At 45.4% G+C, this 231,654-nt stretch overlaps 5 protein-coding genes, 1 long non-coding RNA gene, 1 other non-coding gene and 1 pseudogene across 20 annotated transcripts; 4 read left to right on the plus strand and 4 right to left on the minus strand.

Moving 5' to 3' along the window:
* Positions 1-10,314: 10,314 nt before the first annotated feature.
* Positions 10,315-111,015, minus strand: AP2B1 (adaptor related protein complex 2 subunit beta 1). 14 transcript variants are annotated; one of them, XM_038375993.2, is made up of 24 exons: positions 110,220-110,368; positions 108,019-108,157; positions 106,129-106,186; positions 102,099-102,204; positions 100,264-100,399; positions 98,000-98,245; positions 81,116-81,306; positions 79,462-79,683; positions 78,520-78,640; positions 76,721-76,816; positions 70,482-70,597; positions 69,248-69,413; positions 67,978-68,076; positions 65,413-65,672; positions 60,941-61,133; positions 54,028-54,048; positions 49,681-49,722; positions 48,995-49,141; positions 47,090-47,235; positions 42,750-42,879; positions 27,782-27,866; positions 26,908-26,994; positions 14,805-14,959; positions 10,315-13,377 (listed from the first exon to the last, which is right to left on the minus strand). In XM_038375993.2, the coding sequence occupies exons 3-24, from the start codon at positions 106,163-106,165 to the stop codon at positions 13,303-13,305; spliced, it is 2,877 nt and encodes a 958-aa protein (XP_038231921.1). In that variant the 5' UTR covers positions 106,166-106,186; positions 108,019-108,157; positions 110,220-110,368; the 3' UTR covers positions 10,315-13,302. The 14 variants fall into 14 exon arrangements, with proteins under 14 accessions (XP_038231921.1, XP_043355635.1, XP_038231923.1 ...); XM_043499700.1 differs by having other exon boundaries at positions 108,019-108,099; positions 110,220-110,325; XM_038375995.2 differs by lacking the exons at positions 108,019-108,157; positions 110,220-110,368 and adding an exon at positions 110,879-111,015.
* On the plus strand, positions 110,898-118,054 carry PEX12 (peroxisomal biogenesis factor 12). The gene is made up of 3 exons (XM_038376004.2): positions 110,898-111,028; positions 113,119-113,672; positions 114,714-118,054. Exons 1-3 carry the CDS (start codon positions 110,903-110,905, stop codon positions 115,111-115,113), a joined length of 1,080 nt encoding a protein of 359 aa, XP_038231932.1. The 5' UTR covers positions 110,898-110,902; the 3' UTR covers positions 115,114-118,054.
* Positions 116,946-121,728, minus strand: LOC122457015. The gene is made up of 2 exons (XR_006276270.1): positions 121,627-121,728; positions 116,946-118,231 (listed from the first exon to the last, which is right to left on the minus strand). It is a non-coding gene; the product is annotated as an uncharacterized LOC122457015 (long non-coding RNA).
* LOC119844882 lies at positions 118,654-118,749 on the minus strand. The gene has a single exon (XR_005289428.1). It is a non-coding gene; the product is annotated as a Z30 small nucleolar RNA (small nucleolar RNA).
* A 123-nt stretch (positions 121,729-121,851) lies between the features above and the next one.
* LOC119844841 (schlafen family member 9-like) lies at positions 121,852-142,534 on the plus strand. The gene is given in 7 exon segments (XM_038376222.2): positions 121,852-123,046; positions 125,938-126,245; positions 126,248-127,033; positions 129,942-130,070; positions 132,178-132,198; positions 132,201-132,900; positions 138,408-142,534. Coding segments are annotated over 7 exon segments (2,760 nt in total). The 5' UTR covers positions 121,852-123,041; the 3' UTR covers positions 139,219-142,534.
* Positions 142,535-149,714: 7,180 nt separating this feature from the next.
* On the plus strand, positions 149,715-158,750 carry LOC119844810 (annotated as a pseudogene).
* A 5,869-nt stretch (positions 158,751-164,619) lies between these two features.
* Positions 164,620-175,459, plus strand: LOC119844599 (schlafen family member 13-like). The gene is made up of 5 exons (XM_038375670.2): positions 164,620-164,714; positions 166,348-167,432; positions 168,307-168,435; positions 170,876-171,596; positions 173,154-175,459. The coding sequence occupies exons 2-5, from the start codon at positions 166,352-166,354 to the stop codon at positions 173,956-173,958; spliced, it is 2,736 nt and encodes a 911-aa protein (XP_038231598.1). The 5' UTR covers positions 164,620-164,714; positions 166,348-166,351; the 3' UTR covers positions 173,959-175,459.
* Positions 175,460-187,107: 11,648 nt separating this feature from the next.
* Positions 187,108-223,096, minus strand: UNC45B (unc-45 myosin chaperone B). Its single transcript, XM_038375780.2, is given in 21 exon segments — positions 187,108-187,900; positions 189,616-189,771; positions 190,701-190,818; positions 194,922-195,038; positions 195,144-195,210; positions 195,213-195,255; positions 197,962-198,028; positions 198,694-198,821; positions 199,673-199,813; positions 200,272-200,413; positions 201,021-201,115; positions 201,723-202,023; positions 203,660-203,831; positions 204,496-204,666; positions 205,056-205,224; positions 208,428-208,595; positions 211,146-211,235; positions 211,868-212,043; positions 215,647-215,683; positions 216,932-217,093; positions 222,992-223,096. Coding segments are annotated over 20 exon segments (2,787 nt in total). The 5' UTR covers positions 222,992-223,096; the 3' UTR covers positions 187,108-187,633.
* Positions 223,097-231,654: the final 8,558 nt, after the last annotated feature.

Here is a 231,654-nt window from a genome sequence, read left to right on the forward strand (position 1 = left end):
CCCGCTGGGCTCTGGGGACAGAAGGGCCACGAGGAGCCCCCCCAAAGCAGCCCCTTCCCCCAGCAAAGGGGGATGCCCCAGCTGCATGGCCCACCCTGAGCACGAGCAACAGCCTCCGAGGGGTGGAGCTGCCCGGAGCCCGGCCCCTCATGCCTGGGGGCCAGGCTAGCCCTAGAGAGCGCTGAGCGCCATTCCTAGCCTCTGCCACTGCCCCCCCCGTGTGTCCTCGGAAAAATCACTTCATCTCTCAGGCCCAGATCCTCCAAGGGATTTAGCGTCCTCACATCCATTGATTCCTATACCTTTGGAGGAGTTGTACCTCAGTTCTCCACCCGTCCAACGGGTCACAGTTTCTCCCTGGCGTCCTGATGCTGAATTGGGCATGGTTCTGGGGGAAGATGTAGTTGGGGTTGGTCCTGCTTTGAGCAGGGGGTTGGACTAGATGACTCCTGAGGTCTCTTCCAACCCTAATCTTCCATGGTTCTATTTCTTAATGGCATGAGATGGTTTGGGCCTGATTTTCGGGGAGGGACTCACGCTGGGCTCTGCTGGTGCGTCCTGTGCCGTGCATGCCCTTTGGCACATGCAATGCTGCAGGAGTTTGCATCTGTGCACAAATGCATTTGGCACTGACCAGCAGTAGGCAAGGGGGTTAATGCCCCAAAGGCGTGTCCGCTGAAGGGCGCCGGGGCAAAGCTATGAGTGCACATATGGGGTTGGGGGGAACTTGAAATCAGGCCCTTAAAGCCACATTTTCAGAGGACGGAGCCAAAGCACCAGGTGAAATACACACAGCCTTGTTGTTTTCACAACCCCTTACATTTGTACATACAAACCTCTGGTAACTGCTAGCCCAGCCTGTCTTCTGCATAGGGGTGTAGCTAGGAAAACGGGGTGCAGGGTTGGGACCTCCCTGTGCCCAGCTACCCCACAGCCGTTGTGGAACATAGAGCAGATTCATGTTGCTTTATGTCACAGCTGGGATCAGGCAGCTGTGGTACTGGGATCGGGGCCGTGAACAGTGCTATAAAGGCACCTTTGTCCCACATCCCATCTAGACTGTCATTTGTCCCACATCCCATCTAGACTAACATTTGGCTAATTCCCAAAGCTGTTGTGAAACTTAATTGATCAGGGCGAGCTCCTCAGATGACAGCTCTATAGAGGTCTGATCCAACGTCTGCTGACATCTGTAGGGGCTGGACTGGCCCCAGCAGCGTATCGTAGCTGTTCTCCTGCATCTTATATATTCTGTTATCCTTGTATATTCCCCAAGCACGGCGCCCACAGCTTTTCAATGTATCAAACTCCATCCCCCATGTCAGTACCCTGCAGTATGAGTGGGTCGGGGCTGGTCAATGGTCATCTTTGCATGCTAGCTCATATAAACTTTTCTGATGCTTACCAGGAAAATTCAGGTTCCATTCCTGTCTGCACTGGGGATCCAAGTCTATTTTTGGAGGCTTTAAAAATACTCACAGAGAGGTTGTCCACTTGCAGCATTTTTCTTTATAAAATAAATTTTAACACGGGGAGGGGGAAGGAAAGACGTGGATTCCCCTTATTTCCAGTTGCCTGGGAATTCTCTTCCTAACCCCACTGAAACAGGACACTGAAACAAAGTCAGCTGCAAGGAACTCCTGGCACCAGGTCTTCTCCAGAAAGAAAAGGGAAGGTCCTGGCCTTGGACTCAGCTTTTGGCTTTGCCCCAGACTCCTTGAGCAAGTCATTTAATCTCTCTCTGCATCAGACCCGTGCATTTCAGCAAGAGGCTGGCACTCTTTACAGATTCCTGTGTCCATCAGGGCACAGGGCAAAATTTCCAGGGAGGTTTTCCACCTTCTCTTCCAAAAGAAGGAGGGAGCAAGAGGGAGAGATGGGGCAAGAGCTAGAAGTTGTTGCCTGAGCTCAAGGAATTGAAAGGAAGGGAGAGTGCTGCAGCTGTTAAAGTCAAGGGCATCCTACGCCCACCACCAGGTGCCAGACAGACTCCTCTAAGCTCATTTCGTGCCTACGTGAAATAGCTCCACAGAAGTGTAGTAGGAAGGCAGTTGCATTAAGGGCCCTATCAGGGGCCTTGTGCTTTCATTTCAGTGTGTTGCTGTAGCTCCTAGAGGCTCCGAAGTAGATCGGGGCTCGCTGTGCTAGGTGATGTACACACACGTAGTAACAGACAGGTCTGCTCTGAAGAACTCACCCGCCTAACAAAGGGTGGGAGGGGGAACAGAGGTACAGGGAAGGGATGTGTCTTGTCCCAGGTCACCAGCAGAGCAGCGTAGACCCCCAGGTCTCCTGACCCCCAGCCCCATGCCCAGGGCCATGCTGCCTGCACCTGCCACGAGTGTGTCAACCCTCCCCCGCCATGGCCAGCAGAGCCCTTCACCAACTGTGTCATGCTTGCCATGTGGGTGACGGCTCTTCATGGCCCCCTGAGGACTGAGGCACTGGGCCTTAGTATTGTCACGGCCCCTCAGGCCCCAGGGGGGCACCAGGACCCTGCTGTGCTAGGCACTGTACAAACAGAACTAACAGCTGGGCCTTGCTCCAAAGAGCTTGCACATGCCCACCTCTTGGAGCACGCTCTGCCAGGGCTGCCAGCTGGAAAGGGGGATGCCTGGTGATAGGCCATCCAGCTGCAATGGACCTGCATGGCCTCACCTTGCCCCCATTCCTCGCCCCAAGGGTCCTCCTCCTTCCAGACACAGAGAGGAGCGTGGGTGCTCAGCACCTCTGGAAACCAGGCCCTGTTTCCTCAGCAATAGGGCGATCTGCCCCAGCCCCATGGCAAGGCGACCCTTGTCTTGCCCAGCATGGGGCCGGTTTACCTCTGAACTTGCTAGCCAGTCATCGTGCTGTCCCTGCCCCGAGCCACGTAACTTTGGGGCAGAGGAAGACGGAGGCAGGATGAACTGGCCTCCCAGGTGGATGAGCCAGTGCGTTAGTCAAATGGGAACATGCCGGTCCCACGCAGAAGGTCTCTTCCTCCCCACAGGGGCAAGCTTGTGATAGACCTATGGAGAGTCGGAGCGGCCTTTGGTTCCGCCCGCTGCAAACCAAGTCAGAGCGGCCCTGCTAGCAGTGATAGAAAAGCCTGCTTCAGGCCTCACCCAGAGGGAGGGGTGGCACATCACACTTGCCTTATGGCTCAGCCTCTCCCCCTGAGAGCGCCTTGATTAGCACCTGGAGCTTTGGCTCATCAGCATCCGTTGCCCTGACCCCCCTCCCCGCAGTGCTTCACCACAGCGAGTCCCGGCACACACAACCACGTTCGCTTTGTTGTGGCGTGTGAGCGAAAGCGGGGATGCAAGCTCCAGCCACCAGGCTTCTGATTTTCCATCATGCTTCCCCAAGGGCTTCTGCACAAGGAACCAGTTTGTCTTTCTCCCGTGATCATCCTGTGTAATCAGCCTCTGCCTTCCTACCATGCGCTGGTTGCGGCCACCAGAAGGCTAAACAGCAGGGGCAGCATGGGGACTCCCCGGGTGCTGCCATCCCATTGCCTGCTCCCTTCCCTGAGCCTGTCTGGAAACCCAGCCCGTGAGAAGGAAACAGAGTGGTTTGCAACAATCAGTGCTCCACCTATACTGGAGGCTGCTCTAAATTCTCTTCTAAGGGCGGTTCAGTCCCAGTGGCGTCTGAAAACTCAGCCCCCCAGGATCCTGAGCGTCCTCTAGGCCTGCCGGTGTCTTTTCTCAAGTGCGCTGTGTATTTTCCATCATTTAAGAGGACCCCAAAAACCATTAGCCTTTGTACAGAGCACGAGTGGCCCTTGGCGCCGCAAGTAAAGCTACAGTCCCTGCCCCCAGGAGCTTACAATCTGCTCTGACACACTGGGGAGGTCAGGCCAGGCAGCTAGAGGAAGGAAGTCACAGAATCAAGTCACAAGGCTGCTTGCATAGCAAGAGACAGCAGAGACCCAGCTAACTCACTGTTTGGATCAAGCTAGGGTCTGAGGCATCAGAGAGGGAATGGCACACAAGGCACTACCAGGCCAGCTCAGAGGCCCATCTAGTCCACCATCCCCTCTCAGACACTAGCCAGTGCCAATAGCTTCAGGGAACCCTTTGGACAGTTATGGGATCACCTGACCAGTCTCTCCCTAACCACTAGCAGTTAGAGGTTGAAGTGTGAGGATTTACCTCTCCAATACATCTTTTCGTTTGTCTCATGTCACCGGGGCCTTCGTGTCCTCCACAGAAATGTCCAAGCCTTTTTTTTTTTTTTAAATCCTGCTACGCTCTTTGCTTCCAGGACATCTTGGAGCAGTGAGTTCCACCGGTTAAACACGTGCTGTGCATAAAAGAGTTTTTCCTTTTATCCATCTAGGCATGTATGTATCACACACCCAGCATCCCTGTGAGGGAGGGTATAGATAAGGAGCTGAGGCATAGAGATTAAGTGATGTGCCCACCTGCTAAAACCTTATGGGGCTTCATCTCCACCGGTGTATAGCAGCCGCAGCACCCAATTGACTTCAGTAGCAGCAACCACTGCTCGGCACCTCTAAGAACCGGGCTGTTTGGCTTTGTACAGCTACAATGCACCGTTTGCCTCAGCCTAGCGGGCCCCCCCACTTCCTGCGTCTGTGTCTGAAAAACCCAGAGGCACCAGCTCACAGCAGAGCTAAAAATAGAAGCGCTCAGCTCCCAGCTGTGCGGGGCAATCACACACACCTGCTCCTACCCCCCCTCCGCTCGCAGCAAAAGCCAGCCTTCGGTGCCAGGCTGTGGGGAAGGATCCAACAGATGGGCTGGCTTGGATTTCTGCTTCTCCTTTGTTTTCCCTTCAGCCTGTACATCTGGGTGCAGCTGGCAGCCAGCGCATAAGGGTGGAATTATAGAATCATAGGACTGGAGGGGAACTTGAGACATCATCTAGACCAGCCCCCTGCACTGAGTCAGGACAAAGCATTATCTAGACCGTCCTTGACAGGTGTTTGTCTAACCTGCTCTTAAAAAATCTCCAGTGATGGAGAATCCACAGCCTCTCTTGGTAACTTGTTCCAGGGCTTAACTACCCTAATGTCTAACTTGAATCTCCCTTGTTGCAATTTAAGCCCATTGCTTCTTGCCCTGTAATCAGGGGAGAACACTTTATCACCCTCCTCTTTATAATAACCTTTTACGTACCTGAAGACTTGTTATGTCCCCTCTCAGTCTTCTCTTATCCAGATTAAACAAACCCAGTTTTTCCAATCTTTCCTCATGTTTTCTAGACCTTTAATCATTTTTGTTGCTCTCCTCTGGACTGGCTCCAATTTCTTCACATCTTTCCTGAAATGTGCCGCCCAGAACTGGACACAATACTCCAGTTGAGGTCTTATCGGTGCTGAGCGGAAGAATTACTTCCTGTGTCTTGCTTACAAGGTTTTTTTTCAAGCATTACACTGTTGACTCATATTTAGCTTGTGATCCACTATGACCCCCGATCCCTTTCTGCAGTATTCCTTCCTAGGCAGTCATTTCCCATTTTGTATGTGTGCAAGAGATTGTTCCTTCCTAAATGGAGTACTTTGCATTTGTCCTTATTGAATTTCATCCTATTTACTTCAGATCATTTCTCCAGTTTGTCCAGATCATTTTGAATTTTAATCCTATCCTCCAAACCACTTGCAACCCTTCCCAGCTTGGTATCATCCGCAAACTTTATAAGTGTACTCTCTATGCCATTATCTAAATCACTGATGAAGATATTGAACAGAACTGGACCCAGAACTGATCCCTGTGGAACCCTACTTCTTATGCCCTTCCAGCTGGACTGTGAACCACTGATAACTACTCTCTGGGAACAGTTTTCCAATCAGTTATATACCCACCTTCTAGTAGCTCCATCTAGGTTGTATTTCCCTAGTTTTTTATGAGAAGATCATGTAAGACCATATCAAAAGGAAGTGAGCTGTAGCTCACGAAAGCTTATGCTCAAATAAATTTGTTAGCTCTAAGGTGCCACAAATACTCCTTTTCTTTTTACTAAAGTCAAGATATACCATGTCTACTGCTTCCTCCTTCTCCACTAGGTTTGTTACCCTGTCAAAGAAAGCTATTAGGCTGGTTTGACAGGATTTGACCTTGAAGAGGACAGCGGTTTGATCAGTCAACAGTGAGGAAATGAACATTTGCTGCAAGTCTTGCAGCAGCTGGCCAGCCTCCGCACTGTCCCAGATCCATGCACCTGCATCAGAACCTGCTGCCTCTTCCCCGTGCCGTCAAGAGGGAAAGTGTGGAAGTGGCATGCTTTCCCTCGCAGGGATTTGGAGCAGAGGGGCGCTGCTGGATCAATAGACGAGGGAACTCTTGGATCACATTGTGCTGATTCCTTTCACAGCCCCTTTGCTGCTGGGCTGCCCCAATGCGATGTGCTAAATATGCCTCGCTGATAACATCCGCATGGCTGGGTTAAGGGTGCAAGGAATGCACAGGGCAGCTCTGCTTGAGAGCAGGGGCCACATTGACTAACTGCTAGGCTGGCTCCTGTCCCCTATCGGCCAAGCTTTAGAATGCTGGAATATGGATGTGGAAGTGGGATGAGTCCAGCAGAGCCGTGGAAGGGAAAGGATGTGGGTTTGTGAGCTGTGCTGCAAAGCAGTTCACCCTGCTCTCTTCCATTGTCATGGGTGTGAAATAGAAGTAGTCGCCCTCCTTGCCTGATGCCTCTGTCCCGGAGGCAGAGCTCCAAGAGAACGTCTGTCAAGAGAGTGCAGGGGGCTTCCAGCTCATCACCCTGGCCAACAAAGAGCAGGTGAGACCAGAAGGGCAGGGAGATCGCACCTGCTGACACAGCAGGGCAGCGGCAAGGCTGCAGGGACTGTTCACTCTAGGCACTGCTCCCATGATCTCCCTGGTACGTGGAGCAATCGGACGAGGGCTGATCCCATAATGTTGAGTTCTTTCAGCCAAAGACCTCCCAGTACTCCCAACTAACTCTTGCTACCACCAAACCTTGTCTTATATCCATTAGGGAGCCCAGCCAAATGGCTAGAGTAGGGGGTGGAGCCAGAAGCCCTGTGCCCCTGAACCTATGACCTCAGCCAAGTCACTTAATCCATCTAACTCCATTTCCGTCTCTGTAAAATGGGACTGGCACCACGATCACGGAGGCTACTGAAGTCATGTGTCGATTGTATCCTAGACAAATACATAGACAGGATCCCATTTAATTTTATAATTGCGAGAAACATCTAATAATGAGAACGGGTCAAATGTTTCCATTTCCATTCCATTTCTGTTTCTTTTGACACAAAAATGCCTTTGTAAAAAACACTTGCATGGAAAATTTGTTATTTTTCCAAAGTTCCCCCCACCCCCCTTTTTTTTTTTTTTTTTTTTTGACAATAACTGATTTTTCCCCAGTCCTTCCCCAGAGATGCTAGTTTGCGGGGCATGAAGCTGGGAATGAGCAGCAGGGGATGGTTCACTTGATGATGATCTGTTCTGTTCATTCCCTTTGTGCACCTGGCACTGGCCACTGTCGGAAGACAGGATACTGGGCTAGATGGAGCTTTGGTCTGACCCAGTAGGGCCAGTCTTACGGTCTTATGAAAGAAAGGCAAAGCATTAGTATTTAGAGATGGAGCATGCTGAGGGGCAGATGCTAAGTGAGGTTAGGCCGGATGTCAAGTCAGTGGCCGAGCCAGGAACGACTCTGACCACTAGACAACGTGCCCAGCCCTCAATGGGAGTTAGAGGCCTAAATACCTTTGAGGATCTGGGCTCCTATGCTTATGAAAGAGAGAGCTGGAAAGTGCCACTTGAAAGCGCCGCTCGAAAGCAGGCTTTTCCAATATCATTTGTGACCCCTAACTATCTCTGCTATCCATTGGCCTCTCTGCGTTCAGCAGCAGCTAAGCAAGGGGAAGAGCTGTTCAAAGGTAGGGATCAAGGTGAAACCACTCAAAATTAGCCATTGGGTCTGAATAAATAGTGCATACGTGGGCTAATGGCTCCTGCCCACTGTGCCACTTCTTCCCCTCTCCCCAGTGCATGGTAAATGGAGGTAACCATCAGGATTAGCTAGAGCGGAGAGTGTCTATCTACCCTGCCTTCCCTCTGTGACCCCAGAAGGGTTGGCTCAGTTAAGAATTATTTGGCGTAAGTTACACACAAATAAAGCTGACCCCAGGCATGACCAATCAGTGCCCAATCACACCACGACGTGCACCTAGTAATAAAACACTGACTGAGCAGCCCGGAGCATCAGGAAGAGACTCCCTTGAGGGACACTTTCCTGATGACGGAAGAGTCATTCCCAGCCTTCATGTATTTCATCAGCCGTGCGACATGGAGAAATGGAGCCATTAAGCGTCATTTGGACACTTAGGGTTACTGCGAGAAACTGCCAAATGTCTGCACGATTTATTTTGATAAACTGCTTGGTGCCGCGGAGCGAGGAAGAGCTGGTGACAGGGAACTCATGAGCCTGTGCATCAGCTGTGTCTAATGAGGAACATGGTAGGGAGACAGCAGAGGTTGGTATGCTTCCCAGCTCTGCTACAGACTCCCTTGTGTGACCCTGGACAAATCACTTAATCTCTTTGGGGCTCGATTCTCTCTTACTATGGCTACGGAGCGAGGTGCTCCCACTCGGAAAGCATCGGTAACAACAGCTCACTGGTGGAAGGTGACAAAGCGTTTGAATATGCTTTGACCTGGTGGAAAGCAAGGCTGAAGGCAGATTTCAATGGAGCAGCTGCTACAGAAAGGAGCGAATGGAAGGGATTTTCGTTAGGCATGTCTCTGGGTAACAACCTGGCGCAAGAAAGGGTATGTCTACATTGCAAAACAAACCCTGTGATCGTAAACCTCAGAGCCTGGGTCAGCTGACTCAGGTCCATGCTACAGGGTTAAAAATAGCCGTGTCAATGCGGGCTGGAGCCCAGGCTCTGAAATCCAGGATGGGGGAGGGTTTCAGAGCCTGGGCTCCAGCCTGAGCTCCAACATCTACATGGGTATTTTTAGCCCTGTAGCGCAAACCTGAATCAGCTGCCTGGGCTCTGATATTTACTACCATGGGGTTTGTTTTGCAGCGTAGATGTACCCTTACTCAGCAGGGTTTCATATTACAGGGCTCAGGCTGCTGCAGCTAATCAAAGGGTGTGAATGGGCTCCACTCCCCCACCCCCCCATTGTTAGAATGGCTATTTTCAGCTTGCCCTATCTTAGCCTCCTCTCTGGGACTATTTAAATGTGCTTCAGACCAGCATGGAGGAGACAATCCAGGCACCCCCCTATTTACGAACACACAGTGCCCACAGGACCAAACCCTTCTCGGGTTCCTAGATCTCCCCCCCTCCCACAGCACTGGTCTGGTATTGGGCCCAAGTCTTCCTTTTACAGCCACCTTCCACACACCCACAACACACTGGCTGCTTTTCTATGGAGCTCTGTCTTCCTCTCCCAGGCTGCAGCTGACTTAGCATCAGGGCATGATAGAGGGGCCGCTCATTGACCAAACCAAGGTTCAAAGATTGAGTCATGCCTGCAAAAAGCCATGAATAAAAATCCGAACTTTTAAAAATAGTTGGGGGGCTTTTCTCTTCAGTTTCCTAGTTTTGGCTCCTTTAGGAGACATCCTGTTCAAGAGGCTTTTCCCATGTGGGCGAGGAACTTGGTCTTACTTTAAATGAAAGCTGTAATTCTCACATGACTCCAGAAACTGGGGCTTTTAAGAAAAACACCAACCGTCACCAGATCTGGCAATGCTGTGAGCTCAGCACAGTAACTTCCCAACTATAGGATCGGATCCATTCACGGTCAGTGCCTCCATCTGAACTGAGACTCTGATCTGCCGAGACTCCGATCTGCCGAGACTCCCAAAGGAAGAAGGGAAAGCCCACCAACCTCCACTTTCTTGAACCAGCTACGCACCTGAGGTTCCTTATTTTAACCTCTCCACCCTGCCCAGGTTCTGAGCCAGTGATTTAAGTGCAGAGCACCTGGAGCTGAAAGTGGCTGGGAGCCTCAAAGCCGCACACAAAATCAATAGTGTGTTGTAATTTACGTTCGCTGGCATGGGTGTTACGGAACATTAGCAGCCAGGGAACAGAGTAGGGTTTTATTTTGGGCGGCGGGGGAAATTATCACAAATAAATCTCTAGTCACATGGCACCTGGTCTGCTTCTGACCAGCTTGGGGCAGTCTGAGCACATTCAAGGTCAAAGAAGGACAGAAACGGGGGCCTCTGGTCCATGGGTCACTTGGCAAGGACACCAGTGCTTCTCAGTAGAGTTATCAGCTGCTCCAGCTGCATCCTACAGCCCCAAACCAGCTGTGCCCTGCCAGCCCCCCTTCCCGAACAGAAGCACACCACAGCTGGGCGTTAGTGTAAATGACAAGTTTATTGACAAGGAAAGAAGGTAATGCTTTACCAAAAAGTGAACACATCAGAGTGGATATGCAGTACAATGGAATGGCATCGACATTGAGCAATGCTCCTTGCCTGCCCTCCAGCTCCCCTTCTCACAGACCACGCTTCACGGCATGCACACACACACACACACACACACACACACACACAGAGCACAGGCCCAGAAGAGACGCACAGACACCGGGGAGGGGGAAGGAGTTCCGGGTAGGCGAGGTATTTGCTCAAGGTTTTGTTTAATTCTTTCCTGTGTTCAGGCTTTACAGAGGGTTTAACTGAGCAAGACTCGTGCCATTATTCCCAGGGACCCTCCACCGCCTCTCCCAGGTCAGTGCCCTAATCCGGTGCAGGCTCACTGAGCAGCAATCTCCATTAGCCAGCATCACAGCCAGGAGAATCTGGGGACTGCAGAATGTGCCGGCCCTTGGCAGAGAGAGAACAGGGATTTCCCCTGCTGCCCCTCCCACCCTGGCAGGACTCAGGCTTGCTCTGCCCCCTCCCAGGCACAAAGCTGAACTTCACGGTGGAAACTTATGAGAGGCCGGATGCTGCTTCACAGCTTGGCTCCGAGGGGAGAGAGGCGTGTGCCTCAGCGCACCCGGCACTTTATGAATTACTGTAATAATTATTTCCGCAGTGCTCGCAGCCCAGCTATCCTCAGGGCTTTAGACAACCAACCAAACAGCCAAGCTGGTGCATGCTCAAGTGCCTGGTTTCTACAACTCTGTCCCGCCTTCTGCTCAGCCAGGATTCATGCTGCCAAATGATCTCTGCACTGAGGACGCCGGCCAGCACATACACAAAGGATGCAGTTGCTCCCAATCTTCACTCGCTTCCCTGGCTGAGAACTGGCTTCGAGCTGAGTCTCCTCACCATGGAACCATGTTTCATCCTGCCCATGACCTGGCCTAACCTCACTGGCCTCATCCCTTTCCCCCTTATTCTCTTGGTCCACTGTTACAGTCCCGTTCTGTATCCCCAGATTCACATGCACCGAACAGGTGATCCCCGCCCAGTCTTGGGGTTCAAGAGCACAGGCTCAGTGTTGTATGTGGTCACATTAAGGGCATCACTTCACTCCTGGGGGAATTGCTGTGCCAAGCGTCAGCTGAGAGCAGCGGGGACTGCAGAAGCCGTTCTGGGGCTGGGTTGACACATTCAGCTATGTAGATGGATAGAGCCAAGCGAGCTACTATCCCCGCTTTTGTTTCACCTTTCATGGTGTCTATTCCAGCCCCGTGCCTGTGACAGGGAAACTCCCTGGCTGGCAGGAAGCAGCCACCCTCCACCCTGGGAGCCTGCTGTGTGAGCAGGAGCTGCGGCAGAGAGGAGTAAGGGAGCCTGTGTTCCCATGCCAGTGAGTTTCAGACACTAAGAACCCAAATGACTCTCAGTCTGTCGTCTTTGGCACAGAAAGCCCAGCTCTGGCGAATGGGAATGGAGGGAACGAGCCTGTGAGATCACCTCACGTACAGCACCCACTGGCCCCTGCAGCAGTAGGGTCATCTGGAGCCGAGGGTTTACAGGGCAGGAGATTGCACTCAAGACTCTCCCCCATCACGAAATATTTTGGGTGTCACAAGTGGGGGGGAGGTGAGCTGCGACTCCCAATCAGCTTCTCGGCGACTCTCCTTTGCACCCCTGGATAACGGGCGCTTGCTCCTCAGCAATTTTTGACGGCAAGCCTTCCAGGACTCTAGGAGAAAAGGCTCCCAAAGCCAGGGGCAACTTGCCCGGCAATGCCAGTGACCAGGGGCTCAGGGGGACGAGGAGTGGCTTGGACTCCTCCAGAGAATTTAACCCAAAGCGCACGGCCAGATGCTGCCGTGTCCTCCAGCTTTTGCACTCACATCTCAGCAGGAAAGTGCTCGAGGATGCTCCCATAGGCAAAGTGGCTGTGACCACCCTCTGCCGGGATTCAGATTTATCGCACAGGTCCTTCAGCCTGGACAGCATTCGGAGCTAGGCAGAACCCAACTCAGCTAGCTGAAGCTGACCCAGGGGGAAGAAGGCAGACAGACTGTCACAGGAAGACACAGGGAATGAGCGGGAAAGCGGGGGAAAAAAAGGCAATGACTGCACCCCATGCTCTGCCAAGAGCCTTGCATTCTGGGAGTCAGACCTGCTGTTTCCGTCCTCATTTTGCCATCTGCTGCCCCATTATCAAACCAGACCCTGCCAGCTCCTGCTTCCCCATGCAATGAAGACCCAATTCCAAACCCCAGGACTGCAACCAGGCAAAATAGCTGGGACACAGATTTTTTGGATGAGCATCGAGCCCCCCCCAGCACAAGTACGACCCAAAGCCCCATCCAACCCAAATAGATGCACCTTGGGTCCAAACTGGTGCTCTTCACACATCACTGGCTCTTCAAGGCTACTCTAGTCCTACCTCACCTGTGTTTCCTTGGATGTTTTCACTACTCCAAATCTTTTTTTTTTTTTTTTTCCTTTTTTCATCTGGTTACAATACAAAAAAACCCAAACGTATAAAAAATATAAAATAATAAAGTGCAGTTTGTGTTTCTATGATGCCTTTGCCTTGTTTTAATGAACAAGAGACGTATCTTTTTCAGGTTTTAAACGAGCCATATATTACAAAATATCAACTAAGCCTAACGCAGTTTAGAAAATGCTAAACATTGGCACAAGATGGAAAAGCCCACAAGAAAGAACGACAGAACAGTGGCGCTGGGGGGACATAGGAGTCGTTGAAGCAGTGGTTACAAAGTTTCCATAGACGCTAAAAATATCAAACAGTTGTTCCCTATATTATTATTAGCATGTGGATACTAATCGCTACCTTGGTTTCTCGGTGCGTTTGTCTGAAATCCTACACATGAATACAACTGCTTCCAGTTAGAGTTCTTTGCCTGCACCGATAACGGGAGTATCCAGAGTCTCCCCTCCTCCCTCTGCAGGGTGAGACATGGACCCATGATGTTAGTTTTTCAAAATGCCGTCATAGACCTGGTAGATGTACTGGGACACTTCAGGAGCCCGGCACTTCAGGGACAGCTAGGAGAGATGCAAAGCCAAAGTTAGCGCAAGAAGTCAGCAGATAACACACAGCCCATCTCTACTAGCCAGTCTGTTAATTCCTCAGGACCCATTTCACTGCATTGGATCCATACTCCACACAGCCTAATACACAGCGAGGCTGCCATGGTGCTTCACCCGCCCCACAAGGTGCCATGCACACCAAGGTGGTGCACACAGATGTCTAATAGAGAGCCAGTCTGGCCTAACGATTGTGCACCTTAAGCTGGAGACTGAACCCTGTGGATCTCAAAGCATGAGCCTCTACTAGTCGGGCTAAAAGACCATGTCCCTTAACTCTGCTGCAGCAGCAGACTCAAACCTCAAGCGGGTGACAAAGAGCCATACCATGTTAGCACAGGTTACCATTGTGTTTTCCAGGATACCATTTTTTTTCCCCTCCCTAATTTACATACAACTTCAAATATTTAGACCCAGTTACTCTCCCCAAAAGCTACTTACCACCAAAGCACTGAGTTCTGCAAAAGCGCACTCCCGCTCACGTATGGAAAGCTAGCCAATTTTGTGACCGAATTGGGGAAAGGACCTGTACACTTCTAGTAGTCCTATCCCCCAGAATTGGAATTCACACCACACTAAACCAAGATAATGGCAGTGGTATTCAGCTGGCATAGGTCAATAACCTTGAGAGGTGCTTTCCCTTAAGGGCAATGCTAACCACCAAGCTGCCAATTCCCCCAATCGCAGACCAGCTCGCAAATCAGAGCCCTGCTCGCACTACTGTATAACTAGGGAGCTTAATGCAAAGCCAAGCTCCCTTTTCAGTAGTATATTTTCAAGGATTTTAATTTTCTTTCCACACAAAGGGCCCCCCGGAGTGTGCCTTGAGATTCTCAAACCAGGAGAGAGACTCCAGCAGCAGTGAGGAGAATCTACAAGGATAAGCAGTAGGGAGGCAGGACAGCTAAAGGAAGTAGCTGCATGTGGCATGTGGGACAAGCAGTGCTCTTGCCTTTGAGTGGCTGCCACAGAGGCAAGGCCAAAGAAATCTCCAAAGTCTGGACAGCTGGTCTCTGCTTCAACAGTCAGCATGGCAGAAATCTAGTCTTGTCTACTAGAGGAGGAGGTGGAAAGGGGGGGGGTTGTGGAGAATTCTGGCAATGCTTTTGTGTTGATTTCTCTTGGCTAATTCTAGTGGTAACAATCTTGGCCAATAAAGGCCTGCTGCTGAGTCAGCATTAACCCAGCTCAGCGGGTCACTAACATAGCTATCATCAGTGGTTTCCCAACTCCTCCCAGCTCAGCAGGGATTTCCTTTGGCATTGAAATTAACAGGCCCTGCCCCAAACGAGCATGCTGGGAAGAAGCAGACTCAGATTTGAGATAGCTTGGGAAAGGATGTGTGGTGTCTCCTCTCCCTCCCCCCAAGAGCCGAAGGGTCTTACTGTGTAATTCGGGTTCCCAGGCTGAATACGTAGCTCAGCTAAGATCCAGATACCGTTGGTGAGCTTCAGAGACTGGTAGAGCATGTCCTGGCCTTCCACATTCCTCTTGGCAATGGTGTAAACATTATTGTTCTGCAGCTTACTGGAAACAGTGTCTTCAAATAGAAAAACACCTCTATTAAATCAAGGGTGCACACCAGACATACAGAGAAGAAAATACAGAACTATACCCCCGAATGTCATCTGTGTTATCCTAGAACCTAGAAGCTCTAGTCACGGACCATGGGCCCACTGTGCTAGGCAGTGTACAAACAGAACAAATGAGTGCACAGATGAGGAAAAACTGGCAACTGCATTAGACAGTGAGTCTATGGGGGAAGGTGCACACTGGAAAATGAGGTAAGAGCAGATTTGGTAATAAGTGCTCCATTTCCCCTGAGACCTCCCTTCGGATATGGGTCTCCCTGCTAATTTAGCATTTGCTTCTCCCGCAAGGGTCACACTCCCACCTCCATGATCACAGTACTCTAGGCAAGATGAGAGTTCAGCAAGGCCTGGGTCCCTTCCGTAAGTTGCAGATTCCTAGTTCCCCAAAAAAGCCCAGAACTTGGGCAAGCTGATTTTGGACATTGTGCCGTGCACTTCCGAGCCAGAGGATGCTGCTAAGTAAGAACAAATGAGATCACTGCTTAAATCTCAACTTTGGCTTCTCAGTCATTAACAATTCTCTGCACCCTGAATTCAAACGCTTTTCAGTGACTTAGCGGATGAGAGAAAACGCTTTTCCCTTCTGCCTCTCGGCAGTGGGGCTGTGATGAGGTTTTTAAACACTTTGCGACTGTAGCACTAGGAAGAGACACATAATTTTACCTGCACATAAATATACGGCTGTAACCATGACACCCATTTCTCAGGCATCTTACAGAGAAACAAGAGCAGCAGCAGGGATCCAGAACACACAGCATCCAAATCAATGGCCCACACTGATGGCCTGTGGAAGCCAAAACCCAACTTAAGGAGGGGATGGCTGTAGTCTTTCTGAGGCCAGAAGGAAAAAGACTCTGGGCCACATAGAGGCCAGGATATGAGCAGTACCCCTGTAAGTCTCATTCCTAAAGCCACACAACCTGCTGGTCTAGGAAAGCAAGTTCAGTACACAAGAACATAAGAATGGCCATACTGGGTCAAGACCATCGTCCATTCCTGCCCAGCATCTTCTCTCCAACAAGGGCCAATACTGGAGCTTCAGGGGCAGTGTCCAGAACAGGGAAAATCTGGAGTGATCCACCCTCCTCTTCCACTCCCAGCTTTTGATAGTCAGGGGATTCTTGAGATAACCACAAACATCCCTTGAGGTCCCAGCCACTCCTGGCTGTGGGCTACCGGAGTAATTTCCTGGCTTTCCAGGACGTTACTTATGGCGGTAAGTTCAGATGATGTTCTATCTACACGTTCACCAGGTGGTTTTTGTGTTCTAGCCAACTTCCAGTTGGCCTGAAGATGTTGGCACAAAGTGGGACTGAAACTCAAGCTACCCCAGGCTGACAGTCCTTTTGCTCCAATCACTAGACCACATGGTCACCCTTTTGTGTACTGGCTGAGGGCGCAATTATTCATAAGCTCAGGAAATTCAGAAAAGGGAGGAACAAGGATGTAGCCTGTATTCCCAGAATCGCCTTCCTGAGCAAAAGGGAGATAGAAGCTCCTCAAGCAATACATACTGGGGGAACCTTCTGATGTCCGTTTTGAAAACTCAGTTCCCTCCTTTGCTCCAAAATTGTTACAAGTGTTACCGCACAGGTGAGCTGAAGGCACTTGGCTGATTAGAGCACAGCATTTTCAACTCACCCACTAGAGAGAGCAGAAGGGAAGTTCAATACTGTCTATTTCCAACCTCACAAATTCAACAGCTCCCTTGTGCCAGTTCATCCTACAGCGGTGAGATGCGTGCGTGTGGAAACAAATGGGCTGGGCTGTGTCAAACCCTGGTCAGTAGCTTGTACTTTCCACAGCAACCAGGAAGATGGAGAGGAAAATGTAAACTTGGCTGCATGCAGCTGGACAGACCCAGTGTGCCCTTTGGAAACAGTGGCAAGTAAACCTCAAGGAAGGCTGCAGGCACTGGCCCAGAAAACCCACTACATGAAAAGGGATGGTGTGGTGGCAGGACAGTACAGCATCCACATAGGGAGTACTTGTGGCACCTTAGAGACTAACAAATTTATTTGAGCATAAGCTTTCGTGAGCTACAGCTCACTTCATCGGATGCATTATGATGCATTAATGCATCCGATGAAGTGAGCTGTAGCTCACGAAAGCTTATGCTCAAATAAATTTGTTAGTCTCTAAGGTGCCACAAGTACTCCTTTTCTTTTTGCGAATACAGACTAACACGGCTGCTACTCTGAAACACATAGGGAGTGTGTACCTGACCAGCCAGACTCCAGGCAGCACCTTCAATCGCCCATGTTCACGAATACTAAAATCCAGAGCACCACACAAAGGTTTTGTTTAAAGAATGGAAGTGATTAAGTCAGCACTGGAGCAGGGGGTCAAAGAAAGAGCATCTGAGTCTCAATCCATACAGCAGAGAGCAGGGAAGGGGTCTGACTTCTCACGTTCATGCTGCAATCTTGCCCTGGAGCAGCTGCCTTTCCTTCCTCCACTTACCCAGCAGATCAGGGCTGCAGCTGAGTTGCTGTAGAATCGATTATCCCTGAAGAGCAGAGAAGCTCTCGCCACAGCATGGGAACTTTGAGTTCAGGCTTTACTCAGTGAAGACCAGCAGCTGGACTAACCCTGCTGCCCCTGAAGGCTTTGGGACAGCGATTTGCAGAGGAGGGGCAGGGTTTATGCAGCTAACTACCCAGACAGAGTCAGGTTTGGGTTTTCCTCTCTTTCTTGGTTACTATGGAAACTAGGAGAGGCAAGTAACTAATGAATTCCTGAGCTAAAACCCCTCACTCCCCATTTCTCCTCCTCCCGCATACGAAGGGCCCACCTGGGTTAGGAAACGATGCAGGGCAGAACAGTCTGCTCCTAAGCTCAAATGGAGCCGGAACAGGCACAGAGTGGCTCCATTACAAGCCGTATCAGCTGACAATTGTGCTGGGCACAGACAAGCCCCAGATGGGGATCAGGATACAACCAACACATTTGTTTCTTGTGCAACCTAAGCAGATTGCCACACAGAAAAATCTGCAGAGGACCCGAAAGGCAAAGATCTACTAATGGTGGGGATGCTACATTGGGCAGTTGCTCCTGTCTGAAAGGAACATCAACCACAATAATAAGTTGCAACTTAAGGGTAGATTCGCTTCCCATGTGGAATGGAATGGGTCACGTTTAAACCCTTACATTGAGCAGCTGCTGCTCCCTGGCAGCATGCAGGTTCAAAGCGCACACAAAGGCAGAGTAACAGGTTTCAGAGTAGCAGCCGTGTTAGTCTGTATTCGCAAAAAGAAAAGGAGGACTTGTGGCACCTTAGAGACTAACAAATTTATTTGAGCATAAGCTTTCGTGAGCTACAGCTCACGGCTCTACAGCTTCCGATACTTTCACTCCAGTCACCTTAATGATGGTTGCTACCAATACATTACAGAGGGTGAGGCGCATCCTTGCACAGGATTGGCATCCTGACAGCCTGGATTCTGTTAGTGCAAACTAAAGGCTCAGACCCCTAGCAGGGGCACTGAATCAAATCACAATTGGAGCCTTTAAGTGTAAACTGGGGACCTGCTGAGAAGCATTTATTGGCCTCTTACTAGCAGCAAGCCTTGAAGATGTTAGAGAATTGCTAATTTGGCCAAGCATGTCATTTTCAACTGTTGTTCCCCAGACAGGGAAACTGGAGCTGAGCGGTCCAAGGTGATGCCTGTCCAAGATCACACAGGAAGACAGAGCTGGGGTTAGAACTCCCAGGCTCCTACTTTTGCTGTCTTGGAAGCTCATCATAAGATGACTGGACACAGAAGCCATCAGGTGACTCAACCACTTATAACAATCCAAAGACAAGTGTGCTGCGGCTTGGATTGTCATTTGAATCTTTCTGCCTCCGTCTCTATTAATACAGACTTCAGGATAAACACACACTGGAGAGCAAGTGTCATTTCCAGTTCCCTTCCATCCCCAGGTAGCAGCTCCAGTCACTTCTCTGTAAGCAAGTCTAAACCAATGTCAGTTTCTTCAAGATCGGGCAGTGTCGCTAGGCAACAGTGCCAGGCAGTGCCTTGCTCAAGCAGGACAGTTAATGCCATGCAACAGCGCTGCCTTTATAAACAGACATTTGCTGGGAGCTGTGAGATCAGCCTTGCTTTGAATTGTGCTGCATGTCTATCAGTGAGAGGAACTGCAACACACGGCAAAGCCTTGGTTAATGACCACACAGTATAAGCAGGTTTCAGAGTAGCAACCGTGTTAGTCTGTATCCGCAAAAAGAATAGGAGTACTTGTGGCACCTTAGAGACTAACAAATTTATTTGAGCATCAGCTTTCGTGGGCTACAAATGTGAGCTGTAGCTCACAAAAGCTTATGCTCAAATAAATCTTAGTCTCTAAAGTGCCACAAGTCCTCCTGTTCTTTTTGCAGGACAAGCAGAAGCTTGTAAACAGGCTATGCTGACTGCGCACAGATGCCCTTCTCTGCGCCTATGGGACCCGATGACAGTGCAAACCAATGCAAAGGATTCACGGTTCCTTTAGCAGCGCAGGATAAGCTGCATCCGTCCTCAATATGCAACTTCAAATAGGATTTTGTGAGGGGTTTTTTTTAAAAACATGTTTGTCTTCTATACAGAAAGGGTTATTTTTAATTGAATTTTTAAATTAAAAAGGTATGACAGAAGGAGTTTTCCTTCTGGGGAAACCTCTAGAATACATAACAGCCACAGCCACCACCCCTTCTCCCCATACTTTTTAATGACAAATTTAATGATTTTTGGGGGGGGGGGAGAGGAGGAGGGATGAGATGCTGGTTGCTAATTAAGGCCTCCATCCTGCAAAGACTTGCTTTACATTGAAAGCAGCTGCAATGGCTTCAATGGACCACTTGCTTGTGTAAAGCTAAGCACATGCGTAAGTCTTTGCAGAATCAAGGCTTAATTTTATAAAGGGAAAATAAGATTAATATACTATGCTCAAAAACATCAGAACTGTGCATTTTGTAACACAGGGAATTCACACACACACACTGAACCAGATGGCTACTCTCACCTAACTAGGTCCCAGATACAGGATCACATATATGAAGCTTTGCCACCTACTTATTGAGATAGGCCTTTTTCTGAGTTCAAAGCCCTCAATACTATTCAGCAGTGAACAGTTGAAATCAGCAAACAAAACCTAGTTATTTTTTCTGCAGTCAAGCAACCCTCAAATGCCTCCCTGTGCTTCTAGCGACATCTGACAGTCTGCGGATCCAGTAAAGAGATGGGTTCAAGCAGAAGGTGCATCTGCAAACCTTGCCTGATCCCATCGTGAAGAATCACAGTCATTTCCAAGTGATGTCAGAAGCACAGGGCTTTGACTTCTACTGCATGATCAAGGGGAAGCTGGGGTTTAATTCCGACATGGAGGAGCCCACCTTTAAGGTTGGGAGGGGGGAGAGGGTTTCCATACCCATTCAGGAACTGGCCTCTCTGCTCCAAGTGCCAGCAAAAGCACCAGTTGGACATTTGGTGGAGGTGGGGAGTTGGGTCTATAATGGGGACATCTGTCTGCCGGGAAATGGACTGTGACCCACCAATCCATTAGAGAGACCACTGAGCAGGCAGATGGTAACTACTGTCCATACCAATCTGGGCTGCCACTGAAATCAGAGCGCAAGGCGAAAAGTGCCCTGGGCCAGATTGTCAAGGGTCTTTAGGTAGCTAGAGATCAGATGGGAGCCTAGTAAGGTGTACAAAATGCCTGTGTGAGTTAGGCACCTAACCTGCTTCTCTAAATTCTAGTAGGTGCCCATCTACATTCTTAGGTGCCTAATCACCGTGGAAAATCTGGCCCCATGTCCCATGCACTGTCCAATCCCCCACTTGTCCCTCATTTGTATGGTGGGAGGTCAGGAGTCTGTGGAAGGAGAACAAAATGTCTGAGGCACTGACCTGCCATTTTCTGTACTCTGTTCTTATTGGATAAGAACTTGCTCTGAGACAGCTCAGCGTCTCCTCTTTGCCATTCATAATCCTGGGGAGGACCCCACTCTGTTGGCAAGGAACCGTGTGACTCCACAAATTTAGACAGCATAGGACCAAGGAATCAGGGTTGTGGAAGAGCAAGTCCTCAGTCAACTTGTACAAGCATCACCCACAACCGGCAAAAGGAGCTAAGACCAGTTATGGAACGTAGACCTATTTGTGCTGTAAAAATCCTGCTCGCGAGCCTCCTTTAGGAGGGAGACTGTATTTCACCCCACATATGGAGAACTAGGCCATATGTTCAGAATAGCCCAGTGCCCAGCTCCTCCCCTTGGAGAGCAATGGAAATCTGGTTGTTTTATTTAGGTGTGCCAATGGAAGCACTGGGGTGCTGAAATCTTTTGAAAATCTGTCCCGTCTTGTTCTTTGAACAGATTTATCACATCGACTCTGGTGTCAGAATTAGCTCCACTGTATTCAAACCTTTCTCAGAAGCAAAGGGGCTGGAGAGGACTCGGAAAGCCACTTTAGACAAAGGAACACAGTCTTCCCAGGACATTACATACAAAGCACAGAACTATGGTGACTAAGAGATCAAAAGCATTCTTTAGATTAAGCCCAAGTATTGAAGTGCAAACCAGTGAACGGTATCATTTGTATGTCAAGGGTCGGGCGAAGAGCAGCAAACAAAAGGCATGGATTGTATGGGAAAAGAATAGAAATGTACTAAGATCTTAATAAAAACTCATGCGACTGAAAATAACGGGACTGTCATTCCACCCCAGGGTTCTGGTGACACTGATAAAGAAGCAGGGCAAATAAGGTTATCAGAACTGCTCAACAGAATGACAACAAGATTACATACAGCCAGACTGGCATTATTCTTTAATTGTATGTGTGCATGTACACACACGGAGGTGGAATTCCCATTGTGGAAGGGTTTTAAAAACAGGTTGGCCAAACACCTGCCAGAGATGGTCTAGGTTTCCTTGGTCCTGCCTCAGCGTTGGGGGATGGACTAAATAACCTCTTGAGGTCCCTTTCACCCCTACATTTCTATGATTCTATGACACACCCACAGACAATACGGCTCCTGTTTTATTTGAATGGCTTGTCTGGACTAGGGTATAAGGTGCATTTTTAAAACATATTAGCTAAAATATGCAGGCAGTCAGACTAGATGATAATATATAGCCACTTTCAGCCTTAAAAATCTATTAACATCTTTTAAACTAAGATGTTTTAAGAAATTCTAGTGTGAAAAAGGAAAATTGTATTTTAACATGCATTAGTTAGTGGAGGACAATGTGTGTTTTGCAAAAAATTACCCAAGTTAAATACATTTATGAATTTGGTATCGCACATGCATGGCAGGAATGCTGACTGATGCTGGGAGCTATGAACCTGTTTAATAGCATATCCAAATGGCAGCTCCGCCATCTGACAAGTAAGAATTTCAGTGCAGAACAGGACCCTGTATTGAAATCTTTCTATGCCTGGGGAGTTCCTAAAACTTTGCCTCTCACTGCTTGGGAGGTCTCAGCTTTTTAAGCTCTTCTCACCCTTTAACTGGATTTTCCCTGCCTTCTCATGTGAGCAGAATCATCGAGGTACCAAAGTCTTAAATTAGCATAAAAGAGAGGACATGAGAAAATTGAAGTTGTACCTTTAATCTTAACTCTGACCCCTTGTGTGTATCCATGACAACAATCTTTAATTACATGATCACATGGTTTCTCCGCTAAAATATCATACAACTGTTTCCCTATGGCCTCAGATACATGTGCAGAGCCTGAATGTATTTAAAATATAAAATGCACCCATATGTATACCTTAAATAGGAGATGAGTCTATGTATTCACACTCTGGCCCAATCTGCACACGACTGTTAAGCAAGACCCACTGATTGCAATGGGACTCATGAGGGCACTGTAGTCACTTATGGGATTGGGGGCATAGGCCCAGATTTTTAAAGGTATTTAGACGTTGCTGCACTATGCATTGCAACACTTAACTGATTTAGGAGCCTAAATAACTTTTTGAAAATGAGGCATAGGCTCCTCAACCCACGAGGCGTTGCAGCGCTGAGTGCAGAATCACCTAAATACCTTTAAAAATTTGAGCCTGAATGTATAAAGTCATGCAAATTCAAGATTCAAGGGACAAAGTCACATCTAGCCCATCCTGGGGAGACAAGCGTAGGATTGCTCCTTCCAGTACATTTTGCCCACACAGATTCAGTAACATTTGAAATGTCTTCATTGATAGAAATGTTTGTGTTTCAATCTGCCTTTTATTTAAGGAAAGGATAAATAACCAGAGTTATTAGGCTAGAAGTGCTTTGAAATCTGCCTGCTGCCCAGTGACAGACACACAATCCTGGATGTACAGTAGCGCACAGCGCCATACAAGAAATTAGCAAGCTGCATCCCTGACTCTGTACAAAAATTGATCTCTGTTGTAAAGAGATTTATTTCTAATTTAAATGTCCCTTTACAGAAATCAGCATTCCTCACTCAGCTGGATGGCAGGCTTCTGGTATCATCTGTCTGGATTTTGTAAGATTTAAGCATTCACGAACATGGAAGTGAAGGGTCTTCACGGCAAGGAGAAAGGATGCCAGGCAGAGTGCATTGATGGAGGGAAGACTGTTTTGATTAGCCCCCACTTCAGCTCCTCAGGAGCTTATGCACAATTGTCGGTGTGTTCGCTCCATCTGTCAAAGGTCTGCTATAGTTCTGCTACTATATTTAAATAACCGGTTCTGCTGTGAATATGGCAGATCAGCTGGGAAATGGGGGTATTTCTAGCTCACAGCTCAATTTGTGTTGTTGAACCGGAAATCAGATAGACTGGAGAATGAATCTTGTCGTTAACAGAGTTCCTAAACCTAGAAGAGATCATACCACCATGTGGGCATGTGCTATTCAGGAATTATTTAAGTGGGTCTCATGGGATTCATATCGATTTACATTGACAAAGATGGCTTGGACATCTGTCGAAAACTAGCAGCTGTTGGAAGCAGTGATCTGTGCTGAAGAGCAGCATTGCAGCAAATTTTGAATCAGTCAACAGCCACTGAAATTCACAAGCGTTGTTCATGGCCACCGCTGCCCTGGCACAGCTGAAAGCTATGACTAGGTCCCTTGAGTATGTCTGTCCCCATCTATGCCAAGGGTATAAAAGTTACACAGCTGCACCATTCAGATTCCTCATAACAAACACGGGAGAGCTGAAATTTACAGTGAAAGCTTTAAACTGCTGCTGGTGTCTCTAGAGAGAAAAAGGCCATGATAACAGAGGTAGATTGTTTAATCCACACACCCAGGACAAGTACACACAGACTTCAGCATTTCAAGCCACTACCTCAGAGGGAAGATTGGATGATGGCCAGAGGTAGCCTACAGTAAGGCCTTGTCTACACTAGGTTTTTAGCTATGACCACCAGTGCAAACCCTTAGCGTAGACAAGATTTACACCAGTGCCGGGTGGTTTGCACTGGTGCAGCTTCCTCCAGTTTGAAACTGCAAGGGTACAAACTGTGCTTCACGTACATCAAGTCTGCACCAGTGTAGACACAGCCTAACACCTGTTATTTCCATGCCAGGCTCTCAGCCTTCCGCACCCACTAGCTCTCAGCCTGCTTGGCTCAACGATCCAGGTGATCAGTGCAGAAAATGGCTCCTGTAATTGCAGTAGGGACGAGGCATCAGCTCCGAAGACAAGAACAGAGGCGTCAGCTGATAAAAGCATTTGAAGTCCGTTTATCAGACACGACCCATTTTTCTCCCTAAACAAGCAGAGGAGGCCGATAGATTCTGCACACGCTGTCGCTTCCCTAGCGATGGATCACGCTCAAACGGGCACCGTGTCCAAAGTTCTCGCTAAAAGACTGACAGGAGCTTCCTCTCTCTGAGGCCTGGTGATGGCTGCAGATAACGCTGCAACAGAGCAATGTTATTACTCACATGGAGAGTGCAACCGTGCAGAAATCTAACGGGACAGGAGTGCTCCTGCGTGCCCCTCCGCTGAGAGCTGGGCTTCATTACAATTCCAAGCAAGCCCAGGCACAAGGTCTGGCACATGGCCGGTAAAGCAGCCAAACAGTGAAGGCTGCCAATTACTCTGCATCCTTTAATGACTCCCAGTAAAGGGGAGAAGGTGGGTAAAGTGGAGAAAGCACTGCAGTGTATAGGCTAATCACAACCAAGGGTCAGGCAGAAACCTTGACAGTAGAGTATCCTACAATTAGAGGCATTACAGCTTCCTTAGCATTGGCCAGTGTGATGGCTGCAAAATGGACCAGATGGCCCGTTGATGTATGTCAAGTAACCAGGAATTAAAACTACTTATTCCTCACAGCAGACAGATCCACTGCAGCTATGGTTTATGGAGGGTAGAAGAATTAGTTTCTGGAAGTCTTGTCAGAAATAAAGCCACCTGCTGAGACTGAACATTTAGAATCTAGGCCCAAGGGGATGGGGGAAGGACTTTAAAAACTGACAGATTGTCCATTACAAGAACGAAACCTTCCTTCTGTGCCACAGCGCCCAACAGACAGAGTGGCTAATGGATGATGGTGGAAGGAGAAGGGTATGATGGATTACAGGGCAGAACTTCCAATCAGGTGGAAATGTCTGCATGCCATTTGAGAGGCTGGAATAAAGGGAGCGCCGGAGAGGCTGCCCTCATCAGAACCCCAGGAACAGAATCAAGTCATAAGATCCAACGGCTGCTATTTGCGTCACATCTTTTGTGGTCCAAAACAGAAAAAAAATCATGGTTACAAAGGCAGACGGTTGTTTCTGCCTGTGACTGAAGTGAGAGGAGTGTTCTCCCTGCGTGACGGCAGACAGGAGAGAAAGAACCATGGGTTTGTAATCAAGAGGGACACACCTCTCTGTAAAACATACTAGCTTTAGTTACAAGCACTTGGATCCCATCCAGGCCTCTCAAATGGGAACAGTGCAGCTCTACTGGCCAAGTACTCCCTCATCCTTCAGTGGCAAAATGGTCTTCTGTACATGTGAGATGTTCATTGTCTAGTAGAGGCAAACAGCTGACTAAGCACTTGGCTCAAGTAGACCGGGTACAGTTGAAAGCCAGCAACATAACAATAAACAATAGCAATATATGACTGTGGCCTTACACCAGGCTTTTCATCTGCAGATAACACCTCCTAGCTCTCCTGTAGGGCTTTTCATCAGGAGAGCTCAAAGCACTTTACAAAGGAGCTCAGTATCATTATTCTCATTGTGCAGATGGGGAAACTGAAGTAATCTGTCCAAAGTCATGCAGGGAACAGAACTCAGGTCTCCCGAGTTCCAGTCCAGTGCTCTAATCACTAGGCCAGGTTATACCCACTTACTTGCGGATGGGGAAAGACACAGGAGGGACAAGTGGCTCATCCAAGGTGGCACAGCAAGTTAGTGGCAGATCTACATCCCACATTCCCTCACTCCTAGACTTGTTCTCAAGCCACTCAACCACAGCTGCCCCTACAGCTAACAAGCCTTAGGGATCCCAGCCTGACAGTGAAAAAAGACAACTTGGAACCAATATGAAATTTTTGTGATGTGGGTTAGGGTACAAACCACAGTAACTATCAGGAAGGATTTGAAATCAAGCCCAAAGCTCCCTGCTCAGAGACATCATGACAAGGAAGGCAAATAAACTGGAAAGGGAGAATGTAAGAACTATAACGGAAGGAAAAAGGGAACAAGTGAAATCCTAGGGAGGGAACCGTTTTCAGAGACATTCACTAGGGAAACCTCCTTTTATGGAATTCAGCTGAAAGTTTAGGTCAAACAAATCCTTGGGGCTAGAATTTGGAACTGCTCAGCCTGTACCTGCAATCCTGCTTTGTCAGTGTTGTCGATACACAATGCTAATGACCGGAAAAACTTGACTATCGTATCGTCACTCCTGTGCATTACAAAGGCTCGCTGCGGTCCAGAACAAAGTTAACTTACCAGCATTCAGGTGACACTCTTTAATCTGGAACTGGAGCTCGTTTTCATTTGGAATATCCTTCCACGTGGCAAGGAAGACCTGGCGTTCTACATACAGGAAAGACAACGGTCAGTGTCCCACCCTCCTGGTTCTCTGAACTACCCACAGTGCCATTCCCAAGAGTCACTGCAGAAGGACATGCTGCAGAGATAGAAGAGGCCTGCCGGGTCGCATCTAGTCCATCCCTCGGGGTCTAGTTCAAGAGTGTTCCCTACAACACGTTGGCTAGCAATTTGTCTAGCCTAGTTTTACTGAAAGCAGCAAAGTTTTGAAGACCATTTGGATCTGTTCCCAATGTCTTTGCTGCAGCAGACTTTCACGAGTCAGGAGCAGGTGGGGTTTGTTGGGAAGAGCCCACAGCTCAGAATACGAGAACCACGTCATGCAGGATCTCCCTTTCCCAGCAGCAAAAAGGCCAAACGTAGAACCCAGCTACGATTCCGTTTTCCAGGCACCTTCTCCACCTCTGATGTAAAAGCAGACTATTGAACAGGAGAGAACATGAAGAAGGGGTTACAGTGTAAGATTTATGGGCTAAACCCTGGTCCCACTGAAGTCAATGAACAACTTCCATGAGAGCAGGATTTGGCACAGCGTACCTATGCTTGGCAGGTATAGTCAGACCAGAGGAGGGATGTTCTGGAAATGCAACTGCTTTGAATAGCAACGGCAGGAGAGCAGGGACTGGCTAACTACGCTGCCCTGGCATTCCAGTACAGATGGGTCTCTGCTACAGACGGACTGGCATCAAGCTGTGCCTTGTCAGGACGCTGTACTCCGCCTGCCCGCGTGACTCTCCAAAGAGCAGAGGGATGCTGACCAAACAGTACTTACCCATTTTGCCGTCCTCCACGAAAAGCACGTTGAGAGGAATAAGGCAGCTGAAGTAGAAGACGTCGATGCTATTTTTCACAGCCACCTGGCAGGAAAAGAAACAGGAGAATTAGGGCATTTTCTGTAGCGTGCTGGGGATGGACAGGGACATTGTCCTCGGGAGTTCGTGCGTTTCTAGGGGTGGTGATCTTTAACGGCCCTGCCTGGAGGTGAAGGCCAGCTGTGCACACTGGGTACGTGGAGACGCTGCTAAGCCTGGAAGAATGTCTCTCAGCAGGTGCAAAGAGTGCACCCAGCCTACTCCTTCATCAGTTCTCACTCCCCTCCAGTGAGCACTTCACTGTGCCAGCCGCTGTGGGCTCACAGCTAGTGGCCTCATGCTCATTTCTTATTCCGCCCTCATTTCCCATTACTCCTACCCCCCCACGCTAATCTATTCTGGCTGCATGCAGGCACTCTGTCATTTCACGCCCCAGTCCGCAGATGGGCTTTTTAACCTTTTATTCATGTCCCCTCCCTCCTATTTGCAACCTGGCCCTTTCTGCACCCAACCTGTGTGTTCTACAATCTCAACTGGCTAGGCTCACACTCCCCTTTCCATCTCCCTGTCCTCCTCCTCCCCGCCACTCCCCTCCACACAGATTTCTTGGTTTCTCTTTTCTCAGTCTAGCCTCGCTCTGAATACTCCATAGCCTGAAGCCGGTCTCCTGTCTCCAACATCCCCTCTCCCTTTCTCCTGCATTGAATGTAATTTCTTTGTTGCAGCATGTAGGTGGAGTTTGGGCACAGACTCCATTTGCTGGTTCATAGTCGGACGGCCACTAACTCCGGACGCTCCCTTTTGCGCTGCATTTGGACGTGTCTCGGCAACACCTTGCTAACGCTGCTTAGCATGTATATTGCCACGTTTGTCAGATTACCTCGGTGTGCCTCACAAGGCTGCATTTTTCAAATCGGGACACTGAAGCCCAACGGCTAAGTGACTTGCCTGAGGTCACACAGCATGTAAGTGCCGGAATCAGGAATACAACCCAGATCCCCTACTCTCACCTCACTACCCCCATCTACCACACTTCCAGCTTCCTCTCCTTTTAACCCTTGACACCTCCTGTGCGTCACACGCACACAGAGAAGACCAATAGTGCAGTTTACTCCAGGGTAAGGGGGACATTTAACACACTTTTGCAGCAGTGCCTGAATTCCTTGGTGTTTAGCGGCTTTACCCTGGGGAAAGCTGTAAATGTCACTATGGTGGTAGCTGACTGAGTCAACAGCTCTGCACTGGGCTCAAAGGAACAGGATCTGCTTTATAGCAACTGGGGGAGGGCAATCAATGGGTGAAAAGTTTAATTGCCAACACCCCCTTAAATTCGCACAGCTGAAGAGAGGTACATGATTGCCTCTTAGCACTACCAAGAAGTCAGTCTGCATAGGACTGACTGCTTTTTGCTCACCAGGAGAGTGACCTCACTTGAGTTTTGCCTTGATGAGGCTTAAGGCAATAGTAGAGGCAAACCAAAGGTCCAGGAAAACGTATTGTCATAACTGAGGTCAGGAGTGTTGCCTTTTATTTCTCCCTCTCCCACTCTCTGCCCACACCACACAATGTCACTGGAACAGAGTTTAGCAGATATCTGCAATTCCTTGGAATATGTGAATCCTAATCCAGGCATTGGATAGACGGTATTGAATGGAAAATGCATACCATCTCGTTATGGGCTGTGGCTGGGATATGTAAAGACGCTTGAATGTCAACAGGAATTGAAAAGGAGGACTTGTGGCACCTTCGAGACTAACAAATTTATTTGAGCATAAGCTTTCGTGAACTACAGCTCACTTCATCACCTCACTCCCTGAAGATCCTGGGGAAACCAGATTAATCTGTGGATTAATCTGGTTCACCCACTGTGTTTGTATTTCAGTTAGGTGACCAGTTAGAGGATTCATAGCCAGTGGTGAACCAGATTAATCCACAGATTCAAAATTAAAGACCTCTGTGTTTTGTCTGCAGAATAAAATTCCCATGTATTCTGTAGGGCCTATTTAGAAATAAAACTAATCCCAGTAGAAATAGCTGTTGATAAAGGAGAGGAGGGGGTGATGGGAAATCTGAACACACCAATCAGTTGGTTTGGAATACATGCAAGGAAATAAGGTCAGCGTTCTGAACAACTGAAAATTATTTTGGAGCACTTGGGAGTGTCCCTGGAAAGCAGAGAAAACCAGGAGATTTGCATGTGACAGAACTTGTTTTTTCCACATCTTTTGTTGTTGTTGTTGTTGATGATGAAAAAGGGTGTATATTTAATTCACACAGTGAGAAAAGATCTTTTAAAAGCAGGGCTTAGTTAAAACCATTACACCTTGTCATACACCGATTGCTGACATCACATGCTGGCAGGTTCGAAGGTTGAGAGGCAGATGGAAGATTATATTCAGTTCTTGCCATCACTTTAGAGAGATCTAAACAAACTAGGTGGCTTTCAGAGAGGTGCAAATTAACTGGGACTGGAAGGAACGACTTATCCAAGCTAAACATGTGAGGTTTGGCTAAACGATCTGGGGGGTGGGAGGGGAGAGAGGTGTCTATAAATACAGGAAGAGTGTAGCCAGCCAGGAGGGAAATGGGGGTAACACTGGGTATAAACTAGGGAGTAATGGGATTGAACCGAAGCTGGAAAAAGTTTGGCTAAATGTCTGGGAAAACGACAGTGAAATCTATTAAGCGGCATGTTAATCTCCTGAGGAATAGGGCCGCTCCAATGCTCGAGGCATTTTAAATTGGTCTTGACTCTGCACTAGTAAGACGTACTATAGTGAGCAATGCTGCATGGCAGGGGGACTCTATCTTCCCTAGCTCTGATTTCTATGATTAACAGCAGTGTTTATTCTACAGTAACAGAGATTCATTAGTTTTTGTAGCTAACTGTTGCTGTTATACAACAGCAGCAGCTTACAACAGGGGCCGGGGAAAGAGCTTCCTTTCCCTCCAGGCACAGATCTAGAGGAACACACCAAATTAACATGCTGATCTTGGCTTCTGCAGTTACACAAGTGCTATAAAAAGGTATCTGTTGACCTCCCTCTCAACTCTGCGACGACGTGTACTGAGCCAGCCGTGCTTGCTGCACTCTGTTGAGCCCGATGATTCTGATGCAGCACAGTGCATTGGAGCACCATTTCCTCCTGACACCACACACAAGCAGCCCAGCGTGCTCTCTAGCCCAGCGTGCATCACAGGGTTCACTGATGACATCACTTGCAAAACCATTCAGCATCTCTAATGAAAACCTCTGCAATCAGCCTTCACAAGCAGCCTTTGCAAACCCGGAGCAGCGCTGACATGAGAGGGGTAATCCTGCTAGTGCTCAAGCTCCCAGTTGTGACACAATAAGTCCTGGTTTATTTTACAAGGTTTATGCTACATATCACCAGGCACTTCCTTCTGTAGGGCAAGGCTTCAAGAGAAAAATCTGTCAGAGCCTGGACCCATGATAGCCAATAAAAATCTCTCTCCCTTACCCTCCCACCCCCTTTTCCCTCGGAGGCTGTGGGTGGCTCAAGAGACTGGAGCAGTGATGTGGAGTTTCATGAGTGCTAGGTCATTTTGTCTGAGCTTCAGCCAGCTGGTTTGGAGCCTTCTGATGGCAGTTTGCGAGAGATGAGGCTGACAGTCTCAGTACAGGGCCTAGCGGGCAAGTGTCCACAGGCCAGAAACCAGAGGGAGGCCCAAGAACAGATTGCTCTCCTCTCTGATCCCAGAGAGAGAGGCTAGCCCTAAGAGGAACACATTGGGAGTGGGGAAGGGTTTGTGCTGTACCCATTCCATGGAGCAAGAACTTTACATTTCTGGAGATGTTACCCCAGCACCTTTCCCAAGTAGGACATTTAGACACAAACGGAACAGCTTCCCCATGCGGCTGTGCACCAGTCTTCAAGAATACTGCAAACCTTTGGTCTGGGAGCAGGTCTCAAGAGTGCCTGGGGATTTCTGATCTCTGGTCCCTGCTCTAGATGGCATCTGATGCACTTCTGTGTCAGTTGCGCAAACCACGCAAAGTTACAGGGGTTAGCTGCAGCTTGCTGCAGACAGCAGGGCTATCTACAAAGGAGGAAGGTTATTAAAAACAAGGCTCTGCGGGCCAGAGACCACAGCCCACATACCTGCCATTGCTCCCGTATTGCTGTATATGCTCAGCAGGGCAGTGTCTGACACATACCATCACACACACTATTACAAGCTCTTCCAAGAAAACTTGAATTCTCCTGGCCAGAATAGCCTCCTTTCTTCTGTTCTGAAAGGTTCTCTTAACTCCTCTTTTATCTAAGTTTTCCCCTGACAGGTATGGTGCTTTTACAAGCAAGGACGACTATGGGCTAGTCACCCGACAGGAAGTTCCCCAAACGACCTCAAAAAATTCTTCACAACCTGCTTCATTCAGCTGCCTCCCTGTAGCCTTGTATAACAGCACTTTGCTTGACACACTCAGAAGGAATTTCCATTCATCTTCAATAATCCCACTCATCCAGACAAACGTTCCACAGGAGCTTGTGGATCCAAATAGGGCTCACCCTTCAGAGAAATTTGCCTGCCTGTAGTGTGTAATTAAGAATGTACTAGCGCTTTCAGCCTCAACCTCTTCTGAGAGAGACCGCCTGGTACACCTTGGTTGAAGCTGGCTTTCCATTTGCAACCTGGTTTGAAAGGGGGGGGGGGGGGAGAAACACCCTCTCTTCTCTTTATAGTCTCTTGTTTGGCAGAATTCAAAGTCTTTTGCAAAAACAAAGGGGACAGGTTTCATTTGTTCAGACACAAATGGACAGTTTGTAATGGACACAAATCAGACATCAAGAATTATAACATTCAAAAACCAGTCAGAGAACACTTCAATCTCTCCGGTCACTCGATTACAGACCTGAGAGTGGCTATCCTTCAACAAAAAAACTTCAGAAACAGACTTCAGCGAGAGACTGCTGAATTGGAATTAATTTGCAAACTGGATACAATTAACTTAGGCTTGAATAGAGACTGGGAGTGGATGAGTCATTACACAAAGTAAGGTTTCAGAGTAGCAGCCGTGTTCGTTTCTTTTTGCGAATACAGACTGAGTACTTGTGGCACCTTAGAGACTAACAAATTTATTTGAGCATAAGCTTTCGTGAGCATCCGATGAAGTGAGCTGTAGCTCACGAAAGCTTATGCTCAAATAAATTTGTTAGTCTCTAAGGTGCCACAAGTACTCCGTTTCTTTTTGTTCAGACAGACGTTCCTGTGATGCTCTAACACTGAAAAGGTCTCACCTGGGCAAAACCTGTGCCAGGCACCCAACTGCTCAGAGCTTGCTGAGTTGTGCCCCTTTGGCACTTTGAGCTGTCGCCTGAAAGAGCATCCGCTGTAGAAACAAACCGTTGGGATTCGTGTTTGCTTGCTTTACTGTGTCTGAACTCTTTCACAGCAGGAGGACATCAGAACGCTGACAGCTGGCAGCTGCTGTTCTAGGGCGTGTAATGCTAATTTCTTAGACACCGTGGGTGTGCAATGCTTAAAAAACGAAATCAAACCCAAACTACATTAGGACTAAAACGAAGCTCTAAAGATGGGTGTGGAAGCACTCACCATGCCCTGTAATGCTGTGTACTCAGTAAAGAACGCACCCTGGGAATACCAAGGCTGAATTAAGGACTGTACACCTATGTCCAGTGATGAGCTGCCAAAAATCTTAATGGGTTCCCTCCTCACCCCATGAGGGGGTTGTTGCCCACCCCTGCCCCCCGGGACTCCTGCCCCATCCAACCCCCCCGCATTCTTTGACGCCCGCCCCCCCAGGACCCCGACCCATCCACCCCCCACCGGGTCCCCTGACTGCCCCTAGAACTGGGCAGGAGGGTCTTGTGGGCCACCGTAGTGAGTGCCCACCCCACCCCTAAGAGCCAGAGGCACCTGCCAGGGGGCAAGGTGGGGAGTCCCGGTGGTGCTTACCTGGGGCAGCTCCCAGGAAGCATCTGGCAGGTCCCTCTGGCTCCTAGGGGTGGGGAAGCGTAGCTGGGGGGGGGAGCAGGGGGAGTGGCCGCTCCCCCCACTGATCACATCAAAAGTGGCACCTTCGGCGCCAACTCCCTGGGTGCTCCAGGGCTGGAACCCCCATGGGGAAAATTGGTGGGTGCAGAGCCCCCACCGGCAGCTCCCCGCCCCATCCCTGGCCCCAGCTCACCTCCGTACCACCTCCGCCCCCGAATGCGCCGCCCCGCTCTGCTTTTCCGACCCCCTCCTTCCCGCCAATCAGTTGTTCGGCGGGAAGCCGGGGCGGGCTGAGAAGCAGGCAGCGGTTTCCTGCTCAGGCCCAGGGAGGCGGAGGTGAGCTGGGACGGGGAGCGGTTCCCCTGTGCCCCCCCCCCCGGGTTACCTGCTGAGGCACGGGCGACCCTCCCCCCCCAGCTCACCTCCGCCTCCCTGGGCCGGAGCGCGAAGCCGCCACCTGCTTCTCAGCCCGCCCCCGCTTCCCGCGCCAACAGCTGATTGGTGGGGAGCCTGGGGTGAGGGGCGGAGAAGCAGAGTGGGGCGGCACGTTCAGGGGAGGAGGCGGAGGGGAGGTGAGGTGAGCTGGGGACGGGGGTGGGGCAGGGAGCTGCCGGTGGGTGCTCTGCACCCACCAAATTTTCCCCTTGGGTGCTCCAGGGCTGGAGCGCCCGTGGAGTCGGTGCCTAAGGCGCCACTTTTGGCCGGTTAAATTTAGAAGCCCTTTCAGAACCGGTTCTCCCTCGCGGAACAACCGGTTCTAAAAGGGCTTCTAAATTTAATAGCCGGTTCTAGCGACCCAGTGCGAACCGGCTCCAGCTCACCGCTGCCTACGTCCTAGGATACATCTTCGCTGCAGCTGGCTCTGCGCTTCCCAGCCTAAGCAGACAGATACGTGTTTGCATGGGTCTGCCTACCCACGGCGGAAAGCACGCTCCCCCTTGCAGCGTAGATATACCCAGAGTTTGCATCAGAGCGCCTTACAGTCACGATGTCATCAAGGCGAGAACTTTCTTTTCCAGGACCTACATCACCTCTGCCAGCACAAGGCCACGGTTTATTTCCATGACCACGTCTGCAGCCAGAAACTTCACATGAATGCTCTCTACTTCCCCTCGTGTTATTTGATGGGTTCGGTTCACAGGATCCTACAGCATTTGACAGCCGCTGATTGCCGCCTGCTCTACCTAGAAGCAGGAATCCTGAGCTCAGGCAGCAGACTGGAGTGCCCGGAGCGCCCAGGCTGGATGCCATGCCCTTGGCTGCAGCTGTCATGTCCTGAAATACTGTTTGCGTCAATGTCAGGGAACAGTAAATCAGTGGAAGGAAGGTTAGGCTCTCATGTGCGTCTGGCTCTATTGTAACTTCCAAAGCACATTTTATTGTATCAAATGTGCTGCATCTCATATCAATGAGGACAGGTCTGGGAAACTGAGGGAACCTGCTGCAGACTCGAGTCTGTGCTCTGGGTGTTAACTACCCACAACGGACGCTTTCAGGGGTGATTTCTTCCCCTCCTCATTGGGCTATGGCTCTCACCGTAGGGAGCTAGAAAGGCCAAGGCAATGAAACTGATTAAGCACCTATCTCTTCAAGGCATGAAATAAAGCTGATGCTCAGCAGCAGGGTTTGGTTTTGACCTGGGTCTGAAGGTAAAAAAGGGTAATGAAGTGCAAGAGGGAGCACTTTTTACTTGCTTGACTCAACATAGCTGGAGATCATACCTGATTGTGGTTAAAACAATACATGGATCTGTGGTAGGTACTGGGAGAATTTGGGTTCTATTCCCAACTACCACTGACTCCCCACTGTGACCATGAGCAAATCCCCACCTCTGTGCCTCAGTTTCCCTTCTATAAAACAGTGGGGAACGGTACCCACCTAAACAAAGGACTTCAAAAAAGGATCCAGCTAACTAGCATTAGCAGCACATCTTTACTGATGGGCCCTGCCAATTTTCTCCCACAAAGGTCCTTCCTTTTCAGATATATAGACACAAAGGGACAGTTTAACCTACCACCAAAATATAGCCAGTTCTGGGGTGGAACATGACAGCTGTTTAACAGCACACAACATCAGACAACAGTTTAGGGCAGGAAGAGCAGAATACAGTACCCAGATGAAACCACTGGGGTCAACTGCAATTTGGCCAAGACAGGAGCTAACACATCTCTTGCAAAAAGTGCCACAAGCAGTCAATATTTTGGATACAAGACTAAGGCTGATCCAGAGAACACTCCCCTCCAGCAGCACAATGCCTCCTAACGTACTGAGGAACTGGGTCAGCCCCTAGTGGATCGTCATTACCCCTTTCTGTAGTGTTTGGGTTTCCCTAGATTTCTCTGCCAAGCTCCAACCAGGTTCAGCCCTGCTTGGCTTGTGAGATGTGACAAGATCACAGAGCCCTGCCTGGAACCTCCACCATGTGCTTGTCAGGACCTCTACCTTCATGTATGTCTTTCCAGGAGGGAGTCTTAGCGTCTCCTCCAACCCTCCGAGAAGGGTTAACAATTCCCCAAACCTGCCCCCTCCCCCCCGGCACCATGGAACTAACCTAACACACGCTCAACACTCAGTCAATTAGTCACTTAGAAGAGATATTTGTTTTTTCTGTCTCTCCTCTCAGAACTGAATCGGTTTGCTGAGGCTAAAGCAGTTTCCTTGCTTATGAAAGCACTCAATGCCTTCCCACATAACCTCCTCTCTTCATGTACTTGTACGGTCCCCTTTATCACAGCACCGGATCCCCTCACATGTTAATAAAATTATCTTCAACATCCCCATGAGGCAGGGAAGTATCCCCAAAGTGATTAGCCCATGGTTGTACAGGGAGTGCTGGGAACTAAACCCAGGTCTCCTGATCGCCAGTGGCTTACCTAGAAGGTTAGCCTTCTTCCAAGGAGAGTATTGCACCTTCGCTTGACCCTTGAACGGGAGGTTTCACTACACTCTTCAAATGCAAACGCAGTTTGGAGGAAACAACTGAAAATTGTTCTACATTTCACAGTGCTTTGCAGTATCACTATCCATGAAGAAATGCAGCAATTGGCAACACAATCACTACAAATGTGTGCCAGCCGAGTCAGAAGAATTTTAAAATATTGAAGTCGTGCGCTCGGCTGGTAGCTCACCAGCTGCGCTGAACAAGCCCCGGTGATTGATAGAAGGTAACGCCAAGGAATGGAACACATCCATGGTCGATGTAGAATCTTAAAATCCCAAGAGAACCCCAATGCTCCAGGCACAAGTAGGTACATTAAGGCTCTTTGATTTGTTCTAGCTTGTTTCTTATTAAATCATCCAGTGCAGGCAGTTACTGTTGGGATAGAGAGCTGCAAATCTCCAGGGTGGCAGCCGGGAGCCCGTAGCCTTTAGCACACAGCTGAGCTGGGGTGGACTAGATGACCTCCTGAGGTTTCTTCCAACTCTAACCTTCTATGATTCTAGGTCTATGTAGTAGCAAGTCAGACCTGGCAGTTTTCTGAAACTCTCCCCTACTATAGCATTTTGGGGTTACCAGGCTAGACTAGCCACCATCATTACTACCTCTGCATTGTCTAGACCAGTGGTTCTCAACCTATTTCTCAAAGTGCTAGCTGGGCCGCAGGTTGAGAACCACAGTGTCCTCCCCTCCACCCCCCAAACTCCTGTGCTCAGCATCCTCTGCCCAGAGACCCCTCCGGCGTGGGGGGCAGCCAGGACCCTACTCCCCAGACTCCGCCAGGACCTTGCTGTGTGGCAGCCAGCTGCCCGGACCCCGAGCCCCACCACAGGGAGCAGCCAGGACCCAGACCCCAAGCCCTGCCATATGGGGCTGGGTGGCAGCTGGGAGCCTGTAGCCTTTAGCACACAGCTGAGCAGGCTGCGGGTTGAGAAGGAAAATTTTGGGAAAATTACTAGTACAGACGCAGCCTTAAAGCCCTGTCTATATTGGAGCCAATTGTGCCAGCCACAACCATGATTGCAAGTTTTAAAAGGAAGCAAGTTTTACGGTGCTGGCAGAACTATGTGGAACAACCGGCAAACGTGGTTGTATTCAGCATGGAAATTCAGAATGGACAGCAATGTATGAGCTAAAGCTGTACTTCAGGTTACCCCTCCAGCAGAGATTAAGTGCTCCTTTGGAACGATAAATCCAGGCCAAATATGGATGCAAAGCTCAGTAAAATGAGATCTGGGTGCAACTCTAATGGGAAACTATTTTAAATATTCACAAGTACTACTACACAGTCAATGGTAAATATGTTCTTCGCTGTTAAACACCCTCAGTGGACTAAACAGTGTTATAACATGGCTTATTCTTGCCCTTGTGGACAGAAACGCAGTCTAAATTTCGACCAGAGTTAAGACTTGGTTCCTGAACATGGTTAGAACATTTTATTCTGCCCACACAAGTAAAAAGACAACCCAGGTTTTAACACAGCTGGGCCACAAGACAGTGGATTTCGTAGCGCACACAGGCTCTGGACTATACCTGGTTTTAGCTAGCCCAGAATTCTGGGTCAGATGGTAAGTGAGACACAGCCCACACACAGCTCATCATTTTCAAGTGACAGAAGGCACTGAATTTTAGAAGCATTTACTCATTTCATGGTTCAGCAGCTGCAGTTGTCTTGAACATAAAAAAAACCTCATGAAGTATCCCGTATATCGGGACAGGACACTGCAACACTTGCAATTCCTCCCACAGCTGCTCGGCATAATGCAGAAGTTACAACATCGAGGGGATTTCTGAACTACCCTTGAATGGGGGTGTATTAGGACTGGGGCTTCACTTTGGTACAGGACAGTTCCCGGCAGGTATTCCAGCATGGCTTTTTTTATTCCAAATCTGGCTCTGGTCTGGAGAGGATTAATGGATTTATTTTTTTTTTAACCACCACAGGCTCTCATTGCAGAACTACTACCGTATCCCATGTGCACTGAGACTCGAAAAAGCAACTGCCCCAGCGATCTCCAGGGGAGATGCAACTGCCACTTGGGTTCCACACCTTGCTCCAAGGTGGGGAAAGAAAAATAGAAGCCGATCAAGTCTGCATTTTATTGGCCTGCTGTCAACCCAGGGCCTCTGAAGGCCAACTCATCACTGGCACCTTTGGGCACTGTTAGAAGAGCCTAGCAGATACCACTGGATTTAGCCAGCGCTGTGCGGTGGTGAGATCAAGCCAAATGCCAGGTGGCCTATGAAAGGCCGAGTAAGTAATTTGAAAATGTTTCTAAGCAACCAGCACGGATGGATATTAACAAAACGAGAACTAAGTCATGAAGATCTCATTTAGCAACAGATACTCTTAAAAAGGATCATTTCAAGAGCAGCTCTCTTTTGGGGGAATGTAACAGGGATATAAATACAATGTACCATAGTGGGGTCTGGAGTCCGTTTAAGTCTATAGGGCCGAGATGCTTCTGTATTTACATCTGGCTTCATCCTTTAAGGGTCAATCAAACTTTGCCACAATGGCTGATGAACTTGGCTGCCTGTTCCCATCAGCAGAATGCAATCATTTTCAATATAAGGTTGAAAGTGAGGAGGGAAGGAGGGTGCTATCCTTTATCATACACGGCAGGACTATTGGTAAACACAGTCTGGAAGGCTGTTAATGCCATGTGTGGACCCTGACTGCATCCTGCATAACTAGATCTCTTAACATTTAGTTCTCCCTTCTCTAATATGTTGGTTTTTGTTAATGTGTTAAGTGTTTTGATCACTTTCGCTGATTAGGAAAGAGGTAAAAATTAAACTGCATGTAGTGAAGAAGACGACATTCTAATAAAATTACAACATGAACAGGACAAACTCATTACTTCTGAAATTGTTGCCTGCAGAATGAACCACTAGTGTTTGAAGTTTTTAGTTCACATGCCATGGGAATTTAGAGATGAGTTTGGTTGCCTGAGGACTTATTTTTCTGTTACTGCAACAAAAACGGAGAATAAAAAAATGAAATTAAGGGCCTTAAAGTTCAAACAAATCCTGTACATGGCACTCCTAACAATTCCATGCACAGAAAATCACATGCAATAGCGCACTCAACTTACTGAGAGTTTTCTTTATTCAATGAAAATAGGTGTAGAGAAATACAAAAGTGTCTATATTTTGCTATAAATTGCTCTCTCAGTAAGGCTACTATCCAAGTGATTTCTGTAGGATGTTTTAAAAGTCGTTATTTCTGGGGGAAAACACAAAGAATGCCATTCCAGAGTTTGGTGCTGTCAGCGCAATGACAGATCTCCATCAATTCAACTGCTGTATGGAGAGTAACAATAGTACTTTTTAACTTGGCTTCTGTTACCAACGTGAGTCAACTCTCAGCTGAGAGAGATACTATTACTCCATATGGCAGCTTCCCTGATTGTAAAAGGGCAGCCAACTTGTGTGGCAATGAGGTAGCTAGTCAACGAGCAAGCAGATCTGGCACTTATGAATGCTCTGCTTATTTCCAAATAAGGCAGATGGAGGTTTCCACATACGTTTCCTCTCTGCTTTATTCTTGTAGCATTTTCTGCTAGAAACAAACTGCATTCTGATCTCTTTGGAGGTTTCATGGTAACCCAACTATTTCATCTCCTTTCTGATCAATGGAAGCAGTGGCTTCCGTGTGCGTTTGTGGTTTATGGGACACCCCTTCATGTCCAAAGCCATGTCTGGAAGGTCTAGGACTCGCTCATTCTGTCCCCATGAGTTAGTGTTCATAACAGCTGAACCAAACAGATGTAATTACCACCTTGACATGCCTAGCTATTCCTGGTCCTGGGGAATCTGTGATCCTGTATGGGTCTCCGACACCATGGTGCAAAATGCTGCACCTACTCCCTCTGTGGAATGGATTCCAAGGGCATTAGCAACTCCCCTGCCCCGCCCTCCTTCTCTCTAAGCAGGAAAGGCCCCCACATGAGAGCTATCCCGTGCGGCTCATCCACATACTCCTGTGACTTTGCCAAGGGGCTGTGGGGTAAGGGGCCTGTTCATCTCTGCTCCACTCATCCAGAAGCAGCTATTGCATCACTCTTGATGTGATGCCAATTCGGAGCCTCAGGAACCAAGCTGTGGAGCTATTTCTAGCTGTTTGCCCGAAGACTTATTAATAAGTCATAAGCTACAGAGCGGAACAGTCAAGAGAAGGAAACTGTTGTTCAGGCAGATGAAAGTTACAATTTAATCATTGCGTTTTTTTTTTAAACCCTGGAGGGAGTAAGTATTCTCTCTACATGGGAAGTGCTCCACTCTGTCTGGGCCCCTAATGCAAATGGAGACCAAACCAATGGGATATATATATATATTCAGACCCACTTCATCCCAATCTCCCCAGCCCCAGATCAAGTCACTGAGATGTGTGCGCTGTGAAACTGATTATTTGCATCTACTGGGATACGAGAAGTCTCTACCCAGGAGACGCACTGGGGAACCACTAACCAGTCAGCTTCCAGGAAACAGGGAGCTACTGCAGACTCTGGCAATGGGGCAAAACTCCATTCTGTTTGACAGCTGCATCTGCCTGACAGGTGAGGTGAATGCAACATAGATAAACCTAGCAGTGCCAAGACCCCAGAATCTCCACTGAAATATCTGACCCCAAGCTGCACTAAGGGATGCTGTGAGGCCCCCTGGAGGGAGAATTGCTTTACCAACCCCTGTATTACACTGAGAAGTAAGGGCCGAAGAAAGGAAATATACAAAACAGCTTCATTAATTTAACTTTAACAACCCCATACCCTCTGTTTTCTGGACCATAGCTCTTTGGGGCAGAGAAAGTACCAATGAGGAAGCACCACTTAAAACTAGCAGTGCTAGATAAATATTTAATCACTTCAGCAGCAGCCATCTTTCCTGTGGGTTCCTTTATTCTTTCACGTTAAGACATCATCTCCAGATGTTCGTGGCTCTGCCTCTCCTTTACAGCCTGGCTCTTGGCAAGCCTAGCAAATCCCCACCCTGCCCTCTCAACTAGCTCCATATGCATGTTGTCTGGAGCGCATCTGAATCTGCTGTATTCACGCAGCTCCAAGAGGGCCGGCTTATTTACTGCCAATACGAACAGATACAACACAAGGGAGTCACTCCTTGGGGGAGATTAAACAAGATGGGTATTCCCCTTTCGGAGGAGGAAAGATAGCAAACCCAGCCTCCCTCATTCATCGGATAATCTGCATAGCCTTGCACAACTGTCTAGTGCACATGACTTTTCAGTACTGTACAGTAACTCCGCATGGCATCTGGGCTCTGCAGAACTTCCATGCTTCACTGGCCAACTTCCCCAGTTTTGTTCAGGAGCTCCTGTGTTCATCATTCACCACAAGCCGCCACTTTACAGAGGCCACAACCCCACACCAGACGTGACAGAGGGCAGATGTTCTCACGCAGTGTGGCTTGGATCCGAGGTTAAAAGGGTTATGTTTTCCTGCTATAAAGGTGCTGGGAGGAAGGGGTATTAAAATATCACAGAGGAACATGTTTTAACTCCATATAATCAGAAGAGCACACAGCCTTTGGAGAAGGTGTTAAATACAAGCCTTGAGAGTGACTAGCCCAGTTCCCAGGGCAAAGCCTGGCTCTGGTAACTACATTCTGCCTCCCCCGTACAGTTCCAATTAACCAAGGAATCATCTTCGCCTCTGTCCTACACCGTGCAGCCTAGCTGTACGCTCTTGGCCATGTTCCACCCAAGAGGTGGCTGCACTGCATGTCAGATTAGGTTTGCAAAGTACTTCAGGATCTTTCCGATGAGAGGGGACCTAGATCACCCCTAGAGTGCTACAAACCCCCCCTCCCCACCATTTCCAACAGATTTCTGGCCAGAAGGCCACACTGCCCGCCCCTGAGAAGCCATTGCTCAGCATTTCAGTGAACTTCCGGATTCCTAGGTCGAGGAGCCCCAAAAGAGGGCCTCCAGTAGAAGCGGGAGGAAGACAACTGAGGTGTGAGCCCCCAATGCAGCATCAGATGCTCCTTACCTGGAGGTTGTTGAGAGGCTCCATTTTCATGACAGGTCCCAAGGTGTTGAGGGGAAGGGAGACGTCAATGCTTTGGTTTGGCATCAGCGGAGTATGAATGGCCAGAGGAGTGCTGGGGATAACTCCAAAGCTGGGCAAGAGAAAGCCAGAGGGTGTTCACACAGCGCTGAATTTCTGAGAGCCCTATATGCGACGTAGTCACTTATTTTAAAGAGAAGGGGGTCAGGGACTGATGTCCCAAAGGTTCTCTCTGCTCTCCATTTTAGCGTGGGCTGGCCTAGCTTACTGCCTTTCCTGAGATGTGCCCCACTGTGATTTAGGGGAGAGGGAAATGGGTAACAATTGGCATCAAGGTGGTTTCTTGAAATAGGACAATGCACATGGACTTGAGTCTCGTTGTCTCCCTGAAAACAGGCCCACCCTAGCCAAGAGAGATTATCTGCTGGCAACATTTCCATTCTCTCTCCCATGGGGCCAGTCTAATTGCTGAGTAGCGGCCTGCCCTGCAAGGAACAGCTCACTAGCACGTGAATTCAGAAGGGCTGGAAGGAAGGCTCACGCCCTGGGACAAACACACTTCACTTTCACCAGAGAAGTAGGCAGACAGGCAGCTGTGGACCTTGTGTCAAAGCTAGGAGCAAAGGACAGAGATGCAAGAACTAGTACAGCGCAGGGAGAGGACATCCATGAAACTTCTAACCAAAGAGGAATCAGCAGTTTGCACCAGTACTGCTACAAAGCAAGGCAGTTCTCAGCACTGCCAGGTGGCTGGTTTTGGATGGGTGCTGGTTCTCTGATTTACTTTATACCCTAACTGGGGAAGCACACGGCCAAAGCAGATGGGATTTACACTCACTCATCCCACTCCGGCTCAGACACATTTTAACCCCACGTGTCCTACTTAGTGGCAGGGTTTATATGGTACACGTTTCACCTCCATACTCTGCAATGGCTTGTTCGCAAGTGCAATTCAAGATGTTAGATTGGATTGAGACTGGTTATGTTAGTGACCAGGTCTCTCCTTATGTACTCGTCTCAGCAGTTCAGATCAGCTGGGGCATCTAAGCAAATGCTCCTTGAATTTGAACTCCAGGGAGCTGGAGGTAGGATATTCTCAGCAAGGGACCTTCTATCCTAACTTTGCTTTCCCAGTTTATCTGACCTTCAGGGTATGTAACAGGGTATGTAAGCCTTGGTGATCTACTCTTGGGCCTTCCTTTGAGGGAAAGGTGGGCTGCATTTCCCTGCCAAGTGGGGAAGAGACCATGGTGATGGGTGCACTAGAAAAGCTCGGAGTTCTCTTTGCATTGGCTGACACACGCTTGTTGAAGGGATAACAAGCACCCAGAGCTCCGATGGATGCATTGTAAATTAAAAAATAAATGCTGTGGTACTGTGTGTGGGGAAGAGAATCTTCCTGCTCACAGGACTTGTATCACTGCTATGGCTCAACGGCAGGGGAACAGGCCACACGATGTATATTGAAACAGAAAGGGCAATCAAGATAGCTGGGAACAAGGAGGAAATGGGAAGAAAGAAAAAACAGCAGCAAGAGCAGGGAGGGGAGAAAGCTCATTCCCCTCACTGGCACCCACCACAGTCTTCCTGACCAGACGCTTCTTGCATGGAACCTTTTAACCTGGCTGCCCCCTCTGTGGCCATGCTGTCCTGAAGAACTGTTCTTGAATCTCTACCCACACAGTTGATCCCACTAGTCTGGCTGCCTCTCTGCTGACCATCTTCATCCCAAGCTTCAAATTACACAGTGCTCCAGAGTCCAGACAGACATACCCGCATCACCCAAAATCTGAAAGTCAGTGACTGGCGGAGGAGGGGAACTTTAGGAGGGTTGGGGTGGGCCAAGTGTGGCATTTCCAAAGGCACAGGGAGTCAGCTGAGATAGGAGGGGAGACCGCTTGGGATTCTGATGGGAAGGAGAGGGTGAGACCACCAAAACCAATTTCCAGCTGCACTGGACCAATAAGGAAGCGGAATTGTTTGGATTGGCCAGAGAATCCACACCTAATTTAAGGAATACAAGTCGATCTGCTGCAAAAGCAGTACATGCTGGTCCACTGTGCCTCACGAAATACACACTACCTATGTCCGAACATCTTCCAGGGGAGTGTAATACCAAAGTGCGTTTAAACAGGGCTTTATACAGTGGGAGGCTCTGGCAGCAGGTAAAGTCTCCGGCAGGTGGAGGCAGCAGGGAATATCTCCGTCGGGAGGGAATGGCTCTGGCAGCTCCCCACAGCTGGAGCCTGAAAGGTAGTTACACATCGCAGTGGGGATGCAGCCTGCTTTTCACTGCAGTGTGTAGCTACATGTACCCTACATGCCACCACCAGTGTAGACAAGGCCATGATTGCCGCAAGGGAGAGAGGATTCCAGTGCATCTTGGCAGCGATTTTTCCCTTCCTCTAGAAGGCCGCTCTTAAGAAATGAGGAATCTGCATGCTGGAATGAGAGCACTTTAATCAGAATGGGCCTTTACAATCTTGACAGTGACTCAGTGTTCCCATGACACATCACTCAGCGTAAGCGATGGCAGACCACTCCACGTACCCTCTCTCTGACTAAGGCAGGTACAAATGTGAAAGAGACAAGAGCGGGGATTCCACTAACAGGGCACTTTGCTGTTCACAAACCTGCCCTCACAAAGAGATCTGTACGCTCTAGACATTCTACTACACAAGTGGCAGCTCCTTCCAGCAAAGTGATTTCGCTACCCACTGTGCTTACCATAAGCTATTTCACCCGGTGATTTGTTCACTGACAATATTTGTTCACTTAAATAACTATTTAAAAAGACCTGCGTTTCCAGACAGTTTAGGTCTTGTGTGGATGCTGCGTTCCCTCCCAACTCAATTTGGAAATGCAGTCATTCGTCGACTCACTGGGGACGGTTACATCTGCTGACTCAGCAGCCTGTCAGCTTAGCCGCACTTGGCTAAGGCTTTACCAGCTATAAAAACACGCTTCAGCCTTACTAATCCAGGGGCTGTTTCAAAACATCACTGAAATGTAAAAAGGGAAAACTGCAGCTTCAGCACTAGAAGAAAGAGGGGACCATATGCTCGCTTGCTCACCAGGGCAGGGCAGCCTGTAGAGAGCAGATTGTATTAAAAACACCAAGGATGCATCAATCAATCTATGATATTTTCAGTTGTATTTCATACAACCCATAGCCAGAACTTGTCAGCACATCATATTAAACATTCACTCTCAGGACTGAAATATACATGTACATCGGGGCCTGTTTGGGTCTTTAAAATTGTTCCTTACAGATCTACCCCTGAGCAGGTGCCAGCAGCATAAATGATTTCAGGTGGCCACAGTCAGACTGCACTCTACTAACTAAGGGGTAGCATTTCCCCCACTCTATACACTCACCTAAGCCAGTTAGATTCTCAGTTGGGTTATTACGGGCTGTACTGCGGCTTTGCCCTGAGATGAACTCATTTTCGGGTGGATGAATGTCTCAGATGCACATGCTACGGTTACTAGACATACAGGGTGCAGTTTTCAAAGCCACCCGATACTGGCCTAACTCTACTTCTTCTGAAACCAATGGAAGTTTTACTATTGACTTCGTGGGGAGAACTTTTGGGCCAACACAGAGCACTCTTGAAAGTCCCACACACAGCAGGTATGAGCCTTCTCAAAAAAGTTCACCATCTCCAGCATTTAACCTAACGAAGCAATCTAGGCCTCTAGGTAGAACATGTACACAGTTCTTGCTCTGACTGCATGCAGACAAGGTGAAGAAGAGAAATCTCAACAAGATGTGGGGTATGCTTTGACTCTCACTGTGCTGGTGACCTGCACCCATGGATAATAAGTACAGGTAACTAACGATACCATAAACTGAAGAGGTTTTAATGACAAATCATTGCCATTAAATTTTTTCATTGTATTAGTGTCGATCTAGGAACATTTTCTGTGGAAGTTTTAGAACAGTTGTTTGCCCCTCTTTATCTTCTAACCCTTCACATGCTGTTCAGCCAGTAAATGGAAGATGATTTAGTTAGCAAGGGGCCAATGGTAGCCCGCAGATGACTAACCGGATAGATCAAGAAGGCTAGTTTAATCCTTTTTAGTGGTATGGGACTTACAACATGCAGCCAATGAAACAGCCCATGAGAGTGTCTGGATTTGATTTAAATCACACAATACCAATGAAAATTGTGCCCTAGAGGATCATGAACAGCAGACTGGGAACCACAAGTCACTCACGCCCATGTCTAGAACTGGGAAACTGAGCCAGGAGCCTGGCTGAGCCAGGAGCCTTTCTAGGACATTGCCACTTTCCTGCCAAGGGCATGTGGATTTCTTACCTGTTCTTATTAAACTGAATCGCAAAGTCAGTCATGTGCTGCAAAGCCTTGTTGGTGAAGTTCATCTCCATATAGATGTGTCCCTGCCTGTGAGTGAATGTCCCAGAGATCTCCAGTCCTTTAGCCTTCACTGCTGGCAGCCAAACCTGAAATACAACAAGAAATCCTGCTCAGCACCAGTACAGCCCAGCTTGGAGACACCCAGTGAACCCTATGGAGTTTTTAAACATTTCAAAGAAAGGTCATGAGTTGTGCAATCCATTCATTCAGCAACTGTTACAGCGTCCATAAGCACAGAAATGCTGACAGAGTATGCTGCACGTGGAGCAAAGCAATCAGGCTCACCAATTAGCAATACTAAACCGGCTGCTCCTATTCCATTGATAAAACTGTATTAATTTACAAAGCTCCTGTTGGAGCTCTGAAACATTCGATAACACCAACTTGCACAGAAATGGAAGGGGGCTGGTGTCCAGGACCGACTCATCTCTTGAAAAGGCAGATTCCTCCAGGGCAGGTGTTGGGATAATCCTGAAGACTGAACCAAATACAATCATGGTGCTGGTGCTCTTATCTGTTCCTATAGAACATTTGTGGGGGAATCATGACCATCAGCAAACACAGACTAATGAGGCTGTTGCACCAGCCAGAGTGACCATGATTGATGGCGTCACACTAGGCTTCATGTAGTGAAATTCCCAGATCTGGCTCAATCTGTAAATCTATGAATATCTAGAGTGGCCTAGCAGGCAGTGACAGGTAGCGTGAGGGCATGCAACGCTTCGCACGCTGATGGAGACTTTGAGAGCATGGCATGCTGGGGGGCTTTTGTTCATCCTGGTGACATGGCTGAAGAGCAGACAATGCTGTTTTGAATACAACAAGCTTTTGAAGGAAGGCCAGATCGCTTCATTATGCTCAGGATTTGGTCTGACAGCACATCTAGGCAGATGTGCTTTGGGGAGAATGCTGACTGTAAATGTGATTGGTTGAGCAGCAGATAGTGCTTTTAACTTGACACTTGGTGGGATGTCTGTACACAATCTTTTATTTGGCACAGTACCAGCAAGAAGCCAAATGCTGAGAGCGTGGCATAAGGTGCAGAGCAGTTGATGCACATGGGTTTTATATTATTGTAAACAATAATTATTGGTTGATTATTCACTGAGATTAACAAAGGCTTTAATAAGTGGTGGCTCCAAACAGGAAGAAGGTGAACACATTGGTGCCACAAGGAAGAACTCCATCCCCCAGTGACAGCCAGGGCATGGAAAAACTAAACGCCACATTTCAACATCTGCTCTGAAATGGCATGCTTTCCCCACAGATCTAGCTTCACATTGGCTATTCTAGCTTGGCCAAAGCCTTGTTAGCAGGACCAAGTTCTGCTGATATTGAAGAATCATCAAGAATTGGATGAATAATAAAAACAACAGTTCAGTCAGTGCTTTCACCATCTCTCTCTTTTACAATCAGGTGCAAATCCAGGGCACTCATTAACATTGTGCTCACGCCAACCACAGATTTATTTTAAACCCTCATAAATAGGACTCCCCTCCTACAAATGGATGTTCCGTTTATTGATCAGCACTAATGGGGTAAAATCTTGATGGGGTGAAGTCCAAATTATTGCAGCTCCCACAAATCCTTCCTTACAGTAACATTACCTTACTGGCAATAGTAGTGAAATGCTGAAAACTGAAGTCTAGAGCCGGTTAGATTTGTCCTTCAACAATTGCTGTCACTCTGGGGGAAACATAAGATACAACTAATGGAACGTAACTCATGTATTCCATCCCATATCTCCAAAGAGCATGAAGGGGACAACTGAGCAGCCTCATCTCCATGCTGCCTAAGCTGTATCACTGGTGAACAATGTACTGTACCAATGTTTCTCTTACGTACAGATTTCGGAGCCACATATCCCCCAGGGGCCAAGCCGATACCAGTAGAGAGTTCGAACAGGTCGTTGAGTCCACTGCTAACCACAGCTGGGGTGGGTGAAGGGGCAAAAGTCGCAGGCACAGATGATGGAATGAAGGTCTGTCCCACCTGCCAGAGTTAGGAAGAAAGGGTAGTGATTAACAATGTACACGTAGAATGCTGCTTGTTAAATAAGGCATGAAAGTGGGCAATATCCTGAATATTTTTAAGCACTTTACAGCTTCCCTGATGAATTATCAAGAGTGCTAAATAATGCATTTGAATTCCAATACTCTTGGAGACTAATCCCCGCAATCTTTGCTGTTACCTTAACCACATGGTATCCTTGAAACCACCACTAGTAGTCCCCTCCTGTCTAGGTAGAAAAAAAAGGCCATTCAATGAAGACAATAGCTCTGCCTCCTTTTGCTCATTAGAGTCAGGAGAGTGGGACTCTTTCTCTCCAGAGATGGCAGCTCCAGTCCTGAAGAACTCACCTGGGGACCCAAACACTTTTGAAGGACCCGCTGCCATTCACTGTGGTGATGGCTGTCTGTTTTCACAAACACGGTGGTTTGGTAAAGCAGCAGTGTGTGGGGGAAAGATTATATTAGAATTATTATATTAGGGGGAGCTTTTTTTACTGGAAAAAAATTGATGGCACTTACTGCCGGGCTTCCTCCAATGCCCCCGCCAAGGTCACTGCCAAGCTGAAAGAGAGAAAGGAGAGAGAGAAGAGAAAGGCAGAGTTCATTTAAGCTAGATATTGGATGCCAAGAATAGAGTTTGCAGTTCACTCGACTGCATCGCTGCAAACACGTCTCATGCACTCACCATGCACAGGCCAGATGAACACACTGTGTTGTGAAAGAACATACTGTGGGGGTTTCTTATGCTAAAAGCTGCTTAGAGAAGAACCTGGTGAATAAACTAACGCCTTGTAATGTTTCAAATAAACATGTTTCAATCCATCTTCCCACTGGGACTGAATCCACATCTTAAAAAAAAAAAAAAAAAAAAGAACTTTGAAGGTTGATCAATTAAAAAGCCAATCCAATCTACGACCTATCATTTGTTTTGCAAAGTCTGTGCAATTCTTTGTGTGTTTCATGCACCAGTGCTTTTCCATGAAACCTGTAAGGTCAGCTACAGTCCTGAGCAGCTCTACAAAAATCCAGTAGGGGTAATCATGATGGAAGATAAAACTGACAAGCTTCAGGGTTCTAGGGAGTAGTTTCTAGAGTGCAGAAAAAGCGAAGACTTCACAATTATTTAAACACATCTTGGCTGTATCCTTTTAATGTGCGACTAATTTTAGTATTCAGAAAGGGGGAAGGGAGAGGGATGTGGACTTCCAGTGTGACCACTGCTAGTACAAGCTCAGCAGTACATACTTCCCCTCTAAGGGTTCAGTTATCCCATATGGAAAACAGAAGAGCTTGTATGCTCTTGTATGCTGGGTCCTGTTCTACAGCGATAAGAGACCTTACTTTAGAGAACAAAGTAATCCAGTATTTTAATAATGATCTCTTTGAAGCTACCAAGCTGCCATTTGAGGCAGCTAAAATTGTCCAACATGCTCCTGTTAGAACCACCTTCTTCCAAATTCTTTTGTTTCTGCTGTCCTTCCTCTCCGGATCACCATGCCTTTGCAGTTTACCTTTAAGCCTTCCTTTGCTCTTTAAGCTTACCATGAAGTTCCCTTGAAAATGTTAAGATTGTTTGTCTGAAAGGTGTAAAGCCCATGATACAATTTACTTGTGCATTTGCACCTTTCTGGATTTTCAAGAGAATATTCAGTGCTGGGGTCACCAGATGTGACCAAAACCTATGATCCCATGAGGATATCTACATGAATACAGGTACAAGTAATACTATTGGTATCACAGTGCTCCTGCATAGAGCATTTCTCAATTCCATCAATATTTATAAATAATAAGGCAATGTTGATCCATACTGAATATTTACCAGAGATCCTCATTCTGCAGGCTTATCTGAGCTCACAAGCTTTTGCTAACAGGGTAGTGCTATGTATCTCACCACACAGTTTTCCAGTCACACATAGGACACAAGACACACACTCTGACAACAAAGACAGACCACCACCGAAAAGAACAAGAGCGTACATGGAAAAATGCAGTGACAATCACAGGGGGAAGGGTTGGCTTGCTGGGAAAACACAGAATGTCATATGGAAGGCTCTGCTGCTAAGTTTGGCCCAGAGGTATATGGAGCTATTTGACAAATAGGATCATCAAAGATCCACGTGTGCTTGGTCCAGTGCTCATGGAGGGGGAGAACGAAACGTGACAGAATGGCCCAGAGCAGGCTCTGGAGCTGCGCAAACTCAGAATTGGCAGGGCTCACATACATCCCGTCCCCGCCATATGGCACTTGTTCTTGGCCACTACCGCCCCACTTTCTGGCAGCTCTTGTGGTAAGTGTGTGTTTGTATTTTAAATTGGCCAACAGATGGCATATTAACCAATTGCTTTCTTCCACAGTGGATACAAATACGTTGGCTTGGGAACAAGCTTGGAGGCCTTTTTCAAGGCAAAGACAGGGCCCTATTGGATGACAGCACGGCCACCTGAAATCCTCTGGCTTTTACCAACCTCTTTGTTGCTCTGGGTTTCCCTCTTTCCACAGGGGCTGGAACTAGGGGTGCTGCCCCACTCACTGGCTTGAAGTGGATTGCATCACATACATGGTTTAGTTTGGTTCAATGGCTCTCAGCACCCCCACTATACAAACTGTTCCAGCCCCCCGCCTCTCTCAGGTATATCCTTCCATCCCTTACAGTAGCCGCCTAGCTGTAAAGAGACAATGCTGCCTACCGCTAAAAGGGCATTAAAGAACACTGCAAATTGCACTAGCCTCCCTCCTGGCAAGAAAATCTAAGCGCGCCCTTTGTCTCATGAAGCTCGCCCATAAATCACTCCAAAGCCCCGGTCTGCAACACGGTAGCACAATCCTCCAGGCCCTCCTTCCTCTGAGCTCTAATTCCCCCACACCGCAGCAGCTGCTTCTTCATGCATGGACCTCGATGCTTAGTGTGAGGAGAGAGAGCTGCTGGCATTCAAAGCAGCATGGAGCTCCATTCTTTGTCAGCCTACAAGTGTGCAGGGTTCAAGTGATCATTTCTCCCGGTTTACGTCAGAGACATCAGACGAGGTGAATGATTCTAGTGTGAAATAAGAGCAGCAGTGAAAGGCCCAAAGCACCAGTACTGTGGCGTAACTGTGTGTGCCGATTAATACTGATTTCTTGCAAAATGGGGTTTATTAATCTTCTGGCTGCTGAGTTTCTAACCATTTGAATGCGTCTGTCTGACACAGCAGGGGACTGCTATTCAAACAGCTCTCTCAGTCTGAGCCACACCATAGAAGAAAAGACCTGAACACTTCTGTATTAGGACTGGCTTGCCACAATCGCATGCAACTATTACTCCTTCTCTCACTTTATATTCTTGCTTGTAGGTGTCAGCCAGCTCTGCACTCTACATCAAAAAGCAGCTAAGTCCAGGGGAAAAAAAACAACAGAGAACAAATGGAAGGAAAAGCTGCAAGACCTGGTCATAACAGACTCATTTCTAAATGTTATCGCAGAGGATGGGGGTTCCTGGGACCCTTGTCTGATGAAAGAGAAAAAAGAAGAAAAACACTCCCATCATGCCGCAAAGATCTTATATAAAGTACGATGGAAATGATTGGGAATAATTCTGCATAACTGAGACAGATGTTTATCAGCTTTTTATCAGTTTCTTACTCAGCTCATCTTGGAAAGCCACAGGCTCGAAATTCAAGGTTGAAAGACAACAACCCATTCTTTGTAACGCTGGCAATTGTGCTGTGCGCCACCGGTCTGTGAGTGCAGTGGAAAATCTCAGAGAGATTGGGCAAGGCACGGCTTGTAAATATCAGGAGCCCCCAACTGCAGTCTCCTCTTTGAAGGAACTCCAGATTTATGGTTCTCCATCAGAGCGGGCACAGAAGCCTTCCTAACACATCAAGGTGCAGTCCCTGACCCCGAGAACTATGTGGTGGGAACATAATTCCTGGTAGGGGTCACCCAGATTAAAGGCAGTCCTCCTGCCAGTGGTGGTTCTGCATGGACTACAGAGGCCTGAGAGGAGAGAGAGAGGAGCCAGAGCACCTATTTCTCATTGCTGAGGGCCAAGGAAATGCGAGGCAGGGTTTCTGACCTAGAGAATTTCCCTTACCCCTCCTTAAACATTTTATTTGCTTTCATCCCCCTTGAGTTGCTGCCTCCTGGAGAAGTCTTTCGAAACAGAAGCAGCTTTGACCTAGGTCCCTCTGAACCACCTAAAGGTTCTCTGCACAGCAACGCAAGGGCCTCTGCCTCCTTTAGTTCACATGCACGGGACAAAACTCAGCTGACGCATAATATGCCAACTGCTGTGCTACCGCAGAGACCAGGAGGCCCTGGGACAGGCAAAGGCTATTCCCCACTATGACCTAGAGCTGTAATGCCCCTGCTCATGTACACATACTTGCGCCTGAAACCTGGAATCGGCATGCATGGCATGGCTGAGAGATGCCTCTGGGGCTGCTACCACGGCTACGCTGCAATGTGTACAAGCAGAGGGATCACACCACTACCTCGTCGCGTAGACATAGCCCGACTCCTCTTTGGCAGAAGCATCCCTGTCTATACAGTAGGTTGGAGACGGAAACTGACACACCTGGTTTAAATTGTGATTGATTCAGAAAAAAATGCAACAAGCTCCCAATTGAGCCCAGTACACCCTATGCACAAGAAGATCAGTCTCAACTGGACCACCCGTCGGCTTGATATTGCTTTCTCTGCCCCATCTTTCCAGGATATCTATAAACATCTCCTTTTAGAGACCACAGTTCCAGCCTGCCTGCTCCCTCTGCGGGGGGGAGGGGGGTTATTTTAATATGAACTAAAAAAATGGAGAAGGTGATAACAGTGATGTGTATGAGTAACGAAGAGAAAGGAGGCAGACCGTGAGATCAGGAACCAATTACCCATTGAGTGTCCTCTCCCATCTGCAGTGACAGGCAGAATGAAGAAGGAAAGAAGCAGATATTAGTCAAGTGTAAAGCAATGCAGAACAAATTCCCTGGCGAACTGGCAGCATCTGTTAACCATTTCCATTCATTTTAACAGCAGGTGTCCAAATGGCCAGCCACCCTTAGCAGGAAGCACAATGCACCCCATGCTAGATGCGAGCAGACAATTAAAGGCAACTCTGCTAGCAGAATGCTCGGATTAGAGCTGGATTAACACCATCCCCTGCCCCGTCCAGCCTGACTAAGTCTTACTGTTCTGGTAGGACTGGTAAACAATCACTGCCCTTAGCATCATGGGTGACAGTCTCTGGGGACCTGAGGCTTGACCACAAACAACTGCAAATAGCTTGGACAGCTTTCAGGGTTAGCAGCCTAGCATTGTCCTGAAGGTCACACTGCCAGAAACAGGAGCTCCTTTCCCATGACTGAAGTACTTCCCCCAGAGCAGCCATTTCAGAGAAGGAGAGCGGCAAGCAGGCAGTCACAGAGTTACTGGACGTAGCAAGGACTGCCTTCCATTATATCTGCCTAGCCACACATATGGTCCCACCACTGTAATATCCTAGAAGAAGATGCCAGACCTCCGGACAGCAGCAATAGTAGCCCTGAACCTCAAACAACTGCAGCATCTCTGCTTTATGTTAATTGGCTTGGATGACGCTGCAGATGCTCTGCAGTTAAAGAGCAACTTGTCCTGCAATTTTATTCCACTGAAAGCAGTTATACTGACTTGCGCGGCAATTCTGGCACTGCCACATGACACTCCAGCGCCTCGTTGCATGTTAATGGTGCTCTGTAAGGACAGAGCTCTAAGATGTCTGTGCAAAATACGTGGATTACAGGCTTCCACAGTCACATCTGCAATGTTACGTGAGGTATGCAAAGAATCTAGTCCAGGTGCAGAGTGAGAAGGGATGGAGTTACTGATAAGAGCTGCAACAACCGTGGTCCAAAAACTGAATCGTCCTTGGCCATACGATTGCTAGATATGTTGATGCAGCTATGTGATACATGGAGCCTTACTTAATTCGCGGGCTAACAGGAGACACATCATGGCATGATTTTATTCATCTAACTATGTTGTCATGGTTCAGGGAGTTAGATGAAAACGCTATGTTACTAAGAACTTGCACAATGTGAATCTACTGTGAATTGAGTAATGGTCTCAAGTTGCAGTGGAGGAGGTTTAGGTTGGATATTAGGGAAAACTTTTTCCATTAGAAGGGTGGTGAAGCACTGGAATGGGTTCCCTAGGGAGGTGGTGGAATCTCCTTCCTTAGAGGTTTTTAAGGTCAGGCTTGACAAAGCCCTGGCTGGGATGATTTAGTTGGGGATTGGTCCTGCTTTGAGTAGGGAGTTGGACTAGATGACCCCCTAAGGTCCCTTCCAACCCTGATATTCTACGATTCTACCTAACAGCAAGGAAAACAAAGCATTTTCTGAATAGCATCAATTGATTTGGTTGGCTAAACAGCTGAAGCAAGCTGTTGCTAGTATGAGGATTGATTTGGGTTAATTTTATTTAAGGCATGGTTCTAGCTGCAAAGGGATTTGTGTGTGTGCCGCATAAATAGACCTCCTTGAAGCTGTTAGACACACTTCAATTTTCAACCTCTTTTCTTTGGTTTACATGTGGGCATTTTCAATATGCCAGCTAATGGACTCTTGTTCCGTGTGCGCTATTCTGAACAACAAGATCTGGGGACCTGCAGAAAGAGCTCTCATCCTGTGTGAACAGTTATGTCAGTGTCAATCAGGACAGTACACTGTTAATGAGCTGTCACACGAACAATGCAAAGTACCATTGATTTCAGTAGCACTTACTGTCATAATACTTGGTCCTTTAGGAGCGCCTCCATCAGAGGATCTCAAAACTATTTATTAGCTATTTATTTTATTTTAAATAGTAAAAGGAGGTGCCCATAAAAAGCTCAAGGTACCACAATACTCAATTTAACATAACCCCAGCAGCATTAAACCATTAGGCAGGAATTCAGCCAGCCACCAGAGCTCCTTTCCACCACATCACTGATCCAAGAACATGCTCTTAACTCTCCTAAAACCCTATCAAATACGTGTCTTTTGCAGTTCATCTTGGGCCATTTCTTTAACCTCTGAGGATAGGACAAGAAGCAGTGGGTTTAAATTGCTGCAGGAGAGGTTTAGGTTGGACATTAGGAAAAACTTCCTAACTATCAGGGTGGCTAAGCACTGGAATAAATTGCCCCGGGAGGTTGTGGAATCTCCATCACCGGAGGTTTTTAAGGGTGGGTTGGACAAATACCTGTCAGGGATGGTCTAGATAATACTTAGTCCTGCCTTGAGTGGAGAGGACTGGATTAGATGACCTCTCGAGGTCCCTTTCAGTCCTACAATTCTATGAACTAAGTCTTACAACAGCCTTGGGAAATTGGCAATTAGCACCCCCATTTTGTAGAACTGAGGCACAGGTAAGTTTAAATAACTTGCTCAAGGTCACCGAGCAAGTAAACTGCAGAGCCAGGAACAGAACCGAGCACCCAAAGACTGACTCCTAGTCCAGGGTTTTAACCATTAGATGGAGGTTCCTGCTCTAACAGAGCCAAAATACAGACAAAGCTAGAACCATTAAGGAAAGTAATTAGAGCACGTGTGTAAAATAATAACATGGTTTAACTCCTTAAAACAAAATTACTGACAAGGGGCTCGTTCCCACTGGGGACTAATGGGCAGGCCTCTATCATTTAAAAAAGAACAACAAAGCTGGCTTTTTTGAAAGAACAGAGTCATCTGAAACTAGCCAGCTGGGTATGCAGATAATGCCAGGCACCCCAAATTTCCCAGATAATGCCAGGCGCCCCTCTATATATGGGCAATACTAGATCTATATCTACATATTTATCTGTTATACTGTAACTCACTCTTTAGATAAAATAGAAGTTATTTGCTAAAGAAATTAACCTATCAAATGGCTGGAAGTCTCACATGCCACAAGAGACAAGGCCTAGCAAAGCTGAGGGAGGAATTCAATGAAATGCATGGTATTAATTTGCTGTGTATCAAGTTTTAAACAATCTTGTCACCATTCTGGAAGAGAAATCAATCTGTTTAAAAAAATTAAAATATAAATGATAATTTGCAGTGGAAGTCGCTCATCAGACTGTTTCTTCTCTGCATCAATCTAGCTGGGTCTTTCATGTCTTGTTTCTCTGCACACTGAGCATAACCCTCTAAAGTGAAATACCCTCTCTATAGAAAGCCTGCATTTGGTGAAGGCGCTATTTCTGTAATGGGCGATGCTTGAGTGCAGCATTTTTACCTATCAGATTAATGCCCGGAACCTTGACTGAGGAAAAGACTTCTTTAGCTGAAGGATTCTGCCAGCAGTCTAAAATAAAAGAGGTCCCATTCTAGTCATTCAATTACAGTGCATTCTTATTAATCACAGCCACGGAGATGGGTTTCATCATATACGAGTTAGGACATTTGCTGGGCCATTTCTCTACAAAATGATCAAGAAGGGTTTGTAAATATGTACAGAGCAGTTAACTTACAGACACAGAGCTGCTTGGGGCATTTAACCTCTGTCAGGCCACTATCTACCCACTCCGCACTTCGGGCTGCAGGGTCATGCTAAAAACATGTGGCATAGACTGGATATTTGTTGCATTCAAATAACCACCACTCCCATACCTTCCTCTGCACCAAGGAGTTTACTGGTGGTGAGGGGCAGGGCAATTTCTAGAGAGAGGAAGGAAAAACAGAGGGGAGGAGGAAGCAGATGAAAACAGGAGGGGAGGGGGACTGAGGAGACTAAGGATAGATTAGGGAGAGGAATCTCACAAAAGGAGAGGTGCCCGTGTGTCACAGCTCAGGACCAAACACAGTGGCTTTTTCTCTAAGCAGCAAGGACTAAGTGGCACTGATGCAGCATGAGTTGAGGAAAGAAACGCTGTTCATATCACTCCTTAGTATCCCTTCCCACAGCCCAGACTGACCCCACAAAGCCATATTCAGATGTCCTTGGCAACTGGGAGAATACAATGAAGGTCCCTGGAAGAACCCTAAAATGATGAAGAGGGAGACTCAAAGCAGGGAGAAAGACAGACTGCAATGTGAGGGTGAGGAAGAGAAACAAAATTCCAGGGGGACATATGGATGACAGAGGGAAGAAAAGTAACAACTCAGGAAGATGAGACAGGAGATTCATTTTGGATCCCAAACTCATTATTAAACAGTATTAGCGATCAAAAGAACCTCCACTTTGCCCACTGCCCCCTTGCCACGTGATGATCCCTTGTTATGAGGCGGGGGATGGAAGTGTCTCCCTCCCAGAGACTCAATTCAACTGCAGTTTGGGTCGTTAAACTCGGACGTCCCATACACACGTACCTGTACCTACGCACACACACAGCACGTGCTCGGTCTCTCACATCCAAAACAACACACAGACAGAAGCAGGTTAGTTTAGGGAAAGAAGGGCAGAGAGGGAAGCCTGGGATATACAAGGATGAGAGTCACTTGTACATATCACAGAGAGGGAGAAAACACAACAGGGACATTAGCTGCATTGACACATCACTAATAAGTGATTGGGGGAAGCTCCATCCGGAAGGTCGCTCTAGCACTGTGTCTGTAACTCATGCAGGCAACCATTTTATTTCCCTTGAAGTCTGAAGCAGGGGTGACCACTCTGCCAAGATACAGCATTTTGTTAGAGGACACTGCATAGCCCATGGATTTACTTTAGCAGAAGCAGAACATTAAACAAGTGACAAGACTCTAGGCTTCCTGCTCCAACATTTGTATTTCCAAATGGGTCCCTATATTAACATCTCCAACACCAACACGTATAGGAATCTTTTCCCAAAGTCTATTCTAATTAGGTTGTTATACTGCACCCATCACGATGGTATCTGAGCTCAAACAATAACAAAGAAACTGGGTGCATTGCATGCACAGTACCAGAACTCTAGCTCTTATACAGTGCTTTCCATCAGTAGATCATTATCCCCATTTTACAGACAGGGAAACTAAGGCAAAGACAGAGGGAAAGTGACTTGCCCAAAGTCAACCAGCAGGCCAGTGGCAGGAATAGAACCCAGATCTCTTGAGTCCCATTCCAGTACTCTGCCCAAGAGGTCACACTGCAATACAGAGGTACTCACAGAGAGATTTGTGTTGCTCTTTGGAGCTGCCATGGATGGCACTGTTTCGTGGAAGGTTTAGATGCAATTCAAGAAATTGTGATTCTTAGTTCCTGGTCATTCTTGCAATGTGTGAGGAGATGGTATGATGGGATAATGTGATTTTGTAGGTAATTGATCTTTAAATATTCAGGGTAAATAGGACTAATCCCCTGACATGGGATATTAGATGGATGGGATCTGAGTTACCCAGGAAAGAATTTTCTGTAGTATCTGGCTGGTGAATCTTGCCCATATGCTCAGGGTTTAGCTGATTGCCATATTTGGGGTCGGGAAGGAATTTTCCTCCAGGGCAGATTGGAGAGGCACTGGAGGTTTTTCGCCTTCCTCTGTAGCATGGGGCACGGGTCACTTGAGGGAGGCTTCTCTGCTCCTTGAAGTCTTTAAACCACGATTTGAGGACTTCAATAGCTCAGACATAGGTGAGGTTTTTCGTAGGAGTAGGTGGGTGAGATTCTGTGGCCTGCGCTGTGCAGGAGGTCGGACTAGATGATCAGAATGGTCCCTTCTGACCTTAGTATCTATGAATCTAGTTTGTGTGGCAGTGGCTGTCGTTTCGCTCAGTGCACTGTGCTCCACTGCCTTGTTCGTACAGCACGGGCTCCCCAGAATTCCATCCAGGGACTAGCCTGCTTTCTCCACTGGTGTGAAGTGCAGACACACAAACCTCTGCTGGAGACAAAGAGTTCAGGTGGACACATCTGACCTCTGCCAGCTATTAAAGGTCACCGGGTTTCCAGTTCATTAGCCAGCGAAATGCTAGGACTGGATGTGTGTGTTTAATGACCGTTTTACTAAGATTACTAGAGCGAATGGAGTATTTGGCAAATAAAGATTTGTTGCATCAGGGTCCATTCAAGTGCATGACAAGCTTCCTACTTCTAACCCGTCTCATGTTAGAAAGCTGATTACACAGCGCTAAAGGCTAAGTGGGTTGCTGTTTGTTACTGCATGGCTGTCATAGGTCCACCCCACCCAGCTCTCTCTCCATAATCAATCTCCCCCTTTTCATGACATTTTCATTACAGCTTCTGCCCAGCTTCCCTCTGTGGAGTGGAGGCATTGTGTATTTATTCTTGCTCTGGAGCTTGATCCTTTTAGTATTTGAATACCGCCTTTTGAGCTGCTCTGGCGAAGGGGAGGACTAGGCAGAGCAGTGGAGTGCTTCTCCTGGCCTAGCCACAATTCACATGTCACCAATACTAAACCAAGACATGCTCTGGAGAATACACAGACAGGATGATGTAAGGCTGGTATAGCTGCACACAGCAGGCCATAAAGATGGACCTTTTAACAGGATTCACTGAAATTGGAGGGCAACACAAAGATCATTTTGAAGAGGAGCCAAGGTATTTTACAAAGCACTGGTCCTTGTAAAATAAAAGCAACTCCTTAGTCCCTCTTCCTAGTCAGAGAGGGCATGAAATAGACCTACCAACATACACCAGGATTCTACAGCATGTGACAACATCCCTTTTACTAAGGGAAGAATCTGGCAGCAAACTGGCCTGGAAGTAAAAATGGCCAATGTTCCAGGCCTTTCTGATTTGCCGTTGGGCTCAGGGCTGCAAGCACCAAAGAGAGTGAATAACCAAGGTCTTGGCAACAGCACAGACCATGAATGGTTCCTCCAGTGGTTCCTTATTTCTTACCAGCTGAAAGTGAGTAGACACAGTGCTTACCAAGCTGTCCAGCCCGCCTCCCAGGAGATCCACAGCACCCATCTGCATGGAGGATACTTGGGGTACATTCACTGGAGGGCCCAGGTCAAGGTTCAGAAGGTCACCCAGAAGGTCACCCTGCGATGGAATAACCTGAGGCTGCTCCAAGTTTGTAGTGGTAGTGGTTCCCACTGGACTGTCTCCTGCATCAGTGCTGCAGGGGGGAGAGAAGCGAAATGAATAAAGAAGAATGGTTAGTCACCTTTGTTACCGGCTTTGGAGCACCAGGGAGAAACCAAGGCAGAAACAGATGACCCATGAACAGCAGCCAAACAGTTCTAAGTGAGGTGTTCCATATGGACAGCTGACAAACCTATTCTGTTACAACCTCCAATTGGAGGTAACAAAACTGGAGTTTTGGTACATGCTCTGAGAACCTTCCACTGGTCAGACAAGTCCCACAACTCAAGAGGAGGGGAATTTCAGAGGTAAACATCAAACAGGAACCTCAGCTTCAGCCCAGCTGTGTTATTGGGAGAAGCAGCCACAAACTCCTCCAAAATAGGAGCCATGAATAAAACACAAACTAAAACATAAGATTTCGCTTCCGAGAGGGTTTTTTTGGGAGATTAATATGATCCTGCCTGTACTGGGCCTATGAAGGAATGTACAACCTTGGGGAAAATGCACAGGTTTGGCTAAGGAGGAAGCTTATTATTCTAGTGGGGACTACCAAGCAAGTTTCCTTAAAGGTCTTTCACTCTAGCTGCCCCAGGACCCAATGAGAAATTTACAAGAAAGATAATGCAGATCGCTTCACCTGATGTTAAAATACAATAAAATATCTTGCTCAGAACATCTCCCCAAGCTAGACTTTCTCCTTAAAAGCTTTTTGTCCATAACTTGGGATTTTCCTACGAGACCCAAAGGAGTAAAGAATGACATGGTTATTAAGGACACGGGGCATGCTATAATGCTCCTGTTCTTTTATTGCCCTGGGACTACAGCAAGAGGGTTACATTTTCCAAAACTGCCACCTGAATTAATATATTTGGGCTTTCCCAGGACACCAGCATAGCTCCAGGGTCCTGTGTCCTAGCCTAACCAGTCCCTTCTCTAGCCTCCTCCGCTTTTGCCACTCCCAGAGCAGAACAGCAGCAAGCACCTGTTGGAGCACATTGGACTGTCTATCTTTGCAGACACTAACCTCCCACCCAAGTCTCCCACCGGCAGCAGCGTAGAGAGGAGGTGGGAACAACAGTGTGGACAAATCCCTGGAAGCTAGAGAGAGCGTGATGCTCCACCTGAGTTGTGCACAACTCCCTCTTCTGAGCTGCTCCTCTGGCCCACAGTATTCCCTCCACGAGGCCCTACAGGTAACCGCTTTGGTACGTATGCAGATTGTTGGAGCCTGACCCGAAACAGCTGACCAGCCGCGAGCTGCTCACAATGTGGCTGGGTGCTGCTCATCCGCTGAGAGCTGGGACACAGATAAAAGCCAGCACAGTGCTTTGTTTAAGTGAAAATAGACTCCCTAATATATGCAATACCCTTCACCCTGCTGACCACTACTATTACTAATTTCTCATAGGATTATGCCCACAAGTCTCATAAGACTTAGCCAGCTATTTCTGCCCACCAACCAAGACAATCAGGGCACGATCACCCTCATAACATGACATTCAGCACAGATCTCTGCACAGCTCATTCCATTCTTCCTCAATTTCACTATGCAGGTTGAGAGGGGAAAAAACCTCATTAACTTAAGCTGGTGGCAAACAGCATTGCTAAGGGGTTCTGCTTCCAAAAGGCATCATTCATAGCATAAATGAAACCAAGATCCCACCCAAGCTACTGGGTGAAAAGCTAAGCCACTGTCTTCCACTAGGCAACCTTAGCTTGCCGTATGCAAATGAACAGACTTCCCAGTATTTTTTTTTTTTTTTTTTTTTTTATAGTTGGTAACAATTTTATTTGACAAAGGAAATGGCCTGCTGTTTGTCCACTTTTGAGGGTTTAACTGCTGCTCTGTTTGGCTGCCAGACCCTTGTCTCTCTCTTCAGCAATGGTCAGACGGATTCCCTTTCCATGGGGCAGTGAGATCCATGGCTTGTTACCTTTGCCAATAACAAAAATGTTAGAGAGCCTGGTGGCAAAGCTGTTGCCATTGGCATCCTTCACGTGCACCACATCGAACGAGCCTGGGTGTCCCTCCTGGTTAGTGATCACATCAATACGGCCCAAGTTAGCACCACCAGTCACCATACTTAGATTACCTCTGTCAAACTTGATGAAGTTTGTGATCTTGCCAGTCTCAAGGTCAATTTGGATAGTGTCATTCACCTTGATGAGGGGATCTGGGTTGCAGAGGGTACGGGCATCATGGATCACCAGGTGAGGGATTCCTTTAGTGCCCACAAATATCTTCCTCACCTTGCACAGCTTGTACTTGGCTTCAGCATTAGGAAAACGCAAGTCAATTTTCTAGCATGCGGTAAGAGGACACCCTGTGTGCATGAATTCACTCTTTCCACGGCAGTGCCCCCGACAGGCTGCTTATTATGAAGACATGATTGAAGGTGGCAATTTGGCTCACAGCAGCAATGCTGCACAGGAGGCCTTTGCATGAGCGTGATCAATCTGTCCTTCGTCTGGGAGAAAGGGAGATCGTTACAGTAATGGACTCTCTGTTAGGCTGACCTCAAGCAGAGGAAACACGGTCTGTCACAGAACCCCAGCACTCACTTTTAATTTATGAAGGACGCCAGAGCCTGGTATCAGAATTTAAGGGGCTTCTTAAAATTTTCATTCCCCACCCTTTTTCCCTACTGCTGCTGCTGAAGCCAGAGCTGTTTTCAGCCCAGGCAACAGGTAATTAAGTAGCAAACAAGACCAGAGCAATGCAGAGATATAAAACATAGCTACACTGAAAGAGCACAGTGGGTGGGCTGGCTGCATAGCAGCTGCCAGTGTCAAGTCAGATAAGCAGCATGCACTGGGAGCTGATAAAGCTAGAGCTCTTGGTGAGAAGTGAATTCCTTGAATTGGTTAGACAAGTAAGAGATGTTGGCGTATGCAATGATTTGAAGAGCACTGCACAAGAGAGCTGGTCACACTGTGGATCTGAGCTGCTCATGGGACCAACACCTCTACTATTCTGGAGAGCCTGTGGGTGGGAAGAGTGCCTGAGCAGTGCAGCCATAACTTTCCCTGCCTCCGTGCACACGAGTACTACACTGTACATCAAAACACAGGTCTCCTAAATGGGCTTGTTACCGCAGGCCCTGGGGCAGTACTGCCAGGCCATGTTTCATAACCAGGGAAAAGGCAATTCAACATCCCAAAGTCAGTCAAGTTACAGAAGCTCCTTTAGCTGTTAAGAGTAGCAATATGTATGGAAGGATGGTGCTAGAAAACAGCAAAGGAACAATTGCCTATATGGACTTGTCAGTAAGATGGCAAAAAAGTACAGTGCTCCAGATGTCACTTTCCAGGTTTTCTGGTACACTGCCTCGAAAGGTGAGCTTCGATCTCATACCGCCTGCTGCAAGCAGATCTGCAACTGTAATTAATACATTTAGCAAGCCGGAGTGCTCACCTGAGAAAGCAGCCATGGTAACAAAGTGAGCAGCAATACAGCAAGAATCCCTGCGGATTGGTAACACTCACTACTGGATTCCAGAGCACCAGCCAATTTCTCAGGCTGTGATCCCAGGGGGGGCTTTTTTTGGTTTGTTCTTTAACTGCAGAGAAATGGTGTGATATCCAGGGAACAACTCAACCCATTTTGATTGTTAAAGCATAGTTCAGACTTTCCACCATAGTTCAGACATCAACCTGACCTCATGTTAGCCCAGGCCAAAAACTTTAGTGATTGTGGCCAACAGGTTTCTCCATGCTCCCTGCTTTCAAAGATTCCAAGCATCAGAGAGAGATCTTGGCTTTTTCTTCCCCACTTTGCATTCCCCACAGCAGGAGAGGCCAATAGTGTAATTGGCAGTGCAAGAAGGGAGACACTTTCCACATAACGAAGGCCTCCAAGTCCTGCTTTCCCGCCCAAACCTTTTGTACCATCACAGAAACGTATACCTCCCACTGGCTGTGTGCACAACTACTGGGTTTGGCTGGTGTGTTTCTCATCCTGCCAGACCTGCACCACTCTATTTTCCCAGCTCCTATATCAGACCCTCCTCCCAGTTTGCTCTCAAAGAACAGTGTGAACTTCTCTTTCCCCTTGTCCAATACCAAACAGATTCATCTCTTGGATGCTTCCCATCTGCTTTGGTCTAGAAGCTCAGAGGCTACAACCAGGGGGAGATCCTATCATGTGACAGGCTCTGAGAAGGCTCGATGAATGATGTGTGGACATCTCTGCAACTGGAAAAAAAAAAAATCTAGCTTTTGTAGCAGGCCTTGCATCTTTTAAAGTGGGCTTATTAGGAGGAAAGAAAACAGCAGCCCTCTGACACCCTCCATGCTTGATCCCAGCTTACCTTCCATGGTGAATTGGCAAGTGCTTGCGGTGGATCCCATGACTGCCCTCAACAAAAGCATTGGGTGGTTTGTGGTACACGGAAGCCAGTGACCCAATGTGGCAGATCAGCTCATCCAGCAGAGTTGGCTCGATCAGGTCAGTCTCCTCAGAAATCAGAGGTTTTTCCGATAAGACCACTTCTTTGGCAGTCACAGGATCCGTGGAGAGAAGGCGCCAATAGATATATCCGCGATCCCGCAGGTCTGGATTATCCGAATCCTGAGACAAAGCACTGCATTACTCAAGGGGTTGAACAGGCTTGACCACTGCAACTATATCCTACTTCTGCAGTAACCCTGCTTTCTTGCATTGAAACTACCCACTGGAAAAGCAGCCTATAGATGCTATCAACAGATTGCTGTTCTGTGGCAATCACATCATCCTTAGTAATAAAAATTGCAGGGTCTGACCCCTTGCGCTCATTTCCAAACACAGTTAACCTACATGGTCAAAGAGGAAAACTGGAGAACTTACATCTAGTGGAATTTAAAAGGGATCAAGTCCTCAAGGTTACTAAGCACAGAAGTTGACGCCATGCTTTAGAACTGACCTCCTGTAAAGTATCACAATTTCATTTCAAATGTGATCTTCAAAACGTCCTGAAGGACACATAGTGAAGACAGAAGGACAGGGGAAGGGGATCAAATTGACTCCTTTAGCCACATACTGACAGAATATGCATGATATGCATATCATGAAAGACAATGATCAAGGATTCCTGGAAATATGTCTTACCCAAGGACACTGGTGGGACAAGACACAACACTGCAGTATGGGGCTGATTTGTCTTTAATCATTTACTTTTATCTAGAGAGTGTTTTTATGCCAGAAAGGTCTCATTTATTCCTCCATTTAGTTAATACAATATATATAAGAAGATACAAACTGAACTGATCATTAGGGTTTTCTTCCATTTTCCAGGCCCCCAGCTGTCAATGTTTTTGTTTTATTGGAGAGAATTCTTCCCTAGCATTAAATCTACATTCCTTTTTCTTTCTTTCTTTTTTTTTTAATTTAAATAAAAGCTCTGCTTAAAAAAACAAAGCAAACAAATGCTGTCCACTGATCACCCAGGCTGGAGTTTAGCAGCATAATGTGGATCAGTGCCTGTGAGTTTTCACCATAGAGCTTTCGCAATATGTCTAACTTTCTATGTGTCCTTATTCACCCACCCAATCAGACTCCTTCCTTTTCCAGTTCTGTGATCCCTCTGACTTGCAATAATCTCCCTCCATCCCTCACCCCAACTCAGAACTTTCTCCAGCATGCAATGGACAAGTGTCCATTTGTAATGAGATTGAGCTGGCTAAACTCATTTCACTTGCAATGATCTAGAAGTGATCTCAGGTCTTTAGAGGTCAATTATTAATGCCTCTCTCACTTTGGCACCTCGCCTAGTGAGCTGCTCATCTCGATGGTGGACTTTTCTTTTTTAAACCCTCTTGATCCCAACAAGGGATATTGATTCATCCTATATGTAGTCACCTGCTCAAGGTCAGACAGGGCCTTTATGAGGGCAGATGAAGGAGGGAGTTTGAGGGGAAGATCACTTGCTCCATTCTGCCTTTAAATACATTCAGACTCAAGTCAGAATGCTTCTTCTGTAGCAGCTTTCCCACAGCCAACAGAACCATGGGACTTGAACCAGAATTGCGGGGGGACTCAGATTTTCCTCTCCTCTTTCTTACCCTGCCCATGAGAGACATGCAAAAAACCAACAATATCTTCTAACCCGAGAAGAGAAACGTGCCCATTCTTTCACGCTAAAGTGAAAAACAGGGATCTCGACCTATGAATCAGAGCTCAGAACAACAACACACTAAAGGGCCTATTGCTAGCAATGCCTTGTTATTCATATGAAATACAATAAACCAGACTGAATCAAGGTTTGTGAAAAATAAAGTAGCCTATTATGATCCTAGGGTGCCTTTAAGTGTTTTGTGACTCAGCAGAGTAGGTTTTGGGATCTGGGATATTAGCCCATCATTAAAACCTCTACCACAACTAGCACATTTGTGGGCAGGCTGGGACTAAAAGAAATCCTATTTCTTGTGGGTTCAGAACTTTGCTTAGTTTCTGCTGCAGCATCCATTAGTTAGGAAGGGTTTGCCACCAGTCCTATCTCTCCCTGCTCTTCCACCCAGTGCATGATTTTAGTCACAAACCATTTTCCTGGAGGAGGAAATGTTTTGGATTCTTACAGAACTCTCCCATCCTGTGCCTTACTTGCTAGTGAAGAGAAAACACCAAGGCAGAAATGAGGGCTGAGAAAGAATTAGGTAGCAGCTGAATGAGCGAAAAGAACTGACGCAGAATGCTTTGCAAACTGGGATATTATAGATCAAAGCCCTCTTCCCTGAAAGGGGAGAAATTAGGTGTGCATGAAGACATCCTTGAACCTTGCCTCTTGGTGCCTAAGACTGCCCTGGCATTGCCATACTGCACAACATCAAACTGCCTGCAACCGCAGTGCAAGGACAGCATGGCTTACCAGTACCTTGTCTCACTGAATAGTTTGGCTTACCTGCGTGGCCAGGCTCAGGACCTGCTGAACCAGCTCCTGCGTTTCTGAGGGCTTCTTTAAGAACAACTTCACTATAGCAGTCAGCAGGGTGAGCTGCACCTAAAATAAAGCAGGGACAAAGCAAAGAGATTAAATGAGCTACACCAACATCAGTGCTGCTTCAGGTACACAATGTTCGCTTCAGCACGGGGGCTAGCGCATAGCTATTGGAGTCCCTTGTTGCATATCAAGATTGTGGATGCTCGTTATAGTGTTTTAATGCCATGGCCGGCAACAAGCAGCTGCTAATTGTAAAACAAAAGCCATGCTTCCCATGAAGCATGTTAGTGTCTTACCCAATGGGTTAGCAGCTCAAATTGGTTTTAGCAGCTTGTCCTTTGTAAGTCCATGTTACAAACAACGTATTCATTTCACCAGCCACGCAAAACATGCTGTCAGGGTAGCAGTGATCCCAGTGCAGACTACCCTATAGTTTATACCAGCACAATCTCTCAGCATCATGGCCAACGGGGCAGTTATTTTAAAGACCTATTGGGCTAATTAATATACATCAGGTTTCTTCTTTGCCCAGAGCAAAAACCACCTATCTGTTGCACTGATCAGTATTCTAGGAAGAAGCAAAACAAACCTTTTAAATCATCCTCCAGACAGCCACGAAGGTCATTATTCCAGCCTCAGACTTAAGGTACCCCAGGCTGTTTAAACGTAACATATAGGGCTGGTTGAAAATTTTCCAAAAAAATTGAAGGACAGAAAATTGGGTTTTTGGCTAACAGTGTCCCTTCAAAAAGTGTCTGCTTTCCACATAAAGGTTTGATTTTTGTCACAAAACCAACATAAAAAAAGTGAAATAGGTTGATTTGGAGATGCTGCTGTAGTGCCTCATGGGAGTTGTAATTCGGTTGCCTAGTGTCCCCATTCTCCTCTATGGGTTGTACTCAGTGGCCAGACTATATCTCCAATTGTGCATCCTCACACATCCTCACCCTCCTAAAGAGGAGGGGACATGGGTGCATTATGGTAGATGCAGTCAGACAAGAGAGACTAGCCTATGGATGAGAATGGGAGCATGGGATACCCAAACGGCACTTCCCATGAGGCACAGCATCAGCGTTCCCAGATCAAGTGTTTTGGTTTTTGAATTTTAGCCAAAAAAAATCAGTTTTCTGTGGGGAAAAACATTTTCCAACCAGCTCGACCAATCCAACAGTCTGCCACTTGTATACACTGCATGAGAACCTGAGAGATGGGCTGGCGAGCACAGTTTTACCTGGGTGCTTTCATCATGGAAGCCCTCCAAAAAGCTCTCCAGCAGCTCATCTGCATTGTCGATTCTTTCTGCGTATTCACCCACTATCCAGATCATGGCAGCTCTGGCATCTGGCTCATCCAGGGAGTCGAGGTTCTCGCATAATGTGGCAATGATGCTCTCATACCTGATTTACCAGAGCACAGCCATTAGCAAGGTCAAATCAAAGCGTTGTGTAACTGTATCCAACTCACACCAGGTTGTTAGCGCAAAAACACCCCGAGACCCAAGCCAAAACGACTTACACTTTTATGAGCCACAAGAGACACAAAATAAGGAGATTAATTACCTCAAGAAAATATTCCTACACACTCCTCTTCCAAAGGAGTGTGTGTCAAAGGAGGTAGATTTCAAGGGCTCCTCAAGAGCTTTGTAATTTTTCCCCCTCTTTGTAGCAAGACTGTGCAAGAGAGAAACTCCAGGCACAGAGCTGCTGTCATTTCTTTCTCTCTCTCTCTCTCAAAAAAAAGGATTCTTTGATTCAACAGCTCAGATCAGCTGAATCACTTCCCTCGAGTCTGTATCAGATCCTGCATTTTCACTGGCAGCCCTTCTTGGCTGGAAATTCTAATCTGTGTATTATGCACCCCCAGCTCCTAATGGGTTAGTTGGGACATGGCCATTGGCATGTGATCCTAGGTTTAATATTCGGTAAGTGCTTTCTCACGCTCTAATGATTATCCTGATGGTGCGGAGGGCATCTACTCTAGTACTAACAACTAGATCTGGCATAGAAACCTGAGGAGGTTAATCATTAGTACCAACTGATCCTGGAGACTCAGCTGAAAGATACTGATGCATCATGCCCTAGCTGAATGGACAAGAGCCCCTTGCACAGAAGAGCTAAAAGGGGGTACTGGTCCACCCTGTGAGAATGCTAAGCGGTAGGAAAGCCCATAAGCATTTCATTCAATATCTCTGCCTGGAATCTCTTAAAGTGAAATGTGTTTATGAGCCTCCTACCAGAGCCAGTCATCTTGCCCATACATCAATAGCGAAATCAGACAGCAATCTGTTTACAATCCAACAGAGTCCCTTTGTACCAGAGTCCGAATGGGTGCCGCTGTTCAGAGGGATGGCCATCACACGCACTAAAATTAGTTATACCAACAATATGAGCGGCTAGCTAGGCTGCGCCAAGCAAAACGTAGGTAGTTTTCCTTTATGACATTACACCTGCAGTACTTGCACATACTTGTTGGGATACTTGCGGAAGATGTCCCTGATGACAACAATGGCCTCTTGGACAACGTAGTTGACCTTGGTTTGGATGAGGTCCAGTAGCGTGCTCACGCAGCGCTCTGCGGATTGCTGGGGAGAGGAGAGACACAGTACAGTCAGACTACAGCTGCAGTTCCAGACAAGCCGAAGAAACTGTACAGGCTGTGGCACATTTCCACCCAGCACACTGGACGTAACTGGAGTCCAAAGTACTAGAAGCAGCGTGAAGAAAATGGGGCTGTACTTTAGCTAGTCCCACAAGATAAAGGAGGGCAACCAGTTCAGAGCATGTCTATGGACTTCCAGAACATGCTCCATATGGTGATCCGTGCCTGTGTATTACAGGGAATTCAGCGCTTTACTCAATAGAAATATCGATTCTTTGACCCAAGCTCTTGCCAAAGGAAAAAGTTATGGCTGAAATGATTCTGTACCAGCAGGTGGTCAGGTCTGCATACAGGCAGAAGTTATTATTAATAGATAGTATCTGCAGAGATACTTATGCCATCCCCTTGCTGGCTAATATACAGAACAGGCTACTAAGTATGCACTGCAGGAGTTGCTTATCACTGTTCAGACAAGAATGGGGTACTTGGACAGGGGCTGGCAGAAGGTGTGGGCGTGCATGTGTTGGCAGGGAGGGGAGAGAAGCAGTAAAAAGCCATCGCTATGGCTGGGTTAGTAGCACAAAGCAAGCAGTGCAAGGATAGTGACAGACCCCGGACTGGAATCTCATGAAGATTAGCTATTGCCAGTGCATCTTACTCAATAATTAGCTTCAAACCACAGGCTCGGACTCCATAAAAGTGGCAACAACTGGCCCCTAGAATGCTCTCCGTGCCATATGGAAACCCTAGAAACTAGAGCTGTATTCATTAGGAGAGAGGAGATAAAGGGATACACGAAGCAGGATGCCACAAAAGAGCTAAGTGGCTCAGACACCAGAGGGCTCAAAATGAAGACAGCCAACTAGGCGGTAGGGGAGTGTTTGTGATGCCTCATTACACAGCAGGTGATTAATGTGAGGAACAGATTGCTCAAGGCACTGCATAAGCAACCCCCATAAATATACTCATAAAGCATTCAGTATAGGGTACAAACAGAACTTACTCAAGTGGATTTGCAATTTGAGTGAGCTACACTGTGTCAGAGCATTGGGGGAGGGTGGAAGAGGAACAAAGGGAGATTAAATCAGGAAACCTGTAAACTCAGTTTAATAACTGGCATAAATCTCTAAGACAAACCTCAGCCTGACCTAAAGCCCTGACTTGGGCAAAGCGGAGAACGTGGCTCACCCATGTCATTTGCCTCATTCCATCTCTGCATTCCTTGAGGAATTCCACCAGGATTTCAACAATTTCCATCCCACCATCAACCTCAGCCTGGACCAGTCCACACAAGAGATCCACTTCCTGGACACTATGGTGCTAATAAGCGTGGTCACATAAACACCACCCTATATCGGAAGCCTACTGACCGCTATTCCTACCTACATGCCTCTAGCTTTCATCCAGATCACACCACACAATCCATTGTCTACAGCCAAGCTCTACGATATAACTGCATTTGCTCCAACCCCTCAGACAGAGAAACACCTACAAGATCTCTATCATGCATTCTTACAACTACAATACCCACCTGCTGAAGTGAAGAAACAGATTGACAGAGCCAGAAGAGTACCCAGAAGTCACCTACTACAGGACAGGCCCAACAACAGAACACCACTAGCTATCACCTTCAGCCCCCAACTAAAACCTCTCCAATGCATCAAGGATCTACAACCCATCCTGAAGGACGACCCACCACTCTCACAGATCTTGGGAGACAGGCCAGTCCTTGCTTACAGACAGCCCCTCATCCTGAAGCAAATACTCACCAGCAACCACACACCACACAACAGAACCACTAACCCAGGAACCTCTCCTTGCAACAAAGCCCATTGCCAACTCTGTCCACATATCTATTCAGGGGACACCATCATAGGGCCTAATCACATCAGCCACACTATCAGAGGCTCGTTCACCTGCGCATCTACCAATGTGATATATGCCATCGTGTGCCAGCAATGCCCCTCTGCCATCTACATTGGTCAAACTGGACAGTCTCTATGTAAAAGAATAAATGGACACAAGTCAGACATCAAGAATTATAACATTCAAAAACCAGTCGGACAACACTTCAATCTCTCCAGTCACTCGATTACAGACCTGAGAGTGGCTATCCTTCAACAAAAAAACTTCAAAAACAGACTCCAGTGAGAGACTGCTGAATTGGAATTAATTTGCAAACTGGATACAATTAATTTAGGCTTGAGGAGAGACTGGGAATGGATGAGTCATTACACAAAGTAATAACTATTTCCCCATGTTATTTCTCCCCCCCACCCAACCCCCCACTGTTCCTCAGATGTTCTTGTTAACTGCTGGAAAGGCCCAACCTTGCTTGTCACCATGAAAGGTTTTCCTCCTTCCCCCGCCCCTGCTGGTGATGGCTCATCTTAAGTGATCACTCTCCTTACAGTGTGTATGATAAAACCCATTGTTTCATGTTCTCTGTGTGTGTATATAAATCTCCCCACTGTATTTTCCAGCGAATGCATCCAATGAAGTGAACTGTAGCTCATGAAAGCTTATGCTCAAATAAATTTGTTTGTCTCTAAGGTGCCACAAGTACTCCTTTTCTTTTTGTGAATACAGACTAACACGGCTGCTACTCTGAAACCTGTCATCTCTGCATGCTTGCACTGAAAGCAGAAGACCTAGAAATTCTCAGTGACAGATAGATGCTGAATACAAACCTCCTCTATTCACCACATTAGGTCTCCATTATTATTGCTCGATATGTACCACACTATTAAGATGGCAGGGAAAAAGCAATCTGTAATTTAAAGGTGTCTGCCTTGATTACAGGCTGCTCCGATCTCTTCTCTCACTTGACAAAACATCATTTGAGGCCTGTCAACCAGAAGAGCCTCAGTGCAACCAACTTACAAATCTCATGCAGGCAGACCTGTGGGCCGTTTCTTCAGCACAAGGTAGTGCTTGGGGATCTCAGCGAGGCCCCAGGCCAAATACCATCTCTGCCAGCCAAGTAGCTGTGCAGGATTGGGCTATTCCCCCTCCCCTGGCATTGCCTCCTGGTGGATGTGGGGCAGTTCCAAAGCTTCACTCTCTGGGAACAAAGACTTCTCCTTTTATTTTTTACTATATGATCTTAAAGAGACATGGGTCAGATTTGGGAAGTTCTTCATTGCCCAAGAGCTTAGAAATGCAAACAGTTAACAGGAAAAGCAAGTTAATGTTTGCAATTCTTTTCTGTTGAACACTGAAGTGTGATCTGTTACACAGGGGACAACATTAATTGTTTAAATATGTGTAACTGATTTTTAGCATGAGCCTCCCTTGAAAGGGAGCGGCCAGCGGGTATTTGTTCAGTGAAGCAGTCCTCAAATCCCCATGGCAAGATGCACTGCCTCTCCTGTGGATGGTTAGCTATTTTTAAAATAGGCATTTCAGAGGTTCCTGCAGATGTACACTTTACCAAAAAATGTACATCCTTTATTAAACTGGCCAGTTATAGGAGCCAGCACTAAAGCAGGAAGGGTTTTCAAATGGGGGGGGATACGAGTAAAAAAAAAAAATCGTGCTATATAGAAACCAAATGAAACCCAGTACAATTCTGCAGAGTCCAACGAACTGCACAATAAAGGTACAAATACTGCAAGGTTTGTTAAAATGCTGCTGGTTCCTTAGATTGGACCAAAGTCCACTAGCAACAGGACTCCCTTCTCCCTGCCTCCCTCCGGTCCATAGTGCTTGTTACGTTAGCCGCAGCTCTGCTACTTTCACGCAGTCTCTTCTCAGCCCCCCTCAGGTTTACCCCAGCAAAGCCTTTGGAGCCAGGTTGAGGTTTCATTTGTACTCCTCCGATCACAGCTGTGGACAGCGTGCTTCTCTTTCGCCCTGCAGCTGAGACGCAAACCTTCATGCCTGCGCCAGATACCGCGACTGCGCTGTCTCGAGTCACAGCAGATACAAATTTATTCACAAGCCAACTCTTCTAGAAGAGACAATTAGATGAAAGGCAGGATTCTTGAAGGCGGAGATGTGGTTCCCTGTGAACGCTCATTCATCATGAGCTCCCACTGGCTGCGCCCTCTGTCAAAGGCAGATTTCTAAGTCATCAGAAACTCGAGCACTTGGATGGCTGAGAGAGTGCAGTGAGCCCTCCATTAGTCCCCATGTGCAGTGAAAACAGCCTGGAGTAAACTCTGGGGCACTGAGAACAGGTACTGATTAACCAAGAGATGAAAGCGTCATTTTACCCTGTAGTAGGCTGCATGGTACTTGCCACCTTTTAAATTTGGTTCTTGTCAGACTTACAGAATAGTTCTGTTTACAAGCAACGACATCAAAGGGAGGTTGCTAAAAGCAAGGTTTAACTCAGCCGATTAGGATATACAATGGTAGGGTTACATGGTAACGGACTGCCATTGCAAATTAGCTGGGACATCGTTAGCCTTTGTTCATGCTGGGCATGGCCCTCACACAATGATTTATTTGGTGATGGTCCTGCTTTGAGCAGAGGGTTGGACTAGATGACCTCCTGAGGTCCCTTCCAACCCTGATATTCTATGATTCTATGAATACCTGATGGGAGAGAGAGACTCCGACGGCATCCGGATACCTTGGGAATGTGCCGATGTCCATTCTGTATCAAGGAGGGACACTTGGCCCAACTTCTAACCTGAAGGGATTCTAAAGGACCTGGAGTGGCCTCGTCAGGGACTGGCTGAGAAGCCTAGCCCCTAAAAAGTACCATCTCTAATTTGTCCAAACTGCTTAATAGCCTCCGCTCTTTCAATCTCAGATCCTCTTCTTCTCTCACAGTTGCTACTCTTCAAATAACCTGTTCCCACCTACTTGGCCACAGAGGACGCACGCCGGCATCCGGCGACATTGCAGTCCGGAAATCCAGACAGACCAGTGCTGATCACTGCCTCTGGGCAGCTTTGAGAGATGGAGGAGGAAACTCCATCACAGGGACAAATTTTTCTATTTCTATCAATATTTCTATTGATCTGAGCCAGAAGAACCAGGAAACAGCAAGGTGGTGGGGATAAGAGGGCTAATCAAAGGCCATATATATCCTGCAGATGGATGAAGCAGTCTGAGGCCTTGTCTACATACAAACTTGCACCGATTAGCCCAAATGGTGCAAACCTGTGCGAATACTCTTGTTTCCATTTAAATCAGCCTTGTTTGGGAAATAAGACAGTCCACACAGCTTTTTTCACTGGCTTATCTAAATCACTAACTACAAGCCTAACCTTACACTACAGTGATAACTGTCTAGCACCTTTCAGAACAACTATATTTGCTTTAAAAGTTAAATCAATACACTACCTTAATGCTGTCATTTGTAGGTGGCTGTTGAACTGACAAGGGATCTTTTACACTGTTGTTCTAGATAACTGCAAATATTCATGGAAAGCCATTCACATGAGTCAGACTCAACAGACAGAGTCTGTCAACTTAACAGACACCTGAATAAAGTTTCAGGTTTTACAGATCTTTAAAACTAGACAACCCGATAGAGCCTTTTTGAGTGTGTGTGTTCCATTTTGCAATTGACTTCAACTCCAAATGCTGAAAAAAATTTAAAAAAAAAAAAACAATTCTTGTTGTAGGTCCTATTCAAATGGAACAGGGGACACAAGCCACTCCTTCATTGCACTGAGTCCTCTGCATTCCTTATGAAACAAATAGGACCTCTCCTTTAAAGATCCAGCTCACAGCGACTAGGGCATTCTTAGCTGGTATAAATGGTCATCACTCCACTGAAGCCAATAGAGCTATGACAATTTACATCAGACGAGGATCTGCCCACTATCCTTCCAGCAGGCTGGGATCCAAGAGAAAGAGGACAATCTTGTGATTAAGGCACTGAGCTGGGACTCAGGAGATCAGAGTTCCATCCCAGACTCTCTCTCTCTCTCTCTCTCTCTCTCTCTCTCACACACACACACACACACACACACACACACACACACACACACACACACAGAGAGTATGACTTGGGGCAAGTGACTCAATCTCTAAAATAAGGATAAGAAACCACACAAGGCCGAAGGGGAGAAATCCATTCAAATTTCTGAAGTGCTCAGACATTGTGGCAATGAGTAAAGCCTATAAACCAATGTTGGTTACTTGCCTCGACCTTGATAGCACATCGTCCAATAGCTCGCACAGCCTTGCGGACAAAGTCAACATCCACCTCAGTAGCGTACTCCTTGAGTTCCGCCAGGACCTGTTGGGAAAAGCATCACCCAAAATACGAGTCATTTGAGCCATGAAGTCTGGATAACATTTCCATTGGCCCCTCCTCCATTTCTACCTAGCCCTGCTACTTAGGTATTTGAAAATTAAATGAAGCTACTGATCCCCAGAGCACAAAGAGCTTTAAACATTCTGGGCTCAAAGTATTTAGTTGGGTTAATTTAAAGTGTGCCCATCCATAGTTCTAGGCACATGTACAATGTTTACAGACGTACAGCTCTACGCAACGTTAAGTGCTGTACCAACATCAGCTACATCTCAAAACACCTCAGAGGCAAGTATCCCCATTTCACAAATGGGGAAACTGAGGAACAGATGAAGTGTGCTGTCCCAGGTGGAAACACAGAGTGGATCAGATGGGGAGCAAAGGGTTTATTCTCAGTAGGTTCCACTTGAGGCCATTACTGAGTTCTGTGATTGAGCTTTGCCTGTTTTATAAATGTGGCTTTAGAACTGGGAAGGGGACGTGAGAGTCCAAGTTCTCAGCTTCGATCTTAGTCCTCCAGATTACTCTGCAGCTCTTGAAAATCAGCTGCATTATCTAGCAGAAGGCACTTCAAAATTTAGTGAGGAATCTGCAGACCAAAATCCAAGAGGAGTGCTACACATATATATTCCCGGCAATTGGTTTTCCACAGATTTTCCATGTGCCCCGCAGATCAGTGACATGGGGCTGCCTTGCTCCATCACTTCCCATAAATTGTGACACAAACAGCTATTTTAAATATGCCACATTAAACAAGAATATTTAGTTATAAAATGGAACAGGGTGGCACATCAGCCGCAGATGGAATCGCTCTGTGTTAACAAAGAAAGGTTAGTGCTTGAAACACACCTGAGGAGAGAAGGGATAGACCATGGTGGAATTTCAGGTACTAGGATGACAGGACAGAAGCAGCACAGAATGGGAATATGAACACTGAGTGAGCAGGAATTCACAAGTTCTAATCTCGACCCTGCCACCAACTCATATGCAAGTGACTTCAGCTCTGTTTGTTTCCGCAACTCCAGTCTGTAAAATGTACCCCCTATCTAAAGACTGGGAGTGGATGTGTCATTACACAAAGTAAAACTATTTCCCCATGTTTATTCCCCCCACCGTTCCTCACATGTTCTTGTCAACTGCTGGAAATGACCCACCTTGATCATCACTACAAAAGGTTCTCTCTCTCTCCTTCTGGTAATAGCTCACCTTACCTGATCACTCTCGTTACAGTGTGTATGGTAAAACCCATTGTTTCATGTTCTCTGTGTATATAAAATCTCCCCACTGTATTTTCCACTGCATGCATCTGATGAAGTGAGCTGTAGCTCACAAAAGCTTATGCTCAAATAAAATTTGTTAGTCTCTAAAGTGCCCCAAGTACTCCTTCTCTTTTTGCAGATTCAGACCAACACGGCTGCTACTCTGAAACCTACCTAACAAGCGTGTTGCAAGGTTTGTACAATGCTATTAACATCTAAAGCACTAAGAAATTTCCAACCCCTCCGTTAAGTAACTGCAGACCATACACTGTGCCAGAGATAACACTGATTTACTGCTGTTTATTGTACCACAGTTCAGAGAACACTTTTAAAGGTATTAATTTGTGCATAAATCTTCCCTCACGGCATGCATTTTGGAGCTGGTATACACCGTCCATCAGGGATATGATCGCAGTTGGAGTAACTGACCTGGGCAATGTTTGCCTGGGATGCCAGGCGGATCATGATGTCCAGCTTCTCCAGTTTGACATAGATGGGGTCGTTGTACTTCACAAAGAATACCTTGATTTCTTGCTTCAGGATTTCAGGCCTGGAGAACATACACATACACACAACAGAATTGCACACGCTTTTAACTCAATGACTTTCCATTTCAACGATGACCTGATTTTTAGAACAACCTTAGCTTTTGCTAAGAACACAATGGTATCAGCGCCTATCAATGATTTGCACACAAATATATTAGAACTGCATTTCAAATTAAAACCCATCTTTTATCTCAAAGCCTTCTGATTTTTTACGCTGCTGGGTTCAAGCCATTTTAACTCTGCCTACATCCCCACCTGCCCTCCACCCGTGCATAACACCCTCCCAACACATAATGCCACCTACACAACCAGAGTCTCTCTCCTTCAGTGGCTAGACACCTATATCGACATATAGCCATTTTCCCCAAGTGTACCAACTCCTGTGCTACACCCATCCCACCTTCTCAATATTATCAAGAGATCACAGTATTTGAACCTGCTGAGAAAAATAAATGTCGATCTCCTTCTCGCGGTTTAGATTCTTTGATTGAGAGCCGAGGGAAGGATCTTTTGTGTTTCTATGGCAGGGAAAGGGGAGAAAAGGAATGCATGTCCCAAATCGCCTTCCCCAAGAAATCTTGGCTGGCTAAAGAAACACAACAATGATGCTGGTAGAATCAATCAGCTGTAAAAACAGTCAATGACTCTAGCTGACAACTGTGTGATCCAGAGTACAGGAAACAGGACTAGTCAACCAACTCCTCAGAGCCAGGGGTTGGGTCCTCACAATTAGCACACCTGGACACATAAAAACTTCTGAATGGATTAACTCAGTCAGATCCCCTTTCACCACACCCAGTGAGAGCAGCACTCTGGCCTGTACCTTTTCTGCACAATTAAGTTGATGTTTCTCAGGGCAACATACTGAACTTCAGGCTCTCCAGACAGCAGCGTGACAAGCGGAGGGGCTAGTTTCTTCAGCAGCATGTTGTAATAGTCAGACTCTTTGGGTAAGAGCTCCAAGAACTTCATCAAGACTTTCACAGCAGAAAGCACCACGGCCGAGTTGGCATGAGACAGCCGAGGAGTCACCCGCTCACAGATGCTAGAGACAGAAAAGACTATGTGGATTTTCAGATTATTTCTGAATTTCTCCCATAAGACCTCAGCTGAATGGGGGGTCTCTCAGAAACACAACAGGACCCAGGAACCCATGGTTGGCAAGTAACCCCTTGCAATCAGACATCAGCAACGCCAACCACCATATAAGGCAGTCACTGCATTTGTATTCCATTCAGTTCCACACCCTGACTTTTAGAGAATTTAAATATGAAGAGTGAGCGGGACATGTTCAGAGCTGTTCAACAGGCAGCCCCATTCGGGGGAAGCTAGGAAACACAGGCCTGGGCTTGGAGATCTCTGTAGGTTCCTAGAGCTGATCAAGAGCCTGTTTTCTGAAACAAGACAAGGGAATCTAAAAACATCAAGGACGAGGAGAAAATTCAGTAAAACAGCCTGCAAATTTTTTTTTAAAAAGGGGATTATCTGTTCTGCCTCAAAAATGCAGGCACTGGAAAAAACCCAGCAAATTAAAGGAGGCTTGCATAAATACATTAGGCTTGTGCCCTTTCAGCTTCTTTATGAAGGATACCGAAAGCAGAAGGCGATATTTTTTTAAAGCAGTGCTTTTTTTCCTGCTTGTTTTTCCCCTACTATGCAGGATGTAGAGATTGATCTTTCCTGGCTTTGGTGGAGGACCAGGGAAGGTCTAACACATGTTTGCTAGGACTTCTTAACATCTTAATTGAAGAGCGGGGGTTGGGGGAATGAAATCTAACACAAGCTCTTCTCAATGTCAGTCATTGACGTTAAAGAGGTATTCCCCAAAACAATGAGTTTTAAACAGTGACGGAAATCGCTTCCTCATTTCATCCCTCAACTTTATCGTCCGCCCTCTGCTGCCATAATTTAAACTAGTTTTCTTGGCACAATCGAATTTTCCAGTCTTGACAGAGCCTGAAATAATGAGAGAAAACAAGCTGTTTCATACAAAGAAAACAAAAAAGGCTTTCAGGCCCCTCTTTACGCACAAAGAGCAAAAAACGGGCACAGAGCACAATTTATTTTCCACGTCTCCTTTAAGGGGCGTAGTGCTACCAGTTTCTGTGTTGTGCAAAGTGCACGTACCAATTGCCACACCACCACTGGTCTTGACGGATCCATTGCTGGACCCGTGGTTTACCATGAAGAGTCTAGCCCTTTAAGGGAAACATGGAGAGCAGAGAGGTGGGGTCTGTGCAGTTTAATAGCAGTTCCCAATGGATTCTTCTGTGCGCAATACCTGGAATATCAAGCCATCATGGCTTTTCAAACTGCTTCATTTGAAGTCTATTTCTGCTATTCGAGGTCTGTATCACAGCCCATTACATCAAGCCCCCACCCTCACACAGGTGATGGGACACTTTAGTGAATCCATCAGAACTTTAAGGCAGGAAAGCCACTAGCCACACATGAAGGGCGTGAGCCAGCGCATGTACCTCTGAGCCTCACGGTCATCCTTGGGGTTGTAGTTAGACAGACAGTCCAGAATGAAGATCTGGCCCCATTCGGTGCATTCATTCAGGGCCGTCAGTAGCTTGTTAATATTCTGAGGGTTTAGATCCAGCAAGTTACTGTTGGGATGCGACTCGCTGATCTCTGACAAGGCAGCCACCGCGTTAGCCACAACCTAGGAGAGGAAGAGAAGAGGAGAGGCATTCATGGTTAGTGTCTCACCCAGGACTCAAGGAATTAACTTGGCTTAGCACATGTTATGCAGCTGGGCCATGTTTGAGACTTTGCCTCAATATTATGACCTATGATAAGTAGCTGTCACCAAACAATCAGAGATCCATGTTAATCTGACAGTGCAGTGGCAGCTCATGGGAGACCCAAAGTTTCAATGCAATCTTGCAATTTGCTCTTCAGGGGCTGCCTAAAGTTAGAGTCCCTCCTAAAACACTCTGGGTATCTGAGGGAGAAAGGACAGGGGAAAAAACTGCATTACTGTTAGGAGACCACTGCTGGTAAAGCATGAGACCAGTAGCAGGCCACAGCAGAGCGGATGGTGCAGAGAGCATAATGTCCACGGAGGATATATAAAAGATGGGCCAGATAGAGAGAGGCTAAAGGCTTGGCCTATTGGTGCTGTCCAGAGGAACCTGGCCTTTTCTATAAGCGCTGCCTTTTGCAATACTAATTCTGGGTATGCAGCCAAGAAAGGTGACACTACACAGTGCAGCAGTGGTGTGGGTCAGGTGGGCAAAATACCCCAACTAGCTATAGGCTTCAAACATCTAATCAGATTGACAGGATCTTTCAGACTTTAACTTCAGTTGAGGCCAGCCTCCCTCACTTCCAACAAGGAGAGACGGTTAACTGTTCTTTGTTGTCCCTACGGACACTGGAAATGGTACATATATGAAGCCTATTTTTCCCCCGAGCCAGTCCCTATAAGCCCCAGTCTGAGCTGTTTGGATGAAGCTAGAATGTCCACAGAACTTTCTTCCTTTGTGAAAAGCACTAATTAAGAAATGAAAACTCTCTATTGCTCTGCAAGGATCTGCCGAGGAACCCAGTTTGAAAAGAGGCAACATGCAGATTTTGAAGCAGGTGATTCTCCCAACTGGTTGTCTAACAGACAAGAACATCCCTGATTACAAGTCCTTCCCACTGCAATCATTTGTCTACCACGTGCTGTACGATATCCAGTTATTGCAAATATGGCAGTACATTACACGTGGTAGAAGCTAAAGCACACTCCCGGACTTCTAGCCCACTGTAGCAGCGTTCACTTGGGGTGTTACAGCCTGGTGGATTCACAGGCTGGCTTGCCGGGCAGTAACAAGCCCCTAGTTCCATTCTCTGGGAGTTTGGGAGCTGTATATCCTAACCTGGTGTCATATGAAGATTCTTAATAGAGAACTGTTACCCAATATATCAACAAAAAAGCTTCTGTCGCTGTAAATGGACATTGGATGCTATGGAGGTGTAAGCCTGAGTTCAACACATAGAACTACCCAAGATCACACTATATAAAACTCTGTAAAATGGAGATCATACTGACCTTTCCCATCAAGTACTTTCGTAACACCGACGGTGGGCGTAATCGAACCTGGAACCTCTGGAGCTAAATGCATGAACCTCTACTGCATGAGCTAAAAGCCATCTGGCTGTTAGCTAAGGCTGTAGAATAGACTCAATCTCTCTCTCTAAGTGGTCTCAGTGCCACTAGATGGGACAGAACACCACACCCAGGAGGTGTGTGGGTTACACTTTGAGAGCTACTGATGGAAAGTGGCATATAGCAGCTAACTATTATTTTCATTAGAGATATAAGAATAGAATACAACACTGCACATCACATACAGGGAAACCCATGTCTAATGTTCTTCTGCTAAAGTGTCCCCCAGGTTTCTAGTACTAAATTGCTTGACCTTTGGTTACAGAACCGCCTCTATAAAAGTCTGCTGCTCCTCTGGATGGTTTCTTTCGGTTTCCCAGTGCACTGCTCTGAAAAGGACACTAATATTGCAAATATTTTACAATACTGCAACAGTTTTACAAAGCATCAGTCACCAGTTGCTACAGAACCAGTGTTCCAGAATTACGGCATGCACATGCGTGTATGCTAGCTATTTTGTATTTCAAGCTCTAGATGCCATAATGTTGAATGCTTTAAAAAAAAAAAAGCCTAGAGATTGACTTCCTTAGCTGAGCGATTCTTCCGTCACTAACCAAGAGAGGATCCTCTATGCTGACTGCCGGCTGCCAAGGCCACTCTGATCCAACGAGCAGCCTCCTCGGACTCCCTGCTCAATCATCACACTAGCTAATTTATTTATACATCCCAAGCCATGTACCCCCACCCCCCCCAAGGCATCAAGAAAGGGTGCTGCTCCTGTTTGCATCAGCCCTCTTTCAGAACCCCCCCCTTCCATCATAAATCACACAGCACAAGGACTAATGCTGAGCCTGGGTCAGATGTGATACCCCCCCCCAAGCATCTCGGGGGCTTCAGTCTCTGCTTTACTAATCTCAGACAAACCCCCTGGTCTGAATCACCAGCTGTCATCAGCTGGCTGATTCTGCCTCTCAGCTGGCTTTTGGCAAATGTCACCCTTAAACACCATTCAAAGGCAGGTGTAGCAAACAGTTTATAACGCAGTCTGGCTGAACAGTGATAATTTTGCATTTAGGCTAGGATTCCCCCAGGGAGTTGGGAACTCAAATGATGTTTCAAGGGGATTTGGATACCTAAAATCACTGAGGCGTCTTCAAAAATCCCACGCTGGAGGCTATTAAAATGTATTTAATGCCATAAACATACATGGTGCATTACAGAGCTAGGGAGAAACAGTCTCTGTAGCTAATCTAACAGGCCTGACCAGGCCCTGGAGAAACCTGCATTAAGCAGCCGTGCTGCGTTTGTGAATGATCCGTTCTGGCAGCTCAAACTCACAGCTCAATGCAAATGGTAGAGTGAAATATACTAACAAGGGAGCAGGAGGTGGCTGGGTGGGAAGAGAATGGGTCTTTCGTTACCAACCTCCATGGAAAGGGACGGGAGTGAAGATAAGATTCTCATCAGAATGAGCAATCAGATTACTTTATTATCTAAGGCTAACTGTAAATTAAACCAAGAGTGTAATGCAGCTAATGAAGTGTAATGTTCTGCTGCTTAAAACAGGAATCTTCCACTTACTAGCCCATTAAAACGAGGAAGAAAACTGAGAAAAGCAGGTGAACAGATTAAGGAGCTCCAAAGAGATGTGGCTGGCTGGTTTATATGCAGAGTAAAGCAACCAAAGCTCAACAAGGAGGCCGTCCTCACAGCCCCTCCCCGCGATCTCGGATGTACAGCAGTCTCTCCCTACGAAGGTTAGGGGGGCACATGGTACTTCCCAGGAGAAGAGAGTTGTTCGCATTTTAAAGCTGCATATGGGGCATATACAGTACTTTTGTTTCGTTACAGACACACCCAACTGGGAGGCTATGGGCATTTGCACGGATGCGTATCTGAACGATCATTCCTACAGCCACAGATGCAATTTGACTTTTCAGTTGGGAGATGGGTGAAGCAGCCTTTCAGTATCAGAGCAAGCGTACAGATCCTTGGAGAACAAGATGCATGCGATTTATATGAGAGTGGCTTTAGCACTAACACCAGACTGACAGGTGCTTTAGGATCTTCTGCTCATACTCAGTCATACCCCTTTCCTACAACTCCTCCTCACCTCAATACTGCAATCTGCCTCCTGCACAACAGCTTTAAGATACATTCAAGTTAAATTGTGCAAGTGGTTTAACTAGATACTCAGATTAGGGTCACAGGGCCCTTCATCCAGTTTATTTATCTGATGGGCGCAGGTGACCTTTAGTTAAATGCCAAGTATTGTCCCTGCCTGGTAACTGGAACAGTATGGAACTGCCCTGGTCTGAGCACAGGATTGAAAACTAGTAACTCCCCAGCTCCAACCTTAACAATGACACAGGTTTCCTCTGGAGCTTCAGGGAAGTCATGGTCCTCCACTTCCTTTCCCCCTTCAGAGGTATGGCGTGTGAACATCTGACATGCTTGGAGGTTAAGTGCTATATAAGTTATCAGTATTTAATCCAGTCCCGAAAATGGCTTTCCATGTTTTTTTATACCATTAAACATCCTCTAACTTGCTCTTTACAGCAGTGGGATTGGTTTTTTGGGTGGAGCGTGGTGGGGGGCAGGGGGGAGAGAGAAGGAAAAATGATGCTAGATTTCAGCAGGCATGCTGGAGCACACTTATTTTTTTTTAAAGTGGCTCCCCTTCACTCCAGGCAGCACTAGCATGCTGCTTTCTGCCAGACTAAAATATCATGTTCCTTCTCATCTCACTTTGGGGAATGAGGGGGCTTTGGCAGCATGACGAGAAGCAAGAGTGACTCTAGCTTTAAACTCCTTGATGAACTGCTCTTTGCAGGCAGCAGAGAAACTAGCTGGGGACGCACACGCCGACCTCAGCACTGTGAACCGTTTGCTTCTCTGGCATGGCTGTGAGCACATCGTGCAGGGAACACAGAGCTCGGCTAGACGGCTGGGATCGCCTGTGCCGCCGTGAGACACTTGTTTAGTGCTGTTTCATCCCCCCACCCCTGCCACCCCATAAAAAATCTCCAATCCTACTCACTCAGGTATTCATCATCTTCTACCAGGGTTTGTCTCACCACTTTCCCAAAGAGGCACTTTGAAATCTCCTCCCGCAGTTGCTCTCTCTGGCGCCATCCAGTGGCAAAAAGACGATCACACAGGCATGTTACCATTTAAAACAGAGGCATGAGGCATTGTCCAAACCCTCCCAACCCAACAAAGCTAGGTCTGGGCAGCCAGGTAGAAAATACTGCTGGGGGCAGTGACAAGTGGGCAAGCAAAGCTCTCTCCTCTGCTCGATGAGTGAAGGTTCAGATTGTGCGCAAACGTGGTCACTTCTGGCCTTTGCGTGGGCTCAATGCATATTTTCTTAATGAGCATTCCAGCTCTCAGCTTTAGTACATGAAAATTACTAGTGAAAGGAATAACCCCCTTGCCCCCAAGAATAAATGGCAGGGGGGGAGGGAGGGGAAGAGAAGAGCATGTTAGCTGGTTCTAACTAGTCACTCTTTCCAAATGAATAGGATCAGTTTTCATGTTTCAGGATAGAGTCTCTTAAGAGGGCCTACAGAGCCACCCCAACCCAATAGAAGAGAGCTGGGCTAAGGTCCCCTTTGCACTCACTCCAGGAGATCATTCAACATGACCAAATGCACCTGCTCTAGGTCTGACCTCAGCAGAGAGAACAACCAAGGGGGAAACTGAGGCAGCAAGAGAGAATGTGGAAAGTATGGAGACCCAGTGCATCTTAAATAGGTTTGTAACCAACTGAGGGGTGGTGGGAAGCCTGGACTGCTCAAGGGTTTCCAACCAATCCATATGATGGGTTTCTCAGCCCAAACCAGCTCTGGTTGTCAGAGCTGGATATAACAGTGTCCCCAGAGCACATGCTGTTAATGCTGCAGGGAAGACACAGACAACGAAGAGTCTAATCATGTGACCTGGGGTTTGGTGTGTTTCCTGATTAGTTTGGTACTAATTACTAATCTCGGCTCAACCCATACCAATTGACTGGGCAGTTTGTGGATGGTGTTAACACGATAAATCGCCCAGATAGCACCGTTAACGGAAACAGTTCTCTCATACTCCTTTTCAACCGACACTCATTTGTTCCCATTCTTCTGAAGGACAGTCCCACTCAGAAACATGAGCCCACTTCACCTGCTGCAGAAATAAGAGCCCGCCACTGCAGACAGACTCAGGTGCAGAGCAGCTTCCTGTGTCAGCCGCGAAAGGTTCTTTTCCCACAAAAATGGGACAAATTAGCCTCCCCAACAAAGATAGGCAATGGAGATTTAGCTTCACCATCACTATTTATACTCCTCAGAACACAGGAGTTTCTGCATGACTAGTACAACTCCTGGATTACTTGATCTCTAAAGAACCTGCATTCACAGGCAGTGAAATGGAGACGAGATTAGCAACCTTATGAGTGGTCTGGGAGGAGATACACTGTCTCCATTTGACAGGTTTCAGAGTAGCAGCCGTGTTAGTCTGTATTCGCAAAAAGAAAAGGAGTACTTGTGGCACCTTAGTCTCTAAGGTGCCACAAGTACTCCTTTTCTTTTTGTCTCCATTTGGTATCACCCTCCCAACAGCTTCCTCACGTCAGTCAAATTGTGGTATACCAACCCCATATCCAGACTTCCCTTCCTCACCACACATGTATTTGGATTTTACAATCTTGCCATCGGTCAGAGCCATTCAGCCTTTGTACTGCATCAGCACTGGCCCTTTCGGTTTTCTATAAACAAAAATAATTTGTTATTCACTGATGTAAAGAGACTAGTAAAAAGAATATAGGCGTTAGCACAGATTGCTCCCTCTTCTACTCCCAGATGTTCTGACTTCAGGGACTCAGTAAGTTGTTACTAAATCTTATTCTTCTTAACCATGCAGAGAACCCATACAACTCAGAAATGAGCTGACTTCTCTTCCTTTGTGTGTATCAACACCAAAAATTCCCTGGAGACAATGGGAGGGAAATAAAGGCACGTTCTAAAGATAATGGGCTCTCAGAGATGTTACTAAGGCCATAGATCGAAGATGGCTGGATTTCACAGGTATTGCTGGCAGCCTAACTTGGCCCAGTGATGGTGCATTAGGGAAGAACTCAGCTTGAGCCTCAGAACCCAGGTTGAGTTTGTAGGACCCACAGAAAAAACATCTTTTCCCTTGTAAATTGACCCAATAGGGTATGAAAATGAGGCAAACGTGGAACTCTGCTATGCTATTTTTAGTCACTCTACAGAGTAGAACTGCATTTTAATTGAAAAAGGAGTACTTGTGGCACCTTAGAGACTAACAAATTTATTTGAGCATAAGCTTTCGTGAGCTACAGTCACTTCATCGGATGCATTTAGTGGAAAATACAGTGGGGAGATTTATATACACACATGGAGAACATGAAACAATGGGTTTTTATCATACACACTGTAAGGAGAGTGATCACTTAAGATGAGCCATCACCAGCAGCAGGGGGGGAAAGGAGGAAAACCTTTCATGGTGACAATCAAGGTAGGCCATTTCTAGCAGTTAACAAGAACATCTGTGGAACAGTGGGGGGGTGGGGTGAGGGGGACACCATCATAGGACCTAATCACATCAGCCACACTATCAGAGGCTCGTTCACCTGCTCATCTACCAATGTGATATATGCCATCATGTGCCAGCAATGCCCCTCTGCCATGTACATTGGTCAAACTGGACAGTCTCTACGTAAAAGAATAAATGGACACAAATCAGACGTCAAGAATTATAACATTCAAAAACCAGTTGGACAACACTTCAATCTCTCCAGTCACTCGATTACAGACCTGAGGGTGGCTATCCTTCAACAAAAAAACTTCAGAAACAGACTCCAACGAGAGACTGCTGAATTGGAATTAATTTGCAAACTGGATACAATTAACTTAGGCTTGAAGAGAGACTGGGAGTGGATGAGTCATTACACAAAGTAAAACTATTTCCCCATGTTATTTCTTCCCCCCCCCCCCCTTCCTCAGATGTTCTTGTTAACTGCTGGAAATGGCCTACCTTGCTTGTCACCATGAAAGGTTTTCCTCCTTTCCCCCCCTGCTGCTGGTGATGGCTCATCTTAAGTGATCACTCTCCTTACAGTGTGATGATAAAAACCCATTGTTTCATGTTCTCTGTGTGTGTGTATATAAATCTCCCCACTGTTTTCCACCAAATACATCCGATGAAGTGACTGTAGCTCACGAAAGCTTATGCTCAAATAAATTTGTTAGTCTCTAAGGTGCCACAAGTACTCCTTTTCTTTTTGCGAATACAGACTAACACGGCTGCTACTCTGAAACCTGTCATTTTAATTGGAGACGCTCATTAAGGCTGACTAAAGACTAAAGAAGAGAGATGCTGCAACACTGAACTAGTGTTCAATACTAAAAACCTGAGGACATGACGTAATGGGAGGAGATACTAACTTGGCACAAATCAAATTTAGGGAAGATGTCTGCAGAGAACAGTTATGCCACAGATTAAGAGTCATCCAAGGGAGCCATAGAATCAAAGAGAGAACAATCGCGTTGGACCCATGTAATGAAAGGATGGGTATGGACAAGGATGGATACCCTGTTGTGCTTTTCCCTTACTGTTTATATTGCTGAAAAGAGTCGACCAGCTCAGTGTTACGAACCCCAAGTGAACTAGCTACAGAGCAGATGGAGTTCATGTTCCCTGTCGTGCAGTGCTGCCACCTTGTGGTTTAGTCATTAATTGCCAAGCCAGAGACAAAAGCCAAAAACCAAGCTATTGTGCAGATGGAAAGCCTGGTAATCAGCCGCTCTCTTTACGTGCAATTCAAAACCTAAGAAGAAAGTTCAGTACCAGCCTCCCGTGCACACCAAGAAAGGGTTCACGAGAAGTACAGCATCCTGGGCTGTCATTAACAGGAACAGGTACATTTTTTAAAATATACATTGCTTGAAATCTAAACCAGTAGCTATTACGAGTGTTCAAAGAACTTCATAATCAGGGCCAGGCTGGATCAGCTACCTACTGCTGTGGCTTTGTTAATGATGTTGGCATCTCTTGTTAAGAGTAGCCATCAACCCCAGTGATCTGTCATGTCAGGAAATAGCACAAGTCCACCGAAGTCAGTAAACGAGGTGTTCTAAACAAAAATCCTGCTTCAGTAAAATGAGGTGACTAGAACAGATGACACGCCTTTCCTGAACTGAGCTGGCTCGAAGCCATCACTGTAGGAACAGAATCCAGAAGGCTGAACGGGGCCAGGTGTAAGCATAATCTAAGCAGGCAGCCCCCAGAGTGTTATATTTATTCTAATCCTGGTTGTGCTAAGCGTCACAAAAGGAAAAATTCATGGTGAACAAGGAGCAAGGCCTGTCTTGTGTTGAGGGTCAGGGCTGGGAGGAGACCTAGGGTCTGTTCAGAGCCCTGCGCAACAACGGGCAAACCTCAGTTTCTCTCTGTGCCTACCTGTGGAAGGAGAGGAAGCACTTCTTAGCTGAGGAGTGGAGAAGCTAGTGATGAACACCTCAGAAAACCTCATGAATAAACTGAGAGGACACAGTTTTAAACCTGTTCAAAAGCATGTTGGACTATTACCTTGTAATGAACGAACAAAATCTTAAAATGTTTAAAGAAAAGGAGTACTTGTGGCACCTTAGAGACTAACAAATTTATTTGAGCATAAGCTTTTGTGAGCTACAGCTCACTTCATCGGATGCATTAATCGGATGAAGTGAGCTGTAGCTCACAAAAGCTTATGCTCAAATAAATTTGTTAGTCTCTAAGGTGCCACAAGTCCTCCTTTTCTTTTTGTGAATACAGACTAACACGGCTGCTACTCTGAAACCTTAAAATGTTTAATGCCCGGACTATAGCATCCGAGGGGTATCTATGTGTGTGTGCATAAGATGATATGCACATTTATGTACACATCCACACACCCCTCTGATGGATTGCTATGATAATGTCATGGCCCCTGAATACTTTCAATCTTTGAATGCCCCATGACTCTTCCATAATGAGATGTTATTCCAGGAGAAAATAACTGCTTCCAACAAGGTCACCCTGTAATTTACAGCCAAACATCATCCTAATGAGGGGGATCTCAAACTGGTAGAAACACACATCCCAATCCTTCCTCAATTACCAGGCAATCAGCAGGCCCGAGATGGAGTTATAACTCTATGCAACATCCAGTTGGAATGATTAACATTTGCCCATCCGGCTAGGAAGCAGCTGATTACAGATGCGCAATAAAAAGCCATCTCAATGGCTGTTTGTGTCATTTGGGAGGAGGATTTTTTTTTTTTTTTTTTTTTAAATACACACACACTCAGCCCAACTCCTGAAAAAAAAAAACCATTAGAAATGAGGATTTCCTACTGGAAACTAAACATTCCATCCACAGAAAATGGCAGCTGCTCTATATTCTTGTGTCTCATCAAAAGAAGAGGAAAACTCTTTTGTCCTAATGAAAACATGAATGAGTTAAGGTTTGCAGCCAGCTGGCTGCACCATTGTGCACAAGAGATAACACGCTGCAGGGAGAGATGCCATTTTTAGCTTGCTGCTGTCTTTTGTTTAATTACAAATAGAAACTCCTTAAATGAGAACTTCCAGTCAGCATTCCTTTTCAACTGGTTAAAGCACCAGATCAAAGAGAAAGAGCTTGTTAGTAAATATTGGTTTGTACCCAAAAACAGAAATAATGTAACAAACAACTCTGGCAAGCAGCTTCCCTGCAACACACTCACTCAATTTCACACTGCAGGAAGCAGGGATGAGCTGGACTTTTTGAATAGGAAACAGATGACTCTTCTAATCTGTATTAGATGGCCTGTGAGTACCTCTGCGGGGAACAAAAAATTAAAAAGGGGCTCATCAATCAAGCAGACAAAAGTATAACATCTAGTGGCTGGAATTTGAAGCTAGACAAATTCAGGTTGGAAAGAAAAATGAATTTTTTTTTTTTTAAAAAAACAGTGAGGATAATTAACCTTTGGATCAATTTACCCAGGGCTGTGATGGATTTGCCAACACTAGCAATTTTTAAATCAAGATTGGATATTTTGTCTAAAAGATCTGCTTGAGTTCAAATAGGAATTATTTCGGGGAAGTCCTATGTTGTGTTATACAGGAAGTCAGACGAGATGATCACAATAGTCCTTTCCATCTTTAGAATCTATATTAACACAGATTTGGACACAACTCCTGTGTTTTGGAGTAAAAAGATTGCCATGAAGAGGCATGAATTTCCAATGCTCCCATGCCCGGTCATAGGAGGTTGGTGAATCACTGTAACTGCAGTATTAATAAAAGGGTGTAACCAAGGTTAAGTTTTCAGTAGCTGAAAGAGTGCCCCCTAAAGCTCACCCTGCCCACTCTTAGAAGACGAGCATGTATGAAGCCTGCCTAAGTACATGCAATCCCATGAAAACAATAGACAAACACAATCCCAACACCTCCCTGCCAAACCTGCAAGTCACACATGCTGTTCTAAGTCAAATCAATGCATTCTTATGAATAAATCTCTCCCCTCCATTGCTGTCACTCCTCGCGCCCACATTCTCTCTGCTGGTGAAGCCGGAGTTGAATCTAGCCAACAGAATTGCCTACGTCAGGCAGCTCAGTCATTTTTGTGCTGCTACCTTGGAGAGGTAGGGGGCTGCAGGGCTTCACTCACCCTGCAAGGCTTTGATTACAAGGAGGGTGCATTGGGATGGCAGTTGGGTTATTCTGGGTACTGAGGAATGGCAGGGAAGCTGATTTCATCAGCAGTCTTTGGGCTGGTTCAAGCAGTTTATTCAAATGCCCCATTTGCTGCTGTCCTCCGGTGTTTTCCTGTTTTCATTTAATTTTGGGCAGCACTCAGGTTAAAATGCTTCAGAAGTAGATATGAGTAACTACCATTTCAAGTCGCTTGCAATGGAAGAAGGTTTGTTTACCGAAGTGGTTTCTTCATGTCAAGGTGGTGGATGGAGCAGGGAGGGAGGAAAAGGCTTGTTAACTCCTGGTGAAAGATCGGATCCTGTAAGCGGAACTAAACAGCACAGTCTAACATCTTCACAGCCTTGTCAACATCAGCTACAAGAAGGTAGGAGTTCTCCTTATGCCTCATATAGGACAGAGCCATTCGCATGGCAGGGACACAGCGTCTCCAAGTAAACATCAATATTCATGTGAAACTCGGGACAGAACAAAAAACAAAACGTCTCAAAAGAGATCATCTAATGAGCTGGCACATCCCCTAATCTCTGCCACTGTGAAAGCCAGACCCTTTAGCTCTGCTATCTCTAAAAAGCTGTGAGATCAATAAAAACCTTTTATTTTCTAGCTAAAGCCCAGCAAGGGTCTGGCGTTTTACCACCTGCCCTTGATTTTTCCACAGCTCTCAGGAAGGCCTGAACAACAGGTTGGCAATACTCTGCATGATTCAATTTGTGCATAAGACTGATAGAGCTGCCAGACATACACAAGCAGCGTAAAATGACAGGCTTGAATGAAGTCGATCAGACCTGCGTTCCAAAGTCGCCGAGAGCAGGGACACTCTCATGCCATTCTACTTTCACAATCATAAACCAGCAGAAACTTCTCTTCATGCTTCCTGCAAGAATTGTATTAAGAGATTATCCAACTCGCTGGATGCCTGTAGACCCTAGAAACAACACTGAAGAAAAGGATTGCGTACACTGTAGGGTTTCTCAAGCTGCTGTCCACCACGGTCTTTATTTATAAATACTGGCCCTGGGTCCAGATATGGGAACAGACTCCCTCTCAGCACCCCTGCTGATGGACAGATTTACTGCATAATTTCCCCCTTGGAGCTGTCTTGTATGAGATGGATGTATTAATCTATACCTCAGCGCTCCTGATAATTCACTTAACTGTATTAAAACAAGAGCATTGACTTTTTACAGACACTAATCTAGATACGTTTACTGGCACATTGATCCATCTATCCTAGGAACAGCTGGGGAGTCTGTGAAAGGCAGTAGCAAGGGGCTGTCCTTTGTACATTGCTCACAGGATATGGCAAGCCTGGCCTTCTCCTCAGAACAGGGAGAGCTCCTGCGGTCAGATTTTCCACCAGAAAAATCACAGCCCTCAGGAGAACTGGGAAGCCTAGAACTTCAAAACACTGCTGTTAGAATTGCCTTCCCATTCTTGAAGCCGCTTGATGAGTGCCACGTATTGCCACTGGCTGCAGAGCAGCCCCTGCCTTAGTTTTAAGGCACAGCTTTAAAGGAAAATAATAATGTAAGCTGAAGGTGGTGGCTTAAGTGGACTAACCATCAGATCTGAAATGCCAGGAAAGCTGTATTTTCAGGGCCAAGTCTCCAGCCATTCTTCCTTCAGATACAGGCATAGTGGAGGAAGATTCTCTTCCATGCAGTTCATTGTTTATGAAGCTTTTAGAGGAGACCTTAAGAACTGAGTTCTGGGATTTTCAAAGGAACCTAATGGAATTAAGCACTGAACTTCCCACTACAATTCAGCGGGCAGCTAACTCCCTTAGACCGCACTGGAAACGTACCATGCCAAGCATACCAATAGCAATCAATTTTTCGTAAGTATAGTATCCATAGCAAAACTTCCCCTTGTTGTTACTGTTGGGCCACGAATGACCTGATGGAAGTTGTCAGCAAAGCATCAGCACTCGCTGAACATTAATGCTGTACGTTGATCTAAGTTACGCTAGTTGTTACGTAAGTTATGTAACCTAAGTCAATGCAACTTACATCGACTTAAAGCAGCGTCTACACTGAGCTACGTCAATGGGACAGTGTCTCCTGTCAACATAATCCACCTCTCGTTGAGGTGGATTAATTAAGTCAATGGTTAAGCTCTCTCCCATCGACTTATCGCATCCTCACCTGACCCGCTATATCGATGCTGCTGCATCAATTGCAACGATGCTGATTTAGCTGCATAGTGAAGACAAGCCCTGACAAAGACGCAAGCGGAGTTAGAGAGATACCGTGACAACTATTACAAAAGGCTGTTCTGAAATGTCTTAGTATGTACGTTCTCTTTATACGTGGTGTTAGAATAAAGGGCTGTGGTTTACAGATAAAATACAAATTAAAACGATAAAGCAGATTTGTGATACAGAGGAACTGTAAGCACACTCAACCCTTCCTATTTTACACAAAGTTATACGGCTACATGGCTAGCATCACAAGTCATGCTCATCCACAAGGGGTAGCAACGTTTCGGCCCTCTTCGTGATGACAATATAACTGAAAGACCCAAGCAAACAAGGGAAAACTAACTAGAAAGGGGAAGTAGTGAAACTGACACTATGCCATGCACTGTCAAATGCACAAAACAAACAACAGGAAACAAAACAGAATTGTTTTTCCTCTCACTTTTTTCTCATTACAGGAATCTTAGGTGTTACTGGTAGCTATAATAGGCAAACCCAAAGGAGAAGGAGGTCTGTGTAATTTTTAAGCTGATGTTCCCCTTTAATTGCAAAAGGCAGGAACAATGGAGGGGCAAGGGATATTTAGCAAGTTCCAGTTCTGACTTGACAGAGCTTACTGGTAACTGTAACTGTTATTCACTGGATGAGAAAACCATTTCCCCTTAGATACATCTTCACACCTTTATTTACCTTGCAAAAGCTGTCTTGCCACCTACCTGAGGGGTAGGGGGAGGTGAGAGAGCAAGACTCATTGGTCTACCCTTGCAGCAATGAATTTCATAAGAGGCTCTTCTCTTCATGCTATATTCAAGACCTCCTCCTCGAACCTTTTCCTGATGGACATCTGAACTATGACACCAGCTGCCTATAGCTAAACTCCTAGACAGAGATCATATCCTGAGTTCGCTGTGGTAGCTCCTCGAACTCCGTCTCCATAAATATCCAGCTAGCCTGTCCCTCTCCACTTCTAAATAAAGACTGAAGAGGGTTTACCTGCTTAACCACTGTTGGCTTCTGTATATGACTCCACTGCCTCTAAATGCCACTCATTCAGCTTTTTGATTTATTATCTGGTGTGGTTTTTCAAATGTAATGCCCACGTTTTAACTGTTAAAGACAATACTTATTTACATTCAAAAACAAGTGCCGAAACTTGTAGCTCCTCCTAACATTATAGAAAATTCTTCACTCTGCTGAAAGCAATTGTGGTTAAGTGGTTTGGACAGGCCTAGAGACGAGTTCAGTGCCACACAAACAAGATCTCTCTCCTGACTGGTAGATATTGGCACCTGCACAGCAAAGGTACACATCCCCAAACCACTCAGATGGTGGCTGTATCTGAAACCACTGAAGCTTGAGAATTCCACGGTCTCTTCTTGCATGTTGCATCAGACAGAGCAATTAGGGACATGGTATCATATAAACTTTATGGTACATTTTTAACTCTTATTGAGGAATATGCAAGATTTGAAGCCTGAGCCTTTTGCATCCATCAAAGGGCAACAGAATGGTGCTGAAGAACTCCAACCCAGAAGAGCAATAAATTAGCTCAGGGCCCTGAGAAAGGGGCTCAAATCACCTAAACTAAGCACTTTCATAAAGACTAGAGAAAACTCTGGGGGCAAATCTAATCGGATTGAGACTTCTTCCATCACTGTCAAATCAAGGGCAAAGCAAGCTTGGGGAGAATGGCAAGAGATTGCTAGCGGTGTTACAATTTCATGGGCAAGACTCTCCATTGATGTCAGTCTGCGCCTTTTCCCAGGACAAATAAAATTCTTGCACTCGTGGGTGTTGCTGTCATGGAAGTCTTGCTTCTCTTTGTACATGTATGCATTACACAGACAGAGCAATCTCATGGCATCTCACTTGCACCTGTAACTGCACTGTAAGGCTCTGAATTTCCTTAGAAAGCCTGGGTTTGTTTTCATTTAGTACAGACGTCCCCACAAAGGTGCCCAATGCCTGGCTTGAAGATCCACTGTCTGGATGGGAAATTTCTCCCCCCCAGCCCACATCTTTAGATATTAAAATTACTAAAAATGGGGAATATCTCAGTAATGGGGCTGGGAGTGCTCCGGGACTGCCTGCGACCCTGCATCAGGCAGTGCCATTCTTATGGCTGTGGAGAGCCAGACAAGACTCATTTAGGAGTCAATGAGTACAGCTCCTGACCTGGCTGGAAGAAGCACTGACACTACCGTGCTTCTCTCTTTGCAGGAGCTGAGCAGCACAGCTCGGACCTCAAGCTTCGATTCCTCCAGGGGATCCCCTCGCTTGACCGATTGCCTGGCTGTGGATAACTAACAGTTAAATGACCTCTGGTGCCAATGAAGAGTTCTTAGTGGTTTACCGAGAGAAAGAGCGTGATTGGGAACATCCAGTGCCTGGCAGAGCTCAGATGGTAACGTCCAGCATATCATTCTTAGAGATCAACCCTGAATTAAACAAGCTAATATCGGAAACGAAGGGAAGATAAAAATAAGCCTACTGAGTGTCAGCAGAGCTCAACACTTCTGCTATTGCCAACAGAACCCAGAGCCTCAGAAAGAAACAGGAGATACCTTTTGAGAGGACAGTGGCAGCATTTCACCATCTGCCTCGTAGGGCTGGGCAATTACAGAATGAGATTGAATTTCACAGTTATCCAATTTATCTGTGTTCATTATCTGAGACAGGAGAACTGGGCAGGGGAGTAATTCTCAAGTCTCAGCCAGGGAGAAAGAAATCGAGAGAGAGCTGACTCACTGGCTGATTTCAATGCCAGCCCCACTGAGGCACCAGACTCCATTTCATAATCACCACAGTGCAAAGCGTGACTGGGCAAGCTAGAAAGCTGATTAATATTTCTTTTCAAAACAGTAAATCTATTAAAGAAAAATACTGCAATATGCTTCCAATCCTGCCTCTTGACTCCCGTCATGCACAAATGCTGATTCACAGCAAAACTGTATTTTCATTGCCATCTACCCCTCAAAAATTTGAACAAACAAGTTGACATTCCTTTTGCTCCAGTGTGGCTCTTTAATGCAGCATTTTGCAAAGTTGGTTTGGAAGTGGAGGCAGATGTGCACATCAAAAAAAGGTCTGGCATAAACTGAAATTTTACTTCTATAAAGATTTCCAGTGGAAGAGTTAAATGGTGGAGAAATCTACGATGACACAGAGAATGTGAGTGTGTTGGAGGAACAATCCACTCCCCGCTCTTTATGGGGTTCAATTTTCCCTAGTGGACACATCCATAAGGAAGTGGGACATTGAGTGCATTTAGGAACTCTCAGGATTCCTGATTACCTGCCCTGTTACAAGTATGAAGGAAGTGCATTTGAGGTACGTTACCATTGGATTGGAGTCTGCAATCAGGTCACGTAGGGAATCCAGGAATCCCTGGTCCTCCACCATTTGGGCATTGATGTCATGCAGCTTCGCCACACAGACGGCTGCCGTCTTCCGCACATAAGGGTCTTCATCCTTCAGACACTTCCGGAGCGGCTCACACAAATACTCCGTGATCTTATCCACACGGATGCATCCCATAGTACGGACTGCCAAAGCACGGATCAGCGGATTTGGATCTTCACAGTCCTGCAGGGGGAAGCAACAGCAACAAATGAGTTTGTAAAGCAAGCCACTGATGTTTTTCCACCATAGCTGCTGAAAGCTGGGATCAGGATGTTCTGATTTTACCTAGCCTAGACAATGGGTCCTCCCACTACAGAAAGGCAATTTTCTGGTCAAGGACAAAAGGCTGGGAAAGCTTATTGGTTCTGAAAACTTTATTTACTGGTTCGCAGTGATTTCTAGCCCTGGCAGCTTGCAGATAACAAAGTCATATTCTCAATGCCATTTGTTTTTCCTCACCCAAAACTTCAGCTGACATGACTTGATCACCCAATCTCAAGAACAGTAAGCTAGAGAGGAATGCTTTTGCCATGTGAAATCCGGGAATTCTTAGAACACAGTGGTTTCTAACCTTGGTGGTTTGATGTGGTGAGTGCTAAAATTGTGTGAGAATTCAAGTGGATGGAAGATGGCAATTAATATAATGGCACTTTCTTCCAGGCCAATCTCTCATAGACCTCCGGACCTGGAAATAAATGTCCTACAGTGTCACCATAAAATTGGGGTTCACAATGCATCAGACCTTAGCTATCATAGATCTCTCAACCTAGCAGTGCTTTTGTGGGGGGGGGGAGGAGGGTGGGGTGCAGAACTGGACTCAATAGATCTCAAACCTCAAGACCAATGTAATTTTAACCCGATTTTAGAAATTCGGCCTCTGTTTCTGATAATTGCTAACAGAACAGACACGATTCATCAACATTGTTAACAAAGTACTTCAAAATTCAGGGAAGACAAAAGACCTGAGCAGGATAGCCCCCAACAAGTATGAGGCACGCTTACCTTGTACTATTTAATCTCTTATGATGGAAAAAACACCTGAAAGGGACTGATTTTCAGATGTGTACAGGGAAGTGATTCTTGACAGATGCGTTTAACTCCTGGAAGTCAGGAACTGTAACTCAAATGGTGATTTAGCCTTAACTGTTCCAAACTACGCTACCGCCCTTCAAAATTCACCCCCATAACACATTAGAGGGAAAATTTTAAAGCATACAAAGAAGGAGGTCAGAAAGTGCCAGATCACTCACTAATAAGTTACAATGGATAACTACATTCAGTCTGCTCATGTAGGGAGCTGCACCTTCACAGCTGATCTTGGAAAGCAGATGCCCCTTCTGACCTTGGTCCCATCCTTCCCCTCCCCCCAGCAGCATACTCATTCCCTCCTGCCACACCAAAAGCTTAGAAACATGCTCTGACTATTTACTGGTACTCTTTGGACGTTGGCAGTTCAATTCAATTCTATTTAAATCATTAAGCCACAGTATACCTTGGAAATAAGTTATTTTAGTCAAGTGTGTTAGAAGATGTAGGTATAAATGACATGGTAAAAGTATGTGAAATAATGAACAGTACAAAAAAAGGTGGATCAGGCTCTGCTATTCACGTTGTCTGTTCTCTTGTTTTCTTGTGTCATCAATCAATGGAATTGAAAAGTAGGTAATTTAAAACTGATAAAAGGAAATACTGTTCTAAATAATGCACAGTTAACCTGGGGAACTCATTGCCACAAGGTATTGAGGCAAAGATGTTAGCGGGATTCAAAAAGAGGACTAGAAATTTCAAGGGATAACCAGAAAGTCCAGAGTTATAATAAAGGCTAAAACATGAACAAGAACTCTAGAAGGAACATAAACCCTCCTGCCTCGGGACACAAGCCACCCTCTGATGGTGGTCAGTAAAACTTTCTCTGGGCGGGACTCTCAGAACCACCTACTACCAGGCTTATGCACCTTCCTCTGAAGCACCCGACACTTGCCACTGTCAGATATGGGATACTGGACTGGAGGGACCTCTGGTCTGAGACAGCATAGCAATTCTCAATTTCCTGCACCCCCCACAGGAGTCCCACACGAGCCCAAAGACTTTGGAGTACAAGTATATAGATTACCTGCAGCCTAGAAGAAGCACATGCCAAACAAAGCACATTGACATGAACTATATGAGGCAGTTTTCTGATGAGCCCTGGGCCAAGTTACCTTCACAAAGCTGTTGACAGCCATAATGGCCATATCTGGCTGACTCTTGGCATAGTTCATTAGATACAGGTACACCAGCTTCTTCAGCTCCAGGTTGTCAGTCTGCATGCAGTTCACCACATCTGGAAAGAGTGAGCTGGATAAAAGGAGAGTGGAGGGAGGGGAAAGCGAAAAAGTCAGATGAACTGGCACACGAAGGGTAAATGACCCGTTTGACTGCATGACAGTGCAATCAACTGAGGCTAGGGAAGGTCTGGAGTTCTGCTGTAGCTACTCTACTATATGTTCAAATCAGAGGGCACTTTCCTCCCCAAACAGTTTGGAGATGATTTTATAATAGTTTAATCATTTAATCTCCTCCTGAGTTTTAATATAAACCAGTGCCTAGAGCAGGTAAAATAACACACTCTTATAGAAGATGTATCCGATTATGAAGTTGACTGAACAATGTTAACATCATGTCTAGTTCTGGGGTTCACTTGAAACAACAGAGAACAGAGCAAAACTTCACATAAGATGTTTAGTAGAGGATAGGAGACCTGACTTAGACTGAAACCGTAAACCAAATTTCAGCTCAGTATAATCTAAAACAATTAAGAGATTAAACCACAGCTCATATAAATACCAAGTAACAATCTGTAAACAGCATTTCAGAGGAAGGTTATACTGGATTACTGCATCTCTCAGGTGAGCTATGCAGATTTCAAAGCTAATGGGTCATGGGCCTTGGGCTACCTGAAATGTGCTGTCTCTTCAGTTCTTCATCTCCTCTGTCCTGCAGTGAAGTCATAATGCTAATTTGCAACCTTACATTCATTTCCCTGGCAACAGACCATGAACCCAGGATTATGACGACTTTACTGCAGGATCCAGGAGAATCTGGAAGCCCTGACTGAAGCAAGTTGCTGCCAAGACAACACAAGAATATAGCCATTTGCCTTTGCTATAAACATTCCTCTTTAGGAGTTTGATGCTATGTCAAGGGCCTAGTTTGATGACTGTTAGTTGAAATCAAAACTGTCTGATAACAATTGGCATACAAGCATCTGAAAACAGTACCTCTGAGTTACCTTTTTAAACTATAAACAAAACCCCCATCTAGGCTAACAAGTGGATTAAAAAAATGTCAGCTCAAATAGGACACCTAATGTAGTTAAGCTACGAATGGGTTTTGTTTAACAAGCCTTTGGCTAAACCAGTATTGGAGAATACTTTTTAATTCTGTGCATTAATTTATTGCCCATATAAGCGAAGAACTAGAACTGGTTTGAGCCAAGCAAAGTGCTAGCAAGCTTCTTCTCGAACACCACCTTCCAGCAATCAAATAAAGTACTTGATCCTGACCTATAATGCCTCTACTCTTCCAGCCCTGGAGTTCCCCAAAGAAGAGACTGCCTATTCATTCCCAGTTTAGGATAGTATTATGATGGACAAATATCCATAGAAATTAAGAGGAGACCAGCAGGATAGAATATCGGACTGGGACTCAGAAGACCAGGGTTCTATTCCTGGCTCTGCCACTGGCTTGCTGAGTAACCTTGGGCAAGTCACTTCCCCCGTGCCTCAGTTTCCCCATCTGCAAAATGGACATGATCCTGCCCTCCTTCATAAAGTGCTTTGAGACCTACTGGTGAAGAGTGCTATATAAGAGTTAAATGCATTTCACTTATAACTGGGTCAGAATTAGTAACAAGGTTACTAGATGTTCAGAATCCATCAAACCTCCCAAATGATTGTGTGAATTCATATGCTGTCACAGTGTCTCAGGAGAGAAAGGCTTCCACACAGGAGATGATGAAATTAGAGACCATACGGGAGAGGGAACAAGCCTTTACCTGACATCCTTCCCCACAGTCATGGCAGCAATAACCTTCTTCACCGCTTCTTTCCTCTTCTCTTTCTTCTCATTGTTGAGTTCAGCCTTCAGTTCAAAGATCTCTCCTGCAAGAAGACAGAGCAGTCTGAATTTCAGTGGATCTAGCTTTAGAGTTACCTAGAAAGTGACTTGTGCTCCCATCAATGCTGAAATGCTGCTTCCCTCATCTTTGGGCTGGTGGATGATTCATGAGGTTATAGGAGGCCCCAGAAGAACTGCAGGACAAGCTGCACGGAGGAAAATAGAAAACCACCAAATAGGAGGCCCAAATTTGATAGCCTGGGGCAGAAGTGACCCAACATTGCTCAACCCCATTCACCAGTTAAACAGCAGTGCTGATGAGCTCCTAAGCTTGGTAACAGTGATCTTAAGAATGTCTGGGGGATGTTGTTCAGCCACGAGAAATAAGGTGATCTTCAGTGCTCTAGCAATGGTGTGGAGGACACAGCCCCAAAGGAAAATGCTAATAAAAGCTACAATGTATGGTAGAATCTCACCACTTTCCGGGACACTAAACCACATCATTAAATAAGCCACTGAGAAAGAGCACAAAGAAACTATTATATAACAACAATCAAAAAGATCGAGGGTGCAGAGGGGGGAGACGCTAGACTAGAACATGTAAGAAATTGTGGCTCAGTTTAGCTAAGAATTCTGTCCAGACTTTCCTAGCTTCTCTCTTGTCACCGTTTGCTTCCTGCAAACGCAAGTGAGGGAACAGTGGGATGACACAGATCACTGTGCAATACAGGCATGGCAGGACCAGCAGCATCAAAAATAGGGAAGGACGATTTTAGTCAAACAAAAAACAGGTGAGGTTAAAAGATTGAACAAGCAAAGACATTCAAGGAAGACTCATGCCTGGATTTGGAAACCACCTATAAAATAACTGAAGAAACCTTTCCTGAGATTAATTCTTCCAGCTATACCCTTGTGCAAAATCAGTTGAGGCTGGATCTCTGCAGCCATAAAGTAAACCCCATAATGAGTCAGAAGCACAGAATAATGTATATACACCAAACCAGACCCTTAACTCTGCTCAGACAGCAGCTGTAGGACACGGCTGGTTTGGAAAAGAAGCAAACCCTTCTCTCACTGGCAGCTGATTTCCCCAGGAGTAAAGAGAAGGAATCACCATCAACAGAAACCACAAGCCACCTAACAAGGAGACACAGCATAGCAGGAGTCAATGGTAATGTCAGGGGTGAGCTTTTGTGGAGGATCAAAGAACCCTGGCAATGCTACACTCTAGCCCAAACCTTTGCTCCACACAGACCAATGAAGACAAACTACTGTAGGATTCTCCTTTAGAGTCCATAATTGCAATAAATAAGGGCTAAATGGTATGAGAGGTGCCTGTTCCCCAGTTATTTGTGTGTCTAAAAATATCTGGCAGAGCCAAAAACGTTTTGGGGGGGGGGGGCGGTGGAAGGTGGCCTTTAGAGTAGTAACAAGGACATGGATTTTCAATCTGAAAGCACGATAGCGAACAGCTATGAGAACAAAGCACATTTTCTGTCCCTGCAGATTTTCTGGTTTCGCTTGATCACTGCTCAAACAGGAAAAGGAGGGGTCAAGCCAGGAGTCTACATGTGACAACAGTCCCTTTGGGACAGAAAGCTGTGCTGTTGATTCTACCACACCAGACTGCAGGTGGAGGAAATGAAGGCAATTATCTAAACCACAAACAAAATATGGCAAGGGATTTGAAAACTATAAAGAACACATTGAGGAAACTGATTCATTAGCATCAGGCACTATTGCTGATCATGTTTAAAAGCCAATAATGCGATATGGGCCAGGGAAACCTGCTTAGCATTTCATACCAACTCATTTAAAAGAAGACTGCAGTCAATATCCTTAAAGATGTTTTATTCCAAATGGCATTTTTAGGACAGCCTAGCAGGCAGGCATGTCTGGAAAAAAGGCAAAGCAGCCTAGCATGCTGAAAGGTACATAAATGCTACTCTTCTCCCTAAACATTAGCTCAGTTCCTGAAGCCTAGCAAGTGCTGTTAGATTCACGAATACAGTGGATGCCAAGAGGTTTGATCAGGCAAGACCAGGAAGTCAAAAGGGAATGAACTGCAAAGAGGATAGTCAAACTATATGCCCTCCCACTTCCTCCGACAATGGGCCATTATGTTAGCAAGCCAGTTTCCATAGGAAACAGCAGCAGAATTGGCTTGTAGAAAGATGTATTAAAGGTGCGGAGTTGTTATAAATGACTTCTATAATGCTGTAAATTCACATTGTGTTTTACAGAGTAAGGTATGTTCCCTGCCCTAGTGCCAATGACTCAAGTAGGCCATTGGAAAGGCACAGAAGTTACTGTTCTGAAGAACAATGTCGTGGCTGCTTCCATTGCCAGCCATCTGAGAAAGACATCCAGCTCATAATTCTTATTGAGAGCACACCCGAGAGTCTGACCGAGCCAGTATGCAGCACCAGCATTCTCCTTGTGTCTGCATCAGTTTCTGTGGAATGTACGCTTCTGTTTTTTTAAAAAAGGTTATGGCAATCTTATAACCATCCCAGTGAGATCCACTTTCCTGCTATCTGGCTGCATCTGCAGATAGGGCTGTCATTTCTCTCTAAGGACTCATTTACATGGGGACACTCAGGAAAGTTGCTCCAAATTAACTTCTAAAGTGGATTAGTTAAACCATATTAAATCCCTGTGTGGACGCACACATTCAGAATTAAAACGCCCTTAATTCAGTTTAGATGAATTTACTGTGAATTAAGCTAACACCAAATTAAAACCACTTTAATTCTGAGTAAGAACATCCATGCAGGGATTTACTGCAGTTTAACTACACCGCTTTAAATTCACACTTTTCTTTAATCTGAATTCAATTTCCCGAGTGTCCCTGTGCAGACAAGCTCTTAAAAAGATGTAAATTCATTTTGTTTCAATAGGGTGCTCACTCTGAAGCATAATGACAACACAAACAGCAATGTGGACCATTCAACAGAAACATTCAGACATTCTGGCACTGTGGAAGGAGCTAGAGACAAAAATCAACGTTCTACCTCAACCCAGACTCTGATCTGCAGCCACAAAACAACGCAGGATCAGTTTAGCAGCACTAACGTCAATAGAAAAGGCAGAATTTGGAGGCCTTGGAGTTAATGGTCCATATTTACTGCTAGTCCTTTAGGCCAGAGTTTAGGAGTAAGACAAATGACTCCACAGTGGTGGAGTAAGTGTGCATCATGGCTACTTTATGCCCATGATCCACGATATTTCAGAAACACTACCTCTTTTCAACAAGGTGTTATAGATGATCACTAGGGCTAAGTGACAACCATGGTTACAATAAAGTCAAGGGAGAATCATATGGAGCACAGGGGTGAAGAGTTTGTTTGGGGTAAGGATGAATTGGATATCTGGCTCCTCTGGTAGATTTTCCCATGGATTTTGAAAAGGCAGCAAGAGAGGACCCACAACTTTTTAGAAAAGAGCCTGTTGTAAGCTCATAACAAGCCTTCCAAATGGCTAAAAATGTGCACATATAAACACCCAGACCCTTCAAGCCTATTCTTCCCCACCACACAACCCAAGCGTACGTCTAGTTGTCTGACTGGACAACTGTCCATGGTCCTGAACCCTTCAATCCAGCCCTAAACCTCCAAACAAGTCACTGTACATTTCAAATATCCAAGTTTTGCTTCCCTGATGCTCTGGAAAATCAGGGAGTGAGGAAAGGTAATTTGGGTCACAGAATTTGCGCACTGCAAGACTATTCAGCACTTCAGTCCTGCCTTTTCATGCTACCAGAGGAAAAAGGGGAAGGAGAGGCTCAGTGACAGTTTCATGGCCTACTTTTGAAGAACTTCTCCCTGGATGATTGAGAGGAGACATGGGGACAAAGCTAACAAGAGAGCACAAATTCTTCCAAGTGGAGTTCAAAAAAGCCACTTTAAAACGATAGCCACCCAGCATCTCCAGGAACCTGCAATATTTTGTAAGAGTTTAAAGCTAACCTTTTTTATTGGTTGTGAAATACTTGGAGTCCGTCATGGTTCCAATTCCTTAGCACACCTGCAAGAACAACGAACATCTGAATAGAAGCTGCAGCTGCTGTCAACCCACTATGCAAACCACACACGCAGAGAAACAAGGCTTAGCAGGAATACCATAAGGGAATAAGCAAGGGTTCTGTACATACAACCTTTGTGCAGCACTAACTAGTGAGGTAACTCAGCAAATCCTTGATTTAAAAAAAAAGAAAAGAAAAGTAAGTTTCAACTGAAGTTTGCTGGCAAAACATGGCAGTTTGTTTCTGAGAGGGCAGGAAAGGGGTCCAACAATCTCCCACCCTGTTCTTTCAATCCTCCCTGGTGGGGATGTTTTTAATTATACTGAGGGAGAAGACCTTTATGTGTTCTCCAGATATTTCATTCACCTCCTCCCCTCAAAAGTGAGGTTATATTTAAGAAGTGTCCATTTATGGAAACAGATTCATGTTTCAGAAAGATCCATTTCAGACAATGGAGGGACACAAGTAAGGAAAGGGTAGTCTCCCCCTGCTGGTGCATTTTGGGGTTGCATCAGAGAGGAACAGCAAAACAGACCATTTCCCACATGAACCAAAAAAACGTTTTTCCTCATTCTTCCTAACACACAGCATCGCTTTTTAAAAAAGTGTTTTACAAGAAACTTATGGAAGCTTAAAGGTGAAATCTTTTCCATCTCACTGCCACACCATCTGCACGTTGGCCTGTTACTGTAGGGCTGCACTGCAAACGCTGGTTTGTTGTTATAGGTACGTTGGTCATGAGGACCGGGTTCCATGGGCACACGTTGATGTGTTACTATAGGACTGCAGTCACAATGGCTTCCCAACTACTTGCACTTTTTTGTTTCACAAATCCTAGTGGATTACTAACAACATGTTCAAATTATAGGGACATCACAAACATATCAGGAAGAATGTAGAATCCATTTTACATTTTTTTAAAAATGTGATTGGTGGCGGCCAGGGAGGAAAGAGACTTTCCCACAAGCTTTTAAACAGTACCTGGGGAAAAGACAAGCACAGGAGAAGGAAGTCTTATTTCTTTTGATTATGAAATTAGTATCACAGCCAAAAACCTGAAATACAACTTGCCCCTATAATTATCCAATCAATTCCTTTCCTAATTTTTCTCCCTCTCCTTTCCTGTTTTTGTCTGATCTCCTTTCTTGTCTTATGTGCTTTTCTGTCGTCTCCATTTCTCATGCTCTCCCTCTCTCCACTCATTACTGCTTCTCTCTCTCCAGCGCCTATTTCAATCTTACACTTCCATTTTTCCTGGAATAGGGACACCTCTGTTCTTCCTAATAACTCTCCCTCGGCTGAAAAGCTAGATGTGGATCCCCTTGTAACAGACTGAGCCTGCCCCCTCCTCCTGTCAGCCTGAAGTGTTGGCTACAAAACATGCCAGACATCTTTCCTGCACAGGCTGATTGTGCTGCCTCCAGAGCTCCCAGGCCCAAGGGAACAAATTTGGTTTTGAACTCTTTCTGTCCCAAAAGAATAGCAGACCAACACCACTTCCTGTTTGTGCTGCTCATCCCCCACCACCCTAACCACATCTTTTTGGAGCTCCTGGTCCTATCATACCTCCTTCCCTCATATTTTGTTTATATTTCCTCCTTTGCCTCCAGATGATGCTTATGCTGCTGCTTCTCTTGCTTCAGCAGAAAAGTTACTATGAGTAACAGCAGCAGAGGTAATGAGCTAATCCTGGTCACTTTCATTTTGCTCCATGGGGGAGACTCTAGGCACATCTGTAGTCCTGTCCAGCTGCCAAGGAGTGGAAAATGGCAAATGTTATTCTCTATATGCCGTCATCAGATCTTGCCTGTGGTGCTCATGCAGGTGTACCTACCCTCAGCCCAGCAGCTGCAGCAGGGTGACCTTGATCAGGATTGTTCACGCTGGTTCTGTTACTGCTTCACCACTGGGCTAGCTTTTTGTTTGGGAGCAGCAACACAAGAGGTAATTTTGAAAACAGAGACAGAAGGATACTGAAAAAAGAGAGGGGATATAGCATCACTTTGAATTTACACTCCTGAAGCTCACCAATCTTGGCAGCAATCCCCATAGCCTTCCAAGAGAGGAAGTTGCTACAAGTCTCATTTCATAATTAAAAATGCAGCCTACTTGCAGCTGCAATGTTATTGCTGACACATTGCTTAGGATTTTAGCCTAGTTTGAAAGAGGACTTAAATGTCTTTCATTTACTGAAGTAATGGGCACAATACCATTTTTTTTTTTTAGAATGAATGTAGTTCTCGCTATGTTTTTGTTTTCTTACACACAGGATCTATCACCCTGGCCAGACCCTGCACTGATTTAGTCTGGTATTCTAATAATGGCCAATATTTAAGGAAAGGCCAGACACTCAATAACACGCATTTAACTAATTGTGCAATACTACACAGAGGAGGAAAATTCCTTGCTAAACTTCACAGGTGACCTTTATGGCCTGAGGCTTGAGATTTCATTACCCTTATTATTTTAGCTTGCTCAGCTACAAATTTCATTAGCAGTCATAAAATTACTCAGCTCTTATTTAAATCTAGCCACAATACATATCTTAATGACCTCCTGATTTGGCAGCTACAAATAACATTTAAGACTATTATTTTAATAAGTACCACAGCTACAATATTCCAAATACAATATAAGGCTGCCTTTCCCCAGGGTGCAGAATATTTTGCTTCATTCTATGTTTGAGCTAGCTTCACACATGCTGTCAAAGGCAATTTCCCAGTGGTACTCAGTATAATCTGGTTTACTAAGCAAACACATTACTGGGCACAGCTAGTCTCAAGTGAAACCAAGAAACAAAGAGACACGAGAGCTGTGATTCACAAATGACAATGGTTTCAAATAACTGTCAAGGAAATGCCAGCTTTTTCTGCATAAATTCAAAAAAGGAGGAAAGCTGAAACATTTTAAAAGATGGAAAACAGACATTTTTATTAGCAAGAACTGAGGGATGTTTAAAGATGACTGAGGTTGTAAAGTAATTATAATTCATCATCCTGGAGCCCACTGTCTCTTACCTGCACCTGCTAAACTCAGAACAGGTAAATGGGGAATGGTTTTGAGGTTTGCAAAAAAAGGCCTACATTCACTCCCAGATAAGAACAAGAACATGACAAGAAAACACCCAGTGGGCTCTAGTCTCATCTAGCAGCCCTGCTGGCTCACCAGCACCTTGGTCCTTTAAGTGTTTGAAATTCAAATTTAGATTGAACCAGATGCGTCTAATTCAGCAACTAGAGCAGGAATAAAGGAATCACTTCATCCAGAGACAAAGAGTCTCACACAATAGCGTCAAAGAAAGATGGGTCTTGTAAATGACAAACACTAATCCTGACCACCCAAAACTCTGTAACAGCAACCTACAGGCCCTATCTAGTTTGGTGCCCGGCCCTGGGTAATCTCAGTGGTGAAGACACTAACCTTATTAAAATATAAACGGGAAAAGTCTCAGGCAGAGACAATCTGTGTGGATGATTAACCTGGGAACTCTGGGATGGGAACAGTCCCAGTTGGGACATGGAAGCTAGACCCGCTCTGGAGCAATGGGTGGGTCCCCAATCTCTCTAGGAAACAGCCCCACTTTAACCAGTTTAAGCGCTGGGCCAGGCCAGCCCACCCAGCTGTGCGCGCTCCATCCACCCAGGAACAGCTCCTGGGTGGCGAGGGATGGTCTGAGTGGGGCTGGGCCCCCCAGGCGGCGAGTTATATGGGGCTGGGGTGCCCGAGCTCCACCAATATTTAGGAACGTGGGCCCGGCTCCCCCAACGTTTGGGCTTAATGCGCTTTGGGGGGCCCCGCGCTTCAGGGGGACGCGGGGCCCAGGGCGGCCTGGGGGGCTAGCGGGGGGACGAGGGGCCGCACCCTCCCATCTCTCCGCCCGGCCCTGGCGACGCGAGAGCGGCGCTGGGAACAAAGGGCAGCGGGACCCGCCAGGGGCAGCTCCCGTCCCGGCGCCCCAGGGCCCCGCCCCCGGGGCGCCTCCCCCCCCAAGCCGGGCCTGTTCCCTGGGGGGCAGGCGGGGCCGGCCACACTCACCGGGGCGTCGGGCACAGGGCGGGGCAGGGACACACGCACCGCTGCGGAGGCGGCGGCTGGGGACGGGAACCGGAAGCGCGGTGGCTCGGAAGACTCAGGGCGATAGAGCTCCCCCTCGCCTCGCCTAGAGCGTCCGGGCCGCCGCGGCCATAGAGACCCGGCTGAGGGCAGAGCGTCGCCTCTTGCTCCCACTTCCGGGGGCTGCTCTCAAGTGGGGCCTGGAATGCTCCCTCCCCCCCCCGGAGAAGCGCTGGGGGGGGGTAAGTGTGGGGCCGGGTCGGTGAAGCCCTGCCCCCCGGATCCCCCCCTCCCGCGGCGGGGTAGCTGTAGGGCGGCCCACCCCGCTCGGCCGGCCCTTGGCGTGACCCGCGGCCCCGCCCCGCCCGGGACTCCCCGAGGCCGAGGCTGCTCGCGCGGCGCTGTTCGCCCAGGTTCCGGCTGCTCCTTCCCCCCCCCTCTGCGGAGGCAGCGCAGCTCGCGCGCCCCCCCCCCCCCACCCCACGCGCGTTCCCGTCGGGGCCCCTCGCGTGGGGCCCCTCGGCCAGCGTCACAGCAGCCGCTCAGCTGCAGCCCTTTCCCCGGGGCGGGGCGGGGCGGGACTTTCAGCGTTCAAACCACCCCCGGCCCCCCTGCACGCCTGTCTCCTTTGTCCCAGGTACCGTGGGGAAAGGTCGGGATCCTTCATGGCCGAGCACGGGGCTCATCTCACCGCTGCTGCAGCCGGCGATGACAGGCCTCCCATCTTTGAAGTGGTGGCCCAGGACAGCTTGATGTCAGCAGTGAGACCTGCGCTTCAGCATGTGGCCAAGGTAAAGATGCCCCCCTGCCCCAGGCTTTAGAGAGGAGCGGGTGTCCACAGAGCAGGAGAAACGTGACTATATCAAAATATGACATCGAGTGAGTTTGGTGTTACGTTTCGCCATGTTAAAAAGGGGAGGGGGGATTTATAGGGGGAATGGTACTTTCTAAAGCAAGGTTCTCAAACTGGGGGTTGGGACCCCTCGGGGGGGTCACGAGGTTGTTATATGGGGGGTCGTGAGCTGTCAGCCTCCACCCCAAACCCCGCTTTGCATCCAGCATTTATAATGGTGTTAACTATATTTTAAAAAGTCTTTTTAATTGATAAGGGGGGGGGGGTCGCGCTCAGAGGCTTGCTGTGTGAAAGGGGTCACCAGAACAAAAGTTTGAGACGCTCTGCTCTAAAGTCTCCATCTAGGGGCTTCTGCGTGTCGCGTTGAAGTCTCAATGACTGTGCTACTCGATTGCGTTTACAAAACTTGAGGGCAGCAGTGTTATTTTAAGGAAGGGCATATGCCAGTATTTTCACTGGAAACACCTAGTGGCCGGGGTTTACTACTCCATCAAAAACAAGTGCTATGGATTGAACCTTGGAAGACCATTTTTTGCGTGTCATGATTCTGAAAATAAGTGACAGCGTTCAAGCTGAATCATAATTCGCATTTGTGTCAAGCATGTGCTTGGTGTCAGTTAGCCTATCCAGGAGAAGAAATACAGGTGAATGATTGATTAAAGCAGAATCAGGACTTCTGTACCTATTCCTGGCTCTGACCCTGACTCTCCATAGACCCTAGGCAAGTCACTTAATTTCTCTGTGCCTTGGTTTTTCTATCTGTAAAACGGGGGATAATCCATACTTACCTCGCACAGAGGTTGGGAGAGCTAATTCATCAAAGTGTTGGGAAAGCACTTTGGTGATCGTTGAATTCCATTCCAGGTGCTATAAAAGGGCAAAGTGCTATCTTAGGCTACAGAACTCTTGGGCCTGAGCAGATGCATTGAGTCAGTATAGCACACAGCTTGCAACCTCTCTCCACTGCTGATGCTATAATGGCACAGGAGCTGAGAATGCTGGACTTGCACAAAGAAAGTCAAAGGAGAGCAAAGTCTGTGTGGAAAGCAAGTCGCCCTGTGGTGGGTGCATGACATTTCCTTTGTGCTGTTGAAGAATGGGATAAATTGCATATAATTAGTGCACTGATTAGCACTCTCCATCTTCAGATCACTGTACAAACATTAACTAATCCTCTCAGTAAGCCTGTGAGGGAGGCAAATGTTCTCTCCAGCTAGGGACACTCAAGCAGTGAGGTGAAGTGGCTTGTCCAAAAAAAAACACATAAAGTCAAAAGTAGAACTAGGACTGACAGGCGCTCATGAAGTCTTGGCTTCAAGTCCTGTGCTTAGACCAACTTTTTTTCTAGCACATGAAGGGATGAGTGCCCAGATCTAAGTCCTTCTGCCTGGACTGTTGCTGACAATGCTATTTTAGTTCCAGACATGGGGTACTAAGGCATTTATATCGAAGAAATGTTCATGGAGGGAAAACACAAATATATACAGTGCATTTGAGTCTTTGATTCAGTGAGGATACATATGCAGATAGTTAATGTTTTAGGGGATACACTTTCATTATTGGGGAATGAGGGCGATCACTACCATGTCCCCTGTGAAATGCCCTTTACTCACCTTTCACCCCTGGAATTCACATCTGGCTTAAGTCAGACATAGATAAAATAGATAAAATATTGCCAGTCATATGCTGGTAGCAAACTGAAGGATTTAATTTTCCACAAAAAGAATGAGGAGTACTTGTAAAAAGAACAGGAGTACTTGTGGCATCTTAGATACTAACATATCTATTTGAACAAAAGAGACTAACAAATTTATTTGGGCATAAGCTTTCATGGGCTAAAACCCACTTCAAAATTTATAAATTTTCCACAGGGCCGAAGTTTTATTAGCCAATGTCTTATTCTGATCACTGCTCAAGTCTGTGTTTCTGAACCGTTTCTTATACTGGATACATAGGTCATAATTGTTTTAATTGATTGAGTGGCTCTTTGACACCACTTCCTTCCCTGTTCCATGGATCTTATGTTAGGTGCTTGCTGAATCCAATCCCGGCCGCTATGGCTTCCTCTGGCGTTGGTTTGATGAGATCTACACCCTCCTGGATCTGTTGCTCCAGCAGCATTTTCTGTCCCAGTTTAGTGCCTCTTTTTCAGAAAACTTTTATGGCCTAAAGAGGATAGCAGTGGGAGACAGCATGGGGCTGCACCAGCTGGCCAGTGCTGGGCTGCCAAAGAAGCAACACTGGAAGTCTCTCCTCTTGTTGGTTCTCATTCCTTATCTGAAAACAAAGTTGGAGAAACTGGTCTCCAGTCTGAGAGAAGAGGACGAATATGCCATCCATCCTCCATCATCATCCTGGAAGCGCTTTTACAGGGCCTTTTTAGCAGCCTATCCCTTTGTAAACATGGCCTGGGAGGGCTGGTTTCTCAGCCAGCAGCTGTGCTATATCCTTGGTAAGGCTCAGCATCATTCCCCGCTGCTGGGCCTGGCTGGTGTACGCCTGGTTAGACTGACAGCAGAGGACATCCAGGTGTTGGAGCAGAAACTAGCAGTAGCTACTGCAAGCCAGCAGCCAGCTCACAGGTGAGTTAGAAAGGAGCCAGACCAATACATCTTAGAATTATTGCAGTGTTATGTGGGAATATTTGGGGCTGTCTTTCTATTCCCAAATGGTGCTTTAGCATAAAACTGTCTCAGTGTTAAGAGGTACCATATGGGGGTCAAACAGAGCTCCTATTATTGTCAAATATGTTTCCTTCATGTTTAAAAGCTCAATCTGACCTTCTTTGAAGGGGGGCGCAGAGCCTAGTAGCCAGCCTGTCAGAGTTAATTTCAGAGGTCCTTGGTTCCAAAACTGCCTTAACTTGCAGGAGTTCAGTCTCTGTGATCTGTTCAATCCTTGGGTAGTCTTCTGAAACTGCCACCAAACAAGTGGGTGAGTGGGACCAGTTGTCCGCTAGTGGACTGGGACTAGCAATTCTGTTCCTACAGGTTTCAGAGTAGCAGCCGTGTTAGTCTGTAGGAACAAAAAGAAAAGGAGTACTTGTGGCACCTTAGAGACTAACAAATTTATTAGAGCATAAGCTTTCGTGAGCTACAGCTCACTTCATCGGATGCAAATGCATCCGATGAAGTGAGCTGTAGCTCACGAAAGCTTATGCTCTAATAAATTTGTTAGTCTCTAAGGTGCCACAAGTACTCCTTTTCTTTTTGTTCCTACAGAAATCCTGACCAGAAGGCAATGAGTTCTGGACACTCCCAACCTGAGCCTGCTTTGAAACTAAACCATGAGTTAATTCCTTTGTACCCCACTCCTTCTCAACCCCAGTCCTTCCACCTAAGAACTTCAATGGACCTAGACCTATTTTCCAAGTTTTAAAGTTCTGTGCCCCATGCACCAAATTACACCTCCCTAAAATACCTGTATTGTTCATTTCCTCAGTTGATTCTAAATAATGTAAACACCACATATTTGTAACAAGGTATCTTTTTAAAAAGCAGTAGCTGACTAGCCCTGAAGTCTCTCTCTGGTATGCAGTAGTGTATTGCCTCTGCACTATTAGTTTACATAGGTGACTAGGCGGGGTGCTAATTATCTGTCTGTTCCTTATCTCCCTGCTTCAGCATTAAGGAGCAAGTGCAATCAGCGGTGAAAAAAGCATTGGGAGGTGTTGCCTTATCCCTGTCCACCAGCCTCTCTGTGGGTGTGTTCTTCCTGCAGTTTCTGGACTGGTGGTACTCAACTGAGAACCAGGAGACCATCAAATCATTGACTGCATTGCCTACTCCACCACCACCCGTGCACCTGGACCATGGCACAGGCTCACCTCTCTTACCAAAACTGAAGACCATGTGCCCGTTGTGCCGCAAAATCCGAGCCAACGAAACAGTCCTCTCCACATCCGGCTTTGTGTTTTGTTACCGCTGTGTCTACACTTATGTAAAGAGTCACCAAAGGTGCCCCATCACTGGCTATGCTACAGAGCTGCAGCACCTTGTTAAGCTGTACACCCCTGAAAGCTGAAGGGAGTGTAGTGCAGTGACACTTACAAAGCAGATACATAATTGGTGCAGGCACTGTATACTCTAGGTTCTTGCCTACCTGGAACACAACTTTTCTGCCAGCCAGACTGTGTATAACACATTATTAGGGCAGCAAAAGGTACATTGACCGTTTATTAGCTGAGTAATCAGACTCTAAGGCACATTTGGACACTAAGTTCAGCAGCAGCACTAGGGTTTTCGTTGCCCTAAATGCTGCTTTATCCAATTCCAAGATGCGAGGGCTATGTTGACAGCCTCTCAACCAGAAAGCTCTGGTACTGACCACTGTCAAAGATATTCAGAGATGGGCCTAAATAAACCACTGATCAGCTTCAGCCTGGCACTTCCTACGTTCCTAAGATTCTCCCTAGCTCTGCTTCTAGACTACTCCATCTTAGAATTCACAAGAGCATGAACAGAGCTGTGCCCCCAATTCATATCAGTTTGCCATAAATTTAGGCTTCTCCCCCCACCATTCCCCTGGGACAACTCGGGTGACGTTAGCAAGCCAGGCAGAACAAGTACGAACCAGGGGAAAGGATGCCCTCTGTCTGAATTGGGTTTGAGCATACGTGACTGAAACCAGATAAAAACAAAATGTGCCAATTCAGGCTTGCTTTGTTGAATGTATCCTCAGATCTGTTAGTGACTACTGGCATAGCAAAGCTGCTTCTCTCTTCCTTCCTATCTATCAGGACACTGGGAATTAGGACCTAACTAGACTCATTCCACTTCTGTTATCTAATGTTTTAAACCACTGGTAAACTGCTTATCTGAAAGTTTGTTTGCATGAATGAATCAGACTGCAGCTGCTTTCATCATAACATATGGACCCAATGGTGGAGACCCAATGGATCAAAGTAAAATCACACATTGTGAAAATTGTAGTCAGAGCAGTGCCCTCATATTGAAGAGGAGCCAAGACTCAGGCTGCAGTTTGAGTTTTAATTAGGACTGGCATAGTGTAGCTTCATTTAGCACCTTACGTCCATTTGGTCATACTGAAATGTCTCCTTTGATCTCTAAGCAGGCAGAGTATAGAAGTTGGCTAGTAGTGATTTTAAGGTGATTCCTGCTTCCACAGCACTTTGGTTGATCTAGTTTAGCACAGGTAATTTTAGACAGTTTGAAGGAGTGGCTTTTCATGAAGTGTGAACCTTGTTTTCTACAGAGGGCAGTAGTAGACTATCCTACCTGTATGGTATACATTATAGAAACAGCAATTTAGCTTCTAACAACTTGCTGCAAAGAACTTGTACAATCTTTCCACATTAAGAGCCAATTTCTTTTTTTAATCTTTTTAGGTACAAGAAGGGTCCTTAACTCCTGTACACTGTTAAAATGAAAGCTGTCACTTTAGATACCAGACCAGTGCTAATGGCTACCTCTGCCTTTGGAGGCATATTAACAGAAAGGCAAGCTCATTTTGCTGCCTCCTGCTGGGATCTATAAATATAGACACTTCTCAGGCATAAGTGAGCTCATGTAAAAACACCTTATTGAAAAAAGTCACATTCAGTGAAAGATTATGTAGATTTTACAAGCTTTTAATATAGCTCAGATTTGGAATTAATTCATATCTATTACATCTTGCTTCAGCAAATATTTCCCAAGTTGCATTTTTTTTCTGAAAAATTGATAACCAAGATGCTCCAGGAGAGCAATACAACATGGCCAGCCCTAGAAGGCTTGATTACACAGATCTACAAACGTAGTCTCACTGACTCCAGTACAACTGCTCATGTAAATAAAGGCTACCAGACTGGGGCTAGAGTGTTTATTGAAAAGGTAGTTTTAGGATTTTTTTTTTCCCCTAAGGTCTTTTGGCATCCAATAGTGCTTTTCTGTCTCAGCTAGCAGAAGTGAAGAAAACAGTTTGTCTCCTTATTGCAGCCTATGACTGATCACTGACTTTTCCATTGAATTACGCTTAGTCCTATGGACTTTGAGCATTTTAAATTAATTTTAAATCAGTGATTCATTAGTGTCATGACCTAAGATTTATGTAATTTTAAAGTTAGTTAGTACAGTAACTTAGCCATTCCAGTGAACATTGTTTCATTGCTGATCGATTAGGGAACATGCTCGTTTAAAGTTGTGCAATGCTCCCTTATGTTATTCAGCAGCCACCTGCTTTGTTCACTGCTTGCAGAAAGAGCAGCCTATTGGAGCTAGCTGGTGGGGGCTTGGAACTAGGGTGGACTGGCAGGCCCCTTGCAGTTCCCTGTGCTGTAGTTGCCCAGCAGGCTATCAATATCCAGGCAGTTCAGCTGTCCCTCTCGGGAGCCTCCTGTTTGCTGTACAGAAGGGGGAACGAGGTGCTAATGTCAGTGTTTCCCCTACTCCTGCCCCCCCAGTCCTGTACCCCTTCTCCGTAGAGCAGGGGGCCATGACAGGGCTCAGGATGGAGAAAGCTTGCTGTCAGCAGCTGCTGTCAACTTGCTGATCTACTTAAAAAAGGCAGCGTACTTAGTGTGGGGTCAGCGTACCTAAAAGGGCAATGCACGTCTGTCTCTCTTACACATGGTGCGTGTCTCCGTCTCTCTGCCATGCCATCTCTTCAGGCTGCCTTGTAGAGCATGAGGCTACATTGACAATGTGTTAACCCTTGAGGGCTCAGGCAAGTGCTAGATCAATATCCCACCCTCTGACTCCCCCACCTCAACCAAGCTTCACAATCTTGCTGTGTACAGTATTAAATTGTTTGTAAAAATTTCCCTGGAACCTAACCCCCCACAATTTACATTAATTCTTATTGGGAAATTAGATTTGCTTAACATCATTTTGCTTAAAGTAGCATTTTTCAGGAACATAATTCCTTGCTTAACATTGTAGTTACTCTACATGACACTGGAACTTCAGTCTGTATTTGCACTTCAATTATTGTTTTAAGTAGAAAAATAATAAATCTTTTTCTACCCTAGCACCTTTTTCTAATGAAGCAGGCTTTACTTAACTGGTTACATCCTTTAAGCATTCAGTATTGCTCTAAAATCCCCACCCAAGTCTGACAAAGATACTGCGTTGGATTTGATGCTCCAATTAGTTCATTGTGCTCCATGTGAACAGACATCTGAATATGAAACTGTTAGTCAAACCTGGAAGAAAATGAAAGCTGAATTAGAACATAGTTTAAGAAGGCCTCATTAATAGCTATTGCATAATTTACTCAATTACAATTTAACCAAGTTTGCATAATTTTATAAAAAAGGTAAATAAAATGGAACACCCAAGATTCAATAGGCCACCCTCATTAGAAGGAAAAAAGAGAACTTAGGAATGTAACCTGCTTTCACTATATCCTCAGAAATAAGTCAAGATGCAGTGGTTCTAAGAATTGATTACTCAAAAAATGAGTTAGTGCAAAGCTTTATATAAGAAGCGAACACTGGATTCCTCTCACTAATAGCTCCTGCCAGGATGACTGCTTAGTTACATAATTCAATCGGTGTAAAGGATGTATAAAAATATTTAGTGTCCAAAGAATGAATAATTAATTCTAGATGAAGGTAACCAGAATCAGCTCAGAGAGAAGATTACATTATCACACCCTGGTCAGAACCAAGACAAAATCTTGGCAATACCAGGTCAGACTATACTTCACTCATCATTGCTTTAGGCACATCTCACTCTTCCGATACAGAACCTACTTCCTGTGGAAAAAAGCACCACTGATTCTAATTCTGAAACTGAAATGCTATTTTTAGACCAGTCATACTAAGACCTCAGTGGTTCAGGAGCCAAATTGACTATCAACATTACCCAAAAGAGCTGCAGTAGTATGAATTCATTATGTTTCCATTTACTATTTTTAAATATTTTATATATTTTCACAGCAAAATGACTGACCAAGTGTTATTTTATCAACTACAATGGGTTAACAACATAGTAAAGGCATCCTGATTGGTTAATAATTAAGTCACACAATGTATTAATACCATGTGCTGCAAAGAGATGCAGGAGACACATTAAAGAGCCACCTGTGGCTCATGAACCTCAGTCTGAGTATCACTGTTTTAGACAGTGTTCTCTTTACTTGAGAAGACCCTTCCCAGATCTGTCCTCCCCAGCTTAACTCCAAGATCTTATACATTCCAGACCCTGTGTATGTTCCTGCAGGAATCTTCCCCCCATCCCCGCCTTTTCTTTCTTTTTTTTTTTTTTAAAAAAAAGCCACAAAGTGTTTCAACACTTTCCCTGGACAGGTTAGACAGCAGTAACCAGTTTTATAAACAGATTAACACCACAATCTGTGTTTATAGACAGGCACACCAAGGTACAAAATCTCCCATCGCTATAGTTAATCAGCCTCTCTGAGAGGTGGTAGCTATGTCAACAGAAGAACCTAACATAATCTATACCGGGAACTAGGCTGTCTTAACTGTGTTGCTAAGGAGCGTGGATTTTTCACACAGTGGAGTGACATAGCTGGGTCGACAACTTTTTAGTGTAAACCTGGCCTAAGAAATTGTGTTAACTGTGACTGAAGCCAACCGCCAACCCCCACCCTTCCCATGGGGCATTCATGTTAAAGATTTGTGTGTGTAGAGGGGACTTGAGTTAAGGGCAGCACTTGAATCATAACTTAAATTAGGGCATGTCTTCACTGCAGAATTAAGATACAAGAGGGCCATGGGGAGCTGCCTTCCTGGAGGACTGTATAGAATTAATAATCCTACAAATATGTATCTTAGTCCTTTGTTCCTACCTGAAGTTCTGCTCTCGATGCTTTTACAAAGCAATTTACTGTTCATTTCAGTGCCCAGAAGCATAACCAAAATGCGAGTGCACTGAGGAGTCCCAGCAAGTACTGCAAATGCCATGGAAATGATACTGTAGCCAGGCTCAGGACAGACATGCCTATTTTATTAATCCTGCTCTGGGAGTTGACTCGTTCAACTAAACGTAATGAAAGTATCATATTTAGATAGAAATCCAGAACTAACTGCCCACTTGTGGCTGCACTTCATAAAGTTACTTTTGTAACATTCACCTACCTGACATTATCCTCTCATCAAAATTATTACATGGAAAACCTTGGCTTAGGAAAGCATGTCCTGCCTTTACCTTCCCTCCCCAAAATGAAGCAGCACAGAGTCAACAGAAGAATCTTTGAGAGGTTTGCAATCCATGTGAGGCCTGGTCCACGCTTAAATCTTATACTAGCATAGCTATGTCAGTCAGGGGTGTGGAAAAAACCACAACCCTGATATCAACATAGCTAGCTAGCAAAAACCCCAACATAGAAACAGCTCTGACAACAGAAAAGTGCTTCAGTTGGCTTAACTAATGGCATTGGTGAGGTGGTGTTCCTACATGGCAGAAAAAGCTCTCTTGGTGTGTGCTGGGGCCAGGCTGGCACAGCCCTACGGCATTGATTGGCTCCGTAGTGCTGGCATAGCCCTGCTCTGCACCGAAAACGTGTGCTGACTTATCTGTGTTGCTCAGGGCTGTGAAAAATGCACATCCCCAAGAGAGGCAGTTAATCGGACCTAACCCTAGTGTAGACACCACTAGGTCAAGGGAACAATTCTTCCACCAGGCCTCTGCGGGAGGTGGATAAATTACAGCACGGCTGTAGCCAGTGGCCACGCTAAGGCGCTGCAGCCGGTAGCTATAGTGCAGCAGTGGCCACAGGCTGAGTGAGCAGCAAGGAGATGGAGCGACCTTGTGTCCCACGCAGCCCCCCAAGCAGAGACACCCCCAGGGAGGTCGGGGGCGGGAGGCTGCCCCGCCTGGACACGGTAGCGGCCGCCGAGCAGAGCAGGAAATGGGACCACAGGGCCCATTTAAACCAGCCACTTCACTGAGCCCCCCCCGGTTCAGCCAGCCCGGCCCCGGCTCAGCCCCCCAGCCCGCTTCCCCCCCCCCGGCTCGGCCAGCCCGGCCCCCCAGCCCGCTCCCCCCCCCCGGCCCCGGCTCGGCCCCCCAGCCCGCTTCCCCCCCCCCGGCCCCGGCTCGGCCCCCCAGCCCGCTTCCCCCCCCCCGGCTCGACCAGCCCGGCCCCCCAGCCCGCTTCCCCCCCCGGCCCCGGCTCGGCCCCCCAGCCCGCTTTCCCCCCCCCGGCCCCGGCTCGGCCCCCCAGCCCGCTTTCCCCCCCCCGGCCCCGGCTCGGCCCCCCAGCCCGCTTCCCCCCCCCCCGGCTCGACCAGCCCGGCCCCCCAGCCCGCTTCCCCCCCCCCCGGCTCGACCAGCCCGGCCCCCCAGCCCGCTTCCCCCCCCCGGCCCCGGCTCGGCCCCCCAGCCCGCTTCCCCCCCCCCGGCCCCGGCTCGACCAGCCCGGCCCCCCAGCCCGCTTTCCCCCCCCCGGCCCCGGCTCGGCCCCCCAGCCCGCTTTCCCCCCCCCGGCCCCGGCTCGACCAGCCCGGCCCCCCAGCCCGCTTCCCCCCCCCGGCCCCGGCTCGGCCCCCCAGCTCGCTTTCCCCCCCGGCTCAGCCAGCCCAGCCCCAGCTAGGTCTCCCAGCCCGCTCCCGCCAGCCCCGGCCCGGCTCACCAGGCTCCGTGCCCCGCTCCGCCACGCTGGTCTACGACCTCACTGACCCTTCCTGGCAGCCAATCAGAGCGCGCCGTCTGGGTCACGGGTCAGCCGACTCAGGCGGCGGGCGGGGCTCATTGCTGTGCTGGGCGGGGGCGGGGCGGACTCAGGGCGGGGCTAGGGGCCCGAAGCCGGAAGGGGCGGGGTCGAGGCGGCGGGACGGAAGCGTAGCTCGGTCCGTAGCCGCCCCTCGTGCCGCCGCGCAGACTCCGAAGGGCAGCGGGCGCGAGGTCAGAGTCGCTTCGCCTGGGCGGCGGGGTCGGAGCGCGGCCCGCCCCGCCCCGCCCGGAGCCGGCGTGTGTCGCTGCGGCGGGGGATGACGAGCCGCCCCGCTCTTGATCCGGTTCGGGATTTCCAGCCGGCATCTCCTCCTGGGCAGCCCCTGCTCGGGGCACTGGGAACGGGCCAGTGCAGCCGGCCCCGGATCTGTGTTGCCGGGAGCAGCAATTGCGTCCTGGTCTTTATTGGGGGGCCGCTTCTCGTTTACACTAAAACCGCTTTACACCCCAGGAGTGTAAAGCGGCCACCGATGCCAGAACTGGGCGGACCAGGGAGCCGTGCCCCCCCCCCCCTTAACAAATGAAACAGTGTTGTGGAAAAATAGGATCGTTTGTGGGGTCACGTGCCCCCGAGATTTCTGCCCGGGTTCGCGCCAGAAAGTGGTCAGCAGCAGCAGCCCTGTTAGCACTGTGCCGAGGCGGGAGGGGACAGGGCTGCTTCCAGCCGCAGGCGGGAGGAGGGGAGCGGGGATAACCTTGCCTGTGTCTTTGTAGAGCTCATCCCTTCCCTCCTGCGGCTGGCAGCTGCTCCCCTCCCTGCCTGCCTGCACAGCACTGGAAGTAGGGTGACCATATTTCCCAAAGGGAAAATGGGACACAGGGCAGAGCTGGTCTGACCCACCCAGCGAGAAATGTAGATTTTTTACTATTGCTAAACTCTTTATCCTTTTACTTCAGAAACAGACACTTTGATTAAAAAAAGAAGTCATGAATTTTCAGATCAACATAACATGTCCGATGTTTCTAAAAGGAAGAGATCCGGTTTTTTACTAAAAGTTTTAAAATATTAAACTTTTTATTTTGATAAGAATTGGATAAATAATCTATTTTGGAATCTTTCTGGGCATAAATTCAGCCGTGTTTCTGGACTCATCCGGCTGCAAATCTGATTTTTAAATCAATTTCAAATATCTGACATAGGAACAAAGGAATTGTCATATTGGATCAGATCCAATATCGGGTGGCCAGCACCAGATGCTTCAAAGAAAGGTGTAAGAACTCCACAACAGACAGATGTCGGATGACCCCCCCTCCCCTCCACATGATGTCTCATCTCAACCTCTAATAATTAGAGATTTGCCTAAACTCTGAAACATGAGGTTAATATCCCTGTCAATATTTTTGTTAGCATGAATTATAACCCTGGATGTTCTCGTTACCCATTTATATGTGCACTCCCTCTTAGAATCTTACTAAATTCTCGGCCTCGGTGACGTATAAGGTGCATAGCGTACACTTTGTATGAAAAAGTATTTACTTTTATTAGTTTTTGAATTTGTCACCTTTTGATTTAATTTCATGCTTCCTTGTTTATGTGTTCTGAGACCAGGAGAACAGAGCTTGTGATCTACCACCTTGACACTGTTGTTTTATATCTTTATTGTGTCCCCTCTTATTCGTCTCCTTTCTAAGGTAACAAAACCAATCTTTTCTCCAAATGCATCCGATGAAGTGAGCTGTAGCTCACGAAAGCTTATGCTCTAATAAATTTGTTAGTCTGTAAGATGCCACAAGTACTCCTTTTCTTTTTGCGAATACAGACTAACACAGCTGCTACTCTGAAACATTTTTGAGATGAGTGATTAGTATTGTACACAGGGTTCTAGATGAGGCAGCATCACTGATTTATATAAAGGCATTATAATATTTTCCATATTATTCTCCCCATTCTTTATGCATCCTAACATCTTTTTGATTTTTAGACTATATCTGCACATTGAGCAGGTCCCTTTCTTTAATTAATAGTTAATTTAGAATCTTGTAAGGTGTATGAGTAGTTTAAATCTTCCCTTCCACTGTGCATTGCTTTGCATTTATCAACACTGAATTTCATTTACCATCCTGTTACATATTCATGTAGCTTAGCTAGGTTCCTCTGAAGTACTTCACAGTCCTTTCTGGTACCGACTAACTTAAAAAACTGTCATCTGTAAATTTTGCAGCCTCACTGCTAACCCCTGTCCCGGGTCCTTAATAAATATATTAAACAGCCCAAGCCCTTGTGTGGAATCTTGAGGCATTCTACTTTTGGCTGTTGCTAAAATGAAAATTGACCATTTAATTCTACTTTGTTTTGTCTCCAAGCCAGATTTTTTTATCCATGGTACTTTGCCTCTTTCTCCACAACTATTTTTTTTTTCATTAAAATGACTTGTCAAAGCCCTTTTGAAAGTCTGAATAAATGATGTCCCCTGGTTCTCCTTTATCCACTACTTTGCTGACATTCAAAGATATAAATAAATGAGATAATAAATTAGTGAGATATGAGTTTCCTTTGCAGAGACAGTGCTGGTTAGAGCCTAAGTTTAGTAAGAAGAGGAAGGCAGGTTCTAATAGTCCTCACTCAGGCTTTGGTTGGGAAGCATGGCCCAGACCACAATCTGTGGCTGACAGTGGGGTTGTTAGTGTGGGAGCCCAGGCCCTCCCACTCCACTGGGCTGCTACCCAGGGTCCTTTGAGCAACCAGTAGTCTGGCAACTGAGGCTGCTTAAGGCTGCCCTCCCTGGCCCACTTCCTATTCCACCCGCTCCCCCCCAGGTCAGCTCAGACCAAGGCTTTCCCCTGCTAGGGGAGTCCAAATCAAGAAAATAAGAGGAGATTTCCAAGGTCCACATGCAGGGGAGAGGGGAATACTTCCGCCTCTGGTTGTTTCGGGGGGGGCCCCTTTGGGGCAGTTGTTTCAGAGACTTCAGTCTTCCCTCTGCTCTGCACTGCACTGCACTGCTGGAGCTGTGGGCTGCAGATCTGCTCTTTTCCAGGTCTGCTCTCAAATGAGCTGTTGCCCTGTCTTTTAATTCTTCCATCAGATCGTGGAGCATTTGCTGCAGGTGTGGCTGGGCCCAAAATAATCCCTTAGCCCCTTGTTACTCGATGTGGAGTTTGTACACTCCATCACACAGGTCTTGGGGTTAAGATAGCGGAGTGGGGCTCAAGAGTACTGGGTTCTATTCCTGGTTCTACCATTAATTATGACCTCATGCTTCCACCATAAACCCTTACCACACCCCACACTTAACATAAATAATGTGGTAAATCTATTGCATGCTGAGGTTGTGATGAAGGTTTTGTTATACTGCAAAGTTGGTTAATCTGTTGGGTATATGTCTTTTATTATTTGGAGGCAGAAAGCAGTCCTTGTGATGATGCTGTTAGTGGCAATGTGCTGTAATCCTCTCCTAACTGTGGTGCATACCCACTCATAGGTACTGACTCTGTACCTATGGGGCTGGAACACGCGTGGGGAAAAAATGGGTGCTCAGCACCCACTGACAGCCCAGCCTATCAGCTTCTTCCCCATCCTCCCCCCCACCCCATGCCTCCTGCCTGCTGGGATCAGCTGTTCAGCTGCATGCAGGAGGCGCTGGGAAGGGAGGGGGTGCAGCAAGGGCTGGGTGCACTCAGGGGATGGGTTGAATGGGGGCACAAAGAGGCTGGGTGGGAAGAGGCTAGACAGAGGTGGGGTCTTGGGGGAAGGGGTGGCAGGTCGTGGGGCAGAGCGGGGGTCAAACACTCCAGGGAAATGAGGAAGCCGGTGCCTATGTATCCAAGGATAGTTACGTCTTGCTCAACACAGCTTAACACTCATCAGTAGGTCTTATCTTCTGGTAACCGCTATCACATGCCTCTGCACGGTTTCATCCAGAATAATTCCATTCAGTAGATTGAACTCCCTAGGTAATAGATTTTATAACCCTTAACCAGTATCTTGGCTTTGCATCCTTTCCATTTAGTCTCTAATAATTCCATTTAGTCTCTAATAATTTTATACAAAGATTTTTTTTCACTTTTTTTTTCCATATGTGAACTGCATTATATATAATTGCATTTTAATAACATTAGAATTAAAAACAAAATGACCCCATCAGAGTGAGAGGTTTACCTGCTAATGTACCTCCTCAGAAGAAGGTACTTTCATGGGAAATCCAGGTAGTGTCGTCCTGCTGCCCACACCTATTGTTTTAAGTGAGAATTATCCTTTCCCTTGTTTCAGGAACAGGATGGCCATGGAGGAGGAGCATCCATGTGTTGACCTGAACACTAAGTATCCTGATGTGGTTGTAAAGGTTGGAAAAGTAATTTTTGGTGAGACATACAGGAAGGAAAAGAACAAACCACACATCAAGAAGAAACAAAAAGATAATATCTCCCAAGCAGCGTGTGCATTGTTGAATTCAGGAGGAGGTTTGATAGAGGCAGAGATTGAAAATGAGGGCTACAATGAAGCAGATGGGCTTGGGAAGGATATAGAAGATTCCCTTACAGATCTTATTCCATCTCAAATGTTTGCAGACTACTTTAAAGCATTAAGCAAGACAGCAAACTTTTAATCTTTGTTAAATCATGGAGAATTGAAGTTTCATCTTCATCCAGTATTTCATCTTCATCTCATATTTGCAGCCAGAAAACAGGCTTGTACCAGAGATGTGGCACTTCTGTTAAACTCATGAATTCTAGTGTTGCTGCACAATTTTTCAAAAGGAAGAAAGAGTGTTCCAGGAGAAGATCTGATAAGACAGAGCAAGGAGCTGAGAGAGCTGTACTGAATGGTGTTGAGGAAGAACATGACTCTATTGAAAATATTTTTAATGTACAGCACCTCACCCATGGTGAGAAGCTGAACTTCTCTGAGTCGACACGTGTTGACTATAAAGAGTTTGCTTCAACAGACAACCTGAACATCATCCAGAAAGACATTGAAGACAAATTGCCAAAGTACATCTCTGCTTTTGCAAACACGCAGGGAGGATATTTATTTTTTGGAGTGGATGATGAGAGGAAAGTTGTTGGTTGTAAAAAAGAGAATGTAACAGACAATCAGTTACTCAGGATAGTAGAGTGTGGCAGGCAGAAGGTGCGGCATGTCTTACATTTCTGCAGTTCTAGGCCAGAACTGATTGTTGTCCCTAAAATCCTGAATGTACGGGATAATCAGGGAAACTTGTATGGCTATGTGTGTGCTGTGAAAATTAAGCCATTCTGTTGCGCTGTGTTTTTGCATAATCCTGACTCGTGGATCGTGAAGGATGACCGATTTCAAAGATTGATGGCCAAGGACTGGATGGACCTGATGACAACATCTGACCCAGGTCAAATTATTTTAAAAATAAAAGTATCATAGTTTATTTTTTCCATATTAAAATTAACATCAGTATTTGTAGCATGGTAGCACCACTGTTGGCTTGACAAGTAAGTGACCCTAAAATTTAAAATCAATGGTGCTCCAACCCCAGAACACTTTTCTTAAAGTGACACTGCCAAGTTAAAATTCACATGTCCGTCAGAATTTATTTTACCTGTTTGTTATAACTTATAACAAGGTCACCACATTTGAAAAATCCATTTGTTTATTGTGTATACAGCCATTTGGTTTCTCCTGTTTGCACAGGTGTTTCAGACAGACATTGAGGAAAGAGAAGTATTTAGGCCCGATTCTGCCACCCTTAATCCCTCTGTGTAGTGCCCTGTGTTACAGGGTGAGGTGGGCTGTTCAGAGGAGCTCAGGACCCAGCTGCCACCAGGGGGGCTGGAACAATTTGTATAGTGGTGGTACTGAGAGCCATTGAACCAAACTGTAAACCCTGTGTATGATGGAAACCACTTCAAGCCAGGGGGTGCAGCAGCACCCTCGGCACCACTAGTTCCAGCCCTTATGGCTGCCACTTGTGCCTGGGTTCCCTTTCACATCAAGTGACTTCAGGCTACAACAGGGTCTGCTGGGTAGAGGGAAGCAGGATATAAAGCGCTTACTGTTCACGTTAAGGGAGAGAAATCTGAAGAGGAAGCTCCACAGGGGCCTGGGTCAGCACTGTTTCCTCAGGGAGAGGGACTGGGGAATGGAGCCAGGGAGGGGGTTGGTGGACCACTGCTGGAAGAGGGTGGGCAGAAGTGCAGTATTCAGTTACAACCCCCCATTAAACAGTTCCTTAAGTATACTCATCCATAGGCCATGGTGAAAGGGATTCCATCAGTTTGTTCCGATAGAGGGATGTGACTCAGTTAATTTAGACCATATTTGTCCTTCACCATCCCTGGGACCACTTCCACTTTCTTACTGAACATTATTGAACTACGGGAGAATCTTCGAGTGGAGGCTACAGAAGTCTTTTATTATTATTACCATTTATAATTTCTAGGAACAAATAGAAGGTGTCTTTCCCAAGCTCTAGACATCCTTAACATAACACACAAGGAATCAAATATAAAATCAAACCCTCATGCCAATCACATGGTGTAGGGCAGTAACTAACTAAAATTCTTACAGCATGGGAAAATACTCCACTCTTATTAAATAGTTCCTCTCTAGCAGGATTGCCCTCCGAAGCCCCACACCTCCAATGAACAGATGAGCCTTTCAGCATGCCCTGAAGGATCAACAAATATGGGCTATTTTGAACCAAGGTTGGGGAACGAGTTCCAAAACTGAGAAGCCCTCATAGGGAATACCTTGCCAGCCTCCCCCTCTGTCTGCTGTCATGAGAACTCAGATGCCGATGCCAGTCTGAGCTGTGGTGGTATGGCCTGAGGTGAGAAGTGTCTCTCCGTCTGGGAGGTCCCAGGCCATTTAGGACTTTATAGGTCAAAAGCTACACCTTAAACTCCACTTGGAAATCCAGAGACAGCAAGACAAGGCTATGTGATATGCTCACAGCAAAACACGCCATGGAAGAAGGCAACTTATCCTTTCTCCACTGTCTTCAGTTTCTGGCTTGATTTAAGGTGCAGCACACTGTAGACACCCACTCTTGAGGTGACAAAATCACAAGTCATGGTAGTGAGAGTCACAATCAAAAGATAAGATGTTAACATCCTGGTTAGATGCAAGCAGAGGAAGCCATTTTGGCTAACCCTGCAACTGTAACTGGGAATCTAACTAGACCCAAGCAGCAAACAAGAATAGCAAACAGTGGACAAACAACATCTGTTAAGCAATGGCTTCATTACTAAAATAGGTGTCTTTTTGTACTAAGATAGATAGCTCTCTCGATGTAAAAACACATTTATACAAAGGCAACAGCAAAAACATGGCCTCACAGGGGCAGACAGAGTCTTTGTCCAAAATTCCAGTTGCGTTCCCACCTTATCAACATCTGATAACTGTTTTATCTGGATTGAGTCTTTCATCCATGTCCTAATCTCAACCAGATGCAGGGAAACACAACAACCACATCATCTGAATTGGAAGAGACAGTATGAGAAAGCCACAGAGAAAATACCACAGCCCGCACTTCCTCATTAACCCTCCTAGTGGCTTTACGCACACACTGAACAAGAGGGAGAACAAACTGGAATCCTGTAGAATGACATGAGAGTGCTCTCCTACTCTTTAGGTCAGTTGCAAAGAGCATACATTTATTGAATACTTGGTAAACATATTCTGTGCCAATATAGGTCCCTGCAGTATCATCCAACTCAATTTCAGCCACATGTGCAAAACTGGGGAGGTCCCCTTATCCTTAATCACATCACAAATGGTGGAAACCTTATTGACGACCAGCCTTCTCTTCATCAGCATGAACCAAAGATCAAAGTCCTTTTCTTCCAAGTTCACACTCCTGAGAGATAATTAAACAAGAAACCAATGGGAATGAAATCATATATCTTGGTCCTGATTTACACTTGCTAATGACCTTTCCTGCCTTGCTTCCCCCACTTGCTACCATAGGCATAAGGGGACCCAAGGCCTGGCAACCAAAACCCCACCTCAGTGTCTCCATATCTCCAGTATGTAGCAGTATTATTCTACCGTCTCAGCCTCGCTGAAGTGAAAGGACACTGCTGCTGCAGCTGGGTACCCAAATAGGGACCTTTAGTTAAAATAAATAATCTCATCTCATTTTGAGAGTTTCCACATGGTGCTCACGCTAGATCAGTGCATTTACCATGCAAAACCCACACCAATTATGAGAGAAGCTTAGAGCATGCTGGGTAAAAATTCATATGGTGGTGATGGGGTGAAATAAGTGTATTAATATTAACTTTAATTTACTTTTAAAGAGATTTCAAATTTAGCTGAAGTTCTGAAGACTGCGCTCAGTCTGTCAGGTGCGTCCCCACTCTCCAAACCCGTGTTTTCCAACAAAGGCCTCACGTGTCTGTCTGATCTGCGAACAGCTCTATTTCCAGGTATGTCTCTTTGGTTTGTAATGTTTTGTATTAGTTTATTTCTGGCATCTGGACATTGATGGACATAATGATTGAAGTCATCCAGTTTAGAAATGATTAGAATAGAAAAAAATATATTCTGTGTATGTAGAACACATGCTTTTTGAAGAATTGAGGACTGAAGGCAATGGGGACATATAAATTGGTTAAAGCAGACCAATTGGTATGTCTTAACATTGACCTATCTGTATATCCTCTTTATCGATCTGCCAACCCTTCCTCACCATGGCTAATTTATGTAAATGTGCGATCCTATGTGAAGATTAATATTTATTCCAACATTTTTCATTTTTCACACAAGAAAGCTGTGGGTTCTACAGAATTACTGTGTTAAGTGGCTGTCCCTAAAATCCACGTGTGAATTCCTTGCAGGCTCTGTGGTGTCAGACTCTTAATATGTGAATTTAGTTTTGGTTGCCTGGATTTCCTTAGTATTTGCATGTTTTTCACTTTTTGATGTACCTTTTACAGTTAGTTGAACTAAATGGAATAATAATGTTGATTGCCTTTAGGCGCTTTTTAGGCTAATGAATTGTTCCTGAACCTTTTGTCATTTCTATATATACATTCAGTTTTTATAGCTATCTGCCGAATAGCTACAATGAATACATTTCAGACTATGGGTTGTTTATAATCGGTTCATATTGACTATTCATTATTCATTTTTTGTTATTCACGATGTGTGATTTAACACCTTTGTCACATGTTGTTCTTTCCACTCCCTGACTGGCTGAGTGAACTGTTTTAAACAGGACAGTAAATAATCATAAATAATGAACTTCTCTTATAAATTTACAGAGGAATAATAATTTGTCTGAATGCTTGTAAGAAAGTCAGGACGCTCCAGTAATCCAGTGACAAAGCAGCTCACCCAAGGACATGCAATGAGTCAGTGGCAGAGGCAGGATTAACGCTCATGGGAACCTGGAAGAACAAGCACTGAGTTGGGATCTGGTGACCCAAGCATGTACATCTCCCATTGAATTCAGTTTCAGTTGTGAGTGCTCGGCCCTTCTAAAAGTCAGGCCCAAAGCGCCCCAAACTGGGCACCCAGAAAATGAGGAATACATAGTTTAGTGGCCACCTGTGGAAAATTCTGAATTAAGTGACTTGGCCAACATCATATTAAAAGTCTGTGGCAGAACCAGGGATAGACCCAAGTCCTCAGGGCAGCTGTCAACGTCCTCAACTATCAGACCATCTTTTCTCTTTCTGCAGTCTCCCACCTCATTCCCCTCACATCTTCCAGCACTGAAAGTAATGGTACTATGCTAATTTACACCAACCCAGGATCTGGCCCAGTGGATGTTATGCAGTGTATTATGCTGTTGTATAGAGATGTGGCTTCCTCGACTCCCCATGTGAATTAGCCATAGCATCATTACCTTCAGTGCTGGAAGATGTGAGGTGAATGAGGCAGGAGACTGCAGAAAGAGAGAGCCACCCAGATCCAAACACATAGCTCCCCCCTGGAGTGGGGAGCCAAGAGCCTGGGGGGCAGTCGGGCTCCCAGTGGGGAGCCTGGGGGCAGCCACAGAGCTGAGAGCCCAGGCTCTCAGCCCTCTCCCACTCCCCTCCTTGCCCCTCTTCAGTTGGTGGAAGCACTCCCGGTGAGGACATGCACCACTGACAGAAGGAGGGTTGTGTGGACATGAACCACCACAGTAATTACTGTAGTGGCTGTAAGTCGACTTAACATAGCTTGACTTAAGTTTGTAGTGTAGACATGCCCTGAGCAGAGGCGCCAAGATATTAGTGGCCCATGGAGTCTGAAATCCCCTTCCATCCCTACAGGGGGTCCCTACAGAGTATGGCTGAGACTCACTGGTGGATGATTATGGGCAGGGGGTTGGGTAGTGTGTCAGGAAAGCTTGTTTGCCATTGCTCGTGCTGTACTGGTTCTGTGCAAAATAAGACTTCGATCTGCAGGGTTGCCAATCCAACATTTTTAACATCAAGAAATTCAGTTGGAATAATTTAAAATGGTATTGCAGTGTCTAACCAAAAGAAAAAAAAAGAAAATAGTCATAAAATTTGTTAATGTTTTTCTAATTCTCTCACTTTCTAGTGTATTCTAATACAATAATATACAACCAAAAAACCTCACCAACGGGCTGTTTTCAGAGTATCCAGGGCTGGAGAATTTAATGAAAGAGCAAATGGAAGAGCTCCACGATTCTCGGGGACTGGTGATATTTTCAAGGAGCTGGGCTGTTGATGTTGGATTGCCAAAAAATCAGCAAGTTGTCTGTGATGCTCCGTTGATAGCCGCAGGCAAACACCCAACGCTGTACACTGTCACTGAGAAGGACTGTTCTGTGAATATGTTTGAATATGCAAGACAAACTGCTCGTGCATTGAAACAGAAACTGGTAAATGTTGGGGGATACACTCAGAGAGTGTGTGTGATTCCCCATCTCCTACAGCTTGAAACCAATGAAGAAAGAAATACAGAGTTAGGTTTGCAAGTTAAGTACCCTGCTAGCTACAATGTATCCCTGAAGGACATAACAAAATTACTGGACTCGCTTGTGATAATCTTATTGAGTTTTAGGTCTTTTTTAAGTGACAGCCTTGGGTGTGAATTTTTTAATCTCCTCACAGTTAAACAATATGAGATACTTTCAAAAGATCTCCACAAATGCAGGAAGCTGTTTATCTATGGCCTGCCAGGAACAGGGAAAACAATAGTAGCCCTGAAGATCATCGAGAAGATAAGGCACATGTTTTGCTGCCAGTCTGATGAGATTCTCTACATTTGTGAGAACCTGCCGCTGAAAGAGTTTGTGAGGTGAGTGTTTTGTATGCAACTCAAAACTGTGCCCTTAGTTAATTAATATTAAATATCAAAGGGGCATTGAAATTGGGGAGAAAACGTATGTCAGTAGCCAAAACAAATCTTTTGCAAAGTAGCAAAAGGCTCTGTCTACAGTATGAACAATTACACTCATTCACAGCACAGCTCCACACAAAGCAGGGTTAGAGGACATGTAGAGAGAAATGCCTGAATCCTATCTAAACGAACAGTTTCCATCATACCTATCTCCAGTGGAGTATTATAGGTTTTAAGGTTGCCAGCATAGGCACAGCCTGAGATGATGCCATAAGTGAGAGGGTAGTTTTCATGTTACTGGACAATCTGGACTGTTATGATATTTGGAAGGCCCTCTTTAACAATCCACTGTAAAACATTTTGAACCAGATTGATCCCTCCATTGGCACAGGGATGTGGAACCTGCACCTCTGTGGGTCAGCTAACCTCTTGCACACCAGAGGGGATTCACCTCTAGGGGAGGGCAGGCAAGGTTTAAACTGATAGACTCCCCTGGGGACTAAATTGTGGGAGATCAGCTTTGATTTCTGCTGGATGTTGTACAGAAGCCTGGCTGGCAGAGGCTGTAGCTGGGATGTGCTAAAATCAGTGCATCTCCTGCTTCCTTTTATTTTTTAGGCTTCAAGGCTCTCCAGTTTAGGAGAAGTTGCAGCCCTCTTTGGTGCATGTATGGTACAAAATTACATACCTGAATTCCAGCACTGATACAGCCGCACCAGCACTTACAATGGTAAAGACACTACTGTGGACGGGGCTCAGGTGTTTCAGCAAGTTGTCGTGTTGACAAAGTGCTGAAATGTCTGAGAGCCCAGTCTATACAAATGATTACATTGGTGTTAGAATGGTGTTGTAACTACTCCCATGCTTAAAAGTTTCAGAGGGGTAGCCATGTTAGTCTGTATCAGCAAAAACAACGAGGAGTCCTTGTGGAACCTTAGAGACTAACACATTTATTTGGGCATAAGCTTTCATGGGCCACTTCATCCGATGCATGGAGTGGAAAATACAGTAGGCAGGTATAAATATACCGCACATGAAAAGATGGGAGTTGCCTTATCAAATGTGTGTGTGTGTGGGGGGGTCAGTGCTAACAAGGCCAATTCAGTTAGGGGGGAAGTATTAAGGGGAAGTAACCTACTTCCCCCTTAATTGAATTGGCCTCGTTAGCACTGACCCCCCCACTTGGTAAGGCAACTCCCATCTTTTCATGTGCTGTAATATATATATACTGCTTACTGTATTTTCCACTCCATGCATCTGATAAAGTGGGTTTTAGCCCATGAAAGCTTATGCCCATATAAATTTGTTAGTCTCTAAGGTGCCACAAGGACTCCTCGTTGCCCATACTTAAAGTTAGCCATGTTCTTAAGTACCTTACCGAATGGGGGCCTGGATACAGGCAGAAATTCATCAAAATCATGTTGAATGTTCTCTTTTATTGGGTAGAAAGAGAAACATTTGCCAGTCTGTGACCTGATTCACCTTCTTTCAGGGGTACTATAATCAATTAGTGAGGCACATAGTAGTTGATGAAGCCCAGAATTTCTAGTCAAAGGGTAGTGAGGATTGGTACACAAAGGCTAAGCAGCTCACAGAAGGAAATGATAGTCATGAACGTGGTATTCTCTGGATTTTCTTGGACTATTTACAAACAAGCCACACTTTTCTCTGTGGTCTTCCACAGCCAAGAAAACAATATTCTCAGGAGTGGCTAACCAAAAGGAACCGGAATGCCACTCACATACACAGAATCATGCTCCAAGAGATGAAAAATATTGTAGAAAATCCACAAATAGATATTCCTGATAAGAACTTAAAAAGGGCGCTAAAGAAAGCTGAATGTGGCCACCTCCTGCCAGGAGGTGATTATAGGGAAAAAGAAGTGTAGGTGAAGCTACTGTAGATTGTAATACTGGGAACTGTTTGGTTAAAAGGCAACCAACCAACAGGCTTGTCTTCTCAAGTAGCAGGCACCTCCTGCTTGTTAAAGGATATGAAGCTATTCTTTTTCTAGGGTTTATCAAAGAAGTGATGTGTAGCACTTGTATGCCAAAGCCACAAAAGCTATGGTGGGAGCCCCTTATCACTCCTCCCGCTCCTTTCTTCAAAGAGGAGAGCCTGAGTTTCAAACCCACAAGAATTCTAGAAATATTGTGATTGAAATTGATTTATTTTATAAACATTTTAAAGTCTTCATTCTTTTAATTTTCATGCTAATCAATGGAACTAAAGCATGGGATTAAAGTTAAGCACATGCTTAAATGAGGAATTGTAGTCATAGAATATTAAATCTCATTGCCACATGGCTTCGTAACATAGCAGTTCAGTTGCCTTTCCTGTGATGATCAGAGTCTTAGATTCATCACCAACCAGAATTTGTAGAGCGTGTGAGAAAAACTGAAACCTGGATTTATGGCGTGTCCTAAATGTTCAAAAGCACCAGTGAAAAGTATGTAGTCAGTTTCTAGAATTAATCTGTCATAAATCTGAGCAGGCATCCTGATACTGGGACCCTCAACTGAGAGTCTTGTTTCCATGGAAACTAGACATTTGAAGTGGAGGTCAGCAGCTGAAAATGATTCAGCTACTTGTGGCTAGTGCTCATTTCTGTTTCCTTGGAAATGGATATAAGTGTTACACCAATAAAATAAAAACCAGCAGGATCTTATTAAAGGGGAAACGGTAAAAGGCCACATTTATTGTGAATACAGAAAGAATCATAGTAAGCAGTTAGTTATAGCTATAACATTCCATTCAATCTCATATTTATTCTCACACACACACACACGTTCTGCAAGGTTATCATAATTACCAGCCTTAGAGTTCCTCATGCCAAGCCACTGGCCAGGTGGCCTGGACATGAGGAGGGAGCAGGGCCTTGTCAGATGCTCATCTGATGCTCCTGGAAGTTGGTTTGCAGAATCAGACCCCAAAATTCTGTTTCTAGAGTCCATTTTTATAGGAATTTCTTCCTTTGCCAGTCTATGGGAATTGCTTCATCATGCTGTTGCTAAATCAATCAGCAGATGGCACATTCCTGATGGCTCCATGCTGCCAGATTATTTTGTTCTTTGGTTCTCCCATTCTTGAGGCTGTTGGGTGGACACAAGAACAAATGGGTATAAACTGGCCACCAGGAAGTTTAGACTTGAAATCAGACGAAGGTTTTTAACCATCAGAGGAGTGAAGTTTTGGAATAGCCTTCCAAGGGAAGCAGTGGGGGCAAAAGATCTATCTGGTTTTTAGATTCTACTTGATAAGTTTATAGAGGAGATGGTATGATGGGATAATGGGATTTTGGTAAGTAATTGATCTTTAAATATTCAGGGTAAATAGGACTAATCCCCTGAGATGGGATATTAGATGGATGGGATCTGAGTTACCCAGGAAAGAATTTTCTGTAGTATCTGGCTGGTGAATCTTGCCCATATGCTCATGAATCTTGCCCATATGCCATATTTGGGGTCGGGAAGGAATTTTCCTCCAGGGCAGATTGGAGAGGCCCTGGAGGTTTTTCGCCTTCCTCTGTAGCATGGGGCATGGTTGACTTGAGGCTTCTCTGCTCCTTGAAGTCTTTAAACCATGATTTAAGGACTTCATTAGCTCAGACATAGGTGAGGTTTTTCATAGGAGTGGGTGGGTGAGATTCTGTGGCCTGCACTGTGCAGGAGATCGGACTAGATGATCAGAATGGTCCCTTCTGACCTTAGTATCTGTGAATCTATGATTCCAGTCTGCCGTCCGGGGGTCCTCTGGTTATTTCCACTTGACGCCTTCTTCAGCCAATGGACACTGGATTCTTAGGCTGGCACCTCCCTGATAACCTTCAGTTATTTTCCACACCAAGCATCCATCCACATACATCCTCTATCTCTATTTTAATCACAATTGTTAACAAAGCGAGATGAATACAACAAAAGGGCAGGGAGTCTCTGGGTGCTGTTTCTGTTGTTACAGAGTATTGCTTTGAGTCTCTCTCTGTGTGAGTAGTTGTTGTTACAAAGAATTGCTTTGAGAACAGACTCTGTCTTAGAATGTACTAACACAATTAGCAGCTTGCAAGTTTCACACATAGAGGGAGAGAAACAGTACCAAAAACCAAGAGACGTCTTAATTAGTAATACCCTGGAATTTAAACTATGGGGAATCAAACTCATTTGTGATTTTAATACAGAACTTCTTTAATATGGTCCAACATAAGATCCCTAATATAAGTATCAAAGTGAAAACTTTTAAAATAGTTCCTCCTACCTTCTTTTCTCCCCCATTTCCCCAGAAATGCGAATTTTGAAAGGCCACAAGCAGCAGTTCAGAGCGATGATGTCAAAAAATAGATTTTAATGGCCTGCTGAGGAAGGGCTGCTTTTAAAAAAACCCAGTTTACAAGCCTATGTGTGGAAAAAATGCTTTAAATGGATAATATTATATTTTAATATATTACAAATACACAGTCACTTTGCACCTTTTAATAGAAGGTACATTAAGCTACTTGCAATGAAGCTACCATACAACTTGTCTACAGCAAGGCAAAGCAATTAGAATGAAAATATTCCTGTCTGTATGCATCCCTACACAAAAAGTGATCTCAAATAATTTTCAGATCAAATTTGCTACATAACTAGGGCCCTACCAAATTCACGGCCATGAAAAATGTGTCACGGAGCGTGAAATCTGGTCTCCCCCCTTGAAATCTGGTCTTTTGTGTGCTTTTATCCTATACGATACCAATTTCACAGGGTAGACAAGTGTTTCTCAAGTTGGAGGTCCTGATCCAAAAGGGAGTTGCAGGGGGGTCACAAGGTTATTTTAGGAGGGGGTCACAGTATTGCCACCCTTCTGCGCTGTCTTCAGAGCTCAGGGGCCAGAGAGCGGCGGCTGTTGGCCAGGCGTCCATCACTGAAGGCAGCGCCCTCCCGGCAGCCGTGCAGAAGTAAGGATGGCAATCCCAGCTCTGAAGGCAGCGCTGCCACCAGCAGCAGAGCAGAAGTAAGGGTAGCAGTACAGGTAGCAGTACTGCAACCCCTCCTACGATAACCTTGCTACCCCTCCCCCCCCCCAACTCCTTTTTTGGGGTCAGGACCCCTACAATTACAACACCATGACATTTCAGATTTAAATAGCTGAAATCATGAAATTTGCAATTTTTAAAATCCTATGACTGTGAAATTGACCAAAATGGACTGTGAATTTGGTAGGGCCCTATACATAACAAACTCGAGTGCAGATTTCTGGTATAATTCTGTGTTCAAGGTATCTGGGATGCATGCATTAGTCTTGGTAAGAGTCAGTTTTTTTCTTAATAAAGTCAGAGTTTTAATGGGATGGGAATTTGTTTTGTTGGTATGCTGCAAATCTACAGACAAATGATTTAACTGACACATTATTCAATCTAAATTGACTAAATTTAGAGAAGTACTTTGCAGCACACACACTAATATTTATCAAATATTTTGTTTATATTGTAGAGAAAAAGGCATTTGCCAGTCTGTGACAAGAGTAACTTTCGTGAGGAACAATTTTGAAAAGGTGAAACACATAGTAGTTGATGAAGCCCAGAATTTCCGGGAAGAGGATGGCCATTGGTATAGGAAGGCTGAATATATCACCCAAAGTCATAATGAGCCTGGTGTTTTCTGGATCTTTTTGGACTATTTACAGACAAGTCACCCTTTCGTATCTGGTCTTCCACTTGCACGCCAGCATGACCCTGTGGAATCACTAACCCAGGTGGTCCGTAATTCCAGGGAGATAAACGGCAACATAAAAAGACAAATGGAAAGGATTGTACGAGATAAAAAATTAGGAGATGTTCCTTATGAGCGTTTAAAAAAGTTGTTAAGTAAAGCCACATGTGGTCACGATATATCAGGTGATTATACCATAAAAAGAGACTTAAATATGAATGAAATAGCAAATTATGTGGCTAGACAATGTTTTGGCTATTTACAAAAGGGTTACTCAGAGAAAGAGATTGCTATTCTGTTCAGCACAAACAACGATAAAAAAAATTATGAACACATATTAAAAAAAGAAATGAGGAAATTCAGGCTGAATCCAGTTTTCCAAGAAGCAGATGAAATACAGGGAAAGCATATTATTCTTGACAGCATCCGTCGCTTTTCTGGCCTAGAAAAGAGCATTGTGTTTGGTGTCAATCCAGTCTCTACCCAGGAGATGATTTCTGACAACCTTTTACTCTGTGTGGCATCCAGAGCTAATTTACACCTCCATTTGCTGTTTGAAAAGATCCCCAGTGGTTACTCGGGAGTTGTTTAATAACCCATCTAGGGTTTGCCTATGGTTCTAGTAGCGCATAGAGGATGAGCTATATTCATGATATGGTTTTTGGCCCATGGTTCCAAATTTGCAAAAGGGAGACATTTCACAGTCCCTAGCTAATAAACTACTTGAGACCTGCCGATGCACAATAAAACAGAAATAAAGTTACATGGCACGCAATGGGCAATTTGAACCACTGTGGGTCCTAACTACTGTTGAGAGTTTCCATGGATTAGTGCAACATCTTGTTTAGACTTTGGTTGCATGGAAATGAACTGACAAGTGGTAGCATCATGTTTTTGGAGTGAGTGTGGGGATTGGAAGAGTTCCTGGGTTCTAGTCCTCACCCTACCACTTCCCCAAGGCTACACTGTGCAAGTAAGTCATTCGAGCCTGATTTTCAGAAGTGGCTTCTGATTTTGCATTCCTGGGTTGTTTTTTTTGGGTGCCCAGGGTTAGAGACCTAGTCTCCTACATCCATATTTAGGCTATTAAAGAAATATAACTGGATTTTTGGAAAGATGGTTAGCACTCCAAACTCCACTTGAAGTTAGTAGGAGCTACAGGTACTCAGCAACTCTGAAAAAGAGGATTTTTTTATATTTAGGAACCAAATTTTATATACCTAGCTTAGAAATGTTTGGCCCTATGGACATGTTTTCAGATACATTGATCACCCACAGCTCCTACTGAAGTTTTAGGTGCTAAGCACTTTTGAAAATCAGGTCTTGAGTTTCGAAAGCTGGGCATACAAAATGAGAGGCCAGTTTAGAAAATGTAGATCTTAGTCTCTGACTGGTGTTGGAGATAATACTTACCTGTCTTCCACAGGACTGTTGTGGCTTCTTTAAAGTTTGGGGAACTGTTTGAAATCCTCTGGAGGGAGACATTAGAACATTACAAAGCATTAATATTATTGAGCAACTGGAGCAGACTTCAAATTCAAATATTTTATTTGATGCTGCAGTTGGTTCCAAGAGCAGTTAGCTCCCAAGGTAGCCAGCCCAGATGGAATGCTAGAAGGCAACCAGAGAACCCTGGAGGAGGAAAGTTTGGAGTGATGTAACCTTGAAAGTTATTTGGCATAGGACAGGACTGCATGGTCCAAGGAAACTTTAGTAGCCTCAGAATATTAGGGGTGAAATATTAGCCCTCTTAAGTCAATGGAACCAGGAGTTCACCCTAGGTTTGAACCTTGGAATGATGACCTTCAGATGCTATATAAAACATTTTAGGGTAACCTGAGAGCAAACAAAGGTTTGGTTTGGTTACTCAATGCAAATCAAACCACTTATTATATTTGGCTCATAGTTCAACTTGATTTGTATTTAGGAATAAGTAACTAGCAAAACTGATTAATTTGCACTTATATTTGAGCAAGGGAAAGCTTATTCAGATCTACTTACATTCACTACTAACTACAAAAGTACAGCCCTGGGTCTTGGGTCTTTGCTGAGTTCTCTTTTCTTCATTCTCATTCAGAATTTTGGTTCCCTCTTTAATTCAACATCTATGTTCTATAGCCAGTGAGTGCCTACATCTTTTGGAATTTGATAACTGAGTTCTTTAGCAAAATATGTGGAAGGTTTTCTTTTTAAGAGAAGTGAGTAGGTGCCCAAGATTTACATCAGTTATGATTAAACTCAAGGGAAGTCATTGTGTTTAACTAGAGTCTGCCTTGATTGGGAGTTTGCACCCAGTTTGACAAATGTGTTAGGCTAGATATCCTTCTGATCCTCAAGTAGCTACAGCTTTCAGTAAACTTTTTCCATCTGCTTGGGCTGGGAAACTGTACCCCTTCCTTTGTGACCTCCTGCCTGGATCACTGCAACTCACTGTACCTAGGGTGACCACGTCTGCTTTTGCAATACCTGCTACTGGTCTAGAACTATCTAGGTGGCCGTATGGCCCTCCTGGTCCCTGGAGTATCTGAGCATCTGTATGCAACAGCAGTCTTCTCAGCAATTATGCTCCACAAAAAATTCCAGGTCATATTGAAAGTCTTGGTCTTCGTTTGATAATACCAGTTGACTGCAGCTGCCCAGAGGAGATCATTCCAGGGGACAGAAAGGTGGTTTCTTAGATAATTTTCAAAGCCATCCATGCAATAGGCTCAAACTATCAGACTTGCTGATATAACTTGAGAGTGCAAGATAGAACCTCCTTGGCAGTCGGTTCACGATCCAGTTTTCTATGCCCCAGCCTGAATGGAGTTTTACTCCAGGAATGAATTTGGCGCAGTGACTTTATTGCCTTTTTTTGGTTTTAAGCTATTTTGTGCTTGTCCTTAAAGGAATGAACTATAGGCGCCTTGTTTGTCTAGAATTTTTGGTTACGTTTTAATTGGCTGCCTGTTAACTCAAACTAAATAACAATTGTAAATTCTAATGCTGAACATCCATAATGCTCAGCTAGGAACAATGATTGTGTCCTGGGTCTAGATCAGTTTTTACAATGCAATGTATTATTTCCAGGGTTTTCAGTCTGTGGGTCACAACCCCGTGAGGAGGGTGAGAAAGGGTGAGTTGGCGAACAGGTTTCATGAAGGTCACGAACTCACTCATTTTTTGCCTTCCCTTACCCATTTTTCAAAAAAAAAAAAAATATTTCCAGCCTTCACACTTGTGGAGTGTAAACAGATTCAGTGATGCCTGCTTGAGTCTGCAGACAGCCTAAAACAATAGTTCTAAGAGGTGTGAACTGCCCAGTTCATCTCTTACCAATGCCCTGTGGATTCTGCCACTCTGAGGCCATGGAACGTGGCATTTTTCCAACAGGACAAAGAATTCAGCATTTTTGCTAATGGCACCACTTTGCTTTCTGGTTCCCTGCTGAGAACCTGCCTGCAGCTACCTCTTGCTCTCAAACTTTCCTCTTGAGGGTTAGTTAAGTGGTTACAGTGCCTGATCCTGAGATTGTTCCACGCAGCCAGGCACCAGCATGGTCGTAACTACCATCCTATTTCCCCCCACTTTTATGGATCTATCAATTGCAGCCTGATTTTCTTGTCTGGTGGACTAATAATCAAATCCGATTGTGGTAAGAAAAATAATAAACCAGATTCATGATTATGTAGCACATAATTTACCATTTTCTATAAGACTATTGATTTTCTGCTTTTCTGCAACTACGAAATGTTTTTATACATGCTTGGATTCAAATTTAGAGAACTGTAGGCTAAGATTGCATTTGTTAATATGTCAGGTGTTTTCTTTCGTGGATTTAAAATGAGTCCGTGCTAACTACATTATTTGTCTCAAACATAAAGAACCTGTCTGTAAAATCACATGAAATAAATCTTAATTTACAAATTGTTGTTTGCTTCTCATTCTGCTGCTGTTCTCTCCTTCACAACACTCACATTCCATGTCCCCAATCTAACCAAATATTTATATCTCAGGGTGAACCATTGGACATCTCATTAAAGTTGCAAATTGGAGGACTGGGCCCAAAGAAATCTGATGAGGTTCAAGAAGGACAAGTGCAGAATCCTGCACTTAGGACAGAAGAATCCATGCACTGCTACAGGCTGGGGACCGACTGGCTAAGTAGCAATTCTGCAGAAAAGGACCTGGGGATACACATACACAGTCCCCCTCCACTCACTGAGTAACAATACAGACAGGTCATCGGCGGGCAGGATTGAATCTGGGGCCTCCAGCTTAGTGCATGAGCCTCTACTGCATGAGCTAAAAGCCATGTAGCCCTTAGCAAAGGCTGTAGAGCAGACTCATAAATCTCTCTCTAAGTGGTCTCAGTGCCACTAGATGGGACAGAACACCACACCCAGGGCAGGTGGTGTGTGGGTTACACCTGCACTCTGCAAGCACACTATTCTGTGATAGTCACCCCAGAGAGGGATGAGGAGAATGCAAGACAAGGTCCCCTAGTTGTGACAGCCAGCCATGAGGGGGCATTGCATACTATATCCTACTACTGTACCATAAATGTCAATGGGAATACTGTCCTTCCATTCCAGGGAGCTCAAGGAGACATTATGTCTTCCTGAGGCAGAACAGAACTGATTCCTTGTTGCCCTATAGGCCTTTGCACCAGCTAAACAGCCACAAAGAAGCCATAGGCAGGTGTAAGAACCACAGGTGTAAAACTGTCCGACTGCCAACCCATGAATAGAGGAGGTACAAGGCCCCCTACCCCTCCAAACTCCCCTTCTGCTAGTGTATGAATCTGACCCATGGCCTCTCAGATCTCCCCTGGTGTGTGTGTGGGATGGAGCTTCACAGTTCTTCCAATGTGGGCATGTGCCTTAACAGCACGGTCTACTCCCATACATGTTAGCCGTTCCCAGTACATATTCAGAGTCCTTCTCACTCCTCCAGTTTGTAGTCATCTTTGCTCTGTTATTTACATTGCCCTCGTTTCGCTCTGTGTCCCGTCCCGTCCCCGTCCCCCCCCCCGGCCGAGTAGCACAGCTCTATTCACTGACCCACGCTCTCATACGTAGTGTGGAAAGTCTGAGCCCTCACTCCACAGTATGAGGAGCTGACTGCCTGCACAGCACAATAAAGTTAGGAGCCTGTTATGGTCCCCAACTTCCTTACATCTCACTAATTAATGGCAATGCAAATAAATGAGTAAATGACAAGCAAGAGAGATTTTGTTCTGCATCTACACTTCAGAACGGGCCCAAGAGCAATACAATAAAAAGGGAACAGGAGAGCATATGCGTCCCAAAAGCATCTCCAAGGCGTGCAGTGCAAGGGGTGATAAGAGAAACTGGAAACGCAGCTGTCTTCATTTCATTGTCAGATGTAGTCTAAAGTCACTTAACTCTGGATCTCGAGGGATCTGCTGCAATTCATGTCCTAACGCTGCAGCGGTTTGAAGGAACTGAGGCTGCAACAGGCGTCACTCCCCCTTTTATAGCGGCACTCTCAGAACAGGCTCCAACCCTGAGGGAAGGGCAAAGTGCCCAAACAGGCCCTGCTACTAGAAGGTTCCACCATCCTGGTTGCACCCAGTTGACACATCCCAAAAGCAGGAATATGCAGGAGTTATGGACCAAGATATAGGCGCCCTGGCCTAGTAGTCAGAGCAGGAGTCAGGTCTAGTGGGAGGAGCAGGCATTCAGGTTGGGGAATGAAGCCAAGGGTCAGCACCAGAGACAACTGCCAGTAACCAGAGCCAGGGGGGTCAAGTCAGAGTCAGAACCAAGAATAGGTTTCAGAGTAGCAGCCGTGTTAGTCTGTATTCGCAAAAAAGAAAAGGAGGACTTGTGGCACCTTCAAGACTAACAGATTTATTTGAGCATAAGCTTTCGTGAGCTACAGCTCACTTCACCGAATGCATCCGATGAAGTGAGCTGTGGCTCACGAAAGCTTATGCTCAAATAAATCTGTTAGTCTCGAAGGTGCCACAAGTCCTCCTTTTCTTTTTTGAGGACCAAGAATCTAAGCCGAGGGCCAGAGCCAAGGGTCAAACAGCAGTCAGGGTCAGAAGTCAGAGGCCAGGGTCAGAGCCAGGACTGGTAACTGAGGCTTGGAAGTGAGATGTAGGGGCAGGAGGAAAGGCAAGGATCAAGCCCGGATGGGAACAGGAGTCAAGGCATGAGCCAGGAGCAGAGCAGGAATCAGGAACAGGGCTGAGTGCAGGTCCAACATAGGAAACCACCCTGTGGCTCAAACTTCCTGTGCCTCATTCTGGCTTAAATAGCAAAATTGGACCAATTGGTGGAGCCAGACAATCCTCCACTCAGAGCTCCCGTGGATGGTACTTTGGCTGGGGCTACAGTCCCAGTAGCTTACAGCCTACCAGGTTTCAGTACACATTGGCAGCTGTCTGGGGACTCCTAGGCCAGGGTTCAAGACCTGGATACCACACAGAGGACACTTAAAGAAGAATTGCTACAGACTTCCAGCAGACTCGAGCAGGTGGGGCAGCAAGGTCAAAAGGAAGAGAGGATCCTAGTGGGGAAGGGGATTAAAAATAGCTTTTCCATAAGTCACGAACCAGAACGGTCCTGGTTCAGGAGAACATGTCTCAAGAGTGGCAGGCCTTAAAAAGACCATTATAAAAGAAAGGCCAGGACTGATTCCTGTGGGACACCAGTGGAAACACACCCTGTTGAAGATGATTCTGTGCTCACACTTACATTTTGAGACCCATCAGCTAGCAAGTTTTTAATCCATTTACTGTGCGCCGTGTTCATTTTGTATTGTTCTAGCTGTTTAATGAAAACGTTGTGTGGTACCAAGTCAAATGGCGTACAGAAGTCTAAGTATATTATGTTAACACTATTACCTTTGTCAGCCAAACTTGTTCTCTTGTCAAAAAGATGGGGAAACAGAAGCCTACAGAGACTGGCCCAAAGTCTCAAAGTCAGAGCCAGGATTAGAATTTACCGATGACTATGAGGAGTGTGGTGGTATAAATACCTTAGTGTGTTAGACTAGATAGAACCAGTGGTGAGCTGGAGCCGGTTCGCACAAGTTTACTAGAACCGGTGGTTAAATTTAGAAGCCCTTTTAGAACCGGCACCGACTCCAAGGGAGCACCCCGGGAGTCGGCGCAGAAAGTGCCACTTTTGATGTGATCAGTGCCGGGAGGGGCCGCTCCCCCTGCTCCCCTCCTAGTTACACTACCCTAGGAGCCAGAGGGACCTGCCGGATGCTTCCTGGGAGCTGCCCCAGGTAAGCACCGCTGGAACTCCCCACCTCGCCCCCCGGCAGGTCCCTCTGGCTCTTAGGGGTGGGGTGGGCACCCACTATGGTGGCCCATGAGACCCTCCTGCCCAGTTCTGGGGGCAGTAAGGGGACAGGGGAGGGGGGTGGTTGGGGCAAGGGTCCTGGGGGGGGTGCGTCAAGGAACGCAGGGGTTGGATGGGGCAGGAGTCCTGGGGGGCGGGGGTGAGCAACGACCCCCTCATGGGGTGAGGAGGGAACCTGTTAAGATTTTGGCAGCTCATCACTGCATAGAACATGGCAGTTCCTGGTTCCTTGCCCTGTGTTCTGACTGCTAGACTGTACCTGTCTGCATGCAGCACATAAAGAGTTAATGAAATATCACTCTTCAGGATTAAAGAGCTGCTCATCTTCTCCCACACTATGTGTGGACAGTGGGGTCTTCCGAGTGACCCAGTTGTGTCTGGTTTTGCTCTGGTCACAACCCACTGTCTGGGCAATTCACCAGCATTAGGACTCAGAGGTGGCAGCAGTCTAGGGATGAACCTAGTGGGAAGATCATCCTGGTAAACTGGTATAGTTCCTTTGCAGTCAAAGGAGGAACATCGATTTTGACCAGCTGAGACAGGATAGACAAGAGATACTAAAGTTAGGACAGGCTCCTTCAGACTGAGGGAAGCAAGAAGGTGAAACCCAAAATTCACAGAGGCCCCTCTGTCTGCTTGAGTGCAGGAGAACCAGGAAGAAGGTAAGGTGGGATTTCTTTTGTGTTGTGTTTGTTGCATGAAGTCTCCAACAAGAAGAAAAATATTTTCCTGTTGATTAAGCTGAGACATGGAAATGTAGGGGAAACACAGTCACCCAGACAGCCCACTCCTGGATACTTTACAGTACACTATGCTGGTGGTGGGATGCACTATTTCCTCCCTTATGAAATACAGAGTTGATGTAAAGGTGCAATCTCAGAATTACAGTTCTCATCTGCTCTAAAGTGAAAAGAGACAAGGTTACCTCACCCACCTTGTCTCGCTAATATCCTGGTACCAACACAGCTACAACACTGCAAACAACTACGTGAAAAGACTCTGGGTCAAATTCTTCGGGTCAAATCCTTCCATCAGTTACAGGTGAAGTCACTGCATTTCTTCCTGAATTTACCGGTGTGTCTAAGAGCACAATTTGTCTCTTTGGCAGAGATTTTCAAGTGAGTTTGGGTGTTTCTGTTTTTGGGTGCCTAACGTGTGACACCTTAAAAGAGTAGGTCTGAATTAACCTACATGTTTTTAATACATACCCCTTATGCTTTGGTCTTGCCTGTGCTTTGAATGAAACAGTTACAGAGCATGGCTGTCTGCCATCAGGTTAGCTGTACAAGGACTAAACACAGTCAGCAACAAGAGCTGACAAGGACAAGCTGTATTCAGTACCAAACTGATTGAATTAAACTAGTGCAGCTTTGTGTGTGGACACTCCTGTCTTTGTTTCAGGTTTAAACCAATGTAACTGCCACATAGGAGTTTGCACCAGTTTAACTACATTTTTTTTAACTAATTGAAGTTAAAGTTTAATGCAACCTCTGTAGGTAGACAAGCTTTCAGCAAGTGTTAAATTTGGGTTTGATGACAAAGAGGAGAGCTTTTTTGCAGGACTTCCTTGAAGAGACAAGATCCTAAGTTGCACAACCGGTTTATTAGGTTAGTAGATAGTTCAGTTTCATGGTCCTTGCAATAGAAACTGATAGCACTTTTCTACATGCAAGCAACATTAATAATAATATCTGGCTCTTACATTGCATTTTTATCCATAGATCTCAAAGCGCTTTCCTAAGGTCATGTAAAGGTAGGAATGAGTTCAATAAATCCTAGCATCGGCATGAGTTCAAGAAATATACACAAAGCACAAGAAAGGAATGAGTCTGTCTCAGTTTCTTCTGAAATAGTCTTTAAGTGAGAGAGCAAATTGGTACAATATTTAATTATGCAAATGAGAGTGGGAACTCCTGGCATGGAGATGGCCTTCTGTGCTAGTCATGTTCTCCCATTAATGAAAACGCAGGAAAAAAAATAGTCTCCCCCATTTACTGTCGCTTTTCCACTTTGGTTAGTTACAGAATAGTCTTGCAGTATTGTGGCCGAAGGATACCTGAATTAAACAATTCACCCCACTTAGCAAAACATTTTCTTTTTCCATTTCAGGGAACATGAAACTGTAGTCTCTGATCTCACTTCACCACTTGAAGTATATGGCCATCCCAACCTCATGCTAAAACAAAACAAAACAAAACAAAAACTTTCTACACGGTCATGTGTTTCCTATATATCTTTATGTATAATGCTTTTATGCATAACATCACAGTTCTGTATTTTCAGTATAACATTGAATTAATTTGTATCTATTTTTAACAGTAGGAAGGATTATAACACATTCATATTGTATTTGTTGTGCTGCGGTTTAAAATGTACATCTTTTGTAAAGTAGATTAAAGCTGTCTCACAACAGAGCTAAGACAGAAGGTACCAGAAATGCATATTTGACTGTTGCTAAACTCTTTATCCTTTTACTTCTGAAACAGATGGACAAACTCTCCAGTGAAGAGTTTTTCATGTGCTTGTTGCCCTTTTTTGAACCTCCTCTTAACTGAGTAATAACCTTTTTGAGATGGTGACCAGTAGTGGGGGAATGTTGCATTTAACTAACCTTAATCCCTTTTAAATGATATTTTTATTCAATTAATGAAGTCAGGGCTGTGTCAACAGCTTAGACCACTCTTAGGGGATGTCTACATTACAGAGACTATACTGGTATAACCAGTAGCTTACTGCTTTTACCCTGAGAGAAGAGGTTTTCCTGTGATTGTAGGAACACCACTTCTCTGAGCAGCAGTAGCTACATCAATGGAAGCATTCTTCCATTGACACAGCTAGGTCTGTGCTAGGGTTAGATTGGCATAGCTATGTCGCTCAGGGGAGTGGATTTTTCACACCCCTGACGGATGTAGCTATGTTGACCTAACTTGTAGATCAGGCCTTTAAGTGGGGCCAGTGTAACCTCAGTGGAAACTCAATCATCACAGTTGCTCTCCAGCTAATTTGCATGCTGCACTTCTAATGGTTCAGATGACTGGATGCAGGAGTCCAGAATTCTTCTTGGTGGATTACTTGGCCCCAACTGGGAACATGTGGTAAGGATTTTACCTTGAACCACATCTAGCGTGTTAAGTTTTAGCACTAGAAAGTGTTTTATCATTATTTCTCTTGTAACCATTTCTGACTTTAACTACAAAAAGAGAGATTTTAAGTGAGTACAAGGCATTAAATAAACTTTTTGTATTCTTTAATCAAACTAATTCAGTGTTTGTGTTTAAACTGAAATGTTGAGTAACTCCAATTAAAGTAGCAATCTGTTTTATATTGGCCCCCGTACCGGGGCAACAGACCTATAATATCTGACCTGTCCAATGCAGAACATATGCTTTTGGGAGAATTCAGGACTGGCGTGTGTTGGGATCACCCTGCAGGTAGTAACCAAGGCTGCTGGAAGCCAGAGTGTGGCTGGTGAGTTGCTGACAGGCTGCTAGGGTCAGAGTTGCTAGACCAGGGCTGTAGCTATATACAGACACTCACGGTGTGACCTGCATGCTGGCAGGCTGGTTGTGAGCGACCCAAGTTGGGAGCTACAACAGCAAAACATTGTGAGGCACCCACGGTTGAAAGGCAAGTTGTGACAGAACCCCTCACTGGTCCGGATTGCACCCTAGAACGCGATGCCTGGGTCTCCCACAAAAGCACCCCACTCAGTGCACGCTACTCAGTACCATCTCTGTTGCAGAGGATGCACGTATAACCCACATCCACTCTATGTGGTGCTCTTTCCCCTGCTGGCAGTGCCTACAGCCTTGGCTAACTGAACTGAATTTTTTGCTCAGGGAGTAGAGGCTCATGCTTTAAGATCCAGAGGCCTTGGGTTCAATCCCCTCTGCCAACAACCCACCCAAGGGGTATTACACATGGTCTTCAGTTCTCCCACTGCCCCTACCTATCGTTTTAATATAATACTTTGAGAGACTTATCCTTTTGCTTGTTTCAGGAACAGGATGGCCCTGAAAAAGGAGCACCCATCTGTTGATCTGAACACTAACTATGCTGATGTGGTTGTGAAAGTTGAAAAAGTAACTTTTGGCGAGAAAACACGAAACCAAATGCGTAACACCAAACTGAAAAGGAAACAAAATGGTAAAATCTCCAGAGCAGCATGTGCATTGTTGAACTCTGGAGGCGGCTTGGTAGTGGCGGAGATTGAGAACGAATGCTACAGTTACACAAAGGATGGGCTTGGGCAGGATATAGGAAAATCCCTTAAGGAACTCATTTCATCTAAAAAGTTAGAAAACTATTTTGAATGTATGCAGCAGAACAACAAATTATTTATTTTTGTTAAGTCTTGGAGCAGTGGAGTTTTGCCTTCACCACAGATTCGCAGCGTAAGAACAGGCTTGTACCAAAGATCTGGCACTTCTGCTGAGAGAATGAATTCTAGCATGGCTGCAGAATTTCTTGAAATGAAGAAAGCTTGTGACAGGAGAGAATCCGATGAGACAAAGCAAGGAGCTGAGACGTCTGTTCTTCCTGAACACTGATCAATACATGACTCTGCTGAAGATATTTTTAATGCAGATCACCTCACCTATGGTGAGAAACTGAATTTCACTGATTCGACCCATGTGGAATTTAAAGAGTTCTCTTCAAAGAACATCTTGAAATACATTGAAGACAACTTGCCACATTATATCTCTGCTTTTGCAAACACACAAGGGGGATATTTGTTTATTGGAGTGGATGACAATAGGAAAGTGGTTGGATGTAGCAAAGAAAATGTAAAAAACAATGAATTATGCAGAATAATAGAGTATGTCAGCAAGAAGTTGCCTAGCTCACATATCTGTAAGTCTCAGGCAAAACTGAATGTTGCCCATAAAATCCTGCATGTGTGGGATAATGATGGAAACTTGCGTGGCTATCTATGTGCTGTGAAAATCAAACCCTTTTGTTGCACTGTTTTCAGATAACCCCGACTCATGGATTGTGAAGAGTGACCGCATTGAGAGACTGATGGCTGAAGACTGGATAGCTATGATGGTGGCAACTGATCCAGGTCAAATGATTAAAAATATGAAGTTTAGTAATTTATTTTTCCATATTAACCTAAACTTCAGTGTTTCTAGCTTGGTAGCACGACTGGCAACTTGACAACCGAAGTGGTTCTAAAACTTAAAGTCACTGGTGTCCCACAATACTTTTCTTAAAGGGACACTGTCAACTTAGAAATCACTTAATGTGAGATGAAAAAAAATCTGACATAAGTTATAACTTATGGCCAAAAGTATAATATGTATAAACAATGGGAGGGGAAAATATTTTCTCTTTGTTCGGTTCATTTACTCTAGGACAACACTATGTCTACAGCCCAGCCAGTTTCTCCTGTTTGCAGAGATGTTTCACACAGCAAATGGGGAGGGAGAAGCATTTAAGCCCTGATTTTGTCACCCTCAATCACATTGTGTTGTGCCTCATGTCACAGGGTGAGGTGGGCCGTGCAGAAGACCCCAGCCATCACCTGTGCTAGTGTTTCCTGCTAGATCAGGTGAATGCAGAAAGTTGAGTGTCATCTGCATACAGGAGACATCATAACACATGTTCCTCCTTAACCCTCCCAGAGGAGGCCCTCATCCTTAATCAAATCACAAATGGTGAAAACCTTATTGATCATTGGTCTTGTCTTCATCAGCGTGAACCAAAGATCAAGCTCTTTCTCTCCCAATTTCAACCTCCTTATGAAATAATTACAGACAAAACCAATGGGACAATCACATAGCTTGGTCCTGATTTATACCTTCTCCTTACTTTTCCTACCTTGCCTCCTTCATGCTTAGCCCTTGCAATCAACTCCCAACCTCAGGGTCTCCATATCTCCAGTATGCAAAAGAATGAATTCTTCTACTCTTTCAGCCACCGTAAGGTAGCCATTGAAGGGACACTGCTGCAGCAGCTGGGTACCCAGATAAGGACCTTCAGTTAAAATAATTAATCTCATCTCATTTTGAGAGCTTCCACATGGTGCCTATACTGCACCAGTGCATTTACAATGCAAAACCCACAACAATTCTGTGAGCAGTTCAGGGCATGCTCATTAAAAATCCTTATGGTGGGGCTGGGGTGAAATAAGTATATTAATATTAATTTTAATTTACTTTTCAAGAGATTTCAAATCCAGCTAATGTCTTGAAGACTGAGCTGAGTGCGTCATGTGGATCTCCACTCACCAAAACAGTGTATTCCAACCCAGACATCTCGTGTCTTCGTGATCTGCAAAAATCTCTATTTCCAGGTATGTCTTTTTGGTTTTTATTAGTTTATTTCTGGTTTCTGTACACTGACAGACATGTTTGAAGGCGTTTGGTTTACAAACATGAGAATGGAATAGGAAGTGATATTCTATGCATGCACAATACTGGCTTTTGAAGAATTAAGGACTGAAGCCACTAGCAATGTCATATGAACTGGTGAAAAACAAATCAACCTTGACCTCTCCGAATCCTCCTCCTCTCTCTGGCCAACCCTCCCTCACCCTGGTTAATTTATTTGAATGTGTGATCTATGTGATATTCAATTTTTATTTCAATGTTTTTCCACATGAGAGTGTGCAGGTGCTATATAATTACTGTAAGTCAAATGGGTGTCCTTGTAGGTGTCTTATACTTAGTGTGAATTTCCTGGGGTCTGCGGGGTCTCAGACATTTAATACTGAATTTAGTTTTGGTCTGCTGGATTTCCTTAATATTTGTTTTTATATTTCACTTTTTGATGTCATTATACAGCTGGTAGATGTGTATGAAATGCTAATGAGGTTTCCAAATTCAGGCTTTTTTTGAGTAACAAATCATTCCAGAACCTTTCCTGATTTTCGTGAACACGTTCAATTGCTGTAACTATTAAGATGAGTAAATTTCAGACTGTGGATTGTTCCTAATCTGTTCCTGTCAACTATTCATTGTTCATTCTTCATGTGTGATTGAACACCTAAGCCACAGGTGCTCCCTGACTGGATGACTGAACCATTTTAAACAGGGCACTAGCTAATAAGAAGTAATGAACTTCTGCTATAAGTTTGCAAATGAAGTATGATTTTGCTGAACAGTTGAGAGACATTTGGGATGTTCTAGTTATCCAGTGATGAAGCAACTCACCCAAGGCCTCTCAGTGACTCAGTGGCAGAGGAAGGACTAAATTCAAGGGCCTCTTGACTCCCATCCTTGTGCTCCCTCCTTCAGGCTGGGAGAGGATCTGAGCGGTGTGCACTGCCACTGAGTTCAGCTGCAGTTGTGAGAGCTCAGCAATTTAGGTGTCTTAAACTGAGCACCCAGAAAATGAACACACAGTGACCACCTGTGAAAACTTTCATTCCACACACCTTTGTCCAGCCTCTCCCAGTGTTGCTGGATCTCCATCACAGGTCTGTCATTTCTCTCCCTCATCCAGGGTATGACAGCACTGTCACCTAGTGGTTTCTCACACTAGGGGCTCTTGCTGTGCCTTTTCCAGAACTGCAGCCCTAAGGCCCTAAACACTGAAGCAATCCTCTGGTCTGTCCCCAAATTATCCCCACTTCTTTCCCCTCAAGGGCTACTGTTTAGGTTCCGCCCTGCCCAGGGTACACAAGGAAAACTTTGTTACCAAAAGTTACATGCTACATGTGTAAAAATGTGTTACATTAAACTAGGGGTTTGTGAATTTGCATGGTTTGGTTAATTAGAGCCTGTAAAGGGGCACTCACCTCTTGAGTGCCTCCTAGCAGCTGGGTGCAGTACTGCAGTCCTTTTCTCACCTCAGTGCCCCCTGCCAGCCAACCTTAGCAGGTTTTCCATGGCTAAGCCCTCCAGCCAAGTCACAAAATCTAAATGAATCCCTTCTGGAGTATTCAAGAGTCCTTGCTCGGGTCTTTGGCCCATGCTCTGAGCCCTGCAAATTCAGCCCTTCAGGCTCTCAAATAAGGCCTGGCCCTTTGTGGGGTTTATGCCTCTTCACCCATGGTAGATATAGAAGCAGCTACTCCAGGTTCCAACCCAGGGATCCTATATACAGTAGCCATGTACTCAATCCTTTACTGCAGTTTCCCTGAGTCTCTTCCTACCAATCCTTTATCTCCAGCTGTATCTCAGGACCAATGTCCACAGGTCTTTCTCTGATCTCCCCCCATGTAAGCCTAGCCAGCCAATTAATTGCCAAGCTCCTTTAGCCAGAGAGGAGCACCCTTCTACATACCTCTAGTCCTAGCTTGGAGATGAACTGCTAAGGCAGGTGGCTCCTTTTATGTGGGCCAGCAGGGCCCTTATTGGCTGTTCTTAGCCCCTCTAGTCCCAGGTCTCTGTGGTTTCCAGAACAGCTGCTCTGGAGAGTCCTCTCTAGGCAAGCTGGAGGACCCACCTTCGCTGCTTTTCCCCTCTCACCTTGCTGCTTGTTGGGATGGGGTGTAGTAGGACCATGGCGCCCCCAGCAGGAGGCTGCAAAGGTCAAATACACCCTATCACAGAGCCACACAAAATAATCCCTGACTAGGCATCTGGGGAGTCGCTGCAGATACAGAGATTGTGGGGTGTGTTCTGCAGCTTGTTCAATAGCATGCAGGGCTGCAGTAAGATAATGAGTCTTTCCTCTCAGCTATAAGGGAGACTTTTATAAGGACTGAGGGGGCACTCACTGGTGCTCCCATGAAGCTAGAAAATGAGTGAATCTGACAAAATCATTGATTTGGAGAGAAAGGGGTACCCAGCCTCGGGAGACAGTAGACCAGCTTCCCATTTCCAGGAAACATTTCAGGTGAAATGCTTGTAGAATGCCAAAGTGCCTAAAAAAGTTTTGGCTCCCATCCTAACCACTCACCATAGTAAAGTTAAGCAAATGCATCATAATACCTAATTCTTATATAGTGCTTTTCATCAGTAGATTTCAAAGTGTGTGCATCAGAGTTTGCAGGATCAGGGCCTTTATTTGTAAGCCCAGTGGAGCTTTCTGAGTAAGAAAACAGATTTGCAAATAGATTCATGAATACATAGCCCAAGTTCAGTCTGCTACTATTTGTGAAGTCTTACAACTTATTCTCTGAAAATATTAGCAAATTTCAACATTCACAGATTTTTTGCACTCATGACAATTTTTCTGAACATTCATGCTGGTTAGGTATTATTATTTATTCTCCTGTTTGAAAAGTTTCTGTCATGCTGTTAGGGAGCAGAATCATTACTGTGTGACCAGTACATCACGAATAGCAGACAGGAAAAACAAAGCGTTTGTGAACAACCAGCAGTCTGAAAATTATTCATCACGTAATTCAAATATTTCACAAGTCCCTGGGGATGACAAATGCATTTGCAGAAATCAAGACAGCTTTGTGAATGATTTGATACCTAAAAATGGGCTAATGGCCCAATCCTGCAAAAATGTATGCAAGGGAGTAACTCTGTTTCTTTTATAAAAAATAATTATTAACAGCTCCTAATTCAGCTTTAGAAAAGTAGTTAAGTATTAAGAGAGTAGTTAGGAAAAGTAGGCAGAAAAGTAGGCAGAAACAGCAGCTCAGAACTTTGGTGAAGATGGGACAATTAAAAACTTTTTGCAAGTGGCCTCTTGTTTGGCAGTGTGAGCAGAGGTGCCTAGGAATTAGTGGCCCATAGAGACTGAACTCCCCTCTCATACCTATGGGGTCCCTACAAAGTATAGCTGAGACTCGCTGGTGGAAGATTATGGGCAGGGGGTTGGGGCCATGGGTCACAGGAAAGCCCATTTGCCATTGCTCATGCTGTATGGGTTCTGTGCATAAGGGACTTCAGTCGTCAGGATTGCCAAAACAACATTTTTACTATCAGGTTTCAGAGTAGCAGCCGTGTTAGTCTGTATCTGTAAAAAGAAAAGGAGTACTTGTGGCACCTTAGAGACTAACAAATTTAACAAATTTGTTAAGTCTCTAAGGTGCCACAAGTACTCCTTTTATTTTTACCATCAATACCTTCAGTTGGAACAACTTTTCAAACTGTACTGCAGTGTCTTAAGAAAAGAAAATGGACATAAAATTTGTTAATGTTTTTCTAATTCTCTCAATTTCTAGTAATTTCTAATGGGATAACATACACACCAGAAAACCTACCACAGAGCTGTTCTCAAAGTATCCAGGGCTGGAGAATTTAATGAAAGAGCAAATGGAAGAGCAGCAGGTATCTCAGGGACTACTGATATTTTCAAGAAGCTGGGCTGTAGATATCGGATTGCCAGAGAATCAGCAAGTTGTCTGTGATGCTCTCTTGATAGCTGCAGGCAAACACCCAATGCTGTACACTGTGACTCAGAAGGACTGTTCTGTGAATATATTTGAATATTGAAACTGCTGGTGCATTGAAACAGAAACTGGTAAATGTTGGGGGATACACTCAGAGAGTGTGTGTGATTCCCCATCTCCTACAGCTTGGAACCAATGAAGAAAGAAATACAGAGTTAGGTTTGCAAGTTAAGTGCCCTGCTAGCTACAATGTATCCCACAAGGACATGCTAAAATTACTGGATTCACTTTTGATAATCTTACTGGATTTTAGGTCCTTTTTAAGTGACAGCCTTGGGTATGAATTTTTCAATCTCCTCACAGTTAAACAATATGAGTTACTAAGAGCAGATTTCCATAAGATCAAGAAGCAATTTATTTATGGCCTGCCAGGAACTGGGAAAACAATAGTGGCCCTGAAAATCATAGAGAAGATAAAAAATGTGTTTCATTGCAAGTCTGAAGATATTCTCTACCTATGTGAGAACCAGCCACTGAGTGAATTTGTGAGGTGAGCAATTTATATGTAAGTCAACATTGTAATATCAAATGTCAAAGGTATCTAAAATGGGGGGGGGGGGAAGAGAAAAATCCATACCCAAAAATCTTTTACGAGCTGTAGAAAGACTTTCCTGCTCTCAGGCCTTGTCTACAGTATGAACAAACAGACTCCTAATTCACCCACAGTGTAGCTCCACACAAGGTCATAGTAGATGACACAGTGATAGACATTCCTGCACCCTGTCTACATTAACAGTTCCTATTATTGCTACAGCCAGTGGAGAATTATCAGTCTGAAGTTTGCCAGTATAGGCACAGCTTGAAATGATGCCCCAGATGAGCTAGTCGTTTTCATGTTACAGAACAATCTGGACAGGTATAATGGCATTTGGAATGGCTTTCTCCACAAACCACCTTAAACCATTTTGGGTCAGATTAACCCCTCTGCTAGTACAGGGAGATGCAAATGCACCTCCAGAAGCCAGCTAACCCCCTGCACCCTAGAGGAGATTCCTCCCTAGGGCATGACAAATAGTGTTTGTATTGCTGTCTTCCCTGGGGGTAAACTGCGGGAGGGCAGCTTTGGTATCTGCTGGATGCTGTATACAAGCCTGGCTGGCAGAGGCTGTAGCTGAGATGAGCTGGAATCAGCGCACACCTGCCTGCTCTTACACAGCCCTCTGTGGGCAGCACCACCCATTCTTCAGGCTTCCGAGCTCTCCAGTGCAGGAGAGGTTGCAGTCCCCTTTGGGGCAAGTCCAGGACAAAATTACATACAGCTGCACCAGTGCTCACAATGCTGTGAATTCTAGCATGGACTAGGCTCAGGTACTTGGGTGCTGTGGTGGGATCATCACAGGGAGTCACTGTTTCTTCGTGGGCCCTTTGCATTCCCTGGCACCAACTCATCCTGGCCTGGTCTTTCAAAAGTCTTTCAAAATCAAAATTACTTTAGACTCAGACCGTGATAACAGAAGTCCTCCCAGTATTCCTTCTGGATGGAGTGGTTTTTTGCTCCTCTTCTGTAGCCTGAGAACAAGAACCAGAGTCACCCTTTCCCTTCCAGGGGCTTTATGGTTTCTTGGCAGAGCAGTCTCTCCCTCCAGGATCCTTGTTCATCAAATTCATCAAAATCACATCCAATGTTTTCTTCTGTTTTGTAGAAAGAAAAACATTTGCCAATCTGTGACCCGAATCACCTTCTTAAAGGAAATATTGCAAACCAGTGAAGCACCTGTGAATCACCTCACAGTAATTGATGAGGCCCAGAATTTCCAATCAAAGCATGGTGACTGGTATAGGATGGCTGAGCAGATCACAGAAGGAAATGATCATTGTGAACCTGGTGTTCTTTGGATCTTCTTGGACTATTTGCAAACAAGTCACACATTTCCATGCGGTCTTCCACATCCATCAGAACAATAGCCTCAGGAGTTGCTCACCAAAGGGGGCCGGAATGCCACCCAGATATACGACATCATGGCACAAGAGATGGAGAAGATTGTAAGAAATCAACAAATAGATATTCCTCATCAGCGGTTAAGAATGTTGTTGGATGAAGCTGAATGTGCCCATCCCCTGCCAGGTATTTCTAAGGTAGAAAGAAACTTGAAGGAGGATGAAATAGTAACATATGTGGTTGAAAACTGTCTCCAATATTTCCGAAATGGTTACTCTGGGAAAGACATTGCTATCCTGTGCAGCACAGTGAAAGAGAAGGATAAATATCATCACGTGCTACAGCCCAAAATGGAAAATGAGTTGAAGAATTTCAAGCTGGATGCAGATTTCACAACGGCAGATGAGGTGCTGGGACATGGCATTGTTCTTGACAGCATCCGTTCCTTTTCTAGCCTGGAAAGGAGCATCGTATTCGGTATCAACCCAGTCCCTACACTGGAGGAGATTTTGAATAATCTTTTACTCTGTGTGGCATCCAGAGCTAATTTACAACTTCATTTGTTATATGGAAGAGCGCAAAGTACGAAAAAGCTGACAGTGGTGCACTCACAAACTGATTGAACGTGAGGTCTATAACTGCTGTCTGGAGTTCCTGTCCTTCAATTCTGTTGTTGACTCTCTCCAGTTTAGTTTCTGCCCTCTGCACTCCACTAAAGTGTCTAATGTACTCTTTGTGGCCAAATCTCAGGATGTGTGCTCTATCCTTAACCTCCTTGTCCAGTTGGCAGCTTTTGACTCTGTTGACCACTCCCTCCTTCTTGAAATGTTGTCCTCAGCTGGCTTTTGTGATTCTGTCCTTTTGTGGTTCTTCTCCCATCTCTTTGATTGCTCTTTAAGCACTAAAAGAAAAGGAGTACTTGTGTCACCTTAGAGACTAACAAATTTATTTGAGCATAAGCTTTTGTGAGCTACAGTTCACTTCATCGAATGCATCATCGGATGTAGCTCACGAAAGCTTATGCTCAAATAAATTTGTTAGTCTCTAAGGTGCCACAAGTCCTCTTTTTCTTTTTGCGGATACAGACTAACATGGCTGCTACTCTGAAACCACTCATTACAAACTCACTTGCACAGAAATAAAAACTGATGTGGTAGCACAAATCTGTCCCTCCTATGCCGCATACATTGTACATATATTCACAGTTGTGGTTATATATGTAATGCTTTAAGTTCCAGGGCACAAACATAATATCAATCATCAATCTATTTGAAAACTGTTGAATCATTAAAAGAAAAGGAGTACTTGTGGCACCTTAGAGACTAACAAATTTATCTGAGCATAAGCTTTCGTGAGCTACAGCTCACTTCATCAGATGCACCGATGTACAAAGGGAACAGAATGGTAATTAGATGCTAACTACATTGTTATTTCTCTCTCTGAACTTTAATTTAAATAACCTGGTGATTACTTTAATTTTAAAAATTGCCTTTTGTGTGGATTGTCATATTGTGATAGTGTATATCGCTTGCTCTTACTCATTGCAATCTGATTTCTTATTTTTATTTTGTGAATTGCTGTATTACTGATTGTAGCAAGGAAGAATAATACTAAAAAAGATTGTATAATTATATGTGGCAAATACTTTAACATCTTATCATTATTACTATACAATTTGTTTTCTGCAATAACTAATTTGAATATATATATTTTTAATTTAGAGAACTGTAAGGCAGTATAGGTTTCAGAGTAGCAGCCGTGTTAGTCTGTATTCGCAAAAAGAAAAGGAGGACTTGTGGCACCTTAGAGACTAACCAATTGATTTGAGCATAAGCTTTCGTAAGCTACAGCTCAGTCTGTAGTAGGTCAAATGTTTTTATTTTTGGATATAAAGAGGATTCATACAAGATGCTTCATACAACATTCCACAATATGCTTCAACTACACAGAATCCACATCCCAGCTCATTAAATAAATCTTCATTTATAGGTCACAATATGTTTGTTTCTTATTCTGTTTTTTGCCACCCCTCACAATGCACACTCTGGCATATGGTATCTCCAGTTCTAGCCAAACATTGTCCATGACTTAGGCTGCTACACTGCTAATAATATGCTCTCTATCCTTCAGAACCGAGCTCTGCACTCCGACAGGCACAACTGCTAAGTGAAACAGGTGAATCCAGATGTCACTTTCATGGGCTTGTGAATGTGGCAGGTCCTGGCTGAATGACCTCTCCTAACTTTCTTTTTCTTTTTTTTTTTTTTGGCCCGTTTATACTCAGAAAAAGATGTGTGTTTTAAAACATAGCAGCGAATGCATGTTAAATCAAAGTGTTTTCAGTGTCTATTTCAGGAAACCTGACTTTTATATCTGACCTAAGTAATCAGGACTTGCCTTTACTAGGGACAAATGTGTCTTTTTAAATATATCTTAGTTAACATGTGCTAACTAACTAACTAACTTGTATTAAACTTCTACTGTAGACAAGGCAAGTTTTAACCTTAACACATGTTAGCTGGTGTTAAATAAGAAGGTAAGATAAATAACAAGATAAATCCTAGTGAGGAGCCTCAAATTCACTTTTTTCCTAGTGAAGGCAAGGCCTGAATGACTTGGGTAATATATAAGGACATGTCTACACTTGCTATTTAAAGCGGAAAAAGTCCCTTTTTTGCACAAAAACCATGGGAGCGTCTACACTTGCCAATGACTTTTTGTAGTGAAACTCAGAAGTTTCATCGGAAAAGGAAAACCACCTCCACGAGAGGTGTACAGCTCTGACCGGGGATGCTTTTACAGTGGTGTGCAAGTGAAGCCACGTTCTTCCTCTTTACACAGCTTTTAGCCTCCTGAGGATATCCTACAGTGCCTAGGTGACCACTCTGGCCAGCAGTGCTGCTGCTCTGTTGCCCCGTAAACAGACATCCACCCCTCCCCCTGTAAAGGCCCAGGAACTTTGAAACTCCCTTTCCTGTTTTCTTGGCAAGTTATCTGGCCAGGTGACAATAGCTGCTGCATGGAGCAAAGGATCCCCTGCTTGGAGCAATGCTGACCTACTGGAGCTGATCAGGGTTTGGGGAGAGGCGGCTGTGCAGGGACCCAGGGTGCCCTGTGATCACGCCCCAGCCCCTTGCCGCAGGACCTATCATCAAACTGGAGAGAGCTGCACTGTGGGATAGCTGCCCTGAGTACGGTGGAAGTGCGGCTAATGTGAACACTCTCTGATGCCTGAGGAATGAAGGGAGTACACAAACCAGCGCTTTACTTTCACCGGTTCCCTATCACTGGTGAAACTTACAGCGCAAAAACTCAGCAAGTGTAGACATACCCTAAGAGTTGGTTTTCCTGAAGTAGAAACTGAAAACACTTAAACTAGCAGGTTTCAGAGTAGCAGCCATATTAGTCTGTATTCGCAAAAAGAAAAGGAGTACTTGTGGCACCTTAGAGACTAACAAATTTATTTGAGCATAAGCTTTCGTGAGCTACAGCTCACTTCATCGGATGCATTCGGTGAAGTGAGCTGTAGCTCACGAAAGCTTATGCTCAGTAAAATCTGTTAGTCTCGAAGGTGCCACAAGTACTCCTTTTCTTCAAACTAGCAGGACATTGTCAAATAGTTGGGACACTAGCTACAGGTGGGCTGGGCTGAGGGAGTGATGAGCTTCAATAATCTGCTAAAATGTAGATTTTCTTCTGCTATTAGGAATAAATGAGACACTAAAAAAGGCCTTTTGGTCAGTGGATAAATTCACTTGGCTTTCCTTAAAATAGGAAAAACCTGTATTATGGCATCCCATCTACTATTGTATCAAAGTTAAGTTTCTTGTGGCCACCCTCAAAGCCATATATAACTGCCTTCTTATCCTTCCTTGTCAGGCTATACGTGACCCCTGCCCCATCCACTTGGCCATTACTTCATAACTTCCAATCATGGCTGCTACTCTGAAATCTCATAAGAGCAGCCATACTGGGTCAGACCAATGGTCCATCCAGCTCAGTATCCTATCTGCCATGCCAGGTGCTTCAGAGGGAATGAACAGAACAGGGCAATTATCAAGTGATCCCAGTCCCAGCTTCTGGCAAACAGAGGCTAGGGATACCCAGAGCATGGGGTTCCATCCCTGACCACTATAGCCACTGATGAACTTCTCTAATTCTTTTTTGAACCCCGTTATAGTTTTGGCCTTCACAATATCCCCTGGCAGTGAGTTCCACAGTTCTCATCTGCCTGTTTGGCGGATTCTCACACATCCACCTCCTTATTTTTTCCCATGCAGCCCTCTAGGCATGTTACAAGTTCTCTGAGCTCATCCACAAGGTCCCTGCTCTGACCACATTCAGGTCCCTCTTAAAGACCCACTTCAGCCAGGCTGCCTAGAGTGACTCTTGATTATTTTTATATTAAAAGTGTGTACGTTGCCTATTGTTATTTCCCTTACTCAGACCTCTGTTCATAGGTTGGGAACACCTCCTATCAGGGACTGTCCTTAGTGTTTTTTGGAAAGTACCTAATTTATAGTGAAAACAACGAGAAATCCTTGTGGCCCCTTAGAGACTAACAAATTTATTTGGACATAAGCTTTTATTGGCTAGAACCCACTTCATCAGATGCATGGAGTGGAAAATACAGGAGCAGGTATAAATACATGAAAGGATGGGAGTTGCCTTACCAAGTGTGAGGTCAGTCTAATGAGACAATTCACTTAACAGCAGGATACCAAGGGAGGAAAAATAACTTTTGAAGTGGTAATGAGAGTGGCCCATTTCAGACAGTTGACAAGAAGGTGTGAGTAACCGTAGTGGGAAAATAGTATGAGGGGAAATTAGGTTTAGGTTCTGTAATGACCCAACCACTCCCAGTCTTTATTCAAGCCTAATCTGATGGTGTCCAGTTTGCAAATTAATTCCAGTTCTGCAGTTTCACGTTGGAGTCTGTTTTCGAAGTTTTTTTGTTGAAGAATTGCCACTTTTAGATCTGTTATTGAGTGACCAGAGAGATTGAAGTGTTCTCCTACTGGTTTTTGAATGTTATGATTCCTGATGTCAGATTTGTGTCCATTTATTCTTGTATGTATAATGGGCACCACTGCAAATAAATTATGAAGAAGAAGAAGTCATCCTTGGGCCTGGCTCACTGCTTGTCTCAGAATGGGTTGGGCATGGAACGTGTGGCTGTACTCTGAAAAGTGACTACGTCAACGTATCAGTCACTCTGCTCAGCAGGTCAGGGCAGTATTCAGAGACACGGCTGCTGACTTTAATGTTTAACTTCTAATGGGAACTGGGTGCTCAAATCTTTCTTGCAGTTTTGAAAATCCCACCCTTCATCTTCAAATACTGTACAAATGACAGGTTTCAGAGTAGCAGCCGTGTTAGTCTGTATTCGCAAAAAGAAAAGGAGGACTTGTGGCACCTTAGAGACTAACAAATTTATTAGAGCATAAGCTTTCGTGAGCTACAGCTCACTTCATCGGATGCATTTGGTGGAAAAAACAGAGGAGAGATTGATATACACACACAGAGAACATGAAACAATGGGTTTATCATACACACTGTAAGGAGAGTGATCACTTAAGATAAGCCATCACCAGCAGCAGGGGGGGGAAAGGAGGAAAACCTTTCATGGTGACAAGCAAGGTAGGCTATTTCCAGCAGTTAACAAGAATATCTGAGGAACAGTGGGAGTGGGGGTGGGGGGGGGGGGGGGAGAAATAACATGGGGAAATGACAGGTTTCAGAGTAGCAGCCCTGTTAGTCTGTATTCCCCAAAAGAAAAGGAGTACTTGTGGCACCTTAGAGACTAACAAATTTATTAGAGCATAAGCTTTTGTGAGCTACAGCTCACTTCATCGGATGCAAGTGAGCTGTAGCTCACGAAAGCTTATGCTCTAATAAATTTGTTAGTCTCTAAGGTGCCACAAGTACTGCTTTTCTTTTTATGGGGAAATGAATTAACCCTCACATCCTCTCCGTGAGGTCTGTGGTCTTATCCTCATTGTATAAATGTAAGAGTGGAGGCAAAGAGAGGTTAAGGCCTCGTCTACATGCAAACTGGGAGCAAAACATCTAGATGGGTTTTCATTTACACCTTTAGGTATTTCAGTGCATGTCTCTGGGTGTGGACACTCTCATAGCAGAATCACAGTGCCCTACGTCAGGGGGTAGCCGTGTTAGTCCGGATCCACAATTTTGTTGGTAAAAAGAAATCAGATGAAGTTTTACAGCACCCTGTTTGTGGCTTCGGTTGGGTAGGACTCAGCCGTCCCTGGCCCCCTAGCGTGTGCTCCTGCGGCTCGATGGGCCGCGCTGCGAAGGTGAATGAAACCGACCCTCTTCAGGGCGAAGCCCGCATGTCCCTGGGCGCTGTGGGTCTAACTCGGCCGCTCTTGTCTCTGGGGCAGACTCCCCCCGGTCTGATCGGATCGGCAGCGCCAGGACGCCGGGCCAGAGCCGTGTGCACACGAGGCGGGGCTGGGAGTGAAAGGGGAAGGAAGGTTTTTTTCAGCGCTCGGCAGGCGGGAAGTTGAGACCGGTTCAGAGCCGGCTTTGGCAGCGCGGGCTCCGAGGAGCGGAGGGGAAGCCAGGTCAGAGTCGCTTCGCCTGGGCGGCGGGGTCGGAGCGCGGCCCGCCCCGCCCGGAGCCGGCGTGTGTCGCTGCGGCGGGGGATGACGAGCCGCCCCGCTCTTGATCCGGTTCGGGATTTCCAGCCGGCATCTCCTCCTGGGCAGCCCCTGCTCGGGGCACTGGGAACGGGCCAGTGCAGCCGGCCCCGGATCTGTGTTGCCGGGAGCAGCAATTGCGTCCTGGTCTTTATTGGGGGGCCGCTTCTCGTTTACACTAAAACCGCTTTACACCTCCCTGGGGTTTTGCCGTTGACTTCAGTGGGGCCAGGATTTCACACAGGAGGGTAAAGTGAGGGGCCGTAGTGTAAATATCACTGACAGCCCCTTCCAGGCCCTTTCACGCTGCCAAAGCGGCGTGAAGTGGCGTTCGTGTGAACGGGACTCGGATCGTTATTTGGAGCGAGTGCTGATCAGAGCTGCGCTTAAAGCTGGGCTCAAGTAGCTCCGGTTGGAAATCAGCCCCTTTCCCTTTCCCCTGGCATTGCTCCCTCCCCCGCCAGCCAAACATGACGTGAAATGTTTGGCGCTTTGTCTTTGAGAGCAAGTTGCTAACGTGAGAAACTGAGCTGGTTACAAGGAAACAGACGGGCAGCGGGGTATTGGGGTCCTGCCGTGGCGTGGTCACAGCCCTGAGCATGAGCACTCGCCTAACATTAGTGTTCCTGGTTTTTTCTAAGACATTTCTTCCTGCACAGAAAAAGCCAAGATCCTTGAAAGCAAACCGTGGGGACAGTCCTGTAATTGGAGAACATTCTGCACATGCGTTGGGAAGCAGGGGGGATTTGCAGACTGGGGGGGGGGGGAGGTAAGGGGGGCTGGTAGGGCCGGGCCCTTAAATATTTCCAGTAGGTTTTGGAAAAGGTGGTGAAGAAAAAGTCAGAGCTTTGCTGCAAGAGCTGTTTTGCTGGAGACCGTTGCTTGCACTCGTGGGTTAACATATTTTAGAGACAGTAGCAGAGTTTCATTGCCCTTACAATGGAAACTGAAAGCACTTTTCAGAGTAGCAGCCCTGTTAGTCTGTATTTGCAAAAAGAAAAGGAGGACTTGTGGCACCTTAGAAACTAACAAATTTAAATTTCATGAAGTTAAGTTTGTTAGTCGCTAAGGTGCCACAAGTACTCCTTTTCTTTTTCTGAAAGCACTTTGTTTAACTCCTCCCTATATGAGCATGAGCTAAATTTCTCCAATGGGGATTTATTTCCATGTAACGAACAGTTTGATTCCTTTCTGTAAAAAAGAAAAGGAGTACTTGTGGCACCTTAGAGACTAACAAATTTATTTGAGCATAAGCTTGAGCTGTAGCTCACGAAAACTTATGCTCAAATAAATTTGTTAGTCTCTAAGGTGCCACAAGTACTCCTTTTCTTTTTGCGTATACAGACTAACACGGCTGCTACTCTGATTCCTTTCTGTGTGTTTCAGTTTTTTCTGAAACGCTCTGAAAGTGGAAGGGTAAATCCTTACTCCCTGGGAATGATTCCCAAGGAAAGCAGCAGTATGTCCCCATACTGGGAAGAGGGGACATCACCTTCAGACCCACCCACTTTGTTCTGTGTAATGTTTTAAGGGAGACCTATTGCTTTCATTGTTTCAGGAACATGATGACCATGGAGGAGAGCCCTCTCTGTGTTGATTGGTTCACAGACTATCCGGATGCGGTTTTAAAAGTGGGAAAAGTGACTTTTGGTGAGAAATCCAGAAAGAAGATGACAGATTGCAATTTGAGAAGGAAACAAGTTGGTAACATTTCCCGAGCAGCATGTGCATTGCTGAATTCAGGAGGAGGAGTGATAAAGGCAGAGGTTGATAATAAGGACTACAATTATGAAGAACATGGGATTGGACAGGATATAGAAAAAGCCCTTACAGAACTTACTCCATCTAAAATGTCTCGAAAATACTTTGATTTTGAATATACACAGGAAAACAACTGTGTGTTAATTTTTGTGAAATCATGGAGCAGTGATGGTTCATCTTCACCCCGTATTTGCAGCCTAAGGACAGGCTTGTGCCAAAGATCTCTGACTCGAACTGACAGCATGAATCCTACTGAAGCAGTGCAATTTCTCAAAGAGAAGGAAGATTCTGCCAGGAGAAAACATGGTGAGGTGACAGGACCAAGAGCTAAGAAAGCTCTGCTAAGTGACGTTCGGCAGGAAAAAAACCTGTATATGTCTGCTGAAAGATTTTATCAAAGAGACGGTCTCTGCTTTGGGGAAAAACTAAATTTCACGGAGTCAATGCATGTTGAATTTAAGAATTTTGCAACAAAGAACATTTTGAAATACATCAAAGAGATCCTGCCAAATTACATCTCTGCCTTTGCAAACACACAAGGAGGATTTTTATTTATTGGAGTGGATGATAATGGGACAGTTGTTGGATGTAGGAATGACAATGTAAATATCAGTGAATTAAAAGAAGTAATAGAACATGTTAAGGGGAAATTACCCATTTCACACTTCTGCAGTTCTCTGCCTGGAGTGAACTTAGAATGGAAAATGATGGAGGTGTATGACAAAGATCAAAACTTGTATGGTTATGTCTGTGCTGTGAGAATCCGGCCTTTTTGTTGTGTTGTGTTTTCGGAGACTCCGGACTCATGGACTGTGAAGGGCAATGAGATCATGAGGATGACAGCCAACGAATGGACAGCCTTGATGATGGCAACTGACCCAGGTCAACATGAAAAAAAAAATCAAAATTTGTAGTTTATTTTCCCATATTAGCACTAATGTCAGTATTTCTAGCATGGCGATGCCATTAAGTGGTCTTAAGCCACTGGTTGGTACCCCAGACACTTACAAGGTTATAGGGACTTCTGTCTGTAATTTTATTACTGTACCTGCTATTATAAGTTATACTTAAGCAGAGTAGCTTTCTGCTCTTTTGGTCAGATGCAAACAGCACTTACCTATAATCTTTGGTTTCTGCTGCACCCAATAACCAGTCTGCACCAACTGTGCCAACCCAAATCCTGCAAAATCATCTACATGAGCTTTGACAATACAAGCCAAGCTTGAGGGCCATCAATTTTTAATCTAATCATAAATAGTGGAAATCTTATTTGACCTCCAACTTTTCATTCATTAGCATGAACCAAAAACTCGGGATACTTATCCTGGGATAATCCAAGAAATAATTACAGAAATAATATTATGAAAACAACAGGACCAAGATCCAATATCATGGTCCTGATTTATGCCTTTTCCTTAATCCTTTCCTCCCTTGATGATTGCCGCAGAAATGGAGGGACCCAATTCTTTGCAACCGAAATCCCACTGCATACCCCCAACTTGTGGCAATAAGGTTCTACCATTTCTGCCACCTGAAGGGGGACACACTGCAGCTGTGGATGGGTTCCCAGATAAGCACCTCCAGTTAAATTAATTAACCTCATCTCATTTGAAGTTTCCACAGGGTGCATATGCTGTACCAGTTCATTTACAATGGAAAAACCAAATCAATTCTGTGCATACAGAGTAGAATTCTTTATGGTGGTGAAGAGATGCAGTAATAGTGTATTAACATGAGCTTTAATTTATGTTTCTAGAGATTTCAAATTTGTGTGCAGCTTTCAGGGCTGAGCTGAGAGTGTTATGTGCACCCCCACTTACCAAAACAGTGTTTTCCAACAAAGGCCTCGCTTGTCTGCGTGATCTGCAAGAATCTCTATTTCCAGGTATGCTTTTGTAGTTTAATTCTGGTTTATGTATTTTGACATGATTGAAGATTGCAGTTTAGAATGGATGTTAAAATGTAGTAGCAAATTACTTGTTCCCCTTTTGCCTCACATTGTTTTCAAATAATTATAAGGACTACAATTATGGGACAGCATGCACTAAAACATTGTATGAACTGGTTAAAACAGACCAGCTGGTAGGTCTTCATATTGACCTCTCTGAATCCTCCTTGTTCCCTGGACACTGCACTCCCACACTTACTACATGTATACAAATGTATGATCATAGAAGTGTAGGACTGAAGAGACCTGGGAAGGTCCAGTCCCCTGCACTCAAGGCAAGGACAAATGATTTTCAAGTGATCCTATGTGATATTTAATTCTTATTTCAATGTTTTTCACCTAAGAAAGCTGTGGGTACCATAGCATTACTGTATGTTAAATAAGTATCCTGACGTGTGTGTTTATGTTCTTCAATATTAAAATGTGAATTTGCTGGAGTTTTATGGAGGGATTTTCAAAAGCGCATAGGATTGGCCTAACTTTGCTCTCATAGAAGTCAGTGGTAAATTCCCATTAAATTCAATGACGGTAGAGTTAAACTAAGGCTGAGTGCTTTTGAAAATCCTACCCATAATATTTACATTTTGGTTGGGTTTGCTGGATTTCCTTAAAATATTATTTGTGTGAAATTCTGCTTAAACTGGCCAAAGTGGAGTTTTCTTACAAATATATTCAGTATTTGTTACAATTTATGCCCTTTTTTGGAAATGAATCATTCCTGAATCTTTTCTGATTTCTATGAATAGTCGTGAAACTGAACCTGTTCTCCAAATTGGTAAGACTGGATTGTTTGTGAAAAATTCCTGTTAACTATTCAATATTCATTCTCTGTTGTTCCTGATCCATAATATGTCCCATGTTATTGGTTTTGCTCCAAGACTGGAGGATCAAAGCATTTTAAACAAGAGAATAGAGAATAATTAATAATTAGCAAGCTTTTGTTACAAACTGATAGATCAACTATTTGTCTCAATATTTGAGAGGAATTCAGGATTGTCAAGCGCTTTTCTGAATAATCATATGGCTGTCAGACTGTTTGCAAATGCAGACAGAGACTTTGATGAATAGCAATGAACTGAACTTGGCCTGTTTGTTTAGGAATATATTTGTGACTATTTTTCTATTATTATTCCAGCTGTGTTCAATTCATTAGTAATATTAAATGGCATTTTATATTTTAAACATAATAATGTCTGATAAAATAAAGCTTTTAAAAAAAAAGCCAAAATTCATCAAATTTTTGCTTTGTTTGGGAATCATTTTCAACCCAGTCCTGTTAGATATGAGAGTGTTTGTTTGTTTCAGTGTTTGTAATTGTTTAATGAAACATATACTCTCTGCAGTTTGTGGGTTCTTCACAATCGCTGATGTTAGTATTTAATATTTGGGCTGTGACATGGGTCACCCAAATAATCTGGCTTGATCTAATGAAAAGAATGAGGAGGAAATCAAACAATTCATTGGGACTTTGTAGGGGAAGGTGGACTAGCTGAGGAGGGAGTATTTCCTAGAGATAATCAGGTCTAGATATTTGCCAGTTGTAGAACACTTTAAATCTCCGTCTGTGCGGCTGGGCAAAACCGAAATGCAGGAAATGCAGTTATATAAAACACATTATCTCTGCTTCCCCAGATATACCACACAGAATTCACCAAGTCAAAGTCCTTTACCTCATTATCACAAATACAGTAATACTTTGTAATGCGGACAAACTCCAAAGGTTGAGTACTCATATCACTAAACTTTTTGATAAATGCCATAAGGGAATGTTGCAGTTTAAAAAACCTCAAAACAAAAAACTAAAATATGGAATGCCAGTAATTCTTAATTAAGATTCCCTTTAAACGTATGGAAAATAAGCAAAATACACAGTTTAGGTCACACAAATTCTCACTTATCTTCCTCTTTGATCCTCTACTTCTGCCAACATTTCATTTTCATCATAAAATTTTCTTGAATGAGTTTCTGTTTTCATTTTTTCTAAAGTGGAATAGCAACTGTTTTGTACAGTGTGCATGTGAAACATAGTAAATATAGACACAGGTCTCTAACAGTAAATTAATAAGGAAAAATGTTTTTGTATTCAGGTCTGGTTGATTTCATCTACTTAAAAAGTAATAACCTAGTGCCCTCAAATCTGGGAAATACACAGTTAAGAAAATGTGAAATTATTCCTTTCAATGTCAGAAATATTTCAATATTTTCCAGCACTTTTACTTTTCATAATACTCTTTTCAATTGTGCTAACTAATGAATTGGAATATATTTTCAACCATAAATTCAGTTGGAATAACTTTTTAAATGGCCTTGTAGAGCTTTTGAAAAAAGAGAATAATCATAAAAATACATTTTTTTCCCTAATTCTCTCAATTTCTAGCAAATGGTAATGGGATAACATACAAACCAGACAACCTCAGCAAAGAGCTGTTCTCAGAGTATCCAGGGCTGGAGGATTTAATGAACGAGCAAATGGAAGAGCTGCAATATTCTCAGGGACTACTGATATTTGCAAGAAGCTGGGCTGTTGCTGTTGGATTGCCAGAGAATCAGCATGTTGTCTGTGATGCTCTCTTAATAGCCGCAGGCAAATACCCAATGCTGTACACCGTCACGGAGGATTGTTCTGTGGTTGGGTTTGGATATTCAAAACTTATTGCTCGTACGTTAAAGAAGAAACTGGTAAATGATGGGGGATACACTCAGAAAGTGTGTGTGATTCCCCATCTCCTACAGCTTGGAACCAACAGAGAGCTAAATAATGACTCACATGTACAAGTCAAGTATCCCCTTTCCTATGTCCTCTTGCCCAATGACATCTCAGACTTACTTCACTCACTTGTGATAATCTTGTTGAGTTTTAGATCCTTCTTAAGTGACATGCTTTGCTGTGAATTTTTTAACCTTCTCACCGTTAAACAGTATGAGATACTAACAATGAATCTTCACAAATTCAAGAAGCTGTTTATCTATGGCCTGCCAGGAACAGGGAAGACAATTGTGGCCCTGAATATCATAGAGAGGATAAAGAACGTGTTCCACTGCGAATCTGATGAGATTCTGTACATTTGTGAGAACCAGCCTCTGACCGCAATTGTGAAGTAAGTATTGTGTAGCTAATTCAAAACCCTGTGCATATCAAATGTCAGAGGGACGATGGGGAAATATATGTTTAATGCAGGAAGAAAGGTCTTTTCAAAGACTGAGAAACATTTTTTGCCAGACAATAAAGAAATGGACCACTGTTCTCTAAGGCCTTGTCTACAAACAAGCCCTCAACTCATAATTTTCTGGCTCTACTAAGTAGGGTCAAACAAATCAGTGGTAAAGTGGAGTATTATCAATCGGAAGTTTTCCGGTGCTGAGATGATGCCATAAGTAAGAGGGTAGTTTGCATGTTATAAGCCAGAATGGGCAGGGATTAATGGTATTTGGGAGGCCTTTTTTGACAAACCATCTTAAAACAATTTGGGTAAGATTCACCCCTCGACGGGAAAATTGCACTTCTGTGAGCCACCTAACCCCCTGCACCCAGAGGGGATTCACCCCTAGGGGACATCGGGCAGGGTTTCTGTTCCTCTCCTCTATTGAGAGTGAGTGTGGGGAAGGTCAGCTTTGGTTTCTACCAGATGCTCTATGGAGCTGTCCTCACATTCTACCTCTCCACCATATCCCTCCTTTGGTCCTAATGTCTCTCCCATCTCTGTTTTCTCTACCAGTCTCTCTTTACCCAGAGCTATTCCATTCTTCCCCCCACACTACCATTGCTTCTAGCCCTCTTCCCCAACCAGCAGCCCCCTCCTCCTTAATTCTTCCTGTCGCCTCTGCTCCCTACTCCCTTCCCCAGCACTGAGGTCTTGTCCCACCCCTCAAAACTGTTTTGCCTCCATCCCCAGCGTCCCTTCAAGTTCTGTCTCTGCTGTCCAAACACACCCATGTACTGCTGCTGCTCAGGATAAGAAGGTGGCTGGTGAATCAGCTGGGAACTGCTTTCTGCTCCTCACTGTCGGCCAGGATGGGAAGGGTGCCACTGTTGCAGAAGGCGGCAGAGCTGCCTTCATAGGACTTGGCATGACATTTTGTTTCATAGTTTGCTCATGTGGACTCATTCACCCTAGGAGTCAAGATTGATTCCCCTGGCCAGCCAGGTGGTGTTTCACTCTTCAGACCCCGGGGGGTCCAGTTGAGCCGCTTCCCAGCCAACATGTGCACAGTGACCCACGTCAAATACTGAAATCATTTATATACTGAAAGAGCTCCTCATAATAATGGCCCTAGTCATATTTACACTAAGGCTAGAACAGTGTAAAGGGGCCTTAATGTAAATGAGAATAAGGCTCATGTTGAATGAGATCTGACATACGTTTGTAATCTGTGTAAGAAATTTTTACGTATCTATGTTGTCATTATCTGAGTGTATGAACTGTAAAGGTAATAGAACAATTATGCAATTCACCTTAATTGGCTGTTGCCCTTTGTAAATTTGGGGTTTTTTAAAAACTCAGAAGTGAAATCTTAAAAGCAAAAAGTTTGCAATCTTGTTCATACCCAGAAAGAGGTGATTTGATACACTTGTCACTCCTCTGAATTGGATCAGCTGCCCAAACCCAACAGAAAATTAACACTAATCATGCCAAATGTCTTCTTTTATTTTGTAGAAGGAGAAACATTTGCCGGCCAGTAACCCGAGTTGCTTTCTTAAAGGGGAATTATCAATCAGTGAAGCACATAGTAATTGATGAGGCCCAGAATTTCCGGTCAGAGGATGGCGATTGGTACAGCAAAGCTCAGTGCATCACCCAAGGACATGGTCATTGTGAACCTGGTGTTCTCTGGATCTTCTTGGACTATTTACAAACAAGTCACCCATTTCCGTGCGGTCTTCCACATCCATCAGAACAATATCCTCAGGAGTGGCTAACTATAGGGGTCCGGAATGCCACCCAGATATACAATACCATGGTACAAGAGATGCAAAATATTGTAGACTATCCACAAATTGATATTCCTTTTAAGCGGTTAAGAATGCTGCTCAATGAAGCTGTATGTGGCCATCCCCTGCCAGGTGTTTGTAGGGTAGAAGAAAACTTGGAGGAGGAGGAAATAGCGACATATGTGGTTGATACCTGTTGCCAATATTTCCGAAGTGGTTACTCTGGGAAAGACATTGCTATCCTGTGCAACACAATGAAAGAGAAGGATAGGTATCAGTGCATATTACAACCCAAAATGAGAGTGATGATGAGACATTTCAGACTGGATGCATGTTTCACAACGGCAGACAATGTGCTGGATCATGGCATTGTTCTCGATAGCATCCGCCGCTTTTCTGGCCTGGAAAGAAACATTGTGTTTGGGATCAACCCAGTCCCTGTCCCTACACAGAATGAGATTTCTGAAAATCTTAAACTCTGTGTGGCATCCAGAGCTAATTTACAACTTCATTTGCTGTATGAAAGATAATGCTTGAAAATGTCATGGTGGTTCCCTCGGGATCTGTTTAATAACCCGTGATAGTCATGTCGCTTTTGTTGTTTTTCACCCACAATTCAGACGTAAATACAAATCTCACCATGGGTGAAATTTTACCTTAGAGGGCTCCCGTCTCCCAGGCTAATAAACTACATGAGACCTGGTTAGGCCTGGGGGTCTTAAAATTCATAAAACTTTACTTATGAAGTTATATTAATAAAGTGAACAATTATAAACAATTTCATTTATTAGTTCTACAGAGGTGGTTTGGTAGGTGTACTCAGAGGCTGCTTACTGCATTGGGTCCCATTCAAAACTGGCTGGAGAAGGAGATGGTGGTGATGCCCACCTCAGAACTTTCAGTCCAGGGGTTCGAGCACTCCCCTTGGACATGGCAGGCCTAGGTTCAGTTCCCTCCTCTCTGCCAGAGGGGTCTCACACCTCTGAGGAGGGTGCTGTAACCCCTGAACTAGGGGGCACATTCTGATGTGTGGTTCCCTCAGTCTCTCCTGAGGAAGCTGTGGATAAATAATAGTGATTAGAGCAGGCAGATAGACCCAGGGTCTCCAAGGCCTCAGGTGAATGCTCTAACCACTGGGCCAGAAGTTATAAAGTGGGCACCACCTCCTGCGGCTTTTTTTGTGGTGTGAGACAAGCACCAAACCTGTTCCTGCGGAGAGCCACCTTACGTGTCTGAGCCGCTTGTCTTCGAGGACAGCGGTTGCCATTTGTGAATCGCCAGCAAAGATAAGGGCTTCCCTGCAGCCTGGACTTCGGGGCCTCACTCTGAGAAAAGGGTGGGCTTGTTGGTATCTCCCATTGCCCCACCTAGCGTGCTGCCTTTTGTGGATCGCTGTCTAAGGCGCCTGTCTCTTCCCATTCATTGTACAGGGAGCCTAGGCGCTTATCTTTGTGGATCGCAGTGTTGTTCTTACGACTTTCTAGTGCCTAAGTTAGATGTTGCCACAGTGGGCATCACAGTGCTTAAGTCCCCATGTAGATCCCAGCTAGAGTGACTAAATCATTGGCGTTACATTCTCACCAACTTTGGACATCAGGCCCAGAATGTCTGAAGTTAGATACCAGGATAGACGGGCCTAAACCAAAATGATTGGACTTACCAATTTTAATCACTACTTAAATCAACAAGTAGGAAACCTTGATTTTAATCTTCTCTTATGTTTATATTTACATAATTTTTCCTAGAGAAAGGTTATTTCTTATTGGTTGGTATAACCATTAAACCATGTTCATTTGCAACCAAAAATAGCCTTCACGCTTTGATCCTTTTTTTGCTAATGCTGTAGCTTTAAATGCTAATTTAAACAATTCTAGATCTTTAAAAAGAGTAAAAATTAAGAATCTGAATACATTTATGGCATGTTAGAGAATGGAGATAATTTTTGATTGTGATTTGTGTCAATCTGCATTTGGATGGAAATTGGAATTCTATTAAAAATGTACAAAACCGGCTCTTTAAAGTTGTTTATTAAATAAAACTACCTTAAGTGTGTTGGATACACAAGAAAAAAGTTTATCAAAACATGTTTTGCATTTAAAACTAATTCATTTATTAAACAAAAGAAGTATTAACTGTAGTTAGTAAACTGATGGATTGTTTCTGGTCACTCCAGAGCAGATTTTCAAAGATGTTTAGGTGCTGAAGATCTAGAAAGGTGCCTGATGGGAGTTAAATACATTTTTCTTTGTAAAAAATAAACCCTCTTTAAAATAATTTCAATTTAAAAAGTTCAATTGAAATAAAGTTTGAATTTTCTAAAATTATCTATTTCTATCCACCCTCTAATATACTCAACATTTTTTGAAGTTGGAACCCACTGTTAAAAAAAAAAATGTGGACCTTGATGTCTCTGTGTTGCCAGCTCTTGCGATTTTATGGAAGGTCTCATGATGTTCGCTGTTTGCCTTAAAGACTTTTCCACAGCATGGGAGTTAGAAATGTACACTTAAAAACCACCCAAACATAAAAGCTGAGATTGTCACAGAATCAATTGAAGCTGGGAGATAAGTTTCAAAACGTGACCCACGTGACCCCTAAAGGTTCAGTATCCAGAAGGCAAAGAATAAGAACCCCAACTAATTTTTAAAAAAAAACTCATGATTTCTTGAGACCTGACCCATGACATTTGAATGCCTTAAGAACATAAGAATGGCCACACTGGGTCAGACCAATGGTCCATCCAGCCCAGTATCCTGTCTACTGACAGTGGCCAATACCAGATACCCCAGAGGGAGTGAACCTAACAGGTAATGAATGATCAAGTGATCTCTCTCCTGCCATCCATCTCCACCCTCCTAATAGCCATTAATGGACTTAACCTCCATGAATGTATCCAGTTCTCTTTTAAACCCTGTTATAGTCCTAGCCTTCACAACCTCCTCAGGCAAGGAGTTCCACAGGTTGACTGTGTGCTGTGTGAAGAAGAACTTCCTTTTATTTGTTTTAAACCTGTTACCCATTAATTTCATTTGGTGGCCCCTAGTTCTTAAATTATGGGAACAAGTAAATAACTTTTCCCTTATTCACTTTCTCCACACCACTCATGATTTTATATACCTCTATCCTATCCCCCCTTAGTCTCCTCTTTTCCAAGCTGAAAAGTCCTAGCCTCTTTAATCTCTCCTCATATGGGACCCATTCCAAACCCCTAATCATTTTAGTTGCCCTTTTCTGAACTTTTTCTAATGCCAGTATATCTTTTTTGAGATGAGGGGACCACATCTGTACACAGTATTCAAGATGTGGGCGTACCATGGATTTATATAAGGGCAATAAAATATTCTCCATCTTATTCTCTATCCCTTTTTTAATGATTCCTAACATCCCGTTTGCTTTTTTGACTGCCGCTACACACTGGGTGGACGTCTTCAGAGAACTATCCACGATGACTCCAAGATCTTTCTCCTGATTAGTTGTAGCTAAATTAGCCCCCATCATATTGTATGTATAGTTGGGGTTATTTTTTCCAGTGTGCATTACTTTACATTTATCCACATTAAATTTCATTTGCCATTTTGTTGCTCAATCATTTAGTTTTGTGAGATCTTTTTGAAGTTCTTCACAGTCTGCTTTGGTCTTAACTATCTTGAGTAGTTTAGTATCATCTGCAAACTTTGCCACCTCAATGTTTACCCCTTTCTCCAGATCATTTATGAATACGTTGAATAGGATTGGTCCTAGGATTGATCCTTGGGAAACACCACTCGTTACCCCTCTCCATTCTGAAAATTTACCATTTATTCCTACCCTTTGTTTCATGGATTGAGAACTGGTTAAAAGACAGGAAGGATCTTCCCTCTTATCCCATGACAACTTAATTTACGTAAGAGCCTTGTGTTGGCAATACTGCTCTCTGCCTTGCGGCTCTGTTCTTCCATCTATAAAATAGAAATACTAATTCTGACCTACCTCCCGAAGGTGTGTTGTGGCTTCATGAAAGTTTCTTAAGCAGCCTTGGTATCCTCTAGGAAGCACAAGAAAAACGTATATTAAAATTACTACTGAGCACCTGGGACTGACTTTAAACTCTAATCCTGGTGACAGTTAATATTGAGGGTATGTCCATAGAGGGTTAATAAATGATTCAGGGATGTTACAGGTAGGATGTGCTTTAGTTTAGGTGGTTATAAGCACAAAAGCAGAAGGTGGTAGACAATTATATACCATGACAGTAAGCTGTTGGGCACTACCACAATTGATTGCTCATTTATTAATCTTTTCTAAGGGTACCCTTAATATAAAGTGGACACCTACATATCATTATCTGACGTTGTAGTCAGGCCCAAGGGCAGCCTGGAGCTGCTTGACTCCCTAGGTAAGGAGTCTGGATGAGATATTACAGCAGGTAACAAAGAGAATCTGGGGAGGAGAATTGGAGTGAAGTTACCATGAAATATTTATCTAGGGACTAGAGGGAAGGCCTGCAAGACTCTGGGAGACTTTAAGGACAGTAGGTCGGAACCTGAGGTTGTTGCTGAACTTGGGTATGTCTTCACTGTAGTTAACTCAGACGATTGGCAGCCATGGTTAGCTTATGCTGGGTGTGCACAACAACGCTACAAAGTTACTCTCAAGTTAATGTGTGTTTCCTCACTGGTGCTACACTCACCTCTGTGTTGCTAGGACTTCTGGGGGCATATCTGATGGTCCTTTGAGCTGCTCTTTGATTCTTCCCAGTGACCAGGAGAACTTGCTGCTTCTTCTGGGTACACAAGGGGAATTGTGGGAAGGAGCTAGAGGCCTTTCAGCAATTGAGTGATTGAACCTGCATCCTCACTGCAATGTAGGTGGATTACCAGCCTGAGTGAAAGCCTCACTTGGACTAGCTAGCCAGGATTGAAAGCACAACTAAACGCACAGGGGAGAGGAGGGTTAGGAGCCACACACAAGCCCAAGTTAACTCTGCAGTGAAGACATATTCCTCAAGCCCCACATGGACAGGTTTTAAAAGCAAGTTAGAGTGAATGCCAGACCTACCTGGCTTAACAAATCTAGGCGTGATGGTTCATAGAAAAAAAACCCCAAAACTATTTTCTTTTTAATTTGCTCAGATTTCAACTGGATTCCTCTTAATGAGGAAATGCAAAGCAATCCAGTGATAACAGGGAAAGGGATGAAGCTTATTTCCTACTTGTCTGCAAACTGCAGCCTTTTATTTTTGGGTCTTTTGGGGTGTTCTTTTTCTCCCTTGTCATTCAGAATTTTTGTTTCTTTCTTATTCATTAAATGGCCACTATTTAGAAGCCAACAATTGCCTAAATCTTTCAGAATTGATTAACTCTGATACCAAACCTAAACAAGGGGTGGAAGCAGGTTCTTCCTTTTCATAGGAATGATGTGGTCCCTTAGGGTTAGATCAGGTTAAAGGGAAGATGTGATTGAACTGTGGCCAGTAACATTGATCACTGATCCTTGATTGAGGGAGTCTGCCCCATATCATCACATTACACCACAAAGGAGCCTTCTGGATACGCCGAAAACTGTAACTTCAAGATGGGGTTACAGCAACCCACTAAGCATAGGAATGCTTTTCGCCCCATCACAGAATCAATAGGGCAAGTTTGGCTAGTCCCTCAGTCTTGCTCTTCATAAAATTGTTCCAAGTCGCCCCATGATGAACAATCTCTCTTGAGAGCAACATTCCACAGGATCTAGGCCAGGGGTGGCCAACCTGTGGCTCCAGAGCCACATGCGGCTCTTCAGAAGTTAGTATGTGGCTCCTTGTATTGGCACCGACTCCGGGGCTGGAGCTACAGTCGCCGACTTTCCAGTGCGCCAGGGGGTGCTCACTGCTTAACCCCTGGCTCTGCCAAAGGTCCTGCCTCCACTCCACCCCTTCTTGCCCCCTCCTCTAAGCCTGCCATGCCCTCGCTCCTCCCCCCAGAGCCTCCTGCATGCCATGAAACAGCTGATTGGGAGGTGCAGGGAGGGAGGGGAAGGTGCTGATTGGTGGGGCTGCTGGTGGGTGAGAGGCACTGGGAGTGGGTGGAGGGGAGCGGATGGGGGGCTGCTGACGTGTTACTTGGGCTCTTTGGCGATGTACATTGGTAAATTCTAGCTCCTTCTCAGGCTCAGGTTGGCCACCCCTGAACTAGGACATTGTCAGCCATCTCTGGTGACATTTACGAGCATTATAAAACTTGCCCTGTAAACAGATTTGTTGTCATTCTCACCTCCACCAGGGGTTTTTTTTTAAGTGGTTTTAATTCGGTTCATTAACTAAGATAATCAAAAACTGCCAGGCAGCACAAATCTGTCCATCTTAAGCCTCGAACATTCACAGCAATAGTCATGTTTATAACACTCTAAGCCATAGCTTAAACTATCAATCATGGCTACATCTATGAAAACTGTTACCTATTATAATATGAAGGAAGTGAAGTGGTAAGGACATGCTGATCACATTACTCAGTCCATCGTCATAACTTTAGACAAAATGATTGTTACTTTAATAAAAAATAACTGCATATTGTGTGGCCTATCACCTCTTATGACAGTGTGTCTCGCTCCATGCAGACTAAGGGGTATCTCTGAGATGAGCTCCCCCAGAAGATGGGAGGTCTCTCAGGGGTGAACGCTCAAGAGAGGGACTGAAGGGTGTGACTCGCTCTGGGATGACTCCCCTGTGGGTGGACTGGGCGTTGTCTACGGGGCTGGTGGAAGCAGAGGGGAGGGGGCAGATGGAAGACAGTGGCAGCCAAGGTGTGGCTTGCGCCATGCACACGCACACTCACAGGGAAACTGAGCCTGGAGGGAGCTGGGCCCTGAATGCCCAGATTGGGACTGGGGGCCTGCCCTGGTACGGTCTTGGTTGCTGGGCCTAGTGTGTGGGGCTGGTGGCCTGTGGTGTACAGGAGGCTGGGCTGGGTGATCTTCTGGCCTTGGAGTCTATGGCTCCCAAATGCAGAGAGGGCAAGAGAATGGCGAAGGGGCTGCTGCCCCTTAAATGTAGAGAGAAATCCCGGGGGTGCTACACAGAGGGAGAAAGCAAAGCTGGGGCAGTGTGCCCTAAATGCATACAATATTGGAGGGGAGATGCTCCCTAATGGGTATGTCTAGTGAGAAAACATACCGAGGCATAGCCTAAATACAGAGAGGATATGGGGCAGATGAACTTTACAGAGAAAGGCTAGAGGGGAGAGGCATCCCCTAAATCCAGATGGGGAGAGGGAGAATATATAGGAGCGTCTCCCTAACTGTATTCCTGTGAATAGGGAACTGGACTGGGAGTCAGAAGATGTGGGTTCTATTTTCCACGCTGCTGGGGGACCCTGAGCAAGTCATTTCCCCTCTCTATGGTTCAATTTACCCCCATCTGTAAACTAGATCTAATGACATAGATCATAACTAGCTTATCCATAAATCTCAAGGCACTTTGCCAAAGTGATCAAATATTAGAGTGAGCATTTGGGAGAGGCCACCTAACTGCGGAGTGAGCAGTGATGTGAAAAATCATACCTGAAAGATATTGTTTGAAGGTATGCACTACCTCCTTAGTATAATAGTGAACTTTTAGGGATTAAAATCTAAAAACCCCAAGCAAGCATGACCCATCAATCACCATCATCAGTTTCACCCAAAACAGTATTGGTGCACCAGATCAACTAAAATGTATCCACATTATTAGTCAGCTTACTTAAGATGTAGTCAGCCCACACTCTGGCAGCAAGTAGTATGCAGAAGACCCGGAGTACATCATACTGCTCTGACTCCACCAGGTTTTCTTTGGGGGAATTTTAGAATAGACAATTTTGTCCTGGTCCAATAAAATAATCGGCACGGAAAAAAAAATCAGAGAGGAAAAGGGGCTAAGAACAACTCCTCTAGAAGCCATGGACTGGAATACACCTGCTCCACCAAAGCAATTGCCAGGCATTAAAAAGGCAATGGTAAAACATAGGCCAGCCTATGCTGTCTAACTGATCATCACCAGCAAAAACAAATGAAAGTCAAACCCCATCCCCATAACACAGGAGAGAAAACAAGCAAGCTCCAGGCTACAGCGGATTTAGGATACAGCAGCCATTGAGAACAGGCTGGAGGTGAAAGGTTACCAGCCCACCGATCAGGTTCATCAGGTCCTGCCCCCCCAATCTGGTTACAAACAACAGAGGTAAGGAGCAACCACTCACCCAGGTTTCAGAGTAGCAGCCGTGTTAGTCTGTATTCGCAAAAAGAAAAGGAGTACTTGTGGCACCTTAGAGACTAACAAATTTATTAGAGCATAAGCTTTCGTGAGCTACAGCTCACTTCATCGGCTTTGCCGGCAAGTCCTACCACTGATCCCAGGATCTCCCTTCTAGCAGCCTTTGGAAAAATACAAATAGAACAGGAATGGACTGGGGAGCATAAGAAACTTTGCTCAAACTACACAGTTAAAGTTCCAAACTCCAGTACACGTAGTTCCCTACCATGCTGTGACTCTAGATACAGCCATGTAATTGGTTCCTTTTACTTGATCCTTTCACCCGTTTTCTTTTACAGAGTAAGTCCTTGTATTTATGCATTTGCGATAGCATAAGGCAAGCTACAACTCCTGGAAACTGATGTATTGTAAGAGAGCTTGTATCAACTGGAACATGCATTTGTTTATAATATGAAATTTAATATGAATTGTGTCCAAGTCCTCTTCCAATGTGCAATACACGAAGAGCATCACATTTCCCACAGCAGCTACCCTGGCACCATTCACAGCTGTTATTTTTCACTGGCGCAGCTCTACCCAATGGTTCATAGATTCATAGATATTAAGGTCAGAAGGGACCATTATGATCTAGTCCGACCTCCTGCACAACGCAGGCCACAGAATCTCACCCACCCACTCTTGCGAAAAACCTCTCACCTATGTCTGAGCTATTGAAGTCCTCAAATCATGGTTTAAAGACTTCAAGGAGCAAAGACTCCTCCAGCAAGTGACCCGTGCCCCATACTACAGAGGAAGGCGAAAAACCTCCAAGGCCTCTTCCAATCTGCCCTGGAGGAAAATTCCTTCCCGACTCCAAATATGGCGATCAGCTGAACCCTGAGCATATGGGCAAGATTCACCAGCCAGATACCCAGGAAAGAATGCTCTGTAGTAACTCAGATCCCACCCCATCTAATATGCCATCATAGGCCATTGGGCTTATTTACCATGAATATTTAAAGATCAGTTAATTACCAAAATCATGTTATCCCATCATACCATCTCCTCCAAAAACATATCGAGTTTAATCTTAAAGCCAGATAGGTCTTTTGCCCCCACTGCTTCCCTTGGAAGACTGTTCCAGAACTTCACTCCTTTGATGGTTAGAAACCTTCATCTAATTTCAAGTCTAAACTTCCCAATGACCAGTTTATATCCATTTGTTCTTGTGTCCACATTGGTACTGAGCTTAAATAATTCTTCTCCCTCTCTGGTATTTATCCCTCTGATATATTTATAGAGAGCAATCATATCTCCCCTCAACCTTCTTTTAGTTAGGCTAAACAAGCCAAGCTCCTTGAGTCTCCTTTCATAAGACAGGTTTTCCATTCCTCGGATCATCCTAGTAGCCCTTCTCTGTACCTTTTCCAGTTTGAATTCATCCTTTTTAAACATGGGATACCAGAACTGCACACAGTATTCCAGGTGAGGTCTCACCAATGCCTTGTATAACGGTACTAACACCTCCTTATCTCTACTGGAAATACTCGCCTAATGCATCAGCTTTTTTCACGGCCATATCACATTGGCGGCTCATAGTCATCCTATGATCAACCAACACTCCAAGGTCCTTTTCCTCCTCCGTTACTTCTAATTAATGCGTCCCCAACCTATAACTAAAATTCTTGTTATTAATCCCTAAATGCATAACCTTACACTTCTCACTATTAAATTTCATCCTATTACTATTACTCCAGTTTACAAGGGCATCCAGATCCTCCTGTATGATATCCCGATCCTTCTCTAAATTGGCAATTCCTCCCAGCTTTGTATCATCCGCAAACTTTATTAGCACACTCCCACTTTTTGTGCCGAGGTCAGTAATAAAAAGATTAAATAAGATTTGTCCCAAAACTGATCCCTGAGGAACTCCACTGGTAACCTCCCTACAGCCTCACTGTTCACCTTTCAGTATGACCCGCTGTAGTCTCCCTGTTAACCATTTCCTTATCCACCTTTCAATTTTCATATTGATCCCCATCTTTTCCAATTCAACTAATAATTCCCCAGGTGGCACAGTATCAAACGCCTTACTGAAATCTAGGTAAATTAGATCCACTGCATTTCCTTTGTCTAAAAAATCTGTAACTTTCTCAAAGAAGGAGATCAGGTTGGTTTGGCACTATCTACCTTTTGTAAAACCATGTTGTATTTTGTCCCATTTACCATTGACCTCATTGTCCTTAACTACTTTCTCCTTCAAAATTTTTTCCAAGACCTTGCATACCAGAGATGTCAAACTAACAAGCCTGTAGTGTTAGCTATAGAGTAAACAGGAGTTGGGGTTATTTTAAATCCTGCTTCTTCTTTCTCAGCATCTTCTAGATCCATTCTTTGTTATATTCTGTCTTGATTACCGCAACACACTCTTTGCTCTCCCGAGTACGTGTTGCTCCCCTTCAGTCCATACAAAATGCTGCCACTGAACTGTTCTTCGCCCTTGAAGATCATGTAATTCCTCTCTTTGATCACTTCATTGATTTCCCTTTAGATAGAACATAAAATTTAAGCCTCTTGTCATCCACCTTCAAAGCTCTACATAATGGCCTGCTTCTCTTCCTTTGCCAGGCTTTACCTTGCCCTTGTCACCTCCGCCTGGCCAGCGCTCCCAACCTTGTCCGCCTCTTTGTCAGATTCTCACACAACCCCCTCTGTGCCTTCTTCCGTGCCGGCCCTTGATACCGTGATGTGAGCTCACCTGCAAGGGTCCAACTCTGTTCACATTTGAGACCCACTTCTGACGTGCTGCCTGTCCTGAATCTTGCTGATTTGTATACAAATTAGCTGCAGAACCTATGCATCGAATGAGGCCTAGGAGCAGTGGAAAAAAGTCTGTTTCCATGATCATACCCTATCATGCTATGTGTGCACTCCTGGAGAATCAGAGGGCGCACGTTGGCGTCTGACTGCACCTGACTGTACATAGAAAGCCTGAATATCTGAAGCAGAAGCATCATCTTTAAAGGGTCCTGGTGGGCCACAGTCACCTGGCGGAGGTGAGGAACCTTCCCACACCACTGCCTCATCAGGCGAGAAGGAAGAAGCCAAGGGAGGTTGCAACAGAGTCTCCCCCAGTTCTCCCAAAGGGAGGGATTCACCAGAGCCGCCTTTTGTTGGGCACGAAGCCCAGTACTGGGAAGAGTAGAAAAGTGAAGAGTTTTCTGCATTTCTTCCCCCCCCTTTTTTTTTGAGCAGCTCTATGGATCTGTGCTCCAGGGCTCAAGCACCCATTGAAAAAAAATATAGCATGTGCTCAGCACCCACAGGACCAGATTAATCTTTTGTGGGCCCTGCCCCCCGGTCTGCCTATGCTCTGTCCTGAGACCCCTCCCTGGCTCAGCCTTTTGTCCCTGAGGCCCTGCTTCTGCTCAGCCTCATCGCCCTCCCCCACCCCTACCCGAGGCCCTATCCACTGCTCACAAGGGGTCGGGGGGGTGGGGAAGAGGAGCCCCCACTAGCAAAAATGAAAGTCAGCTCCTGTGCTATGGAGCATCTAATCTTACCTACCTGCATTTTGCAAAAAATTATTGCTCCAATCTCTCTCCCCCCTCCATTCCAGTCAGGCTGTTTCCTCTTCCATTTTGCAAGGTTCACTGTACCAGTCTTGCTTCTCCTGCCCCCCCTCCTTCACCCCAGCATTTGAATCACGCTGCTTTCTTCTCCTTTTCCATTCTCCTGCTCATCCTCCTGCATTCCAGGCAGGCAGTTTCCTTCTCTGTTTCACCAGTTCCCCCATCCCAGTCTCCTGTGGCCTTCATCACGCTCTTCATTTGCCTCATGTTGCTTCCTCAGCACCAGCCTGGCAGCTCGGGGACCCTTTCTGGCTGATCTCTGCGTCAGTGACCGAGCAGCCGCGAGTAGCTGGGAGGAGCGCTTACAGACCAATCTCACTCCACCTGGGCAGCCCTGCTTGGATGCGCGAGAGGAGAGGCAAGCGTGTCACACTCCCTGGGATGCTCGGCAGGTCTGCCAATGGGACATATGCTGTTTCACGAGCAGTACATACTCCGTGCATGTGGAAGCTTCAGAGATTTTCGCTACCATCCTAACTCATTCTACGGAACGCACGCAATGACTTTTGGCAGGGGCTTACCTTAGCCACCTCGTCTGTTCATGGGACCAGCCAAAGGCACCTTCCTGATGCCCACCCTGTGCTCCTGCCATATTAAAGTGATCCCAAGGTTTGGAGCAGACACTTGCAAACAACGGAAAAACAGCCTACTTAAGCAGTTGTAGTTTTTCCATAAGTAGCTCATATTCTCTGTTGCTTATAAATGCCAATGTTAAATATAGATGTCAGGGTCAGCTCCTCATATAGTTTTCTCTTGCCACCATTTCACATTCAGTATATTATCCTCCATACTTGGATTATTTTGGATAGTGTGATACAACATGGCCAGAGGGCAGCAGGAGAGTGTTGGAAGGGAGCCTTATTCCCTGTAGAGGGAAGAAAGTTTGCTATAAATTAATTAAAGCACCTGAAGCCAACCACATGATAAAACCCCCCTGCTTCAATCAGACAAGAGGAGAAGCTGAAGCAGAATGGATTGGTGTTGGAGCAGAGAGCAGTTTGGAGAGAAGGAGAGGAGAGTTTGGAGAAGAGATAGCTCAGTGGTTTGAGCATTGGCCTGCTAAACCCAGGGTTGGGAGTTCAATCCTTGAGGGGGCATTTAGGGATCTGGGCCAAAAATTGGGGATTGATCCTGCTTTGAGCAGGGGGTTGGACTAGATGATTTCCTGAGGTCCCTTCCAACTCTGATATTCTATGATTGATTTTAAGTGCTGTGGTGGGCTAAGAAGACCAAGACCCTAGGTAAATGGTCACCTGGTTTGTGCAGAGGGGGAGGGCAGGAAGCCCCACAAGCTGAAGGGAGGAGAGGGAAGTAGTCGAGGGGAAGGAACTGCTAGTTCTAGTGGTTTATCGCTATCCCTAGGGCCCCTGGCCTGGGACCCAGTGTAGAGGGCGGGCCCCTGTCCCTCCCTCTCTACTCCCTTCCTCTAGGACACTAGTGGGGCAGTTAATACCCCAGTTCAGGGGTGAGAAACGGTGCCCTTAGCCCCCACCCAAGAAGAGAAAGTGTGAGACCCATCATAGTAGAGCCGGCAATTTGCCATAATAGAGAAAAGTGAGAGAATATTCCTGCAAACTGTAATTGCACACAGTAGTATTTGTGCTACAGGCACATCACGGTTGTGTCAGAGCAACCTAACTGCCTTTGCATGGTTGTGTGATGTCCCCACACATCCATCTGAACAGAACTGGCAATTTTTGAAACATTTTACTGCAAGGTCAGAGTTGGTTTTTGTGCCATGTTTCTGAGATTCACTGCTATGTAGATAGAGTGGTAGGTTGACAGGCACTTAATAGAAAGGGTCTTACGAATTACTCACTACTCACAAACGGAGACAATGCAACATTGAAGGAACTCGCATGGAACAAAGTACAGAATTTATTAATGGAGAATCCATCCAATATTCTCACACTAAACATTTGCATTCCAGTAATACAAACATCAAATATTTTCAAAAAACCAAACTCCTTTATGAATGTGACGTGAGAATTCAACCTTTCACCTCTGTTCTTCTAACATCAGTTGGAACTGCTGAAATATAAAGCATGATTTTTTCCACCAAAATTCTACTTGGAACCTCGATCTTGCCCTAAACTTTTGAGACTTCCTGAACCAGCAGCAGGTGCATGCATTGCATGGATTGATTCTTTTATGGTGGAACTCTGATGTGTTCATGGCTAGCAATGGAATCCTGGCACTAAAGGTTGCAGTGTCTAGGAATTACTCAAATTTATTTTTCCCCAGGCATAAAAATAAAGTATACCCTGTGCTCAGCAAATTGGCAATTAAACTAAATTTCCTTCTGTGGATCCTGTAGATTTGTAGACCTTCCATGTGCCTTCCCCTTCTGTTTGGTTTCTCTCGACAGGCTGCCATTGCCTTGGGGTCTCATGCCTGGGAGAAAGGTTTGATCAGCCCATAGTCCATGCACTTCACAAGACACTCGCGAGCCACATTGATGACATGCTGTTTCTTGGAGTCATCTGCCTGTTTACCAATGAGTGTCAGGATCTCCAGCATCTCACTCTCCACCAGTTTCTTGGCCAGCTCTTGGTCTGCATTGATCAGGCTGTAAGCAACCACCAGCCCACGGTGCTGCACCTCCAGCTTTTCATGCAAGCAGAGCCTCTGCAGGATTTCTAGCCACTGGGTTGTCTGCAAGGAAGAAAAAGCTATGTGTTTAAAAAAAAAAAAAGGTTTTCTACAGCAGAAGAAATCATTGAAGTGCAAGGTAGTTTGCTCCTAGGTAAGGCACTTTTCAAGGGGGTGAAAGTAGCAATTTAGGAAAAGGAGAGTCTGCAAATAGGTTGATTCCAATGCATGAAAACTGGTCTCTTAATTCCTAGACAAGTTGTCATCTGGGAATGAGAACAGCCACCGGCTTGCATAACAAGCACTATCTTCCTTTTCACAGTTTATTTCTGAATACTTAGCCCTTGCATGGTAAGGGCAGGTGCTGTGCTGGTTGAGTGAAGGGCTTCCACAAACTGCTCTGGGGCTACCTGCATCCAGATCTGCAGCAGCACCTGCCCTCCCAGTCTTTGGCCAGACTGTATCCACCTTTGTAACGGAACCCAAATCCAAGGTTTGGACCCTGGTTTTTATTGTGTGGACACCATACAGAGGTCAGAGTTTTGCATGGTTCCATCACAATGTAAAGCTAGCTGAAACGGGGGGGTCGGGGGTGATTTTTTTTAAATAGGCTTTACTGTGGTATTCCTTACTGTTGCAGCTGAGCACATCATCTATACCAATGAAATTAATCTCACTTCCATACTTCAGAGGGTTTGAGTTATCCCAGTTTTACAAAAGTCGGACGGGGTTTAAAACCCAGGGTGTGGGGCATAGCCTTGAAAAAGAGAAAAAAGCCTCCAGGAAACAAAGAAGCCCTTGACAGGTGTGTGTGTGCACGCGTCAAGGATGCCCCAGCCATGAAAGGAGAAGGAACAGCCCCAGAATACATACAAATTGTGTGCAGGGAAGTAAGTAACAAATAAAAATAAAATAAGCTAACTACAAAACCAACAACTTGGTTGAGGAGGAACTGTAGGTACAGTGGGTCCACCCTGTCTTATATACATTGTAGGTTGGCTTGGAAGAATCAGATCATTATTAAGTACAGGCAGACATTGATTTCACTGCACACACACAGATGGAAAAAATATTCCCATCGCTAACAATCAAACTATACAGCTAGGCAAAGAGATATGTTGCTTGAGAACTTAAGGATTTGTCAACATCACAGGTCAAAAGACACAAATCAAAGAGCCTTACATCAATTTGTGTTTTCACTGTAATAGAGCTTTAGCTTTTTGAATCTCAACATCTACTGGTATTAATTGTCTGACCCCCCCACAGGTTCCTACAGCAGCGAACATTGAAAATAATAACAATGGAGGAAAAAATGAACAAACATCCAAAATTATCTATGGAAATGATAAATAAACCCGGAACCCTGCCACCCTGAACTGTAATGATCTTGGGGGTTACACCAACCATAGGTTTTGGACATGAGTGTACAGGGTGCAGGGAACAGACCCTGCCACCACAAGTCCCCAACCAGAACGGTGAAAAAGGCTGTTTTAGTCCTTGGAAAAATTAACGTGAGACGAATCTGGGGCAGGGAGTTTCAAATCAGCTGTAGTAGGTCAATCCCTGTTGGAAGTCAGTAAATTAGACAGTTTGCTTAAACATACATAGTTTTATACTCCAAAATATTTGCTTTCCCTGGGATTTCACATAAAGACTTAAATTTGTCGCTGTAGAAGTTCTTTAAAATCCTTTGATCAGAATTTTACAACATACCCAGGCTGCTTTTGAGCATTTGTTGAGACTATTTAGTGTTTTGGGCGTCAGATTTTTCCTCTTACCACTTGGGTCATTTTATGGCAGAGCTTCTTGTGTGCTGCTGTCAGCATGGCCAGGGCTCCTGCCGCTGCATTCTGGACCTTCACGTCGTCCTCACCGCACAGTAACACGATCAGCTTGAGACGGTCATTTCCATCGGCCACAAAGCGCTCTTGAACCTCAACAGAATGAAATGCAAAAAATGGGGAGCGAGTTGCCAGGCTTATGGGATTCCTACTGGAGTAGCAGTTTACAAACCGTTGGATATAAATACGTAATAGAAAACACGTATTAAAGTATCTAGGCCAGGGGCAGCCAACCTGTAGCTCCAAAACCACATGTGGCTCTTCAGAAGTTAATATGCGGCTCCTTGTACAGGCACCGACTCCGGGGCTGAGGCTACAGGCGCCAACTTTCCAGTGTGCCAGGGGGTGCTCACTGCTCAACCCCTGGGTCTGCCACAGGCCCTGCCCCCACTTCATCCCTTCCCGCCCCCTCCCCTGAGCCTGCCATGCCCTCGCTCCTCCCTCTCCCCACCCCAGAGCCTCCTGCATGCCATGAAACAGCTGATCGGGAGGTGGGGGAGGGAGGGGGAGGCGCTGATTGGCGGAGCTGCTGGTGGGTGAGAGGCGCTGGGAGCAGGGCGGGAGCTGATGGGGGGCTGCTGACATGTTACTGTGGCTCTTTGGCAACGTACATTGGTAAATTCTGGCTCCTGCTCAAGCTCAGGTTAGCCACCCCTGATCTAGGAATTGCCATATTACACCAGAGCGGTGGTCCATTTAAGTCCAGTATCCTGTCTCAAACAGTGGCCAGCTCCAGATGTTTCGGAGGAAAGTGGAAGGAGCCCCACAGGGGGGAAATGTGGGATAATCTGTTCCCCAGTGAGTGTCAGCTTAATCCCTAATAGAGGCTGGTTTAAGCCCCAACGCAGGACGCTTTATTATCCTTTTCAAAACATTTTTGGCATTAACTATTATAGCTCTAGAAATTCTTGTTACCCATCTAAAGATCCAATCCCTCTTTGAATCTTTCCAAGCTCCTGGCCTCCTCCATTCTGTGGCAATGAGTTCCACAGACAAATTACATGCTGAGCGAAAATGGTTACCTCTTTGTTGACAACCAGGTTGCACATGCACTCTGTGGCTGCCTGTCGGAGTTGGTCATGGTTCTCAAACATGTAGTTCTCGATGTCTGGTAGGGCTTTCTCTTGGATTATCTTCAGCCTGAATTAAGGGCAGCAAAAAGATATGGTCACAGCATGTGCTACAACGAGGTTGCCATGAAATATTAGCCAGCAGACAGGAGGCGGCAGGGAAAGCCTTTAAAAACAAGCTCTTTCCATCTAAGCCATGAAACTTTTTCTCACTAATTTAAAAAACAGTCATTCCTTCAGCCGTCCCTTCACAAGAATGGCCATACTAGATCAGACCAAAGATCCATCTAGCCCAGTATCCTGTCTTCTAACAGTGGCCAGTGCCAGGTGCCGCAGAGGTAATTAACAGAAAAGGTAATCATCAAGTGATCCATTTCCTGTCGCCATTCCCAGTTTCTGGCAAACAGAGGCTAGGGACACCATCCCTGCCCATTCTGGCTAATAGCCATTGGTGGACCTATACTCCATGAATTTATCTAGTTCTTAATTTATCTACCCCTTCCTTCTTATAACAGGAATAATTTTCAGGTCATTTCAATGCCAATCATGCAGGAAGATTTATCTTGATTACATATTGTTCTAGTAGTGTAACATCTCATGATCTTTAGCTGTTGGGTAAACAGTCAGAACTCCATTTTCTTTATATTACTTAACACCTTGTTAATGCCCTGTGTTTAGAGATGGAAAGTGTCTTTGATGAAAAATACTCCATGATACCTAGGGATCGAGTTCAAAGTCCCTTTTGCAGAGCTGGAGAAGTAACTACTGTAGCTGTTTATCAGAGACTATCCTGAAGTTCTGCATAAGTTCAAACTGAAAGAATAAAATTCAAACAGTAGATCTCAGCAATTGCTCATCTTCCCAGTAAAATGAGCAAGCTAATGTAAAGACAAGCCAATATTAGGGAAAATGATTGATTGATCAGGCACTGAGATAGGACATCCTCTTCAGGATGAGAAAGAAGTGTAGGGTATTCCTTATAATTAGGGCTTTGTTTTTCTGGGTTTATTTTTAGTAATTTAAGTTTTATGTAGATGTCCAAATATCAGTGGTTTTCTGGGCTCTCTTGGATAATGAGAAGATATGTTTCAAGTGCTTCCCAAAATTTTTGAGTAACTAGGACTTACTTTAATTTTTATTATATGTATAAAAATGACTTACATGTTAGTTTAAGCTTTGTATCCTTGTTATTGAACCCCTGGTATAATACTGATTGTGTGTGTTCACTAGTGCACTTTAACATAGTACCGCTTCAAATGTTAAAGCACACTAGGGAACCTTTAGTGCACACCAGCAGGGTCTACATGGATCAATTAATGCACAACACCTTAGTGCGGTTTAGAAATCAGCCCCCCGGGGTCCTCATTACTGTTGTGTGTAGATGAGCCCTTAGATACAAACCAGGGAGCAGGAACATAACCTATATAAATAAACTGCACTGGGAAAGAGGTGAAGTCAACATGAATACTCATCTTTTCCGGTGTTTATTAGATACACGTCACTTCATTTTTTTTTTGTAGTGGGGGTATTTTATTGGGATTTATTGGCCAAAACCTAAAATCAGAAGCCCTATTTATAATTTAATTTCTTTGTCCTTGAACTTTGCCAGTTGACCATGAAAGTGCATTCCGAAGGGAGCAGGTACTTGCTGCATCAGTTTGCAATGACAGAAACCTGATCTGCAGATAGCTTAGTTTCTTTAAGGACTTTGTTTTTCAACCTGTTCTATTCCATGCAGCTATGCATCATGCAAACACATCCTTAAGTGACGCAGTATGGATACATTTGTGTTCCATTGTCCCAGACTTTCCTTCAGATTTGCAAGTATGTCTCCATGTTCTTGCTGCTCCCCTTACACCTCCCCTAATCTTAAAGGAACAGCGCTTTAGACTTCTCCTTCGTTCCTCCTCGAAATAAATTCGACCACAAAATAAAAGTTTGGGATAGCAGGAGAGTGATGAGACCTGTTATGATCATTGGGCCTAAACATTTATCTTAATTTTGAGCTCAATTGTGATAAAGTTCATAAAAGTGCCACAATCACCTGTAACAATAAATGTTGACAGGAAAACGGGGTGAAAGGGAGACAAAACGAGATTAGTGCAAACCTAAAGGCCATTGCTATAACTCAAGGAGTGTGTTAAGATCATGCCTGGTCAGCGAGAAAAGTGGGAGATCAGAAATCAATAAACCAAAATTGGGGTGTCGAAAATTGGGCCTAATTGGTGAACAAAATAATGAGGGGGCAGCTATTCCACCAGCCACTCTCTCTTAACAAAAGAAAAGACTTTTGGGAGAAAATTAGCTGAGATGGATGGACGGAGCTACCACAAAGCTGGTTAGCTGGCTGAGGGAAGAGGAGAGCATCACCATCATTGCTGCCAACCCCACTGTCTCCTGGGACCTCAGATCTTCTTCATCCTGATCCTGAAAGATGTCCTGGTCAGAGAGAAGGAGCCAGATGACACCAGCACCTCCATGGGGCCCAATCACGCCCTGGGTTGTGACACATTGTTATTCCTCACCCTCCCCCCAAAGATTTTTTCCTTCCCCACTAATTTTCTTCTCTTCCTATCCTTCTCCTTTTTCCTTCTGCTTAATAAGAGTCTGACTTGTCTGGCCAAGACTGCACATTTTGTAGCACTGCTGTAAGCCTGTGACCAGAAAAGGCAGCTAAAAGCAATGCCCTAAATAGCCCAATGCTGGTACAGGTCTTGGAGTGGCTGATCAGACACTGTGCCGGGCCTGTGTTTCTCCAGCAGGGAAGTTGCAAGTGAGAGCCAACACCAGAGACAGAAGCTGCATTTTCTATCTGTTCTGCTCTTTTCTCTTCCCTCTGATGTGTGTCTCTGTCTTGTTTAGTCTTAAAGGAAGTAGGACCGGACTTCAACATCAGCAACATTTCCAGCCCTTCTCAACTAACTTCATCTCTTCCCCACCCGCACCAGGACAGTTACCACCGAAGAGACACAAGGTGGGTGAGGCAGTATCTTATTATCTCATCCATCTGTCTCACCAATACCCTGGGACCAGCATGGCTACAACACTGCAAACATCTTCAAGGCTGTCAAACAAGTTTGGTTTTTTTTCCTTCTCCTTAAAAACCTCTCTTCAGTTAAAGGGAAAGGGAACAAGGGATGGTGTTAAAATGAATCCCTTATTTAATACTTTCCATTTCAAATGCTTTAATTGTTTTTCTTTCTTTGTATATCTTTACTAACAGATTAAAAGAATATTTACTGATGTGTGTGTCATGGTACTAAACAAGCTGATGTCTCGGTATATCAAACTGTTTAAGATTGGACAGTGACAGGGTCAAGCTAACATCTTTGATTCTTTGGGCTCACGTATTCCATCGGTATTAATACAACAGACCACCATTGAGTGTCAGAGGGCTAGAAATTTTGGCCACTGGTGACCAAGAGCTGCAAAGATCTACAGCTGTTTAAAAACGTTCCCTGGAGATGGATGGCTCATGGGATTGTTTAAACAGAGAAGGACTACCTGAAGTGGTGGATAACCCAGGTATATTGACAAAACATGCCATGAGAATTAAAGTGAGACATTAAACAGAATTCCCCTCTGCTGGTCTCATTTTACTACTTAATGGTAGCATTGTTCCACAGTAGGAATCCAGCTCCTGGGATGGAACTGATTAGAGTTCAGTTGGGTGAAAAACCATCACAGAGAGTTTCACATGAAGAGTGGCTTTGAGTAGTTTAACTCTTTAAAAAATTATTTTCTATTTTTCAATTTTCATAGAAAAACAAATTTTTAGCTTTTCCACAAAAACTCAAATTTCTTGACATTTTTTCTTGGATGAAGGTTAAAAATTTTAATGGGGGGGAGGGGAAAAATCTTCAAACACTTCAATAACGAACCACCAAGTCATTGGTCTGTGTGGGCCATTTCCTGAGAGATTCTGACATAATGTGAAAGGAGAGTTGGTTTTATCAGTGGTTTGAACATTGGCCTGCTAAACCCAGGGTTGGGAGTTCAATACTTGAGGGGGCCATTTAGGGATCTGGGGCAAAAATTGGGATTGGTCCTGCTTTGAGCAGGGGGTTGGACTAGATGACCTTCTGAAGTCCCTTCTAACTCTAATAGTCTATGATTCTATGATTTGATTAAGTGGCAGTATGGGGAAAAGGTGACAAAACCATTGTAACTTACCTGAGTTTGTCACTTCTTCCTGACAAGTTAGTGAGACCTAATAGAGCCTCATAATTCTGCAGCCCATCTCTCTCTGTATTCAACAAGCTGACCAGCGGCCCGGACCACCTCATACACCTAAGAGTAGGGAATACTGGAGTGTCACTCTTTGGTTTCAGGATCTCTGTGCGTTTCCATTGGTTTATCACAAAAATGCCTCAAGGGAAAATTGCATTTACTTACCCTCTCTCCTGGAATGCTATGTCTGGATTGGAAATGGCAGCAATTTTAGCTAGAGCATGAGAAGCCTCACTTTGCCGACATCTGTGCCTTCTAGTGCCAGAGGAATCAGGGCCTATTATACACAGCAACGAATGTAGGCTTATGAAAAGATTTACAGTATTGCCTTTATTTTACTTGAGCTTATTACAGAAAAGTCTCTGGAAGAGTCAAGTTTTGTCCAAATTTAGTGGACAAATAAATTCTGAGTTGTAGAGCACATTGGATCTCATGTTTCTATGTTGTCAAATACCCACACACGAGCCCACAGACTATTTCAGCTGCTTTCAACTACTATCATTGTTTGAATGGTGGCATGCATGGGGCATGACTGAAGGGTCATTGTTACAGCAGCACAAATGACGACTTCTCTTGCGCAGTAGAACAGGATTCCTGGTTGATGAAGGAGCCAGCAAATATTAGAGGAATCAGTACTGGCATGCCTGGTAGAGGACTACTTTTTGGAGTTTATAGCACAGCATCAGCTAATGCTAACGTGCTCAACCTGTGATTGGATCCCATCAAGCATCGCTTTAGGAAACGTCATCTCTTAAGAGGATGCAAGAAAACAAAGCACATCTCATTCAGCAAATCTGCTCATAGTGCACTAAACAAGGCAGCTAGGTAGGGCAGATATTTGAATCCTGGATCAACTTCTGTTTGTTTGGGAGGGCTATGTATGTATATATTTAAAATATTGGGGAAAAGGCTGGTCTTGTAAAAAACAACAGTTACTAACCTTTCCATAACTTTGTTTGTCAAGTTGTGTTGCACATGTGCATTCCACTGTAGGTGTTTATGCACTCCAGTGGTACCTGTTGGGGCAGCCTGAATGCCCTCTGCTGCCTCGTACACAGGCATAAAGGGCTGAGCTACCCCGAACCCCCTCAGTTCCTTCCTACCGGAAAGACTCAGAAGGGGAGGAGGGTGGGTTGTGAAATGGACATGTGCCACACATCTTGAACAACAGTTACAGTTTTTTGAGTGACTGCATGTGTCCATTCCACTGTAGGTGACTCACAGGCAGTCCCATTTGGAGGTGGGCTTGGAGTCTGTTTGAACATGGACTGGAAGACCACTCATCCAAATTTAGCATTGTCTCTAGATTGTTGAGAGATTGCCTCTTGCTACATGCTGGTGCATGACATGATGACCAGTTGCCGCTTTGCAAGCATTCAATATGAGCATGCTAGCCAGAAAAGCCGCAGAGGTCACTGGGACCTAGTTGAATGACTGAACACTATTTGGTGGCTTCATGGTAGCCAACTGGTTACACAGTTGAATACAACTACATATCCACGATGAAATCCTTTGCATGGAAACAGGACTGCCCTTCATTCTGTCCGTAAATGCAATGAACAGTTGAGAGGAAAACCTGAAAGGTTTAGTCCATCCCAGATAAAACACTAAAGCTCTAACATCCAAAGCATGTCGTCTCTCCTTCCCTTTGTTACCATGAGGTTTTGGGAAGAAGGTCGGTAAGAAAATTGCTTAGTTAATATGAAAGTGGAAACCACTTTTGTAAGAAAACTTGGGTGAGGACAAAGGTAGACTTGGTCTGCATAGAAATCCACATATGGAGGATCAGGTACTAGAGCCCTCAACTCCCCGACTCTTCTGGCTGACAATGACGTAACAAAAACGAAAAGGAGTACTTGTGGCACCTTAGAGACTCTCTAAGGTGCCACAAGTACTCCTTTTCTTTTTGCGAATACAGACTAACACGGCTGCTACTCTGAAACCTGTAACAAAAAACGCTACCTTCCTTCATCAAAATGTGCAACAGAGCAAGTCACTAGAGGCTCAAGGTGGCGGGGGGACTCATCAGCTTTGTTAAGACTAGACTGAGGCTCCATGATGGAATAGGGCTCTGTACCTGCAGGAACAGTCTGTCCAATCCCTTTAAAAATCTTACAGCCATCAGGCTGGTACGGGAGAGAACGGTTCTCCACATGTGGGTACAATACTGATATAGCCCTTAGGTGTATTCTGATAGTGCTAATTGCCAGTCCTTGATGTTTTAAGGTCAGAAGAGAGTCCAGCATGTGCTGAATAGAAGCTAGAACAGGGAAAATCCCTTTCAGTTTGGACCAAACTCCAGCACACGTAGTTCCCTACAATGCTGTGACTCTAGATACAGCCATGTAATTGGTTCCTTTTACTTGATCTTTTCACCCGTTTTCTTTTACAGAGTAAGTCCTTGTATTTATGCATTTGCGATAGCATAAGGCAAGCTACAGCTCCTGCAAACTGACGAGCTGGTGATTTCCTATTATTCAGCAGCATGTCCTGAACTTCTCTAGAGCAGGGCTCCTCTGTCAAAGTTCACTACAAAGCCTCCAGGCCATCAGGAGAAGGGCCTGAAGACTGGGGTGGAGGAGGCAGCTACAATTGTGTGTGTGAAGCGGCAGCGATGCGGGGTGGGTGGAGCGGTGGCCTCATTAAGGGTTCCAAGAGCACCACTGGCGTAAGGGAAAAAAACTCTGACAACTGTACACTGGAGTGCACAGACACCTACAGTGGAACAGACATGTGCAATCACTCCAAGAAGAATTTGGTTTTCCTGCATGCTCAAGTTAAAAACCATAACCAGGCTGTCCGCTTTCCCTTTTTTCAAGGGATTAAGGTTTTAGATCATTAACAATATGTATAATTAGTTTAGGCACCCCATGGCTTGTATTAAAGGAGGACAGTTCCCCCCAGATGGCTTGGAGCGGCTGGACATTGCTAACTGTGAACATCTGTTTCAGAATATTCTAAAGGTGTAATGATCACCAATTACCTTTCCACCACCTTGAGCTACAATGGTACCACGGTCCTTGGGATCCTCACACAAGGCAAGGAATACCCTGCAAAAAAACCAGCATTGCTCAGTTAAACCGATCTGCAAAGAGACTACATCCCACCTGTTCACTCTGTTATGATGCGAGTGGCTGATGTTCAGTGAATAGTACTACATCCAGCAGGTATATTCCCCAGTGATACCGAAGTTTTAATATAGTGCAATAACATCCTAAATTAGAGAACTGTAACATCTTTGATCCTCTTCCATTCCTCCCTGTTCGATTAGATTTGTCTAAAGTTTTGTCAGTTTAGCAATCCAAACTGCAGCCTAGTGATAGACGGTCAGTTAGTTGCAGGACCAACATTTAGATGTTTGTAAAAACTCATTTTCCTCTGGTGCCACCTTTAGCTTTTATTAGCAGAGCTCATTGGCCTGAATCCACAACATTTCTTTTGACATAATGTAAATTGCACTTTGCGTGACGAGCTTTCATGTGGCTCAGCGGTTAATACATTTGCAACCAAACCAGTTTATTCCGTGACTTGGAAGTTTAAGCCACTTGGACTTTAAACTGAGCTGTAAAATGCAGCGGGGCCCCCGCGTTCAGTTTTAAGTGAAGGTTTTCTCTTGTAAGATCACCTATAGTAATTACCCAAACAGCTGCCCTATGCAGTCCCAATGCTAGATATGCTGCTTCTGTGCCTCAGTGTGTGTTTGCATGAGGTATACCTGGCTAGTAGCTCCTTGGTCTGGTCCGTTAAGATGGCACTATCAGCCTTCACCATACAGGCCAGGGCAGAAATGACGCCAGCTTTCAGCAGCCGTTTCACTCGCTTCAAAACAAAGTCCTTCTTGTCCTGAAAGGGGCATTAGAAAAGAATGAGCAGGGATCCCATGAGCGGGGTGGAGTCTCTAATCAAAGGCGTGGTGGCTGCATATACAGTCACATACTTAGACCAGATCTGCACAAGCCCTTACTGAGGAGAGAGCCGGACTGCACAGCTTGGCCCCGTATGGACGCTGGCACTGCGCACTAAGAGTTCTGCAGTATTCAGTAACTACTCCCTGTTTCAAACGGAGGTACATTACTGCTCATGCTGGAGCTTTTAGTGACCAGCACCGGTATGCACACAGGACGCTACTGCGGGGGCAAGCTGCTGTGCTGGACATTCACACCCCGGCTTGCTGCCTGATTAGATCCTGTCTCCTCAGGTAGGCAGGCAGGATAAGTCTAATGGACTGGGACTCAGGAGACCTTATTGCTAGTCCCATCTCTCCCACACACCTGCCTCATGACCTTGGGCAAATCGCATCCCTGTCCCTCAGTTTCCCCCTGCCCTTTGTTTTACGTGTTTAGCCTGTAAATTCTTCAGGACAAGAACTGACTTTATGGATGTACAGCACCTAGCACAGTGGGGGTCCCAGTCTCATTTTGGGGCCTCGAGGCATCTGTATAATGAAAGAAAGCACTGCTTAATCTTTAAATATTCTGTATCTTCCTTTAGTCCCCGGGACGTACAGCTCAACATGTAAAAACCTGAACTGCAGGAGATGGGCAACGTTACTCTGTGGAGCCCATAGCTAAGCCTTCCCATGAAGCAGCTGGGGACACAACACTTCTCAGAAGGATTGTTTTTGGGGTTCTGGAATCCCCACCGTCTGAGGAAAAGTTGTAGGGGGTCGGCAGTCCTGGGTACAACCAACCTACCTTAGGGTGCTCCTCGGGCACATGCTGTTTGGAAAACTGCGCCAGCTGCACAAGCTCTGGGACCAGCTCTTTGACATCATAACTGTTGGTACAGTTCACCAGCGTGGAAGCCACAGAGTACAAGATAGTCTTGTCACTTGTCTACACAGTAAATGGAAACATTAAACTGGATTGGGATGTTGAGGGGACCACTGGTAGTGTGGTGTAGCGGCTGGAGAAGAATATGGGGTTTAGGACTCTGTTTAGGATTCTGTTCTGGGTTTTATAGTGTAGCTTTGGGCAAGTTACTTGACATCTTTGCACTTCATTATCACCATGTTAAGGATGTATAGTTAATTATAAGCAATGCTGCAAGAGGTGAGTAACACACTGAGCACTCCAAAGGAAGGTACTGTTCAGCTGGTGGATGACTCACCAGCCTGGTGGGACATTAAGAGGCATCATATCATTTCATGAAAGATGGTAACACACACCCTCTCACCTTGTCACCTTTAAGATTGCCCATCAAGATTATCAACCCATGCAATGTTTGCAAGGCTGGTGGCAGAAGACAGGGGATTATTTTAGTGTGGCAAGGGGCTGTGGAGAGGAGACAGTACCTTTGCTAATTCAAACATGGCTTGCAGGGCTGGCTTATCTTCCACAAAGTCATCTTTCACGTCTGCATCCAGGGTTAGGTATGCCAGACCTTCCACAGCCCACTTCCTGGTGCGGATGTCAATGCTGCTGTTGCACAGCCACCTGAATGAGAAAAAGGCTCCATCATTTACCTGAATGATGAGAACAGATTTACAGGAGAGGAAGAGGCAAAACCCCAAAGGGGTGCTGGGGAACTGTGCTTTATTTTTACCAGCATCTTTACATACCATGCAGCAGACTCAGGAAACCATAGATCCTAATGGTGAAAGTTATCTTTGGATACAAAGTTCACCTAGGGAATCTGGGGGGTGGGGATGTACTTATGCATTTTATAAGAGAGCCCTTTAATATATTACACCTTTTAGGCAACAGGGTTATCTTCTTTGGTTTCTTAGCTGGAGAGTGAGAGAGGAACCAGATGGATTTGGTTGCTAACAATGGTGAAGTAGGGGCGGGGAAACAGAAGATGGAGTATAAGAGAGTTCTAGGCATGGATTCCTAAATGTTTCCAGAAATGCTAGAAACCTCTGTTCAGTATCATCTAGATGTTATCAGTGTCTCAGTGTTAGACAACTGTTTTAGTCAACTGAGGGAAAGTACTATGTATCTGAGGACCTACCCAGTAGAGCTGAAAAATATTCTGGAAAGAAAGGAGTGGAACACAAGTAACAGGTGAAGAATCCCAAGAGCACCTTTCAGTTTTGCTTACTTTTGACACTGTTTTGCCAGCTTTTCTGTGGATCCCTCAGCAAATTGTCTCAGGCCATAGTCAGTGCCTCCGGCTGATCCCAGCTTGCAAAGACCCTGAGAGAGATTGAAAGGAGACTGGGTAGCTAGGTACAGGAATATGTAACATTCTCAGCATCAGCCTCAAGTCTAGCTGAAATTTAAGAGAAAGATAAGGAACTGTCTTCCACATAAACTGATACAGGTTACAGCACACAAAGTTCTGTATTGCTTTAAGCAGGTTTTCCATTTTATTTTTGAAGCCCGGCCTTCTATTCATGTCCATTATACTTGAATGAAAAGACTTTAGTCCCCACACACAAGCCTTAAAAGAAACTTGACACAGCGATTCAACTTTATCTAGCAGTCACTGCTATTCCACTGCCTCATGGAGAGGAAGCCAAGATGGCTGACACCAGGAGTCATGTTGCATTACAAAGTTTGTTCTCTGCTGAGACCTGCAAGCTGCCATGTCTTCCTCCTTCCCTAAACTCTTTAGAGGAAGAACGCTAGTGCAAGCTCGTCCAGATAGTACCCTGGCTGAGCAGCGGATGCTACTACCTTTGCAGCATTGCAAACCTAGATTGAATCCATCCCCTGGAATGGGTACAGAGGTAGAGCTCTTCCTAGGGCAGGATGATAAAGTGTTGGCAGGTACAGAGCAGGCTGAGGACTGAAAACTCACCACTAGAGCTCGAATTTTGATCTTCTCATTCTTGGTCTTCTTGTAGACTTCCTTCAGCAGCGTCACTCCGTTGGTGATGATGAAGGTGGCCCGGCTCAGCTTGGTGGAGGCATGGATGAGGGCCTCCACAGCCACCAACTGGTCAATCTCTCTCTCAGAGCCACACAAAGCCACCATCATCTCCATGACACCCGTCATGCCCAGCAACTTGTTGCCCAAGTCAAAAGGCCCTTGCATGATCCCAGACACTGTCTGGATGGCATGGAGAGTCTTATCCATGTCCTGAGGATCAACCTTGCTCCTATTGGGGGCAGGAGAAAAAAAAATCAGCAGGGGGCAGGATTAGAGGGGGAGACTGCAGTGTTATTGTCAGAGCCTCTGGTGCGTTACCAGTGTCTTTCCTTGAGGGCCACTCGTTGTGGCCACCATCCTCTATCAAACATGGCTCCATTTCCAAACTGGTATTTAGTTCAGCACCTTTTATCATGGTGACCAACTCTGAACATCCCCTTATTTTTATCCACAAGATAGGAACAGTGCAGGAAAATGCAATGCGAGTTTTCCCACAATACCCCATCCATGAGTATTGGAACCTCTGAACTATGGAGATAGACCTATCCTCTGATTTCTTTACCCAAAAAGATAAAGGGAGTCCTTTTCTTTGAACTAACTGCCAGACTGTGTTATTTGGATAACATGGACACAGATTCACTCAGAACAGAACAGAAACTTGCATTGTGGCACAACGGAGGAAAGCACCAGACTGGGAGTCAGCCCCGGTTTCTATTCCCAGCTCTACCCTTGACTTGTGTGACCCTTAGTGAGGCACTTCACCTCCCTGTATCTCCATTTATCCATCTGTGGATTAAAAATGCTAAGCCACCATTCAAGTGCTTGCAGTGATATGGGTGAAAAGCACTATGTAAGTGCAAGATCAGAGTACGTCACTTGGAAAAGGGCCTGCATTCAGTCACTGATGACTGCGCCGTGGCTTCTAGGCTAGATTTCAATGGCAGCCTGAAGAGGAGAGGCTCAGTGTTTCCCTTATCAATCTGTTGAACCCTTCAGTGTGTTGTGAGACAGTGTGGCCTCCCTTTGAGCCAGAGGGGGAGGGACCACTTTCTCCACCCAGCTGGGCGGAGTCTAGGCAGGCCCAGCCCTCCCACAGGAAGTTGAGAGGCAGGGCAGAAAGTACAAAAGGCGGAGCCCCTAGCCCAGTAGAGGCTGAGCCAGGGAAGGAGACAGATGCGTCCTGCTTGCTGCTGTCGAGCCAGGTGGTGGCCTGGAGCTGGAGGCCGAATACCCTGACAAACCTGAGGAACTGGAGACCACGGAGCCGGATCTGGAACTTGGGTAGCCCAGAGGTTTAGCTGATGGTGTTGTGGCTTAACAGCCAGTTGGTGTGTTGCGGGAAGATCCCCACTGACCCGGCGGTGGGACACCCTGCTACTGGTAGGGCCCCGGGTTGGAATGCATTGGAGTCGGGCGGGCCTGTGTTCCCCTGCCATCCCACACCTGGGTGGCTGCCTCCCTGCCTGTTTTGCCAGCGCTCCCCTGCCTAAGGGTTAGCACTATAGAGTGTTTATTGGCTCTACCCTGACTAGGGCCTCTTGACCATTGGAATTAACCCTGTTACAAAGGCTGGGATGCTACACCTGGTGACGTACTGAGGTGGTGTGGCTTCCCTGTGAATCAGAGGGGGAGGCATGACTGTGCCCTCCCTATATAGTGCTTTTCTGGTTGCCTCCTCCCTTGAAGAGCTCTAGCCTGCTAAGAGCTTTTTAACTACAGTGGAAGAATAAAGACATAGGGCACATTTATTTTGGCCCAGTCCCTACTGCTAAGAATCTGAAAACATTACACAGCATCTGATCCAATCCCAGGTCCTTGAGAGCTCTACTTTGCATTTCTGGGTGTCCGTCCCCACCCTAACTCACTTGATGTACTCTTCACAGATCTCTCTGAAGTTGTCTCGCTCGGGATCACATCGCAGGTCATCATACAGCTTATTCAGGAGAATGGAAGTGATCATCCGGGTGTTCTCCGTTAAGGGCAGGCAGTTGGGAAGCTCGGGAACCTGGCCTACGACTTTCAAGATCTTTTTTAGACCTGGGACACAGAATTAATAGGGCTTTTAGAGAGGACAAGCATGTATCAAATTTATGGACTGTGTAGCAGACATTCTCCTGCACCAAACTGTATAGACTGCAATATTTTCTGACATCTGGCCTGTAAATTAACTTAATACAATCTTGTTAACCCTTAGACAAACACGTAAGCAATTGATTTACTGATGCAAGAAAAGATTACCCATGACAACAAACTTTGCAGAATTGAGCTGTTAAACAGCAGTCATAACATTATAGGCAAAATAATAGTCTTTTTCACAGTACTTGTTCATCAATAGGATCTGTGCTTTATTTAAAGAGACCCAAAACCTGCTGATTTAGTGGCATGAAGGTCTTGCAATGAGGAAGAGGGGCTTTGAAATGTTAGAGGAGATTCTGGATTAAATTTCCAAAAGACTTCGTTAAAAGAAGGTGTTAGGGTTGATGTGTTTCAGTGGAGCCCACCTCAACCCCGCAAACAGGATTACAACACACCCCCCACAATAAATTCTTCCTGTTTGAATAATATCCAGAGTTTGGTGTCTCACCACCTCAGATTATTGTTCTAGATGGGGATGATTTTAAGTGTCCCTAAGAGGACGGCTTGGGAAGTTTTGCTGCACATGACACACATTCAAGTCTAGGTGTGGGGAAAGGGCATTCACCACTGTCAATGACAAAGATGGTTCTAGAGTTGTCGTGGATTTTCAGATCCTTTCTTGGTATGTTCTTGCTGAGCAGGTTGAGAGCCTGGTCCCGACCTTGCCCAGACACCTTCTTACTGACCAGCATGTCCAGCAGGTGCACTGTGATCATCTTCAAATCCTTCTTCGTGTCTGCACAAAAAACAAGGCAGCAGCCAGTTAAAAGAAAGGGCACTTTGAAGGCTGATTACCCTACTGAATACCACTTATGAATGGTTATTTTATTAGAATGTACATGGGGCTGTGTCCTAGCCAACGTGTCAATTTCACGCAAGTACTGAAAAGCATTATGGTTGTGCATGCTAATTATGGTTCTGGGGCCTATAGGTCTTCTGAATAAAGGTGTTTTTAACAGTGTTTGTTGCTGGATACTATATGGCCTAGACCCTTGGCCCTGGTGTTTGCAAATCCTGCAAATTCTGCTTTTAGTTACCTGTGGGTGGATCTATGTTCAGTGCAATGGGAACCCTAGATCTCTTCACATCTCTGTCATCATTCAGTGGTTACATAGAATTAATTACCCAGCACCAGAGCTGCTTCTTTCCCATGTTGCTCCTTTGCTCCATCCCCTGATAAGGAGTCTGTAATGACTTGTAGGAGATTGCAAACAGCCATAGAAATTTCTTCGTTATCCACAGCCATCCACATACAAATTTTATCAATTCCCAGGAAGTGAAGGATTGCTGTGGCCTGCCCAGATGAAAGATAGGATTCAGTGTAGTTCATATTATCTACATAAAGCAATTTACATTTCACACTCATCACATTTCACACTTGGCATGGGCAACAAAACAACAGGAGAATATTGAATTTGTGCAGTACAAGCACAGGGAGTAGTACTTCGTAAGAACTAAGAATGGCCACATTGAGTCAGACCAAAGGTCCATCTAGCCCAGTGTCTTGTCTTCAGACAGTGGCCAATGCCAGGTGCCCCAGAGGGAATGAACAGAACAGGTCATCATCAAGTGATCCATTCTCTGTCGCCCATTCACAGCTTCTGACAATCAGAGGCTAGGTTCACCATCCCTGCCCATCCTGACTAATAGCCATTGATGGACCTATCTTCCATGAATTTATCTAGTTCTTTTTTGAACTCTGTTATAGTCTTGGCCTTCACAACATCCTTTGGCAAGGAGTTCCATAGGTTGACTTGTGCATTGTGTGAAGAAAGACTTCCTTTTGTTTGTTTTAAACCTACTGCCTATTAATTTCATTTGGTGACCCCTAGTTCTTGTGTTATGAGAAGGAGTAAATAACACTTCCTTATTTACTTTCTTCACACCAGTCATGATTTTATAGACCTCTATCATATCCCCATCCCCCATAGTCATCTCTTTCCAAGCTGAAAAGTCACCATTTTATTAATCTATCCTCAGACAGAAGCCGTTCCATACCCCTAATAATTTTTGTTGCCCTTTTCTGAACCTTTTCCAATTCCAATATATCTCTTGAGATGGGGTGATCATGTCTGCACGCAGTATTCAAGATATGGGCGTACCATGGATTTATATAGAGACAATATGGTATTTTCTGTCCCTTTCTTAATGATTCCCAGCATTCTGTGGGCTTTTTTGGCTGCACATTGAGTGGGTGTTTTCAAAGGACTATCCATAATGACTCCAAGATTTCTCTCTTGAATGGTAATGGCTAATTTAGACCCCATCATTTTGTACTTTATTTTATTATTATATATTTATGTATTTTATATTTTACTTCCTGCCTCACATTTGCATTTATAGGAGCAGTTTCTGTCCTACTAAGATCCTGATGGGGAGACAACTAGAGAGCAGTTTCCAGCCAAGGGATTGTCTAGAAGGGAGGATTTAATCTGTATTTTATAATTGCAGTTTTTCCAGGGAGACTTTCATATGCCCAGCCCAATGGGGTCCTGCTCGGTGACAACGAAGCATCCTCAGTGCTACAATACTACAAATACAGTAACTCCTCACTTAAAGTCGTCCCGGTTAACATTGTTTCGTTATTAGATTGCTGATCTATTAGAGAACATACTCGTTTAAAGTCACGCAATGTTCAGTTATAAGGTTGTTTGGCTTGCTCCATTCCACCCGCCCTGCACTCCTGCCTAGGAGTAGGGTTGAGGTGCGGGGGCTTACCCCACTCCACCCACCCGGCATTCCAGCCAGGGAGTGGGCAAGCCCCCGGCCCCGCTTCCCAGCAGGAGCACCGGGTGGGTGGAACAGGGCAAGCCTCCGTGCCCTGACCCCACTACACCCCTGCCTCAACCAAGCTTCACAATCATCACTGGGGAGTCCAATATTAAATTGTTTGTTTAAAATTTACACTGTATATGTATATAATGTCTTTTGTCTGGCAAAAAAATTTCCCTGGAACCTAGCCCCCGCAATATACATTAATTCTTATGGGGAAATTGGATTCATTTAACATCATTTTGCTTAAAGTAGTTTTCCAGGAACCAAACTACAACGTTAAGCGAGGAATTACTGTAAATAATAATGCTACTACAATGGTGGCTCAGTAATCAATCAGGTATTGTTTAGGGCAGTACACATTACAGCCTGCACATAGATCCAGATGTACAATGGATGGACTCAGTGTACAATGACCTGTGTGACAGATGAAAGCCCTCAGAAGCACAGCTGCTTCAAAAGATGTGCCAGAAGTCACGGGCACAGGGAACATTCATAACATTTTCTATCGGTAAATGTGATCTGTATTTTTGTGGGATAGGGACTGTATTCTGGCTCCATGGGGGACCATTACAGAGCTTCTTACAGGAACTAAAATCAGTGGGGGGGCGATTATCGCAAATCCTAGGATAGATAACGCTAGAGAAGCACCATGTCTTGGGGTGAATTGCATAGATGGTTCAGAGCGAATCGAGAGGCCCAGTGGGGAAATAAAGGGCTTTTGATAGAAAGGGTGAGCCTGAACTGACCGAGTGACCCACATTTGATCCTCAGTTTGACATGAGACAAACAGAGGGGGCCAAACCCTGCTAAAAGGATTTGAAAGATTGGAACTTGCCTCTACGTAGACTGTCTGTTTTTATAGAACGTTTTCTTTGTCATGCTTTTGTCCTAATAAAATGTACGGAGCTCAGCAAAAGCTGGCTGGTCACGGGTAAATCGTGCTGTTTCTTGTGGTGTTGTGTGTACCCATACATGCAGCCACACAAATATGGTCTCAATCTCTCAGCTGCTTATTTCTTCCAGAATTGAAGTCTTGCTGCTTATCAGTACAGAGTCTGGATTGTCATGGGTCTGTGGCATATGCTACTAGATAAAAAAAGAGGGCTACTTTTTAATGGGCCATTTGAGGACCATAATACTCTCCAGGGTGGGTTAACTTAAAAGGTGGCTCATAGGCCCCAAAGTTTTGGTAGGCTTTCTAGATACCTTGATCTTCCTCCGGCTTCTGACTTCACCTAATGAAGGTCTTGGCTAATCACCTCCCATCCTTCTCATAGAGACCATGTATCTCACTGCTCTATCATGGCATGGAGTCCAGGATCCTGGCTTAACCCACCGTTGGTCACTGCCGCCTTCTACAGGATTGTGGCTGTACCTACAGCTCATTTCACAAGGGCCGGTGTTAAACCAGCCTCAGTTACATGCTGGAGAATATCTTTGAACCTGAAGCCCAAGAACAGCATTACAGGTTCAGCCTGTCAAGTTTGCACCCGATAAAAGCTAACTTTCACCCGCTGGTTTCTCTGTATTTCATTCAGTGCAAGGTTTGTTTTTCATGTTTCTTTTAGAAACAGACTCAGTTCCATGAACAGCAAGATCATAGATATAGAAGATAGATATGGAAGTAAGAATGGCCATTCTGAAATAGTGAGAAGCAGGTTCCTTTGAGTCCCCCGGTTGCAGCGAGAGACTGAGGCAGGGTTTCTGAGCCACGCGACTTACCCGTGCCTTGTGCCCAGTGCACATGCCCGAAAGGGTCCTTACGGCTGCTAGGATCATCTCTGCATTTTTGGTTTCTATCAGCTGCAGAAGCAGCTTTACCCCATTGTTCTGGAATATCCTGTCGGCTCCCGCTTCCTCCCGCCCCAGAACAATGAGATTGTTCGCAGCCTGGGTAAAAATGAGGTGAAAGAAGTCAGAGCGTCAGTACTCAAGGAAGTGAGCTGTAGCTCACGAAAGCTTACACTCAAATAAATTTGTTAGTCTCTAAGGTGCCACAAATACTCCTTTTCTTTTTACTCAAGGAGTAGTAGCCAATAGCCATTCATTGGTCTCTGTGAAATGACTGTCTCAATTCACATCCTAGTGAATTAACTGCATTCAGAAGGAGACTTTGGTGCACAAAGGAAGGGAGTGATTTAGGGTAAATCTACATGGCATGTTTCTTTCAGAGGTGTGCAATGTACACATCCATGTAGACCCCCTCTGCCACAGAGATAAACAGGGTCTGTAGATGGAGATGCATGGCTTTGACCAGTAAAGATGCCTGAAGGACAAAGGTATGTACTCAAGCACATACCCTACCCGGCTCTCTTCTCACCCAAGCCATGTCTGCTATTTTTAGCGGTGTAGCATCTCCCACTGCCTCCTTGCTCCTGGAGCCCTTCCCCTTGCTTCTCGCTGCAGCCCGTAGCTACATGTACACTAAACACCACTGCCAGTGGCATGTAGCGTAGACGTAGCGATAGAAGGATAAAGAAAAAAGGGGTAAGGCAATAGAGGTTGGCTAAGTGAGGTTTCAGAAACTAACAGTTTGCAAATATTTGAAGGCATCACAACTGAAAACGAATCATGTGGGGTGGTGTAAGGGGGGACAGCTAGAAATAATGAAGGGAAAGAATAGTTTCCTGACAGCAAGATCTGTTAGGCCAGTGGTTCTGGGTACGCAGAAATTCCAGGGGATACATCAACTCATCTAGATATTTGCCTAGTTTTACACAGGCTACATAAGAAGCACTAGCGAAGTCAGTGCAAACTAATATGTCATACAACGACTTGTTTATACTGCTCAATATACTATACACTGAAATGTAAGGACCATATTTATATTCCAGTTGATTTATTTTATAATGACATGGTAAAAATGAGAGAGTCAGCACTTTTTCAGTAATAGTGTGCTGTGACGGGTTTGTATTTTTATGTCTGAGTCTGTAAACAAGTCATTTTTAAGGGAGGTGAAACTTGGGGATACACAGACAAATCAGACTTTGAAAGGAGTCTTTAAACCATGATTTGAGGACTTCAATAGCTCAGACATAAGTGAGAGGTTTATCGCAGGAGTGGGTGGGTGAAATTCTGTGACCAGCATTGTGCAGGAGATCAGACTAGATGATCATAATGGTCCCTTCTGACCTTAATATCTATGAATCTATGAAAGGGGTACAATAGTCTGGAAAGGTTGAGAGCCACAGTGTTAGGCTGTGGAATAATGTCCCATGGGAAGGGGAGGGAGCGCTCTCTTGAGCGACATACGACTCAACTGGGCAAAGAGCAGGTGGAGCTGGGGTCCTTCTCTTTGAACATTGGAAAATGCTTTGGGGAGGAGGGAGCGGCAGGAAGAGGGGTGTCATAAATATAAAGGGAAGGCTAACCACCTTTAAATCCCTCCTGGCCAGAGGAAAAACCCTTTCACCTGTAAAGGGTTAAAAAGCTAACCTCGCTGGCACCTGACCAAAATGACCAATGAGGAGACAAGATACTTTCAAAGCTGGAGGTGGTGGGGGCGAGAAACAAAGAGTTCTCTCTCTCTGTCTGTGTGTCGCTTTTGCCGGGATCAGAGCAGGAATGCAGGTCAGAACTCCTGTAAAAAGTCAGTAAGCAAATTAGTTATGCATTAGATTTTGTTTTGTTTAAATGGCTGATAAAATAAGTTCTGCTGAATGGAATGGATAGTCCTGTTTTTGTGTCTTTTTGTAACTTAAGGTTTTGCCTAGAGGGATTCTCTATGTTTTGAATCTGATTACCCTGTAAGGTATTTACTGTCCTGATTTTACAGAGGTGATTCTTTTACTTTTTCTTTAAATTAAAATTCTTCTTTTAAGAACCTGATTGTTTTTCATTGTTCTTAAAATCCAAGGGTTTGGGTCTGTGTTCACCTATGCAAATTGGTGAGGATTTTTATCAAGGAAAGGGGGTGTAGGGCTTGGGGGAAAAGATGTTTCCAAGTGGGCTCTTTCCCTGTTGTTTTTGTTAGACGCTTGGTGGTGGTAGCAATAAAGTCCAGGGACAAAAAGTAAAATAGTATGTACCTTGGGGAAGTTTTAACCTAAGCTGGTAAGAATAAGCTTAGGGGTTTTTTCCATGCAGGTCCCCACATCTGTGCCCTAGAGTTTAGAGTGGGGAAGGAACCTTGACAAGGGGGAATAAGGGATGGGCAATTAGATACGGGGAGCAGACACCAGATCTGGTTTTGACTTGAGTTTGTGATTTGGGAGCTTTTGCTGACATTCCAGTGGCTTTGTAGGGCTGCCACTCTGAGCAGGTCAGTTCTCTGCCGTCTCACTGAGTTCAGTTCCTCCTTTTCCCCCTTCTATTTGTTCATGTATCTGGAGCCCTTTGAATGGCTGGGGAAGGCAAGGACGACTTTTGCTCCTGACTGTGGGCTTTGAAGTCTGATAAAGTTAATATCAGTAATCTCGCCAGCTGCCTTTTAAGTCTCACCTTCTCTCGCTTCTCTTTCTCACTGGTCCCATCCAGCAGGATGTCAAACATGTTTCGCACTCTGGCATCGGTGGAGAACTCAATGCGCAGCTGCAGAGGGATGAAAGAATGTCATATGTTGGGCACAAGGACAGAAACCTGAGGCAGACGTCTCCCATTTCTGTTTCAGCTGCGTGCATCTCTGACTCAGACTGCAATCATTTTAAACTGCCTGTTCAATCAGCTTCAGCTGCACACGGACTTTTCAAAAAGAAAAGGAGGACTTGTGGCACCTTAGAGACTAACAAATTTATTTGAGCATAAACTTTTGTGAGCTACAGCTCACTTCATTGGATGCTGTAGCTCACGAAAGCTTATGCTCAAATAAATTTGTTAGTCTCTAAGGTGCCACAAGTACTCCCTTTTTCTTTTTGTACTACAGACTAACACGGCTGACTCTGAACACGGACTTTGGTTTTTGACTTTTGCCGTGTGCATCTTTCCACCTCTGAAGTGCGAGGATAGAGCCAGAGGTTCAGCCCATAAGCTGTTCTCTCTGTGTGGTGCGCAGGCCTTTGAACACATGGCAAGTCATCTTCCAGCCCCCCGAGCGACAGTTACCATCTGCACTCAGCGGAGATGCTTGCTCTGGATTACAGAGGTGCATCTTCAGTTTCAATACACCTGGATGCAAAGCTCTGTGTGCATTGCCAAGTATTTGGTGCTGTTGCAAAGGCATTTACCTTTTCCTGAATATTGGCTCCCAGTCGCCTCAGGGTCTCCTGGAAGTTTTTGTTGCGGGGCTCAATGGTGGCACACCTCTGGACGTCTTTGAAGGCTTGGTCCAACTTCCCCAGCCTCTCCAGAGCCTGGCTGCGCCTGTACAGGGCCTTAATATCTGAAGCATTGATGTCAATCGCTAGGAAAGTGATCAAGTACAAAAAGGAATCAACATTTGCTTAAAAGTCCAGCCCCATACAGAGAATTCACTAAGACAGTAACGATGAAGGTACTTACCCTGTTCCTTCAATAAACCTCTATACTATCTGATAGCTGACACAGTCAAATGCAATCCGTATATCTGTTTCCAAAAACACGGAATGATGCTCAAAAGAGCAGTGACAAAGTAATTGGTTCTTTAAGATGCCTGGAGGGTCTTGCCCACATGTTCAGGGTCTAACTGATTGCCAATCTGACCCGGGGAAAAATCCTTCCTGATCCCAAATCTGGCAGAGACTCTGGGGTTTTTTTTTTTTTTGCCTTCCTCTGCAGCCCGGGGCACAGCTCACTTGCTGGTTTAAACTAGTGTCAATGGTGGGTTCTCTGTAACTCAGAGTTTTTAAACGATGATCTGAGGACTTCAGTAACTCAGCCAGAGGTTAGGGTCTATTACAGGAGTGGGTGGGTGAGGCTCTGTGGCTGCAATGTGCAAAAGGTCAGACTAGAGGATCATGATTGTCCCTTTGGACTTTAAAGCCTATGAATCTATGTTGTCAGTGTGGAACCCACTTTAGGTGACTGACAACCAGCATCTCACCTGGAAAGTGGGGTTGAGTCATCCTGATGATCTAACCAACCAGGGATGGTAATACCCATTCAAGGGCACAGTGCTTAACGAACATCAGGGAGTTATTTCCCAGAGCTCCCTTACAAATTTCCAGTTTGGGCATGTTCCTGAAGCTGGCAGAAGGGGTAATTTGTGCTCTGGTGGAGTGATTGGTCATTTGGTAGCTGATTGATAGGCACTGCGTGATCCATTTTGATATCATCTGGGAGGACAGGGCCACGAAGGGATGAGAAGACAGTCTGAAGGGCTTTAACATAGCAATATAGCATAATAATGTCCCAAGTGTGGCGTGTCTTCTCCCCAAGCGCCGAATGGGGTTTTGGGAGAATACAGGTAAGGTGGGAGACTTTGCAAATGGAAAACAGAGACCATGTTAGGGTTAAGCCTCAGAGGAAGTCTGAAAACTCTGTTGCACAAGGGGGTTCAACCATAAGAGCTCGGCGTTCGCTGACCCTTCTAGCCAATGTGACTGCAGCTAAGAGGAGTCTTGAGGGAAAGGTGCTATAAAGAGGATCCAAAAAGCAGCTCTTGCAAGAATGTCATTCAGATCCCAGGCAGGAGGGGGTTCTCGGACGGGTGGGACAGTATGCAACAATCCCTTCGAGAATTTTTATACCATGGGAAGAGGCAGCACCAGGTTCTATACTGACATTGCTGGTACTGGAGTGGTAGTCAGTGACATTGCTGGTACTGGAGTGGTAGTCAGTGCCAAGTCTTTACTGGATACAGAGTTCCAGTCAGTACTTGGTCTTTGGAGTCACGCCAGCTGGTAGGGGCACTTGTAGGGGATGACTTTACAGGGACCTGATCAGAGGCTGATCTTCTCTCATCTGGATCTGAGGTTGCCAGCATGTATTTGTCCATCAGGTGAAGCTCAAGGGAGGTGTCCCAATAATCCCATGCCCATGGAGAGAATGTTCAGCAAACAGAATGCCAATCTGGAATATGACTGGAATATGGCAGGATAGCCCAGTGGTTAGGAGATTAGCCGAGGACTGGAGACCTGGGTTCAATTCCTTGCTGTGCCACAGACTCCCTGTGTGATCTTAGGCAAGTCACTTAGTTTCTTTGTGCCTCAGTTCCCCATCTGTGAAATGGGGATGACAGTCTAGCCCAACCTCACAGGGCAGTTGTGAGGATAAATACCTGAAGATTGCGAGCTGCTCAAGTACTATGGTGATGGGCACTTCATAAGTACCTAAGTTAGCTAGACTCACATTAAAGGCAAAAAAGACAATGGCTGTGGCAGTCAAGGAAAGGGATTAAGCCATTGCAAGATAGGCAATGCTTAGAGCTTGCAGGCTTGGAGTCTGCCATTAGGCACAGAGCACCAAGCGAAACAAAAAGGTTTAGTGGTTCTGAATTAAAAGGGGAAAAATTAATAAGGGTGGAGAAAACTGATTCCAATCTGACTCAGAATCAGAGGAAAAAGGGCTAAGAGATAGTGGGTCAGACATCACTAATTCCATCTCAGTGCCATGGGTGGAAAGAGGGAACAGAGGGACAGTAATGGTTACCAGGCCCTTGATGTCCTTGGGTTTGTGGGGTGGGGAGCTATGAGGACATGCATGGCACAGACGTAGCCCAATGGACACTGTTATTCAAAAGATTCAGATCTTGAGTGCGTGAGGCTCACATGTGCCTAGAGTGGGATCCACACTGACACTTGAACATGGATTTTTGTCTAGGGAAGAGATTTTTTCCCTATTAGTTCACTGAATGGATTTGCCAAAGTAAACATAAGAACATCCATTCGGAGTCAGACCAAAGGTCCACTGAGCCCAGTATCCTGTCTTCCGACAGCGGCTAATGCCAGGTGTTTCAGGGGAATGAACAGAACAGGCGATCGACTGATCCATCCCCTGTCATCCAGTCCCAACTTCTGGCAGTCAGAGGTTAGGGACACCCAGATCATAGGGTTTCACCCGATCATCTTGGCTAATAGCCATTTGTGGATCTATCCTCCATGAACTTATCTAGTTCTTTTTGAAACCCAATATAGTTTTGGTCTTCACAATATCCCCTGGCAAGGAGTTCCACCGGTTGACTGAGCAGTGTGTGAAGTAGCACTTCCTTTGTTTGTTTTAAACTTGCTGCCTACTAATTTCATTGGGTGATCCCTGGTTCTTGTGTTATGTGAAGGAGTAAACACCACTTCCCTATTCACTTTCTCTAACACCATTCATGATTTTATAGATCTCTATCAGAACATTCCCTTAGTAGTCCAAGCTGAAAACTCCCAGTCTTTTCAATCTCTCCTCATATGGAAGCTGTTCCAGACCCTTAATTTCTGTTGCTCTTCTCTGAACCTTTTCCAGTTTTAATGTTTTTCAAATGGGGTGACCAGAACTGCATGCAGTATTCAAAGTGTGGGCATACTGTGGATTTATATAATGGCATTATGATATTTACTGTCTTATTATTGATCCCTTTCCTAATGAGAGTGCGTTCACTGAGGTTTGAGATCTTTTTAAATCTTCAGTTTTAAGGACACGTTTACCCGGGTAGAACTCTTTCATCCCCCTTTAAGCACAATGGACATGTAGAGATGATACCTGTATTCCTGTTCCCCAGCACACCCATTCTATGAGCACATGGAACAGTGACACTCTCATTTCACTGTAAAGTTAAGAGGATGAATTTTATATGAACTAGTATAGAATCCTGGTATTTAACATTATAAGCAAAACAATTTATAGCTGATTTCTTGAACTACACAAAACAGTAAAGCTACATGAGTACAGTATATAGTAGTTACCTTTTTATATTTACCTTTTCATTTATGCAAAACCTATCACATAACTAACACCAATCAAATTAAAAAAAAGTTTAAGTGTGAGTTTAACTGGTTTTATTAAGCGGACACAAAACCAGATCTGAGAACAGACTAGATGGAGGAGCAAGTGCATGTAGCGAGACTCAAAGCCCACATTTTAGAGCTCTCCTTCTGCTTACCTCTAGAAGCATCCGATGCTGCTTGGGCATAGCTCTCCTGTCGATTCAGAGGGAATAGAGATTCATTAGCTATAAAGATGGGCAATAGACACTCTTTCCTTATTGGTATAGAATCATAGAAATGTAGGGCTGAGAAGATTGTCACATAAGATACATTGTAACAGCTTCCAGTGCAAACACTGAGCAATGGAGGATCTCCAAAGAGCTGGTTCTGCATCAGTTCAAGGTTTTCTCCTGGCCATATCAGTAGCAAAGATGCTCAGGGAATAGGCAGGCTTGTGTATGATGATCTTTTGTAGAAATCATCATAGCAAGTCACCATAAACGGCCTAGTGAGAGTTAGACTCCTTTGTTATATGTGTGGATAAGCTGGCACCCAAATTATATATTCTGAAGAGACACATATATAAAATGTACACAGGGATGAGTGTCAAGAATTCAGGTCCCTCTGCTACCAAAAACCTCTATTGTTTGGGCTAAAATCTCCCTTAACTGATAAGCTGCATGGGGCCCTTCTCTACAGGCTGGGCCCAGAGGCTAACATTCCTCAGCTAGTACCTTATGCCCTGGAGGCATAGTGGGATGTAGCTTCTGGCATTTTTGCTTCATCCTCAAACAGTGTCACCTGGAACTTTACTGGAATTAACATCCTCTTGGTAGTGAGTGCTGGCAGAGTTAATACTGCAGGACTATGGCTCTTTGGCAGGTTGAGAATAACTGAAGGCCTCTGTTTGTGTGGTCCCTGCTTTTTAAGAACTTACTTGTTTCCATTTGGTTTGTGCTAGGTAGTGTGTTCCAGTCAGATCCTGTTTGTTTAATAGGCAGGAAGGCTCAGACACAAGGACAAACGACTGAGGACAGTGGCTCAACTCTATTCCCTCACAGTAAATAAACCCCTCCTGATTTTTAGCCTTTCGCATTAGACCTCTATAAATACTTGTCTCCAAAGTGAAATTGTAGCCCAACCAGAAACACTCCATGGAAAGAAAAATGCACTTTAGTGTATCTAGATCAAAGTAACGTCTTAGAAATTAGTTGTGATGCAAGTGGCTCAAAGCAATTGCAGAACACCAGTACCCTGCATGTCTCCGGGCTCACAACTTTATATGCCGAAGAGAGCAAAACGTTTTGGAACTAGTCGTGCGAGCGGCACTGTTTTCTATATTAAAAATAAAGTGAGCAGCTAAGCCCCCCAATGCCCAAACCCACCTGTCCACCATCACTAGTTGCTATAATCCTTCACTTCCCCCCTAATCCAGACCCAGGTCAGAGGTTCTCATCTCACCTTTTTTAGGAAGCAAGCTGCCCTATTTCTGTACAGAATGGCCTGCAGTGACTTGTCCTTGGTAAGTTTCATGGCTCTGGTATAGCTGTTAATAGCATTCTCATAGTCGTCGGCCTGAAAATACTTATTGCCTTCCTCCTTCAACTGAGCCGGGTCCTCCATCTGGGGAAGGAAGCCACAGTTCAGCCTCTCTCATAAGCTTTGGGGCAGTATCAATTTCAGTTAATGCTTCAGTTAATATTTGAAAAACGTGCAGCACTTTCTATGCTCAGTTACTTGCCTCATAGAGTGCAGGGAAGATTAAACATCTCCCTTGTACTGATGGAAAAGTGCTGCATAATGCTGGGTAACTAGCGCAGGACAATGCAGAATGTCAGCATCAGGGTAGCAATACTGGGATGGGGAGTTGCTCTAATTGGTCACCAAATTCTTTTAGATTCATAGATACTAAGGTCAGAAGGGACCATTCTGATCATCTAGTCCGACCTCCTGCACAGCGCAGGCCACAGAATCTCACCCACCCCTATGAAAAACCTCACCCATGTCTGAGCTATTGAAGTCCTTAAATCATGGTTTAAAGACTTCAAGGAGCAGAGAAGCCTCCCTCAAGTCAACCATGCCCCATGCTACAGAGGAAGGTGAAAAACCTCCAGGGACTCTCCAATCTGCCCTGGAGGAAAATTCCTTCCTGACCCCAAATATGGCAATCAGCTAAACCCTGAGCATATGGGCAAGATTCACCAGCCAGATACTACAGAAAATTCTTTCCTGGGTAACTCAGATCCCATCCATCTAATATCCCATCTCAGGGGATTTGGCCTATTTATCCTGAATATTTAAAGATCAATTACTTACCAAAATCCCATTATCCCATCATACCATCTCCTCCATAAACTTATCAAGTAGAATCTTAAAACCAGATAGATCTTTTGGCCCCACTGCTTCCCTTGGAAGGCTATTCCAAAACTTCACTCCTCTGATGGTTAAAAACCTTCGTCTGATTTCAAGTCTAAACTTCCTGGTGGCCAGTTTATACCCATTTGTTCTTGTGTCCACATTGGTGCTGAGCTTAAATAATTCCTCTCCCTCTCCTGTATTTATCCCTCTGATATATATAGAGAGCAATCATATCTCCCCTCAACCTTCTTTTAGTTAGGCTAAACAAGCCAAGCTCCTTAAGTCTCCTTTTATAAGACAAGTTTTCCATTCCTCGGATCATCCTAGTAGCCCTTCTCTGTACCTGTTCCAGTTTGAATTCATCCTTCTTAAACATGGGAGACCAGAACTGCACACAGTATTCTAGGTGAGGTCTCACCAGTGCCTTGTATAATGGTACTAAAAACTCCTTATCCCTACTGGAAATGCCTCTCCTGATCCCCAAAACCGCATTAGCTTTTTTCACAGCCATATCACATTGGCAGCTCATAGTCATCCTATGATCAACCAATACTCCAAGGTCTTCCTCTTCCGTTACTTCTAATTGATGCGTCCCCAACTTATAACTAAAATTCTTGTTATTAATCCCTAAATGCATAACCTTACACTTCTCACTATTAAATTTCATCCTATTACTATTACTCCAGTTTACAAGGTCATCCAGATCCTCCTGTATAATATCCCGATCCTTCTCCGAATTGGCAATACCTCCCAGCTCTGTATCATCTGCAAACTTTATTAGCGCACTCCCACTTTTTGTGCTAAGGTCAGTTAATAAAAGATTAAATAAGATTGGTCCCAAAACCGATCCCTGAGGAACTCCACTGGTAACCTCCTCCAACCTGACAATTTGCCTTTCAGTAGGACCTGTTGCAGTCTCCCCTTTAACCAATTCCTTATCCACCTTTTGATGTGCATATTGATCCCCATCTTCTCCAATTTAACTGATAATTCCCCATGTGGCACAGTATCAAATGCCTTACTGAAATCTAGGTAAATTAGATCCACTGCATTTCCTTTATCTAAAAATCTGTTACCTTTTCAAAAAAGGAGATTAGGTTGGTTTGGCATGATCTACCTTTGTAAAGCCATGTTGTATTTTGTCCCATTTACCATTGACTTCAATGTCCTTAACTAATTTCTCCTTCAAAATTTTTTCCAGGACCTTGCATACTACAGATGTCAAACTAACTGGCCTGTAGTTACCCGGATCACTTTTTTTTCCTTTCTTAAAAATAGGAACTATATTAGCAATTCTCCAATCATTCGGTACTACTCCTGAGTTTACAGATTCATTAAAAATTCTTGCTAATGGGCTTGCAATTTCAGGTGCCAATTCTTTTAAATTCTTAGATGAAGATTATCTGGGCCCTCCGATTTAGTCCCATTAAGCTGTTTCAGTTTCGCTTCTACCTCAGATATGGTAATATCTACCTCCATATCCTCATTCCCATTTGTCATGCTACCATTATCCCTAAGATCTCTTTAGCCTTATTAAAGACTGGGGCAAAGTATTTGTTTAGATATTGGGCCATGCCTAGATTATCTTTAACCTCCACTCCATCCTCAGTGTTAGCGGCTCCACTTCTTCTTTCTTAGTTTTCTTCTTATTTATATGGCTATAGAACCTTTTACTATTGGTTTTAATTCCCTTTGCAAGGTCCAACTCTACTCGACTTTTAGCCTGTCTCACTTTATGCCTACATGTTCTGACCTCAATTAGGTAGCTTTCCTTGCTGATCCCTCCCATCTTCCACTCCCTGTATGCTTTCTGCTTCTTCTTAATCACCTCTCTAAGATGCTTGCTCATCCAGCTTGGTCTACAACTCCTTCCTATGAATTTTTTCCCCTTTCTTGGGATACAGGCTTCCGATAGCTTCTGCAGCTTTGATTTAAAGTAATCCCAGGCCTCCTCTACCTTTAGATCCATAAGTTCTTCAGTCCAATCCACTTCGCTAACTAATTTCCTTCATTTTTGAAAGTCAGCCCTTTTGAAATCAAAAACCCTAGTTGCAGATTTATTTTGTTAATCCTTCCATTTAGTTTGAACTGAATTAGCTCATGATCACTTGAGCCAAGATTGTCCCCTACAACCATTTCTTCTATGAGGTCCTCGCTACTCACCAAAATTAAATCTAAAATGGCATCCCCTCTAGTCGGTTCAGCAACTACTTGATGAAGGAATCCATCAGCTATCGCATCTAGGAAAATCTGAGCCCTTTTTAATGCTAGCACTGGTCCTCCAGTCTATATCTGGGAAGTTAAAGTCTCCCATGATCACACAGCTTCCTTATTTTCCATTCTTTTCACAGCCCTTTCCTGATAATTTTGCTGTAGTTGGGAGCTAAGTATTATGGAATCAGGGAAGTTGGACTGAATGAGCCAGAGATGGAGGGAACTGTCTTTTCCATCCACTCGGATTCTTTCCTAATGCACATTTATTTAAACAGTAGAAGTCTGGAATTCAGATCCCAGTGCCTGGGAGGGTGACAAAGTCGGGCTGGATGGGCAGGAGGGTCTGGGAAAACAGGGATATTAGCCCTAGAATGCAAAGACCCTTTTTCCTACAGCTGGGAAGGGGTACTTCAGGTCAATTAAGGACACTGAGTCCAATTAAGGGCTGCCTGAAATGTGTTAAAACTTCTCTCCTGGTGGGGCAAGGGGGAAAGATAAACTGCTGCTGCAGGCTGGTGGCATCAGGGAGATTGGCTTCGCCAGTGTGAGAGACGCTCCTCCCCTAGGAGACACCCAAACCCAGTGCCTGTTTAGGGGAAGGACTGACCCTGGGGCCAGCGACAGGACAACACCTGCCCCCCGTGAGGGGGCTAGGGAAAGGCATTCCTTTTTGGTGCGTTATATTTGTTTTGGCAGAAGAAACTTCAGGCCTTCCCGAGGCCTACGGGAAGGCTCTGAGAAACAAACCCTGAAAGAGGGAAGACAGACACGCTCCAGAGGGCTGATTTACCCCAGCCCTGTCCCTGCAGAGGAGGGTGCACTAGGTCTGGCAAGGCAGAAGGGGTGCCTTGCCACAGCAGTCAAACCTAGAACCCGTCTGATCTCATGATCCGCACCCAATGCATGCAGCTTCAGCAAGAGGCCATGCATCGCAGATTTTAACACAAGCACTTACGGCCACCTCACTGAAGGTTAAGGAAGCTGGGGAAAGAAATTGAAAACTCATATTGCCATCACTTGGGAGAACCAGCCAGTCTTGCTGGAAGTGTAGCTGCTCTTAAAACTGGCCCTGGAGAACACGACAACCTTTACATATATTAATGTATTGTGACGCAACTCCAACAAGAAAAGACATGGGACTGGTAAAGTGGAGATTAAAGATAATCTAGGCATGGCCCAAACCTAATAAAAATTGCCTCAGTTTTTAGCGAGGCTAATGAAGAGTTTAGAGGTGTGGCAGGGTGGCAAATGGGAACAAGGATATGAAGTAGAAATACCACATCCAAGGTGGAAGTCACACCAAACATCTTAATGGTACTAAATCAAGGGGCTCAGATAATCTCCAACCAATAAATTAAAGAAACTGGCACATGAAATTGAAAGCCAGTAGCATAGTTTTAATGAATCTGTAAACTCAGAGGTTGTACCCTATGACGGGAGAATTGCTAATATAGTTCTTTTTTAAGAAAGGGGGGAGAAGTAATGGGAAACTACAGGTCTGTTAGTTTGACTTCAGTGTATGCAAGATCTTGGAACAAATTTTGAATGAGAAAATAGTTAAGGACAGAGGTTAATGGTCATTGGGATATAAATACAACATGGTTTTACAAAAGGTAGATTGTGCCAGACCAACCTGAGCTCCTTCTTTGAGAACACATGACTCTTCTTTTTGATTTTTTTTTTTGTTCCGCCAGGAAATGCAATAGATTAATCTATCTGGATGTCAGTAAGACATTTGACAGTTCCCACTGGGAAATTAGTTAATTGGAGATAAGATGGGGATTAATATGAGATTGAAGTTGAGGATTAAGAAACGGTTTAAAGAGGGTTCACAGTGCGTTCTTAAAAAGTAACACTCAGGCTGGAGGAGGTTTACTAGTGGAGTTCCTCAGAGATTAGTTAGGGACCAATCTTAACATTTGTACTGAACTTGGCATAAAAAGTGGCGTGTGTGCTAAAACGTTGTGCAGATGATAGCCAAAGAATTTCCCAGCTTGCCTCTCAGGAAAAAGAGCAAACTTCCCTTTGTGTGTGAGAGACAGATCTAGGGATCGGACCCCACACGCAGTCATTGGTATTTTGGCTACTTTTTGTCAAGAAATTGGCAAAACACTACCAGCAACTAAGCTCAAAGGGTCAAAACAAACTCAACCTGGACAGCCTATAGTATACACTGCATTTCTGTGGTAGCCGTGAAAGAAGGGCAAAACTGAAATTAATTTTGCAAGACAATAAATACTCAATGTTGTATTTCGGCATTAGGAAAAACATTTTCAAAATGAAAAAAGCACATGCGAGTTTGTCAAAATTTGAATTTTGGCATGACCATTTAAAATTTTTTCTTATAAATGTCAACTGACTAATTGTTAACCAATTCAAAACCAGCCTTTTAAAAATCCAGCCAACAAGGCAAGTAAGAAAAAGGCTAATAAGGACTTCCTCAGATTATGGATTATGTGTCCATATTCCTAGGAAAGAATTTCTAGAACCACCTCAAGCCCTTCCACTGCCAGAACTGGTGTACGATTAGTACGCCGATTGGAGTGGTTGCTAGAATGAAGCATTTAAAACAAAACCCAAAATGCTCCTCATGAAAGGGGCTGACCTGGCTTTTTAAAAGCGTTATTTAAAGACAGACTATCTTTTTATCAGCGGCCGTTGTGTGTGGTGTGTGGTGTGTGCGCACGCGCAGTCTTAAAAATCAGCACGTAAATGGTGGTCAGTGTGCATGCATCACATGGTGAGAAAAGATCCTATCTCGCATTTCAGTTCCTAGCCATATTTGGGCAGCATTAGCTGCCCCTGCAGCCTGTCAGTGTCAACCTGTCATGAATTCGAGTTCCCACCCTGCAGTGGAAATGCATTCAAATAAAACCTAGTCAATTCCTTAAGTGTACGAAGGCCAGTAATTGCATCCCACTGGTTCCTGCCCATCCCTGCCCTCCATACCTGGTGTGGATAATTCAAAATGCTGAGACACTCAGCAGCTTGGGACACTCTCCTTTGCTGAGCCCGTCCACTTGCTTCTCCCTTGTACTACACGATATGCTGGCCTCCTGTGCTTTATATAGCTCAGTGAAATGGTCATGAAGCCAGGACAGCAGGATAGTGAGCCAGGGCTGGGGGTGAGGTCAGATTTCAAAGGAAAAGTTTTTTGAATTGGAGGATTCTGATGCCTCCTGCTAAAGAGGCAAAATGCATTTCAAACACCTGCATTGCTCTTGCCGAAACCTGGACTGTGGGCTTTTTAAACAGGAAGAGCGGACAGCGGGGCTGATGGAACACCCCTGCCCAAAATGCACAGACCCCTTCCCTGTCCATTAAGGAAGCATGAGACATCTGAGCCACAGGCGCAATGGTTTGAGTCCTGTAACTGGGAAGAGACCTGGCAGCAGCTGCAACAACTAGAGCCTCCCAGCGCCTTCGAGAAGTTGCTTCAGAGGAATCCCATTCAGTTCTTCCTTCTCTGGTCTGTTTGGAATCAATGCGCTCTGTGATGATGAAAGCCCAGAACCACTGCACTCACAGCAAGCCTGGCAAAGGTCCCACGCTCACATTCAGTCCCGTATTGCCCCAACTGCTGAATCCTACCAAGGGGTTATGCCTTCCACAGGATAACTTCTCATCCAGGCGATGAGAGTGTGGGTCTTAGAATTACAGTGGCACACTAATCAGGAGCACAGCCCAATTATTTCAGCGTGCTCCAAATACAACATTAAAGAAGTGGAAATAACTGGACACCAGATAGCTCTGCCCCCTCTGATTCCTGGCTTCTGACTCAGTCTCCATCCACTAGGCCTGGCTGCCCATACCCCAAGCCGTGGGAGTTTGTACAGACCCCCCTGACCAACATGCACCCCGTTCCCTAGCGAACCCCACAAGGCCTCTGATCTGCAGAGAGACATTGCTCTTGCCTCAGGTGAACAACTTCTGGCCAGAGAACCAAGCCCTCAGTGAACAGGTAGCCCAGGCTTGGGCCATAGCCTCACCACCTGAACAGGGCCCGACCAGTTTGACAGAAACAGTCAAACTGAAGAGATTGCTTCATCTGCACTGCCTACTCTTTATGCTCTGTCTCCAGGCCACTGATCAGCCTGTTCACTGGAGAAGTCTTAGGACTGGGCCTCTGTATTGCTGGGGCATGACTGCGAGACACTGACGGACTGAAATGCTTCCTCTGGGCATGTCCACAATTTTTGATGACCCCCTGCCAGGGGGCGTTCACCCCACGCTTGGCCAGACAGGGTTAATGTGCACTGAGAAGGGAGCTAATTAACCCAACAGGCCACAGTGTGAGGAATCAGGTGGCTAAGCAACCCCTTGATTGAATGAGGAAGCCCAGCTGAGGAGGAACCAGCAGAGCTGGGACACTAAAGGCAGGAAACTGGCAGCAGAAGGGGGCTGCTGGGAAAGTCTGTGGCCACTCCCTGGGAGAGGGGAGGTGTGTTTGGGCTGGTAAACCCAGATGGGGGGGCCAGTCAGGAAGGCAGGGCTTGGCTCAGGGAAAGGCATAAGGTCTAAGAGGGAACAGACCTTGACTGCTGGCAAGAGGGTCCCTGAGCTGGAACCCGGAGAAGAAGGCAGGCCCGGGTTGCCCAGCCACTGAGGGGGTGGCACTACGAGGCAGTGAATAGGAAGATTGCCTGAGCCTGTTTGGGGGTGGGGGGGAGGAAGTATGCTAGATGGACATGGAGCTAGAGGACACTAGTTTTAAGTGGTTAGTCGAATTACTTCGTATGTTGAATCATGGAGAACATACAACCAGCAGCACCACAATTAAAGTCACAATGCGCATCACAGGCGTCCATACAGGAGGAGGCTCGGAGGTGGTGGCAGTCGGAGCAGCAAGACTACAGGTGACAGGTGCACAGACAATGGATGAATTAGCAGGTCACACCATGGACAAGCTATTGGAGAGTCTGGACCCCGAAGCAGTAGAGGCAGCTCAGAGCACAGCGGATGATTCAAGTTACGAGGCGGGCCTAACAGAGGCAAGGATCTCGGATCTGTTACAAAAGCTTTATGACCGTCTAGCGAATCTTCCAGCTAAGAATAATAGCTCACTTGAGAGAGCCATAAAGGATCTCCAAATGATATGATGGCGATCAAAGCCACGATGGCCAATCTCAATGAGCAATTGAGAGTTAACACTACAACCCTTGAGCCAATAGGATTGTTAAACAGAAAGGTTCCTCCCGCTGTTCCAGTGAGCTTGCTGTCCATTGCAACAGACACACACTCACAGATTCCTCCAATGCCAGCACCAACAATCCCATCAGCACCCAGGATTCAACCTACACCTTGGCAACCAGTCATACCTCAACCTTTCTCATCCTCTCCAAACATCCCTGTAGGCACTGGTCCTGCAAGGGGGTCTTTCCCAACTGGGCAAAATCACTGTGTGTGGGAGGAGACTTTCCAACCCAGAAAGGGGAAATGCAAATAGTGACCTGGCAGGAGGGCCCAGTCACAAAGAGGCAGTTGCAGATCCAGAGGGAGAAGTGGAGAGATGGCTTGCCACCGTGGAAAGGGGTGTTGACCTTGTGAGCTGTTCTCTTGAATGACCAAGAGACAGCACCATCCTGGGCGGTGAGCTGAGGACCCCATCACACCCGCTCAGCAGAAGCCCCCCTGCAGATGCTCCAACAGGCAGGAGTTGCTGCAATGTCTGTTGTCAGACAAATATGCGGCACACATGGAGTGGAATGAGGTGGCCCACCTGCACCAGTTCCAAGTAGGATTGAGCGAGGCGGTCTGAGAGCACCTGGGATTTAAATAAGGGAGCAATTGAGGATGTCAGGTGGCGGGGGCAAGGCCAGAAGGTCCTGAGACAGGATGAAACAAGGGAGGCCTGAGAGAACCAAGCCAAAGAGGCCCCTGCTATAGAAATGGATGGGCAGTGAGGTAAACCCCCAGAATTGCCAGAGGAGGGCAGAGCTGGGAGTGGGAATTATACTGTTGAACTGTATTTTGGGTCTTAAAAATAGTGTTTTTGACAAATTTATGTTAATAAAACCAACCCCCCGGAGGGACATTTCAGCCCTGTGGAATATTTTGTGGAAAGCTCAAAAAGGGAAGTGAGGCTGAGTCCCTGCAAATAGCACACCCCCCCTGGCAAGGAGGCCCTCCCTCCCTTCGGGCCTTTACTCCCAGTCTCCAGAGACGCTTTCAACAGACGGAATGGCTAGTCGATCTCCTTCCTGGGACACCATGACTGGAGCCTTCATTAGGACAACACGCTGACAATTCACAAACATCAGCCCTCAACACCATGTTGTGAGTTTATAGAGTGCCTTCATAAAACCCAAGAGACCTTTATAATGGCTCATGGAGGATTTCAGTTTAAACAGTTAATCTGTAATCTAAAACAAATCCATCAAGGCAAAACATCTGAAGATATTGGTTTATGAGCAGTTTGGTTGACTAATGTCAATGGGGTAGGAAGAGGGTGGCTTAGGATAAAAGGAATACGGAGCGGACACTGATCGTTATGGTTATATTGAGTTTGCAGACAATTTATGTTGTGAAAGTCAAAGGTGCAGAAAAAGCACAACAGCGTAATAGCTGATTATATTCAGAAGGACTGAGACGTGAAAGGGAATTTCAAGAAGATTAAGCACTAGGTAACTTTCTTTCCAGAAAGAAGAACTGGTAACTCCAGGAGTCAACCCCACCGCAAGTTCTGTCCATGTCTGTAGCATTCCAGCTTCAGTGTGGAGCAAGAGGCATTCAGGTGTTTATCTAAGCAAAACCCAGCACCCAAGAGAGAAAAGTTATGCTACTTTTGAGAGAATGCCAGGCCATTGTGAGCTGTCTTAATTTTTTGAAACCTAGCTGTAGGGCAGGAAGTTTGCAGGTGTACACAGACACTGACTGGTTGCATTAGATGAAGGGATCCAATGGAAAAACAACACTGGAGTTTGGCTGTCCCAGCTTGATATGGGAGAATTCATCACATAAGGGGGTGGGGAACAAAATAGCAGGTGCTCTATCATGCGAGGACGTGGGAGAGCCTCCAAAAACCTGCCTGCAAGCGGACATTTTTGCAGTTTAATGTAAAGTAGAACTGGGACATATGAACCTCTGTCCCCCAATCAATAAGTTCTACAATAAAGAGGAGAGCGAGAATGTTTTGAGAGAGAAGCTACAGTCCAACTGAATTAGGTACATGAGTTAACACCTTGATAGTTGATGGCTATCCGGAAACAGGAGTGACGCAGTGGATAGAATATGATTTGAATTGGGTAAGTGGCAGGAAAGGGAAAGTCTACAGAGATGCCTTCCACCAGGCATCAACGAGGCAATGGGATGAAGAGCAAAAAAAACCCAAGCTGAATATGGGGAATAACTTCTTAACTCGGGGATCTATCACAGACGGTGGAAAAGTCTCCCACAGGAAGTAGTGGACGCCAATGACTTGAAGCTGAGAGCTACACCGAGGAAAGAAGCCTGCCATTTCAGATGACAGGAGACCAGATGGCAAGGCAATCCATGTGTTCAATGGGGATGAAGTTCATCAGTTTAGTCCACAATCTTGCCATCTACCTGGGGAACTGTTTGGAGATGTGAGAGGAACAAAGTTACTGTGTTCAAACTTCTAAAATTCATTTTGCCTCTTGTACCCAAGTGCTGCAATGCAATCCCACATTGGCTTGGACGGGGCCTAGATACCCTAATAGGTCTCTTCCATCTCTAACCTCTAAGATTCCATGACAGAGCAGGTGTCTGCTGGGTCTCCAAGTTAAGGTGACTGGCCAATTTTTGCCTGGAATACCCTATAAACCTACCATGCAAAATGCAGCTCTTCAGGGGATCAATAGTAGAAATAAGCAGGAGATCAAGGCTCCTGACACCCCAGCCAACTGGTACATGCTTTGAAGTGTGACTGAAGGTTATTGCTCAGGCATCTTCTGCCTGACAGCCAATGGACTGCAATGGTTTTTAAAAAGCGATCTGAGGCATGACTGGCCAACCTGCTCATTATAAAAACCCCCAGCACATAAATATCACTGGTAAATAACCACGGTGAAATAGAGCAAAATTTCTTTGGATTCAGTAAGGTTTTGGCATGGAGTTCAGTACAGGTTAAGTTGTGGACGAGGTTTCACTATCCTTCCTGCAGCTGTGCTACTACTATTCCTTCTTGTAGCATCATTGAAAATCCTCCCTGTTAGCCATTGGCTCAGGTAAGCGCGAGAGGGCCCCTACATGTAGGTGGTGGTGGTTGGGGGATCACTTCTTGCCCGGCCTAGCCCTATAGCATGGAGGTAGATAGTTTCATTTTCCTTTGGGAGTCAACGCTGCTAAACAAACCGTATCCCCTCCCCTCCGGGAATATTTAGCCCTTGGGGGGGATGTTGTGGTAGTTGGTTGGCTGGGCACAGGGGCTTTGGGCAGACTGGTGAATAACAGGGGGCACCAGCAGTCTTCCCACTACCACAGTAAATTGGAACTTTGTTGTATGTTAAAAATACATATTTCCCAGGGTGGCCCTTTCACATTCACGGTCTTACTTAAACACATTTAGTGTCAGAGACATCTCATTCTCTAGGACAGGAGAGAGGTGGGTCAGACTGGGTCTGTTCTCCATAGGGCTTCATTGTAATGCAGAAGGTGCTGGGGCGTAAGCAAGGTTTTTATGTTCATAACAGATGCAGCAAGCTCAGAGGTGCCAGGGCTCAGCCCCGGCACAGATTAAGCGCTGGTGCCCGGGGATGCTCAGATAGCAAGTGGAACAAATTGGGACAGGGGTTGGGTGAAGGGCATTCTGTGGCAAGATGGAAACCCTGGCACACGTCTACCTAGAGCCGGCTAGCTTGCAGCCTCTGTTTTGGTACTTCAGGGCCTCCTGAGGGATTACTTTAATAGGGCTCCATCTGGGGGCCAGAACCCCTATTATTTATTCAATTGTTCCATGCTCTACTGGGCTGTATATTGGCCTTTGCCGAATAAATCCCACAGTCTTATTGGTATTGCCCATCACCTCCGTCCCCTTTTTTTTTTTTTTTGCATCATCTTAAAATTAGTGTGTAAGCTCCTTGGGGAAGGGGTCACCTCACACACTCTGGGGTACTGTTAAAATAGTAACCAAGCCGGCTGAGGATCGCTGCTCTCCGCCATATAACAGCACTCCGAGGTAGAGAGAACCAGTAGAGTCAAGGACCGGATATGACTTGAGGCCTCCCAGTACAGCAGAGCTGTTTGGAATCCCCCCAGGACTGGTTTGAGAAGCTCCTAATCATTGGAGCTGGGGACATGGGCCAGAAGTTTCCACTGGGCCCTAGGTCTGTCTCTTCCAATAGTAGGGAGAAACAAGCCAGAATGTGGTGCAGAGACAAGACTTCCGGGCCAGGCTCAGAGGTTACTGTGCCAGACCCAGGCTGTCTCACCCATTGCCTGATCTGCTCTGCTCTCCCCTCTAGCAGCATCTGCATGTGGTGCTGTGATTTATTCCCTCTATAGAAGTTTGGGAAGCCCAGGTGGCTTTAGAAGCACCTGCATGGCTGTGGGTGCCTCTAGAGGTGAGCCCATGTGCCCTAGAGCCATGGGAGGGCATTGGGGCATGCAGGTGCCTATTGTCCAAGACTGGCTCATTTTCCTGCCCTCATGGTGGAGGTCTGTAAAGATCCCTCAAGTCCCGCTGGCCCTAGGAAGGGGGTGGGCATGGGGCAATCTGGGGGGCCAGGACTAGGATGTACCAGGGAGATTCTAGTGTTTTGTAATACTTGACGTGGACTGGAGTGACCAACACCAAGGCACTGTCATTGTAAATGAAGTAGGAGGAAAAGAACCCTGTATAGATAGGAGAAGTTGCCAGAGGGTAGTTTAGCCCTCTCGTGCCAACCCTCCCCTTACTGATGGCATTTCACCCTGATGCCAGCCTTGCCTAGTTTAATGCTGCTCTGCTCATTTTAGATTTGCCCCTGGAGGTGATGGGGGGGAACCAAACAACTTCCAGCAGCAATTGTATATCTTCCATCTCCCGAGCACCATGGCAGAGGTACCCTGGGTAGCAAGATGGACCACTCTGGAGCAGAGTGAATCCCCATCAACTCGAGAGAGCAGATGTGTGTGGAGGGAGGGGCGGAAGAGTGTTGTCACTGAGACAGGGTAATTGGTGGTCCTGAGCCTCCTAGATGGAGTGTCATGTCTGTACTCAAGGAATATAGATTTAGGGAGGGAGATGGGATCGTCCTGCCCTTGAAAGGGGTGGTTTCTGACAAAGGGGACAGCAAGTTCTGGAGCCTGAAGAGCTGGTGACACGTTTGTGGAGATGTGGAGGGTGGTAAAGAGAAGGATTCTCTGCTCTGAAGCACCCTTGGCAATTCTGGGTCTGAAGAACAAAGAACTGCCTGAGCAGATGAGACCAGTGGGTCCATCCAGTCCAGTATCCTGGCTGGAATGCTGGCACATACCCGATGCTTCAGAGGAAGGTGCAAGAACCCCCAAGTGGACAGCCATGGAGTAACCTGCCCTACATCAGATTTACACAAATCAGTTTCCAAGTGAGAGAGAAATGACTCATAGTGGTTTGGGGGACCTGCCTGGACTCTGCAGTGTGGTTTACACACATACAAACTCCGTTGTTTTCTAAGCACTATTTTGTTTAAAAAAGATCATTCTGTGCCTTCACCTTAGCTCTGTACGCTCCACGCCCAAGTGGTGCCAGGAGAAACTCTTGCACCTAGTGGAGAGCTAACAATGGAGGGCTGTTAAGCCCCGATGATCAGTTCAAATGGAAGCATCTGTGGACTTAGAGCTGGCTATTGCCAGGGGAAACTAGATTTCCAAGTCTGCCCCCAGAGGGGTGGTGACCAAGCAACAGATCACCTGATGGGCAGGGCTGACACTGACTCGGGGTGGTAGGATGTCACCTGGCAAAGGAGACTGGAAGTCTAGCAAAGGATGTAAAAGGAGTAAACAACAAGGGTGATGTCATGGTAGGGGTCTATTACAGACCGACCCAAGAAGAAGAGGTGGATGTGGCTTTTTTTAAGCAAAAAACAAAATCATCCAAAGCATAGGACTTCGTGGTGATGGGGGACTTCAACTACTTAGACATCTGTTGGGAAAACAACTCAGCAGGGCACAGATTATCCAACAAGTTCTTGGAATGTATTGGAGACAAATTTTTTATTTCAGAAGGTGGAGAAAGCTACTACGGGAGAGGCTGTTCTAGATTTGATTTTGACAAACAGGGAGGAACTGGTTGAGAATTTAAAAGTGTAAGGCAGCTTGTGTGAAAGTGATCATGAAATGGTAGAGTTCATGATTCTAAGGAATGGTAGGAGGGAAAACCACACAAGACAATGGATTTCAAGAAGGCAGACTTCAGCGAAAACATTCGGAGTTGGTAGGTAAGATCCCAGGAGAAGCAAGTCTAAGGGGAAAAACAACTGAAGACATTTGGCAGTTTTTCAAAAAGAGACATTAAGGGCATAAGAGGAAACTATCCCACTGGTAGGAAAGATCAGAAATATGGCAAGAGACCACCCTGGCTTAACCAGGAGATCTTCAATGACCTTAAAAATAAATCCTATAAAAAATGGAAACTAGGTCAAATTATAAAGGATGAATGTAAACAAACACAAGTATGTAGGGACAAAACTAGA

This window comes from Dermochelys coriacea, chromosome 17 (genome assembly GCF_009764565.3).
Source record: "Dermochelys coriacea isolate rDerCor1 chromosome 17, rDerCor1.pri.v4, whole genome shotgun sequence".
In the NCBI taxonomy this organism is placed as follows: Eukaryota; Metazoa; Chordata; order Testudines; family Dermochelyidae; genus Dermochelys; species Dermochelys coriacea.

Bases quoted from the DNA above. Each gene is read 5' to 3' on its own strand.
- LOC119844599 (XM_038375670.2), top strand. From the start codon at position 166,352: ATGATGACCATGGAGGAGAGCCCTCTCTGTGTTGATTGGTTCACAGAC. The intron at 167,433-168,306 runs GTCAACATGAAA...TTATGTTTCTAG, and splicing joins GATGATGGCAACTGACCCAG to AGATTTCAAATTTGTGTGCA. The intron at 168,436-170,875 runs GTATGCTTTTGT...CTCAATTTCTAG, and splicing joins GCAAGAATCTCTATTTCCAG to CAAATGGTAATGGGATAACA.
- PEX12 (XM_038376004.2), top strand. From the start codon at position 110,903: ATGGCCGAGCACGGGGCTCATCTCACCGCTGCTGCAGCCGGCGATGAC. The intron at 111,029-113,118 runs GTAAAGATGCCC...ATCTTATGTTAG, and splicing joins CGCTTCAGCATGTGGCCAAG to GTGCTTGCTGAATCCAATCC. The intron at 113,673-114,713 runs GTGAGTTAGAAA...TCCCTGCTTCAG, and splicing joins AGCCAGCAGCCAGCTCACAG to CATTAAGGAGCAAGTGCAAT.
- AP2B1 (XM_038375995.2), bottom strand. From the start codon at position 106,165: ATGACGGACTCCAAGTATTTCACAACCAATAAAAAAG. The intron at 102,205-106,128 runs GTTAGCTTTAAA...GTCTTCTTGCAG, and splicing joins TTTCACAACCAATAAAAAAG to GAGAGATCTTTGAACTGAAG. The intron at 26,995-27,781 runs GTAAGTACTGTT...TCCTGTATGTAG, and splicing joins CGTGGAGGACGGCAAAATGG to AACGCCAGGTCTTCCTTGCC.